We start from the raw sequence: 288,358 nt of genomic DNA, 5'->3' as shown, positions 1-288,358 counted from the left end.
GGGGGACTGTAGTATAGCATTGGAAATGTAAATGAGCTAAATACCTAATTAAAAAATGGAAAAAAAATAATGTAGGAAAAGAAAACTAATTTTTTTACATCAGGAAGAATATACCTGATGTAAGCTTATACCTAAGCTGCAAACACTCTGTGAACTAACAATGGTTATGATTTACTCAATGCTCTAGCATCTAGCTTCTTTCTCATTTTACCACAACAGACCATGGAGGTTAAAACTAAGAGCACACCAAATTTCATATCATTAGGTGAAGGTAAGACTAGAAATCTTTAGATCTGCAAGTGGGTTTCATTTCAAAATAAAGTATTTGTATAAAAATCTAAAAGAAAAGAAAGTATTCTGCCCTCAACACCATGATATACTCTTTCTGAAACACTTAGAATCAGGCTCTACCTCCTGCCTTTCTTATTAGAATTGTTGCATCAAAGGTGGCCAACAGTTAGCATCAGTATATTCCAGCATTTAAACTGTCCACATTTCCTGTCCTGTGGAATGTTTCTGTCCAATTTGTCAAATCTTGGCAGATCTTCACATGCTCCACTATGTTCATAGCAGCCTTATTTATAACAGCCAGAAGCTGGAAACAACCCAGATGTCCCTCAACAGAGGAATGGATACAGAAAACATGGTACATTTACACAATGAAGTACTAAACAGCTATAAAAAACAATGATTTCATGACATTCACAGGCAAATGGATGGAACTAGAAAATATAATCCTGAGTGAGGTAACTCAGTCACAAAAGAACACACATGGTATGTACTCACTAATAAGTGGATATTAGGTGAAGAACATTGAATACCCATGATACAATTTATGGAGCACATGAAGCTCAAGAGGAATTAAGACCAAAGAGTGGATGCTTCAGTCCTACATAGAAGGGGAAACAATATAATCAAGGGAAGTAGAGAGGAGAGGGACTTGGGAGGAAAAGAGGAGGGGAGGGGAAAAGGAGGGGCAGAATCAGATATGGGAGGAGATCGAGGATATATTTTCAATTAGGCTATAATTTTATTTGAAGGACTGTAGCACTGTACTGGCTAGTTTTGTGTCAACCTGACACAGGCTGGAGTTATCACAGAGAAAGGAGCTTCAGTTGGGGAAATGCCTCCACGAGATCCAGCTGTAAGGCATTTTCTCAATTAGTGATCAAGGAGGCGGTCCCCTTGTGGGTGGTGCCATCTCTGGGCTGGTAGTCTTGGTTCTTTCTATAAGAGAGCAGGCTGAGCAATCTGGGGAAAGCAAGCCAGTAAAGAACATCCCTCCATGGCCTCTGCATCAGCTTCTGCTTCCTGACCTGCTTGAGTTCCAGTCCAGGCATCCTTTGGTGATTAGCAGCAATGTGGAAAATGTAAGCTGCTACTTGGTCATTATGTTTGTGCAGTAATAGAAACCCTGACTAAGACAAGCACTTTATGTTACAGACAACAAAGATACTTCTGAGTGATGCCAAGGAAATTATTTGAAGGCATCTTTTAAAATCTATAGCTGTTGTACTTGCTATTGTTCATCTTTTAATTTTGAACTCACTTTGATAAGGGTCATGTGTCCTTCAAAGTTTAAGATCTAAATGAGCAACTGACCAACCTGAAAATAAAATGACATTTATTGCCTAAAAAATGTGAGACTAGCGTTCATACTATTAAAAGTGATCATTTTTAGAATATATTACATAATGGAATATGTCAATTTTGAAAAGCTGTATAATTAAATGGAAAAATATTTCTCAACTAATTTATGATGTTTCAAAGTAATGCATGGACAAAAGATCCATTTAAAATGCAAAATAGCCTACTGTCTATATTGTTATTGTTGTTTTGTGATAAGGTCTTAATATTATGGGTCAGTCTGATTTTTTTTTCATTTTTTTATTGGGTATTTATTTCATTTACATTTCCAATGCTATCCCAAAAGTCCCCCACATGCTTCCTCACCCACTCCCACTTCTTAGCCCTGGCATTCCCCTGTACTGAGGCATATAAAGTTTGCACAACCAATGGGCCTCTCTTTCCACTGATGGCCGACTAGGCCATCTTCTGATTCATATGCAGCTAGAGACACGAGCTCCGGGGGGTACTGGTTAGTTCATATTGTTGTTCTACCTATAGGATTGCAGATCCCTTTAGCTTCTTGGGTACTTTCTCTAGCTCCTCCATTGGGGGCCCTGTGTTCCATTCAATAGGTGACTGTGAGCATCCACTTCTGTGTTTGCTAGGCCCCGGCATAGTCTCACAAGAGACAGCTATATCTGAGTCCTTTCAGCAACATCTTGCTAGTGTATGCAATGGTGTCAGCATTTGGAAGCTGATTATGGGATGGATCCCTGGATATGGCAGTCTCTAGATGGTTCATCCTTTCGTCTCAGCTCCAAACTTTGTCTCTGTAATTCCTTCCATGGGTGTTTTGATTTTAACTTGTAATCTTTTTGCTTCTGCTGTGCTAGGGCTACGTGTGTGTACGAGCATGCCCAGATAAGCCAATGACAGAATATAACCTTTATTTATTTATTTATTTACTTATTTATTTATTTTGGGTTTTTGAGACAAGGTTTCTCTGTATAGCCCTGGCTGTCCTGGAACTCACTATGTCTCGAAAAACCAAAAAAGAAAAGTTTAAGTTAGGGGTGCTTAAGAGGTCTATAAAACAAAACTGCCTCTAACCTGTTAAGTACCATTAGCCCAAGGACAAATAACTTCCTGGAATGCTGGCCTGTTGCTCATGTGATAACAAGCCATGTGTTTTTACTTTTGTAAACAAGTTTGTTTGCCCCAGATGAACAGGACGAGATTGATCACAAGTGGGCAAGAAGTATGTAGACAGGAAGTACTTCAGGATGGATGGTTGCACCTGTTTGGACACAGGTGGGAGTACATAGCTTTGTGGGTCTTGCCTTTATTAGCTCCTGTCTTACATAATTTGGAGCCATATTCTGGGAATCCCAAGTATGACCCTGATTAGTGTCCACCATCCTGGCCAGTATTGAATAAAGCTTGCTTCAAATTTAGCTCCAAAAACTGTGGTAGTGGCTTTATTCTCACCCAGTGGGATTAACAAAGCCTGCAACATTACAACTCTACCCCCTTTTCAGAAATCAAATAAGAATTTATTCTAGAGGTTCAACTGTTACAATGAATTCTGGGATCTCTAATGATGTGCCTACCTGGAACAATGCAATTAGTAGTATTTTCCAGTGAATGAATGGGTCATCTGTGACCAAGAAGAAAAGAGGATCTCTCCAAGCATGAGAGTTTACTTCCTTCCCTCACAGCGATGCTCAGGCTCTCAGTGCTCCAAAGTGCCTTAGAACACCAAAGTGAGAAAGGAATGAAGAGTGACTCCATCCATTCTTCCATTTGGTTCCTTGTCTCCATTCCAAGTTGTCTGACACTGAGAAAATCACTTAGAAGTTTGAAGTCCTGATAGATCTCATGCACTATCATCTCGCCAGCAAGAACACATGCGTGAGAAACCGGATCCTTCTGCAGCAACTTTATTACACCAGCTTCAACATGAAGAGGAAGACCCCAAGCACTAAAAAGGCGCTGCTTATATACACCTTAGTGTGGCATGTCCACACCTGATTGGCTGCTCTCCCAAAACACTCTCGCACATGCGCACATTGCTTGTTTACCAATTAGGCCACGGGCAGGCACAACGGAAACCACTTCCCACAGATAGAGACCGGTATTCTACCCTCAAAGACCTCCAGGTTAGTGTGGGACTATGTTCTGGAGGCTTTCCAGGGAGATTTCTGGCCCAGTCAGGTTCAAGAGTTCAGGCAAAGGGTGAGAGAATGCGAGCAGGGAAAGGGAGTTGCTTCTGCTGCCCCACCCCCCGCCCCTGCCTCCCCTGCCTCCACCTCAGTAGCTCCAAGACCTTGCACCCATCGCCCTGCACTGATTCGGGCTAGGTTAAGCCGAAGAGAGGCCAACTAGCCAGGGAGGAGTGTGGGGACAGCTTCTGGTGGCTTTTCAGGAAAGCGAACCTCTTCCCAAGCGGCAGTGTTACAGCTCTTATGACAGAAGCTCTCATACGATGGAGTAGTTATCACGCCTTTATTCCTTATGGATAGGATTCTTTTATACAGTTTTGGGGTGGTCAGGGTCTGACAGCATGTACTCTCCATTGGCTTGGTCTGAGAGCTTGGGGATACCTTATCTGCATGTGGAAGGGCTTGGGGTGCTGCTCCTATGTGACTGATGCCCACAGACCTCTCTACGAGAGGGCTGTGGGAGGCTGTAGCTGTGACAAGAGCTAGGGGCCCAGGAGCTTGGCAAAATGCCTATCATCCTTTGCATGGTTATCCCCTGCGGGGTCACGGTCACCGGGGTTTTAAGCCTCAGCTCGACCAGGGACCAGGCTGCCTATCACAGCTCACCGCCCCACAGATTAGGGGTCAGGTTTCAAAGACAACTGGAACAAGTCTCACTCAGTACCTCTGACTCCTTCCAATTCCTCTGCACCCTGCCCTAAACCCCCAGCCCAGGAGCTTGGCCTACCTTCTCCTAGCTTTGGATTCCTATATAAGTCAATTATTTAGCTACACGCTTACTTTGCTCCCATGCACTCCCTTGGCCTCTTGGCTCCTCATTTGGCTCTGGATCCCTTCTCTTGCCCTTCTTGCCTCTTCATCTTTCACTCTCCACCCCTTTCTCTCATGGCCAGGTTCAGTCTGGACCCTTCCAGATGCCCCTGTCTATCCTCTTCCTCATATTTACAATAAAACCCTTCTCTTCAGCCATACTTAGAAGTAATTATATCCTCATTTCCATTCACTAGTGTCAAGGTTTTATTGCTGGGAAGAGACACCATGACCACAACAGCTTTTACAAAGGAAAATATTTAACTGGGGCTGGACAGTTTCAGAGATTTAATCCATTATTGTCATAGCAGTAAGCATGGCAGTATACAGGAAGACATGATTGGTGCTGGAGAAGGAGCTGAGAGTTCTACATCTTGATCTGCAGGCAAAAAAAGAAGACTGCCCCAGTAAGCCTAGCTTGAGTATATGAGACCTCAAAGCCCACCTCCTAGTGACACACTTCAACAAGGCCATACTTTCTAATAGTGCCAAGCATTCAAACTATGGGCCAAGCACTCAAACTCATGAGTTCATGAGTCTAGGGGTGGCCATGCCTATTCAAACCACCACAACTAGGTACTTGAGTGACAGCTTGCTGGACCCAGAGAGCCCACAAGTTGGCTCTGTAGGATGGAACTCAGGTGCAGATATGGCAGGTCTGAGACCTAAGCCCACCCCAGTGGAGGAAGAGTCCCAAAGAATCCCAGCTTCTTACACTGCCTGGTCTGGTTTGAGAAATCTGGCTTTTGTGACACTATTAATATTGGATATTTACCTGGACTCCTCCCAGTTATCCTATAGTTGCCTTGTGCCATGAAGATCCACATTCAGAATAGGACTGGCCCTTTCACATGTCTCAGGCATTTGCATATGACCTAGATTTCGGGGTGGGCAATCTCAGAGCCCTGGATCTAGGTCTGGGGTATAGCAGAACTAGTCAGCCCACTGGATCACCGTTATCCATACATAAGAGCTCTCTAGTACTACCCTGGTTAGGGCACCCAATGCCACCATCAACAGGAGGTGGGGTAAGCTCTCCTGCTTTCATGCCATTAGGGCTGGCTTACTTGCCAGCACAAATCACTTGTGTCTTAGGCTCTAGTTATCAAGAAACAATCTTTGTTCTGCTGGAAAAAACACTGTAAGAAGAAAAAGATAAGTGCTTTGTGTTACAAGGAATAATCAATATTGAGAATTTATCTAGCCCATAACTCGCATTTATATCCCTTTTTTAAAAGGCAGAGTCTTTCTATGTAGCCCTGAATGATCTTAAACTCACTACATAAACCAGACTGGACTCCAACTGACTCAGCTCTGCCAGCCTCCTGAGAGCTGGGTATTGAAAGCTTGAGCCACTAGGCCCCACCCACCCATCTTAAAAAAGAAATCACTAGAGGGCTGGGGAGGCAGCTTAGTCATTTGCTTGTCTAGCATGGATAAGGCACTGGGTTTGGTCCTCCGCTTGATATAAAACTAGGTGTAGGGGGCATGCCTGTTACTCCAGTACTTGGAGAGATGGAAGCCACAAAGGACAGCTCCCAGGAAGTCAGTACAGGACACATCTGAACACCGATATCTCAGCACAAAGAGATTTATTACCCCAGAGGGGCAAAAGGTGTGTGTGTGGGGGGGGGGCAAAAGGCAAGAGTGTCTTAGTCAGGGTTTCTATTCCTACACAAACATCATGACCAAGAAGCAGTTGGGGAGGAAAGGGTTTATTCGACTTACACTTCCATACTGATGTTCATCACTGAAAGAATTCAGGACTGGAACTCAAGCAGGTCAGAAAGCAGGAGCTGATGCAGAGGCCATGGCAGGATGCTCCTTACTGGCTTGCTTCCTCTGGCTTGCTCAGCCTGCTCTCTTATAGAACCCAAGACTACCAGCCCAGAGATGGTCCCACCCACAAGGGGCCTTTCCCTCTTGATCACTAATTGAGAAAATGCCTTACAGCTGGATCTCATGGAGGCATTTCCCCAACTGAAGCTCCTTTCTCTGTGATAACCCCAGCCTGTGTCAAGTTGACACATAAAACCAGCCAGTACACGAGTGTTTTTTAATGGGTGAAAATGAAGGATGAGTTGATAAATCTTGATTGGACATATTAGCCAAATCAAGAATTTTGATTGTTGGACCTTAGTGTTTTGTCTCAGGAACGAGTTGGTGGCCAAAAAAGTGAACAGACTTTGGGAGACAGATTTAGGGGATGTAGCAAGGGAGAGAAAAGGTAGGAGAAGAGCAAAGGGAAAAACCTGTCTGCAATGTTTGCCATGCTTGGGCCTGCTAGATCCCATTCAAAGCAGAAAGATCGGGGGTTCAAAGCCATTCCTGTCTATACAGCCTGTTCAAAGTCAACCTGGCCTACATGAAACTTTGTTTAAAACAGAACAAACAGCAATAAAAAAACATCTGACAGAAAACACAAACTAAAAGACAGTATTGGCTTATTTAGTTAAGTTTCAGTTATGTGTCTCAGGAGAACTGAAATAAACATTCCTAAAATTACAAGGAAGATTTTTAAATATGGCCCAAATATAAGCAAACCTACTGGATGAAAAAAAAAAAAAGAATAAAAGGAAAGGAAAGAACATGACTGCCCCTAGGGATGGTGGAGGAGAAAGTTTATTGTGGATAAAAAGGAGAGCATTGCCAGAGGCAGACACATCATGGAGAGTTCAGAATGGTCATGTTCCCAAGTCATATGAAGAGAGTGAGATGGGAAGGGAGAGGGTACAGGAAAATTGGGTGCAGCAGCCAGGAACCCAAAGGTACAAAAGAGGTGGGAGTGGAGTAACCAAAATGTCTGGATTTTATAGGAAAGAACCTGTGGGGGAAGGGCAGCCCAGTCCCTGGGCTTGAGAGTTTCGGGTAGAGGGTGGAGTATGTCAGTCAAATCCTGCATTTAAAGAGGCTTTTGTAAATCACTCCGTTGCAACAAAGGTGTCCTTAAGTACAATTAACTTAACTGGGCATGCTGTTCCCATCAAACCACCTTCTAATTATTTATGTTCATGCCTATAGATCGGTGCTGCTCTCAACATTGGCCATTTTGCAGTGGACAGAGGTTACTGCGGAGACAAAGTGCCGAAAAAAGTTGTTGTTGAAAACTGAGCCTTAAACACGCCATCTGTGGTACCCCTCCCTGCATGAGAAAATGAAATGAGGACATGACACTCCTTACTATGGTCGGGGGAAGGTTTACTGTCGCTATGAGGGAGAACATAGATACAGGCATCTGGGAAAATCCAGGGTGAACATGGCTGGCAGGCTGAACAGAGCCATGTGGGAGAGGAGAGAGAAGAGCCAAAACCCAAGAGGCCAGGAGAGTGGGAACCAAGAGACAGTAACTAAAAACTGGCTGAGTTACATATAGTGATCAGAGGCTAGGGGGAGAGAATCCCAGTCCAATCTCTGGGCTGGACTGTTTAGGACAGGAGGCAGGACACACCAGCCAAGATGACCGTATATCTGCTGATACTATAACAGGTAGAGGCTGAGGAAGACCGGGGGCCAGAAGGGCTTTGATAAGTTAAATAGGCACCTTTTGTCCTGAGTTTGAGACCCAGTACTTCCAAAGCTCAAGAAACACTGCAGAAGCCAGGCGATGGTGGCACAAGCCTTTAACCCCAGCACTTGGGAGGCAGAGGCAGGTGGATTTCTGAGTTCGAGGCCAGCCTGGTCTACCAGGCCAGAGTGAGTTCCAGGACAGCCAGGGCTATACAGAGAAACCCTGTCTCGAAAAACCAAAAAAAAAAAAAAAAAAAAAGAAAGAAAGAAAGAAACGAAGAAAAGAAGAAACACTGAAGAAGAGTTGGAAAGAATGTAAAAGCTGAGGGCTGGAGAGATGGCTCAGCGGTTAAGAACACTGACTGCTCTTGTGAAGGTACTGAGTTCAAATCCCAGCAACCACACAGTGGCTTACAATCATCCGTAATGAGATCTGACACCCTCTTCTGGTGTGTCTGAAGATAGCTACAGTGTACTTACATATAATAAATAAATCTTAAAAAAAAAAAAGAATGTAAAAGCTGGATGATGGGTTGTTTCAGGAAATACTAAAAATTGATTGTAAAGCTTCCTGCACTACTTACTGCCAGGCACTGGCAATTCTCTGCTCTGTGAGGCTGACAGGCCAGCCATGCACTGGTTGGCAATGTCTGACCTGTTACTGCAAGACCCCCTTTCGGGGACCCCCACTCTAGTCTCAGGAGTGAGAGAGCACCCAAAGAAACACGAGAATCCATTGCTGTAATCACATGAGGCCGTTTAATGACGGAGCTCCTGACCGACATGCATCCCACACAGGAGATAAAGGATGTCTGCCACGAGGCTCTAAAGCTAGGGGTTTTTAATAGGGTAAGGGGCTTAGGGGTGTGGAATTCAGCATAGTGACACACTATTGGCTTATTCAAACATCAGCAGAAAAATTACATGTACGTGCAGGGTGTCAGACTTCTGTGAGTTGTTGACTCAGTTCAGATAGCCCTGTTATGTCCTCACATTCCTCTTTATCTTTAAGTTTAAGCTGTTCCCAGGAATGTTTTAACTACGGGGCATACCCAGGTTTGTTTTTCTTTATTCTCAGTCACAGGCAGCCTCTAGCTCACAAACAACCAGCAATTTCTGAGTACTTTATATGACTTACAGGTCTTGAAATTTCATCTTTCTTTCATTACTATCTCATGGAGATTTTAACATGGTGCACATCAGGCAAACCCATGCTTTGCCACCATATCTTTCTCTCTGGAACCCAGTGGAATCATCTCAAGAAGAAGAAAAATACCACACAAACTTAGCTCAGAAACAATGCTAACTCCATCTCTGGGCATAACAACTAAAACCTTGTAAGCCCTATGAAATCTGATTCTTCCAGTGTCGAATCCCGTTGGATCTGCCATGATACTGGGTAACTCTAGCAGCTATATCTTGCCCTTATGCCATCCCCGTTACAAAAGGCCTCTAACCCTCTCTTCTCCTTATTCACTTCCACCGTCCAGCCTATTCACCCAGTGATTGGCTCCTTTATTCATTAGGGGATTGGTACACAAGTAGACTGAGTACTGAGTACTGACTCACTCTTTGTCTGCAACCCCTCCCCGGAGAGAGGAATTAGCATCAAAATACAAACAGCACCAGGCCCATCCACAACAATGGAGAACACTAAACATAGTCTTCTGGACTTGACTTTCCCATTCCACAGAACTTTCAGGGAAGGACTGCTCCATCATGAGGGGTGTGGGGGGGCTCATGATGCTCTACCCTTCCTGTGGAGTTATTAGCAGTTTTTCTGGGCGGAGGCAAATACATTTCCCTTAGATACGTTGCCCATGTTCCAGTTAATTAACCTCCCCCCAACACACACACACACACACACACACACACACACACAAAATCAACCTTTCCATGTTTATGTAAGTAATCCTAATTAAAATCAGTAGGCCATTGCTGGGTGGCGGTGGCAGAGGTAGTTGGATCTCAGAGTTTGAGGGCAGCCTGGTCTACAGAGTAAGTTCCAGAACAGCCAGGGATACACAGAGAAACCCTGTCTTGAAGAACAAAAACAAAGCAAAACACACTGGTCACAAAAATAAAATAAGTGAAACAAATCCTCTGAAAATAGACAGGGAAATTAAGTGGGGAGAATGACCTGGGCAGGGCTGGCATGTGCCTTGAACTCCAGTACTCAGGGAGGCCAAAGGCAGGCTCTCTGTGAGTCTGAAGCCAGCTTGAAACTCTAAGAGAGAGGGGAGGAGAAGAGAGAGTTAAATTCCTGCAGAGATCAGAAGACCTCAGCTTTAGGCCCTTAACTTACACAGCCTTTCTGGAAAGTGCTGCAAGTTTGGTGTTGTAGACTGGAAGCAGAAATCAGAATATCAATAAGAAACAATTCTATGTGGGTTTTTTGGTTAGCTGTGTAAAAGTCTTCACAAAAGAAAGGCACCTGGATGGTGTTATATAATGGCTCTAAAAATGTGTTGCAGTTTGTTTTTGCACTCACATTCCAACCTGATTTTGTATCCATGTTATGATATTAAAGCACACACCTTCCCCCAATTATGTGAGAGTTAGATACAAATATCAGTGTATGGGCTGAAGACATGGCTCAGTGGTGAAGAGCACTTGCTGGTCTTCCAGAAGGCCTGAGGCCATCTCATTACCAGCTTGAGAAGCTCACAACCACCTCTAACTCCAGCTCCAGGGAATCTAATGACCTCTTCTTGACACGTACACACTTTAAAAATACCCCCAAACCCCACAAATATCAGTATTGCTATGCCTATTATGTGTTACAAAGAGGGAGAAACTGGTTTGTGGGAAAGCGTATAGGCACAGACATAAAGTAGATGCTGGGTGCTAAGATAATGATAGACATGTATATGTAAATTAATAGAGTACATAGAAGAGGCCCAGTGCGACAGTACACGCCTGCAACCTTAGCACTTAGTAGGTGCAGGCAGGAGAATCAGAAAGGTAGCACATTAATGGTATCATACTTGTCAACTTGACACAAACCTAGATGTCCTTTCAAAGAGGACTCTCAATTGAGTAGTTATCTTCACTAGACTGGCCTGTGGGCTTGTCTGTGAGGCATTTTCTTGATTGCTAATTGATATGGGAGGAGCCAGTCCACTGTGAGCAGTGCCATCCCTGGGCAGGTGGGCTCGTGAAACATAACAAAGTAGTAAGCCAGGGTGAATTAAGAAGATTTTCTCCATGGACTCTGCTTCAGTTTTAAAGCAGATTCCGGCCATGGCCTTCCTCAGTGATGGAGCAGTAAGGTGAAGCAAACCCTTTACATCCCCAAGTTGCATTTGTCAGCGTTTTATCACAATAACAGAGGAGCAAATCAGAACACTTGAGTTCACAGTGAGTTCCAGGACAGCCCAGGATACTGCAACCCCCTCTCCCAAGACAGAGTTTCTCTGTGTAGCTTTGGCCATTCTTGAACTCATTCTGTAGACCAGGCTGGCCACAAACTCAAGAGATCTGCCTGCCTCTGCCTCTGCCTCTGCCTCTTGCGTTCTGGGATTAAAGATGTGTGCTAACGCCTTCCCATTTTTAAAGTGTTATAGGAACTAGGTGTAGTGGCTCACACTTTTAATTCCAGCACTCAGGAGAAAGAGGCAGGCAGATCTTTGTAAGTTTGAGGACAGCCAAAGGTACATAGTGAGATCTTGTCTAAAACAGTAAAAAAAAAAAAAAAAAAAAAAAAAAAAGAAAGAAAGAAAGAAAGAAAAGAAAAGAAAAAGAAAAAGAAAAAAGTGTCATAGAAGCACATAAAACATCGAAAGCAGTTTGTTACAGAGTCTTTATGCAAGGCTGATAAAACAAAAGGAAAAGAGCAGAGAGAATTAAAGCAAGTCTAAATCTCTATGATGCATGACTTGGGTGATGGTTGTGTCTTTAGAACACATTTTGAAAAATATGATCTGTCGGACGTGGTGGCGCATGCCTTTAGTCCCAGCACTCGGGAGGCAAAGGCAGGCAGATTTCTGAGTTCGAGGCCAGCCTGGTCTACAAAATGAGTTCCAGGACAGCCAGGGCTATACAGAGAAACCCTGTCTTGAAAAAAACAAAACAAAACAAACAAACAAACAAACAAACAAAAAATATTATCTAGAGTGAAAAAAACAGTAATGTTCACAAATATATTACATGCCTCTCAACATTTTTCAGGTACCTTAGCTATTAAGTTGGAGTCATTTGGGGGTGTTCTGGTCAGTAGGTCATGAAAATTGATTGGGTTGTTTCTATTTCAAGACTCTTAATACTAGTTATTAAGAGCTTGCTTGAGTCATGCTCTGCCCAGAAAGATGTTGATCTTGGAAGCAAGGAACCTTGAAATGAATAGTTGGGAGATAGAAACCTTCTAGTTCTCTGAAGATCTAGAGGGCAGCCAGGAAGAACTTAGCCAGCTTTAGGAAATACCATGAGAATGAGATGAATTTTCAAGCTAAGTTGGGGGTATAACAATGTTATAACAATGAAGCCTAGTCTAGCTCATCCAAATTCAAGAATAAATGTATTTCACAGGTTAATTGTGTACGTGCCTAAGTGGGTGGAATTTAAAAGCATCTTTTCTATAGTTGGCATACTAGTTTCACTTATAGAAATAGTTTTCACTCCATTCCACATCTCAATTAGACTCCACTCACAAAGGAAAAACATTGGTGTTATCTTCCTCAGAATTCTTGACTAATTTTCAGGTGTGCCAATCATTTAGAGACATTTTTAATTTAAATTAAAACTTAAAAGATTTAGATAGATCCTCACCTGTCCTAGGCTGGCCCAAAACAATGTATATGAGGTTATGAATACCCTTAGCTTGCAGGTGTATATGGTGCTGAGTATCACCCAGAGCTTCTGGGGCACCAGCAAGCACTTTACATCCTTGATTGATCTGCATCCCTTTTCCTCTTTTCCCCTAGATGGCGTCTCAGCATGAAGCAAGAACTGGCCTGAAACTCCTCATGTTCCTGACTCTGCCGCCGAAGTACAGTACGAAACGCAATGTTGCAATGATAAGAGAAAGAAACATTTAAATATTATTTAATTGCATTTCTGAGGCATACCCATTTGGAGCGTAAGTGTAGCTAGATGTACATTTATACGCTCATGTTTTTAGGTAAACAAGTAGCGGCTCTGACATAAAAAGATTGCCACTCTAAAAATTCTACACTTAACTTGTTAGGCTTAAGGCCGACAGGAACTTTACTAAGAGCACTTACAAGTTAAGGCCAAAATTACTTTCATTTATTTCTCCTTTCAGCCCTAGGGAAAGAGCAGTCATATACTGCCATGCTTTCTTCAACGCCAGTGTGCTATTTCTGAAGGCCTACACGGTGGATTAACAAGATCCCTAAATGGACCCAAAAGAAAACCGCACTAGACCAGAAACCCAGTGTGTGGACGCTCTGGAGATGAACTGGCAGGAAACCTCAGGGAGAGCCTCTCGCCACCGGGAGCCTCTGCCGGTGTTTCCTCAGCTCCCGCCTCAACACGCCCATTGGCCGTCGGGCGGTTGCGAGCTTCCTCCGCAAGTAGGGCGGGCCGGAACTTTTGTCAGCCGGAACCGGTGTACGCCGCTCAGTGTTGTCGACCGGCGTCAAGGCGACGAGGGTGCTGTTCTCTTCCTCTGGCTGCGGTGGCTGTGGAGTTCAGCCCAGCCAGTCTGGTGGAGGAGCACAGTCTCCCGGACTGTCTATGGTCGCTCCGCGGGCCGCTTTGCCGGCTGGTGCTTTTGTATCAGGGCAAGCAGTATTATTCCATGGCAGGGAACTTCTGGCAGAGCTCCCACTAGTAAGTGAGCTTCCATTTTCTCGCCTGGGGCCGGGGCTGGGGCACGGGAGGACTGGGCCTGCCCTTCCCTCGGGGTTTCCATCCTGGCCGCTGCGGGTGAGCCCTCCCTGGGAAGCCGGGGGTCCGAAGCGTGATGCAGTCGTTGCGAGCCTCCCCTCTTCTCCCAGAGAGATTCGGGAGCGGAGGGGAGGTGAGCTCGAAAGATGGGTAAGAGTCTGGTCTCCGGGAAGGGAAACGGAGGCGGTTTCATTTCAAATTTGGGGTTTGATTGGTGGGATGATGTGGGCACCGGCAAGGGAAAGAGTGACCCATTGTAGTTCTGTGAGGTTCCCTGCTTTGGATGGACATGGTTGGCTATTGCTTGTGTTTGTTTGTTTGTTTGTTTTTCATAGCAGTGATATTATAATCTCTTGTCATTCGCCTTACTGTAGATTTAATATTTACTCAGAGGAGAGGAGTGAGTCGTGCTTGTTTCTACCTGCTGCTTCCTGGCCCAGCTTTATGCCTAGATTGACACCACCCCACCCCCCCACCCCCCATCCCCGAAGCAGTGTTTCTCACGTTGAGAGATGGCTGTCCTAAAACTCACAGCTGGCATCGAACTTACTGAAATCTGCCTGCCTCTGCCTCTGCTTCTAAGTGCTGGAATTAAAGGCATGAGCCACCAATTGCAGGCTCTTAAATTGACTTTAATGCTCCTAGAATTTGAGAGCACAGGGGCTCTCAAAATATATCCATTTTCATTCATTAGCCAGTGTCTTATATTTTGCCTTAAGGTTGTGTATTTCCCAGCTTTTGTCCTCTTCCTTTAACCACTTAAATCACTAAATTTTAGTGTCTTTCAGTGACCATGGAAGGCCTAAAGCAATCTTAAAGACATTTGTCTCTAAATACATTTGGTTAAACATGCAGGAAGTTGTATGCTTGGGCTAAGCGTTGAGCAGGCTTTCCACTAAATACATAAAAAATGAACAGGACTAGATAGAGACATTTAGTTTAATTAAATTTTAGTGGGAAGAGAATAACAAAATTTTAATTCTGTGAATTGGTTTGCTTGTTTTCCTCTTTGCCTGAGAACAAAGAAGAAGAAGAGGGGGAAAAAAAGAAAGAAAACTGAATTTGGAAACCTAGTTCTGAAAGCAGGTCTTCCCTTGCTACAAAGTGTTTCTGGGAAGATGAAAGGCCAATGAAGCATCACTGGGGGACATTATTTCACATTGTTCTCACTCACTGAGATGTTTCAATTAAAAAAAACGAAATACAAAAGGGGATGACCCAAAAAGGTGGGATAAAGCTTGGGCCTGTACTTAATCCTGGTTCTCAGAATGCCTTGATTGCCTGTCTCAGTGACATAATACTAAGACAGGCAGTAGTAAGTCTTTAGATATACCAAGAGTCTATCTTCGAGGATGGTTCTTAGTCTAGAGGGTCTGAAAACCTGGGTGCTGGTGTTTGGTACACATGACACTATGAAGGAAATTGAGAAAGAGGTAGAGAAGCTTTGAAACCATCAAGAGATTCTTTACCCTCAAGTTTTCCTGTTTTTTTTTTCTTCAAACGATCTTGCTGAGGCTGCCAGTGGGCTGCTGAAGAGCTAGAGAACTCTGATGAATAACTTACCTGAGAGTTTGAAATGGCGTCTACAACATCCTTGTTTATTGGCCCGACAGTACAGGAGTCACACTGATTGACAAAGATTTATAGCCAGCAAAGCACTCACAAATAGATTCCACTCACAAAAATCAAAGAGATTCCATTGGTCCAACAAGACTGAGAAACTTGGGGGTGATGGTAAAAACACTGATTGAAAAGGGAATAAATTAGAAAAATATAAAATTTGCTCCAGGTCTGAATTTACTTGAAACAGGTGAGCATGTATTGAAGAACTCAAGTATTTCATTGTTGAACATAATTTACTAAGGATTTTAGAGATCTATTCTGAAGAGTTAATGCTGAAGTTTCAGAGGTAAACTGGTGCTCTATGTACCTCAGCTGCATTCCCAGCCAGACACTGTCTTTTATCAATGTTTTAAGTACATACCTCCAAATAAATAAATAAATAAATAAATAAATAAATAAATACAGGGAAGAAGAAGAAGCTGGGTGCAGCACTGCATGCCTTTAATCTCAGAACTTGGTGGTGATGGGGAGGGGCCAATCTCTGTGAGCTTGAGGCTGCTCTGATCTATTGAAGGAGTTCCAGGATAGCCAGAGCTAAAGAGAACCCAACAGACAAATAAAGACAGAGAGAGATGTGTCTCGTAGAATATGGTAAGCTTATTAAATCTTAGTGTTTTACATGCTTTTGCTTGTTGGCTTTTTTTCTATAAATGTATTTATTCCCTTTACATCCCAGTATCAACCCTTTCTCCTCCCAGTACCTCAAGCAGCTCCGCCCCTCCCCAGCCCTGCTGTTGCCTTTCTATGCCATGTTTTAACATCTTTACCTTCTCTAGTTTGCAGTGGATTTTGGATAAACAAGATCTGTTGAAAGAACGCCAAAAGGACCTAAAGTTTCTCTCAGAAGAGGAGTATTGGAAATTACAAATATTTTTTACAAATGGTAAACTTTTATATTGGTTGAAGTAGTATACTATAGCTGGTCACTATTTTATATGGTAATTTCAATGAATTGTTAAAGTCTATAGTTAATGCTTTTATTTATACATTTATCATTTCAGTGTTCTGGGTAATACTTTTGGCACCTTATGTCTCTCTCATAGCACAGTGTTGACTAATCTCAGGCATTTCTAGTGAGGTCCATCTTTAAGGTTGGCCTGAGCAAAATACTTTAAGAATAAATGATTATTTAAATTAGCATCCAGTAGTTCTCATTTTAAACCTTATAACTTTGCATAAGCAAGAAGATTTAGTCGCCAGGTGGTGGTGGCGCACACCTTTTTTGATCCCAGCACTCAGGAGGCAGAGGCAGGTGGATTTCTGAGTTCGAGGCCAGCCTGGTCTACAGAGTGAGTTCCAGGACAGCCAGGGCTACACAGAGAAACCCTGTCTCAAAAAAAACAAAAAAAAAAGATGATGATGATGACTTAGTCAAGAGACCTTTACTGTGTCTGGGATAGCTTTGTTACCTATTCTTTTGTTTGTTTAATTGTATTTATTTTTTATATGTATGAGTATTTGACCTGTATCTGTGCATTATATGCTGGGCCTGATGATGAGGAGGTGTGGCTCCCCTGGGACTTGAATTACAGATGGTCATGAGCCACTGTGTGGGTGTTGGGAGTGGAACCCAGGTCTTACTAAGAGTAGGTAGTGCTCTCAACTCCTGAACTATCGCTCCCATCCTGCCATCTGATCGTCACCCTGTTACTCTCTGCAAACCTACCTTTTTCCTTATATCAAAGATTAACTATGAATTTCTTGGTAAATAACAAAGTCTATCTTAATTTTTAAACCTATTTTTATAGATACTATGAAAAGCATTAAAGTACCTAGTAAAAAAGAATATTTGATATTCAACCTGCTTATTGTAAGGATAAATTGTAGGCAGTTTCTTTTCTTGTTTATGAATATTGCTGCATTTGCAAGTCTTAGACTACTGAGGTTCAGAAAGTGTCAAAGTGTGCCTAGGAGTGAATGGTCATGATTGCAACATGTAGAAATCACTGGTAAAAGTTAATGTTAGCAGTGTCACTATACTGATGACAGATGATACATTTAAACTTTATTCTTTTTTAGTTATCCAAGCATTAGGTGAACATCTTAAATTAAGACAACAAGTTATTGCTACTGCTACGGTCTATTTCAAGAGATTCTATGCTAGGTATGGTTGTTTTATTTATTTTTTTAATGCCTGGTTGAAATTCTTTTCTAATTTTCATGTACAATATATAAGTAAATCACTTGTTTAGTGTAGAATTATGATTTCCCCACCCCCACCCCCAGTGTGTTTTCTAAAGAGTCATCACATCATTTAACTCTTGTCTAATTGTATTTTTAGGTATTCTCTGAAAAGTATAGATCCTGTATTAATGGCGCCTACATGTGTGTTTCTGGCATCCAAAGTAGAGGTATAAAACAATCTTCTGTTCTTCATCAAAGTATCACAGTCTGGTTAATCTTTGTGTGTGTGTTTATGTATGTGTGTATGTATGTGTGTGTGTGTATATATATATATATATATATATATATATATATGTATATATATATACACATACGTATGTATATGTATATCTAGGCCTTTGTATGAATAATCATAAGTGGTAGTTTATCTGAACTGATGAAAACACATCTTGCAAATATTTTTTAATAACTATGTCACTATGCATCAGATGATTTAATGAGGCCCTTTATGAGTTCTAACTCAATCCTATAACTGGAGTATACAGTAGTAGAATCCATTCTGGGTAAAGGGGCCAAGGAAAGAACATGCTGGAGTCTGAGACCAAGGCCAGGGAAAGAACACCCTGACCTTGACTTGAGCCCAAGCAAGAAAGCAAGGCCAAGAAAAAGAATCCTGTCAGTCCCCGAGCTTGCCCCAAGATCACATCAATCCCATGCTACCCTGGAGAGCAGTCCCGCCCCCCACCCCTCTAATACAGCCTGCCTTCTCGGTTTCCTGTTGCTTCTGCTTCCCCTTCCCCTTCTCGCTCAAGCAGAGTTGCAAACACCTTCTCTTGTCCTTCCCAATAAATCTCTTGTGAAGTTTGTTGTACAGTGTGACGTTGTGGTGTTCCTTGGCTCCTGTCTAGAAGGATGCCTTTCCTTCAGAGATGTCACACTAGGGAAACCATTCCCCTCCGAGCTGTAACACTTCTATAAGGAAACTTTCCCCTCAGAGCTGTAACACTTGAAACCCTCATTTTATAAATGAGGAAACAAAGGCATAGAGAGAGCTGTGTTCATATGCCAGGTCAGTGGGTCCTCGTCTTCTAGATCTTCATCTGCAGCTTAATTGCTTTGCTATCTTTTAAAGACTGGCTGAGTGTGGTGGCACATGCCTTTGATCCCAGCACCGGGGAGGCAGAGGCAGGTAGATATCTTTGTGTTCAAGGCCAGCTTGAACTACATAGTGAATTCTGAGTTCCAAGATAGCCAGAGCAATGTAGTAAGACCCTGACTAGAAACTGCATTTCTGCTCAACTTACTGTTTTCATTATTATTAAGAAAGTTTAACTTTCAGCTAAAACCCAAATAATAGCAGATTCTGAGAACTGGCTTTTTTCTTAACTAATCCACATAATCCCTAGTCTATTTTTTCTGTTCTCAGGTAATATCTTTAGAATAATTCTATCCATGTGAATTGAATACGAGTTTAACCAGTAAGATTATATTTCTCTTGTGTTCATTTTTATTTTAGAAACCTCCATGGCATCTTTATTATCTCTTAAATAAGCAGAATTGACTATATTAGAAATACCAAAACCTTTTCTAGGAACCTGATTTAACTCTGTGCATGCTTTCTTGAGATAAAGTTTGAATAAATCTAGTTACAGAAGTCAGTCACAGAGTGTTTACCTCGTTCCCATGAGGGCTGCTTTCAGTCCTTAGGACCAGATGTATGTAGAATGTCCTTTTGAATAAAGAGGTCTTGTAGGTGAGGTATATTTCAGTTGTGGTTGTTGAATTACTTTTTCTTCTTAAAGGTTTTTTTCATACAATGTATTTGATTACATTTTCTCTCCTCCCCCAACTTCTCTCAGATCCTCTTCTCTACCCACCCAGCTTAGAGTGCATCTTCTTTGTCTCATACGAAGCACAACCTAAAATCAAAAATATAAGACAAATATCAAAGCCAGTAAGAAATAAAAAACCTACAAAAAAAAAAAAAATCAAGCAAGGACAAAGGCCATGGAGTTCATTTTGTGTTGTCCAACTGCTCCTGGGCCTAGGGGCTGCTTTAGAGTGTTGATAGGACCAGTGTGACTCCATTGGGAGAACTGATTTCCCTTTGCCAGCAGGTATCAATTCTGGGCAGCTTTCATTTACCCTCGCAGTGTGTTGCATTACATTTTAACTCTAACTCTAACCAAATCTTTGTTTTGTCTAATTGAATAGAAATTGTGTACAAAATCATGTTTAACATACTGTCTCCAGTTTTGAGGTTTTAAATTATTAAGTTTTGAATCTTAAATTTAAATATCAATATATCCACATATAGATAAAGTTATAGATTACATATTTTTAATAGAAGGTATATGAATAGTTTTAATTTGTTAAATAAGAGACCTGTTCTTTTTCTGCTTTAAAAGGAAGCAAATGGCTTGGAAATCTTAAGTGGTTTATCTGAAATTAAATGAGAGTATATTTAAAATGCATTATGTGATAAATTTTAGTTATTTTATACTGATAGTACATAAGATTGAAAAAGAAAATAACTTACCTAAGAAGCCTTATATTCCATTATAACTGTTTCATTCTTTCAGGAAGGTTGGTGTTTGCATGGTTTTTGAGTAATATCAGTATGTGTTTATTGACTGACTGGTTGGCTGATTAATTTTGCAAAGGACTGAACACAGGGCCTTGTACATTCTTGGCAGGCAAGCAATATACCATTGAGCAATATTGCCAACCCAAATTTTTGCAAATTTAATAAAAGGTAATAGACTGTAAACATGAGAAGAGCTTGGAAATATGTTTGGAATAGATCTCAGATATCTTTAATGTTTTTTGGATTACCAAGTACTTGATGTCATTCACTTTTCTCTAGGAATTTGGTGTTGTCTCAAATACGAGATTGATTGCTGCTACTACTTCTGTATGTAAGTGCAAAAGGTGTTTTTTGCTTTAAGGATAAAATTTAAAGAAAGCTCTGAAATGTACAATTTGTTCTGTTTTGTTTTGTTTTGTTTTGTTTTTAATGAACCACATATAGGTGAATGTATTACAGCTCCAAAGAACACCCTTATCGTTAGCATATTTCACAGGAAAAATGTTTGAAAAGAAGTTGTTTTTACTGATGTAGTGGTATTCTATAGTGTCAGTGCTTGGGAGGTAGAGGTAAGGGAATAGGAGTTCCAGGCAATTTGTACCTACAAAGTGAGTTTGGGCCAGCCTGGACTACATAAGACCATTTCAAAAGTCTTTAGATTCATTATGACATTACCTTTTTTGTTTGGGGTTTTTTTGTTCTTTTGTTGTTCGTTTGGTTTGGTTTGGTTTGGTTTTGGTTTTTTGGTTTTTTGGGTTTTTTTCCTTTGAGACCAAGTCTCATCTGAAACTTGGGCTCCTCTATCGTTCTACTTACGAAGGAGGATTGTTAATCTCCAGTTTAGATTACAAGTGTGGACCAGCATGCCTGGATTAACAGAAATGAGTTGTATTGATGTAAGTTATGTATTTTCTGACCTTCAAGTTGAAAAGTAATGTACAGAAAAGAATACTGACTGTAGTCAGTTGAGCTAATTTTTGTTTGTTTTGCTGGGGGTTTTTTTGGTTTTTTTCTTTTCTTTTTTTTTTTTTTTTTTTTTTTGGTTTTTTGAGACAGAGTTTCTCTGTGTAGCCCTGGCTGTCCTGGAACTCACTTTGTAGACCAGGCTGGCCTCGAACTCAGAAATCTGCCTGCCTCTGCCTCCCGAGTGCTGGGATTAAAGGTTGTGCCACCACACCCGGCTTGTTTTGCTCTTTGAGCCAGGGTCTCACTGTGTAGCCCTGGCTATCCTGGACCTCACAGAAATCTACCTCCTGAATGCTGAGATTAAAAGCTTTTATCATCACATCTAGCAACTCTTGTGTTTTTAAAGATTTATTTTTAATTATGTGGAGGTATGTGTTTGCGTGTGAAATGTTTGCATGTGAGTATAGGTGTGTGAGAAGGCCAGAGGCATCAGTCCCCTGTAGCTGCAATTATAGAGGGTTGTGAGCTGCCTGGTGTGGATTCTGAGGACCAAACTTGGATCCTCTGAAAAAGTGATCTTAACTGCTGAGCCAGTTCTAGCTATAGCTGAGCTGACTTTTACCCTAATTCTGTCTCTTTCTAGTTGCATTTGTCCCCATGCAGGTACCTAGTCTTTTAAGCAAGTTGCTTTACCTCTCAGCCTTAGGTTTGTCTGTGTGTTTGTTTCTGGACTTTTGAGGCAGTGATTCACCACTAATGGTACTTTTCTTGCTTCAAGTCCTAAATGCTGAGTTTACTACAGGCATAACTCACCATCTTTCCCATTTCTAAATCCTTTTTTAAAATGTGTGTGTGTGTGTGTGTGGTTTGCTATATATGTATGTATATTTGTATGTGGGAGGCATATATGTACTTGTATATGCATAGATGTCGAGTTCTGAAGTTGATGTGTAGCGTCATCTGTCATTTCTTTTCCACCTTATTTGGTGAGGCACGGCCTCTGAATTAAACCTAGAGATTGTCAATATGGCTAGTCTTACCACTAGCCAGTTTGCTCTGAGGAATGGATCACCTGACTCTTCTTTCAGAGGCTTGAATTACAGATGGACTGCACACATGTAATTTATATGTGTGGGGATCCAAACTCCGGTTTCCTTAGGCTTACAGGGCTTCTCCTACTGAAACATCTCTACTCACCTGTGTATGTCTTCTATATCATATCAAGTCAGTAGCAATAGGGTATAGTGGGTACACGCCTTTAATCCCAGCACTTGGGAGGCAGAGGCAGGTGGATCTGTGAGTTCAAAGCCAGCCTGGAGTATAGAGCTAGTTCCAGGACAGCTAGGGCTACATAGTGAAACAAACAAGAAGACAGCAGTTAGATGTTTTACTGCTGTGAAAAATATTGAGTGAAGCAGTTTTAAAGGAAGGGTTTATTTTGTCCCGAAGCTTCAGTCTGTGGTTTGCTGCTTCCATCACTTTTAGGCCTGTGACAAGGCAGAAACATCACAATGAAAGGCCAAAAGCAGAGAACGTGGAGGAGACTGGGGACAAGCAGTATCTCTTAGGTGACACTCCCAGGGATCCACTTCCTTTAGTCAGATCCCACCACCCCAACTCTACTCCCTCCCCTTTGGATTTTCAGTTATGGCTCCCTCAGTGAACTGAGCCTTTTGTTCAGAAATTTCACCATCCTTCAGTGATGGCATCCTGCAGCTGATGGTTTAGTTTTCAGTATGAGTCATGGGGGATACTTTATATTCAGACCCCACCAAGCATTCCTATAGAATTATGTCCTTAAGCTTTACTTCTTTTTAAAAATTGTGTATTTTATTTATATGTATATGCTTGGTGTTTGTGCATATGGGAGGCTGAAGTCACAAAAGGGAGCTGTGGTTACAGGCAGATGTGAGCCACCATATGTGGGTAATGGGAACTGAATGTTGGTCCTCTGCAAGAGCAGCAAGGACCCGGGCGTGGTGGCGCAGGCCTTTAATGCCAGCACTCTGGAGGCAGAGACAGGCAGATTTCTGAGTTCGAGGCCAGCCTGGTCTACAAAGTGAGTTCCAGGACAGCCAGGGCTATACAGAGAAACCCTGTCTAGAAAAACCAAAAAAAAAAAAAAAAAAAGAGCAGCAAGGGCTCTTAGGTGCTGAGCCTCTCTATTGCTGTAAAGGTCCTCCCCAGGTACAATCCCTTCTGAGGTAGTGGGGGTTAGGACTTGAGCATGTCAATTATTTGTTTTAGTTTCTTGAGACAGCCTTGGAAAGATGGCTCAACCTGATGACCCGAGTTTGAGTCCTAGAACCCATAAGTTGTCCTTTGATATCTAACGACATCATGGTGTACACATGTGCAGTCACAAACATCTGATAAGTCATGTGTTTAAAATGTGGATCAGGCAGTGGTGGCGTATACCTTCAATCCCAGCACTAGGAAGACAGTTACAGAACAAGTTCCAGAACAGCCAGGGCTACACAAGTGAAACACTGTCTTGAAAAACACAACACAACAAAAGAAAATGTGGATCATTTTAGCATACAGTGGATAACAGAATAAGGTAAGCCTAATCTCAGGGGAGATGTTAGGTCTCCAAGTCCAGGGCTTGGTGATGTGTATCAGTGTACAGACTTTTAAAATAGGATCTCACTGTGTAGACCAGGCTGGCCTCGAACTCAGATTCACCTGCGTGCTGGGTCTAAAGGTGTGCGCCACTAAGCTGGTCCTGTACAGACATTATTTTACTTTATTGATTTTTCTGTCATTAATAGGAACCAGTTTTATACTTTACACCCTGCTTACATTTAAAGGAATTGTAAAACTCAGAAACCTTAATGGGAATGTTTTCAAAATTAGAGAAAGAATATGAATTTCCTAGTGTCAAGTTTAAGTAGTTCAGGATTTCAGATCTTGGCAAATGTTACCTCAATTCACTGTAGATAGAGCACCTAATTATAAAATACCCTTTTGAGAATGTAATAATAAAATGCACAGAATTCCTCTTACTTTGAATGAAGTCACTTGTACCTGTGGAAGGACTTAAAAAACAGCTGCTGGAGCTGCCAGTTGATATCCCAGTTGGTTTAAGTATTGTAACCTAATGACTTAAATACAGTTTTCTCAATAGTACTTAAATGTACTAATAGTATTAAATGTACATGTAACATGACTTCTTGAGATAGTAACCAATGGCTTTTCATTTGTACTTTGTTAGTAAATACACATAGTAACTCTGTAGTATAAGAAAATCACCTAGAGGGCTGCTGAGATGGCTCAGCCTGTAAGAGCACCGACTGCTCTTCTGAAGGTCCTAAGTTCAAATCTCAGCAACCACATGGTGGCTCACAACCACCCATGGTGAGATCTGATGCCCTCTTCTGGTGTGTCTGAAGTCAACTGCAGTGTACTTATCTATAATAATAAATAAATCCTTGGGCCAGAGCAAGCAGGGACTGAGTGAGTGGAGTTGACTGGAGCGAGCAGGATTGACCAGTGTGAGCAAAGGTCCTAAAAATTCAATTCCCAACAATCACACGAAGGCTCACAACCATCTATACAGCTACAGTGTACTCACATACATAAAATAAATAAATACATCTTTAAAAAAAGAAAGTCACCTAGAGACTTTGCATGTATACAGACATTTTTATTAAAATGTTTTGGTGAGATGTGGTGTGCCCAACTTTAATACCAGCATAAGGCAGAGGCCAGTAGATCTCTATGACCTTGAGATCAGCCTGGCCTATATAGTAGGGTCCAGGCCAGCCAAGGCTAATGAGACCTTGTCTCCAAAAACTAAAAATAAGTAAATAAATTTGTTTATGTCTTTCGGAAAAGAAACACTTTTAAGTTCTGAAAGTATCAATTAGTTAAAACAAATTTTCTTGAGTCTCAGATGATTACTGCTAACATTTTAGTATATTGTCCTAACTTTTCTCCTCCACTTGTTATAAGTTGATGTGTATGTGTTCTGTATTCATTCTAAGCTAAATTACACTCAAACAGAAAAATACTACTCTATGTAAGTACACTGTAGCTGTCTTCAGACACACCAGAAGAGGGTGTCAGATCTCATTACAGATGGTTGTGAGCCACCATGTGGTTGCTGGGATTCGAACTCAGGACCCTTGGAAGAGCAGTGAGTGCTTGTGCCCCCTGAGCCGTCTTGCTAGCCTGAAAAATACTACTCTAGAGTTGAAGAGATTTTAGGAATGATATAATCTGGTGATTTTTTTCCCGGTCTTTTAATTAAAAAAAAAACCAAGCAGCAGAAGCCTTTTCCTCTTTCCCTCCCCGACCTTGCCTCTTCCCTTTTCCTTTACCTTTCCACAGTCTTTCCTTTTTCCCTCCCCGACCTTGCCTCTTCCCTTTTCCTTTACCTTTCCACAGTCTTTCCTTTTTCCCTCCCCGACCTTGCCTCTTCCCTTTTCCTTTACCTTTCCACAGTCTTTCCTCTTTCCCTCCCCGACCTTGCCTCTTCCCTTTTCCTTTACCTTTCCACAGTCTTTCCTTTTTCCCTCCCCGACCTTGCCTCTTCCCTTTTCCTTTACCTTTCCACAGTCTTTCCTTTTTCCCTCCCCGACCTTGCCTCTTCCCTTTTCCTTTACCTTTCCACAGTCTTTCCTCTTTCCCTCCCCGACCTTGCCTCTTCCCTTTTCCTTTACCTTTCCACAGTCTTTCCTCTTTCCCTCCCCGACCTTGCCTCTTCCCTTTTCCTTTACCTTTCCACAGTCTTTCCTCTTTCCCTCCCCGACCTTGCCTCTTCCCTTTTCCTTTACCTTTCCACAGTCTTTCCTTTTTCCCTCCCCGACCTTGCCTCTTCCCTTTTCCTTTACCTTTCCACAGTCTTTCCTTTTTCCCTCCCCGACCTTGCCTCTTCCCTTTTCCTTTACCTTTCCACAGTCTTTCCTTTTTCCCTCCCCGACCTTGCCTCTTCCCTTTTCCTTTACCTTTCCACAGTCTTTCCTCTTTCCCTCCCCGACCTTGCCTCTTCCCTTTTCCTTTACCTTTCCACAGTCTTTCCTCTTTCCCTCCCCGACCTTGCCTCTTCCCTTTTCCTTTACCTTTCCACAGTCTTTCCTTTTTCCCTCCCCGACCTTGCCTCTTCCCTTTTCCTTTACCTTTCCACAGTCTTTCCTTTTTCCCTCCCCGACCTTGCCTCTTCCCTTTTCCTTTACCTTTCCACAGTCTTTCCTCTTTCCCTCCCCGACCTTGCCTCTTCCCTTTTCCTTTACCTTTCCACAGTCTTTCCTTTTTCCCTCCCCGACCTTGCCTCTTCCCTTTTCCTTTACCTTTCCACAGTCTTTCCTCTTTCCCTCCCCGACCTTGCCTCTTCCCTTTTCCTTTACCTTTCCACAGTCTTTCCTTTTTCCCTCCCCGACCTTGCCTCTTCCCTTTTCCTTTACCTTTCCACAGTCTTTCCTTTTTCCCTCCCCGACCTTGCCTCTTCCCTTTTCCTTTACCTTTCCACAGTCTTTCCTTTTTCCCTCCCCGACCTTGCCTCTTCCCTTTTCCTTTACCTTTCCACAGTCTTTCCTTTTTCCCTCCCCGACCTTGCCTCTTCCCTTTTCCTTTACCTTTCCACAGTCTTTCCTCTTTCCCTCCCCGACCTTGCCTCTTCCCTTTTCCTTTACCTTTCCACAGTCTTTCCTCTTTCCCTCCCCGACCTTGCCTCTTCCCTTTTCCTTTACCTTTCCACAGTCTTTCCTTTTTCCCTCCCCGACCTTGCCTCTTCCCTTTTCCTTTACCTTTCCACAGTCTTTCCTTTTTCCCTCCCCGACCTTGCCTCTTCCCTTTTCCTTTACCTTTCCACAGTCTTTCCTCTTTCCCTCCCCGACCTTGCCTCTTCCCTTTTCCTTTACCTTTCCACAGTCTTTCCTTTTTCCCTCCCCGACCTTGCCTCTTCCCTTTTCCTTTACCTTTCCACAGTCTTTCCTCTTTCCCTCCCCGACCTTGCCTCTTCCCTTTTCCTTTACCTTTCCACAGTCTTTCCTTTTTCCCTCCCCGACCTTGCCTCTTCCCTTTTCCTTTACCTTTCCACAGTCTTTCCTTTTTCCCTCCCCGACCTTGCCTCTTCCCTTTTCCTTTACCTTTCCACAGTCTTTCCTTTTTCCCTCCCCGACCTTGCCTCTTCCCTTTTCCTTTACCTTTCCACAGTCTTTCCTTTTTCCCTCCCCGACCTTGCCTCTTCCCTTTTCCTTTACCTTTCCACAGTCTTTCCTTTTTCCCTCCCCGACCTTGCCTCTTCCCTTTTCCTTTACCTTTCCACAGTCTTTCCTCTTTCCCTCCCCGACCTTGCCTCTTCCCTTTTCCTTTACCTTTCCACAGTCTTTCCTTTTTCCCTCCCCGACCTTGCCTCTTCCCTTTTCCTTTACCTTTCCACAGTCTTTCCTTTTTCCCTCCCCGACCTTGCCTCTTCCCTTTTCCTTTACCTTTCCACAGTCTTTCCTTTTTCCCTCCCCGACCTTGCCTCTTCCCTTTTCCTTTACCTTTCCACAGTCTTTCCTTTTTCCCTCCCCGACCTTGCCTCTTCCCTTTTCCTTTACCTTTCCACAGTCTTTCCTCTTTCCCTCCCCGACCTTGCCTCTTCCCTTTTCCTTTACCTTTCCACAGTCTTTCCTTTTTCCCTCCCCGACCTTGCCTCTTCCCTTTTCCTTTACCTTTCCACAGTCTTTCCTTTTTCCCTCCCCGACCTTGCCTCTTCCCTTTTCCTTTACCTTTCCACAGTCTTTCCTTTTTCCCTCCCCGACCTTGCCTCTCCCCTTTTCCTTTACCTTTCCACAGTCTTTCCTCTTTCCCTCCCCGACCTTGCCTCTTCCCTTTTCCTTTACCTTTCCACAGTCTTTCCTTTTTCCCTCCCCGACCTTGCCTCTTCCCTTTTCCTTTACCTTTCCACAGTCTTTCCTCTTTCCCTCCCCGACCTTGCCTCTTCCCTTTTCCTTTACCTTTCCACAGTCTTTCCTTTTTCCCTCCCCGACCTTGCCTCTTCCCTTTTCCTTTACCTTTCCACAGTCTTTCCTTTTTCCCTCCCCGACCTTGCCTCTTCCCTTTTCCTTTACCTTTCCACAGTCTTTCCTTTTTCCCTCCCCGACCTTGCCTCTTCCCTTTTCCTTTACCTTTCCACAGTCTTTCCTCTTTCCCTCCCCGACCTTGCCTCTTCCCTTTTCCTTTACCTTTCCACAGTCTTTCCTTTTTCCCTCCCCGACCTTGCCTCTTCCCTTTTCCTTTACCTTTCCACAGTCTTTCCTCTTTCCCTCCCCGACCTTGCCTCTTCCCTTTTCCTTTACCTTTCCACAGTCTTTCCTCTTTCCCTCCCCGACCTTGCCTCTTCCCTTTTCCTTTACCTTTCCACAGTCTTTCCTCTTTCCCTCCCCGACCTTGCCTCTTCCCTTTTCCTTTACCTTTCCACAGTCTTTCCTTTTTCCCTCCCCGACCTTGCCTCTTCCCTTTTCCTTTACCTTTCCACAGTCTTTCCTCTTTCCCTCCCCGACCTTGCCTCTTCCCTTTTCCTTTACCTTTCCACAGTCTTTCCTTTTTCCCTCCCCGACCTTGCCTCTCCCCTTTTCCTTTACCTTTCCACAGTCTTTCCTTTTTCCCTCCCCGACCTTGCCTCTCCCCTTTTCCTTTACCTTTCCACAGTCTTGGAACGCTCCCGGTGCTGTGAGTGCCGGCACATGGCTCCGTTCCAACAGCAGCTTTTTTGTTTGTTTGTTTTTCAAGATTGGGTTTCTCTGTGTAGCACTGGCTCTCCTGGAACTCTCCATAGATGAGGATGATGCTTTCAGGATTGCTGAGAGCACCTACTGAGGATAGTGCACCTTCTAATATTTGAAGCTATGTTAATGGAATGTTGGATAAATTCATGCTGGCATTTCCTTGGTTTTAATTGTTTTGTTTTGTTTCCTATAGTAAAAACTAGATTTTCATATGCTTTTCCAAAGGAATTTCCTTACAGGATGAATCATGTAAGTATGTTGTATAAGACTTTGTATTAACTGACTCTATTTTATATGCGAATAAAATTGAGACTCTCATAGGAATGGGAGTTTCAGGTACTATAAAATGTACACATATCTATTGTTTTTATAGTAAGTTTCAGTAGCTTCTCTATATTTTTTGGGTGATACTTAACAGTAGTCATTATTAATCTTAGATCCCAGCTAAATCGCCTTAGGAAGCTTTTAATAATATTGAAGTTGGAACTTCTTCAAATTAAAGCAGAATTTTCAGAATTTTACTGGAGTGGCAGTAGTCTTACATCAATATTTCCAGGTTACACCCATGTGTCTCACTTGGAACAGTTTGAAAACTGTTCCTAAAAAATTATCTGTTGGCTTCTGTTAATATTTTAATAGACTTACCTTTTCTCACCTTGCAAGGAATTTGTTTATTCCGTTAAGTATCGATAGTTGAAGCGGGGTGTGGTGGCGCATGCCTTTAATCCCAGCACTCAGGAGGCAGAGGCAGGAGGATCTCTGAGTTCGAGGCCATCCTGGGCTACAGAGTGAGTTCCCGGACAGCCAGGGATATACAGAGAAACCCTGTCTCGAAAAACCAAACAAACAAAAAAAAAGGATCAATAGTTGCACTGTGCATTTGTCAAATAGAAAGTATATAGAAAATTTTGAAGTTTTTTGGTTTGTTTTTTTCAAGACAGGAGTTCTCTGTTTAGCTCTGGTTTGTCATGGAATTAGACCATGCTGACCTCAAACTCAGAAATTTAAAGGCATGTGCCACCATGCTGGCTTAAATTTGAAGTTTCTAACATTTATAACTTTTTAATTTATTTATTTATTTTTATAAGAATTCTGGTTGTAGCTTAGTAGCAAAATAAGTGTTTACAATATTTGAGACTTTGGGTTCAATTCCAAGACCCCCCCAAAAAATATGATATACTGTCTTTTCCTCATAAGAATTTAAAATGTATTATATAACAGTAAAAAGCAATTTTTGCCAGGCATAATGGCACAAGCCTTTACTCCCATCCCTCAGGAGGCAGAGGTGGATGGAGCTATGTGACTTTGAGGGAAGCCTGGTCTATATCATCAGACCCTCAAGAAACAAACAAAATTAGTAATTTTTTATTGTAAATGTTAATGCTAACATAAGCTACTGTGTTTATTTTTGATTTAGAAATTTTGTATAATATTGATGAATTATTTATCTGTATTTGTAACTTAACTTTTAAAAGTAGTTATGTAATTATGCTTATTTTCACTGTTTTTTAACAGATACTAGAGTGTGAATTTTACCTCTTAGAATTAATGGTATGTATATTTTTCCATAACACAGCAAAAACTTGATGGGTTGTATTGAAAGGAGGTTAAAATTGAATATATCCAAATGATATGTTATGGCAAAGTCATAGAAACATAAGAGTATCATCCCTATTTCCTTTCTGAAGGCCGTAAAATAATTTATCTTACTTGGGCTGCAAAAAAATTATTTTTTAGTTTTCTTGTAACTTTAATAAGGGTTACAAGCAAATAATCCAGGACCTTTGTAAATTCTGTGTACAATGTATGCGTGTATGTAGAGTTAAAGATGGGTTAGGCTTTGTCAGCATCATGCCCCTCCAGTTGAGAAGTATGGATTTATAGCCTAATAAGAGGCTACAGTGTGTTGCAGATATGACACTCTGAATCTCTAGGGGAAAGAATGGATGCGGACTGGGTACCATCTGATTTACCAAGGTATATTCCAGAGACAACACTGCCTTCACTGTTATAGTAGCATAGGGTCATATCTGAGTAAGAGAATAAAAATAAAAAGAAAGCAAGTATGAAAAAAAGAAATTAATTTGAAACACAAAACAAGTTGTTGGAAAATGATACCATTTTATAATTTTATGTTGTAATACATCTGTTTTTATACATACATATTTTTAAACTGTTTCTAGGACTGTTGCTTGATAGTGTATCATCCTTATAGACCTTTGCTCCAGTATGTGCAGGACATGGGCCAAGAAGACGTGCTGCTTCCCCTTGCATGGTAACTAGAACAGAAGTTACTCATAGTTACTTACTAGATAAGAGGGCTGACAACAAAACACATGGCTTAATATATTAAAATGTCCCAAGTCATTTTATATTTAGGAAGATATATGCTTGTTAAATTTGAAATACTGTAGTGGTATAAGTTATAAAGTCATATATATCTTGAATTACCTATTTGATAAGGATATGTCAATGTTTTGTATGAAAAACAGACTTTACATGAACATTAAAAATGAATTTACTTTTAAAATGATACATTTTGTTTACTTTTGACTTTTTAGAATGTGAACAATATTTTACATTATCTGTTGTGGGGTCTCAAAGTGGAAACTAAACTACTACATGAGTTTTATATTCAGTAATGCGTGTCCCCTTGTTGTCACACTCATGCATCCATTGCTTAGTCTCTGTGTGTCATTAATCAAACAGGGATGTAAGTGTACAAAGATGGGAGGGAAATCTGGTCCTCTGGGGAAGAAGTTATAGTCGATGAAGCAGCTATGCGTTTAGTAACGATAAAATTTACGTTTCTACAGGAGGATAGTGAATGATACCTACAGGACGGATCTTTGTCTGCTGTATCCTCCTTTCATGATCGCTTTAGGTATGTAAATTTGCTGTGCCTTTATTGGATAACTGTTTGTGCGTATTTAGGTCATCCTAGAATACATTTCAACTAATTTTATGTTTTTTGTAGTAGTAGACTAATCTTGAATGTGAGCTCTCAATGATAAACACTACAACCATCCCAGATTAGCATTATTTTCCCCCTTCTGCTTTTTGGTAAGGCTTCTCCTCTCCCCCCACCCCTTAATTCATTGAAAATAATTTTAACTAGTATCTAAGCAAAGTTTTTATTTGTTTAGGGAGGAAATTCAGAACTAAGTCTCTCTGTTTTCTATTTCTGGATCCAGTTAAATACTCAAGAACTTAAGGAAAAAAGCATTATGCTTCTGTTACTAGGAGAACTTAGCTGGCGTTCTATGGTGTGTAGGAAGCATACAGCGATGGGCTCAAATTGTCTTGGGAGTTAAGTAGACCAGATTTAAACATTCCTTACTTTACAGTTGTAAAAAACAATTTTTTTTTGAGTTTGTAAAAATTGTAGGAGGGATAATAACTTTATAAACAGTTAAATGATATATCCTGTAGAACACCGGCTATCTATTTGTACAAAGATTTAATATATTCTGCTCCCTTTTTTTCTCATGACTCCTTTCTAAAAACCCTTCTCCTTTTTCTTTGTTTTCATTCTCCTCTTCTTCCTCCTCTGCTTCTTCCTTTTCTTCATCTTCTTCCTCCTTCATTCTCTCTCTTTTTTTTTTCATTCATGTCTTTTTAAATCTTCTTTTAGATTTTTTTTCGGGGGGGGGGGGCGTTGTTTTGTTTGTTTGTTTGTTTGTTTGTTTGTTTGAGACAGGGTGTCTCTGTGTAGCCCTGGCTGTCCTGGAACTCACCTTGTAGACCAGGCTAGCCTCGAACTCAGAAATCCGCCTGCCTCTGCCTCCAAAGTGCTGGGATTACAGGCGTGCGCCACCACCGCCTGGCTAGATTTTGTTTTATATGTATGAATATTTGTACCCACATGTATGTATATGTAACACACACATGCCTGAAGCCCATGAAGGCCAGAAGAGGGCACTAGACCCCCTGGAATTAGAGATAGTTGTAAACCATCATGTGGGTGCTAGAAATTGAACCCAGCTAGGTGTGGTGGCATACACCATTAATCCCAGCACTCAGGAGGCAGAGGCAGGCGGATTTCTGAGTTCGAGGCCAGCCTGGGCTACAAAGTGAGTTCCAGGACAGCCAGGGCTATACAGAGAAACCCTGTCTCGAAAAACCAAAAAAAGAAAAAAAGAAATTGAACCCAGGTCTTGTGCAAGAGGAATAAGTACAGCTAAGCTGTCTCTCTCCAGTGCCCCCTTTCAGTTATGTCATAAACATTGCTGGTTTTCAACCTTATACTAGAGGTTGATATAAGTTAAACTTAACAGTTCTGCATTGGTGCCTTTTTTTTAATGACTTGTTTCTTTTTATTCATATGCATTGTTGTTTTGCCTGCATGCATGTATGTATGAATGAGGGCATTGGATCCCCTGCAACTGGAATTACAGATAGTTGTGATCTACTATGTGGGTGCTGGGAATTGAATCCAGGTCCTCTGGAAGAGCAGCCAGTGGTGTTCTTAACCTCTGAGCCATCTTTCTAGCCCCTCATTGGTGACTCTTGTAAATTGCTGGACTTGGTGGGACTCTAAAGTAGTATGTATGTTCAGTGAGAAAAGATGCTGGGTTTGTATGGATAGGAAGAAATAGCAGGATGTATGGCATGTTTTTGCCACCTGTGTGGTCTGTGTTCCTCTCAGGTAGTCTTACTGAGATCAGTGGCTTTTTTATATAGTCTTTTATGTGTTGAAACATTAATGTAAGTGTGTGTGTGGGGGTGTTGTGTGTGAGTATGGGCATGTGAAGGCGGGGTACACATGGTAGAGGCTAGAGGTCAACCTTTGTCATTCTGAAGGAGCCATCTACGTTTTTGAAACAGGGTATCTCACTGAGACCTACAGGGTATCTCACTGAGACCTACAGCTCATTTATTAGACAAGGCTGACTGACCAGTGAGTCCCAGAGATTACCAGTGTGTGCTATCATGCCCAAGAGTTTTCTTTTATGTGTGTGAATGTTTTGCTTGCATGTGTGTCCGTGCACTATGTGCATGAAGTGCCTGCAGAAGCCACAAGAGTGCATTGGATCCCCATTACTGCAGTAACAGTTGGTTCATTCATCATATGGGTGCTGAGAATTGAACTGAATACTGGAAGAACAACCAGTGCTCTTAGCCTATTAGGCCATCTCTCCAGCCTTCTTCCCAGCTTTGTTTTAGTTAGTTTGTGGTTTTTAATGTGGGTGGGAATTGAACCCAGATCACGCAAGACAGTCTTTCAAAGCTTGTCTAACCAAATGTGACTGTAGTGCAAAGGTTAATAAACACCTAAGGAAAAAATTAGCGTTTTAAAAATTTAGATTATATCCTCTACGGATGGGTTCTATTAACCGGGATCTACAGATAGGGATCCAAGGAGGGAGGACCTGGGATGGACACTGGAGGATCTGCGTGAGGTCTGCCTCCACAGAGAGCAAACAAGTCTCTAGTCTCTAGGTCGTTAAGAATAGCCACTCCCAGCTTTCTGGATGGAATGCAGGAATTTTATTTCCTCCTTAGGGAGACATCCTATGGTTAACATTCCTAGTTACCCTAGTGACCTGTGGGTTCAAAGACTTCTGTACCCTTAACAAACATTTTTAAGACTTAGCAGTGCATTGCTTAGGTTGGGCTTTGTTTTCTGTCACTGACTTCTGGGTGGGGTTTGACTACTTTACACGTGTATGCACAGGTGATTTTTCCTGTCCTAATTTCTCAGTTGGAGTTGTTTATCTTGTAACAAATTTGCCCTCAAGGCATCCTGTAGCTAGAGATTTCTTTTTTTATAATACAGTGTGTGTGTAAATATTGTTGCTACACTTTTTTAAAATAGTATTAGAAAGTAAGACAGTCTTTATGAAAATCTTTAGTACTAAATCTGTGTTTACAGTTAAATATGAACAGCTGTCTCTCATTTTCTTCCTAGCTTGCCTCCATGTAGCCTGTGTCGTACAACAGAAAGATGCTCGACAGTGGTTTGCAGAACTTTCTGTGGATATGGAGAAGGTACTCTTTCTTTTTGAAGACAGGGTCTCACTGTATAGCTCTTTCTTGCCTGGACCTTGCTATGTAGATCATGCTGGGCTCTGATGCCTAGAAATCCACCCGCCTCCTTCTCCCAGGTGCTGGCATTGAGGCATGGGTCCTCATTGCCCTGCATGATACCTGTTCTTTACATACTGATACGTTGCTAGTTTTTGCTACTGAGAGCTTTTCAAATATTTTCTTCTAGATTTTGGAAATAATCAGGGTTATTTTAAAACTATATGAGCAGTGGAAGAATTTTGATGAGAGAAAAGAGATGGCAACTATTCTTAGTAAGATGCCGAAACCAAAACCACCTCCAAACAGGTACATTTTAGACTTACTGAGTTAATTTAATTTAATGTTTTATTTCCCTTTATGTAATTTTTGTCTTGATAAATTGAGAATGTCTCAGTTTTTAGATAAATTCTTCTGTCTAGTAACTTTTTCTAATGCAATGGAGGTCTATTACAGGTATCCCTCAACATATAGCCACATTCTGTACTTAAATTGAACTGAATTAAACAAACAATTGAAATACAGAGATAAAAAGCTTAAAGTAATTCTTTCTATTTGCCTCTTTGTCGTTCCTCTCCCTTCAGTAATGATTATTCTCTTATTTCATACGTTTCAGTAAGCATTTTGAAAATTTTTGATGACATGATATGCTAAAGAAAATAAGTTTTGGCTTCTGAGTGATCCTATGATCCATAGCACACAGTTATAATAATTTTACCTAAGAGGAACCTCCTGTGCTAAGATGTTTTTGTTATTTTAAGTGAACCTGTTCACTTAGGTGAGTGGCTCTCTAAGTATCAGATCATTCAAAGCGAGGAAGGAGAGAAGGGAAGTAAATGCTGTAAGCATAGCTGGTCCTTAGAGAGGGTATACAACAGTAGGGTGCAGTTCTAGATACTGCTGGCTACAGTGGTGCAGAGTTGAGCAGAGAATGATGCTAACTGTTAGTAGGAGCTGCCTAAGGCATCACTGAAACAGCTACCTTTGGATGCATGTCTTACAGAAGCTCCCTGAGCGATTCTCCACTAATGGCAGGGCCTGAAGCTGCAAGATGATGCTGGACAAGATAAGGCAACCTCCTATTGTCACACTTACTGGTACTTTCAGCTTTAGTTATTTTTATTTTAATATTCAGCATTTTTCAAATAAATGACCATATTTTTGATGTATAAAAGTTTGTTATCATTACCATATGATTTTATTATGCACAGGTTTTTTTTTCCTTTTTCCTTTTTTTTTTTTTTTTTTTTGAAAGACACTTTGGATTTTCCTAAAGAGTAGAAATGAAATTTTATATGTCAGATTTAATTTTGTAGGAAATTTGTTCAGAAGAAATTGTAATCAATTGTAATCTCTATGTTGAGTGATACCTGTAATAATAGTGAAATCCTTCTCTAACTTAAATCTTTGAATGTATATGGACACTAACTTCCAGACTGCTTGTTATGTATGAGGGCCTCAAGTTACAGAAGAATAAAAACATAAAACCAACTTTACTTTTCTGGATTTTAATTTTTCTACATTTGTGTTTTACAATCAGGAATGTCTGTTTTATAAAATTGCTCCACAGAATAAAGAACTTCAGAAATTAATAGTACTATCAGAGTATTTTAAAAATGAATCTTTTAATTGGCATAAAATTTCTTTCTTCCCCATTTGAACAGTGAAGGTGAGCAGGGTCCAAATGGAAGTCAGAACTCTAGCTACAGCCAATCTTAAAACACCCTGAAGAATCCCGTAGTGGACCACTTGGAAGTAAAGCATTGGACAGTTTGAGTAATGTCTTCATTGGAAGCAGATGCAAACGAATAGCTTGTTTCTGTCAAGCATATTGGGAATTGACTTAATTTTCACAAAATAAGGTTTTTTCCTAACTTGATTTAGTGTATAATTTATTAACTCTTAATTACAAAATTTAGTAAGGCTCTAAAGGGACCTATAGCCATACATAGACATTTCAGGGTTAACCTCTCTCTTACATACACATATGTATATAGACACATACTAATACTGGTTTTTGGTTAGGTAATTGAAGGGTTTTTTAATTAATAATAATAACTTTTTTTATTAAGTCAGGAAACATGAAATGTCATTTGTTCAAATTTTTCTTTCAGCATTGAGGGACCAAAAGAGGACATAAAAAGTCAATAAAACTACCCCAGCCCAGTTAAATTTTAAAACTGGATTTAAGAAATTAAATCTTAGAAAATCCTTAGAAGGTTTTAGAAATGATAATTACAATTTGAGGGAGATTAATCAAGAACTTACTGATTTTAAAATAGATTGTATTTAATACTTTTTGTATCATTACAGAAGATACTGGCCCAGCCTATCAAAAAAGTGCAATATATATATAGCATACTTTGACATTTTAAAGGTTGTATTGACTTACTAGCTGTTTTGAAAGCCTAAAAGAAAAGGTTATTTGCAACTAATTTATAGTTAAATTAGTTTAACTTGATTAAACACTTAAGGTAAAATTTGGTGAAATTTTAATGTTTAATCTGTCCTGAAAAATTTTTTTTTTGTCCTGAAAATTTTTTATGAGACATATACACCCAGTTTAATTTTATGTTTTATTGTGAACTAACATATGTACAGCAAGTATTCTAAAGCAGGAAGGAACCTAGTCAGGTTCTAGACAGTGGGATTCTTCATTCTCATGGGTGTGACTGCAGAATCAACGCTACATTTGTGGGACTTCATCAATTAATCAATTTTCTTCAGACTCAAAGGAAGAAGAATAAAGCTTGGAATAATGAGATATTATTGTGTAGTTTTGCACTTTTTAAAAAATAAATCATGAAAAAAATTACTAAGTGTTGACTTCCTGGTTAAAATTGGAAGAATAAAAGTTAAATTTTTCAGGTATATTAACTAATGTCTTGAGTTCCTGTTGCTAAGTTTGACTTAGGTTTTCTGAGAATCTTTTTGAGTGTTAAATTAGAACCCTAAACTCTGTAAAGAGGTGATTTTTGTATAGTTTATGAATAGATTGTAAGGAAGGTTCTGCTTCCTATGGAGAATATCAGATGCAGATGGGCTGAAAAGGAGACTTTACGTTGGTACAAATACGAATTCTCCTAAGGCCGTATCAGGCTAAGTAACAAACAAGCAAAGGAACAAACAGGCTCTCCCCGAACTCCGCTTGGATGCTTGGTGATTGATTGCTTATCACAGCTGTTAACTATAGTTTTATCTTCAAGCTTTTTTAAAATCCAGTTTCTTTTTTCAGATTTATTTTTTTGCTTTATAGTTTTCTTTGCAAATGCTATTGTGGATGATTAAGACTTTGCAAAAGGAGACAAAGCCGTGAAATAGATCTCCATGTGTGTATGCTCCAGCCTCAGCTATTACTGATTCATAGCCAGTTTCACCTTATGTAAACTTCCACACCAGTCTCCAGCTCATACATTATCTTGAAGAAAATTCTAGATATATCATTTTATCCATAAATAATTTCATACTGCTAATAGGTGAAATAATTATTTAGTATTATATTAAAATTCTCAATTCCCTGAACATTGCAGAACATTCTGTATTCATTTATAAATCCTTTTAGGTTTAGATTCATGGATTATTCCTCCATGCTATAAAAAACATTCCCTGTTTTCATTTCTTCATGTATTAAGTTTCCCATAGCCTAAGTTTTACTGTGAGCATCTTTAGCATGCCATTTAGTGAGGATTTTTCTCCTTTGTATTTCTGTAAATTGATAATTGAATATGAAGGTTGATCACACTGAGATTCTTTTTGTTTTGGCTAGGCTACTGTAGGGTGGCCATCTCTTGCATTAGTCAACATAGTGGCTGTTGCTGTCCCCATTTATGACAAGTACTGTTTCAGAACCAGTCAGTCTTAGGCACACTGTCCAGTCTCATAGCCACCAGCCACTTAGGGCTGAACAGTTACTATGTGGCTTGTCTGAATGCAGATATGCTGTAAATGTGCAAACATGTTGGGTTTCAGGTACTTATTAATATAAAACAAAATAATGTTAAAAATCTCAATTTGTTTATAACCATTATGTGTTTTAAATGATAATATTTTGGATACATAGAATTAAATAAAACATTATTAAAATTTTTCTTGTTTCTTTTTAATTTTTTAAATATAGGAACATTTAAAATCACAGAATGGCTTGCATTGGACAGTGCTGCTGCCAGATAATGGAAATATTAGATTTCTGTCTCATCTCACCTACCTTCATTTCCATCTCCTGCTTTCCCTTTTAACTTTGTCACTTGTATGCTATTTACTTCAGCATTTCCAGTTAGCAGGCTCTTAATATTACAGTTAATTTAAGCACTTACTATATGGCGTGTGCTGTCGGAATTTGACCAAGGCTTACTGTAGAAATGAGAACTCATTCAGTCACAGGTGAAGTGACAGCTTAGATGCAGGTTCTAATTGATAAAACCGGGGCATCGGACCTCCAGACACTTTACCATATGGCCTCTTCTGCTTACCTCCTCTTTTTATTTTCAGCTGTAAATAATACCTGCTTTGGAAGATGGGAGATCCTGCTTTCGCACACATCTTCCTGTTCAGCCCTACAGCGGAACTTCTATTATTTAATTACACACTTTGAGCAGGCCCACAGTACTTGGGGTATTGAGTTAGGAGGATCAGAAGTTCAAGTATATATAGCCTTATAACATAGGAACATTTGAGGCCAGCCTGAACTTCGTAAGACATAAGGTATCTCTAAAGAGCAACAAATTGTACACAGTGGGGGTTTTGTTGGGTTTTTTTTGGTTTTTTTGTTTTGGTTTGGTTTTTTGGTTTTCTGAGACAGGGTTTCTCTGTGTAGCCAGAGTGAGTCCTGGAACTCACTCTGTAGACCAGGCTGGCCTCGAACTCAGAAATTCACCTGTCTCTGCCTCCCAAGTGTTGGGATTAAAGGCATGCGCCACCACTGCCCAGCCACAGTGTTTTTAAAATTCATATTTAGTATATATAGATAATAGTCTATAGTCCAATAACTTCTTTAAAATATTTTGTCTTTCTATAATTGACAGTTACCTTAGTTATGATTTGCTTAAATTGCTTTGTGTTTTTTGTTAAGTCGTCCAAGAATTGTTACTTGTTTTCTAAAAATCACTCTTATGGAGACTTGGCCGAGTCCATCCTATTGGCTAGAATGACGGCTTTGAAGGTCGAGTATCACTGCTGTTTGTAGAATGAGTAGATTGGGATTCCCCTCTAGTTTCTCTTGTGTAGTTGCTGAAAAAGGAATTTCAAGCCTTTTAAGTACCGCCTTACTCTGCTTGAGAGTTTAGGTATTCTCTGTCTTAGGGTATTAGGCCTCTTAGTTGTTTTAAACTGGTTTTGTTCCCTGTTGTTGTTGGGTTTTGATTTTGGTTTTTTAATTGAAGGCGTGAACTACCACCTTGGCTGTTCATTTTAAGTCTCCTTCATGTTCCTTTCCTTCTATCTGGCTTAGTCACACTGTTTCAGCTTAGGGTCTTGCTGTGATTTATAGGATCCTACATATTTGAGAAGACAGAGAACAATAATTTGAAAGACTGTGTTAAAATAAGTGTAGCATAGATTCAAAGATTAAACAACTGTCAATGGGCTGGAAACTTGGCTCGGTGGTTAACAGCACTTGTTTGTTCTTGAAAAGGACCCAGGTTTAATCCTAACACCCACACAGAGGCTTAACACTTCCTCAGGCTCCAGGCATGTTTGTGGTACATAGACAGACATACAAAGCACTAGAGGAATAAAATGAATCCAAAAATTAAAATAACAATCGTCAAATGTAGTCTTCAAAGAAAATTTGAAATAGGAATTTATAAGCATACTCTGATACACTCAGTGGGATTCTACCAGGATAACACCTGGAAGTTTCTCTTTCCCCTTCTTTCTCCAAACTGAAAGCTCTTTCCTTTCCCCTTCCCCCACTTTCCTTGGTGCTGAAGAAACTTACAGTGTTGGAAAAAATTGTACATGTTTTCCATACACAGAGAAACAATGCATTTTGCTGGAGGTATAGGAATTGTTCATTTTTTTTTCATTTCAATTGTGATCTTACACAGCCCAGGGTGGCCTCAGACCTCTGATATTCTTGCCTAAGTCTCTGTAATGCTAGGATTGCCACCGAGCTTGGCTGCTTTGTCTTTAAGAATATATCATTTGGGCTGAAGAGGGCTCAGCAGTTAAGAGCACTAGCTGCTAGATTGAATTCTCAACACCTACATGACCGCTGTGTAATTCCAGTTCCAGGTGACCTTAGCCCTTCTGATCTCTGCAGGGACTAGTCATGCAAGTGATGCACAGATATGCATGTATTTATGCAGGCAAAATACCCACACACATAAAAATAATAATTAAAAGGTATTTAAAGTTGGGTGTGGTAGCATGGGTCTTTAAACCCAGCACTTGGGAGGTATAGGTAGGTGGATCTCTGAGTTCCAGGCCAGCCTGATCTACAAATTGAGTTCCAGGGCTGTTACACAGAGAAACCCTGTTTCAGAACAACAACAAATAATAATAGTAATAATAATAATAAAATATTTTTTTAAATACAGTCTTTAGGGTGAGAGAGGTGGCTCAGGAGTTTAAGAATATTTGTTACTCTTACAGAGGACCCAGGGTTCAGTTGCCAGCACCTGCATGGCAGCTGACAACCATCTATAATAAAAGTTCCAGGAGATTCAGCTCCTTTCTCTGGCATCTATGGTATTGCATGCATGTGTGAACTACCAAGTGCAGGAGAAACAGTCAGACTCATAAAAATATACAAACTATTTTAAAACTACAAAACTTGCAATAGATTAGGTGCCCTGTATCCATTAAAGTGTTATGACACATACATACTAAAAAGCAAAATACATTCTCACAGAATTGAAGAGACCTCATGGAAATCATAAGGTAGGTGGAGAAGACAAGAATGAAGGGAAGCTGAGACGTTTGATCAATTCAGAGTTTAGTCCACTGTTGTCACATTTTCCTTCTACCCCTGATCCCTTGTAATCTATTCATTATCAAAGTGATCTCCCATGATGGGAATAAAACAGCTACCCTAAAAATAAGTCATAGTCATTTTGAGAGCTCTGACACTATGTTAGGAATGTATTTAATATCAGGATGAAAGTGGTAGACCCTATAGCCCTTGGGGGAAGTGGCTGGGGTAAAAGGATCTTGAGTTCAAGGGCACCTGAGACCGTGTATGGAGAAACATGTAGGGGCTCCATGGTAGAAAACAAGAGCATCAGACTCTCAAAGGGATTAAGTTTGTTTTAAGTGTGGCCAAGAGCAAACCTTGTAAAGCGGGTTTCAGGATGCTGGCAGTGGGCAGCAGGGTATCGCTGACTCATCTTGTGGAACAGATAAGATTACAGGGTAAGGATCTTCCCAGTGGAAGCAAAACCCTTGATGTCTTGACCAGAACCTGCTTCCCGGGATAGAACTGTTACTGTCCTGTGTCTCATGCCTGAAAGGAAGGACCAAAGGAATGAAGAGACAAAGAAAAGGAAGAAAGAAAGGTGGGGGGGGCGGGGGGGGCATGACTGCTTCTAAGTATGGTGGAGGGGAAGTTTATTATAGATATGTGGGAGGCCATAGTCAGAGGCAGACACATTTGGGAAAGTCCAGAACTATATGGGAAGTAGGTGGATGGGACACCCAGTACAGTGGCCAGAAGGCCAAAAGTACATAAGAGGAGTGGGTAACCAAACTGTCTGGATTATATAGGAAAGAGACTAAAGGAATGGCAGCCTGGGCCCTGGGCTGGAGAGTTCAGGGTAGAGTGTGGGGTATGCCAGCCTTATCCTGTAACAGGTAGGGATTGAGGGCTGCTGGGAGAACCTACCTGTAGGCCAGGTCTACTTTGATATGTTAAACAGGCACCTTGGAGACAGGTCCTGAGTTTGAAACTTAACACAGATGACTGTCAAAATAGTAGGCTCTGCAGCCGGGGTGGTGGTGGCACACACCTTTGATCCCAGCACTTGGGAGGCAGACGCAGGTGGATTTCTGAGTTCGAGGCCAGCCTGGTCTACAGAGTGAGTTCCAGGATAGCCAGGGCTATACAGAGAAACCCTGTCTCGAAAAACTGAAAAAAAAAAAAAAAAAAAAAAAAGTTTAACATCTGTTGGATGTTGGCTAACTTTTGTTATATTTAGTTACCAGGAATCAAACCAGGGTCTTGTATATCCTAGCTAAATGTGCTATCACTAAACGACGTAGCTACCCCTTTTTAGTTTTTGAGACAGGTTCTCATTAATTTGCCTAGGTTGCCTTTGAACTCACAATCCTTCTGCCCCAGCCTTTAGAGTAGCTGAGGTCACAGGCATGCTCCAATGAGCCTGGCCTAGTTACTCTGTTTTAAATTCTAGAATCTCTATTTGAAACTTTCTGTCTTTTGATATAGTTCCCCTTAATTAAGTCATCAACTTACTGAATGTATTTTAGTTACTTTACTTCTTTTAGTCACAGTTACTAAGGTGATTTCAGTAGGAGTGGCCTCCATAGACTTCTGTGTTTGAATGTTTGACCCATAGGGTGTGGCACTCTTAGGAGGTGTGGCCTTGTTGAGGTAGGTGTGGCCTTGTTGGAGGAAGTGTGTCACGGGGGGGGGGGGGGGGGGGGAGGGGAATAGGGTTTGAGGTCTCAGAAGCTAATGCCCAGGCTCCATGGCTCACAGTCTTTCCCTACTGGGAATCAAGATGTAGAACTCTCATGGCAACATCTAGTCCCACCTCTTGTTCCCAAGGCAACTAGGAGATGATTGGCTTCCAGGCAGCTAGGACGAGAATCTTAAAGCCCATGACCACAATGACACACTCCCTCCAACAAGGCCACACCTACTCCAACCAGACTGCACGTCCTAATAGTGCCACTCCCTGGGCCAAGCATATCAAACTACCATCCTGTCTGTCTTCAGATCAAGATGTAGAACTCTCTTAGCGCCTTTCCAGCAGCATGTCTGCCTGTGAGCCATGAAGTTTCCTGCCATGGCAATAATGAACTAAACCTCTGAACTGTAAGCCAGCCCCAGTTAAATGTTTTCCTTTATAAGAATAGTTGTGGAGTCGGAGGACAGTGACCTGCCCTGCAGGGAGCGCCATCTTGGCTCCGGGACTCCGCCGAGCTTAGTCTCTACAGGTCAGAGTGGGGACCACGGGGGCAGACGGCTTCTGGGACAGGCGGGAGCCACAGAGCCGCTGAGGCAGCACCCTTTTGGGGCCGCAGACTTCCGGCACCCTCCCAGCCGGAGGACAGAGACCTGCCCTGCAGAGAGTGCCATCTTGGCTCCGGGACTCCGCCGAACTTAGTCTACAGGTTAGAGTGAGGACCACAGAGGCAGACAGCTTCTGGGACAGGCGGGAGCCACAGAGCCGCTGAGGCAGCACCCTTTTGGGGCCGCAGACATCCGGCACCCTCCCAGTCGGAGGACAGTGACCTATCCTGCAGGGAACGCCATCTTGGCTCCGGGACTCCTCCGAGCTTAGTCTCTACAGGTCAGAGTGGGGACCACGGGGGCAGACGGCTTCTGGGACAGGCGGGAGCCACAGAGCTGCTGAGGCAGCACCCTTTAGGGGCCGCAGACATCCGGCACCCTCCCAGTCGGAGGACAGTGACCTATCCTGCAGGGAACGCCATCTTGGCTCCGGGACTCCGCCGAACTTAGTCTGTACAGGTCAGAGTGAGGACCACAGAGGCAGACAGCTTCTGGGACAGGCGGGAGCCACAGAACCCCTGAGGCAGCACCCTTTTGGGGCCGCAGACATCCGACACCCTCCCAGCCAGAGAACAGTGACCTGCCCTGCAGGGAGCGCCATCTTGGCTCCGGGACTCCGCCGAACTTAGTCTGTACAGGTCTGCTAACAGAGGATACTCAGAATCCCCAGAAGAACAACCTCTGAACAGAGACAACTATAACAACTCCAGAGATTACCAGATGGCGAGAGGTAAAGGTAAGAATCTTACTAACAGAAACCAAGACCACTCACCATCATCAGGACCCAGCACTCCCACTTCGCCCAGTCCAGGGCACCCCAACACACCTGAAAAACTAGACCTGGATTTAAAACCATATCTCATGATGATGGTAGAGGACATCAAGAAGGACTTTAAACAACTACAGGAGAACATGGCTAAAGAGTTACAAGTCCTTAAAGAAAAACAGGAAAACACAACCAAACTGGTAGAAGTCCTTAAAGAGAAACAGGAAAACACATCCAATCAGATGATGGAAATGAACAAAACCATACTAGACCTAAAAAGGGAAGTAGACACAATAAAGAAAACCCAAAATGAGGCAACACTGGAGATAGAAACCCTAGGAAAGAAATCTGGAACCATAGATGCAAGCATCAGCAACAGAATACAAGAGATGGAAGAGAGAATCTCAGGTGCAGAAGATTCCATAGAGAACATGGGCACAACAATCAAGGAAAATGGAAAATGCAAAAAGTTCCTAACTCAAAACATCCAGGAAATACAGGACACAATGAGAAGACCAAACCTACGGATAATAGGAGTGGATGAGAATGAAGATTTTCAACTCAAAGGACCAGCAAACATCTTCAACAAAATTATAGAAGAAAACTTCCCAAATCTAAAGAAAGAGATGCCCATGAACATACAAGAAGCCTACAGAACTCCAAATAGGCTGGACCAGAAAAGAAATACCTCCCGACACATAATAATCAGAACAACAAATGCACTAAATAAAGATAGAATACTAAAAGCAGTAAGAGAAAAAGGCCAAGTAACATATAAAGGCAAGCCTATCAGAATTACACCAGATTTTTCACCAGAGACTATGAAAGCCAGAAGATCCTGGACAGATGTTATACAGACACTAAAAGAACACAAATTCCAGCCCAAGCTACTATACCCAGCCAAACTCTCAATTAACATAGATGGAGAAACCAAAGTATTCCACGACAAAGCCAAATTCACACATTATCTCTCCACGAATCCAGCCCTTCAAAGGATAATAACAGAAAAAAACCAATACAAGGACAGGAACCACGCCCTAGAAACAACAAGAAGGTAATCCCTCAACAAACCTAAAAGAAGACAGCCACAAGAACAGAATGCCAACTTTAACAACAAAAATAACAGGAAACAATTACTTTTCCTTAATATCTCTTAATATCAATGGACTCAACTCCCCGATAAAAAGACATAGACTAACAAACTGGCTACACAAACAAGACCCAACATTTTGCTGCTTACAAGAAACTCATCTCAGAGAAAAAGATAGACACTACCTCAGAATGAAAGGCTGGAAAACAATTTTCCAAGCAAATGGTCTGAAGAAACAAGCTGGAGTAGCCATTCTAATATCAGATAAGATTGACTTCCAACCCAAAGTCATCAAAAAAGACAGGGAGGGGCACTTCATACTCATCAAAGGTAAAATCCTCCAAGAGGAACTATCAATCCTGAATATCTATGCTCCAAATACAAAGGCAGCCTCATTCATTAAAGAAACTTTAGTAAATCTCAAAGCACACATTGCACCTCATACAATAATAGTGGGAGACTTCAACACACCACTTTCACCAATGGACAGATCATGGAAACAGAAACTAAACAGGGACACAGTGAAACTAACAGAAGTTATGGATCAAATGGATCTGGCAGATATCTACAGAACATTTTACCCTAAAACAAAAGGATACACCTTCTTCTCAGCACCTCATGGTACCTTCTCCAAAATTGACCACGTAATTGGGCACAAAACAGGACTCAACAGATACAAAAACATTGAAATTGTCCCATGCATCCTATCAGATCACCATGGACTAAGGCTGATCTTCAATAACAAAATAAATAATAGAAAGCCAACCTTCACGTGGAAACTGAACAACACTCTTCTCAAAGATACCTTGGTCAAGGAAGGAATAAAGAAAGAAATTAAGGACTTTTTAGAGTTCAATGAAAATGAAGCCACAACATACCCAAACTTATGGGACGCAATGAAAGCATTTCTAAGAGGAAAACTCATAGCTCTGAGTGCCTCCAAAAGGAAACTAGAAAGAGCACACATTAGCAGCTTGACAACACACCTAAAAGCACTAGAACAAAAGGAAGCAAATTCACCCAAGCGGAGTAGACGGCAGGAAATAATCAAACTCAGGGGTGAAATCAACCAAGTGGAAACAAGAAAAACTATTCAAAGAATCAACCAATCAAGGAGCTGGTTCTTTGAGAAAATCAACAAGATAGATAAACCCTTAGCCAGACTCACTAGAGGGCACAGGGAAAGCATCCTAATTAACAAAATCAGAAATGAAAAAGGAGACATAACAACAGATCCTGAAGACATCCAAAACACCATCAGATCCTTCTACCAAAGGCTATACTCAACAAAACTGGAGAACCTGGATGAAATGGAGAAGTTCCTAGACAGATACCAGGTACCAAAGTTGAATCAAGATCAGGTTAATGATCTAAACAGCCCTATATCCCCCAAAGAAATAGAAGCAGTCATTAATAGTCTCCCAACTAAAAAAAGCCCAGGACCAGATGGGTTTAGTGCAGAGTTCTATCAGACCTTCAAAGAAGATCTAATCCCAGTTCTTCACAAACTATTCCACAAAATAGAAACAGAAGGTACTCTACCCAACTCATTCTATGAAGCCACAATTACTCTGATACCTAAACCACAAAAAGACCCAACAAAGATAGAAAACTTCAGACCAATATCCCTTATGAATATTGATGCAAAAATCCTCAATAAAGTTCTTGCTAACCGAATCCAAGAACACATCAAAACAATCATCCATCCTGACCAAGTAGGTTTCATCCCAGGGATGCAGGGATGGTTCAATATACGGAAATCCATCAACGTAATCCAGTATATAAACAATCTCAAAGACAAAAACCACATGGTCATCTCGTTAGATGCGGAAAAAGCATTTGACAAGATCCAACACCCATTCATGATAAAAGTCTTGGAAAGATCAGGAATTCAAGGCCCATACCTAAACATGATAAAAGCAATATACAGCAAACCAGTAGCCAACATCAAAGTAAATGGTGAGAAGCTTGAAGCAATCCCTCTAAAATCAGGACTAGACAAGGCTGTCCACTTTCTCCATACCTATTCAACATTGTACTTGAAGTCCTAGCCAGAGCAATTCGACAACAAAAGGAGATCAAAGGGATACAAATTGGAAAAGATGAAGTCAAAATATCACTTTTTGCAGATGATATGATAGTATATATAAGTGACCCTAAAAATTCCACCAGAGAACTCCTAAGCCTGATAAACAGCTTCGGTGAAGTAGCTGGATATAAAATTAACTCAAACAAATCAATGGCCTTTCTCTACACAAAGAATAAACAGGCTGAGAAAGAAATTAGGGAAACAACACCCTTCTCAATAGTCACAAATAATATAAAATATCTTGGCGTGACTCTAACTAAGGAAGTGAAAGATCTGTATAATAAAAACTTCAAGTATCTGAAGAAAGAAATTATAGAAGATCTCAGAAGATGGAAAGATCTCCCATGCTCATGGATTGGCAGGATCAACATTGTAAAAATGGCTATCTTGCCAAAAGCAATCTACAGATTCAATGCAATCCCCATCAAAATTCCAACTCAATTCTTCAACGAATTAGAAAGTGCAATCTGCAAATTCATCTGGAATAACAAAAAACCTAGGATAGCAAAAACTCTTCTCAAGGATAAAAGAACCTCTGGTGGAATCACCATGCCGGACCTAAAGCTCTACTACAGAGCAATTGTGATAAAAACTGCATGGTACTGGTATAGTGACAGACAAATAGACCAATGGAATAGAATTGAAGACCCAGAAATGAACCCACACACCTACGGTCACTTGATCTTCGACAAGGGAGCTAAAAACATCCAGTGGAAGAAAGACAGCATTTTCAACAAATGGTGCTGGCACAACTGGTTGTTAACATGTAGAAGAATGCGAATCGATCCATTCCTATCTCCTTGTACTAAGGTCAAGTCTAAGTGGATCAAGGAACTTCACATAAAACCAGAGACACTGAAACTTATAGAGGAGAAAGTGGGAAAAAGCCTTGAAGATATGGGCACAGGGGAAAAATTCCTGAATAGAACAGTAATGGCTTGTGCTGTAAGATCGAGAATTGACAAGTGGGACCTCATGAAACTACAAAGCTTCTGCAAGGCTAAAGACACCATCAATAAGACAAAAAAACCACCAACAGATTGGGAAAGGATCTTCACCTATCCTAAATCAGATAAGGGACTAATATCCAATATATATAAAGAACTCAAGAAGGTGGACTCCAGAAAGTCAAATAACCCCATTAAAAAATGGGGCTCAGAACTGAACAAAGAATTCTCGCCTGAGGAATACCGAATGGCAGAGAAACACCTGAAAAAATGTTCAACATCCTTAATCATCAGGGAAATGCAAATCAAAACAACCCTGAGATTCCACCTCACACCAGTCAGAATGGCTAAGATCAAAAATTCAGGTGACAGCAGTTGCTGGCGAGGATGTGGAGAAAGAGGAACACTCCTCCATTGTTGGTGGGATTGCAAGCTTGTACAACCACTCTGGAAATCAGTCTGGCGGTTCCTCAGAAAACTGGACATAGTACTACCGGAGGATCCAGCAATACCTCTCCTGGGCATATATCCAGAAGATGTCCCAACCGGTAAAAAGGACACATGTTCCACTATGTTCATAGCAGCCCTATTTATAATAGCCAGAAGCTGGAAAGAACCCAGATGTCCCTCAACAGAGGAATGGATACAGAAATTATGGTACATTTACACAATGGAGTACTACTCAGCTATTAAAAAGAATGAATTTATGAAATTCCTAGCCAAATGGATGGACCTGGAGGGCATCATCTTGAGTGAAGTAACACAATCACAAAAGAACTCACACAATATGTATTCACTGATAAGTGGATATTAGCCCAAAACTTAGGATACCAAAGATTTAAGATACAATTTGCTAAACGCATGAAACTCAAGAAGAATGAAGACCAAAGTGTGGACACTGTGCACCTTCTCAGAATTGGGAACAAAACACCCAGGGAAGGAGTTACAGAGACAAAGTTCGTAGCGGTGATGAAAGGATGGACCATTTAGAGACTGCCGTACCCAGGGATCCATCCCATAATCAACTTCTAAACGCTGACACCATTGCATACACTAGCAAGATTTTGCTGAAAGGACCCAAATATAGCTGTCTCTTGTGAGACGATGCTGGGGCCTAGCAAACACAGGAGTGGATGTTCACAGTCAGCTATTGGATGTATCACAGGGCTCCCAATGGAGAAGCTAGAGTAAGTACCCAAGGAGCTAAAGGGATCTGCAACCCTATTGTTGGAACAACATGATGTACTAACTAGAACCCCGGAGCTCTTGTCTCTAGCTGCATATGTATCGAAAGATGGCCTAGTCAGCCATCAATGGAAAGAGAGGCCCATTGGACTTGCAAACTTTATATGCCCCAATATAGGGGAATGCCAGGGCCAAAAGAATGGGAATGGGTGGATAGGGAAGTGGGGGGGCGCTATGGGGGACTTTTGGGATAGCATTGGAAACGTAATTGAGGAAAATATGTAATAAAAATATTAAAAAAAAAAAAAAGAATAGTTGTGGCTCTTCCGGCCGGACCAGCACCGGGATAGCTAGAGCGCAGGGTCGGCTGACACCTGCCAGCTACCCAGGACTCCCGCCACAGGATTTTGAGACTGCTGTGACAACAACAACAACTAATCCCAGAGATTACCAGATGGCGAAAGGTAAACGTAATAATCTTACTAACAGAAACCAAGACCACTCACCATCATCAGAACCCAGCACTCCCACTTCGCCCAGTGCAGGGCACCCCAACACACCGGAAAAGCTAGACACGGATCTAAAAGCATATCTCATGATGATGGTAGAGGACTTCAAGAAGGACTTTAATAACACACTTAAAGAAATACAAAGGAACACTGGTAAACAGGTAGAAGACAGTAAAGAGGAAACACAAAAATCCCTTGAAGAATTGCAGGAGAACACTGCTAAAGAGTTACAAATCCTTAAAGAAAAACAGGATAACATAATCAAACGGGTAGAAGTCCTTACAGAAAAACAGGAAAACACATCTAAACAGATGATGGAATTGAACAAAACCATACTAGACCTAAAAAGGGAAGTAGACACAATAAAGAAAACCCAAAATGAGGCAACACTGGAGATAGAAACCCTAGGAAAGAAATCTGGAACCATAGATACGAGCATCAGCAACAGAATACAAGAGATGGAAGAGAGAATCTCAGGTGCAGAAGATTCCATAGAGAACATCGGTACAACAATCAAGGAAAATGTAAAATGCAAAAAGATCCTAACTCAAAACATCCAAGAAATACAGGACACAATGACAAGACCAAACCTACGGATAATAGGAGTGGATGAGAATGAAGATTTTCAACTCAAAGGACCAGCAAACATCTTCAACAAAATTATAGAAGAAAACTTCCCAAATCTAAAGAAAGAGATGCCCATGAACATTCAAGAAGCCTATAGAACTCCAAATAGACTGGACCAGAAAAGAAATACCGCCCGACACATAATAATCAGAACAACAAATGCTCTAAATAAAGACAGAATACTAAAAGCAGTAAAGGAAAAAGGTCAAGTAACATATAAAGGCAAGCCTATCAGAATTACACCAGACTTCTCACCAGAGACTATGAAAGCCAGAAGATCCTGGACGGATGTTATACAGACACTAAAAGAACGCAAACTCCAGCCCAGGCTACTATACCCAGCCAAACTTTCAATTAACATAGATGGAGAAACCAAAGTATTCCACAACAAAACCAAATTCACACATTATCTCTCCACGAATCCAGCCCTTCAAAGGATAATAACAGAAAAAAACCAATACAAGGACAGGAACCACGCCCTAGAAACAACAAGAAGGTAATCCCTCAACAAACCTAAAAGAAGACAGCCACAAGAACAGAATGCCAACTTTAACAACAAAAATAACAGGAAACAATTACTTTTCCTTAATATCAATGGACTCAACTCCCCGATAAAAAGACATAGACTAACAAACTGGTTACACAAACAAGACCCAACATTTTGCTGCTTACAGGAAACTCATCTCAGAGAAAAAGATAGACACTACCTCAGAATGAAAGGCTGGAAAACAATTTTCCAAGCAAATGGTATGAAGAAACAAGCTGGAGTAGCCATTCTAATATCTGATAAGATTGACTTCCAACCCAAAGTCATTAAAAAAGACAGGGAGGGACACTTCATACTCATCAAAGGTAAAATCCTCCAAGAGGAAATATCAATCCTGAATATCTATGCTCCAAATACAAAGGCAGCCACATTCATTAAAGAAACTTTAGTAAATCTCAAAGCACACATTGCACCTCATACAATAATAGTGGGAGACTTCAACACACCACTTTCACCAATGGACAGATCATGGAAACAGAAACTAAACAGGGACACAGAGAAACTAAGAGAAATTATGAATCAAATGGATCTGGCAGATATCTACAGAACATTCTATCCTAAAACAAAAGGATATACCTTCTTCTCAGCACCTCATGGCACCTTCTCCAAAATTGACCACATAATTGGTCACAAAACAGGCCTCAACAGATACAAAAACATTGAAATTGTCCCATGCATCCTATCAGATCACCATGGACTAAGGCTGATCTTCAATAACAAAATAAATAATAGAAAGCCAACCTTCACGTGGAAACTGAACAACACTCTTCTCAAAGATACCTTGGTCAAGGAAGGAATAAAGAAAGAAATTAAGGACTTTTTAGAGTTCAATGAAAATGAAGCCACAACATACCCAAACTTATGGGACGCAATGAAAGCATTTCTAAGAGGAAAACTCATAACTCTGAGTGCCTCCAAAAGGAAACTAGAGAGAGCACACACTAGCAGCTTGACAACATACCTAAAAGCACTAGAACAAAAGGAAGCAAATTCACCCAAGAGGAGTAGACGGCAGGAAATAATCAAACTCAGGGGCAAAATCAACCAAGTGGAAACAAGAAGAACTATTCAAAGAATCAACCAATCAAGGAGCTGGTTCTTTGAGAAAATCAACAAGATAGATAAACCCTTAGCCAGACTCACTAGAGGGCACAGGGAAAGCATCCTAATTAACAAAATCAGAAATGAAAAAGGAGACATAACAACAGATCCTGAAGACATCCAAAACACCACCAGATCCTTCTACCAAAGGCTATACTCAACAAAACTGGAGAACCTGGATGAAATGGAGAAGTTCCTAGACAGATACCAGGTACCAAAGTTGAATCAGGATCAGGTTAATGATCTAAACAGCCCTATATCCCCCAAAGAAATAGAAGCAGTCATTAATAGTCTCCCAACTAAAAAAAGCCCAGGACCAGATGGGTTTAGTGCAGAGTTCTATCAGACCTTCAAAGAAGATCTAATCCCAGTTCTTCACAAACTATTCCACAAAATAGAAACAGAAGGTACTCTACCCAACTCATTCTATGAAGCCACAATTACTCTGATACCTAAACCACAAAAAGACCCAACAAAGATAGAAAACTTCAGACCAATATCCCTTATGAATATTGATGCAAAAATCCTCAATAAAGTTCTTGCTAACCGAATCCAAGAACACATCAAAACAATCATCCATCCTGACCAAGTAGGTTTCATCCCAGGGATGCAGGGATGGTTCAATATACGGAAATCCATCAACGTAATCCAGTATATAAACAAACTCAAAGACAAAAACCACATGGTCATCTCGTTAGATGCGGAAAAAGCATTTGACAAGATCCAACACCCATTCATGATAAAAGTCTTGGAAAGATCAGGAATTCAAGGCCCATACCTAAACATGATAAAAGCAATATACAGCAAACCAGTAGCCAACATCAAAGTAAATGGTGAGAAGCTTGAAGCAATCCCTCTAAAATCAGGGACTAGACAAGGCTGTCCACTTTCTCCATACCTATTCAACATTGTACTTGAAGTCCTAGCCAGAGCAATTCGACAACAAAAGGAGATCAAAGGGATACAAATTGGAAAAGATGAAGTCAAAATATCACTTTTTGCAGATGATATGATAGTATATATAAGTGACCCTAAAAATTCCACCAGAGAACTCCTAAGCCTGATAAACAGCTTCGGTGAAGTAGCTGGATATAAAATTAACTCAAACAAATCAATGGCCTTTCTCTACACAAAGAATAAACAGGCTGAGAAAGAAATTAGGGAAACAACACCCTTCTCAATAGTCACAAATAATATAAAATATCTTGGCGTGACTCTAACTAAGGAAGTGAAAGATCTGTATAATAAAAACTTCAAGTCTCTGAAGAAAGAAATTATAGAAGATCTCAGAAGATGGAAAGATCTCCCATGCTCATGGATTGGCAGGATCAACATTGTAAAAATGGCTATCTTGCCAAAAGCAATCTACAGATTCAATGCAATCCCCATCAAAATTCCAAATCAATTCTTCAACGAATTAGAAAGTGCAATTTGCAAATTCATCTGGAATAACAAAAAACCTAGGATAGCAAAAACTCTTCTCAAGGATAAAAGAACCTCTGGTGGAATCACCATGCCGGACCTAAAGCTCTACTACAGAGCAATTGTGATAAAAACTGCATGGTACTGGTATAGTGACAGACAAATAGACCAATGGAATAGAATTGAAGACCCAGAAATGAACCCACACACCTACGGTCACTTGATCTTCGACAAGGGAGCTAAAAACATCCAGTGGAAGAAAGACAGCATTTTCAACAAATGGTGCTGGCACAACTGGTTGTTAACATGTAGAAGAATGTGAATCGATCCATTCCTATCTCCTTGTACTAAGGTCAAGTCTAAGTGGATCAAGGAACTTCACATAAAACCAGAGACACTGAAACTTATAGAGGAGAAAGTGGGGAAAAGCCTTGAAGATATGGGCACGGGAAAAATTCTTGAATAGAACAGTAATGGCTTGTGCTGTAAGATCGAGAATTCACAAGTGGGATCTCATGAAACTTTAAAGCTTCTGCAAGGCTAAAGACACCATCAATAAGACAAAAAACCACCAACAGATTGGGAAAGGATCTTCACCTATCCTAAATCAGATAAGGGACTAATATCCAATATATATTAAGAACTCAAGAAGGTGGACTCCAGAAAGTCAAATAACCCCATTAAAAAATGGGGCTCAGAACTGAACAAAGAATTCTCACCTGAGGAATACTGAATGGCAGAGAAGCACCTGAAAAAATGTTCAACATCCTTAATCATCAGGGAAATGCAAATCAAAACAACCCTGAGATTCCACCTCACACCAGTCAGAATGGCTAAGATCAAAAATTCAGGTGACAGCAGATGCTGGCGAGGATGTGGAGAAAGAGGAACACTCCTCCATTGTTGGTGGGATTGCAAGCTTGTACAACCACTGGAAATCAGTCTGGCGGTTCCTCAGAAAATTGGACATAGTACTACCGGAGGATCCAGCAATACCTCTCCTGGGCATATATCCAGAAGATGTCCCAACCGGTAAAAAGGACACATGTTCCACTATGTTCATAGCAGCCCTATTTATAATAGCCAGAAGCTGGAAAGAACCCAGATGTCCCTCAACAGAGGAATGGATACAGAAATTATGGTACATTTACACAATGGAGTACTACTCAGCTATTAAAAAGAATGAATTTATGAAATTCCTAGCCAAATGGATGGACCTGGAGGGCATCATCTTGAGTGAAGTAACACAATCACAAAAGAACTCACACAATATGTATTCACTGATAAGTAGATATTAGTCCAAAACTTAGGATACCCAAGATATAAGATACAATTTGATAAACGCATGAAACTCAAGAAGAATGAAGACCAAAGTGTGGACACTGTGCCCCTTCTTAGAATTGGGAACAAAACACCCAGGGAAGAAGTTACAGAGACAAAGTTCGTATCTGTGATGAAAGGATGGACCATTTAGAGACTGCCGTATCCAGGGATCCTTCCCATAAGCAGCTTCTAAACGCTGACACCATTGCATACACTAGCAAGATTTTGCTGAAAGGACCCAAATATAGCTGTCTCTTGTGAGACGATGCCGGGGCCTAGCAAACACAGGAGTGGATGTTCACAGTCAGCTATTGGATGTATCACAGGGCTCCCAATGGAGAAGCTAGAGAAAGTACCCAAGGAGCTAAAGGGATCTGCAACCCTATTGTCGGAACAATATGATGTACTAACCAGAACCCCGGAGCTCTTGTCTCTAGCTGCATATGTATCGAAAGATGGCCTAGTTGGCCATCATTGGAAAGAGAGGCCCATTGGACTTGCAAACTTTATATGCCCCAATATAGGGGAATGCCAGGGCCAAAAGAATGGGAATGGATGGTTAGGGAAGTGGGGGGCGCTATGGGGGACTTTGGGATAGCATTGGAAATGTAACTGAGGAAAATATGTAATAAAAATATTAAAAATCAAAAAAAAAAGAATAGTTGTGGTCATGGTGTTACTTCACAGAAATAGAAAACCAAACTAGGACAGTTACTTTAATCCTTGTGTCTAAAAGTCCAATATATAAATCCCCTCTGGCTCCGTTCTATTTTCCTCTGAGACGGGGCCTCATATAGCTCAAACTGGCCTTTTATTCTCTGTGTAACTGAGGACCTTGAATCCTTCTGCCTCCACCTCCCAAATGTCAGGGTTATAAGAATATAACACCATACCAGCCTGCTACTTTTCTTTCTTTCTTTCTTTCTTTCTTTCTTTCTTTCTTTCTTTCTTTCTTTCTTTCTTTCTTTCTTTCTTTCTTTTCTTTTCTTTTCTTTTCTTTTCTTTTCTTTTCTTTCTCTCTCTCTCTCTCTCTCTCTCTCTCTCTCTCTCTCTCTCTCTTTCTTTCTTTCATTTATTTATTATACGTAAGTACACTGTGGCTATCTTCAGACACCCCAGAAGAGGGCATCAGATCTCATTGCGGATGATTGTGAGCCATCATGTGGTTGCTGGGATTTGAACTCGGGACCTTCAGAAGAGCTGTCGGCGCTCGTAACTGCTGAGCCATCTCTCTAGCCTCTTCCTGCTACTTTTCAATTATAAGATAGTATTTCCTGCTGGTGGCCCACACCTTGAATCCCAGCATTTGGGAAGCAGAGGCAAGCAGTCTCTGAATTTGAAGCCAGCCTGGTGTATGTATGAGTTCCAGGCCAGCTACAGCTACACAGTAAGTGTCTCCAAACAAAATCAAACCAAAAGAGATCCTGACTCCTGTTGTGCCTAGCAAGTTTTGATAAAAGTCTGGACATTACATATGAAAACGAGATAGCCTTTGGCTCTCATTCACCTATAGGATAACCACAAACTGTATTCTATAGGCAATATCTGGTTTGTCACCTGCTTTTTGGCCTGGCCTTAAGAATTTTGCTGTATTTCTAAATAGTTGAAAGAACATTTGGTGACACATGAATAAATTATGATTCATACTTTAGTGTGCATATGAAACCTTATGGGAGGGTAGTCATATTTACATATTCATCTTTCAGAGGTTCAGGAAGACACCTGCATTTGGAGTTTAGTTGACATTTAGTCCTTGAGGGGACTGGTCAATTTATGGCTTATCTGCACCATTAGTTGCCAGTACTACAATTTTGGTACATCCTCTACAGTTTACTTTCTCCTTAAGATCATAGATCTTCCAAAGCCTTGCTGCTTCAGTAATGTCTTGAAGTATGCTAACCTGTGCCTATGTGTGTGTGTATGCATGTGTGTGTGTGTGTATGCATGTACGTGTGTGTGTGTGTGTGTGTGTGTGTGTGTGTGTGTTGCAGCATTCCTAGTCCTAGTACGAACAATCAAAAAATCAGACTGCTGTTGTGGAGACAGATGTTCAAATGTTTATATTTCCACATTTTTCAATGGCTTCCACTTATTTTGCAGAAGGAAGTACCTGGAGAGCTTTGCTGGGTGGGTCCTACCTGATCTCAATAACTATACAAATGAGAGTCAAAACAAATGGTCAGAAGCAGCAGGCATGATGCCAGCACACCAACAAGCATATAACTTAACACTTTAAAGAAATGTATGCATGCTGCAGGGAGTCAAACTTTAATATTTTATTAGTTTTGAAATTGAGGCATAATGACGTGGAAAAACACTTATTTTTATGTTTGCTTTGATGAGTTTTGACACACATTCCTGACGCTTCCATCATGCCACAGAACATCTCCAGTATCCCACACAAATTTCTGGCCTCTTCTAGGTTACCTTGCTCCCCACAGTCAAGACCCGTCACATTCTTATCCTCACATTATAATTTTTAGAATAAGTTGAATTGTTACTCCCCTGAGCACACATTGCCACGAGTCCTCAGATGCTGTGAGTGGATTTTCCTGAGCAGAGTTGACTTCTCCAGACCCCAGAGTCTTTTCTTTTGGAACAGAATCTCCATAGTCCCAGCTAGACTCAAACTCATGGCGATCTTCCTGCCTCCATCTTTCCAGTATTGGACCTAAAAATATGGGTCTCAAACCAGAAGCTCAGTTATTGTTTAAAATTGGGACTGCTTGTTAACACTGTTTTTGCTCACAGCCGTGATGACACATGGCTAGATAATGCGAGCTATCTGATCGGTTTGTTTGTTTGTTTGTTTGTTTGTTTGTTTGTTTGTTTGAGAAAAGGTTTCTCTGTATAGCCCTGACTGTCCTGGAACTCACTCTGTAGACCAGGTTGGCCTCAAACTCAGAAATCCACCTGCCTCTGCCTTCAAGTGCTGAGATCAAAGGCGTGCACCACCACTGCCCAGCTTATCTGATCGTTTGGGAACACCAAAATACTTAAAAATTAATTGTAGAGAGAGGGGAGGGGAAACTTTGGTTTCGGGTGTAATGTATGAGAAAAGAATAACAAAATGAACTGTAGAATATAATTTCAGTGGCAACTCATATTATCTCAGTGTGCAGTAGACTTTGAAATGTTCAGGGGAGCAGCACCCTCAGCTCTCAGATGAGGAAAACGGTCGCCAAGCAGTCATCCAGAATCTATTAGCCTTTGGTGCCAGGGCTGGGTTTTTCTTTTGCTTAATCCACCATCCTTGTAGATATGAACACCAAGTCTGTCATTCCAAAAGTCAACTTTCTTGTTTCTCCTCTGAAATTTCATAGGTTACCCATTCCTTCCATCCTCCAGCATAATGTTGAGCACTGAAAAGATGCATTAGTTAGTGTTGCTTCAGAACAGAAGAGCTTTGCAATAGCCACTCATAAAATTATTTAGATTCTACATCTCTTTAAAAAAAAAATTAAAGCCAGGCATGGTGGTGCACACCTTTAATCCCAGCACTCGGGAGGCAGAGGCAGGCGGATTTCTGATTCGAGGCCAGCCTGGTCTACAGAAAAACAAAAAAAAATAAAATAAAAAAAAAATAAGTACATTGGAAAGACACAGGCTCTTGGTCCCCATATCGTATTAATTAATTTATTTATTTAGCTTTTCAAGGCAGGGTTTCTCTGTATAGCCCTGGCTGTCCTGGAACTCTGTAGACTAGACTGGTCTCAAACTCACAGAGATCCTCCTATCTCTGCTTCTGAGCATTGGGATTACAGCCATACACTGCCACTGCCTGGTTATACTGCTTTTATTAACAGTATTTTTTTTTTAATTTTGCCCTGTTTTAAATCCAGGGACTTGTGCATATAAAGAACATAGTTTACCACTAGATTATAACACCAGCCCCAAGAAACTGTTTTTTGTTTGTTTGGTTTTTTTGTTTTGTTTTGTTTTGGTTTGGTTTTTTTTGAGACAAAATATCAATGTAGTACTGACCGGACTTAAATTTTAAGTTTTTGTTATATATGTATATAGGTGTTTTGTTTGCATGTGTGGCTGTGCACCACATGCATGCACGCCCAAAAAGGCCAGAAGAGGGCAGCAGATCTCTTGGAAGTGGAGTTGCAGACAGCTAGGAGGTGCCATGTTGGTGCTGACAATCAAACCTGGTCCTCAAGAGACAGTGCTCTTAACCACTGTGCGATTTCTCCAGTCCTGCCCCTTTTCCAAGACATTCTTAAATAAAATAAGTCATGTTTATTTTTATTTTTGCTATGCTGAAGATTGAATCCAGGGCTTTTCACATATAAGCAATTAAAACATGGACCTATAGCCCCAGCCTCCCAAATGTCATCATCATATTGTAGTACACAGTGCCCCATCTAGTTTTTCCTTCATTCACACACCTGTTAAAGCCCAGTGATATCGCTGTGTCCATAGCCTTCTTACTTCTCACTCCAGCTAAACAAGAGAACACCAGACGGTCAGATTTGGATGGCTTCACGTCACGGTACTTCTCTTTGAAGTCCATTGGGCTCATCTGCAGGGCTTCACCTACCTCATCCACTGGAAGAGAACGTTAAGGCATTCAATCAAGCTTTGGAGATAATCAGTTATTAAGCATACAAATGAATCCTTTTAAAAACACATATCACTTACATGGTATGTTGATTGATCCAGGTATTTTTCCTTGCTCAAGAATTTCCCATGTATTTCTAACATCAATTAACATAATGTCTTTGGAGTTTAGTAGGCTTTTTAGTTCCCTATAAGTCACACCCTTAGGAGTAGAACAAAAGTGTTGGCTGCATCCCCATATTGACTTCAAACCTGAAAGAAATAAGTTTAGACAACTGTAAAGAGACACTGGTACTAACAGCTATAAGTGGGTTAGAATTAGATGACATAACTAAACTGAGTTTACCTTTTTACTCTAATAAAATCTGAATACATACTCTGCTCCCCGTTCCTGACTCCTGATAGAAGCACATAGAATTTCTGAGGATGATATAAGGCTCCTGTGTTTTAATGAGATTGACTTTGACCTAGACATCTTCAGGGTGGCACTGATCGCCAGAAAGACCAAGCTGTTGCAGGTTATTTGATCACACTGTGAGACTGTATACTGGAAAAACCTCTAGCTGTGGTGTGACTCAGCCCCAGCACACACATTTAATCTGAGAGCTTTCTGTTTATTGTAAACAAGATTGAATAAAGCCAAGAGGCGAAGCAAGCAACCAGTTGACAGGGAGTGTACATAGGAAAAAAATAGAGGAAGTAAGGAGGATAGATAAAGAGATGCACAGGAAGTTGAAGGGAGGGACATTTGGTTGGAAGGGTTTTTCGTTTGTTTGTTTTGTTTTGTTTTTAAGATTTTTAAAATTTATTATATGTAGGTACACTGTAGCTGTTTTCAGACACACCAGAAGAGGGCATCAGATCTCATTAGGGATGGTTGTGAGCCACCATCTGGTTGCTGGGATTTGAACTCAGGACCTTCAGAAGAGCAGTCAGTGCTCTTAACCGCTGAGCCATCTCTCCAGCCCCTGGAAGAGTTTTTAAGATGGTGTGGAGAAAGAGAACTGGTTCTTTTTGTTCTGGGACATGGGTTGAGGAAGAAGGTCAGCTAGGTGTTTCTCTGCCTTTCTGAGCTAGCAGACTTTCACCACAACATCTGACTCCTGAGTCTGTATTTGGTGAAATTGAAACACCAAGCCATGAACAGGATGTGCAACTTTTAGGCTTGGTCTTCTGTGCAGTGGAACAAGGCTAGAAGATTGAATTAGTATAATAGTGCTTATATTAGGTTGCTTCCATTAAAATCTTCTATCTATGGAGTTGGAGATCTGCTGTGTTAACACATCCACATGTTGGAACATGACACACCCCAGTTCCAGGAAGATGGAAACACATACATGTGAGACTCCTCTAGATCCCATACCATGACTTCCTCTACACAACTTCTCATGACTTCTTCCGCAGGTTACTCATCTGTATTCTTTAATAATTTAAAATAAACTAATAAAGATGCTTACCTGGGTTGTTAGCAAATTAATGAACCTGAGGAAGGAGTCATGGGCATCTTTGATTTATACTCAGCTAGTCAGAAATCAGAGAACCCTGGACTTGGATTTGGTGTCTATAGTGAGGACTATTTTGTTAGAAAGCCCTTATTGGTGCCTTTAGTAACTCTGGGTAGTTGGTTCAGAGTTAAAATTTAAGACTCAAATTATTAGAGAATTAGCTTGGTATAGGAAAACTATACATTCTGTGTCAGAATCTATATGGGGAGATAGCTCAGTAGTAAAATGCTCCCTTTTAATATGTGAGGCCCTTGTCTCTGAAAAGAAAAAGATGTCATGAGCAGATCACAAAAATATTTCCAATATGCACACATTCTGACTGAACTACAGGACGCAACCTGTTATTCTACTCTGAATGCTTGACAGCTGGCCTTCTGCCAGCACCAGATTCTCTCCCAGACCCTTTAGGTAGCAAGAGCTTAGAAGCATATCAAACATTTAATAATCGAGTTTACTTTATAGCTCATAAGTCCTTCAGTGAAGGAAGCAAGGGGCAGGAGTCCAGGGTAGACACTGATGCACAGACCATGGATGATCACTACATATTTGCTAGTTCTCCATGGCTTGCCCAACCTGCTTTCTCACACATCCCAGGATCATTTGCGCAGGGGTGGCCCCTACAACCTACAGTGAGTTGGCCCCTCTCACATAAGTCTTTAATCAAGAAACTACCCCAAAGACATGCCCACGGGCCAGTCCTTTCTCATGTGCTAAGAGGAACACACACATTTGTTAGTACCTGTGCCAAAGGTGCACATGAACTCTGGCCAAAAGGAAGCTGGCACACAGCGAGATCTCAAATTAGCTGGGAAATATGTTCAATTAAATGTTCAACCGACTAATTAGAAGAATGTAGGCAGGCTCTTGATTCCTGATGCTTAAACAAGTTCTAAATATAAGGCTAATATCTTAAAGATACTAAGATAATTTGTAGACAATTGAAAATTGGGGACAAAAGTCATAAAAGGTTTGTCCTTATGTCAAGTTAATGTGGGGAATGTACCATGATCAATTTGATGTCAAGTGGCAGTCTATAATGTGAATGTAGATGAAAAGAGGGGAGGTAACACTATAGCTCATAGGAATACCAGGATAAGGCCAAAAGCCTAATAGAAAAGTGCTGAACATATAGGAGGAGGAGAAAGTTGACAGGCAAAATGAAAATGAGCAATAAAATGAGAAAAATGATCCAATCTCACTACAATTAAAAAAAATATATAAGTGTTAGTTAGACAGGCAGTGGTGGCACACACCTTTTAATCCCAGCACTTAGGAGGCAAAGGCAGGAGGATCTCTGAGTTTGAGGCCAGCGTGGTCTACAGAGTGAGTTCCAGGACAGCCAGAGCTATACAGAGAAACCCTGTCTCAAAAAAACAAAGACAAAAAACAAAACACAAGAAGAGACACACGAGTTAAAACAATGCTTCAGGTCCGTAAAGCTTAAAATTGTTGATAATGCCTATGGTGGTCTAACGATGCTCTGCCCAGGGAATGGCACTATTAGGAGGTGTGGCCTTGTTGGAGGAAGTTGGGTGGGCTTTGAAGCTCCGCCCAGTGCAGAATAATCAGTTTTCTCTTAGATGCATTCATATGGAGATGAAGAACTCTCATCCTGGAAACTGCCATGCTCCTGAATTGATAATAATGGACTGAAACTCTCAAATTGTAAGCCAGCCCCAATTAAATGTAGTCCTTATAAAAGTTGCTTTGGTCGTGGTGTCTGTTCACAGCAGTAAAATCCAAACTAACAATGTCAAATATTGTTGAAGGCACGGGGAAATGGGTTATCTCAGACATTGTCATAAGGAACTCTTAAAGGGGGACTGAAGAGATGGCTCAGTGGTTAAAAGCACTTACAGCTCTTCCAGTAGACCTGCGTTTGATTCCAACATTTGATGGTGGTTCACAAAAAAATAAAACAAACAAGCAAACAAAAAATTGGAATTGCCTGGCAGTGGTGGTGCATGCCTTTAATCCCAGCACTTGGGAGGCAGAGGCAGGCCTGGTCTACAGAGTTAGTTTCAGGACAGTCAGAGCTATACAGAGAAACCCTGTCTCAAAAAAACAAAACAAACAAACAAACAAAAATTGGAATAAACCTATTCAAATTAGAGATAGCAAGCTGAATTCACACTTTTCTTATGTGGCATGGTAAGAAACTGGAAAGCTATATAATTTCATAAATCTTGTTAAGCCTGCTTCTAGCATTATTTAACAACCCTGGAAAATGTACCCACAACAGCCACTCTTAAAACTGGACCAAAGATAATTTCTTTTCCTTGTAGTCATCAGACTGACCTTTAACTTGCTATAATTCTGCTTTCCTCACTTGTGAGAGAGTAGGTATGAAGATGTGTTTTCTTGCCTTTCCACTCAGTGATCAAAGCTTGAAGCAACCACCTATTGTCCTTTGGTCTTGCTTTCCCCAAGACTCTCAATTGAAGTCACATACATATTTTGCTTTTTAAGATTGCATATATTCCATAGTCACTTATAGAAAATTTTAGTTTTTTTAAAAATTATTTTAAAGCTGGGCAGTGGTGGCGCAAGCCTTTAATCCCAGCACTTGGGAGGCAGAGGCAGGTGGATTTCTGAGTTCAAGGCCAGCCTGGTCTGCAGAGTGAGTTCCAGGACAGCCAGGGCTACAGAGAGAAACATTGTCTCGAAAAAAACAAACAAACAAAAATTTTAGTTTATTTTCTTTTAAATATTTTCTTTTCTTTTGTGTCCATTTTCTTCCAGAGAAGCAGCTGCAGTGGCCCAGCAAGTGAGCCTCCCTTGCTCTTTCATTAACACCTTAAATTACTGAAGATGGGCTTTTTCTGTGCACTATTTATTTGTACCAAACTATAGGTGTTTTGTATACTATGTCCTTCTTGTAAATTGACCAGTTGGTCTGGTGTTTACCTAAAGAAACACTCATCACTTCTTACACTGAAGGAAAAAATGGCTAAATATTACAGAATATATGAGCGTATAGACACACACACACATGCATATTGTCAGGTATTATATTATAGCACCAAGAAAACTAATGAATGCATGCCTTTGGGTATAAATAAAATTAATGCATATACAGTGGGATCAATAATTATTCCTATTGTCATGAATTATACCATATTGCTCCTTCTGAGAGAAATCTCTCTTTCTTTATTTCTACTTAACTCTCATTTTGTATCTATTTAATAATGATTGCTACTTCTCCTTAACAAGTCTAGTTCTAGGCATCCATTCTAGTAAAAATAGTTGTTTATCTGCATAGGGTAATATTCATATTACATGATGAATATCAATTTTTTTTTTTTTTGAGACAGGGTTTCTCTGTGTAGCTCTGGCTGTCCTGGAACTCACTTTGTAGACCAGGCTGGCCTTGAACTCAGAAATCCGCCTGCCTCTGCCTCCCGAGTGCTGGGATTAAAGGCATGCGCCACCACACCCGGCTCAAATAATTTTATAATAAAAACCTGAAACTAAAATTTTCTATAAGTAACTGGTTAGTAAACTATAGTACATTCCCCATATGGGGTATATGCAATTTTAAAAAGCTAAATATGGCCAGGTATGGTGGTGCAGGCCTTTAATCTCAGCACTTGGGAGGCAGAGGCAGGCAGATTTCTGAGTTTGAGGCCAGTCTGGTCTACAAAGTGAATTCCAGGACAGGACTACACAGAGAAACCCTGTCTCGAAAAACAAAAACAAAACAACAACAACAAAAGCTAAATATGTGTGTGAGTCCAAATATATAAGTATACACACGATTCCCGATTCACACATATAATAACTTATTTATGGATAACCATAGAAACGGTTAAGAGTCTTTACCATTGGTATCCGAGAAGAGTGGGGTGCGAGGTATTTAACAGAAGTCTGGGGCTTTTTGTTGTTGTTGTTATTAGTTTGTATGGTTGGCTGTTTTTTTTTTTTTTTTCTTTATTTCAGTGAAAATATAACCATGTAGTTACTATTTGTGTGATTTTTAAAATACACAAAGGCACCTTCCTCTGGCATTTTGATCAATTCAAGATCTGAGGGCTTTCTAACTCCTTAGCAGTGGGAGAGCTGTATCCCCTGCAGAAGGCCTGGAAGATTGGTTGTCTAATAAATAACTGCTACTGAAAGGTGAAAGAAAACAGTTTGCACAGAAAAAGCCCATCTTTCAGTAACAAAAGAAAGAAGCAAGGGAGCTCGCTTGCTGGGCCACCGCAGCTCCTTTTTCGGAAGAAAATAGACGCGAAAGGAGAGCCGATATTTAAAAATAAAATACAGGGAAGGTACTGATGCCTTGTATTGAGCTTTAGACCCAGCTAAGTCAATAACCATTTTCACTTCTCTGCTTTCTGCTTCCGAATTTGCGAAACGCTTAGGAGGAGGAGTACTTTCCTAGTTTTAACGCGTTTTTAATTCGGGTGGGGGTGGGGGCTGGGGTGGGGGTGGGGTGTGTATTTCCTGAAGCGATGAGCTCTGTCCCTGGTGGGTAGTAAGTTTGAAAGGGCAGGTTTGTAGCTCTCGGGCCTTCGTGTTAGCAGCGCCTTTGAGGGATGAATTGACCTTCATCACTCAAACTTGCACAATTCATTCTCATTATAAATAACCTTGGTGCCATATTTACTCTGTCGCTGTGTTTGTTAGCAGCGGACCTCCAGTCTGCGAGAGCATGGGAATCCGAAGGAGCAAAAAACTGCAGGTGGGCACTACATACCCTCGTGCCAATCGCAGCAGGATTCACTTTTATTAATAACTACAAGTCTAAAGAAGAGAGTATGGTCAATGTCATCCCCTCCCGGCACTCGAAATCAAGCGCTTTTCCTTTCCCGGGAATTGTCAAGCTCACCGCCAAGCGCAGGCTCCACTGATCCTAGGGCCGCCCTGCCTGAGGTCCCAAGCACCAGCCTGGCCAGCATCACAATGGGCTCTCTGGGACCCCAGGGCTGCTGACCACTTCCTTTCCTCGGCTCCTTCCTGCTCTTCTTCCTACAGGCGCTGTCCAGGCTCTTGAGCGCCCCGCAGCCAGCACGGCAGAAAGAGGTACTGCCACACAGTTACTGTTTTACTTTATTTGGCAAGGTTTTTGGCAGGTTTAAATTCAAGTGCTTCAGTGTGTTAGCTTCCCATTGCTACATTAACAAATCACCACATATTTACTGGATTAAAACAACAGAAATTATATAGTTTTAAAAAAAACTGGTAAGATTTTATTTTATTTTTAATTGCCTCATTTCTTGGCTCCTGGTCTTTATCTGTCTTCAAAGCTACTATCTAAGCATCTTTAAACCTCTCTGGCTGACCCTGGCATCTACTGTAAGCCCTATCATCTGCCCTTCTCTCTTCTTCCTCTAAGGACTTTACATTAAGATCACTGAAATAATCCATGTCAGTCTCCCCACTTCTTGATATTTTAACATGCTAATATCTGCAAAGTCCCTTTAACCAGGTGTGGTGGTTTGAATGAGAGTGGCCTCCACACGCTCATATATTTGAATACTTAGAGAGAGGCAATGGGACGTGTGGCCTCGTTCAGAAAAGCAGGCTTTGATGTTTCAAATGCTTAAGCCAGGTCCAGAGAGCCTCTCTCTTCCTACTGCCTGCAGGATCCGACGTAGAACTCTCAGCTGCCCCTCCAGCACCATGTCTGACTTCGCGTCACTGTACTTTCTGTCATCACAATAATGAGCTAAACCTCAATTAAATGTTTTCCTTCTTACGCGCTGTGGTGTTCATGGTGTCTCTTCACAGCAGTAGAACATTGACTAAGACACCAGATACAATAACACATCACAGGCTTCAGGGATTACAGCATGTATGGGGTTGGGAGTTGGGGCTTTCCCCTTCCCTACATAAAGTCTCTCCTTACCTTAACTTTATCCTGAGTGTAGTTCTCCAAACATAATAAAAGTTGCATTGAACTGGAATTAAGTCAGTTAAAAATAATATATTAAGTCAAACTGATATTAAAATGTGTGCCCAGGGGATAATTCCATTAAATATATACTTTGAAATCAGCTTTTTAAAAAAATAAATCAGTATTTCTTATTGTATGTTAGGTGTGTGTAGTATGTTGTCTGTATGTGTATGGAATATAAGTACTTGTTGGAGAGGGTGCATACATATGTATAGAAGTCAGAGGTTGATACTGGATATCTTTCCTCAATCATACCACCTTTATTTTTTGAGACAGGGTCTCTCACTGAACCTGAATATGATCAAATCAATAGAGAGACGGCTTCATGGTTAAGAATATTTATTGCTCTTCCAGAGGACGCAACATTTATATATAGTTCACAACAATCTATAGCAGTTTCATATATAGGAAATCCAATGCTCTCTTCTAATCTCTGAGGGTACCAGGCAAACATGTGGTGCACAGACACATACGAAAACAAAACACTCATATACATAAACTAAATAAATACAACATTATTTTAAAAAATAAGATGACCAAGTCAAATAGGCTGTCTGGCCACGGAGCTTCAAGGATCAGCCTATTTCTGCACTTTCACCCGGGTCTCCCTCAGCACTGGAGTTACGGCACATCCTGTTCTGAGATTCTGAACTTAGGTCCTCATGCCTGTGCAGCCAGCACTTCAACTGAGTGACCCTCCTAAATCCGATTACTCAGTATTTAATAAGCCACATCAGATTTCTATGCCAATGACATTATCCATATTTTTCCTAATCATTTATAATTTCGGTTTTTTTTTTTAATTTTCGTGTGTGTAGGGGGCACATGTGTCACAGCATGTATGCTGTGAGCTCAGTAAATGACTTTGCAGAGTCTGTTATTCTCTTGTCTTAGTTAGTGTTTTATTGCTGTGAAGAGACACCATAACCAAGGCAACTTATAAGCGACAACGTTTCATTGGGGCTGGCTTACGGCTTTCAAGGTTCGGTCCATTATCACCATGATAGGAAGCATGGCTCTGTCCAAATAGACAGGATGCTGGAGAAGGAGCTAAAACATTCTACCTCTTGACAGAAGGAAGCCAGGGGAGACAGACTGTCTCACACTAAATATATTACCTCAAAGCCCTGCCTCCACAGTGACACACTTCCTCTAACAAGGTCACACCTCCAGTAACCTCTACTTCCTATGGGCCACGTATATTCAAACCACCACATTCTGCTCTCTGGTCCCATAGGCTTGTTCAAACATATGAGCCTATAGGGCCATACGAAACCATAGCATAATACAAAATACATTAGTACAACTTCAAAAGTCCTATAGTCTACCACTCTCTCGAGAATGTTTAAAAGTTTCTTCTGAGACTCATGTAATCACCCAATTGTAATCTCCTATAATATCAAAATCAAAAAGCAGATCACACACTTTCAACATATCATGGCACAGGATATAAATTACCATTCCAAAATGTCACAGTGAGGAAATACTGGACCAAAGCAAGACCAAAAGCCAGCTGGGCAAACTCCAAATTCCATGTCTCCATTCCAGTGTCAAAGCAAGCACTCTTCAGATTTCCAACTACTTTCATTCTTATTAACTGTAACAAACTTCATTCTTTTGGGCTGGTTCACTCCTTGTTAGCAGCTTTCCTCAGCAGGCATCACACAACTCTGGCATCTCTAATATCTTGAGATATCCAAAGCAACTTCAGCTTCAGTTTCTTGTTCCAAAGTCTGGTATCCACACATGATCTTCTGGGCTCCTCCAAAGGACTTGGGTCACTTCTCTAGCTTTTGCCCTCTGTAGCACTCTAGGCTCTGGTTGACTCCACTCCACTGCTGCTGCTGTTCTTGGTGGTCATCCCATGGTGCTGGCATCTCCAATATGCTGGGGTCTTCTGTTGCAAGTAGGCTTCACCAATAGCCTCTCATAGGCTCTCTTCATGATCCCAAGTCTCACTTCTGTGCATAACCCCCTCTGTTCAGAGCCATTTACTGCAACTGAGTCTATACCCTCACCAATTGCCTTTGTTGGCCTCTCATAGTACCAAGCCTCAGTTGCTCTCCATAATCTCATCACACCTTTAAAACTAGTATGACCTAGTTGACTCTTAACATAACACCAAGTCCAGCTGCCAGCATGATGTCTATCTCTGGGACCCAGCTCCTTTGTGCTCTCAGAAAACACTTGCCAGAAAATTTCACCTTAGTGATGCTGGTCTATTCTTAATCCTCACTAATTTCTTAGTTCCAGCTAATAACTCCTAGTTTTGTCTCTAAACCTAGCGCCACGTAACTGAAGCTGTTGAGTTCTGCTGCTTGCTGGGGCTGGAACATGCCTACCTTGTTCTATTAAATGATCACCAGCTTTCTGTTTTCAGTGAATTCATTCTCTGACTAAGTTTTGTGTCTTAGGGTTTTACTGCTGTGAACAGACACCATAACCAAGGTAACTTATAAGGACAACATTTAATTGGGCATGGCTTACAAGTTCAGAGGTTGAGTCCATTATCCTCAAGACAGGAACATGGCAGCATCCAGGCAGGCATGGTGCAGGAGGAGCTGAGAGTTCTACTCTTCACCTTAAGGTTGCTAGCAGAATGCTGGCTGCCAGGCAACTATGATAAAGGTCTTAAAGCTCACACCCACAATGACACACCTACTCCAACAGGGCCACACCTTCTAATAGTGCCACTCCCTGGGCCAAGCAAATACAAACCATCACGCTTGGTTATCCTGGAACTTGCTCTATAGACTGACTTTGAACTCTGGATGAACTTTGAGATCTGCATGCCTGTCTCCAGAATGTTGCTGAGTGCTGGATTGAAGGCATGGTCTACCATGCCTATACATAAGCTGTTCTCTACTTGAAACTGTAGGAACAGGGTTTACCAGTCTGACCCTGAACTCAGGGATCTGCTGTATCTATTTCCTGGGATTAAAGGCATGTGTACCACCATGGCTAGACCTAAGCTTTTAATGGCCACTATGCCTCAAGATCCAGACCAAAAGCTAGTGTCATCCCATGTCAATATCCAGATCTAAAACCCGTGTCTTCAGCCGCAAGATCTGGATCACACATGTGCCCTCCATTTCTGGATTGCAGTTCATTCCATATTAAAAATTCCAAATGAAAACAATAACCAGGTAATAATAACGCCTAACACAAATACAAACCATAAAGCTTATCTCAGTGAGATCTTGCCTGAGGTCACCACTTCCTTAATTCCACTTAATATCCTTCAAGACAGGATCTAGCTACATTCCACTTCCTGGAATCTGTATTTTTCCTTTCCAAGCTTGCTACACTTGATCAAAATGATCTTTATGAGTGTACTTGAGAGGACAAAGTCTATGCTGGGCTTCATTGAGACTTCATTGACAATGCAATTTAATTAATCTGAACCTTTCACCTTAGCCTCAGACAGACTCTTCAGATAAGGGCAAAAGGCTTCCACAAGCTTTACCAAAACATCCTAAGAATAATCTCCAGGGAACATGTTAAAGTTCCACTTCTCTGAAACCTCTAGAGCAAGGGTTGCATAGTTCAAGTCAGCATCACTGTCTTTTATATTCCTTCTAGGATGGTTCATTAAGCCCCACTTAACTGAGTTCGAGGACAGCCTGGTCTACAAAGTGAGTGCCAGGACAGCCAGGGCTACACAGAGAAACCCTGTCTCGAAAAACCAAAAAAAAAAAAAAAAAAAAAAGAACTCTACTACTTTCTAAAGTCTCAAAATACACATTCCTCTAGACAAAATCATGGTCAAGCCTATTACAGTACTACCCTAGTCCCTTGTACCAAATTCTGTCTTAGTTAGGGTTTTGGGTCTATGAAGAGACACCATGACCAAGTCAACTCTTCTAAGGGACAAGGTTTAATTGGGGCTGGCTTACAGATTCAGATAGTTGGTCCATTATCATCATGATAGGAAGCACGGCAGTGTCCAGGCAGATATGATGCTGGAGAAGGAGCTGAGAGTTCTACATCTTGATTTGAAGGCAGCCAAGGAGAGACTCTGTCTCACACAGGGCAGGGCTTGAACATATTTATTACCTCAAAGCCCTGCCTGCACAGTGACACACTTCCTCTAACAAGGCCACACCTCCTTCAATAAGGCCACACCTCCTAATGGTGCCACTTCCTGTGGTCATATTCAAATCATTCACATCATCACACCCCTTAAACATTTATTTGGGTCCTGGGGATTGGACTCAGGTTGTCATGCTTAATGGCAGACACTGTTACCTGCTAGGCTATTTTGCTAGCCTTCTGTTTATGTATATAAACATATATGTATATTCACGCACACACATATCTACATATGTATGCATGTATTTGTAGATTCTCATGTGAGAGAAAAACTGTGTGGTTGTTAGCTTTAATTGTCAATTTAATGCAACTTACAATCATCTAGGGAAAATCTCAATGTTGGATTGTTTACATTAGGTTGGTCCGCACGTATGTCTTTGTAGGACTACTTTGTAAATGTAGCTTTTATTTGCCTGACATAATTGTCATCTTGGAGGTTTATTGCCTCCATTTGCTAACCTAGGCCTAGTCCTGGAAGCTTCTAGCTTCCTGTCTTAGTCAGGGTTTCTATTCCTGCACAAACATCATGACCAAGAAGCAAGTTGGGGAGGAAAGGGTTTATTCAGCTTACACTTCCATCCTGCTGTTCATCACCAAGGAAGTCAGGACTGGAACTCAAGCAGGTCAGGAAGCAGAAGCTGATGCAGAGGCCATGGAGGGATGTTCTTTACTGGCTTGCTTTTCCTGGCTTGCTCAGCCTGCTCTCTTATAGAACCAAGACTACCAGCCCAGAGATGGCACCACCCACAAGGGGCCTTTCCCCCTTGATCACTAATTGAGAAAATGCCTTACAGTTGGATCTCGTGGAGGCATCTCCCCAACTGAAGCTCCTTTCTCCGTGATAACTCCAGCTGTGTCAAGTTAACACAAAACTAGCCAGTACACTTCCTTACAAACCTTATCTAGGCCTAGAACATTTTCAGCCTCTGAAACTTACTGCTAAGTAAGCTCACCCTTTTCTAGTTCTTTCTGAACTCTAGCTGGCTGGTTTAATTGTGCTGTTCTGGCTCAAACTTCTCTCCAAGCTAATTGAATCAGTTTGACTTCTCTCTCCTCAGCTCTGACTTTTTGCTCAGCTTTGCAATATGTTCTAACTTTCTGACTCCTCCTCGTTCTCTGGCTCTTTCTGTCTTCACCCATGTCTAGTTTGTTCTCTCTCTGAAACCTGTCTCAGTGGAACTCTCTCAGTAAAACATAAAACTGCCTCCTTCCCTTTTCTCTATCTGCACGGGTCTCTCTTAAGTAGCCTCTCTTTTTCTATTTCCATAAGAGTTGGGCATATTCTAGTCTGTAGAATCCTTCTCTGAGTCAGCTCTTTGTTTGCCTCTTTTCTAGCCATCACTTTCAAACATGGGTGCTTCCGTCTACAAACCAATTTTACTAAGGGGATGTCTGTATTCTACTCAGAGGGATTAAAGATGTGTGCTAAGGGCTGATCCACACCACATCTGAAAACAGTTTTTAAAAAGATTTGAATAAAGTTTTTCAAGGGCGTATGGTAAAAAGATGTGAATTGTGTGTCTTAAACACAAACTTTATAGTATTTGAAACAAAGGATTTATATTTGCTATTTCTTATAGTATGATAATTATAGTCTTGAGTTCCTGCTTCTTTGACTTCCCAATACGACGAACTTGCTTCTTCGGAGATTGCTTGTTGCTGTAGTATTTTACTGCAGTAATAGAAATGAAATGAGAACAACGTGTTATTTGTCTTTTTTTGTTTGATACTTAACATGATCTCTAGTTCCATTCATTTTTCTGCAAAACTCCAAGTTTGAATGGGGGTTTCAGTCTCTAAAGATTTAGATCAGTCTAAGGGCATATCTGTTAGATATCATGGTAGCCACATGACTCAATTCTAAGACATATTTAAATATTGAGTGATTAATTGCAGAATTCTTAAGAATTCTTAAATTTTTTTTATTAAGAGAATCTAGATTTTAATTTTAAAATTCTGCCCTTTTTCTTTAACTGTAAGTTGAGTCTTTTGTTTTCTTTTTTTAAAAATTTAAAAAAAATTTTTTCTTTTCTCCTGTTATTTTTTCCATGAGTCTTAATATATACTTTAAAAAAAGACCTATTTCTGACAAAATTAAGGCTGGGCAGTGGTGGTGCATGCCTTTAATCCCTGCACTTAGGAGGCAGAGGCAGGTGGATTTCTGCGTTCGAGGCCAGCCTGGTCTACAGAGTGAGTTCCAGGACAGCCAGGGCTATACAGAGAAACCCACAGTCATCTATAAGATGGAACACAGGGCCCCCAATGGAGAAGCTAGAGAAAGCACCCAAGGAGCTGAAGGGGTCTGCAACCCTATAGGTGGAACAATAATATGAACTAACCAGTACCCCCAGAGCTCATGTCTATAGCTGCATATGTAACAGAAGATGACCTAGTTGGCCATCACTGGGAAGAGAGGCCCCTTGGTATTGCAAACTTTATATGCCCCAGTACAGGGGAATGCCAGGGCCAAGAAGTAGGAGTGGGTGGGTAGGGGAGCAGGGCAGGCGGGTGTATAGGAAGCTTTCCGGATAGCATTTGAAATTTGAAATATATATAAAGAAAAAAATCTAATAAAAAAAAAAGAAAGAAAAACCAGAAAAAAACAAAAAACAAAAACCTGACACAATTTAGGATGCAAATATTTGCTCTTTTGCATCTTTTACATATTCTATTTCAAATTCAATACTAACATATGAAACTTGATATTTATACAGACACATTTGAAATTTGTATATAGACTTTGGAATTATATCATAACCCAAACTGTTCTTACAGATGCAGCATTTCTTTTTTTCCCTGGAAGAAAATCACCTTCTAAAAGACAATTATGTACCCCATACCTAGTATCTTGACCAGCATGCTTGTATTCCACTGTATTTGTCTAATGAATGGTTCCTATAAACAACATAAAAGAAGAGTTCTCTTCTTTGCCAAGTTTCCCCATGGAAATGAATTAGATTTTTAAGTTAAAAAAAAAAGTGAAAACAACAAACCACAACAACAAACCCAGTCAGCTTTTGGTTCTTAACTGAACTCTTTTAAACTCCAACCCCAGCACACGATCCATTAGGTCACAACTTGTCCCTTGTGAAAGACTGTGGCTCATCAACTAGTGCTTGCAACAAGTTATTTTTTGTTTTTAAACATTTTTATTTTTTGAAACAGGAAGAGGGTATCGGATCCCATTACAGATGGTTCTGAGACACCATGCGTTGCTGGGAATTGAACTCAGGACTTCTGGACTAGTAGTCAGTGTTCTTAACCACTTAGTCATCTTTCCAGCCCCACAACAAAACTTCAAACCAACTGTTTTTACTCAAAAGCAAGGTGTACATTGTTGTAACAGATGATCGGACTCTGCAGAATCACAGATGTGATGTACCATCTAGTTCAGAAGTGAGAACCACGTGAAATAAAACGTTAAACTCATATAGAGTGAATCTCAGATGTTCCGAGTTGGGTGATGGAACAAGGGAAGCTTGTCTTAAAAGGCACCCAGCAAGTGGGACGCAGCTCACTAAAGCCAGCGCCTGAATCCAGGCCCCGTGGCTGGCACCGTAACCAGTTGGCTGCAGGGCGCCATCCCCCCCATCCCACCTACACTCCTCCACCGTGCTCCAACCTCCAAGCCGCCAAAGGAAAACCCGGATCTGGGTCTAGACTCAAAGTCCCGCCTTCGGCCCACCCAGAACACCAGACCCCGCCCTCACCCCGCCCAGGACGCCAAGCCCCGCCTTCTCCGGCTTCCCCTCTGCACAGGCGCAGAAGCTCCTGCGTGTGGAAGCTGCGGCCCGGCGGGCGGGGTGAGTTGGGGCCCAGGCTTTGGGGTCACTGTAACCACTGTGTCTTCGCTTGGGCGACAAAACCTTCCTGTACGTCAACCAGCCTAGAAAAAAGAGGTTTCCTAGCCTACCCTCGAGTCCAGATTCACAAAGGCACCAGGCGGCCTCTCGGGCCGAGTGCTGGCGGCAGGGGGGAAGAGCCGGGGTCGGGGAGGGAGCCAGGCCGAGTCTCGTCTTTTTAGTGACCCGGGCATGCAGCGTCCGCTTGTCCCCTCGGGGTCTCTCCTCGCATCACATCCCGCTCTGCTAACTTGGGGTGCATCCATGGCCTGACGAAGAGCCTAGACACAGCTTTTTGGCAACGCCAAATATTAGGTTAGGGGTCGATCCTATACCTGAGCCCACGTCCGGTTCCCGGACTTCTGCAAGTCACTTTACCTCTATCCAGTTCCAAGTGTGAATTGAGGATGATGATAGTGACGTATCTCAAAGTGGTTGTAAGAGGTTCTTAGAATTGAGTGTTTTGAGCCCGGGTATCTAAAAGGAAGATATTTGCATTTCCTCTTCTCACGCTGGAGAATAGCAGCCCAAAACTTAAAAAAAAAAAATCAAAACAAAAACCAATTTGACAAGGGAAGCTTGTAGCCAGTTGAAAAGTGTGATATTAATTACGTTAGCTGTACATCCTTTGTTAGAGGTAACGCAAGTGCCAGATAATATTTAAATTAAAAGCTGAAGTTGACATCTCAGCAGGTCGCCAAACCTGATGGTTCAATCTCCCGGACCCACGAGGTGAAAGAGAGAAGCTACTCTGATCTCACTAATGCAAATCGAAACACTAACCACGTGCACAGCCATACATATAAAATACATCAATGGATTTATGTTTTAAAAGAAAGCTGTAACGTTTGATGTTTGCAAAACCTCAAAAAAAAAAAAAAAAAAAAAGAAAAAAAAGAAAAAAAAGAAAAGAAAAGCCAGAACATATTATTTGTGGTGAAGTCAGGCCTGAAACTTCTGTCCTTTGATGGCTCTGCCTGCAACCTTGGCCCTTGTTTGGCATCTGAAAACTTGGGGTTTGGGAATGTTCTGATGTAGTAGTAATTGTTCTATACTCAGCATGGCCAGTTACCATACAGTTTCTGTGCTCCAAGTCTCTAATGGGTTCCTCTGAACCCAGATTCATGTTGCTGCTTAGTCCTTGTCTTACCCACCTGAAGAGAGAGACTTTATGGAAGTTATGGGCAAAGTACCCTTTTCCACTCTGGTCAGGTTGCATGTTCATAGAATGTACCATGAAATATACAACCATGTGCTGAATCCTGTGAGTCAGTTCTCTCGACTCCTCAGTGCCAGGAGACACGTGGAGGTTTCCAGACACAATCTTGATAATGGAAAGCCTTTGGAAGTCCAGTAGTTGGGTTTTAATGTTGTTTGCTTGCTTGCTCTGCCTTAAGTGGAATTTGTAGAAGAAGGTTACACGGTATTGCCACATTATGGGCTGTGGATGTTCACATACATTTCAGCTGCTAGAAAGATGATTGGAAATTGCCCCGCCATTACCAGGAATAGTTTGAGACAACGGTTTTGAAAAAGGTAACAGGCTGTTTACAAAGTCAAAATCAAATACCTGCCTCTGAGTATTCTTCCAGATGTCATCATTATCTGTACATAAATCTTCATCTTTATCAAGGGTTTATCTGTTATAGGGGAAAATATATCATTTCTCCTGAGCTGTTTCTGTCTGAGAAAGCCTTACTCTGGCCAGGGCTCAAATTAAAGTTACTGGATGCAGGTTTGTAAATTTAGAGGTGGAAAGCCGGGATTGGTGGGTTGGGAGGTAGGGCAGGTGCAGGTGAGACTGAAAAGGGTTTGAAGAGTCTGAGTGTCGTGCACAGAAGTTGCCCAGGGAAAGGTGTGGGGGATGAGGGTAAGCCCGGTCTTACAAGACTTTCTGAATACATGAGAAAATGGCGACTTGGTTTCATCTAGAATTGGCTTCTGCTAAATGGCTGATACAGTGTTTACTTATTAAAGCTAAGTGTGACCACGTGATTTTCTTTAGTCAGCTAATATGAGCTTCCAGGTAAAGCTTTACAAAATCTCCGTTCTGCTCTAGGAATTGAAGCATTGTTGAGGTGTGCTAGCAAGGGCACTTGCACACACACCCCATACACATACTTTAAAAAATAATATGAGAAAACAAGTATTAAAAAAAGAAAAGAATGAAGAGCTGTAACAGATGAAGTTAAAAACAATGACTGAATCTCCATCCCCCACCCCCCCCAAAATCCCTTTAGAAAACACAAATCAGATAAGGAAATTAGAATATGTTAGGATATAAGGTCTCAGGGCATTCTTTTCTCAGATGTGGTAGTCCTGTTGTGCAGGAGAATTATTCTTTTTTAAAAGCACTATGCTTACATATTTAGGGATAAAATTTCATTATTCAACTGCTTTTCAGGTGCTATCAAAAATAGTCGTATGTATCGGGCTGAAGAGATGGCACAGTGCCTAAGAACATACGCTGCTCTTAGGAAGAATGAGCTTGGTTCTCAGCACCCGCATAGGGCAGTGCATATGCCTGTAACTCCATCTTCAGGGGTCTGATGCCATCTTCTGTCCTCCACAAGCAGCGATATTAACATGCACACACCCAGAGGGATACATATACTTTAGAATTTTAAAAAATTGTGTATTTCTACCTGGACATGGTGGGGCACACACTTTTAACCTAGGCACTCTGGAGGCAGAGGCAGGCAGAGCTCTGAGTTCAGGGTCCTGGTTTACAGAGTACATTCTAGGACAGCCAGAGCTATACAGAGAAACCTTGTCTTGAAAAGCAAAAACAAACAAACAAACAAAAAAAACCAAACAAAAAAATGCAAACAAAAGAAAAAATTCCCTCCTAAACAAAAATTATATGTTTCTATACTGATAATTAGATTTTTTTTAAAAAAGGTGAAATATATGTATATATGCATTTTGTATACTAGATATATATGAATGTGCATGTATTTTGGGGGGGGGGGTTCGAGACAGGGTTTCTCTGTATAGCTAGAACTCACTTTGTAGAACAGACTGGCCTCAAACTCAGAAATCTGCCTGCCTCTTGAGTGCTGGGATTAAAGGCGTGTGCCACCACACCTGGTATGTATTTTGTATTCTAGATATATACATGTATAATCTAGACAGTGTATGAGCATTCAGTATACAGTTCTTTTAGCCTTTGTAGATTTAAAAAAATCTTCATAACAAAATCTTGAAGAGAAAATGTGGTAACTTAAAAGGTGGAATTCATTTTTGTGCCAGTGGTACATTAGGTAGTACATTGGTTAGGGTTCCTAACTCCTGGGTCTACTATTTTTTTTCCTGGTCCAATGTGGGTCCTCAGCTGCCATTGTCTGCATAAGTGACAGGGTAAAGAAAGAGCCCATCATAGGAAGCAGTACTTATTTTCAAATGTTACCTCTGAGATGGTATGCATGCAGACAGACTGTCTTAGTTCAGGGCAATAAAAAAATTACTATCCACTGAGTAACAGTAAGCACTAGTTAGGGACTCAGGGGCTAGAAGTCCCTTGCTACAGGGAAGGGTACTTGTAGGCCCCGGGTTTAAGGAGCTCCATTTGTCTTGGCTCTCTTCTTGTTACCTTCATAAATGAAGGGTCACTCTCATCTACTCTTACTGGGGCCCATCTCCTAGTGCTGTCACATTGTAGGTTAGAATTCAGCCAAGGGATTTTGAAATGCTTGGGGAATAATCACAGTCTATACTGGAGCAGCTGGAATGTGCGGTTTGTGTGTTAATTGTATCTTTGTATCTAAGGCAATCCTGGGGCTAGGACCCAGGGTCTTCCACGTGTTCTGCCGCTTCACACTCAGTCCTGTGTGCCTGTATTGTGGTTTAATTTAGCCGACTTGTCTTCCTTATTTTTCCTCTGTTGATTTGATCAGTCTAGTTTGAATATACATTAAACATAGTTTAATTTTAGAGATTAAAGTATTATTATTTTTCTTGAAACTTTACAGTAAATAACAGATGCGGGTAAAAGATCCATCGAAAGATCTACCTGAGAAAGGCAAAAGGAATAAAAGACCACTGCTACCTCATGATGAAGAGTCTTCCGATGACATTGCTGGTAAATTGTATCTGGTATCTCAGAGTGGGTTAAAGCAGTAGCAATAGATGCTTTTCAGTAATAAAATCAGTCTTTATTCTCACAATTTTCCTTATACATCTGAGAATTAGCTTCTCTAGTTCCACCTACAAAGCCATTGTTGGTGTTCTTATTGGGCTTTTGTTTAAGTTATAAGTATATTAAAATTGTCATATTGTTCTTTGTCTTTCTCATTGCTCTTTAAAATTAAGTCTCTCAGACACCACAGGTGTACATGGTGAACCTTTTAGTTTGGTAAGTGTAGGTCTAGTATGGCCCACCCTACTCTGCCTTCCCCACTTTCTTCTTCCCCCTTCTTTTTCGTCTTTCGTTTTTGTGGTGATGAATTTGAAACAGGGCTATAATCCTAGTTCCCCAGGGCTTTGCATGTGTTAGCACTCTATCACTAGACCACATGCCCAGCCCACAAAACCCCATTCTCTCTTTGAGATAGTCTCACTATGCAGCCTTTACTGGCCTAGAACTCACTCTGTAGAGCAGGCTGGCCTCGACGTCAGGAGCTGCCCCTGCCCGTGCCCTGCCCCTGAGCACTGGGTCTAAAGCTGTGCGTCACTGCAGCTGGCAGGACTTGTATCTCAATATGAACAGTGAACTTGCAATCTTTGTTTTCTTTTCTTGTTGTCACTTAACAATTTGGAGCAGCCGGGCGTGGTGGCGCATGCCTTTAATCCTAGCACTTGGGAGGCAGAGGCAGGTGGATTTCTGAGTTTGAGGCCAGCCTGGTGACTAGAGAGTGAGTTCCAGGACAGCCAGGGCTACACAGAGAAACCCTGTCTCAAAAAAACAAAAACAAAAACAAAAAAAAAACAATTTGGAGCAAAGAGATGAAATGTTGGCTTTATATCGCTAATTGCAAATTAGAAGGTTTCCATGTGGAGCTTTATTAATATTTAAAATGTTAATGCACCAGGCTGAGTATGGTGGTGCACACCCTTAATCCCTACATTCAGGAGGCAAATGCAGGCAGGTCTCTGAATTTGAGCTAGCGAGAGTTGTGCTACTGTTTTTTATTTACTTAATGGAAACTGAGGATTATAACAATTTTATATTCAGGAATATCCATATAACCTACTTATAATGAAATTTAGATAATTATATAATTTATAGAAAACCTGAAGGCAGCTTACTTTATAACATACAATAAGTTGCTTGCATCTTCCCATAAAATATATGTGATCTTGAGTCCATCCACTTATTTCTTTTTTTTTATTAATTTTTCACTCCCCCAGAGTTCATTCATTCATTCTTTCTTTCTTTTTTTTTTTAAGATTTATTTATTATATGTAAGTACACAATAGCTGTCTTCAGATTGACCAGAAGAGGGCGTCAGATCTCATTACAGATGGTTGTGAGCCACCATGTGGTTGCTGGGATTTGAACTCAGGACCTTGAGAAGAGCAGTTGGTGCTCTGAACCACTGAGCCATCTCTCCAGCCCCCATGCACTTGTTTCTAAGGTTAACAATGATTTCAGGTTTTGAAGTCTGAGTAGAGGCATCAGAGTACTCTCGTTGTCCTTCAGAACCCGTCCCATGGATTACGGAGAAGATAATACATATGAAGAATGAGTTTTCACTTCAGAATTTTAAATTATAAAGTTCATACAAAGTAATGACATTTTGTAAACTGTTGCTCTGGACTGTCTGGTCATTTCTTCAACTTTCCCCGAATGTCCCTTTCTTTAATGACACGGGTCCTTGATAATTAAATATACATAAGAATTACTCTTTTGTTTTGTTTTGCTTTTTCTTTTTGAGCCACGGTCTCTAGCCCTGGCTATCCTTAAACTCACTGTGTAGGTGAGGGTAAGAATTCTGAAAAGTTCTGGTTTTTGTAAGTTATACAGTTTGGGTTTTTTGTTGTTGTTGTTTTTATCCTAACAACGGTGAAAATTGCAATATAGCAAAGCTAGAGTAGGTAAAAAGATTTTCTGTATTTTTCTATTTTACTTATCTACTTACTGGTACTAGCAAATGAGCACAGGGCCTGGTGTATGCTGAGCAAAACCTTATCTGTGCACTGCACTACTAGTCTAGATAGGCATTTTCCTGCTATCTCTTCAGTGCTGAGCGAGGAGGGGCCATATGGACAGCTCTTTAAGAACAATTTTATTGGTTTTTTTTAAAATGTATTATTTAATTATTTATCTATTTTTGGTTTTTTGAGACAGGGTTTCTCTGTGTAGCCCTGGCTGTCCTGGATCTCTCTCTAGTCACCAGGCTGGCCTCGAATTCAGAAATCCACCTGCCTCTGCCTCCCAAATGCTGGGATTAAAGGCGTGGCCACCAATGCCTGACTTAGTATCGTTTTAATGATACAGCCTTTTGCTTATTGTGCTGTGGTAAACACTACAACCAAAATCAACCTGGGGAGAAGTGGGCTTATTTTAGTTTATCGTTTATAATCTGTCCTGAAGAAAGTCAGGGCAGGGAACTAACACAAAGGCCGTGGGAGGAACACTGCACACTGGCTTGTTACCTGTGACTTGCTCAGCTTTCTTAGACACACCAGGGCCAGCTGCCCAGAGGTGGCCCTGCCCATGTGGGCTGAGCCCTCACATTAATCATTCGTCAAGAAAATGCCTGCAGACTTGCCTACACGCCAGTCTGATGGAGGCAGTTCTCAATTGAGGTTCCGATTTCCAAATGACTCCAGCCTGTGTCAAACTGATTAGCCAGCACACTTGTTGACAGTAGTTCTTTCATCTAGAGAGAAAATGTTTTCATTTGTCACATATTATTCAGTAGGTCTAACGTGCCAGCACGTCAGTTATGCTGTCAGTGTGAATCATGTGAAGAAAGCAGTAGCTGAGACTCTGTGGTCAGTTTGTTCAGAATGTTTGAAAGAGAGAAGATTCTGCGATGGACAGCCAGTACTGCCTTCTGATGTTTGGTTGTGCCTCAAGTGTGGTTTTCAGGTAAGAAAGATATTTATGTCTTCTGTTATCTTTAAAATGCCTTGTATGAATTGGACTTTTGGTTAGATATAGGCCTTAAAATAGATTCATTTCACATTTAGTTTGGTACTCCAAGATGGATATTAGCTTCCTGGAGTTGGTTCTCTATTTGTGTGTCCCAGGGATCAAATTCAGGTTGTCAGTATTGACTGTAGTTGCTTCACTCACTGAGCCATCTCACCAGTCCTAATAAGGGAATTTTCTACTGAAATAGAAAGTTGTGGCACATGTCTTTAATCTCTGTAACTCTGGAGGCAGAGGCTGGTGGGTCTCTGAGTCCAAGGCCAGCCTGGTCAACAGAGTGAATCCCAGAATAGCCAGGGCTGCACAGAGAAACCCTGTCTCAGAAAACAAAAAGTAGCTAATTAATTAATTAATTAAAATACAGAAATTGAGCACTTCAGAGCTTGTGATTAATTCAAGAAAAAGAAACCCTCAAAATCAGTACTTTTTTTTTTTTGAACTGTCATATCCAGCTTCATGGTTTCAGAGACTGAAACCATTCACTGCTTCAGGCAGTATGTGTCACAGCAACTCCCAAAGCCATCAGGAAGGAAAGTACATCTCTTTCTTCTTACAGATCTGTAACACTTTCCTAGACTTTCCTCCTCTTATCTCATGAGGGAAATTACTTGGCTGGCCTCATTTCCGTTCTCAGTGAGGTTGGAAGGCAGAGGACTGGGAAATATGTGTTTGAGGAGGGTAACCCTGGCCCAGCACTGCTCAGTGTCCCACAGTATATAGTATACAGGACAGGAGTGCATACATTCTTGATGACAGGAAACCAATCTGTGGTTATTAGACGTACATAAACAATGACCAGTAAGTTATCTACTTTACAAATAATTAAATTTGGTAAAAAAAACCAAGCTGATCTTTCTTGCTTGAAATCAAAACTGCTGAAGTGTAATTTAAGATTTGGAAAGAAACTTATGTGTCACTCTGTTCATCTTCAGGGATGCGGTAAAAACTCAGAAAGCCAGCATTCACTGAGACACTTCAAGAGCTCTGGGACAGAGTCCCATTGTGTTGTCATTAGCCTGAGTACATGGGTCATATGGTAAGTTAACTTTTGTTAGTACTACTGTATCTGCTAAAAATAAAAACCCTTTGAGCACTACAAGTAAAATGAAGATATAATATCACTATATACAGTTTTCTCTTATATACAATCTGAGATGCTTTAAGAAAAATAATTTTATGGTGAACATAAAGCTTAAAATTAAAAAAATACTTATTTCAGACTTTTTTAATACTATAAAGAAAAGTTCTATTTAGTTGAATTCTTATAGTGAACTAAGGCTGAACCGCAGTGTTGTAAGAGGAGGATGGTGCTTTAAGCACTTAGGTAGTTCAGAGATTCTCTAACCTACACAGTGGTCTTTTAAAATATTATTGCAGTCAAGTATGGTGGTGTACATTTGTAATTACAGCATTAGTAAGAAACAGGCAAATGATTGTGAGTTCTAGGCCAGCCTGGGCTATATACCATGTCTCAGAGAGACCAAAACTGGGGCTAAAGAAATAATTCAGAGTTTAAGAGTGTATACTGTAGTAGCAGGAGTGATGGTTCAGCAGTTAGAAGCACTGGCTGTTTTTCCAGAGGACCTAGGTTCAATACCTAGCACCCACAATGGTCTGTAATTCTCCAGGCTCAGGGGAGCTGGCACCCGCTTCTGGCATCTCTGGGTGATGTATGCATGTGGTACACAGACATATATCCAGGCAATACTCATTCCCATAAAATAGAAACAATAAGGTTTAAGCAACAACAATGAAAATAGGCATGATGATGCACACATTTAATTCCAGCATTTGAGAGGCAGAGGCAGGTGACTTGTAGGCTAGCCTAGTCTGCATTGCAAGTTCTAGGACAGCCAATGCTATATAGAGAGACCCAGACTTGGTTTTGTTGTTGGGCTGGTTGTTCTGTTTTATTTTATTTTATTTTTTTTAAGATTTATTTATTTATTATATATAAGTACACTGTAGCTGTCTTCAGACACTCCAGAAGAGGGCGCCAGATCTCGTTGTGGATGGTTGTGAGCCACCATGTGGTTGCTGGGATTTGAACTCTGGACCTTCGGAAGAGCAGTCGGGTGCTCTTACCCACTGAGCCATCTCACCAGCCCGTGTTTTATTTTTTGAGACAGGGTAATCTACATAACCCTGGCTGTTCTGGAACTCAACCAGAGGGTCCTGAACTTACACAGAGCTGCCTGTCTCTGCTTCCTATGCACTGGATACTGCCAAGAAAAGAAGTTTCTTAGTTAGGGTTTTACTGCTGTGAACAGACACCATGACCAAGACAAGTCTAATAAAGGATAACATTTAACTGGGGCTGGCTTACAGGTTCAGAGGTTCAGTTGATTATCATCAAGGTGGGAGCATTGGCAGCATCATGGTTAGGTAGGCATGGTACAGGCAGAGCTGAGAGTTCCACATCTTCATCTGAAGGCTGCTCATGGAAGACTGACTTCCACGCAGCTAGGATGAGGGTTTTAAAGCCCACACCTACAGTGGCACACCTATTTCAACAAAACCACATCTCCAAATAGTGCCACTCCCTGGGCCAAGCATATTCAAACCATGACAGGAAGAAAGGAAGGAAAGAAGGAAGGGGCAGAGGGAGAGAGGGAAGGACAGAGGAAGGGAAGGAGGAAGACACCCCTCCCTCCATTGATTTGGTCCATGTATAAGTTGAACCATATCATTGCTCTCCGTGAGACTGTGTGACATTTCTTACATTTAAGACAAACTGCAAAATTAGATTTGAATGGGGAGGATCTGTATGAACGGTCCCTTGCTTATTTGTCCAGGCTTAGCTAATGCCTTCCGCTTTGAGTTCCTGGTTTCTATTAATGACAGAAGTTGTCAACTGCATACCTTATATGTAATTATTGAAGCTGCTTTCATAACATCTGCTTGTATTTTTTGTTTTTCAGGTGTTATGAATGCAATGAAAAATTGTCGACACATTGCAACAAGAAAGTTTTGGCTCAAATAGTTGATTTTCTCCAGAAACATGCTTTTAAAACACAAACAGGTAACTTAAGCAATTTGTTAAAGCAATATGGATTAAAATACAACATTTCATACTTTGCCTGATAATCTTCCCTTCAATTCCTGGAACCCATTTGGTAGAAGGAAAGGCAGTGTGTGTGTGGCCACACATTCCAGGGCAGTTGGTTTTTTCTTTGTACCCTGTGGGTCCTGAAGATCAGACTTAGGTTGTCAGGCTTGGCAGTGTGTTGTCTCACCCCTGAGCTACCTTGTGGGCCCTCAAATTGCCTTGGAAGACATTAAGTGCTTGCAGTGTAGTACCAGCAAGCGAAAGGTTTTATAAAAATATAGTCGTGATAAAAGGGTTTGTTTTGTTTATTTGCTTTTTTAACAGTGCTGGGTTTGATCCCAGGGCCTTGTGTAAGGCACAAACTCTACCACTAAGCTACAGCTCAGTCTTTTAGTGGTCATGAAAGGCAAAAGCAAACAAACAGAAAACATAGTGCAAATTGTATTTCTGTAGTCCAGTATGTAGTTGTCTTTGTTAGCTACCTGTCACTGTGAAGAGGCTGTCATGAGAAGCCAGAGGAGGAACGGCTGTAAACCCAGACTTCTGGAGCACAAAGGAATCATTAATTTGTTATGTCTGTATTAAACTTCTCCAACAAGCATTTGGGAGATTCTGACTTTGTCTCAGCTATGCCATTCGTGGCTCAAGTTCTGCTGAAACAAGGAACGGAGAGATGTGGTACAAGACCTTGAGTGCTTCAGCAACTGAGTGTAGTCTGAATGCTGCCTCTTGAGAACTGCTCATTACATTCACTTTCTTGGCCATAAGGACTCACGCAGTCATTTGAGGTCAGCAGTGATGAGGAAACTGTCTTTCTACATTTCTTACCTTAGGTTCCCTAAAGTTCAGAATAAAGCCAGTGTGATAGCCATTTAGTCGTTCAGATTTCTTGAGCACTTAATTGTAGGAAGAATATTAGCATAGAATGTGTTAGGCTTTCATTGCTGTGACAAAAACCTGAAAGAAACGTGTAAGCAGAATTTATTTTGCTCCCTTATATCTTAATGGTGTCAGAGGTTTCTGCTATGGTCAGCTTACTCTTTCGCTATGGACTTACAGCAAGTCAGACAATCATTATAGCCACAGGAAAGGTGCCTGCCTCATGATGGCTAGGAAGCAGAGAGAATAGGAAGGAAGAGGGAGTACATTAGGAAGGGGCCAGGGCAGGATGGAACACCCAAGGACATGCTCACAGTGACCTACTTTCTGTTACTAGCACATCCAGGCCAAGTGCTGAGCTTTTGGTGAGAATGTCACATTTGTGTTACTTACTTTTCTAATGCTGTGCTAGAATATCAATGAAAAGCAGCTTAGGGAAGAAAGACTTTATTTTGGCTTATAGTTTCAGAGAGATAAGAGTTCATCATAGAAGGAAGAGCATTGAAGCAAGTGACAAGATTAGGAAACAGAGGTCACAACTCCAGACACAAATCAGAGAGTGAACTGGAAGTAGGGCCGGATTGTGAGCTCTCAAAGCCTCCCCCCATTGACACACTTTGGGAAGGGAGGCTGTGTCACTTCCACACGCAGTGCACAGACAGAACGCAAGTGTTCCAATATGTGAGCCTCTGGGGACATTCTCATTCAAACCTTTGAGGTATTCAGATCCTGACAGAGCGCAGGCTTTGAGTCAAGGGTCGCAGGGTGACCCCCCTCACGTGCTCATTTTGCTGCTTCTTTTCCCCCTTAGCACGCGCTTTGTTCTCACCTGGGGTATACTGGGTGTTAAATATAATTCTTAGCGAATAAGGGACTGGAGCACCCAGTACTTTTGCAGAGGACCTGGGTTTGGTTTCCAGCACCCACACGGCAGCTCACAACTATCTCGTTACTGTAGTTCTGGGATGTCTGATGGCTTCTTTTGGCAGCTATAGGCACTGCACATGTACGAAGCAAAGCACTCATACGTATTAAAACATTAATAAATAAATGTTTTAAAGAAGGTAACAGGACTTCACTCAGAGTTCTAATTGGTGTTTAGAGCCCTGCAGATACTCGTAAGCAGGTGTGTTCTTTTGAAAAGGAAACCAGTCGTGGATGAAATTAGATTTTTTTTAGCTGATCTCTCAAAGGATGAGCTGTGGCCAGACGGAGATAAAAGAAATCACGTCAGGTGGTGGGAAGCTAATAACCCTTCGCTGTCTTTGAGGAAGCTTCAGTGGCACCTAAGAGATGGGACTTTGAAATGGTGAGACATTCAGAAGCAGAATGCTGGAGAGTTTTGAATTCACCATTTCCAAAAGTTCCAGCTGCTGTGCTTCTCAGACAGATTTGGTTTTGACTCAGATCCCATGGCACATTGGAAGTAAGTTTAGGGGTTTAGTAATTTGTCATACCCTGGTATGAAGTTTAATATATTTTAACACAATACTTTGGAAATGAAATATGAGTATTGCTATAAAGGAGGAATTTGGAGAATGGTTAAGGATAAAAAAATGCTTTTTTTCTTTCTTTGTTTAGTTTGTTTTATCTTGTTTTTTTGTTTTTTTTGTTTGTTTTTTGTTTTTTTTTCGAGACAGGGTTTCTCTGTATAGCCCTGGCTGTCCTGGAACTCACTCTGTAGACCAAGCTGGCCTCGAACTCAGAAATCCGCCTGCCTCTGCCTCCCAATTGCTGGGATTAAAGGCGTGTGCCACCACGCCTGGCTCTCTGTTTAGTTTTGAGATTGTGTTTTAAAGTTGTTTTTTTTATAATTTATTTTTATTTTGTGTGCATTGGTGTTTTGCGTACATGACCTCTGTGAGGTTGTGGGATCTCCTAGAACTGTAGTTATAGACAACTGTGAGCTGCCATGTAGGTGCTGGGAATTGAACCCAGGTCCTCTGAGAAAGTAGCTGATGCTCTTAAACACTGAGTCATCATCTCTCTACTCCCCAAGATTGAACTTTCCCCCTTTCCTTTCCTCCCTCCAACTCTCTCTGCTCTCCTTCAGAATCATGGCATCTTTTCTTTTCTTGAGTTGTTATTAAATGCATGCCTGTATTTATATAAATATATATTTCAAAACAACCTATTGAGTCCATATAATGTTACTTGGATGTAAGCTTTCAGGGCTGATCATTTGTCGCTGGACAGCCAGTTGGTGTATTCTTCCTTGGAGAAGGCACCTCTCCTGCTCCAGGATTTCCTCAGATGCCTGGAGTACTTTGTGTAGGGAAGAATGATACTAAAAATTTCTTCTTAGGATTTTGCACTAAGTGAAACTAACCACAGAGAAGGAAGCCAGTACCTGTTCCCTAGGCGTGCTTCAGATTATGCAAGGCCTTCTAACACGTGTCATGCTGCTTACAGAGAGTCTAGGCTCGCTCTCCGCGTACCTCTAAACAAGGAGCTCTTTGAGTCTCAAGATTTGATGTCACTGCCTTCTTTGCACTTTAAAAAAATGTTTGATTATGTAACAAAGACAGATATCTTTGTTAGAAGTGAAATCTAAAGAGTGTGAATGTTCACTAAGAAATACCAATAATTCCACGACATGTTAACATAAATACTACTTTTTAGGAATGATACTTTTCAAAATAAGGTTGAATGAGTAATATTGCTTTACATTGGTATAAGTGTCTTTACTGATTGCCTCAGTAGAAAAGAGCTGTCGTCTTTCTGTCCCTGTCTCTGTCTCTCTTTTCTCTTTTTGTTTTTTTTGAGACAGGGTTTCTCTCAGGATTCTCAGCCCTGGCTGTCATGGAACTCACTCTGTAGTTAGAGGCTGGCCTCGAACTCACATAATCTGCCTGCCTCTGCAAAGAAAGCTCTGGCATTAAGGGTGTGCTCCAATGCTGCCTAGCAAAATTGCCTATATTTTTGTATGTGCAGAAGCAGATACAAGATAATATCACTTGCCCTGTAACACTCTGAAAACCGGTGTTCGACTGCAGCATCCAGCCTGGCTCCAGGCATTAGATTAGCCTGCAGCCTGACTAAGCACCAAGGGAATGAAGAAAAGACAGACGCACAGGCACATGACACAGGACAACTCAGATTGGGTGGTCAGGGTCTGCTATTCGTAGGATTTGTCCTTAGGACAAAGAAGAACCACGGTTAGATTTTCAGTCGAGAAGTGAAGAGTCAGTGTTGTAGTTTAGATCAGTTACTTGACTTGTAAGACAGACAGACAAATGGATATAAACCAGCTATTATCAACGTGACATTTATCATATGACTAAATAAGTCAGTGCTTCTATGGCTGATGATAAACTGGGAATTAGACTTTGAGAATAAATGAATTATTATTCATTTTTAAACTAGAGGAATTGTGGTGAAATAGTTTTTCTTAAAACTTCTTTCAGCTGCAGAAATGGGCAAATTAGCATTAATACTACATGACTGGTTTAGGCAATTGCATTAAGCACTTGAGATGAATCCAGTGCAGGTTCCCAGAAGAATGCTTACAGCTGTGTAGAGTTCACATCTGATGTTAGAATTTGGGTTGGGGGTGAGGGGAACACTCACCCTTGTCCTGCATAATGAAAAGGACATAAGATTGAAAAAGGCAATATATATATATACATATATATATATACATATACATATATCTTTGTAAGACCCAGCCAGAAAGCTGTATAATTAAGAAGTAGACCAACAACCTGGAGTCAGTACAAGAGTGAATAAGGTTGGCAGAGCTTGTAGGGAGGGACAAACAAGCCAAGTGCAGAGGGCTTTTAGGGCCCTGAGACTACCCCACAGAAGGGTGGGTACCTGTCATTCTGCATTTGTCCATTTGCAAGGAACATGCAGCACCAAGCGGAAAGCTACCGTAGGCTGTGGATGCTGGGTGATGACCAAGTGTCAGTGTAGGCTCATCACTTCTAACAAACGAACTGTTCTGGTGGTGGAAGTGTGGCAACAATGGTGTGGGGCTCAATTTTGCTTTGACCCTAACATCTGCTCACATTTTTTTTAACTGACCCATGCACTATAAAAGGGTCTTTAAGCCAAGTTACTTTAGTATACAAATAATAAATGCAGCAATTCCTGATAGAATATCAATGCTTTGCTTTTTGTGAACTACACAGGAAACTGAAACTTCCATGCTTTTTCTAAGAGCATCTGTTTAGCTCAAAATGTCAGTGCTGACAGGATGTTATCCTTCTCAGGACTGAAGGAAATGAAGTCTGTTGAGTTCATTATGCTAATGCTTCTTAGGGTACCGAAGACCTGAAGAGTGTTTGATTTTAGAAAGTGTGTGTTTTTGTGTACTGCTCCCCCCCATATCTTTTTTCATTTTTAAAGTAAAACAGTATTAAATGGCTAATTAGGTTCTGAAGCTGAGGATAATATTGTGACCTTATTAAGTAAGAGTTAGAAAATGCATTTAAAAAGGTAAATACAGTTTCTTCTGCCATAAGTGAAAGCCCTGATCTTACTTCACAAGATGAACACAAGCTCTTTCCCTGTCCCTGCCCAGTCCTGTGAGGCAGAGGCTTGGGTGTATTCAAGGTTTGGCTTCAGCTGTAAGCCATGAAAGAGGAAGTATAGCTGCCAGACGGCTACTGGGTATCAGTACTGTGTTATGGGATGTGCTGTGGACTGCCCTTATTCAGGAAGGCCTGGCACTGGGATTTGTGCAACTGCCACGCCTATCTGTGTGCTTGTGTAGGATTCTGTTGAGTCTACATGTACCAGGTTGATGGAGGCCCTTTGTTCTGAGCATCACATCAACTTAATTAAATACCTTAGGGTTACTATTGCTGTGATGAAACACCATGACCAAAAGCAACTTGGGGGAAAAAAGGGTTTATTTCCCTCACAGTCCCATATCAAAAGCAGTGAGATTGGGAACTCAGGTAGGGCAGGAACCTGGAGGCAGGAACCGATGCAGAGCCATGGAGGGGTGCTGCTTACTGGCTTGCTCAGCTTACTTTCTTATAGAAGCCAGAACTATAAGAAGCTTCTGTGTGCCTTTCAACACTCTTATCTTCTAAGTGCCTACAGAACAGCCTTGGGATCTCTCAATATCGAGCGGCTTTTCTAGCTCAAAGTTCCCAAGTCCTTTCAAAATCCTTGACAAAAAACCATAGGTCTGTTACAGCCATACCCCATGGTCCTGGTACCAGTCTGTCTTAGGGCTATTATTGCAGTGAGGAAACACCATGACTAAATGCAACTTGGGGAAGAAAGGGTTTATTTCACCCACAGTTCCATAAAACAACAGTTCATCATCAAAAGTAGTAGGGCACGAACTCAAGCAGGACAGGATCCTGGAGGCAGGAGCTGATGCAGAGGCCGTCAAGGGATGCTGCTTACTGGCTTGCTCCTCGTGGCTTGCTCAGCCTGCTTTCTTGTAGAACCCAGGACCACCAGTCCAGATGCAGCCCTACCAACAAGAGGCTGGGTCCTCCCACATCAATCACTAAATAAGAAAGTGCTCTACAGGCCTGTCTGCAGCCTGATCTTAAGGATATATTTCTTAATTGAAAAAAATAAGATTCATCTCTCTGATGATTCTAGCTTGTGGCAAGTTGACATAAAACTAGCCAGCACATTAAGATGTTGAGAGCAAGAAACTAGGGGAGTGGTTAGGCCTGGTGTCCTCCAAGAGGATGCCAGATGTAAGAAATAAAGTATTTTGATCATTAAAACATTAATTCTAAAACAATTTAGTAATTTCCATGCATAACAAGGAGTTGGGAAGAAAAGATACCATGCGTAAATAAACAAGAAATTGCTGTGGTGAACTCTTCTGTAAGCAGGGCATTTGGGAAGAACAAACAGGGCAAACACCCACACCTATAAACAAAGAAAAAAAAAAACAGTCAAAACCCAACTCATTTTTACCCAAGTAGCTTTAAATTCAGTATTTATCTGAACCACAGATCACCAAAAATTACTTGAAGTTTTATTTAATCAATTTCCCCCATAAAACTAAACACATAAGAGAAATTAGTTGTATACAGTGGGTAATTAAGGCATTATGACATGATTATTTATAAAATATTTTTAGTTTTTAAAAATTTATGTCTTTGTACCACCACAGTACTCCAAGGAGGCTAGAAAAAGCCCCAGATCCCATGGACTGGAGTTACAAATGTTGCGTGCTAGGAATTGAATGTGGGACCTCTGGATGTGCTCTTAGCCCACATCTCTAGCCCAAAACAGGATTTCTTTGTGTAGCCGTGGTTGTCTTAGAACTCACTCAGTATACCAGGCTGGCTTCGAATGCACAGAGATCTGTCTGCCTCTGCCTCCTGAGTGCTGGGATTAAAAGCCTGCATCACCACCACCATGCAAGGACTTAATTCTTTTTAGGAACTATTTGACCAGGGCCATTGTAAACTACAGCTGTAAAGGTGTTAAGTCCAACACCAGAGATATTTAGAAATTGCATTCAGCACTTGCCTGGGAGGAATGGCCTTCCCTTCTCTATCAGCATGCAGATTCGTTGGCTCCTTAGAGTCTAAAGCCTTACCTTGATTGTGCAGATAGGCAGGAATCATGATGTTTGTATGAGAGTTGTAAGGCTGACGACTCCTTGGCTCCAAATTTTCTGTCTCACACTAATTGCCATATGTCAGTTTTATCATCATATCTGGAGGTATTTTTTGCTGTTTTGTTTTTGTTTTAGATACATTCATTTTGTTTTGTGTGTGTTTTGCCTGCATGTGTGTCTGTCTGTGCACCACATGTTGCCTGGTGCCTTTGGAGGTCAGAAGAAGGAATCAGATCCCCTGGAACTAAAGATACACATGGTCGTGAATCACCACGTGGTGATGGGAACTGAACTCCACAAGAGCAACAAGTGCTCTTAACCACCAAGCCACATCTTTAGCCCTTGTTATTATCTCTGAAATGAGAAGTTATTATAGGTGATGATTACCTCATTTTACTTGTTTTTGAGATAGGGTCTCCTATCCCCCAGCATTCATCAAAGCTGTCCCTACTTCCCAAATGCTGGCATTACAGGTGTGTGCTGACATATTTTGCTCAAACTCACACAGTAAGTAAGAAAAACTCAAAACAAGCATTGCTCCCTCTTGTAAGAAAAGTGGGAAGAAACAGTGTTTTTCTCTGGCTTAATTGAGGCAATTCACAAATTCTGATATTACATTCCAGGTTAATATTACTTGACAACAAAGCTTCACCTTTATGTACTTTAGCCTTTTATTTTGTGGGTTGTTTTGGAATTCCTTTAGACAAATAATCAACTCAGGTTAAATTCTGATTACTCTTTTAAACTGCACTTTGAAAAGAGTAGACAGAGTAGACAGTTGACAACAGTGCCATCTTCCTCATTTGACTGTCATTTCATCATGATGAAGTTTTTCATGTCTTTCTTGCTAGATCTGTAAATCTGTTCTGTGATGTGTGTTAGCCTCCCAAGTTGTTCTCTGAGAGTCTTTTAGCACTCTAAAATTACCAGTATTATACAGCTACTCACAACATTTTTCTGATGCTTTCTTTGTTTACTTTGATTGCCTGTGTTATGTGGTGCAGTGAATTTAGACACACTAAGCAAGCATTCTACCATCAAGCCATATTTCCAACCTAGATGAAGTAAGATGATATTTTTACACACACAGAGATGTGTGTGTGTGTGTGTGTGTGTGTGTATGTGTGTGTGTGTGTGTGTGTGTGTGTGTTTACCTGTGAGTGGAGTTGCCTGTGGAGTCCAGAAGAGGACATCCAACCCTCTAGACCTGGAGCACTGACTGACTGGGTGCTGGGAACCAGACTCAGGTCCTCTGCAAGAACAGTGCATACTCTTTGATGCTGAGCCATCTCCAGCCTCCAAGTCCTGTCTGCCAGTCTGTCTTTTTTAAAGTTATGAGTAAAACTTGAGGTAAAAAAATCAATGCTAGTAGAAATATTTTTATGTTCTTTCTAAACTTTGTATTGTAGCAGCTTTGCTCTTTTCATTATAACATACTTCAAAAATCCTTGACATTCAGTCCTTAGGATCTATGGTTCTGTGTTTTTGAAAGTGGAGGGCTATGATGCAGCTTTTTTTTGTTAGCATGCTTACATAGATTTGCATAGGGGTTCAAACCTAGGGTTCAAGCCCCATTGGCACATAAACTGGACATGTTAGCAAAAACACATGTACCTTTAGGTGTAAAATAATGGACTCGTTCACCCCACTCACACACTTTTAAAACTAGAATCTTGTCTCTTGGCTTTCAGCAGACAGTTCTCTAGTGAATAAATGTACAAAATGTATACTTAGTATTGGTATGATAATACCATAAATGATAGTACCATGAATTCAAGGCTTTGTGTACTAAGTCTGTGCTTTCTGGTCATTAATCATAAGCCTTCTATATAAATAACAAATAGTAGTTCATATGATACCTGGCGCACTGTGGACATTCCGTAAGCCAATTGAGTTTAAATTGTTCAGTATTCTAAAACTTCCCCTATTTCTTTAAATAAAAAAGTAGCTGTTAGAAAATGGCACTGTGTTTTCTTGTTAAAATACTGATCTGTTTTATCAGCCTAATACCATTGTTCATCTTGGATATTTTCTCATAGACTTGTAAAAGTGCACAAACAGACCCTTGCCACTTGTGTGAAGTGGCTATTTAACCATGAAATCAACTGTGTTTATTGCTGCTGCCCTGTGGGCATGTTCTTTCTGGCAGTGCTGTCCTTATTTGGTGGCTGTGCATGGAGAGCCAGGTGGTGCTGCGAAGCATCGCACAGTGAAGCGTGGTTATCTCCAGCTTTGACATTTGTCATTCCTCACTGCTGAAGGGAAGGGGCAAAATCTGGTTTTCCATATGTTTATGCTTTTTTTGCCTGCAGTTTTGTCCAGATGGTCTTATGAACATTGCTTACTTTGGGATGTCATCCCAGATGTTTTAAATAGTGATGGATTAATGAGGTACACAGATACATAAATTGTATACATTTAAATTTAATTTTTTTAAAATTAAAATGTTACCTATTTCTAGGACTTTTTAAATTTGTTTTTTTCTTTTATTAATTTGTACTTACTCTGTAGTTTATTTTTTCCAACCATTGTTTTTATGTAAAAAGGTAAAAGAACAAGACTGGTAATTTCAGTTGATACAGGGCTTGACTAGGATGTAAGAGTCCTGGATTCAGTCCCCAACACTGCATAAAACCGGGCCTGTTGATAACTGTCTGTCATCCTGAAGCAGGGGTGGGAAACAGGAGGATCCCACCTGGGTAAGGCTACGTGAACCCTTCTCAGATATGTTACATATCAGAACAGTACTTACTAAGGATGCTAAACACACGAAAGTCTTTTGAGGATTCATTTATTTAGAGCTGCACACATCCAAATCGTAGCCTCCTGTCTTTTATAATTATTTTATAATCATTGAGCACTAGTCATTGATGGGAATTTAGGTTGTAAAGTGATGGTTTAAAATTGGGATGTTATTGTTATAACCTTAAGTAAATCACTTAAGTTGTCTGAGACAGTGCTGGGATTAAAGGCACCAGTCATAGAGACATTTTCTTTAGTGGCATAGCCACTAGTAAGGAGCCATTGCTCTGGTACATGGTTCCTCACCTGTGCTCGTGGAAGAAACACTAAAAATGGATCACCAAAAGAGCACCATCGCCACCAAAACAACCATGGGACATAGAAACGGGTTAGCAGGGGTCAGCAAGCATAAGAGGAGACCAAAGTATAATAATGAGGGTCAATGTGTCAAAAACAATGGAAGCTATTACTATGTAAAATTATATATGTGAATAAAAGAAACAAACAGTCCACAAGGTCAAGTAGTAACTCTGATAGAAGTTCAGCCTTTTTGTGCCTAGTCAATTCCAAAGGTGGGCATGAAGGACTTGAGGATCTGTGATTTGGAAGTCCTAGAATCAGTCTGCTGTGGGTATATCGAGGTGTCTATAAGTGGGTTTGTTTGTTTGTTTTTTAAGACAGGGTTGTATGTATCCCAGCTTGGCTTCAACCTCACTTGGTTGCCGAGGATTACCCTGAGTCTCTGATTTTCCTGCTTCCATCTTCCACATGCTGGGATTATATGCATATGCCACCAGCCTGGTTCTCCGTGGTATAGGGAGTGGACACAGGTCCGCTCTGTGATGATTTTGAGTTACATTTACACAGTTACAATTGAGTTACAATTACATAGATCAGCATGTCAGTTTATAGATGCTAGGAGTTGTCATTGAAAAACTAATAATGCAGTTTTCAACTGGACATGGTGTTACATGCCTTTAACCCCAGCGTTAGGGGGCTGAGGCATGTTCAAAACCAACCTGATCTACATGTCAAATTTTAGGTCAACCAGAACTGCATGAACCCTGTTTCAAAAGAAAATAAAAACTAATAATGATGCAATTTTTAGATATGTACTAGTTATCTAAATTGTCTAGAAAGCATGGCACTCGAGTTTATTACTTAGACTTTTTATGTTTTTGTAGTATGCTATGATCCCATCAACTGTTTTACCTTTTAAGATTTCAAATTTGCAGGAAAGTTGCCAGGCTTGAAAAGGCATCATCACTGCTAGATGGAAGTTTTCCTGACCCCGTCCTTCCTCCTGTTTGCTAGTTGTCATCTTTTCATTAGATGTTTCCCCTCTGAGCCTGGCGTGGGCATGCTCGAGTTGAATCCCAGCACTTAGGAGGCAGAGGTGGCAGCAGGTGAATCTCTGTGGAGTTTGAGGACAGCCTAGTGTATGTAATGAGTTCTGGGACATCCGGAGCTACATAGTGAGATCCTGTCTCACAAAAAGAGACAGAGACAGAGACAAAGGAAGTTTTCCCTTTGGGGGCTGAAGAGATGGCTTAGTGGTTAAGAGCACTGGCTGTATTTTCAGAGGATCTGGATTTGATTCCCAGTACTCACGTGGTGACTCACAACCATCTATAACTCTATTCCCAGGGAATCCGGTGCCCTCTTTGGCCTTTGTGGGCACTGGGCATGCTAAGTAGTATATAGGCGGCATACATGTACTCAAAAATACCTCTATACATTAAATGTTTTTAAGTTAGAAAAAAACATCAGAATTTCCCCTCATAACTTAATCTCATTTAAAAAATCAATTTGCATTCATTCTGTAATCTCTTTTAATACCCTTATTTACCTTGATGTTCAAATCTTGATGCCAGTGGTTTGTTCTGAGCAAGATCTCCTGTAGTCCAGGCTGACTTCAAACTGTATTTGTAGCTGAAGATGACCTTGAATTTCTGGTCGTTCTGCTTCTTCCTTCCATGTGCTGTAATTATCAGAGTATTCCCCAAATGCAAGTGGTCCTTGCTCTTTTGAGCCCTTTCATATTCTTTGGCGCATCGGCAGTTTTATGGGTTCACTTGCCACCTTTGCTCCGGGAGGCTTAGAATCAACTTGTCTTTAGCACGTACTCCTTTGGTTTTGGGGGATGGCATGTAGAAGGAAGGTCTTTTCCCCTTCCTCACTTTAAACGTTGAAGGCCATGTCCTGACTACAGAAGTTATTCTGTACTGTGATGTCAGGTACAGATACCTGTGGTAGAGTGAGTTCAGTTCAACAGCAATAGATGTAAAACCAAAGACACTTTGGTTTGTGCTCTTCTTGTTTGCTTTCCGTGATTTATTTAAATTGTCAAGAGACTCAGATTTAGTCTTCTGTTTCATGCCAGTTATGTTTTCTGTAACTCCTAGGTGCATTTTCTAGAATCATAAAACTTTGTGAAGAAAAACGTGAAGCAGGCGAAATAAAGAAGGGGAAGAAAGGCTGCACTGTGCCATCTGTCAAAGGCATCACAAACTTAGGGAACACTTGCTTTTTTAATGCAGTCATTCAGGTAAGAGCTATCAGAATGATTTGTAAGCTGTAAGAGTTACTTGAACGAGTTAATACGAGCACACACACAGCTGTAGTGCAGACTGTTCAGGGACTGTTAACGGTTACTCTACCAGTTCTATCTGTTTTCCTTTGGGTAGTTGTTGGTCATGACGTCGTGATGGTGTTGCACTCAGCAGTGCTACCTGGAAGTCTGTTATCTTCCATGGCTTCCTTAGTCATAGTCATGACAGATGTAGAGTGCAGTCACCTAAGCCTTTACGTTTTAAATGGATGTGCTTTGCTGTGCTACGTGAGATTTGAATCTCTCAGAGTATTCATTTCATCAGATCAGAGACACAGCATAACTGAATCAGGAGGCTTAACTTTTTCTGTTGTTTAGAACTTGGCTCAGACTTACATTCTTTTTGAACTGATGAACGAGATAAAAGAAGATGGCACCAAATTGAAGATTTCTCTTTCGTCAGCTCCACAGCTGGTGAGTAACGAGTACAAGTACCTGTTTCCAAAATACTTATTTTCTGTTTCTCTAAACTGCCAAATGTGGTCAGAGGTCTCTAAAACATCATTCAGAGTGTCTCATAAAAAATAATCAGATAACTTTTTCAGAAATCATAACTTTAAGTTATTCTGTAATTCAGACATATCACGGTTAAAAAGGTACAAAAATATTAAGGCACTTTTTATGTGCACATGCTGGAAAAAAATAGAGTCAAACTTTTATTGAGCAAAATGTTATGGACCCTTGTTTTGTAGTAAATGGTAATATGTACTCAGATTAAGGTTTTTGTTTTTGTTCTTTAAAGTTAGATTGAAATATTTAACATCTGAAGGTTTAAAATATTTTTATTAACAATTTACTAATTTGGTGTGTACATGTGTGTGCATGGCATGATGCAGGTTGGGGTCAGAGGGCAACTTGAGGCATTCATTTCTCTCCAATGTGGCTCCTGGGGATTGAATCCCAAGGTCACTGGGTTCAAGAGCAGGTGCCTTTGGCTGGAAAGCAGCCATCTCATAGGCAGTCTAGTGTGATGATGAAAATTTAATTAGAAATAAAGAAATTAACAAGAAGCAGTCCCTGGCATTCAGAAGCTGGCCTAACTAAGACCCACAGGGAGGCCATGTTACTCTGAGCCAGGGGTCAAATGAGACCAAAGTGGTCTGATAAGTTGTTAGCATTGTGAAATCACGCTCCCCGCTCCCCTCTGGTTGGCACCTTTCCTGTCTCCCAGGATGAGATTCCTGGAGAAGTTCCCTTCTTTGAGGTCCATTGTTTCAGATTGAGTGACACACGTCTCTTAAGAATAACTGCATTTCATCCGGGCGTGGTGGCACATGCCTTTAATCCCAGCACTCAGGAGGCAGAGGCAGGCCGATTTCTGAGTTCGAGGCCAGCCTGGTCTACAAAGTGAGTCCCAGGACAACCAGGGCTACACAGAGAAACCCTGTCTCGAAAAACCTAAAAAAAAAAGAAAAAAAGAAAAAACAAACAAACAAAAAAGAATGACTGCATTTCTGTAACTGGACTCAGTCACAGCATTTAATCCTGTTGTATATTTTCAGTATTTCATAGATGAAGGACTAAAAGTTAACATACTTGAGATAATTTAGTTACTGTCATTTAAATAGTTGTAGCTCTTAGAGTCTTGGCAATGTTTTGTTTTGAAATTCCGTATTTCTGACATAGCATTGATCATGTTTTCAAAGGAGCCGTTAGTGGTGGAACTCTCGAGCCCAGGACCACTGACTTCAGCCTTGTTCCTGTTTCTTCACAGCATGAAGGAAGCTGAAAAAGGACCACTTTCTCCTAAAGTTCTTTTCAATCAGCTTTGTCAGAAGTGAGTGTGTGTGTATTCTTAATATGAACAATGAGGTCACAAAGTACTAATGCAGCATTCCCACAGCAAGGGTTTTACTCCTGCTTAGTTGCTGCCCAGACTGCCAAGACAAAGAGGCAATGTCTCCGCCCTCTGAAGAACTGATGTCTGTCCCCAGACTCAGAAATTAATTAGCTCACCTAGTATGTGGGCAACACACTGAGAAGCAAATGAAGTCTGTCCTGACTCGTCTATGATACAGTATTGTAAATGTATCTACCAGGATTCCAGCTGTTTTTGTGTCGCATGAGTTACTTGTGCTACCTGGGCTTGTGGTTTTTTTGAGGCGGAACTGAATAGTCAGGCTGGGGCTAAGCTTGAGACCATCACTCACCTGTGAAATCTAGAAGGCAGCATAAGAGATAAATTTCTTTTGTTGGTGCCTCGTATGTGAGAAGTTACTTCTCTGCTGGTGAAGTGAGCCAGTTTAAGCCAGATTGGAATATATGAACACAGGTTTATTCGGAAGCTGTGAGTTCACTAGCCTCCCTCAAAGACAGAGACTAGGGAACTCACATTGGGGAGGGAGAAAGAAGGGAGAGGGAAGAGAAAGAAAAAGTATGTACAGAGAGAGAGAAGAGAAGGAGAAGTGGGGAGAGAGCAAAATATCTAGATTATATATCAAAGAGCCAATGGAGAAGGGAACTTTCCAGCCCCTGTACTGGAAAGTTCCGGGTCAGAGGCTGGGTATTCCAGGTAGGGACTGAGGGATGCTGGGAGAACCTAGCGGCCAGGTGTGCTTTGGTATATAAAATACACACCTCAGCATTTTGTCCCTGGTCTCAAATTCAGTATCTCAGCCTTTTGTTGATTGTAAATGAATAAGGGGCTACATAATCATCTGTGACTATGTCCTGCTAACATTGAAGCATTGTTACTGGTGGTGGGAAGTTATCAGAGCAGAGTCAAGACATGACTGGGCATTTCTGTTCCTCAGAAAACTAAAAGTAGATTGACCCATGATGACCCAGCACTACTGTAACTGAGCATTTATGTCAGCACACAGAAGTCATGTACATTCATGTTTACTACAACAATAGTCACAACAGCCAAGTCACAGTGTACGGAATTAGTGTAGGTGTTGTCAGTGCACAAATAGATAAAGAAAATGTATGCCTACACAACACAGGCATAAAGAAAAAAAATGTAATATTTGCATAGAAATCGATGGAACAGGAGATTAAAATGTTAACTCAAATAAACCAGACTCAGAAAAATTCACACTTTCCTTATATGTAGACCTCTCAATAAAACTAAATCCAGTATGAAAGTGAAAAGGGAATATTTGGGAAGAGTACAGGGCTTTTAGTATCTCTGTGCATAGCACTTAACTGTCTAATCCAGTCACACAGGAAATCTAATTGTAAAATCTTTAGGAGGAGTATATCACATAGTTAGCAATATACAGTTATATTACTGTATATTCTGTAACTTAATATATTCTAAAACAGAAAGCAAATGAATATATTAAAGATACAGAATGTAGGGCTGAAGAGACAGCTCAGTGGTTAAGAATACTGACTGTTCTTCAATTCCCAGCAACCGCATGGTAGCTCACAACCATCTGTAATGGTGTCCAGTGCCCTCTTCTGGTGTCTGATCACAGTTACAGTGTAATCATATAAAATGGCTGAATAAATTTTCATCTGTTTGTTCTTCAAGGTAAAAAGATAAATTACAGAGGCCTGGATCTTAGTTCTATTTCTCTGGCTGGCTGTATGACTTTGCATATTAACTTTTTTGGTCCCTCATTCCGTGAGATTGGGGATAAAGGAGTTAAAAGTGCATAAAGCTGTCAGCACTGTGTATGGTTTGCTTAATAAAAGCTAACCATTTGTTCACAGTGTATACCTGGTGGCTCACTTTCACTGGAAGAGGAACAGCATCTTGTCTGTTTACTTGAAAAGTAGCAAGCTGACTGTTAACTTATTTCAAAATGATCGTAAGTAAGACTGATGTGTTGCTCAGGATTCAAGGAATGATTATTTTTTCTTCTCTGCTTTGTAAAATCCTAGGGCTCCTCGGTTTAAAGGTTTCCAGCAACAGGACAGCCAGGAGCTTCTGCACCATCTGTTGGATGCAGTGAGGACAGAAGAGACAAAGGTCAGATCCTTAATGCTTGTCACATGTTCTCTTAAAGGCAAGGGTATGAATCGAGAATCATTTCTCTAATATTAAAGTATAGTAAGAAGTAATTTTTATCTGCATTGTTGCCTTTCTTCAGTAAGTTTATTTCTTCTATACTTTTGTATAAAAGTATAAAGCCCTGTTTTTCTTAATGTCTCTTAGCTTTTAAAATAAATCAAACAAAATAATTCAAAGTAGCGTAGAGACAAAACTCACTGTGTTGCAAATTTACAGTCCCAGATACTCAAGAGGCTGATGGAGGAGGGCTGTTTGGACCCAGGAGTATATAGTGAGATCCCTCTCAAGACAAAGGAGCCAGGAGTCGTGTTGTATGCTTTCAATCCCAGTACATGGGAGGTAAAGTCAGGCAGTTCTCTGTGAGTTGGAGGCCAGCCTGGTCCTTATAGTGAGCCCCTGTCTCAGAAAAGAAGGAAGGAAGGGAACAGAAGGAGGGAGAAAAGAAAAAAGAAGAAAAAAAAGAAGGGTAAAAATGTTGTCTTGAATCTAGGACGTGACCTCCTTATTACCCCTATTCTCCTTTCCTCTAATTGTTCTGGCTTTTAGAAGATTTTCATTTCTGTCAGCAGACTGAGCAATGTTCACTTCTCATGCTGAAAGTCGTAATTTGCACACTTCAGTTTCACGTGTGCAAAACCTAGGATGACTGTTGTGATTTGCAGTTCTCAGAGTAGACCTTCATTGCCTCATGCGGGGTTAGGTTCACACCGTGGCTCAGGGAGTAGACCTTCAGCCTGATTTGGGGAATGAAGGATCATTCTTTAAAAAGAGTAGCTGCTAAAGCAAGCTCCTGAGACAGTGCTTATTCCAGTCCTGTTCCTTAACTTACTGGTTGTTTATTGGCTTTAATATGATGTTGGTGAAATTTAACTTTTGGGGGATTACATATAGATAGTGTGTAACTTATTAGTGCGGGCACAAAATGTTAAAGACGTCAGATACACAGCACATTTTCTACATTGCTATATTTCTAAAGTGTTCCCAAAAGTACCTGTACTAGAAACATAATTCCTAAAGTCACACGGTAATGATACTTGGAAATGGCATCTTTTGGGGGTAGTTGGGTTTGGATAAGGTGTGAGAATGAGGAGGAGGGATGCAAGCAGGCACTGGCACTGTCGCTCCTCAGATGCCTCTTACATGCCATTCTCTTTCTCCCTGGGTTTTTCAAAGCAGGTCTTGCTTTATAACCCAGGCGGGCCTTGACCCTAAGGCTTGTTTCATGTTACAGAAAGAGAAAAATAGACTAACACTGGATTTTCTGCCTTTCTCAAAGCAGATATTTCTAAGTGCGTGTAGCAGTTGTAAGCCTGCCTTCAGCTTCAGACTCATTGTCTGTCTTACATATGCCATGGGCCGTTCTGTTAGGTATAATTAGATAGTAAGGTACAACCTTCTCTTTTCAAAGCAAATACACTTCTTGCTTTTTTGTTTTTATTTGGTTTTTTGGTTTTGGTTTTGGTTTTGGGTTTTTTTGGTTTTTCGAGACAGGGTTTCTTTGTATAGCCTTGGCCTCACTCTGAACTCACTCTGTAGACCAGGCTGGCCTCGAACTCAGAAATCCGCCTGTCTCTGCCTCTCAAGTGCTGGGATTAAAGGTGTGCACCACCACTGCCCAGCCAAAGCAAATACACTTCTTAATCTATGTGGCAGTATGTCAAGTGTAAACAGAGTGCTTCTATGGCAAGGTAAGTTCCCCCGCCATCCTTCACTCATCCCAGGGGCTTACAGAAGCCATGCAAGTCCTCAAAAAGCCTGCTTTGTTTGAACTATATTAATTTTATTAATTAATTGTATTAATGGCTAGTTTTAGCGGCGTCAGGGTTCTGATGTTTTCTTAAAAATTATCTCAGCAAAACAAAGAATGAGTTGATTTCTCCGCTCTACAAAACCGTATGTGCTGTAATAATGCCCTTCTCTGACATTCTTACTCAGCTGGCTTCAGCTTTTAGCCCTCCCACTCCCTCTCTTCTGCTCCACCATTTTTCTGTGTACTTTGATTTTGAACCGACTACCTTCTGTTAAGATTTGTGTCATGGTGGCTGGGAAGATGACTCAGCTCTTAAGAGCACTGGCTGCTTTTCCATAGTACCCAGGTTCAGTTCCCAGCATCTATATGGTACCTCACAACTGTCTGTAATTTAAATTCCAAAGGATCCAACACTTGCAACACTGATAAACATGCAGACATAAAACACCCATGCACATAAAATAAAAATAAATCATGGTTTTAAAAAATGTGATTTGTGTCGACCTGGCATGGTGTCACATTCTGGTTAATTGCTGTACTCTGGAGGAGGCAAGAGGATGGAGGGTGGAGTTCTAGGCAAGCCTACGCTACATAGTGAGACCCTGTCTCAAAAGCCAAGGAATTCAAAAGAAAGATTGCTACTATTTTCTATCGTTTTCCCTAAAGTTATGACTTCCTCTGAGAAAGTGCGGTTTTTGTCTCCTTTTATACCTGGGTGGAGCTCTGTGAAGACTGTTGGACACATTTCTTACAGCTTAGTGAGAACTTGAGCTGGAAAGAAAGCAAAGTCACCAGTTATTATTAGGTTATTCTGTCTGGTTTCCTGGCAGTTTGCAACTATTTTGAATATATTATCTGAATAAGTTGAAGGGTAACTACTACATCATGTTATACTCTTTTTAAAGATAAATTAAGAAATGTACAATGACATTTACATTTTGGAGACATTAACTGTCCCCTGAACTAAATTTTAGTCACATTTTCCTATAGCTTTGTGGGTTTTTTTCTGCAGAAGTATACTTATGATAGTCATACATCATTGCAAATTAATTAAGAATTTTCTTTGCATTGTCTTCCTCTGTTGTACAAGGACCATAAAAACTCAGCCAGAACACATTGCTCTTATTCTTCTAATTGAGGGCCATAGACAGTGTGATAAAATTAACCTGTCATGTCTGTGGATGTGCTTAGCCTCATAAGCCGGGCAGCCGTGCTGGTCAGTTACCGTGCATCTGCAGGCGGGAACTTCATTGTCCCGCCTGGGAATGAACAGATGCTAAGTGTGCTGTGGTGGACACGTGTCACTGCCCTGGGCTTCAGTCTTGTCTGCCACCAGAACTGCGTAGAAATGACGTAAAACTATGGACCTTTCATCCTGTTTCTTAAGGTTTTGTGACTATAGAGTTGAGGAATATGTTATTGCTAACTTGACTGCCATGCTTGCTAAAAGGAGCATGTGAGTCAAAATTATACATGTTTGTGTATATACAGAATATATGATTATATATACTATAAACAGTTCTTTTATGGGTAGCCTTTCCCCCCTTCAAATTCAAGCTTTCTTTGTTATTTTTTACCTTTTTACTTGAGCTGTCACTAAGAATAGACTATTATTATTATTTAAGATACATCCTTTTAACCTATTGTTGAGTAAGATGTGTTAAAGGCAGAATGTCTCAGCTAGTTGCACCCTGGTGTGTGTTTAAGCAGCTCCATGCCTGGCGTTTCCTTTTCTTGTAACATGAATGTGAAGGTCATTTTTGTGTGTGTTTTTGGTTTTTGTTTTGTGAGTTTATTATAGATCTATAGTTGGAGCTTAAGAGGGTGAGAGCCATGTTAATTGAGAGGCTTGGGAGTCGGCGGTGTTTGCCAGGTGGTCCTTTTCACGCCCCCAGGACTGCAGTTTGAATGCAGGGCCTGTCTGCCAGGCCGCAGTCTACCTACTGCGCTATTTCCTCAGCTCCAAGTCACTTTTAGCCTTATTCTATTCTTCATAAAGGTGGTTTGGAATATCTGTTGTTGTTGTCGTTGTTTTGAGATGCAGGTTTTTTTTCTGTGTGCAGCCCTTGCTGTTTTGAAACCTACTCTCTAAACCAGGCTGGCTCTGCCTTCCAAGTGCTGAGATTAAAGACGTGCATCACTACCACCCAGCTTGGAACCTTTTTAAAAATTATTATTCTATTGCTTAAAACAGATTTTGTGGCAATCTGTGAAATTATTAGGGTTTTATTTGTTTTCCTTCTTCCTTCTTCCTTCCTTCTTCCTTCTTCCTCCTGGCATGGTAGATGATTTTCTGTCTTTTCTAGAATTAATTTAAAAAATTGTATTTTCTTGGAAAATTGCCCACTATATTTTCCCTCAAGTTTCAAATGTAATTATGTTGGAAAATATTCTCTTGGGGTTATTTAGAATTTTTTTAAACATTTATTTATTTATTTTTAATTTTTACATTTATTTTATTTTTTATTTTATTTAAATATGATATTCAGCTTCCCTTTATTATATTAAGATATCTAGTACTTTCAAACAAATAATTATACCCAAATACCAAACAAATTCCAAACCCAAATAATTACTTTTGTATTCATATATTATTTCTCTTCAGTTTCTGTTTTCATTTCCTTTGAAATTTTGCCTTCTACTTTTATTTGGTTTTGGCATTTTCTTCAAATTCATAATTTGCCTTTTTAATCTATTTGCTTTTATTGTTTCAATTTATTCAAATATTTAGGTCTGAAATTACTTCTGAACATTGGGAAGTATCTTAACTTCTGATATATAGTGTTTTTAATTTTCTGTTGAAGTATACCAGGTAGTGTGACTTTGGCATTTGCTTTTTAAACAAAGAGTTCTGTGTCATTTTCACAGTATAAAACCTTTGTCAGGGGATGGAGAGATGGCTCAGCATTTAAGAGCACAGGCTGCTCTGGCAGGGCCAAAGTTCAGTTCCCAGCTCACACATCAGCCTGTTGACAAAGATCTGTAACTCTAAATCCAGGGGATCCAATGCCCTCTTCTGGATTCCTTAAGTACATGCTCACACACATACACCTTATACACAGACACGTATAAATACAATAAACCCTTTTAAATAGTTTATCTCAAGCAGTAGAGTTGTGTTTTGTTCTATTTTGTTTTTCATGTGTGTGTTCCCATGTGTTGGTGCATGTATGTTTTTGCATGGATGACCAAGGTTGACTTTGGCATCTTCCTTAGTACTTCCTTATGCTGCATGTCAAAGTGCTGTCTCTTGCTGAACCAGGAAGTCATCCTCTCGGCTAGTCTAGCTAGCCAGCTTACTCAGATGATTCTCTGTCCACACTTTTTATACACTGGATTCCTGCCTGCACGGCTCCCGCACTGGGATCACAGGAAGGCCCTCACCCACCCTGGATTCAATTTTTTGGTCCTCCTGCTTCCACGACAAGTATGTTACCTACTGAGCTGTCTCCCCACCCATCTACCTCTCAGACCGTAGTTTCATATAGTAAAACCTGGAACCAATACATAGAAAAGTGTCTTTTCAAAGATTACAATTTTTCTTTCACCTTATGTAATAATGTTACACTTGACAAAATATATCTTAATTAGAGATACAACTTATGTGAAGGCTAATAATTTGTTGACTTAAATAGGTATTTCTTATTGGAACACATAGTTTGTTCTGTTTTGAAAATTTTTGGCAAGAATGAGACTTGCCTAACATAGACAGAAGATGTAAAAATAAGGGCCATGAGTGTGTGGCTCAGTGGTAGCATGTGTGAGCCCCAGCTTCGGAGCTCAGTAGCACACAGGAACACACACTCCCACCCAGGTGTAGGAATAGAAACCTTGTAACTTACTACAAGCAACTGAAGACACAGCCATTATTAACAACACTGAGTGTAACGATTGCCATAATTGTGATTGGGAAATTCTTGAAAGATGTTAGTTAATAGTCTGGATTTTAGGGTTCCTGTGTGTATGCACTTTTTTTTTTTTTTTTTTTTTTTTTGAGAGCCTGCAGTGTCTAATCTGATAGCGTCTTATATATTAATGTTTCTTTATGGACAGAAAGTTTCATGTGATCTGATCTTTTGTTTCCTTTTTTTCTTTTTCTTTTCTTTTTTGTTTTTGTTTGTTTGTTTGTTTGCTTGCTTTGTTTTGTTTTGTTTTTTTGTCTTGACAAGGAATGACAGTTTAGATGGAGGGAGAAGGGGAGAGCTACTCTAAACCTGAAGAGAAGCTGAGTTGGGTTACTTGGCTTTTGCGAAATTCGTTAAATGTGAGAGGAAACCTAAACAGAAAGTTAACTCTTATCTATGAAAATTTGTCATTAGGGAAGCTTAGTAGTTTTGTTTTCCTTTGTTTTTCCTTTTGAATTGACTTTAGAAGCAAGGTCTTTCTCTGTTTGTGAGTCCAGACTGGCCCTACTTCACAGTCCTGCCCCTGCCCCCAAATGCTGAGATTACAGGCATGGGCTAGCATGCCTAGGTAGAAGGTTGGTTCCTTTGTGGAATTGTACAAGTGAAAGATAGGTTAGCATTTCTAAATGTGTATATGTTCAGCAAGTCTCAATCTTACAAAAAAATTCAAAACAATAAAAACCACATTTCCTAACAATAAGTACCTATTTAAGATTTCAATATTTTACTTTAAAGGTAGTAGCCAAGACGCACAGTGTACCTTGCTGTGTTGTCCTTTGTTGTGAATGAGAGCTTCTTGAACCCTCACTGGATTCTCATATCTCTGTTTTACAGAGGATACAAGCCAGCATTCTAAAAGCATTCAACAACCCAACTACCAAGACTGCTGATGATGAAACTAGAAAAAAAGTCAAAGGTATGTTGACTCTGTTAAAAATTACGTCATAGAGCAATTTGTTAAGGTTTCTTCTTCCCTCCAAGGGTCGGGGAACATGACAGGGTAGGTGAGGGAAAGGAGCTACGAACCAGGGGAGGGTAGAGTGTTGGAGAACACCTTCCTCTGCACATAGCCTGGCCTCGCACTCAGGAACTTCCAGCCGCTGTGCTATTCCAGTGCCTGAACAAAACTGTCCCGAAGAGGGGAGGGGTCGTAAAGCCTATCCTTCCCTGAGTGCGGAGATGGCCATGTGTCTGTAGATGACCTCCCTTCACCCATTCTCCTGTACACAGGAGGAAGGGATCAGTGGGAGTGGGAGATACAGAAGTGTTATGGATAAATATGATGAAGGACATGTATGAAAATGTAATGAAACTCTGTTATTATATAACAGGAATATATGCTAATAACCTAAAACAGGTTCTTTACAGAGGAGCAATTGAGCACGTGGACTTATCTCTAAGGTAGTAACCTTAGGAGGAGAGTGTGTCTCCCCAGGTTCTGACCTATGGTGCAGGGGAGCAGAGGCACAACCCAGTGGTGTATCTTCCCTTTTCACAGTGTTGGAGATGACTCTGTCTGCGCTATTCCTACAGCTCCTCCACGTGGGACATTAGGAATATGTGAGCTGCTGATATCAGAGCTGTAGAATGAACTTGTCCGGGTGGTTGTAAATAAATGCACATTAGAATATATTACTTTAGTATTACATTGGGTTTTACAGCTACAATGGTGTGTTGTGTTTTAAGGTGTGTGTGTGTGTTGCAAAGATACTATTGTGTAGTACTTGACTCTTGTGGGCAATGACTGAGGAGACAAATCATAGAGGAAATAGTCCTACATTGCTTAGTACGACAGATAGTGCTGTGTATTTAAGATGAAACTGTGGGATCTGTTTTACTTATTGACAAAAACATTGTCAACTGCAAAATGCTGTGATTTTTCTGTGAGCCCTAGTTCTTGTCCAGGCTTCACAGTCATGTTCTTAAGAATCCTTGCTAACTTGAGTCTCTTGGTTGTAAGAATTAGAGCCATGTACAGAAGCATACCTTTTATGTTGGGAAGACTAGAATCTTGTTACATGTGACTAGAATTCAGTTCATTCTAATTTGTGAGAGACTATTCTAGCAAGAGTGTCTCTGTTTGAATGTTGCAGTAAGGGCTAGGTGGGTGTGGCTTCACAGATGGTCCCTCAAAAATGGGTTTGTGATTAGAGCCCTGTGCTGTGCTACAGGGTGGAGGACAGCTTTAATTATTTCATAACTGGGCAATGTGGGCAGTGTAGGCAGGTAGTTGGATACAGTGGAAAGGGTCATACCCTTCTCTGTTAAAGGGAGGCAAGAAATCTCTAGGGCTGGGCACAGAGGCAGAGCACAGAGCAGCCTCTTTCGAATGACAAGGCTGCACAGCTGAGAACCTGACTCCCCCAAATTAAGGGGCTGGAGATGCTGAGTTCTTAAGAGCACTTGTTGCTCTTACAAAGGACCCACATTCAGGTCCCAGGCTCCACAGAGGTGGCTCATAACCATCTGTAATTCCAGGTCCAGAGGACCCAACACCTTCTGACGTTCATGTGTATGGTATTTATGTTAAGCAAAACACTCATATATTAAATAGATAAATCCAAAGCTAAAAATTAGGGAATACTCTCTCAAGGAAAAGGATGGGGAGATGCTTGCTCAGTGTTAAAATAAACTAGACTAGATGCCAGAGATGCTTGCTGGGGACCTGTCCGGGCCTGTGAAGGACTTGAAAAACTTCAATCATCAACAGCAACTGGCTTTCTAGGTGAGGAAACTGATGAGTGGTAACTAAGACCAGGTAAGGAGACAGGACTCAAGTGGTGCTTCTAGAAGGTGCTGCTTTGATGCTTTGAGCTTGAGAAATATAGGTGACATTATGTCACTATAGAAATGGGTATCAACAGTCTTCCTGTGAAACCCATACTTGAACATTTGAAATTGCTGACTCAGAATCTGTCCACAAGAAAAAATGTCTGCCATAGAAAGAACGCATGACTATATATGGGTGCTTGTTTTTCTTTTACCTATTTTTGTTTGGTTGGTTTTTCAAGATAGGGTTTCACTGTGTAGCGTTGGCTGTCCTCGAACGCACTCTGTAGACCAGGGTGGCTTCTAACTCAGAGACCTACTAGCCTTTGCTTCCCAAGTGCTGGAATTAAAGGAGTGAGCCACCATCACCTGGTTGCATTTTTTTAATTGAACTGATATCACATGTGTAGATTGACACATCCATACATAGGATCTTCTAAGAGAGACTCCAGGAATTACAGAAAGTAGTGCCCTCCCTTGAGAACTGAGCTGTAGCACTTTTATGTTAGATGAGGAGGCTTGCTGATATACCTAAGGGTTTTCTTCTTAAATGGCTTATTATTATTATTTTACAATTTCACATGTACACTTTACATGTGTACATGTTGTATGACATCTAGATAGTTGTATGACATCTAGAGAATGAAATTTGGTAGCCCTTCCCCCTGTCTTCTGGCTCTTAAATATTTCCTGTCCCCTCTTCTGCAGTGTTCCCTGCCTTAGAGGGAGTTGTGTAAGTGACTTGTTTAGGGATGGGCCCAGACTATCTCTTTATTTTCTGCATCCTGGGACAGCCATGAGTGTGAGCACACCACTGTTTATTGTAAGGAGGGGCTTCGCTTATTTAAGTCAGGAGACACTGGTCTATAGAAAACAGTTCGCTGCTATGTCTAGTTCACCATCAGAAACATGTTCCCCACATGAGTCTACCCTCCCCACGCCCCCACCCCACCCCTGTACCTCCATTGTTTCCCAGGCTTACACTATCAAGCATTGGTTAACCACCTCTGGAGAAGGTTTAAGCCCACTTGTGAGGGCAGTTACCTTACCTAGTTTTATCTAGACAAAATGCCTATAAGCTCCAAAGATGTTGCGGACTCACTGTTTATTTAAGAGACTAATAATAAATAGCAGCACGCCTTGCCTCCTTCAGCCTTTTGCTACAGTCTGCCAACATGAGACAAGCCAGTGGTTAAGCAAGGCTTGTTCAGATATTGCAGTTCGAATTTATATCCTGTGACATCTAATTCTCACTTAGTGTACATTTTGTCTTGAAATTCTGTTAGTTTGAGCTCATCATTGTAAAGGACACTGTAAGATGTCGTATGTATTTTATTTCTAACTTTATTTTTGTGGTATTATACTGTTTATAATATATGACTGTAATTTGTAAGTAAGTGCTCTAACACTGTTGTAGTTACAGTTGGGACAGTGGTGCACACCTTTAATTGCAGCACTTGGGAGGCAAAGGCAGGTGGGTCTCTAGGAGTTTGAGGCCAGCTTTGTCTACATAGTGTGTTCCAAGACAGCCAGAGCTACATAGTGAGACCCTGTCTCCCAAGGAGGTGAGTGGGGCATAATTTCTCCAGCGTGTGCCTTGTTACTCTGTGTTGCAATGCTGCCATCTAGTGCATGCATAGAGCAATAACGCTGGTTTTCTTTCAACTTGTGTCTCCTTTTTGTGCATTTTTTCTTAAGAAGACAGAATTTCTTTTTTTTTTTTTTTTTTTTTTTTTTTTTTTGGTTTTTCGAGACAGGGTTTCTCTGTGTAGCCCTGGCTGTCCTGGCACTCACTTTGTAGACCAGGCTGGCCTCGAACTCAGAAATCCGCCTGCCTCTGCCTCCCGAGTGCTGGGATTAAAGGCGTGCGCCACCACGCCTGGCAGACAGAATTTCTTAATAGTTACTATAAAATGTCTATTGGTATTAAAGAATGTCTTCTCTGTTATTCAGTGCTTTGGATAATGCCTTTTAATAGTTTTCAACAAAAGTACAGGCTTGCAAAGGATAGATTTTAAAAACCAGTGAACAGGTTTGTTAATATACTTTCTGTCAGCTGGATAATGGTGGCGCATGCCTTTAATTCCAGCACTGGGAGGCAGAGGCATGTGGATCTCTGTGAGCTTGAGACCAGCCTGTGTGTGTGGCAACTAATTTAACTACACATACATACAACCTATTGTTTGGTCAGTTTTCTCCAACACCAGTTATTTTAAGGCCAACCATTAGCACAGCTTCCTTTGATTTCTAAGCACTTCATAAATCAAATGATTTCAACTTTTAAAGTAATCACCAAGCACGTGTGTGTGTATTTATACTAATTCCCCAGGGTGAGTTCTTATTCTATGCTTCACATACTGTATTTTATACCCCCTTTTTATTGCTGTGATTCTGGCATCTTTAGCCTTGAAACAGTTATTTTTCCCTGTCCTGTCCACCTTTAGATTAGATACAGAGACGTCAAAAAAGTTAATAGCATCTTGGGTGGAGTATGAATTAGAGGTTACTGCTATATTTACCTATTAAAAATAATTTGCTCTGGCAAGATGACTCAGCAAGTAAAGATACATGCTGCCAACCCTGGCAAGCGGAATTCAATTCCTGGGACCTACATGATATTAATTCTTAAAGATTATGGAACTCAATAGTCACAGTTCCTCTATAAAATTGTAAAGGAGAAAGATGTAACGTGATATATTAAAATGCATTATTGGATATAACACAAGCTATATTTTATCCACATGACTTGAATAGTAGCATGTCACTCTCGGATCAGTGGTTGTTCTGTGAATTTTTTTAATTTAGAAGAAATGTGTTCTTTTAACAGCCTATGGAAAGGAAGGTGTGAAGATGAACTTCATAGATCGCATCTTTATTGGCGAATTAACCAGCACAGTCATGTGTGAAGAATGTGCGAACGTAAGTACCTAGAATTCACTTCATGGAATACACCACAGTCACATTGTTGTGTTGTGTTGCTTTATTTCTCAGGTATCACAGTGGTTATCGGAAGATAACAATAGCAAAATCATGGATGTGATCTAATAAGTTGATAGACTTACTTACAATAACAGCAAGTACCAATTCAAGTTCCCAATATTTGCCTCATACACAAATAAAACCTCTTAAAGGACAGTAGTGGTGTCTCAGAAGTAACTAGTTTTCTGCAAGTGAACTGCCTTTCCTTTATAAAGCTTTGCTTGCCCAGGCTCTAAGACTTACAGTACATGAAACCCATTACTGCAGAAAGTAGAAATATACTGTTATGACAGCGGCCATCACTTAACTTTCCTGTAGAAATCCTATGGGTAAAGGTTACAACAACTCAGGGATTCTGAGTAGAGTGTGTTTCTCCTGTACTCAGCATGCTATTCAGCTTTTCTAATCTAAAAGAGCTGGTGATAATGACAGCAAAGAGTTTTTCTTCTACATGAAGTCTTGCCATTAAAAAAATCTTGGCACATGGCTACGTAATGATTTTCGTAATATATACCTTCCACTTCTAAGTGGTAAGCACACTTTTAAGTGTTTCTAAGTCCATGTGTTTCTGTGCTATATGACTGTTTTTCCTCTTGACTTCCTTGTGAGGTTATTAGGCTTTTCCTCACTCCATTTTGCTGTGTCTGTGTAGCTCAGGCTTTGAAATGGAGTTCTCCTGTGTCAGCTCCCCGAGTGGTGCATGTCAGATAAGCCTGGCTAATGGGATCCAATAGATTAGCTTCTAGTTTAGACTGAGATGAGAGAGACATCCCTGAAACAAGTAATGGTCACAGTGCCCCGTCCTAAAATGTGGGGACAGAAAAAGACTATCACATTTGAGTCAGGCTTTTGGGTTTGTTTGTGGTTATGTGTTGTACAGAGGGGGGTGTGTATGTCTGTAGAAACTCTTACTCTTAATCTTTGATTTTGTACTTCATATTTAAATGCCAACTTCAACAACATAAAGCAGGCATGAACTTTTATAGGTTTTTCAACTGCTTGTTAAGAAAATATTTCTGAAAATGTGGTTGACTACAGTAGATTAAACTTTTATCAGATTTTAATAAGAATAAAAATTTTCCAGGTCCTCTATCATCTCTAGTTTTAGAAAACAGGGATTATTGTATCTCCTCCTACTTATGACACTGAAACATAAAATGTGACTGAAACTATTACTACATTTTATACAGCAGTGGACAGAAATGCTGATTTCTCTCTTATACCAGGATCTAAAACAGATTATCCTGATAAATCGGTCAAATGCTTGTCTACTTTTTATTCCTAAACACTTCATACAGTATTTTAACTTATAAGTTAAAGTTATAAGTTGTCTGAGAGGTTTGATTTATTTTTCTCCTTAACAACAGTGTGCATCTATGCTAGAATTCTAACCGAATGTCTCCATCTTATTTTCCTTTAAGATCTCTACTATGAAGGATCCCTTCATTGATATCTCACTTCCTATCATAGAAGAAAGGGTAAGGAGGAGAAATCACAACATTCTCGTAAAGAGTATGCATCTATTTAATTATTTAAACATCTGTTGGCTTTCTCTGTCACAGAGTCATGGTTTACACAGAATTAGGTCTGTGTGGTGTGTTTGATACCAGGTTTGTGTATGTGTGCATGAAGTATATATAGTTTCTTATTCTCCCGGATTAAATCTTTTAACCTTGTATTTTGAAATTGTTAAGAAAATTACCCTTTTAAGTGGACTGGAGAGATGGGTCAGCAGCTAAGAGCACTGGCTGCTTTTCCATAGGATCCTGGTTCAGTTCCAAGCACCCTCACGGCTTGTGAGCTGACAGCTGTGTGTAACTCCAGTTCTAGTTCCAGGGTATTCAGTACCCTCTTCTGGCCTCCGTGGGTCCGCATGCAAGTGGTGCACAACATCCATGCCATCAAAACACCCATACTTATAGTAGAATTTTAAAAATATATTTCTTAATATATTTTTATTATAAAATTTTCTTTTTATATTTCTAGTAAGTTACAAGTGTTGAAAAGAATTCATACGCTGAAAATGTTTTATGTTACATGTGGCATAGGTTTCAAAACCTGTACTTTTGGGGAAAATGAGTAAATGCAGAAGTTTACAAGAAACAGACCAAGATCATAACAAGGGCACCGTGACTGTAGAAAATGCCCATCAACCCAGAGCTTCCAGGAAGCACTCCGCACCTAAAGACAAGGCAAGTCAGGTGTGGGGGCTGCTGTGTTTTTAATACTTTCATTGTGAAAGAGCGTTCTCAAGTACAAACAGCAGTCTAAGAACACGCACCCTCCTGTTCCCCAGCTTCACAGTGCTCAGTTTACTGCTGGTCATGTTCCACATGCGTATCGCACCATGTCTTAGTTAGGGTTCTACTGCTGTGAACAGACACCATGACCAAGGCAAGTCTTATAAAAAACAGCATTTAATTGGGGCTAGCTTACAGGTTCAGAGGTTCAGTCCATTATCATCAAGGTGAGAGCATGGCAGCATCCAGGCTGTCATGGCTCAGGCAGAGCTGAGAGTTCTACGCCTTCATCCAAAGGCTGCTAGTGGAAGACTGACTTCCAGGCACCTGGGGTGAGAGTCTCAAGCTCACACCCACAGTGACACACCTACTCCAACCAGGTCACACCTATTCCAACAAGGCCACACTTCCAAATGGTGCCACTCCCTGGTCCGAGAATATACAAACCATCACACAGCGCTTCCCCCTGCCCCAGCTCTGAGGAAATCATAAATACATCATATATAAAAGCTACTTTGAGCCGGGCGTGGTGGCGCATGCCTTTAATCCCAGCACTCGGGAGGCAGAGGCAGGTGGATTTCTGAGTTCGAGGCCAACCTGGTCTACATAGTGAGTGCCAGGACAGCCAGGACTACACAGAGAAACCCTGTCTCGAAAAACCAAAAAAAAACCAAAAAAAACAAAACTACTTTGTAGGGGCTGGGCGTAGAGCCTGTGGTGGAGCACTTGCTTCAGGTGTTCAACACCCACGACAACAAAGAAATGAACAGTGACGACACTCGGTACAAACATAACCACGGCACCAGTATAGCGCTTGAAATTATCCCTCAGTAGTAACATCAAAAATATTTTAAAGGTTGGCTTTATGATCTGAAAAGGGTCAACAGATAGTGATCTGTTGATTAGCACACTTTTTAAAATCTATGAATCAATAATTTTTAAATTTGAATATTTATAAATCATGTTTCAATAATAAAGGAGGTATTACAAAATCTTGTCATAAAGAGTGTCACATCTGGTTGAGGGGAACTGTTCTATTGGTTCACAGATCTCTCACATACAGATATAGAATGGTACATATATCTCATTAATACTCCAGTTATTTCTTCTCTTTTCGGTTTTTCTTATCACTGACAGTGGCATAGAGAATATCCTTGTGTATACCCTTGCCTATTTGCCTATTTATAATTTTTTTTAATATAATTGACTCTGTAAACAGAATTCCTCAGAAAAGCATGGTCCTTTCAAAGCTGGGAGACCTGGGCTCTCCAGATGGCTCAGCATGTAAAGGTTGCTAAGCCTGCTTCCCTGAGTTCAGTCCCCAAAACCTGTATGTTAAAGTAAAACACTGACACACTAATTATCTAGTTAATTAAATTAATTTAAAAGCTTGAGTTTATTTATTTATTTTGCTTTGTGTTGTGAATGTAATGTTTTCATGATCATATCTTCTGTCCATAATATCCTTTTATTTTGCTTTGTCTGCTCTCTTGCTGATGCTTTCAGCTGTGGTATCTGTTATTTGATTTGTTGAGTTTTCGTTCCTAACAGTTACCCCCCCCCCTTTTTTTAAAGTATTTTCAATGATTTATCACTCAAATTATTTGCACAGCATCACTATGCAGATCAAAACATTATCTAGACTGGAAACAAAACAATAATATATCCCACTGATTGCCCAACATCATATGAAACACATTATATCAGCACTCACTAAACAGGTTCAGTGTGTAAAATGGAAAAGAACAGAATCTACATGTGTTGTTCCATACAGTGCTCGTGCCTAGAATCATTGTCATCATCATCCTAGCTCTGAGATCAGTGCTCATATTTCCTAGTGTCAAAAAGAAAAAAAAAATCCAAAATGGTATAAGGAATAAGATGGAAGCCCAAAACAAGGCAGGGGCACTGAGTCTGAAGAAGCATTATTACTTAGCGCACACAGCCCAGAGATACGGCATTGACTCAAGTCTCAGCCGTCACCTAATGTCCTAGGACACATCTCTCCATCTCAGTTCTCTCCAATCAGAGCCATTGGTAGAAAACACTTAATATGTAGTTGAAGATTAATAAACAATGGCTAAAACAAAGCAACATTAAAGCTAAAATTAAACATTTTAACACACTTTTGAGATGGCTATTCCCCCTAAAAATGCTGCTGAAGATGGGAAGATCTTGCAACCTTTGTATACTATTAGTATGTATATACAATCTTGTTCTGAAGAAGAGAGTGTGGTGGTTCCTCAGAAGTTGAAAATATAACCAGCACATGATTCGCCAGCTTCACATCTTCCCCCACTTGAAAGCTGTGTCTCTAAAGGGCATTTGCACATCTGTGTCCACAGAGTCCTGAAGGTGGGAGCAAGCAAGGGCATGGAAAGATAAATGGATTAACAAAATGGGTTAAGTGCACAAACTTCACAACATTTGGGTTTTTTCATCCAGATTTTCCAGTTGTGTTGATTATAGGCTTTTGTAGTAGGATCTGATGATTTTTTTTGAGTTTCCTCATTTTCTGTTGTTATGTCTCCCTTTTCATTTGATTTTGTTAATTAGGATACTGTCTCTGTGCCTTCTGGTTAGTCTGGCTAAAGGTTGATTTTTCTCAGAGAACCAGCTCCTGGTTTTGTTGATTCTTTGAACAGTTCTTTTTGTTTATACTTGGTTGATTTCAGCCCCGAGTTTGATTATTTCCTTCCATCTACTCCTCTTGGGTGAATTTGCTTCTTTTTGTTCTAGAGCTTACAGCTGTGCTGTCAGGCTGCTAGTGTATGCTCTCTCCATTATATTTGTGGAGGCACTCACAGCTATGAGGTTTCCTCTCAGCACTGCTCTCAGTGTGTCCCATGAGTTTGGATATGTTGTAGCTTCATTTTTATTAAACTATAAAAAGTTTTTAATTTCTTTATCCCTTGTTTGAACAGGTTATCATTGAGAGTGTTGTTCGACTTCCATGTATATGTGTGCTTTCCATTTTTGTTGTTATTGAAGACCAGCCTTAATCTGTGGTAATGTGATAGGGTGCATGGGATTATTTCAATCTTCTTGTATCTGTTGAGGCCTGTTTTGTGACCAATTATATGGTCAGTTTTGGAGAAGGTACCATGAGGTGCTTAGAAGAAGGTATATCCTTTTGTTTTAGGATGAAATGTTCTATAGTTATCTGTTAAATCCATGTGGTTTATAACTTCTGTTAGTTTCACTGTGTGTCTATTTAGTTTGTGTTACCATGATCTGTCCATTGCTGACAGTGGGCTGTTGAAGTCTCCCACTATTATTGTGTGAGGTGAGATGTATGCTTTGAGTTTTAGTAAAGTTTCTTTTATGAATGTGGCTGCCCTTCCATTTAGAGCATAGATATTTAGAATTGTTCATCTTGGTAGATTTTACCTTTGATGAGTATGAGGTGTCCTTTCTTACATTTTTTTTTTTGATAACTTTTAGTTGAAAGTCAATTTTATTCGATATTAGAATGGGTCCTCCAGCTTGTTTCTTGGGACCATTTGCTTGGAAAATTGTTTTCCAAGCCTTTACTCTGAGGTAGTGTCTGTCTTTGTCCCGGAGATAGGATTCCTATATGAGGCAAAATCCTGGGTCCTGTTTATGTAGCCAGTCTGTTCGACTATGTCTTTTTATTGGCAAATTGAGTCCATTGATGTTAAGAGATATTAAGGAATAGTGATTATTCCCTCCTGTTATTTTTGTTGTTATAGGTAGAATTATGTTTGTATGACTGTCTTCTTTTGGATTTGTTGAAAAAAGATTACTTTCTTGCTTTTTCTAGGGTGTAGTTTCCCTCCTTGTGTTGGTGTTTTCCATCTATTATCCTTTGTAGGTCTGGATTTGTGGAAAGATATTGTGTAAATTTGTTTTTGTCATGGAGTATCTTGGTTTCTCCATCTATGTTAATTGAGAGTTTTGCTGGGTATAGTAGCCTAGGCTGGTATTTGTGGTTCTCTTGGGGTCTGTATGACATCTGCCCAGGATCTTCTAGCTTTCATAGTCTTTGTTGAGAAGTCTGGTTGTAATTCTGATAGGTCTGCCTTTATATGTTTCTTGATCTTTCTCCCTTACTGCTTTTAATATTCTTTCTTTGTTTAGTATGTTTGGTGTTTTGATTATAATGTGATGGGAAGAATTTCTTTTCTGGTCCAGTCTATTTGGAGTTCTGTAGGCTTCTCGTATGTTCATGGGAATCTCTTTCTTTAAGTTAAGGAAGTTTCCTTCTATAATTTTGTTGTAGATATTACTGGCCCTTTCAGTTGGGAATCTTCACTCTCTTCTATACCTATGATCCTTAGGTTTGGTCTTCTCATTGTGTCCTGGATTTCCTGGATGTTTTGGGTTAGGAGCTTTTTGCATTTTGCATTTTCTTTGACTGTTGTGTCAATGTTTTCTATGGTATCTTCTGCACCTGAGATTCTCTCATCTATCTCTTGTATTCTGTTGCTGATGCTTGCATCTAGATTTCTTCCCAGGATTTCTGTCTCTAGAGTTGTCTCCCTTTGGGTTTTCTTTATTGTTTCTACTTCCATTTTTAGATTCTGGATGGTTTTGTTCAATTCCTTCACCTGTTTGATTGTGTTTTCCTGTAATTCTTTAAGGGATTTTTACATTTCCTCTTTAAGCGTTTCTAGCTGTTTACCTGTGTTCTCCTGTATTTTTAAAAGGGGGTTATTTATATCCTTCTTAAAGCCCTCTATTATCTTAATGAGGTGTGACTTTAAATCTGAGCCCTGCTTTTCTGGTGTGTTGGGGTATCCAGGGCTCTCTGGTGGGAGAACTGGGTTCTGATGATGCCAAATAGCCTTGGTTTCTGTTGCTAATGTTCTTGCCCTTGCCTCTTGCCATTTGGTTATCTGTGGTGTTAGTTGGTCTTGCTACCTCTGACTGTGACTTGTACCTCCTGTAAGCCAGGTTGTCAGCACTTCTGGGAGACCAGTTCTCTCTGGGAGGAGTTTGGGTATGACAAGAGCTGTGGCACAGGGTCAGTTCAGAGTGCAGACAGAAACCGGAAGGATCCTGTCCCAGGCTGCTCGTCCATTCCTGTGTCCTGAGGGTTCAGGCGGGCGCCTCTGAGCAGAAGTGTTGGTCTTAGGTGTGTCCGCAGTCCTGGGAGACCAGCACTCTCCAGGCTGTATTTAGGTATGGAGCACTGTGGCACAGGATCAGGTCCAGCCACAGACAGAAACCAGAAGGCAATTAGCACACTTTTTATATCTCCTTATAATCTACAGATTTCTGCTCTTACTTACTTACTGAAGAAATGTGGTTCTTTTGGCAATAATTTCCTATATTGAACAATAGTTTACTTTGTTCTTGAGTTCCCGTGGCTCTTACAAGTTCTTCTCTTTCCATTACTCCCTCTAATGAAAGCTAGAGGGAAATGTTAGCTTTGACTGTTTAATTTTCAGCAAGACAACTTGTAGCCGGGTTCGGAGGTACAGGCATGTGTTTCTAGAGCCCAGGAGGCTGGAGTAGGATCCCAAGCTAAGCTTCAGAGCAGTTCTGGTCCGAGCTGGACTATAGCAAGAGCTGTCTATGAAACCATAAACAAAATGGGGGCACAGTGCTGGGTGGGGAGTGAGAGAGAGTTACTGACTTTTATGTATTAAGTAGGGGCATGCAATTTTTACAATCTCTCCATATTGCTATTGAAGTATTTTATAGATACATTATTTCTCTAGAGATATTTCTGGCTGTTATTGTTCTGTTAAAATAGAAATCAACCTGACCTCCACTATGTGTACCTTCTCCCCACACTGTCTTTTCCTGCAGGACCTCCAGAGCTTCTGTCCCCTCTCTTCACCTATAGGCCTTTGAGCCCGGTGTGCCCACTGCTGGGGCTCTCTTGTTTTGCTCTGTATCTGATGAATCCTCCAATCCCCTTAATCTCAGATTAGGTCGTCCTGTATGTTTCTATGGCACTTGTATTTTCCCTGTAGTAACAGGACTTCTTATCGACATTTGGGTTCTTGACCGTGTTGTGCTCACTATTTTCAGTTCTGTACACCAATTATATTGAGTCAAGTTAAAAACTAAGAAATATGCCTAACAGGTGGATCTCAGCCTGGTCTCCAGAGCAAGTTCCAGGACAGCCAGGGTTACACATAGAAACCTTGTCTCAAAAAACTAAAACCAAAACAAAACCAAAACAAACAAAATAAAAAACAAGAAAAGAAATATGCCTAAAAAATGTTATAGATTACAGTTGCAGAAACAAGGTCTTAAGTAGGTTAAGTAAGGAATGTGGGGTTTTTCCCCCTTGTTTATTGTTTGCTTGCTTATTTTGAGGCAAGGCCTCACTATGTTACCACAAAACACAGATAACACAAGGTCAGCAGGCCTAAAACTGGCTAGATTAGATGTCATTCTACTTCATCACCTGTTTGTTTTGGTTTTGTGAGGCAGGGTTTCGACATATCCCTGGCTGTCCTCACAGAAATCCTCCTGCCTCTTCCTCTTGAGTGCTGGGAGTAAAGGCATGTGCCACCATGCCCAGCTCGACTTGGTGGATGTTATCCTGAAGTTTATAATTTATTATTAGCCATTTACTATGTGTTCTTTACTAGACCAAGCACAGTGATAGCAGTGAATAGCTCCTTTGTGTCTGATGGGTTTAAGTCTCCCTCGGATCCCTGTCCTATAGCAGGCCTGGGCTCTCCTTACAGGTAGCCACTGTTAGAGTCCCAGGCAACAGTTTACCTTCAAATCAGAGCAAGTTGATTCTCATTTAGGTAGATGGCTGTGAGAGGAGTATTTACTAAATAACTGCGGGCAGCTAAGTAGGACTTTAGTGGCATTTGTTTCCAATAAGATCACAAGATTCTTTTCTCTGAAAAATATTGTCAACTTACAGAACCAACTAAGTCATGACAGAAAACATTTAAGAAAATGGCCATCTGAAGAAGAGAAAACTGTTGTTACACACCCGAAGAATGACAGCTTGGAAGCCAGCCCGCCTGCCAGCACCCTCAGCACTGAGGCGTCGCTGAATGAGAGCCTCACTGACGGCAGCGAGAGAGACGCCAGCCTAGAGAGCAGTGTGGATGCCGACAGCGAGGCTTCGGAGCCCGAGAACACTTCCAAGCAGTCTGTGCTGCTCCGGTCCAGGGGTGATTCCTGCGGGCACGCGGAGCAGCACCCACACCTCCCACTGGCAAGTGAATTGCCACACGCCAAGGAGACGCACGGTGGCGAGGAGGAAATGGCGGAAGCGATTGCTGAACTTCATTTGAGCGGCACTGTAACTGGCAATAGAGATTTCCACAGGGAAAAACAGCCACTAAATGTCCCAAATAATTTGTGTTTTTCAGAGGGAAAACATACGAGGCTTCACAGTGCCCAAAATGCTTTTCAGACTCTTTCTCAGAGTTATGTAACTACTTCTAAAGAATGCTCAGTCCAGTCCTGTCTCTACCAGTTCACATCCATGGAGTTATTAATGGGCAACAATAAGCTGCTCTGTGAGGACTGTACTGAAAAGAGAAGGAAGTGCCACAAAGAAACCAGCTCTGCAGGTAAACAGCTCATTGCCTGCTTTCTGTGTTGCTGATGGATTGGAGGTAACTCGGGCTTTACAGTTCCTTAATGGGTGACCCCAAGTTCCTGGGTGCCTTGGGCCTCTTGGCACAGGCCTTGTTCTACTTGGGTCTCTGAATTCAGGACACTGGCTGGGCAGAGTAGATTCCCAGGAGAGATTGCAGTAAATGGAGAGCAAGAAGTACACTTCTCTGTCTTGAAACTGCAAACCCATTTGCAATCAAATCTGAGGGATCTAGCTGTTTAAAACCTTTCTGAAATATCCCTAAAACTTATGGTTGAATCGCTAGTAGGATTTGAAATTACTGCCTCCACAAATCTCCCCTAGTTCTCATAAGTCCAGTATATGTATTGAAGTTCTTAAATATACTTATGCCATGAATCTAGTGCTTGCTTGATTAGAGAAAGATGAGAATTCTCACCTGATGAATTTCGCTACCATCAGTGAATGCAAAGACTATTTTTGGTGGCTGCACTGTTGCTTGGGCTGGGGAGAGGGCTTAGTAGATAACAGGCAGGGAGAGGCAGATGCATCTTGTGGTCAACATAGTGAGCTCCTTGCCACGTGGTGAGGCCCTAGCATAAAAAACAAAACGAAACAAAGGAAAAACCCAAGGTGGAAAAGCGATTATGAAAGCTGTGTGTGCACTGTCAACTTCCGGCCTCCACATGCATGTGCACAATGTGCATTACCTGTGTGCCCCCCAACATACATTTAAAAAGTTTCTTTAATATTTTAATATATTTAAAACATGGTTTAGCAAGTGTGGTGGGTCATACTTTTAGTCCTGGCACATGGAGGCAAAGACAGGCAGATCTGTGAGTTTGAGGCCAGCCTGGTCTACAGACTGAGTTCCAGGACAGCCAGAGGTACACAGAGAAATCTTGGTCCCCTAACTTCTCCTTCCCCTGCAAAACACCCCAAAACATGATGTAATACTATATAAATAGGTTTTTATAAATGCCTACCATGTTATAAGTAATATAGTCAATGAAATTTTACAAGTAACTCTGTTATATGTTATTCAGAAAAGAAGGCAGGAGGAGTTTATACTAATGCCAGGAAGCAGCTACTCATATCTGCCGTTCCTGCTATCCTAATCCTTCACCTGAAAAGATTCCACCAGGTAAGAGGCCATTTAGCAACACTATAATGAGGTTCATGATATGTCCGTAGCCTCCTAAGTCCTCTGAGAGACTGTGAAGCTTTAGAAAGTGTTTCCTGGAATTAAGAGAATTATGTGAGATTTCTTGTCCTGGTGAGGGGGAAGCTTGACTAATATTGAAAGATTTAAGTGGTAGTGTGTGGTCACAAGTATGTCTTAATGGAGACTACACTTGATCTTAGCCAAAAGGCCGAGAAGCGATCTTAATGGAGACTAAATGTTACTAAGAAGAATTACAAGGAGCAAAAAGGCAAAGCCCACACAGCTTTTGAGCTCCCGTGATGGTGTTTGAGCTGGCCAGTGCTGACTAGAGACTAAGCAAAGGAAGGAAGGAGGCCCTACACACAAGGCTTCAACCCAGATGCCTTTAGTGTTAAAGAAAAGATGGCCTTTCTGTAACTGTTTATGATTGTAACTTTGGAGCTTGTTCAATGGGGTTTTTCTTTCTTCTTGGTGTTTGGTTTAAACAGGATTTTCTGTTTGCTAAACAGGTGCTCTGCCACTGACAACTCTTGCCCTGTTTTTCTTTTCTCTTTTAAATTTAAGAGACAGGAGCTTGGGAAGTTGCCCAAGCTGGTCTAGAATTTTCTGCGTAGCCTGGAAAGACCTTGACATTGTAATCTTGCTCAGACCTCCTAAGCAGCTGGATTAAAAACCTTTCCTAAAGACCTGTGTCACCATCCCTAACTGCTCTTTAAAAGAAAAAAATAAATAAATAACAATAATAATAACTTTTTAACTTCTCTGGAAGAAGAAATAAATATAGATCTCTTTTTGAAAAGAGTTTTTTGTTTGTTTGTTTTGTACTTTAAAATAACATTAGTAATTGAGAGCTAGAAAAATAGCTCATAGCTCAGTTGGTAAAGTGGTTAGTAAAGCACTTGGGGGATGGGCAAGGGGAAATCATTGTGAGTTCAAGTACAGCCAGAAGTGCATAGTGAGACCCTAAACAACAACAACAAACACAGAAACCAAAACAATCATAAAAGCTCATGATTCTCCATAACACATTTTATGGGAACGTGGTAGAGAGCTGTGGTATCTCATCTCATCTGGATACCTGGTGAAGGTGCGTCTCCACCAACTATGAAAAAGGAAGGGCATGCCAGATGCAGAAACTAATTTGTTTTGTATTTGGTCCTTGCGTCCTTGTTTAACCAACTCAAAAGGGGGGGGGGGCTTGTGTACTTTAAAGGAATTATTTATGAATACTTCAGTCCCTTCTTATTCTGAAGCTGAATGTAACCTCAACAAAGCCCTGGTCTTGTTCCCAAGGGTTGCAAGTGATGGAGATGAGTAATATCCAACTTTGTTTCTTTGTATCTCTGAAGTCATGTTTTTCTATAGTAACTTTAGAGCTGTCTTTCAGAACTATACACACACTTAAACGCAAACCTCAGCTGACTAGAGGTCATTGTCAAAGACATGCCAACTGACTGAATGTGTGACTATGCAGACTCCTCTTACCGTCTCAGAAGGAAAGTGTGGGCTCCAAAAGAGGAAGGGGTGAGAGCTTCTGAAGAGGGAAACAAAGTCGAGTACACTACAAAATAGGCCCGTCTTCCCAAGCAAATCCAATATATAAATGAGATTTCCTTTTGTAACTGTGCAATTTAACAAAGATACAGAAGACCTAGACATGCACATGTGCCAACAGTGGGAGTTTGCACTGGTAACACTGCCTAGAAAGTCAGTAATTTATATCAGGTGATGTTGTAAATAGAGCAATTTTTTTTTAAGTAAAGATACTTCCCTAATCTCAGTTCTAAGAACTTGCAGCACTGAAATAGAGGTATACCCAGCATAGCCGTTTCTCTTACAGATCAAACCAGATGGAGGGTTTAGCATCTAGTGTATAGGGCATCTGACTTACATTTCAATGACTAGAGGAGAATCATTCTGTTAAAAGAAAAACAAAGTGCAAATGACTGCATACATAAAGCTACTTCCTTAGAATTATCACCCAGAAGAGGATTCATCCTCTAGGCCTCTATAGAAGCTTTTCTATAAAGTAGTTCTAAACAGTCTCAGTGTGACTGGGAGAACGCACCGGTCTGAATAATCCTATTGCTGGCATTGGATACTTACAAATGTCACCCGATGAAAACGAAGGCAAAGAAAGCCAATGTAGGGTGGATAGTTGTTCCTGTAGATGATCTTGTAATTTCATGTCCGCTCTCATGTGACTCTTCATGATCACCTGGGGCCTGGGGAGATGGCTTAGCTGATGAAGAGCCTGACATATAAGCAGAAGCACCTGAGTTTGGTCCTAGATACGTGTTAAAAACAAAACCAAAAACCTGTTCATGGTTTATGCTTGAAATGTGTCACGTGAGGGGAGGTAGTCACAGGCTGATCAGCCCGCATAGTCTAATTGGGGAATTGAAGGCCAGGAATAGACTCCATCTCGGGAACCAAATGATGATACCTGCAGAGTGACATCCAAACAATGACGCTAGCAGTTGTCCCCTAGCCTCCATATATACACACACATCCCCAGTACATGCACTCATGTCTGCACTTGTGAACAAGTGCACCCACGTGAAGGAACACATACATGTTCACAGGTCACGTGGACAACATTAGTTCATTGGTATATTGTGACTAAAATGTTTTTATAAAGAAAACCCAGAAATCAACTGTGAGAAATACAGTGAAAGTATGTGATTGGTATGCAGTGATATCAAGAAAGCCCTGTGTGAAAGGTAGCATCGGATTTGTCTGTGTATACCATTCCCATTTAAGTATCTTCTCATCCTTTTGTTTTTATTACCGTTTGTGTGTGTGTGTGTGTCTGTGTGTATGTCTGTGTGTGTATGTGTATGTGTGTATGTGTGTGTGTATTTGCGTGTGTGTATGTGTCTCTGTGTGTCTCTGTGTGTCTCTGTGTGTGTCTGTGTGTGTGTCTGTGTGTGTACGTGTGTGTGTCTGTGTCTGTGTGTGTCTGTGTCTGTGTGTGTGTAGGTGAGAGAACAACTTTTGAGAGATGGTTTTCTCCTTCCACCGTGGATTTTAGGTATCCAGCCTGGGTCTTAAGGCTTGCGCAATAAATACCTCTCCCTGCTGAATCATCTCACCAGCCCTCAGTTACTTTTTGTTATCATCACATGATGGAAAACATACATTTTTTTCAAGGTTATCTTTGGGAACTAAAGTAAAAACATAAGTAGAATTTTCTTAAGATCATAAAAGTTCATTTGACAGATGTATGCATACCATTTACTTTTATTGAAAAAACTTTAAGATGCTCCAAGTCTCTCATACTTAGTAAATATTATTGAGTTTTAGAAACAAGAAGTACCTAATAAGATCTCTTTGTACCCATTTTCTGTTGTGACCTAGATGAGGTTGCCTACATTCAAGTTCATTTTTAACAAGTCATTGCGTTAGATATCTTTAACCCTTTGTTGACTACATTTCTATGACAGTATATACCAGTGGATTAGCTTTTAGCACATTAAATTAATTTTTTTCCATTAATTGTTGTAAAACTACAGAGAAGGTAGTTGATCTATGAAAATTTAGATCTATGAAAATATCTTTTAGAATTCTTCTTTTGGTTTTAATTAACATATACTTTATACTTAATTTGTACTTTTTTTTTGTTTTGTCTCTTTAAGGCTGGCTTGAGTCTTCGTAAAGTAAACAGACATGTAGACTTTCCGCTTACCCTTGACTTGGCACCGTTCTGTGCGGCTACCTGTAAGGTATGAGATATTAAGGGATTTAATTAATTTGCTATTGTTTATTAGACCATGCTTTTGGTTTTGTTTAAATAAAGTTCTCTTCTTGAATGAGTAATTGTGGCGTGTTAGTACATCAGATGTGACTTTTGGTCTTTGGAAGATGAGTAAGGTGTTAGGCATGGACGCCAACCATCAGAGCTGCACACTCTTAGTTAGGAGCAGGTGATATGTTGGCTTTATGCCTTCCTGTGCCTCTGAGGAAGCCAAATAATGATTATAGTTTTAGCATTTGTGAAGGTCTGTATGTTTTGCAAATAAACACACTACTGAGTTATTTTTATGCTATTTCACAAATACTGATAGCCATGTAGTTGTTAACGGAGTAGAATAGGCCTAAATTGCTGATGCCTTCCTAACAAGGTTCATAATTGCTTGCAGATACTTACATGTAAGACGTGTGTGGGCAGAATTGATGAACATTTTATTGAGGAAGATAGATATAGGGAGGTGAATGTCATGCTCATGATTACTGGCCTCAGGGCCAGTTTTGTGGTGTCACAGGTTACTGACTGCGCTGAATCTAGCATGTTGACTAAGTGAGTGCAGCTTTCTGGTGAATATAATTTATTAGATGTGGAACACCAGCTCCGTCAGTTACTAACATTCATCATTCTTAGGAGTAACAGATAATTCAGCAGTAGGAAGGAGGCTTCGAAAGCTCAGTGTTTAGGTTTTAAGAACAATGTGTTTTTGAAAGCACCTATTGTAAAGAATTACTGACATACTTAGCATACTGTGGACAGAACAGTGCAATGAACTTCCATCCTCCATTCCTACAGTGTCAGGTCTGTGGTCAGTCTTGTCCCCCCACCCACCCACATGCTTGTCTATGCTGTCCTCTGTAAGTGCTTTGAAGAAAGTATAATTTCATTATAGATGCCTAAACTACAATAAGTACTGTGTTCCTTTTCTGGTTTTGTTTTGTGTGTTTTTCTCTTGAGATAAGATCTTGCCCAGACTGGTCCTGAACTCACGAGCCCTCAGCCTCAGCCGCTCAAGCACCGGGATTGTAGGCTTGTACAACACATAACCACCATGTCCTTTCTACTATGGATTGCTTTTTTTGGTGGGTGGGGATGGCAGTTGAACTCAAGACATCACACATGTACTGAGCTAGATGTTTCTGGCCTCTTCTCTAATGTTAACCCAGCCACAGTGTCATTTAACATGTCGTTTATACAGTTAGTGTTCATATTTCCTGTTGTCATATGCATATGATTTTTAAAGTGAATTAGCATTCAATTCATTTTAAAGATCAATACAATAATTACATTAATTAATATGCAAGCAAATTGATGATGCTTATACTATGTTAAAGTATGGTTTCTTCTTCCTTCTTTTGGACTCTTTCTTGTATTTCACCATAATGTAGAATTTGATGATGACCTCTGTCATTGTTCTCTATGTGAGGCAGTTGTGAGCAGAGCAGAGAGGACTGGGTACACTTGGGTTTGGTAGTCCCCCTCTTTGTTTTGTTTTCATAATGCCATTCCATAGAGGGCATTTTGTCTGTTAGCAAGCACAGAGGATCTCAATATGGTTCAAGAATACATCTTTCTTATGTGTTTTTACTTTTTCATGAGCTGTTTGACTAAATGTTACCCTTTTCTCTGTTTGGAAGAATATAAGTGTGGGCGAGAAGGTTCTCTACGGTCTCTACGGTATAGTGGAGCACAGCGGCTCCATGAGAGGAGGCCACTACACTGCTTACGTGAAAGTGAGAGTACCCTCCAGGAAGCTGTCCGAGTGCATCACCGGGAGGAAGACTGCAGCCGGTACGCCACCTAAGGATGTCTCCTCCTAAAAGCTAAAGATTTATTCTGACTTTTTAGAAAAGGAGCTCCAAATGGATTCATTTTATTAATCTTAAGTCTGCTTAGATAATCTTCAAGAATCTTAATCATCACAAAGTAATATCCTTTTAGGCAATATGAATTGACAATTTTTTAAAGTTACTTCAGAGAAGCAGTAGTTTCTTTGCTGTTGTTGTTTTTTGCTTTTGTTTTTGTAAAAACAATATGTGTGTGCATGTGTCTGTGTCTGTGTACTGGTGTGCACAGCATAATGTGGCTGTCTGAGAGTAAATACCAGCAGTTTGTTCTGGCCTTCCATCTTGTTGTCCTGATTTTGCCCCTGGGCTGTGTATGTCAGACCTGGGGACTTCTGGGCTATTCTCTTGCGGCTGCCTCCCATCGTCCCATAGGAACGCTGGGATAACTGACACATATCACTGATAGATGACTGTTTTTGCCCTGGTTGTGGAGTCAAATTCAGATCATCAAGCTTGTGTGGCTAGTGCTTCTAACCACATCCTCAGCCGCATTCCCCTTTTGAAGATACACCAGCCATCAAGAGCGGGACTTGGAAACGTGCTAGCTATTACTGCAGGTCATTGAGTTTGCTTCCCTAGATTCCTTTCTTTTCAAAGGGTTTATATTTTGTTAATGGGTGTCTGCGTGAATGTGAGGGTGTAAAGTGCACTTGCGCAAAGAGAAGAGGGCATGTGATCCCTGGAGCTGGAGATGCAGCAGTGGCTGTGATGCTCAGCACAGGTGCTGGGAACTGAACTCTTAATCGTCTGCAAGAGCAGTATGTGGTCTTAACTGATGAGCCATCTCTTTACCTCCCCTTTATTAGTTGTGTTGTTGTTAGGTTGTTCTTTTTGTTTTGACATAGGATCTCACTATGTAGCTCTGTCTAACTTGAAACTTACGATATAGATTAGGCTGGCTTCAAACTCACAAAAACTACCTGCTTTTACCTCCCTTATGTTAGGATTAAAGGTGTGTACCACCATGTCCATCTCTGTTATTAGCTTTTAAAATATATTATTTGTGTGTGTGTGTGTGTGTGTGTGTGTGTGTGTGTGTTGTATGTACGTGTGCCTATGTTTGGCTGTCAGAGAACAATTTCATGTACTCAGTTCTCTCCTTCCACCTTTGTGTGGGTTCTGGGGATGGAGCTGCTGCCCAGGCTGGTACAGCAAGCCCTTTCCTCGCTGCACCATCTCACCAGTTTCTCCACCTTCTTTTTTGGTGAAAATGAATATTTCTCTGGGAAACTAATTATTATAAGGCTAATATTTCACTAGATTTTTAAGTTAAAAATTTATTAACTGGAAGTAGTTATCAATCTTAGATCTTATAGATCTTAGAATTAAATACAGCTCATAATAGCTGTGTCAGTGTTTACAATTTAGAAGACATAAACACACTAACTGTAAAATTGTACTTTCTGTTCTGCTAGGTTTGAAAGAACCTGATAGTGAATTGGGAGGCCACTGGGTCCACGTCAGCGACACCTACGTGCAGGTGGTTCCAGAGTCAAGAGCCCTGAGTGCACAAGCTTATCTCCTTTTTTATGAAAGAATATTATAATATCTGTTCATTGTTATTTAGGTCATTTTTATTTTAATGCTGAAGTTGTAACCATAATATGTAATGTGCCTTTGTAGTCTTTAGGAATAGTGCATCCTTCCAGCGTTATTTAACTCTTTCAACATGTGGTGAATCCTTTAAAAAAAAAATTAATTAATGTGACAGGCAGTTGTGCACGCCTTTAATTCCAGCACTTGGGAGGCAGAGGCAGACAGATCTCTGTTTGAGGCCATCTAGGGCTATTCAATAATACCTTGTCATGAAATATTAAACCAAAAATTAATTAATGCTTTCAAATCTTTTTTGTTTTTTTTTTGTTTTTTTTTTTTTTGGTTTTGTGAGATAGGGTTTCTCTGTGTAGCCCTGGCTGTCCTGGAACTCACTCTGTAGACCAGGCTGGCCTCGAACTCAGAAATCCACCTGCCTCTGCTTCCCAAGTGCTGGTATTAAAGGCGTGCGCCACCACTGCCTGGCTCAAATCTATATTTTTAAATGTAAAAACATGTCTTATGTTAATTTTCATGTCCATGGAAATTGCCCCTCTACACACACACACACACACACACACACACACACACACAGAGTTGATAGTATAGCAACCCCCTCTATGAAATGACTCATCCTTACATACATTCAGAGATGATGCTGAATTGGATCTTTAGTATACTATTTCCTAATGTAATACAACCTTCCCGAGTGGATCCAATATATCTTATGCTACAATTTGCTTACTTTTTGTTGAAGCCTTTTTTAAGCTTGGCTGTTTTGAATCATACTTCCCATTTTTATGTGCTAGTTATTTTTCTAGTAAACATTGATGTGAGTTTATAGCTATGAAAGGAAAACCATACATCCTTGCACCACCCCACTTTAAATCATCTCAGGGCTCTGCAGTGGTGTGTGTGTTAGTCTATAGGAAAAGTTTCTAGAACAGTCTGAACTAGTGCCTAATGTAACATAATTATTTTTTCATATTTTATGTGAGTCAGTAGTATAAAAAGGAGCCATTGTAATTTTGGTAGTGTGAGTTTACAAGTAATGAATTGATTCGCTTATTGCTTTGAATATTTGAAGGTATTGAAACATTTCATAAACTAATCATTTGCAGTCTTCGAAAGATAATTTACAACACATAAAACTGGTAAATAGAAGTTGATAGTCTATATAGGAATATAGAATACTTTAAGGATATCTTTGAACTATAAACCACCAAATTATATTTATAAATGGTAGAGATCATATTCTTATAACCAACAATGAATATATAATACTTTTTTACTTCTATACATTAATACATGTTAAGCATGGTTTTGTCTTCATCAGCATTATTTAAAACTTCAGGTGGATAGTTAGGGTTGTAGTTCAATGGCAAAGCACTCGCCTGGCCAGTGCAAGGCCCTGGTTCCATCCCTAGCAAAACAAAGAAAATATTCAGGTGGGCACAGACTTGCCACTCTGTTCCCCTTAAGTAAGCAGTAACACAGAATAGTTTCTTCTAGCAGTCAAAGGATTGAACTGTGAAAACTTAGCATGAAAAATATTACTACCAAGATTTTCAATACTCAATGAAGTGGTTCACTGATACATAGTATTGAATCAAGATGTAAGGGAACAGGTTCAATGTCTTAGTCATCAGTGCCTGTGTTTGATTCTATGGGCAAATGTGAGGGAGAGAGGCTGTAAACTGTCCAGACCTTTAGCCAGGATCGAACCTTCTTAACATGTGTAACATAAAGTCACCAGTGTTGCCTCTTGATATGTGGCTGGGTAAAACTGATTGTCTAATGGAGACATTTTAAAATTGTGGAGAAATTTTCAATGGTATTTGAATTTTTTTATTGAAGGTGAAGAAATATATTTTATCTGTAGAGCCCAGTTGTGTCCTCTAAAAAGAACTTTCCAGTGTCTTGTGTTTCATCAGACATTCAGCGTTATTAATCTACTGACACGGAAGAGTCTAGCACCAGAGCAATGAATGAGAAAAGTAATTTATTTGTTCAAGCTAGCCTGTCATAGCAGTTGCACCCACACCCCTAAACAAATGCAAACAGTCAGCCTTTTTCCCCCTCTCTCCTGGAAAAGATACTATTAAGACATATACAATCTAAGCAGGTTCCAATACCTGGCATATGACAGTATTTTATGAGCCTTTAAAACAGAAAAACCTGCTGAGTGATGGTGGCCCATGCCTTTAGATTCAGCACTTGGGAGGCAGAGGCAGAGGCAGGTGGATTTGAGTTCAAGGACACCCTGGTCCACAGAGCAAGTTCCAGGAAAGCCAAGACAACACAGAGAAACCTTGTCTCAAAAAACTTGGGGGAAAAAAACCCTAAAATCTATATGATTTTATACATTATTCTAGTAGTGACGTGCAAATAAAATGTTCATTTCTTACCTAGTGCTGAGGAGATTCTGAAATGTATTTTTTTTTAATGACCTAAAGTTTGAGTGTTTTTCTTGCCACCTGAAAATGTAGGAAAATGGTTTGATTTGACACCTAGGAATTTCTTATCAAGCTTATGTAATATAGAAAAATCACCCAGATCTACACTTAAATTTTTGTTCTTACTTTGAAGTTTTCCAAAGCACATTTGTAGAAATTTTAAATTGTGAGGCTACTGTACTAACAGATTACCTCAGGAAACCGTGCAAATAAACAGGAATGTTTACAAATCCGCACAACTAGTTAGTGCTTTGGCACCGTGAATTTGAAAGGTAAAAGAGAGACGTTTTTATCTAGAAACTGGTTTACAGGGTACCTCTAGCCCCAGTTCTCCCCTGACTTTCCCATATTTAAAATAATAAAATTCTGATGATGTGCCAATTATGTGAATGCTTGTGACATAAACAAATATACATCTGTATTTAAGATTTGTTGTTTAATGTTTTAAAAAATAATATGAAGACTGCTTATGTAGGTGGTCAAGGGGATGATCATATATCAACAGAGCTATTTTACCATACCTAATAGTTCTTAGCTTGCATGTGTGATTAATTAGTGATTTTTATCTAATAGTTGAATGAGATATCCTGAAGATATGCAATGGCTTCATGAAATGTAGCTGTGAAATGTCACCACACATCAAACTTTTATACTACAAAATAACATCCTGCCTACTTTCATGAACTTTATACTCAGCTTATTTTTCTGCATGACATGTGGTCATATAAACCTAAACCAAATATGTGTGATAAAATCAAGCTTTCAGCTAGCATCCATTGCAGTATTAGAGAAATGATTTCTGCATTAAAATGTTTTTGTTCATGTAGAAATCATCAATTCAAATGTGTTTAAAAGATGATTATTTTTAGGTATCAGTAATACATTCATGGTATCATTCCTTCTCTTTCATCCAGTTTTACAGTATTTTAAAAATATCTGTGTAACTTATTGAGCATTATTTGATCATTGCTGTATGTATAAAGATCACAATAAATATTAGATTCTTATGTTAATTGATTAGGCCTAGAGTTTTTTGCATTATACATTGTTAGCAGAATGTTAATAAACATTGTGTCCATGCCTATTTTAGTTCCCTGGCTTGCTATAAACAAGATATAACTGAGGAGTTTGTGAACAACAACACTTTCTGGCCTACACTCTTAGAGGTCAGGAAGCTGAGGACACAGACAAACAGATCTACTGTCACAAGAGGCTGGGGGGGGGGGTGCGCTCTGAGTGTTTGTTCACCTGGTCAAAGAGGAAGGGCTTCACAGTCAGAACCTAATCACTTTCTAATACTCCACTTCACAGAACTTTCACATGGGGAGTTTGTGAATGGGGCACAAACATCTAGTTCATAGTGGCCTTCAAGTTCCAGGAATGCACTATTTTAAAATAAATTTGTCACCAATCTAATACTAGGAGTTGTATCTATTAGTTCTTCCACTGAGCTATGTTTTCATGCCAGAAAACAAACAAACAAAGCTGTCAGCTATTTCTCAGAATGATTTGAGTTACTTAGATAGGATTGTGTCTGAGTCAGGGTCTCTACTCCTGCACAAACATCATGACCAAGAAGCAAGCTGGGGAGGAAAGGGTTTATTCAGCTTACACTTCCATGTTGCTGTTCATCACCAAGGAAGTCAGGACTGGAACTCAAAGCAGGTCAGGAAGCAGGAGCTGATGCAGAGGCCATGGAGGGATGTTCCTTACTGGCTTCCTTGGTCTGATAGAAAGATGGAATGGTGCCAACTAGGTGGTAATAGCATGAAAGGCTGGGGCAGAGTTCTTCAGCAGGCAGTATATGCTTTGAATCAACGTTCGATATATGGTACAGTTTCACCCATAGCCAGGACCCATGGGTCCTGGAATCAAGGGGTGGAAAAGGGAACAGTTCCACTCACTATCACTCCTAGTGACCCTCTAGGAACATTTTTCCTGTCCCCATAACTCTAGGCTCTGCAGGCCTAGAAGTTTTGGCTCTAGAGCGGGGGAGTGCTCCTACCAGGAGCTACAAGAAACATTCCATTGAACTGGAAGCTCAGACTTCCCCCTGGTCATTTTGGGCTTCTAATGCCCTTAAACCAACAGGCTAAAAAAGGAATAACAGTGTTAGGAGAGGTGATAGATCCAGATTACCATGGGGAAATTGGATTACCTCTTCACAATGGAGGTAAGCAAGATTATGTCTGGAATGTAGGAGATTCCTTGGGGTGTCTCTTAGTACTACCATGTCCTGTGATTAAAGTCAATGGGAAACGACAACAGCCTAATCCAAGCAGGATGACAAAGGACGCAGACCCATCAGGAATGAAGGTATGGGTCAATCCTCCAGGAAAAGAGCCAAGACCTGCTGAGGTGCTGGCTGAAGGTGAAGGAAATACAGAATGGGTAGTAGAGGAAGGTAGTTATAAATACCAATTAAGGCCACGTAACCAGTTGCAGAAACGAGGATTATAAAGTAATATGAATGCCCGTCTTATTTTGCTAACGAATATATTTGTCTTTCTTCCAATTTCTTTAACATCAATTTGTATTTAAGTTGAGACACTAAAAGGATGTTCCCAAGGGACATTGCCCCATTGTAAATTTACAAATGCGTTTGCGATTGTACGAGGATAGTTATATCATGTTAGGTGTATTCACAACCTTGTTATTGTTTCATGTGAACATGAGCTATTATTTGTGTCAAGTTGACAAGGAGTGGATTGTAGTGACTATTCCTGGTTGTCAACTTGACTATATTTGGAATGAACTACAATCCAGAATTGGAAGGCTCACCAGCGACCCTTATCTGGAGGCTTGGAGATAGAATTTCTGATCTGGATCTTGGTATGGAGATCTTGAGGCATAGTGGCTGTGGATTCCAGAAGATTAAATCTCTGAGTTCAAGGTCATTTGGGATTAAAGGTGTGGTAGAATACACCTTTAATCTGGGCTACAACTTTCATCTGGGATTAAAGGTGTGGTGGAACACACCTTTAATCTGGGCTACACCTTCTGCTGGAGACAATATAAGGACATTGGAAGAAGGGAGTCTTGCTCTTGCTCCCTCGCCTGCTTGCTCTGTGGGACTGAGTAACTGCTAGATCCTTGGACTTCCATTCACAGCTACGTCTGAACCATTGTTGGGAATTGGACTGCAGACTGTAAGTCATCAATAAATTCCTTTACATAACCATTGTTGGGAATTGAACTGCAGATTGTAAGTCATCAATAAATTCCTTTACTATATAGAGACTATCCATAAGTTCTGTGACTCTAGAGAACCCTAACTAATACAGATTGTATACTAGGAAATACGTTGTGTACATGTCTGTTTGTTTGTTTTAACTTTTTTGGAGTCATAAAGCTTTCAGAGGTTATGATGAAAATTATATACTTTTTTAGAGTATATAAAGGCAGGTTTATTGGGAAGTGGGTTTACTGGTCCCAAGAATGAGGACAGGGAAGTTGCCGTGGCAAGGGAGAAAGAAGGGAGGTAGATGAGAAAGAGTGTGTGCATTCAGAGAGAAGAGAGAGTGTGTTAGTTATATATTTACCATTTTTATTTGATCATTTATGTGTGATGGTTTCTATATTCTTGCCCCAGGGAGTAGCACTATTTGGAGGTGTGGCCTTGTTGGAATAGGTGTGACCTGGTTGGAGTAGGTGTATTACTCTGGGTATGGGCTTAAGATTCTCACCCTAGCTGCCTGGAAGTCAGTCTTCCACTAACAGCCTTCAGATGAAGATGTTGAACTCTCAGCTTTGCCTGCACCATGCCTGCCTGGATGCTACCATTGCTTCCTGCCTGGATGCTACCATTGCTTCCTGCCTTGATGATAATGGATTGAACCTCTAAACCTGCAAGCCAGCCCCAATTAAACTTTGTCCTTTATAAGACTTGCATTGGTCATGGTGTCTGTTCACAGCAGTAAAACCCTAACTAAGGCAAGAGTGTTGAATACCTGCTCTTTGTTTGACATTAGGAATATAGCAGCCAATACAAGAAATCACTGAAGAAGAAAATCTGTCAGGTGAGTGTACTGGTCTTCCTTTCAGTGTCTCGTATTGTGATAAAACATCATAACCAAAAGCAACTTGAAGAGAAACAGGGTTTCTTTTGTTTACATTCATGTATCACTGGAGGAGTCAGGGCAGGATGTGATGCAGAGGTCAGTGGAGTGCTGCTTACTGGCTTACTCCATGGATTGCTCAGTTGGCTTTCTTTTTTTTTTTTTTTTTTTTTTTTTGTCCTGGTGCTGGTATTTTATTTCTTTGTGTACATTAGGCCATGAATTCGTATGGAATGGGCTCCAACAGCTCAGGCTCTTTTCTGTTAGTCCTCACAAAGTGTGCTTCTCTGGGTGGCGCAGGCTGGCGCTTCAGCTGCACCCAGGTGCCCTTCTCTTTGGCTTCCTTTTTCTTCTGGTCGTTCTCCTTCACCCGCTTCAGGAAGCTGTCCCTGCTCTTTGAGTGCTTGATGTGCTCAATCCGCACATTGATCCTCTTGGCCAGAATTTTGCCCTTAACCTGCTTGTTGACAATGATGCCCACGGCATGCTGGGTGACATTGTAGACTCTTCCGGTTTTGCCGTGGTAGCACTTATGGGGCATTCCTTTTTGAACAGTGCCCATTCCCTTCATGCCTACAATATTCTTGTAGATTTGCATGTATGTGGCCAAAGGAACAACGCCATGTTTCCTAAAAGGCCTAGAGAACCTATACCGGGTTCCTCTCCTCTTTCCCTTTGTGTTCGTCATTTTGGCGAGTTACTGGAAGATGGCTGTTGCGGCTGAAAAGGTCAGTTGGCTTTCTTAATGGACCTAAGTAAGTCCAGGCCAGGGGTAGCACAATGCTCTGGACACTTCCACATCAATCACTTATTTAACACTGCCCAATAGACTTGCCTACAGCCCTGTCTCAATTCCTTTCTCTCCTCTGAATCTAGCTTGTGTCAAGTTGACATAAAAACAGCCAGCACATAAGGGAGAAAACCCTCAAACTATATGCTCACATGCTGTTGGGAGTAACACCTAGCCAAGAAGGATGTCCCCGTAATAACAGATTAGTCAGGGTTCTCTAGAGCCACAGAACTTACCGAATGTCTATATATTAAGGGGATTTATTATAAGGACTTACAGTCTGCAGTTCAGTTATCCTAACAATGGGCAGCCGTGAATGGGAAGTTCAAGAATCTAATATTTGCTCAGTCCCACAAGGCTAGTTATTTCAGCTGGAATTCTGTATAAACTAGAATCTTGAAGAACTAGGTTCCAATAGATGTGCTGGCAAGTAAGTGCAAATAGGAAAAGAAGAGTGAGTCTTCCTTCCTCCATTGCCCTTATGTAGGCCTCCAGCAGAGGGTGTGGCCCAGACTAAAGGCCTAGATGTACCCCCACACCTGGATTTGGGTCTTTCTCTGTCTCTGCTTGCCTCAATCTCCTGGGATTAAAGCTGTATACTACTTTGCCTGGTCCTGAACTTTTCATGGTCACTACATCTTAAAATCTGGACCAAAAACATGTGTCATCCCAAGTCAAGATCCAAGTCAGAAGCCCTTGTCTTCTAGTCTCAAGATCTTAGTGACAGATGTGCTCATCACTTCTGGATTGTAGTTCATTCCAGATACAGTCAAGTTGACAACCAGGAACAGCCATCACAGTAGATCTGATAGTGCCAGAGAGAAAGCTAAAGAGAGAAGAATGAGTCTTCTAATTTTAGGGCCCTCTCCTGCAACAGAAGCTGAGAAGAGAAATCTTGATATTTCTATGTCCCCAGAAAAACATTATATGCCAAGTATTTATAGTTTTAGAAATTTGTGGGTTTCCTGAAAGCTTTTTCATACATTTCAAGGATTACACCCAAATAGAAAAACCCAAAATGTTTGCAAATAAACATGTATTTTCTAATAATTTATTTTAATTTTATGTACATTGGCATTTTGTTTGCATATATGTCTGTGTAAGGGTGTTGGATCTCCTGGAATTGGAGTTACAGCCAGTTGTGAGCTGCCCTGTGGGTGCTGGGAATTGAACCTGGGCCCTCTGGAAGACCAGCCAGTGCTCTTAACCACTGAACTGTAACCCTGAGACCATAGCACAACTGACTTCATGGTGGAGTACCACACAAGTTGTAAAATTTAGCATGTAAACAATCTCATCTGCCAAAACAAAGGGATAATCTATCAAAATCCATACTTCTCGGAAGGTCTCTAAAGGTGCTAACCTTGCCTTTTGGCTTCTGTAGGTCTGCTTCTGGCTTTTTGTCAGATATTTGTCAACCCAGAACATGGTTTTTGTGCTTAAAAGCTCCTCCTGAAAAAGACTCAGGTCTACACAGGAATACCAAACACCCATTATAGTCTCTGGTGGGTTAATAAAGATTTTCCATTGACTTAAACCCATGTCCAAATATCCTTCTCTGATGAATACCCTACATCAGAGCCATTGCTTCAGGCCCAGTGATCCTGTTTCTTCACAACTGGTTTAACTGCATAAATACCTCCACATCTCAATTGCCTTAAAAGGAACCAAGGTTATTTCCTACTCAGCAGTCTCCAAAGGAAACCATCTCACCATAGCAGAGAAGAGCGTGTGGAAAATTCTCACTCTAGCAATAGTGTGTGAGTTTACTAGAAGTCTCTGTCTCTATACACCCTTCTGGTCACCAGGCACTTAGCTTTTCTTTCACACTTGAAACCACAATGACTCCCTTTTCAAGGGTCATAGTTCAGGTGGTTTTATCCTCAAGATCAATGTGATGGTTTGTATATGCTTGGCCCAGGCAGTGGCACTATTAGGAGGTGTGGCCTTGTTGGACTAGGTGTGTCACTGTGGGCCTGAGCTTAAGACCCCACACTAGCTTCCTGGAAGTCAGTATTCTACTAACAGCCTTCAGATAAAGATGTAGAATTCTCAGCTCACCCTGCACTATGCCTGCCTAGATGCTGCCACGATCCTACCTTGATGAAAATGGAATGAACCTCTGAACCTGTAAGCCAGCCCCAATTAAATGTTGTTCTTTATTAGACTTGTCTTGGTCAAGGTGTCTGTTAAGAGCAGTAAAACCCTAACTAAGACAACCAGGTTTCTAGAAGTGTGTTTCGTCATGTTTAGGTGTTGTCTCTGCTGCTTTGAAGACCCATGAGCTAAAATGGTTATGTTATATTTTCTACATACTTCATGAACAGTGATAGACCACTAGCCAGTGAACATTCTCATGCAGGAAGAGGGAGAATGGTAACAGGATCTTTTACTATAGATGAGAGGTAGATTCATTAGACTTTTCTGATACAGAGCCCAGGGAGGGTTTGTTTGGAGTTAACACCTTTGGCTACATTTGAGTGGTGTACTGGCTGGTTTTGTGTGTCAACTTGACACAGGCTGGAGTTATCACGGAGAAAGGAGCTTCAGTTGGGGAAGTGCCTCCATTGAGATCCAGCTGTAAGGCATTTTCTCAATTAGTGGTCAAAGGGGAAAGGTCCCTTGTGGATGGCACCATCTCTGGGCTGGTAGTCTTGGTTTTATAAGAGAGCAGGCTGAGCAAGCCAGGGGAGGCAAGCCAGTAAAGAACATCCCTCCATGGCCTCTGCATCAGCTCCTGCTTTCTGACCTGCTTGAGTTCCAGTCCTGACTTCTTTTGATGATGAACAGCAGTATGGAATTGTAAGCTGAATAAGCTCTTTCCTCCCCAATTTGCTTCTTGGTCATGATGTTTTGTCCAGTAATAGAAATCCTGACTAAGACAAGTGGCTTTTGCAAAATATGACATACTAAGAAATTGCGCAGCTTTTTAAAAAGATCATTCCCTTGTCATGTTACACACAGTGGAGTGGAACTACAATTTCTGGGGATCTGACAGACTCTTCCGGCCTCTGCCTGCATCAGGCATGCACATGATCCATATGAATACATGCAAACACTCATATTAGTAAAAAAAAGAAAAAACTTTTTAAAAGCCTTAAAGTTTATTTTGTGCAGTTCAAAAATCCAGCCTCAGAGTGCATGCCTTAAATCTCAGCACTCACTCAGGAGGCAAAGGAGGGGGATCTCTGAGTCACAGGCTAGTCTGGTCTCCATACAAGTTCCAGGAGAGCCAAGGCTACATAGAGATAGCCTGTCTCAAAAAACAATCCTGCAAAGAATAGAAGATTAAAAAAAAAAAAAAAGATTGTTTTTATTCTCTCGTTTTGGTTTTCAGAAACCATTTAATCCTTTCTGATTTCTACCTTCTCCCTGCCCAGACACACAGAAGATTGTCACATATGACCCAGTCTGGTCTTTAACTCCCAGGCTCAAGTGACCTTTGGGCCTCAGCCTCTGCACCAAGTCAGACTATATTCATGTGGTGGTTTGAATAATAATATCCCACAGGCTCATACATTTGAATGATTAGGCACCAGGACTATTTGAAAGGATTAAAAGAATTGGGAGGTGTGGTTTTATTGGAGGACGTGTGTCACTGGGGATGTGCTTCATGGTATCAAAGGCCCATGCCACACCCAGAGTCACTCTCCCTGCTTATGGATCATGATGTAGTTCCCAGCCACTGGTCCAGTGTCTGCCTGCATGCCACCATCATGATGATAATGGACAGAACCTCTGAAACTTTAAGCAATTAAATGATTTCTTTTATAAAATCTGCCTTGGTTATGGTTGCTGTACACATCACTTTCTTCTTTACCTTGTCAAATGCATTCAGTAGCATCTAGTATCTAGTATCTTGCTTTTCAAACTTTTCCATTAAATAGAAATTCATTATATTATTGCCTCGAAGGTTATAGTGAATGTCAGTTAAATCTGATGTTTTACTATACCATAATCTAAATTTCTACACATTAATGTTAGTAGCAATTTCTGTCAACTACCTTCTAATCTATTGCATATTTTTTAGATTTGTGATTTTCTTTTTTAGATGTATTTATTATTAACTGTAGCTGTCTTCAGATGCACCAGAAGAGGGCATCAGTATCTCATTACTGATGGTTCTGAGCCATCATGTGGTTGCTGGGATTTGAACACAGGATCTTCAGAAGGGCAGTCAACCGATAAGCCATCTCTCCAGCCCCTAGTGCATACATTTTTTTTTAAGTGACTGCTTTTTGTTCAAGATAGTCTAGCTTTCTGATATATTCACAAATGACTCAGCAGCTTACTTTGTGGTCATTGGGAAGCCTTCATATGTACTATCTGAACTGGCATGCGGCCTGGTGACCAGGTCTCATAAGCTTATGCACATGTGGGGGGAGGGGACATTCGTGAGCATTCTTCAGGTGCCCCTCTACCTTTGTTTTTGAGATAGGGTCTCTTAATTGACGTTGAACTCAATAGATGTTAGGGATCTGTCTACCTTTGTCACTCCTGGTGCTGGGACCACAATGCACACCACAGCTCCTGCTTTTTGTTTTGTTTTGTTTCTTAGGTGTGGGTTCTGGGAATCAAACACAAGTAAGTCTTCTTGCATTACAAATGATGATATCTTCCCAGCCCTATAAATAGGAACAAACAAACCTGAAGTTAAAGTTCTCTGGTAATCATTAATAGTAGATTGCCAGGTAATACAGACAAGATGCTGGCACTTGATAATTACAGTACACAATAGCCAAATTACAGATCTCATATATGATAGCTGTTCAGAGCTTTAACATAACAGCATATATTCTGATAAAATAGAACTTGACATCCACACATGGAATTGGTGATGTGTGCCTGCAATCCCTACAAGGCATTTAATAGACCCTCCCATTTGGATATCCAAAATGGCTAGTTTACACTAGTGTCCCTAGTCAAAATATTTAATCACTTGACAATGTAAAATTTTCTGTGCACTAATATGTTAGGCCCTTGGAGGGCAAAAGTTGTCACCTAAGTATTCGTTTCAGTTTTACTTGGGATATATTACAAGATGGTTATAGGGAGCAGGAATTTTCCATAGCCTAGCTAATCCAAGCAGATTTCACCAAAGAACGTCCATTTTCCTGGTTAGAATGTTTCTCAGTGAGGTGAAGCATGGTGACATTTGATTTTAATCCCAGCAACGGGGATGGTGGCTGCTAGTAGATCTCCATGAGTTCTTATAGATGCTAAATGGAAATAGTCAAGTACAGATCTCCTTCTGAGTTAGTTGTACTAATCTCATGAACTCACATCATAGTATTGCCAGATAATTGGCAGTTTTCTCCACCCCACTCCCAAATTACATGTTGAAGGCAAACTTGAGGCTAGCAGGTGTTTGCTTAGTAGGGTTTTATTCTAATCACACAGACTACTTGGTTTTCAAATACTTCATTTGAGAATTACAGAATTTCTTATAAAGGGCATTCCTATTTTCACATCTACCTATATTTTCTTTATTCAGTTTACTACAGTCTTGTTTCTAGAGTAATTTGATATTTCTTGTGCAGTTCCCAACTCAAAGACTTAGATTTTTAGTGCATGGTGGGTGTGGGTGCTAAAAACAGAGTTTTCACATTAAAGGGAATAAGAGTTTATTGTGGAGCCACATTTAAATGTCCATGGCACAAGGAACACAGTTATGACAAATTCCTTTTATAACACGGAAGTGGTTTCATGACATTTTATAGTTTTAAAGAACAGACAGTCAGGGTTGGAGAGATGGCTCAGCGGGTAAGAGCACCTGACTGCTCTTCTGAAGGTCCTGAGTTCAAGTCCTAGCAACCACCTGGTGGCTCACAACCATCCTTAAGAAGATCTGACTGGTGTGTCTGAAGACAGCTACAGTGTACTTACATATAATAAATAAATAAATAAATATTAAAAAAAAGAACAGACAGTCATAAATCAAGGCAAGCTTAAGATACATTGGTGTGTACATCACAGAAGTTGCAGCAAGATGGGGACATTTTTTTTTTCGAGACAGGGTTTCTCTGTGTAGCCCTGGCTGTCCTGGAACTCACTCCGTAGACCAGGCTGGCCTCGAACTCAGAAATCCGCCTGCCTCTGCCTCCCGAGTGCTGGGTTTAAAGGTGTGCACCACCACTGCCCGGCTGATGGGGACATTTTTTACACAGCTGCAGATGCTATCTGATAACATTCTTATCTCTTGGATTGGTGGAAACTGGGAGTCAGCTAAAAAATTTCCAAAGGTGGGGGTTGGAGAAATGGCTCAGTGGTTAATAGCACTGGTACCAGAGTTCAACTCCTAGTACCCACGTGGCAGCTTACAACTATCTGTAGTCCAGCAACACGTGATTTGACACCCTCACGCATACATGCACGCAGGCAAAACACCAATACACATAAAAGAAAAATAAATCATTCTTTAAAAAGTTCTAAAAGGTTTTTAATCTATTAGTCACAGGATTTAGCTCTAATATGGGGAGGTTGGCAAAGACTGGCTATTTGTGGGTAAAGCTAGGCCCAGATTGGATAATTAGCCTCTGAACTTGTAAAATTCCAACCTTTCCACATCACTGAAGCTCCAATCAATCTTTTCAGACAGACTTTTTCCTGGAATTCTCCTTCATAACTCTTTTTAGTTACACTGACATTTCTAGAAAGTCATTTTCCAATATTTAGGTTAAGAATGCTGTGCTTCTTAGCATTTTTTATTCCTTTTGTAATTAAACTCCTAGTCTGAAAAGCTGACATTTTAGGTATATGAACATTGTTCACGCTAAACACCTTTTACCTCCTTTCGGGAGGCCATCTTGGAGTTGAGGTAGGGAAGGACCAGTGGAAACTGCTTCCCAGTTACTTTTCCTTAAAGAGTAGCTGAGCGAAGTTGAACTGAGTAAATGTTCCCACAAGGGGGCGCGATGCTAGGAGGTGAACAAGGAGACCTAGCAAACACCCTGCTTCTAGAACTCAGGCTCTGCGACTCGGGCCTGGCACAGTGAGTTCCAAGTTGGCAGGGTTTGACTTGCGGGCCCCTCCGTAGTCTGAAAGAGGTAAAGCGATTCAGCATCCTTCCCAAAGCGGAACTGATTCTTAGAACGCATTTGCTCTTCGAGGGTCTCCTGCCTAAAGTTTACTAAATACCGTCCATTGTACCGGAACGTTAGGTTCAGCTTTGTGCTGGCTGTACAAATGAAAATGTGTCGGGTATGACACGGGCTTCCCACACAAGAGGGTCCAACTCGAGGTGGGTTGGGTTTGCCCTCAACAAAAATGGCGCGGACTCGTCCCGTCGGTAAGATCACATGTTCGTAAGCCTGGCTGAGAATCAATGTGACTTCAGCCGAAAAGCGGATGTTATTATCATTCACTTCCGGGTGAGACCCACCGGGCGCCATCTTGTCTTGTTCACGAAGAAGTAGAAGCATCGAAAGGTTGGAGAGAATTACAGGAACGGTGGCGACAGCAGTATTCCGGAACCGGAGCGGGTAAGCGACGAGCAGTTTACCCCGGGGGACCTGCCGGAGGACTAAAGTCCTCTGGGTCTGTGTGGCGAACGGAGCGTGACTCAGGCTGCGTACGCTGCTTGGCGCCACCGCCAGAACCTCATTCCGGAGAAGCGCCGGCGTCCGCCCGAGAGAGTGAGCGAGAGAGCCGCTGTCGCCCGCAGGGAACCGCCTTTGGCTAAGGAGAGGGCTCACGACCCATTCTTCGAACTAAGAGTTTCCTTTGAGAAGGCAAGGGACTAATTGTTGGGCTCCTGAGCGGCCGTTAAGCAGTGCGCGTGCGCAGTGGGAACCCTTGAGGGGCAGGGAGTGTGGAGGGGCGGAGGCGGCGGGGGCCGGGATCTGGAACTTCGACTCTGCGACTCGCACTACGCAGGCGCAACCGCTTTCTGCTGCGTCCTAGACAAGTATGATTTAGTTGCTTAGTTTTGGTGTTTTTACCCAGTGATGGGTATTATGTGTTAAGCATCACAGAGGAAACAAGTAGTATCCTATATTTCAGTTGTTTCGTAGTTTTGTGGATAATAGTGTCATCTTAACAAAACTGGGCACTGAGCAAATTTTGACTGTGCTTGATTAAATTAGCAGTCTTTAATACTTCATTTACCTTTTCTCTTCCTAACCCTAGATAAAACAAAAACAATCTTGGATTTTTTTTTTTTTTTTTTTTTTTAGTACATCTAGCTAAAACCAAACCAGAACAGTAAAGACTTTATTTGTGGGGTGGTTTTTTCTAAAGCATCAGGAGAAACGTAATGAGTTCTCGGATATTCTTAAGACACACTATTTAAAACATAAGTAAGCTTTATATTTAAGGACTTTTTTGAGCCTCATTATATAGCCCTGGCTGGCCTGTAACTCCTGCTTCCGCTCATGAATGCTGGGATTAAATGTATTCACTACCACATCAAGCCCTAGAATTTAATTTAATTTACTTATAGAAAAATTAAACAGCTAGTTAGTGTATAACCACGTGTTTTATTTTCTCAGTAACATATACTTGTATGACACTTTTTTTTTTTACTATTAATGGAACAATGTTGCTGCATTATTAATTGAGGGCATGCTCCTATTTCCTTAAAGAAAAAAAATCATTTTTTAGAAAAGATAGCATGTTTCTGTGGCGATCCCCTGGAACTGAAGTTACAGGTGGTTGTGAGTTGTCATGAGGTGCTGGGAACTGGAGGCAGGTCCTCTGCAAGAGCAGCCAGTGCGCTAGCTACTGAGCCAACTGGCCACCGTCTCTTTTCAATGAAAAAAGTACTACTTTATGTCTATGTGTCAGTCCTATCTTTTGTCAGGATTCTTCCACTTTTGACCATTACTAAATCTTTCAGGTGTCTGCTGTTTCCCACCAGCTTCTATTTGATTGGTCGGTGTTTAGTTTCTTTGTTACTCTGTTGCAAAGACTGGCCTGGACGGCTCGGCTTTCCTGCTTAGCTTCTTACAATTGAGATTACGGACATGGGCTACTATAGGACTTTATTTCAGTTTGGGGGAAGGAGCCCAGGCTAGCCACCAACTCAAGATCTTAACTGCTTTTACTTCTGAATCTCTTTAGCGTTAAGATTCCAGAACTGCCAGGTACAAAGAGACTTAAAACATATTTCAGTTCTCATCTTTTTGTCACAATCTGTAAATGAGTTTTGTAAATATTTGTGGTCATTATTTGAAGAAGTCATTTTGAAGTCAATTGAAGGGTTTTCCTTTTTTCCATTTAAGATTTATTTTTTTTGTGTGTGTATGTGTGTGTGTGTATGTGTGTGTATACTTGTATATGCACGCATGCTTGCTCATGCCTGTGTTGAGTGTGTAAATGTGCACATGAGTGTGAGGATATTTGGTCCCCTGGATCTGGGATTTCAGAAAGTCTAAGTTGTTTGATATGATGCTGGCATTGAGCTTGGGTGCTCTGTAAGAACAGCAGGCACCTCTTTAAGCAGTGAGCCATCCTTTGGCTCCAGGTCTGTTTGTTGTCATTTGCAGTTCTAATACAGAATAATTTATAGAAAAGACTGAATAACAATAATTCTAGTGTTAGTATCTGGGTTCACTGTAACAGATTACTACAAACTAGGTGGTGTAAAACAACTGAAATGTCCTCTTTTATGGTTCTAACGGCAAAAAGTATGAAAGCAAAGTTTGACAGGTACCTTCCTTCCTTCTGGGTTTTGATGGCACCTATCTTTCTGTTCTTTAGCTTGTAGAGTTGTCCAATCTCTGGCATTGTAGGCACAGGACAGTCTTGGATACTTATGTCTGTCCTCATCTAAGGATGAACGAGGTCTTACTCTAATCAAATATGACCTCATCCTAAATTTAGTACTGTATCCACACAGACCCTGGTTTCCAAATAAGTACAGGTAACATGGATTTAGGACTTCAGCCTGTCTTTGGGAAGATTACCAGTTAGTCCATAACTCTGGTTTTAGTTTTTTCCAGCAGTATGATGCTGTTGATAATCAAGTGCAATCTTTGGTTATTGGCTTTTCTAGTCTTCCCAAATTCAAGTTGTTTTTCAAGAAAATCACACTTAACTTTACCCTGTGAAAGAACATTTTGTCAACAGTCTGTTGCATGAATCATCAAAATTAGACTTCTCCAAACCTGAAAAGTTGATGATCTCTGAAAATAAGTCTTAAAAGGAGACTAAGTTGATTCAATCTTTTTTAAAAGCCACATTTATCTATTTTGTGTGTGTATGTGTCTGTGTGAGAACACATGTGCCTTGACATGTTTGTGGAGGTCAGAGGACTACTTTCACGAATTGGTCCTCATCTTTGACCATGTGTGTTACAGGGACAAAATGCATTCAGGTTACCAGGATGAATGACAAGTGCCTTTACCTACTGAGCTATTTCATGGCTCTCAGGATTTTTTCTCCTTGTGTTGGGGAGACATGAGGGTGCTGGGGATCATACATAGGCTTTGCATATGTTAGGCAAGTTCTCTACTACTTACATGTATCCCTAGGTCCTAGAAATCAAACCATGGCGTTAAATAAATAGTAATATTAAGATGTACTTGGGCTGGAGAGATGGCTCAGCGGTTAAGAGCACTGACTGCTCTTCCAGAGGTCCTGAGTTCAATTCCCAGCAACCACATGGTGGCTCACAACCATCCGTAATGAGAGATCTGATGTCCTCTTCTGGTGCGTCTAAAGACAGCTACAGTGTACTTACATATGATAAATAAATAAATCTTTAAAAAAATAAAATAAAATAAAAACTAAAGGACTATAATTAAAAAAAAAAGATGTACTTTTTGTGGCTAAAGTTGCATATTTAGTGGGTAACATAGATGAGTGATGAATGAGTAAAATACCTAACCATTTAATATAAACACAATACTATGATAGAGCGAGCACTCAGTAAGGTTTCCTCTGTTCATAAGAAAATCTTTGAGCATTCAAACATTTATTCTACAAGAACTATTGCATATTAACTTTTAATTTATGGAGATTTTCAGACAGTGTATACCTTCAACAGTTAACGTTTTCCAAATTATTACTCACCCAATGTACGACCATAAGTTTTCATGGTTTAAATCCATTATTAAAACTTAATGGGTCTGTTGATATTGTTCAGCAGTAGTGCCTTTGCTTATCTCAAGAAACAAAAAAAGTTGAATTAAAAATTGTGTCTGTGGAACTGTTCATATTGAACATAGTCATGTTTTCCAAACTAAGAGTCCAAATACAGAACTAAACTCAACAACAAGCTTCAAAATACTTTATAAGTAGGAGCAGGTACTTTAATTTCTTTCTTTTACTTTTATTTTTTTTTTCAAAAATAGGTTCTGGCAGGGCTGTGGTGGTGCACGCCTTTAATCCCATCACTCAGGAGGCAGAGGCACTCATATCTCCAAGTTTGAGACCAGCCTGGTCTGCAGAGTGAGTTCCAAGACAGCCAGGACTATACAGAGAAATCAGCCTATCTTTAAAAACAAAAACAAACAAAAATACAAACCTGTCTGTCAGTGGGTTATATATTTATAGGTAGAGCCAATTGCAGATCAGAAGTACTTGGTAAAATGGATCTAGTAAGCATACTCAGATTTTTGTTTTATGTAACAAAAATGCTATTTTATGTGAGGGATCTGAGCATCCTAAAGTTTTGGTTCCCTATGGATATTACATCAATCATCGACGGATCCTGAAGGGCGTAATTAATATGCATGCTTTTTTTTGTTTGGGTGTGCGATAGCATCTCAGAAGGAGGATACAGGTTGCTATGGACATATGGCCCAGCGGACCTTGAACTCGAGATTTGCCTTAGTGCTGGTTCCCATCCCGAGCACTGTAATCTGTGCTGTGATTCTTAGATGTCAGGAGTCAGAGTAGTCTGTTTTAGAAGTTTTGAATATGGCAAGTTCTTTTGTATAAAGATTTTATGGTGAACGTGAAGAAAAGAGAATAGGGCTTCTAAATTTTTATCATCAAATTAGTTTGCTCTTTTGTTAAGTAATTGGTAAAACCCTTTCTAAGTATTTGTGCTGGCCCAAAACATATAAAACTATATTTTACATACTTGATTAGTTAATTATGTTCCTTTTGCTTATCTGTTTCCTTTTTATAGACTTAACAAGAATCAAAGTTTAGTTTTCATGACCAGTGAGTTATTTCATTTGGATTAGATTTGAAATTTATTCTAACTCGTGCTTGAACATGAACAAAGATTAGGTGGTTTGTCTTGTGTTCAGGTGGCTCATGTGTGATTTTTACTTTTATAACAAGTACTCTGGATTGCACTTGTTGCTTCCCTTGAATCCATTTTTAAAGCTAAGGTATTTCTAAACGTACACACACTATGAAAGAATCCAAAGAATACGGAAAGTATAAAGTGGAAATCCCTGATAACTATTTTCTGCTTCCCTGAACTTCAGGAGTTTTGTCATTTAGGGTCTTAGATGCGTGCTGGACTGTGAACTTAAGTGGGGTGGTTTTGGGGATGTGTGCTGTAATTGTTTTTTCCCTGTTGAGTTTGTACGTCAGTACATGCCAGTGTAAAAGCGGTGCTTTACTCATTCTAATTGCTTTAGAGAAGTCCATTTAATTTGTTCAACTTACATCTAACTTTAGTTAAATTTCATTAAAAGTACATGTTTACAATTAGAAAATTTGCTTTTTTAAAAAATAGTTTTGCTGCAAGTCTAGGTGCATCCTCTCCAACTGACGCCAGACAGGACATTCCATTTAGGGGCATGGATTATAAGCAGGCAGACAACAGGCTTGGGGACAACCCCTGCTCCAGTTGTTGGGAGACCTGTATGAAGACCAAGCTACTCATCTGTTACATACGTGTGGGTAGCCTAGGTGCAGCCCATGCTCGCTCTTTGGTGGGTCAGGCTCTGGGAGCACCTAAGAGCCCAGGTTAGTTGACTTACTGGTCTTCCTGTGCAGTCCCTATCCAATTCTGGTCCCTCAATCCTTGCAACTCTTCCATAAGATTCCTGAAGCCCCATTTACTGTTTGGATGTGCATCTCTTTCCATTGGCTGTGGGCTGGAGCCTCCCAGTGGACAGTTAATACTAGGTTCCTGTCTGCAAACAACGGAGTATCATTAATAGTGTCAGAAATTGGTCTTTGCCTGTGGGATAGGTCTCAGTGTGAGGCAGTCATTGGTTGGCCATTTCCTCATTCTTCGTCCCTCACATCTTGTAGGTAGGACACATTTTTTGGTTGAAGGTTTTTTTGAGGAGTTTTTTTTTAGACTTGTTTTCAGGAAAGTGAGTCATAAGGATCTACCGTCCCATTATCCATAACTTAGATTTAGTATTTTTAGTATTTAGATTTTTAAATGCTAAGCAACAGGCTTTCAAAGTCTCACTTTTCAGCTTTGATTCATTACTGTTTCTAATGGCATTCCTTAGCGCCTATAACTTTTTGTATTGGAAGTGCAGTTGTTCCTTTAAACATCTGTGGTGAGACTGTTCTATACCTCGGTGAATATAATACTTTATTTTGTAAATTATATCCATGTACATGACATTGGCAGTGTTTGAATTTCTAATTTCTCATCAACTTTCTTTCTGAAGTTTTCTTAGGAGGTATTATGTGTTTATTAATTATTATTAACTGTAATTAGAAGAACGAGTTTTCTTCAGCTATAGCTATTTGTTACTCTTTTAACAGAGTTTGGTTGGAGGCTCAATGAATCACTTTTTGTAATCATTAAAATGATTGGATCGGGGGCTGGTGAGATGGCTCAGTGGGTAAGAGCACCCGACTGCTCTTCCGAAGGTCCAGAGTTCAAATCCCAGCAACCACATGGTGGCACAACCACCCGTAATGAGATCTGACGCCCTCTTCTGGAGTGTCTGAGGACAGCTACAGTGTACTTACATATAATAATAAATAAATAAATTAAAAAAAAAAAAAGACTGAAATAAAGTCAACCCCATGGCTTGAAAAGTACCAAATGTTTTTCCTATGAGGGTTGTTCTTAAAATGATTGGATCTAGCCAGGCTGTGGTGGCACACGTACAGACACATAATTCTAGGTATACCTTATTCTAGCATAGCTAATTAGAACTGTATTTTTCACTCTGACACGACCATTAACTTAAACCTTTCTATTCTTGCTATTCAATCTAAATCTAGTTGTCTCTGACAACATTGAATAGAATTACAGAGCTTTCCTCGTGTAAAGTATATCATCATGCAATCTCTGATATATAAGTTTTGAAAATGTAAAAAGTCTTAGCATTAACTGCGTTTAATTTGTCATAAATAGGAGCTTAAAGGATGTGGGATCAAGGAGGACAGCCGTGGCAGCAATGGCCCTTGAACCAGCAACAGTGGATGCAGTCATTTCAGCACCAGCAAGATCCAAGTAAGGAAAAGCCTGCCTTTGAAAGTGGACACAGGGTGGACGTTTAGAGATGGGTAGGATCTAGATGATAACATTCAGGTTGGCTTATTGAATTTTACATCTTAAAACTGATACCGTCTAAAGTTTTCTAAAGAAAAAGCATGAAATGTGCTTAAGCATTATATATTTCTATTCTGGATTGTATTTATTACAGGTTGTGCTATGTCATTTTTGTGCATCTATGTACATGTTTCTGCATGGTCAACATATGGAGTGGGTAAATGTGAATATTTGTGTGTAGAGGCAGTCATATCAGATGTCTTCCTCAGTCACTCTTTACCTCATTAAACCTGGAGCTCGCTGATTGGATGGGACTGGCTGACCAGCAAGCTTTAGGAATCTACAGAGCTTCACAGTGCTGGGGTTATAGGTGTACACTGCATCACCTAGCCTAAATGTAGGTCCTATATGTAGGGAGTTCAGACTTGGGGAGCTTCTCATTCTTACATACCAAGCTCTGACTGAGCCATCGCCTCAGGCCCATATGCCATTCCATTTTCAGATTTCTTTTTACTAAGGACTGTCTCGAGTGTTGAGCTAATTGGTATTGCAGGTCTTTAATCCCAGCACTTGGGAGGCTGAGGCAGGTGGATCTCTTGAGTTTGAGACCAGCCTGGTCTATATAGTTCTAGGATAGCCTGAGCTACATAGTGAGACCCTTTCTTAACTACCCTCTACTCCCCTCCACTCCACAATGATGTAGAGGGAAAAGGAAAAGTATCAGGGACGCATTTAACACTTAAGGTCTGTTTTGCTTCATCCTTGTGAGTACATTGCTCTTTCCTTAGGGAGGTTGTTTGTTTGTTTGTTTGTTTGTTTGTTTGTTTGTTTCTGTTTTGAGGCAATCTTTTGTAATGTAGCCCAGGCTGGCATAAAATGTTCTATATAGCCCAAGGTAGCCTCACAGTCCTCCTACCTCCATTTCCTAGGTTTTAGGTATATATGTGCACTACCATACCTAGCTTATTTCTTTTTTAAATAGCTACATAGCATTTTTAATGTATGGTTTTATTCTAATACAAACTAACAATGATAGCAATAGTAAGACTTCTGGGTATTTGATTGTTTATACCTTTCCAGGCATAAACAGCATAATCTTGAGAACATAACATTAGTAACTTGTCCAATTATTTTCTTAGTAAAAGTGCTAGGCTTGCTAGATCATAGTTGGAAAGTTTAGGATATATTTCATCTACTTATGATCATCAGGCTACATTAGTTTCCTGTTTCATTAAAATGTATGAGGATATTTATTAAAACTTGACAAAATTACTTTGTTTGCTATTAGTAATGAGAGGTCTTAGAATTTTAGTATAGATTTGGAGAGGAAAAAGATAGTAGGAACAATAGATTTTGAAGTTGGTGAAGAGGTATATTTGTCTACAGCAATGAGCATGCAAGTCCAGCTGTGAGAATGCCCAGGGATAGAAACTCAGTGGTTTATCAGTGCAGGCTCAAAGGCAGCCTGGGAAGAATGGAGTTCAGTTATTTTTACACTGCCTTTAACAGGTGCTTGTGTTTCTTTCCAAAAACTCAGCAAACTAAGGTCATTGATTTTTCTACCAGATAATATTAAAACATGTTAGAGTGGGTTATTTGCTTTGTTTTGAGACAGGCTCTCTCTGTGTAGTTCTGGCTGTCCTGGAACTTTCTGTGTAGACCAGGCTGGCCTTGAATTCACAAGGTTCTCCTGCCTCTATCTGGAGTGCTGAGATTAAAGGTGTGTGCTATAACCTTTAAGGCTGAAAGTGTTCTTATTAGAGAGTCCTTTTCTGAAACTCATGTATATATTGAACTGCATATTTGTAGCATTTCTAAGCATATTTGTAGACATAACTTTGTATAATAGTTAATATCTATTTAACTAATAAAGGATACTTTAAGAGGAATGGGGAAGAACAGAGAAGAGAAAGAAAGGGAAGAGGGAGAGAAGAAGAAAGAAGAAAAGAAGGAGCCAGGGAGATGGTCCAGGAGTTAAAATACTTGCCATGTGTCCTAGGTAGGGTTTTACTGATGTGAACAGACACTATAACCAAGGCAAGTCTTATCAAAAACAACATTTAATTGGGGCAGGCTTACAGGTTCAGAGATTCAGTCCAGTATCATCAAGGTGGACGCATGGCAGTATCCAGGCAGACATGGCACAGGCAAAGCTGAGAGTTCTACATCTTCATCCAAAGGCTGCTAGTGGAAGACTGACTTCCAGGCACCTAGGGTGAGAATATTAAGCCCACAGCCACAGTGACACACCTACTCCAACCAAGTCATACCTATTCCAACAAGGCCACACTTCCAAATTGTGCCACTTCCTGGTCTAAGAATATACAAACCATCACGCCATGCAAGCAAGAGAACTGGAACCCATGCTCAACGCTGGGTGTGTAATGGTCCAGCCTCCGAAGGCAGAAGGAGATCAATCACTACTAGCCTTACCTGGGATTGAGAGACCCTTCTTCAAAGAATAGTAAAGACAGGAAGTGTTAGCTATCATGCCTCCTTGAGAGACCCTTCTTCAAAGAATAGTAAAGACAGGAAGTGTTAGCTATCATGCCTCCAAATGGACGTGGGCCCATAAACACATAGACATAACACATATATTCATGGACATGTATACCGTACGTAAAAAGAAGACAAATAGCAGAATAATTGAGATAACTGTTTTACATAGAGGTGCTGTTCCTTTAGCTCCTACATTCTGAATGCTAAACTCTGCTATGTACTTTAGGCCAGATTGACTGGGCTGCTTTGGCCCAGGCTTGGATTGCACAAAGAGAAGCCTCGGGACAGCAAAGCATCGTAGAACAACCTCCAGGAATGATGCCAAATGGACAGGATATGTCTGCAATGGAGTCTGGTCCAAATAATCATGGGAATTTCCAAGGGGATTCAAATTTTAACAGAATGTGGCAACCAGGTTTGTTATTTATGTTTCCCAAATTTTAGAATGTCTTAAGATAAAATTAGGATTAGTAGTACATTGTTTAACTTGTTTGCTTTTATGACTTTTTGAAATTAATGCTCCTTAAGAAATAGGCAGTCTCAATTTGATTTGATCTTGACATTTTTTTTTTTTTTGTGGTTATATTATTTTGTACACAGTCTGCTAGTGTTGTGGCACTCAGTTTGATTTTTTTCTTGGTTCTTCATTCCTAGGCTGACAGGGGCTGGGAACACTCTGGAAACCTCACTTGGCATCTAGGGAAAAGAGAGCACTCTTTGTCTCTCTGTTGCAACCTCTGGCCTTTTCAGAAGCAGCACTTGGCAGAGTAAAACATGTCTAGCCTCTAATTAAAGAAAAGTTGTGCCACTGTATGACAAGCAAGCCTGTCAAATGCTCTGCTCCTCTCATCCATCTACTTTTCCTCCTCCCACACCCTTTTTTCAGATAGTAGTGACCTTCCCTAAGTTCTTGGCTATTCCACGTATTTATTTATTTTTAACGAATTATTTTTTTTATGTAGATGAGTACATTGTTGTTCTCTTGGATGTACTGGAAGAGGGCATCAGATCTCATTACAGGTGGTTGTGAGCCACCTGTGGTTGCTGGGAATTGAACTCAGGACCTCTAGAAGAGCAGTTGGTGCTCTTAACCACTGAGCCATCCCTCCAGCCCATTATTTATTTTTTTTAAACTTCACAGTATGATTTAGATTCTTTAATGTTTACTCAGTTTTCCACGAATGTGTTGATATTTTTAATAATCCCATTACACTATTTATAGAGATTGCACATGTGAATATGTTGCTGAAGAAGTCATAGTTTCTGTTTGCTATTTTTATTATTTCTGTTATTACTGGTGAGATGGAAAACAGGGTATATTTTCAGTATTACTTTTAAAAGAGTAACAAATGTTCTCATCTTTGATATGAAGTGGTTTATTTTTGTCTTTTAGAAGGCCGAATTTTCCCACTTTTGAAATGATGTTAGATTTCAAGTTAAAGTGTACTCATCCCGGCATCAGTGGTCCTCCTTTTACTCCTGCTGCCCTTAGTTTCCCTTTATTGGCTTTCTCGGTGACACAAAGGAACTTAGTAACCTTTGTGTGGCTCAGTTTCCCCTTCTGAAATTGACAGATAATGCCAGATTTCTCCCTACCTCACAGGGTTGTTGTGAGGATAAATGTGTTCATGGAAAAAGAAATAATATAAAATCTAAGGTATTCTTTTTATGTTGTTACTATTGAACAGTAATAGCAGCTCATCCAAGAGTTGTTTTGGGACTTGTTAAGTTTGTTAACACTTTTTGGAGCTGAGTGTGGGCTCACATGCCTGTAAGTACAGTGCTGGGGAGGTGGAGGCAGACGGGGCTCATGGTGGAGGCCAGTCCTAGCTGTGTAGAAATTCCAGCTTAGCTTGGTCTGCATGGCAAGAGTCTTGTCTCAAAATATCAAACAAAATCATAACTTTAGGCATTTTGTTTACAATATTAGAACAGAGTTAGTTACATATGGGATTGTATTTAATTCATTGCTTATTTTAAGGTAATTCAAAACAAATTTGACCAAAATGCTATAACTTGCTTTTTAAGTTCTGTGTCATTACTTTTTGTAGCTTTCTTGAGATCTTAAAAATTGTATTGACTTTGTTATAATCCCCTGTTGAATGTCTTTATGCCTGAATCCTGAATAGAATGGGGAATGCATCAGCAGCCCCCACACCCCCCTCCAGAGCAGCCATGGATGCCACCAGCACCAGGCCCAATGGACATTGTTCCTCCTTCTGAAGACAGCAACAGTCAGGACAGTGGGGAGTTTGCCCCTGACAACAGGCATATATTTAACCAGAACAATCACAACTTTGGTGGACCACCTGATAATTTTGCAGTGGGGCCGGTGAACCAGTTTGACTATCAGGTGAAGGATATTTTGTTACTTTACTACCATAGACGTGCACATAACCCATTCCTTGGCAATGTCTTGTCAAGAATTCCTAAGATGTGTCATTTTCAGAGTTGTACAGATAAGCACATACAGTGAAAGTTTATCAACATTTATTAAAATCATTAGGTTTTTACTTGATTAGGAAATTGGTACCGACAAACATTAGGAAAAATTTGGATAAAGTGGAAAATGTGTCAGTGCAAATAGTTACATGATGCCTTGTTTCCAGTTTTAACATGATAAATGTTAAAGTATAGAAAATACGCAAGAGCTGAATATATTATATGTCAGTAATAGGTTATAAATAAGACAAATAAAGCACAATGACTATAGATTGTCTTAACTGTTGTACCTTCTATGTAAAGTTATTACTGGTATTATTTTTAGTGTTTTTCCCTCATTTTTATATACCGTATTATGGAATTGTTCCTGGCTTCCCTTGTGACCTTCATTCCTAGGGACATAGAACTCTATGGAGAATAGTGTTACTGTATGGACTTTATCTTGGTTAAGACCCTGCTTTGCTTGGGTCTACCCTTAAACTATACTAGATGTCACTGATGGCAGTTGCTGCTTCATGTAATAAGCTGGCATAATTTAAAATCTTTAAAACTGCAGATTTAAACATTAATCACAAGCTGAATTTGATAATATGTTCACCTTGAGATGGTATTACTCTCATTAACTCACGATTAGATTCTTTTATGCTAACTCTTGGGATTCACATGTGACAGTTTTTCTCTGTTATGAAGGGATGTAGTGACAGGGAGCACTTTCCTTACCTTTGTTTGGCCTGGTGAAACCTGTGCTAACAAGGCAGAGACCCTGTTGGCAGCTTCCTCCTAAAGGCCTCTGAAAGTGCAGATTTTCAAAAGAAAATAGTTAATTCACTGTCACCTTTGACTTGTAAATAAATAAATCCCGCCCTACTTTAGCAACAACCCGAATTCATTAGAAACGGGAAGGTCAGACTGACAACAACAACAAGAAGAAATTGTTCTGTAGTTTTTAGTTAAATAAAAATTGGCCATGTGTGGTGATGTGCCCTGTCACCCAAGCAGCCATGAGGCTTTGGGTTATCAGCCTTGGGCACATAACAAGTTCAAAGCTAGCCTGGGCTCCATAATGAGAGCCTTTCTTAGAGAAAGAAAAGACTTCCTAATCTTGGTGCTGTTACAACTTATGAATGAATTTAGAATGAAAAGGTTCATATACATATGTAATAACTTTATGTGTATGTGCTTTCTTACATAATCTATCAGCCGGGTTATAGAATCCTGTTTATATTTGTATAGACAGAAAATCTTTAACTTTCCTAAGAAAAGCAAGCTTGGGTTCTTGGGCTTACAGAAGTACTGTTGGGTGTTAGACCCATGGAATTCTTGGATTTGCTACACACATGGATTTCTACTGTCCCAGTTCATAACACGTGTGTGTCCCAGAAGGTATATGTACTAAATTGAAGAAAATTAAAATGCAATACTCTTTCAGCATGGGGCTGCTTTTGGTCCACCACAAGGTGGATTTCATCCTCCTTATTGGCAACCAGGACCTCCAGGACCTCCAGCACCTACACAGAATCGAAGAGAGCGGCCACCATCATTCAGGGACCGACAGCGTTCACCTATTGCACTTCCAGTGAAGCAGGAGCCTCCACAAATTGGTAGCTATTTAAATCTGTTCCATGAACCACATTAGCATGATGGCTTTATCACTGTAAAAACCATATGTTGGTTTCCTAAGTTGTTAAAGCACCTCTTTGGTTTGGTAGAAATAATGGTATTTTAAGACCCTATCATTTTATAGTCATAATTCTTAAAAACAGAAATACTGATCTAAAATGTAAAAAGTATTGAATAGTTTTTTTCAGATTACTTGCTTTAAACAATAATTTTTGATAAAATGTAGATTTTTGCTGACTATACATCTTCAGTGTTCTTTGCCTTGGGTCTCTCCCCTTCCAGTCTCAGCTATGAGATAAATTGCTGCCAAATTGGTTTTCTTTAATTATTTGCTTCTCCATGTGTACTGTACCAAAAAAACCAAAAAACATTAACTTTAAAATAATATTAAAGCTAGTAATAACAAGTTACATATTTACTCTACATTATATCCAGAAAGTTTCAAATCAACTATCATTTAATAGACCAGGAAAATATGCCTTTTAACATCTTAGGAAGATTCTAATTTAATGCTTTTTACATTTGACTGAATGAATTCTTAGTATGAAAATGGACTGTGCCTTTGTTTGACTGTTTTTCATATTTTAGGAAGCAGCTTAGGATAAGAATCCGGGCCTGAATTGGTTTATATCATGGTTTACTGGCTTTTTAATCCTGAGCAAGCACATGGGTTTATCTCTTGGAGCATCAGTTTCCTCACCTACAAAGAGGTTGAGTGATAGTAGTGACTCGGGGAGTTTGTGTACATTAAATGAAAGGACACTTTAATGCACTTCTGTGCCCTGGCAAATCATAAGCATTAGACCGTGCTCTCTCCTCTCTTCAAAGGAATTCCTTTTCAAGCTCAACATGAAAGGATTTTAGTTTTACTCATGGCATTTATAGAAACTCAAAAACTATTTGCTTTCTTTGCTTCTTATGATTTTTTTACTTAAATTGACATGGGATTTTGTTTTCCCCGTGTGTGAAACAGATGCAGTAAAACGCAGGACTCTTCCAGCCTGGATCCGTGAAGGCCTTGAGAAGATGGAACGTGAAAAGCAGAAGAAGTTAGAGAAAGAAAGAATGGAACAGCAGCGTTCACAGTTGTCAAAAAAAGAAAAGAAGGCCACTGAAGATGCGGAAGGAGGGGATGGTCCTCGCTTACCCCAAAGAAGTAAATTTGTAAGTAGAACCTGACATGAAACTGATAATTGTGTCTGTGTGAAAGTAGCCCGAGTCTACAGAAATCCTCGTGTTTCTGAGAGGCCTTGGGCTTGGGTTGGTTGTTCTGTGTATGTCTCACTGAGGTGGGCTATAGTTACATCATAGGATGCCTCGAACACTTCCTCAGGCTGTTGTTGACTCACCGTGCTTTAGATTCCCAAGTACAAAGATTACATGTGCGTGCCTATGCCTAGTGGGGTTTCTGGTTTTGTGGATGTTATTGAGAGTAAGTGAAAGGAACATAGTGGAGGGGAGCAGTAAGTTTAAAAAAGCCTGTTCTATAAGGATATTTTGTGTAATTCTGATTAGTTTTTATGGTAATGTGCAACTCAATATTTTTTCATCATGGTGCAGCCAACTCCCTAACATAAACAATACATAACATTACATAAAACAAAAGTGCCAAATAGCATAGAGAAATGAGTCTATCCTTCCGTAGATACTTAATGTGTACGTTTTACTCAGGCTTCAGCAGCTTGTTTTCATCCTTTTTGACATGAACATTGAAAGTTTCGGCTTTAAATCTTTTAAATATTTGTTTCTCAGTTCCTGGCATGAGTGGCTTAGGAATTCTTCTGTTCTACAGTGTTTTGTTTAGACATGTTTTTCTTCTCTCTTCCTGAATATATATTGGGCTTGTATTGCATATATGTCCTCTGGTTCTAGTATTCTGTCAATGGGAGTATTTAGATAGTTATTTGCTTTTTAACTTCTTACACTAGTTGCTAGGAGTGACCATATGACAGTTCTTTGACTAAAAAAGGGTCTAGGGTTTCTTGGTACTAAAATCATACAAAAACTATTTCTCAGTCTGAAATAGACTTAATTTCTTATCTGTCTGTCTTCTGTGTACTCACAAAGTACTTTAGGGAGGTTGAAGTGATGGCTTAGTTAAGAGCACTGGCTGTTCCTCCAAGAAACCTAAGTGAGATTCCCAGAATCTAAGTTAGAAACCCACGTGGCAGCTCAACCATCTGTAATGCCAGCCACAGGAGATCCAATGCCTTCTGGCCTCTGCAAGCACATGATACACAAGACAGAAACAACTATACACATAGAATAAAAATGAAGGTTTAAAGAAACTTTTTGTAATAATTAAAAAGAGAAAGAAAACTTAGTTTCAGATATAGTAAGCTGAGACTTTAGATCTGGCCAGAGATTTATTATTAAATCATGTTAAATAAACTGATAATACTATAAAAATTAAACTCTGGTCCATTTACCCAAAGTTGTACAAGCCATTTATTTAAGAAAGGTACTTAATTATTTATTGGTTTGTTTGTATTTATTTTTTATTAGATATTTTCTTTATATATATTTCAAATACTATTCCAAAATTTCCCTATACCCTCCCCCCGCCCTGCTCCCCTACCCATCCACTCCCACTTCTTGGCCCTAGCATTCCCCTGTATTGGGGCATATAAAGTTTGCAATACCAAGGGCCGGTGATGGCCCCATCTTCTGCTACATATGCAGCTAGAGATATGAGCTCTGGGGTTACTGGTTAGTTCATATTGTTGTTCCACCTATAGGGTTGCAGACCCCTTCAGCTCCTTGGGTGCTTTCTCTAGCTCCTCCATTGGGGGTCCTGTGTTCCATCTTACAGATGACTATGAGCATCCACTTCTGTATTTGCCAGGCACTGGAATAGCCTCATATGAGACAGCTATAACAGGCTCCCTTCAGCAAAATCTTTCTGGCATTGTGCAATACTGTCTGGATTTGGTGGCTGATTATGGGATGGATACCGGGTTGGGGTAGTCTCTGGATAGTCCATCCTTTCGTCTTAGCTCCAGACTTTGTCTCTGTAACTCCTTTCATGGGTATTTTGTTCCCTATTCTAAGGAGGAATGAAGTATCCACCCATTGGTCTTCCCTCTTCTTGATTTTCTTGTGTTTTGCAAATTGTATCTTGGGTGTTCTATGTTTCTGGGCTAATATCCACTTATCAGTGAGTGCATATCTAATGACTTCTTTTGCGATTGGGTTACTTCATTCAGGATGATATCCTCCAGATACCTCCATTTGTCCAAGAATTTCATAAATCCATTGTTTTTAATTGCTGAGTAGTACTCCACTGTGTAAATGTACCACATTTTCTGTATCCATTCTTCTGTTGAGGGACATCTGGGTTCTTTCCAGCTTCTGGCTATTATAAATAAGGCTGCTATGAACATTGTGGAGCATGTGTTCTTATTACAAGTTGGAACATCTTCTGGGTATATGCCCAGGAGTATTACTGGATCTTCTGGTAGTACTATGTCTAATTTTCTGAGGAACCTCCAGATTGACTTCCAGAGTGGTTGTACAAGCTTGCAATCCCACCAGCAGTGGAGGAGTGTTCCTCTTTCTCCACATCCTCACCAGCATCTGCTGTCACCTGAATTTCTGGAGTCCAGCTTCTTGAGCTATTTATATATATTGGATATTAGTCCCCTATCTGATTTAGGATAGGTAAAGATCCTTTCCCAATCTGTTGGTGGCCTTTTTGTCTTATTGACAGTGTCTTTTGCCTTGCAGAAGCTTTGCAATTTTATGAGGTTCCATTTGTCAATTCTTGATCTTATAGCACAAGCCATTGCTGATCTGTTAAGGAATTTTTCCCCTGTGCCCATATCTTCGAGCTTTTCCCTACTTTCTCCTCTATTAATTTCAGTGCTTTGATCCACTTAGACTTGAGCTTTGTACAAGGAGATAAGAATGGATCAATTTGAGAAAGGTATTTATTTAGTCATGTTTCCATATGATGTTTTCCTTGGTATTTACAGAATAGGTCTAAATTCATAGTGGAGAAAAAAAGTGAATTGAAAAAGTAACTGCTTTTCATAAACCTTTATGTAACTATAGCTTTTCTCTTCAGGTGACACTTTAAAGTCCTAAGTGAAATAGTACAAATTCAGAACTGAGTGTTTGCTCTACTCTCAGCAATCCCAGGGGACAAGGCTGGGGCATGAGTCTGAAACTGATTTCTCAAGGGGGAAAGAAAAAAAAAGGAAAGAACATTGAAAATGATTGTCTGAAATATATGTAACAACAGAAAGTAATGTAATGTAAAGAGGTTAAGGAGGTATAACTCAGCAGTAGACTACATACTTAGCATCTCTTTTTTTCTTTCTTTTTTTTTTGTTTTTGTTTTTTGAGAAAGGGTTTCACTGTGTATCCCTGGCTGCACTGAAACCCACTCTGTAGACCAGGCCTCAGGGATCTACCTGCCTCTACCTCCCAAGTGCTGGGACTAAAGGCATGCACCACCACCAAAGAGTTGTGCTTAGTATCTTTATAGCCAATGCAAAAAAAAGCAAAAACAAAAACCCCAAACTGAAATTTAGAAAGCAGCTGCTCTTGCATGTTAGTTTCCTCAATATTATATTGTAATTGTAACTCTGTGCTCCCATACTGTTGCCATAGGATAGTGATGAAGAGGATGAAGATGCTGAAAACCTGGAGGCTGTAAGCAGTGGGAAAGTCACTAGAAGTCCATCTCCAGCTCCCCAAGAAGAGCACAGTGAACCAGAGATGACGGAAGAGGAGAAGGAGTACCACATGGTAAGGCATGCATGCTGTTAGGAATTGCTTATTCAGATATAGACGTGCTAGATAAAGCATGTGCAAATGAGTGCCAATATTATTTCCCAGGACCTTTCCCACGCTTCAAAAAAATCTGTGTAATTTACAAAGTACAGAACTGCAAGTAGTTCTGTAAGTAGTTATTAACTATCTTTTGTTTTAATAATAATGATTTCTTAAGAATTTTTTAAGAAATCCCATACGTTTCCCTTCCCTTTCCTCTCTTCCATCTTTCGCATGCATACTTCCTTTGCCCTCAAACCATGGCCTGTTTTTTGTTTGGTTTGTTTTTGGTTTTTTTGAGACAGGGTTTTTCTGTTTAGCCCTGGCTGTCATGGAACTTGCTCTGGAGACCAGGCTGGCCTCAAATTCTGAGAGATCAGCTGCCTCTGCCTCCCTAGTGCTGGGATTAAAGGTGTATGTATTGGATCTCAGGGCTGACTGCTTTGGTATTGGCTAACCAATTCAAACATAAGACTCGAAGGGTCTGCACTGTACCCTACCTGAAAGTCTCCTCTGAAGGCTAACCTGCGTGGTACTACAAGACCGTGCAAGCTTCCAAGGGAAGGAAGCAACCAGTGGTTCCACCTAGCCATGGTAACTGTGTGCCACAACAGTGACATGACACAGACGTCCTCGTGACGGACAAGTGGCATGTATCATGCTGGTAACCAACTCTTTAATTGGACTTAGGGACTCTAACAAGAGGGAAGTATACTTGGTACTGGAGACTTAACCAACTACCTGGGGCTAGTGAAGTCATAGATCTTAGAGGAGAGCCTTCAACTGACACTTTACTAAACCAGCATAACCCCTAACAACATTCTAAGTATCCTTATAGCCATAAATTAATGTAGTTCTCACTCCTAATCAAAGACCTCTTTGCAACAGCTAGAGACCATTAAAACCAAACTTAGCAGAATAACAGAACAAGAGATTATGTGTTGCCTTGTTAAAACTGATAGATCGCCAGGAGGTGGTGGCACATGCCTTTAATCCCAGCACTTGGGAGGCAGAGGCAGGCGGTCTACAAAGTGAGTTCCAGGACAGCCAGGGCTATACAGAAAAACCCTGTCTCGAAAAAACAAAAAAACAAACAAACAAAAAAAAACAACCAAACAAACTGATAGATCTACAACATAATTCCTGCACTTATGGCCCAGGAATCATTGTGGGAGAGGGGCCAGATGATTGTAAAAGCCAGAAACACAGGAAATTTGCTATGAGAGTGTATCTCTAGAAATGTCAGGCCATATATCCATGATGTTTCACCAATATGTCTGCCTAAACAAGACCTGAACAAGGAAAAATAGACTTGAAACATGAAAGTAGGAAAGCTCAAAGCAATATATAGTTTTTTGGACAAAAAACTATATGCAAGTAAGAAATGTTGAGAACAGGAGAAATGAACCACCTCCCACATTGGATATCCAATATCAAATGTATCCCTTAGTAACAGTAATATCACTGAATAGTACTTCCCCAAACAGCAGACAGTCATGTAAGCCTGATCACCTGAGATCAGGCCTTAGAAGACTGACTCCAAAAATTGTCCTCTAACCTTTGCACATGAGCCTACACACCCATACACACAATAACAATAAAGAATTATTAAAATGTTTTAGTGTATATGAGGCTTGAGAACATTAATTCATTTTTTTCCCACATGTTTTCAAAGCTTTATTTTATTTTTATGAGTTCACTTGTAACTATCTCCAGACACATCAGAAGAGGGATGGTTGTGAGCCACCATGTGGTTTCTGGGAATTGAACTCAGGACCTCTGGAAGAACAGTCAGTGCTCTTAACTGCTGAGCCATCTTTCCAGCCCTCTCCAATTTTTTTTTTTAGTGGAAATGTTGCAAATAATTAAAAGAATAGACCACTTAGGAGGCAGTGGGAAATTGTCTTCTTATTTTTCTACTGCTATCACAAGACACCATGACCAAGGTGACTTATAGGAGAGGATTAGTCTCTCTCATGGGGAGAAGCGTGGCGGCAGGCAGGCACGTGGTGCTGGAGCAGTAGTTGAGCCCGCACATCTTGTTCATAAGCACAAGGCAGAAGTCGTTAGCTGGGAGTGGTGTGGGGCTGTTGAAACCTCTGGAGAAGCACCCCATCCGTGACACACGTGCATCAAGGTCGTTCCTTCTGGTCCTTCCCAGACAGTCCCACCAACTGGAGAGCAAGTGTTCAAATCTGTGAGCCTACGGGGGCCGCTCTCAGTCACGCCACCACAGGGATTGAGCAGAATTTATTTTTTTATTGTGAGAATTCTTAAAGCCTTATCAATGGAGTTCAATATTACCTTGTAAGATTGTCATTTTCCTATAATCTCCAGAACATGATAATTCAGTCTACTCTCATTTCTGTAAATAAAAGCTCATGGACACAGAAAGTCCACATCCAAAATAGTTGTCTATACTCAACTCTTACTCAGATCTCTTGTGTTTCTATTTTATTATATAGTGGGATATTGTCATAATTTATGAGTATATTAGGTCAGAATTATCAAAAGTGTACCATTGTTCTTTGTTTTTTGTTTGCTTGTTTTTCTTATTTTCCTTCCCCTCACAGAATTTAATTTTAACCATGAAAAGTGACTTAAGAAACTAGTTTTGTAATGCTTACCAGTACTGTTAAATGAAAAGCTACATTCAACTTAAAACTATAGTTCTGTGTGTGTGTGTGTGTGTGTGTGTGTGTGTGTGTGTACGTTCATGTGTGTGTATTTCACATGTGTGTGGGAGTAGTATGTGTGTATGCAAGAGCCCGTGAATGCATATGTGGAGGACAGAGGATTACATCAGGTATTTCTAATGCTCTTTATCTTATTATCTAGTTAGTTACTTTTGAGACAAGGTTTTTTACTGAACCTAGCACCGGTTGGTTAGACTTGTTGGCCAACTAGTTCCCAGACCTGCCTGTCTCTGCCTCCTGAGCTGGTATTACAGGTGCAGGGCACCATGCCTAGCTTCTTACAGGTGCTGGGAATCCAAATTTAAGGCCCATGCTTCCACAGTAAGTAAGCTACCCACTTAGCCATCTTCCCAACCACAGACATGGTTTTCTTTTCATCTCAGCTTTTGCTCTGCTGAGATCACAGGTACTCATTCTTTGATACATACGAATTTGAAGGTTTTTTTTTTTTCAAGTTGTAATGTTTTTTTGAATATTTTTTAAGATACTCCTTAGTAGTGACCAGTGTGATCTTAAAATATTTTAATTAAAAAGAGCTTTACATTTTAATTATTTTGAAAATAATCAAATGTATTAAAATTAAACTAGAAACTATATAAAATATTCTTCCTTAGATGTTGCTGACAAAAATGCTTCTAACTGAAATTCTTCTGGACGTCACAGATGAAGAAATTTATTATGTGGCTAAAGACGCGCATCGGAAAGCAACGAAAGGTACATTGTGGGTGCTCTCGGTTTTATTTTTGTAGGGGAATTTTTATTTCATTGGTTATTTTGGATTTTTTTTTTTTTTTTTTTTCCTCTGGATTTCTATCACACATTTAAGTCTTTTCTCTTTGCATGTGTTAACTCTTTGGGAAAGTGTCAGCTCATAGATAGCATATTGGCACCGTAGAAGCACTTGGTTTTCTCTGACCTACCTAAGCACAGATAGCATCCATCTTGTGTATACTCTAAAACATGGTATGGAAAATTCCTCATTTATTTCACTTGAGGCTTTTTTTGTTTTTGTTTTCTAAAATAGATGTCTTAGTATTGATCTCTGACTTCTGTACATTTAAAATGTATTACGAATTACAACAAACCTTCAGAGTTTTCAGTTTTAATTCCTAGGAAGCAATGACAACAACCTTCCCATATGATTTTAGTAACACTTTAAAAACATACAGAAAATAAAGAATTACGTGCCATATCACAGAGAGAGAAATACAAATATACTTAACAACTTTTTTCCTCATCGTGAACCAATTTCAGCTTCCATGACAATTGTAATTTCAAAGCCAGACATGCTACTGGTTTTCAAATGAATGCAATGTTTTTAATGTTTCTTCTCTCCCCACAAAGCAGCGATAGTAGTAGATTTAACAATACCGTAGACTCTCATGACTATGAAATCGTGGCTATTTGTGTTAACATGTTGTTCCTGTTGTTGATGTGATACAAAGCTCCTGCAAAGCAGCTGGCACAGTCCAGTGCACTGGCCTCCCTCACCGGCCTCGGTAAGTGTCTCCGGGGAAAGGGGGGCTCGCTGCCTTGTCTTTCTACTTGTTCTGTGGGGAAATTCACTGTTCCTACGTAGTTTATGAAAGTTAGAAGTCAGGCTTACTCAGTCTCTAAAAGCTTTATCTAGTTTCTTTGAGTAAACATTCACAGTAGAATGACCATAAGTGGGATAGCTAATGTAGTTCATTTGGGTGAGTTGAATTGAGGATTTCCTCATTTATTGTTCTAGTGTGTATATAATATATGATGTATAATTGTGTGTTATATATTATATACACATAGTTTGTACTTATAGATAATGGTCTACCCCAGTTTAGGTAGTTTCTAAAATCGCTTTTAAGATTATGGCATATATACATAGGAATTTACGTAGACAGTAATGAATTTGATGATTTATATAAATTGTGTTGGAGCAAATCAAGTTTCAACTTAGAGGAAATGGGTTTATCTTACAACAGGAATGTTGTGTTCATAGTTTGCTATTTGCATGCTATTAAGACTAAACCTTGAGTTTGCCTTTTCCACATCTTCATGTTAATTTGTGTGGAGCAAGAGAAACGGGTAGAATAAAATGCCCATGTTATTTTGGAATTATACTTGGGAGATCACTTCTGGGTGGGGAGTAACTCATACCATTTTTATACCAGTGAATTAACTTGAGAAATATTTTCAGAATCATTCTCAATTTATTACAGTAGTTGAATTGGCTTAACTGTAGTAAGACTTCATTTTTGCCATGTTAAATGCTTTTGTTGGTTAGTATGGACAATAAAAGCTATTGTTGTGATTCCTTCATCGTGAGAAATATGTAAAGTAGTCCAAGGAATAAGATTTTACTATCACCATTGTCTGAGGATTCTGAAAACGTAAACTTTGAAGTTCTGTCCTCCCCACCCTGAATACACATATTCTTCCGGGAAAAGGCAATGAAAAACAAAATAAAGTTTCTCCTCTGATCTTAAAGAGTTTTTAGTGGCTTGTGTGATGTTTGCATGTGACATGTGATGGATTGAGTTTTACTCACACAGGCGGACTGGGTGGCTATGGATCAGGTGACAGTGAAGATGAGAGGAGTGACAGAGGTTCTGAGTCATCTGACACTGATGATGAAGAGTTACGGCACCGAATCCGGCAAAAACAAGAAGCTTTTTGGAGAAAAGAGAAAGAACAGCAGCTGTTACAAGATAAACAGATAGAAGGTGATCTGAGATTTCTTTGGCATTTGTCTAGTTTGATACGTGCTTTTGTGAGCGTATTATGTATGTTTTTTACTTCAGGTCACTAGTAATGCGTGAGTGTATAAAAGACCTTTCCCTTGGAGTCATTTAGCCATGAGCAAGAGCAAATTCACAGTTGAATTCTCTACTTACTGTTCACTGTGCCCTCTGCCTCTGTACTGTGCCTATCTATCCTTCTGTACCTGTCTGTCCCTAACAAAGGCTTTTGCTCTGTATCCGTTGAACAACATAGAAAGCGTCCCATGGGGGAAAGCATGGAAAAGTGTACAGAAATCTTTATCAGTTTCACAAGGGATTCAGTCACTCGCACTAACTGATCTCAGCTGACCCAGATAAACAACATCATTCTTTATCAACCAGTGTTTATAAATTGTTGCTTCCAAACTTGATAATCAGTTTTAGGCAGTTGCTTTTAACCTCTGTATTTGCTGCTTGTCACAAATGATGTACAGGCGTGTCCAAGTCAGGGGAACAGGACAGTAATCATTTAAGATTGTAGCTTTGCATTAGCTTAAAGTTGATTCCATGAGAAATCCAAGGCAAGTAAAAGTGATTGTTACCTTTTCCTTTTAAAAGCAGGGTAATCATCTGAGTGCACAGGAAGATAGTAGTCTTATGTCTTACGTGACCTCAAGGTGTGTTACTAACTTTGGACGTGAGGTCCAGCAAAAGTCTCAGTCTCTTAGTAAGATAAGAGGTGGTTTCATAATACTGGATCGCCACAGATTTAGTTTGAAACTAAAGTAGAAATATTGTAGCATAGAACTGGAGGCTTCATTGTAAGGATGCCTTATACATGAGATCACATTCTATTTTTCCTATCTTTCTTCTTTGTCATAGGAGCCAGGTGTCCTCATGATCATAAACCAAGGCCTTAGATACATTTATTTCATGTTCAAATTGTTGCAATGAAAATATACTTTTGAAAAAAAAATAGTCTTTTGTAATGATGGAGTATATTTAAAGTTACTGAAAAAACCCTAGGTATTTAGGGAAAATAGATTAGAAATAGAAACACTTTAAGACACTTACATAAGTACAGTTTTTGTTGAGTGTTTGTGTGATAATCCAAGGAATGATAGAGTGTAAGGGTTTAATTTTTGGAAAAAAAATTTGGACAGCTCTTAGGAAATGACTGAGCTTTTTAAAAATTTTTCTAAAAATCACTTCTAGTCTCATTTTGTTGTAGTTATTGTTGGGGTTTTGCTATTTGTTTGTTTGTTTGTTTATTTTGTCTTTTGAGGTAAGGGTCTCTCTTGGTAGTCCTCACTGTCCTGGAGCTTTCTGTACAGACCTGGCTGACCTTTGACAGAGACCCTCCTGCCATTGCCTTCCAAGTTCTGGGATTAAAGCCACCATACCCGGGCACTGCTTATCTCTAACTTACTAGTACTGAACAAGAGGGAAGTCTTTCCTTCTGTCATAGGAGCCCTGCACCTTGATACTTTTATTGTCCTGTCTAGAATGGCAGGTAGCTAACGACAGGTGGGTGCTGGGTACTTGGAAATACCCTCAGCTGATGTGCTGACAGAGGTAGGCGATGCTAGACTCGGAAGATGTGCTGTGAAAAGAGGTTTCAGTTCACTTTGATGCAGTGATGGAAATATTAAGGCTTTTAATAGATTAGGTAAATGAAATGTGGCAATATCTTTTTATTTATTTATTTATTTATTTTACGTATATGAGTACACTGTAGCTGTCTTCAGACACACCAGACCCCATTACAGGTGGTTGTGAGCCACCATGTGGTTGTTGGGAATTGAACTCAGGACCTCTGAAAAGATCAGCCAGTGCTCTTAACCACCGGGAATACCTTTTTAATGTAGCTGTTAGAAGGTTTTAATTACTTAGGAGGTTTGCACCCTAATTCTAGTAAAGATGAAGAAACTATCGTCATAATTTGATAGTATGGGAAGTTTTCGTTTCTTACTTGGCTTTTCTGTGTCTTTTTTCTGTTTCAGAAGAAAAGCAGCAAACAGAAAGGGTTACAAAAGAGATGAATGAATTTATTCACAGAGAGCAAAATAGTTTATCACTTCTAGAAGCAAGTGAAGCAGACGGCGATGCGGTCAATGAAAAGAAAAGAACTCCAAACGAAGCTCCGTCAGTGTTAGAGCCCAAAAGAGAGCATAAAGGGAAGGAGAAGGAGCGGGGGAGTAGGTCAGGCAGCTCCAGTAGCGGCAGCTCCAGTAGCGGCAGCAGGACGAGCAGCAGTAGCAGCTCCGTCTCCAGTTCTTCCTATAGCTCCAGCTCAGGCAGCAGCTGCACATCCTCTCGCTCCTCCTCTCCTAAGCGGAGAAAGAGACACAGTAGGAGCAGGTCTCCCCCAGTGAAAGCTAGACGGAGCAGGAGCAGGAGCTACTCGCGCAGAATGAAAATAGACAGCAGCAGGACCAGAGTGAAGCTGAGAGATAGGCGGAGATCTAATAGAAGTAGCATTGAAAGAGAAAGACGAAGAAACCGGAGCCCTTCCAGAGACAGACGTAGAAGCAGAAGTCGCTCAAGGGATAGACGAACCAATCGTTCCAGTCGCAGTAGGAGTCGAGATAGGCGTAAAATTGAGGATCCACGTGGAAATCTTAGTGGGAACAGTCATAAGCATAAAGGTGAGGCTAAAGAACCAGACAGGAAAAAGGAGAGGAGTCGAAGTGTAGATAAAGACAGGAGAAAGAAAGACAAGGAAAGGGACCGTGAACAGGACAAAAGAAAAGAAAAACAGAAAAGGGAAGAAAAAGATTTTAAACTCAGTAGTCAGGATGATCGGTTAAAAAGGAAGCGAGAAAGTGAGAGAACTTTCTGTAGGAGTGGTTCTATATCTGTTAAAGTCATAAGACATGACTCTAGACAGGATAGTAAGAAAAATGCTACCAAAGATAGTAAAAAGCATTCAGGCTCTGATTCTAGTGGAAGGAGCAGTTCTGAATCTCCCGGAAGTAGCAAAGAAAAGAAGGCTAAGAAGCCTAAACATAGTCGATCGCGCTCCCTGGAGAAATCTCAAAGGTCTGGTAAGAAGGCAAGCCGCAAACACAAGTCTAAGTCCCGATCAAGGTAGTATACTTTTTAAAGTATTTTGTCTGATTTTTTTTTTTAAGTTTTTTGAATTTATTCAAAGTTGAAAGTGTCCTTTCTCTCTCTCTCTCTCTCTCTCTCTTTTATAAACTCAGTTTGGTATTTATTAAATATTTTAAAATAATGTTAGAAATCCTGTATAAAAGTATTTATTTATATTGCAGATTTTAAGTATAAATACATTTTTATTTTTAAATTTTGTCTTTTCCCTTTTTTTTTCTTTCAGATCAACAACCCCTCCCCGTCGTAAGCGCTGAGGAATGATGTGGCAAGAATGCCATGATGCTGTTTTTAAAAATTCCATGAGTTTAAGGGCTTGTCTCATTATAGAGGCACATTGTGGCTGTGTAGGTGAAACCAGATTTTTTTTTTTTTAATTGTGTAAATAGGTGTCTTTTTTCCAAATGCTGCTCCAAGTTACTTAATAGGATTTCTTTGTATTACATTTTTTTTTCAAAAAATAGTACTTAATAAGACTATAAATATGCCATTTCTCTTTCAGCTGTAATGTTCTCAAAATATTCTTGAATGTACTGTGATGTCAATAAAACTCTAGTTCATTTTTGTTAAACTCTTGCACCTTAATTTTATGATTTTAATCTAAGGAACGTACTTTTATAAAAAGGCAGCTGAAGTTTTGTATAACAGGTTTTTAAAGTTACTCCCATCTTCTCTAAGAATAGTTTGTCAAAGTTTGTACATTGTGCCCATGGATTTTTGTCAAATTCCAATTTTAAGGGTGCGGGGAAGGGCCAGAAAATGACCTTACTTTTCTTTGAAGCCATCTGATCAGCTTTCTAAACTTTTTTGGGTGGGAGGGGAGGCGTTCAAGTAATATATTCTCTGTATGAAATGTTATTCACGCCTGTAAAATGAAATTGCTGGAAACAATCAGGCCATTACACCAGTAGAGTTATTTGTAATGACTATTTGACACTAATAGTCTGGAACTATATAGTCACTCCTGTTTTAAACATGCATAACACCTTGGGGTTACCCATTAAGAAGTAGGATGTAGGATTCAATATATTTTAAAAATATAATATGACCTCAGCTTAATGGTGGAATATTGTGTTATGCAGGATTGTGTCGATTGCATAACATTAAAATGGTCTGATTTTCTCAGTTTCCAAAACCCATGACTAGAGAACGGTCTGTGAGTCCCGGCTTGATGAGTAGTAGGCATTTCGCCAAGTGTTCAGCTGCTTCAGGTCTGAGTTTTTAAGATGATACACTTACACATTGATAGTTGATCTCTGGAAACAGTGCTTTTCATATTGTAACGAAAGAAAAGCACAGTGCAGAACACAGAAGGCAGAGTATTGTGCTTTCTTACCAGCAATAGTTCATTTGAAAATAATGCCAGGTTTTTGCCAAGATCAGTGTTCCTTGAAATGAAGACAGAAATAGATTTGTTTGTGCATTCTTGTACCTCGACATAGCATCTTAATTTTGAGCAGTTACGCATTTATCTAAAGGAAATAAATCTGTGAATAAATGCATGTTTACCAAAATGGCTGTTTACAGTGCATTTAGTTACAATATTTATAAAGTTGCCATTTCACAGAATAAGTAGTTTGGAGTTCTATACAATTTAGTCATCAGTAATACCTGGAGACAAAATGTGCAATATTTTTTATGTAGGTGAGCTAACACAGTGTATCTAATTGAAGAATTCTGATTAATTTGTAATAGATAAGTTGTATAAAATTTTCATACCTTAAAGTGTTTTAGATTACTCTTCAAGTGAAGTATTATTTTCAAAATAAAATTCTACTGAAAAATTCCGCTGGCTATGATACATACATTTTTAGACATACAAATGAAAATCAAAAGAAATTCGCCAGTTTTGATTAATAATTTGCACGCTTTTTAATCATTAAATCTAACTTTTTAAAACCAAAAAAGTATACATGATTACTAATAGATACACCTGCATTATGATTGTATTTCCAACTGTAAGATTTTTGTGGAAAATTTATTACTCCCTTTACATGTAACAGTATTTGAGTGGGGAAATTTTTTTAAATAGGGCTTGCATAATTTAGGGTGCAAATGCTAAATTGTATATAAATGTTAGATGTAAACTTTGGTTATAAAGTACTTTTTAAAATTACACTTTTGAAAAATGAATACATTCAACTTTCAAGACAGTCAATCTGAATTGTTTGATCAGAATGTCTTTACGAGATTCCCTTTTGAAAGTCTGGAGAGAGGGCTCAATGGTTAAGAGCATTTATTACAGTTCTTGCAGAGGACCCTAAGTTTCCCCACACCTACGCTAGGTGGCTCACAACTTCCTGTGACTCCAGCCCCCAGGGTAAGACACCCCTCTCTAGCCTAGCCTCTATGGGTGCTTACTTACCTACACATGGTACACACACACGGACATGAATTACAAGTGCTGTAGAACAATCTGCAAGTCAAATATTTCTACTTAAATGATAATCTTAGTATCCAGTAATACCATTGCATTTAAATAATATTGTCCTGTAAGTCTTGCACGTTTGCTCCGTGCATGCCTGCACATACATAGTAAGTATGAAAAAAGCTGAAGGAATCCGAGTTCTCTAGTGTACGAGTCATTGTGTTTTTGTGAATATGGGTGGACTCCACCCTATTTGGAGAATTACAAGATTGCTTTAGGGCCCCAAAATATCAATATTGTGCAATTCCACTAATGTATGTGTTTTCTGCCTTTGTAAACTGTCTTGTCGATTTTGTACTGCACAGTAGGTAAATGCACAAAGGTAAATAGTCTTCTTTAAAGAAATATGAAGAATAATGGCAGAAGAGCTTTACAACTTTTAAAAAACTTGTAATGTCTATGTATTTTATGTGTATTGGTGTTTTGCCTTCATTTGTCTCCACTCTGAGTTCCTGAGTTCCAGTTGTGAGTCACCATGTGGGTGCTGGGAATGAAACCTTGTGAATGAACAGCCAGGGCTTTCAGCCACTAAACCGTCACCAAGGGGCTCCGGGATTTATTTCTTTAATGGTGTGTGTTTGTGTGTGATCTTTCTAGACCCTGAGCTTTAAAACTTTTTAGTTGGAAATTTTTAGGAGTTGCATAAGGCTAAAAATTCCTATAATAAGTTAAAAAAAATTTAACATTGAAGTTTCTAAACTGAACTAGTGATAGTGAATGTATATCTGTGTTAGGGTGCCCAGAAGGACCTGAAGAGGGTGTTAGGTGCCCTAGATAGGCACCTAGATAGGCACATATGCTTGTGAGTCACAGTGTGAAAACTGAAACTTGGGTCCTCACTGAGCCTTTTCTCCAGCTCCCCTGTAAGTTCAGTTTTGAATAGGATTTGGCAATATAGAATTTCTCAGTGGATACCATGTGATAGACTTTGTGAGTAAGTCTAAGAACTCATTCAGCTGGATGGATTTAGTAGATTGTTCAGAGGGATAAAGCCTGTATAGACATAAAGTGACTTACCCTTCATTTTCTTGTTAAAGAACTAGAACACATTGCAAATGTTAAATGGGTGTTGAGTTTTCTAGAATATGTATGAGCTAGTTTACAGCTTGTTGATAAGGAAGACTGGAGTTACTCTGGAACTTTCCTACACCAATCGCTACATACTGCATTACAGGCACCACAATTTTATTTCTGACACAGCTCAGGCTGAACTTACAGAAAAAAGCTTTTTGTTGCTGCGTGGGGGGATTTAGAGGGTTCTTTGCTTCCTACCAGCATTTAAGCATATCACTTCCTGCCTTTGCTGAAGCGAGACTGGGATGGCTGTGAAGCTGTGTGGTGTACACTTAATGTTAAGTACAGTCCATGCACAGAAGTCCTTAAGAGTGTTAACCATGATTTTCCGTGGGTCTGTCAATCCAGCAAAAACATGACACTTCAACTTGTGTATAAAACTTTCCACCTTCATCTGGAGAAATGGCCATATACCTCCAAACACAGGGACCTCTTGACAGTGACAGAGCAGCTGGTTTTCATACAGCTACGAGGTTAATATTTTAGCTCAGAGGATGTAAATGAGAGCTTAGTAAGTTTCACCGATTTAAAGGACGGCACTGCCTGTTGAAATGTAGAATGACGCCCTAAATTTTAGGAATTTAAAAATCCCTTCTTTTTATGAGGGCAGCATTTTTTATTTTGTTTGTTTTTTAACCGTTCCTGGTTTGCTTTTAGTTGCTGGGATAAAACACCCACTAAAAGCAACTCTAGGAAGGGTTTCTTTGGCTTAGAGATCCTAATCAATCATTGAGGGAAGTCTGGGTGAGATCCATAAGTGCAAGCTTCAGATACAACCCAGTTCCACTTTCCAAAGGGCTGAACATCAATCGTTAGTCAAGAAAACGCCCCACAAACACACGCAGTCTAGTCTAATGAAGGCAATTCAAGAGAGGGTCCCTGTTTCCTGGTGAATCTAATGTCAAATTGACAAAAAATAACTAGAATGAAGTAGAATCTTTCATACTGCTCCCTGTTTCTACTTCAAATAAACGTCTAAACTGAGTGTTAGGAGTTTTCTGCTACATACGGTGTATCCTGAACAGAATAAAGGGTCAGTTTCAGAGAATGTACTTTAGATGTGGACTTCTGTTCTCTGTGATTACTTGAGCGCATTGAAAGAGAATGGGTTTCTCGGAAAAAGTACTTCCATACTTGATTTTAAGCATTAGAGTCGGTTTTCCAAGACTCTGAGGAGATACCTCAGTAAATACGAAAACAGCACGGCGTGATTCGTAGGAAGAGAAGGTAGGTAGGTCTTCGTGTCCTTTTATTAGGAACATTTCTTTATTTCATTGCAGACATAATTTGATAGACGAGCTCGAGTTAACAGTGACCACAAATTCACATTAACTAATGCAAATGCAAAAGCCAGCATCCGCGAGTGTAGGAGGCGGAACCCTTCCGCTGGGGATTTGTTGTGAGGAGGGACCGGAAAAGGAGTAGGATTCTAGTCGCGATGTGGAGAGGTGGAAGGCTGGGCTCTCGTGGGGTTCGTCTCCTAGAAACGCTAGGGTTTGGGTGCCCCAGCGCGGTCGCCCAGCCTCCTCGCCTAACTTCACGGTCAGGTGAGTGTCGTCGGCGCGGAGGTTCTTCCGCACGCCTCGGGTGCCGGGGGCGGCTCTGCGCAAGCGCGGCAGAGGACGATGGGCTGTCCGGCTCCGTGGGTTCAGGTTAAAAGCAGCGCCGCGCTGCCCTGTCCTCATCCCGGGTGACCTCCGGGACCTGGTGTTGCTCTCTCCAGTGGCTACAACCCTCCAGGTCTGAGAAGCCAGGGGAAAAAGGCTGAGGACTAAGGATCTGGGCCTCGGAGAGCGTGTCCCGTGTGCCGCCGCCGCCGCCGGGTAGCCTACGACCTTTGCCCTATTTTATTTGCGTTCTATGAGCTTGTGGCCCGGGAGCGGCCATTCGACTTGCTGGATCCTGGAGGTGGTTCTTGCTTTCCAAACCAAACCAAGAAAGACACACGGGGAACCTCCTAGCACTGCCTCACTACTTTATTGCTCACTATTTTACCGTCCCCGCCAAAGAATTTAAGGCATTTATGCTCTTGATTGGCAAATAAGGTAAAGAACTAACTGCATTTGGTGCTATAGATTTTTAAACTCTGAAGTAGTAAGCAGATAATTAGGTTCACCCTTTACAAGAAAATGACCAGGCCGGGCGTGGTGGCTCACGCCTTTAATCCCAGCACTCGGGAGGCTGAGGCAGGCGGATTTCTGAGTTCAAGGCCAGCCTGGTCTACAGAGTGAATTCCAGGACAGCCAGGGCTACACAGGAGAAACCCTGTCTCGAAAACCATAACAAAACAAAAAAAAAAAAGAAAGAAAGAAAGAAAATGACCACTATATGGTAGAGATTGGTATGGCTGGGAATTTTAATATGACAGTAACAGCAATAATACCTATTTAAACCCTACTGGAAAAAATAATTACGATAATTTTTTAAGAGAGCAAGATATAAATAAATATTAATGAACTTGGAGATCTAGATGGAATTATGATTCCAACTTTAATTTTCTGGATAGATGATTTTATACTCTTTTATTATCTTTTATATGATTTTATTGTCTTTATATACATTTATACTCTTACTGTTTAAACTTTGTCTTCCAGAACAATCCGAGCCATTGTTCCAGAGATCCAGAACATCTCTGGTCCATTTTTTAGAAACCTTTTAATGTGTGCCTTTTATAATAAAAAAAAATTAGAAAAGAACCAATAAAACTGTAAATTTTGTAGGAGGAGCATTTGGTCTGTACTTGGAATCAGGGAGTCTTGAATGAGATAGTAGAACAAGTGTCAGTAGAGGGCAGGAAGGGAGTAGATGTCGAGTTACACACTGTGTAGACCAAGTTGGCCTCATACATCAGAAGACCCACCTGCCTCTGCTTCCCAAGCTGTTGTGTTCTTCCCTTATGTATAGTCACCTCCTCCGTGCCTTTGCCAGCTCTGCTGACATGATGCCATTGCTCTAATTAGTGCTTGTCTCACAACATCTTCATGTCACTGCCAGTCTTTTCTGGTATGGGCATGGGTATGGGTGTTTGCTTGCATCTGCAGCTGCAGACCACAGGCGGTGTGTGCCTGATGTCCTTACAGGCTGGAAGAGAGCATGGGATTCCCTAGGACTGTATGTGTATAGGTTGGAAACTGCCACATGGATGCTGGAGAATCCAGTCCAGTTTCTCTGGAAGAGAAGCCAGTGTTCTTAACTGCTGAGCCACCTCTCCAACCCTCATCACCCATTTAAAAGATAGACTTTTGGCTTATAGCAGCCTTGTCTGATGGTTATTTTCTTTAAGAGCTTAGAATGTATTTTATTTCATGGTTTCTTGTTTTTGAGGATTGTTGATCAAGAGAGCTGGAGTTAGTCTCATGTTTTGACTATATAGGTGATTTGTGCATATTTTTCTTCTTATATTTTTGGTTATGAGCCTAGCCTTTAACAGCTGAGCCATCTCTCCAAGCCCATATTTTTTTTTTCTTATAGTTTGTAATATTGTTTCTTTACTTTCGTTTAAAAATATTTTTATTTTTAATAACTGTATGTGGGGGCAGGGGTATGTGCACATGACTATGGGCACCTGCAGAGGCCAAAGATTTTGTATCCCCTGGAGCTGGAGTAACAGGTAGCTATGAGCAGCTTGACATGGGTGCTAGGATCTGAACTCTAGAAATGCTGTGTGTGCTCTTAACCAATGTTTGACGATTTTTGATAACATGATTGTAATGTCATGGAGAGGTTTGTCTCCAGTCGCATGTATTTGGGGTTCCAAGTCTCCAGATGTGCTTTGAATATCTGTTTCTTTCTGAAGATTTGAGGAATTTTTTTTCCTCTGATGCCAGTGAATGGATATTCTATGTGATTGGTGTTTATCTCATCTTGTTCTTGTAGCCCATGATCTTTAGATTTCTTCTTTCAGTTGTATCTCACTTTAGTTCTTTTCCTTATTGGCATTTGAATGTAGTGTTAGTCACCCTTGGCCTCTAGCCATATGACTCTACTTGACTCTATTGATGATGGTTTCCACTGTGTTATTTACCTACTTATTTACTGAGGCTTTACTTTCTAACACTTCTGTTTGTTTTGTTTTGTTCAGGCTGTGGTTTTTGTTTGTTGTCTTGTTTTTCTTTTCAGATTTTTGGGCGTGGGGTGGTTTTGCTGCTGCTGACTTTTTTTTTTTTTTTTTTCCGAGACAGGGTTTCTCTGTGTAGCCCTGGCTGTCCTGGAACTCACTTTGTAGACCAGGCTGGCCTTGAACTCAGAAATCCGCCTGCCTCTGCCGCTTCCCCCCCCCCCCCCCCAGTGCTGGGATTAAAGGTGTGTGCCAACATGCCCGGCGCTGCTGACCTTTTATCCACGTTGCTGACTTTTTCCACTCTGTTGTCGAGTTTCCTCTCTTGGACCTGTATTGGGTTCATCTTTTTATTTGTATACTCTTTGGGTCATTGATCATTTTCATGAGAAGTCATTTGAAATCTTTACCTGGTACTTGGCTTTTCAGTATCATTGGGTTCTGTCGCTGGAGTATGGTCTTTGGGGAGTCATGTTGTCTTGCTTTCTGATGTACTGTGATTTGCATATCTGTTGGTTTGGATATTTCTTTTGGGTTGGGGCATCTTCCTAGTGAGTGATCGCCTTCTGAACATTTAACCCACATACCACTTGGCAACCACAACAGCAACCCATACAAGCTATAGAAACACGTGTAAAAATTAATGACAGCCCACTGATACATCACCAGTGGACACAGCACTAACAATGAAAAACTACTTTCCAATGTGCTAAGTGTGTCAAAGTAAAAAGATATAGGACGAAGACAAGAAAGGGATAGAAAAGGAAAGAAGGACATGGGTAATCAGACAAAAGGATAAAGGAGGTGTTGAATGTCAGGGCTGCTATATATATACATACACACACACATACATACATGTTTGTTTTTTAAAAGCCAGAATTGGGAAGGTGGCTTAGTCAGTGAAGCACCTGCCCCTCAAGCAGGGAACCTAAGCATAGATCCAGAACCCATGTAAAAGCTTGTTGCAGTGGCTTATCTGTAACTCCTGCAGTGACAGGTGGGGTGGATCCCTGGAGCTCACTGGCCAGTCATCCTAGCTGAATGAATGAATATAGAAAAACAATAAAGATTGCTGAGAGACTCTGACCCACTTGTCAGCTACTTGTGAGCCCTGCAGAGAGCTTTTTGGTTGCAATAGCATAAGTTCTTACTCATGTTGGGGTGGGCTTTTGGGTGATATAGCTCCCCTTTAGTGGCTCCTGCTCCTGTAAGTAACCCTTATAACTAGTGCTGGTTACGTCATTAATTTGCCAGTTGGACTTTGGGGAGAAGAGTACTTTGGTTTGTAGTTGGCTCCCTATCTTAAGTACATAGATGGATCTCACCAAGAAAAGTCTCCCATAACACATGGCACCCAAGTACGGACCAAGAGAATCAAGGATGAGTTGGATAGGATTGACTGCATGGCCCCTGCAATGGATGCTGAGACATGCAACTGAATATGATCTCAGGCCCCATGAGATAGGTGACAGAACATGTGACCAAGGCTGAGCTGTCTGGGAGTGGAGCATCTTTGTGGGGAATTCCTGGATGGACATCTTTCTGTACTTAGTAGGATGGCATGTCCTCTTGGGTTATGGGAATGTCCCCTGTAGCTAGTCTTTGTTGCTTTGTGGAGTCTTCTTTTTTCCCCACCCTTTATTCCCCTGGTTTCATACCCTAATGTTGCGGCCTGCCCGCAGTCCACAACATGAACGGTTCAACTGAGAATGGCAGTTCGCTGAAAAGAGAGGAATCTAGACGGGGCGGAAGAAACAATGGAGCTAAGACAACATCCTGATCAAAGCTCAATTTTACTATTTCCAGACACTCAGTTATAAAGGAAGGGGGAGGGAACCCAATATCCCGCCAAGTAACTCAGGGTCCAGTAGCAGGACGAACACGTGTGTGCCTCCAGGCAGCAAAGGCAGGTTCCAGCAGTGGGCGTGGCAGGACGAATGAGCCGGTAGCTCCACCCTTGAGCAAGCAGGTTCCAGGCTGGGGGAAGGGAGGCCACATTTCCTCCCATTAGTTAACAAAACAAAAATAAAAAAGGGGGTGGCCTGAGGCAGAAAAATTATCTATGTTTAATAGTTCTGCCTGAGTTCTGAGGGCTAAAGAAAAAACCTGTTTCCGTGGGATTCCCTAACTTTTCTAATGGAAAACTGTATTTGGCTAAGACTGTCTTTATTATCCTAGTAAACCACTTAACAGAATAGGCTCTGACTTTATAATGCTAATTAGTGCTGAATAGGTAGCTACCTGTTTGCATTTTAAGTAGGGCGTTGGAACCCTGGCTGAGTTTAACTAAACAAATTTAGAATAACACTGAGCTGATAATCCTCCGCAATTTTGGGTGACAGGCAGGGGAAACAGTGAGAAGAGGGTAAGACCAGCTCTTTAGTACAAGGCCAGTTGACTTTTTTATTTGGGTGGGAGGCAGTGAAGGGCCTGCCCTTACGACAGCAAGGTCTCGAACCTCTCTCCCCCCTATTAATTAGTTTAAATAGGCAATGCTTAACAGAGGTGATCAAATGATTCTTTTCATCCATAGATAAGTGGGCCTTTAACCTTGACTTGGGTGGACATTGACCTGATTCCTCCCGTGAGCATTATAACAACTCACATCTGTGGCTCTTGGTATCTTTTGGGGAGGGGAGGCAGAGCCTTAAGTATTTTTGGTTTTTAGCTGGAGTCAGATACCAACCTCTTTCAAATCAGGTGTGTCGCACAGGGAACTCAGAAACGGTCAAGCTGGACCTTCCCTCCGCAGTAATCTCCTGCGCCAAGCGGTACCCATACTGTATTCATATGATTATGAATCAGTAGCGCAGTTCAGAGTTATGCGCGGTCTCTATATGAGACTTGTCAACCTCAGATTTAGCAAGGCCTAGACAAGAATTATGTCAGTATTAACACCATTAATTTTGGTTAAAATAGGAGCTGAAAATCTTTCCTCTTCATACCTGCTATTCCCAATAGCCTGAGGAACTAAGGACACCTTGCAGTAACAGCAAGGGTGAAAAGCCAGAGGCCAGTTAAGGGACTAAGCCCATCTCTATCAAAATAAGAACTAATCTCTGTAAATATATAAAATTTCTACTTCCCTAGCTCTCCTGGTAAATCTAAATCTTATCTTAGACTGAAAAGCCACATGCTGGGATGTCCTTGGAAGGGAGATTAGCAGTACCACCTGTTAAATGTAGATTGACCTGCTTGAGAAAAGGAAGAATTCTAAACAGTGAGAGTGTAGCAATGTAAATTTTCTGTTTGGAGAAGTCAAGGTACTTTATTTAGATGCAAATTGTAAAACTAAAGCTAATCTCAAATTAGAAGTAACTGGGTGCCAGTGGCGTTCAGCTGCAGACTGACCTTTAATGTCAGTTTGCAAAAAGTTTAGGACAAATAAGGTGAAGGCAAGATGAGCCTTTGGTGACCTTGGGGGATATGCTCTGAATTAACTTTGCTAGGTAATTTAGAATATAGGAATCTCTAATAATTGAACTGAATATTAGACCAGTCTAAGATTGAGTTAGAATGGCTGGTCACACTGAAGAAGAGTGAAAAATCATTATGACTCTATTAAATGACTAATTTTACTAAGTCTGAATATACAGTCTCTGATATACTATTGCCATAAAGTTAAAAGGCTAGAAGCTAGTCTAAACTGGAAAAATGACAAGCAAGGATTTAAGGTAAACTTCCCTTGAGAAGCATTAGTTAATAAAATACTTTCCACTTAGGAAACAATATATACTGAAAGATTAAAACTTTTGGCTTCTTGTAAAGAAGCAGAAACAATAAACATTTTTCTTACATAATGTAAAGCTATATTAGCCATACGTAGAGGCAAAATTTTCTAGTGATTACCAGTTTACTAAAAGCAAAAATCTTTGAATTTAAGCATTATTTTAAACATCTGAATAGATCTGTAACACTGTTAAAAAGAAATTTTCTTGAACACAGGGAAAAACTTTTTTAGGCATTGTTTGCAAAACAAAAGAAAGGGCCACAAGCCGCTCTGGGACTGCCCAGAGCCCTGTATTGACTCAAAGGTAAAATACTTTTTAATCTGAGCATTAATCTTAAATTTGCAATCAAACTGCAAGCTGCAGTCAATGGAACAATGGCAGTTTTAACCATAATTTTTAAGTTTTTGTGCAAGGTTAGGATAATACCTACAACTTTGGGAAAACAAAACCTATGTTTAAAACAATTTATCACTGTTAAAATCAATATTAGAAGCATTACTATCATATTACGAAGTTTGGATATCAATTAATACCTATGAATACCTATTAAAGCAAGCTTTAACGCTTTAATAAAGAGGCATTGCTTTATATCTTATCTTAAATTTTACTATTTAGGATAGGAATCACATTAATCAATTTTTGAGTTAAGAAGATCTTTTTCTGAGGAGGCCTTCTCTGATAGGCAGAGAAGGTATCTCCTCCTGAGATACCACAAACTCCGCCTGAGGGCGATTTAGCCCTGGAAAAGTTGCATCTTTTATAGCATCATTTACAAGCGCCCAGAGACCTAGGGTAAAATTATCTGTCTGAGCGATATTCAGGGCCTCACCAACTTTCTCCCAGGTTCCACAATCTATCGTTTCTTCTTCTTTGAACCATGGACAACAGCTATCTATCTTATCTAAAAGATCCATGACTTTGAACCCTTCCTTCTTCCACCTAAGCAGCTTTCTAAAAAGCTGCGGCACACCGCCTGTCTCCGTATCTAGTTCCGATTAACGAACTACTGACCCCAAGCAGAAACAGTGTTGGGTCAGCACTGATTCAAACTTGATTCGTATCCTACCGCATCCTCAGCAACACTTTACAAAACTGAAATTTTAGGCTAGCGCTAGCATGTGTACCTGTCCGTTGCTCCGATGCTCCTCCGATACGAAGATCCTTTCCTTTCTTGTGGAGCTCCACACAGCAGTCGTTTCTCTTAGCATCCCTCTGCCATTCTTCAGGTCCCAGTTCTGGCGCCAACTGTTGCGGCCTGCCCGCAGTCCACAACACTAACGGTTCAACTGAGAATGGCAGTTCGAACTGAAAAGAGAGGAATCTAGATGGGGCGGAAGAAACAATGGAGCTAAGACAACATCCTGATCAAAGCTCAATTTTACTATTTCCAGACACTCAGTTATAAAGGAAGGGGGAGGGAACCCAATATCCCGCCAAGTAACTCAGGGTCCAGTAGCAGGACGAACACGTGTGTGCCTCCAGGCAGCAAAGGCAGGTTCCAGCAGTGGGCGTGGCAGGAAGAATGAGCCGGTAGCTCCACCCTTGAGCAAGCAGGTTCCAGGCTGGGGGAAGGGAGGCCACACCCTAACACTAGGTAGGAGAGATACAAGGTTAGAGGGGAAAGAGGAATTAGGAAAATTGCTGAACCTAATTTCTTTTGTTTCTTCTTTGCCTGCAGCTACTAACAAACCACAACCAACCTTCATAAATGACCAACAACCACCAACTCATCCTCTTGGGGCCCAGGTCCTAGCATTTATATACTCTCTGATAAGTTCCCAGAATTCCAAATGTTACACAATCACAGAAACTCTCTGCCTCTGGCAAAACCATACCTCTGCTAGAGCTTAAGGCAAATCATAGTCCCACATCTCCACACGTGGGATTTAAATGCAAACATATTCTTTTTTTTTTTTTAAAGATTTATTTATTTATTATATGTAAGTACACTGTAGCTGTCTTCAGACATTCCAGAAGAGGGCGCCAGATCTCGTTGCGGATGGTTGTGAGCCACCATGTGGTTGCTGGGATTTGAACTCTGGACCTTCGGAAGAGCAGTCGGGTGCTCTTACCCACTGAGCCATCTCACCAGCCCGCAAACATATTCTTATATTCATATTTTTGTGGGGTTTTTTGAAAGACACCAAGATTCCCAAATTGTCACTACAGGCCCCTAAACAGCTGGTGGGTTAAAGAATGTTTACTAGTCCCTGAAGTGGGATATATAGGTTGTGATCTTAAGCAGTTATGGCTTTGGCCTTTGTTTGGGGCAATACAACATGCATATGAGGCTCAGGTATCTTCCAGAAAGAACTCGTGGGAGTAAGGGAGGAATTACAATTTTCTTTTAAAAACCAAGCAAACAAACCCTCAAACATGCTGTGTCTAGCCTCTGAATCAGTTGCAGATTTGGAAAGGAAAGTGGATAAAAGAAGAGGGCTGAAGGTGTTGGCACGTTGTTTTTCACAGTTGGCAAGATATGTGCTAAAGATCTCAAAAGCTGGAACACCTGGAAAGAGTCACATAGTAAGAGAGATTAGGATAAAGGTGGTCTAAGATAGCCCTTGATTCCAGTCTTTAATAAGAGAAAGACACAAAAGCCCATGATAGAGCATGCAGATAGAGCATTCTTAGGAATGGCTGGATGCAGGAGACCATACAAGTGAATATTCTGCTCTCAACTGCTTGGCTTGGAAAATATTTTGTTCATTTGTTTGTTTGTTCAAGTCATAGTCTCACTATGTAGTTTTGGGTATCCTGGAACTCACTATGTAGGCCAGAGTGATCTTATACTCACAGAGATTTATTTCCCTCTGTCTGTCTAGTACTGGGATTAAAGGCATGTGCCACCATACCCAGCTCTGGAAAAAGACTTTTAAACAAGCAGTGAAAGACCCTGCCACAGTCATAACAGCAGCATGAGGATGTGTGGGGTTAGTGTGAGTGCTGTAGAGGCAAAGAAACTAAAAGTATTCACCCTCTCTTTAGACAAAGGCTACATAGCCTGAGGCAGAATGAGAAAAGTCAGTTCCTGGTAGACAGACTTATTACAAACCGTCTGGAATACTTGTTAAGATCTCCATGAAGATCAGGAAACAGAAGACAGTATAGGAAGGACATGCATTACTGGGGAAGTTAGAAGAAGAGAAGTGTACTGATATCCAGTTCTTCAGGCCACACAGAACTATGTCCACAGGGAAGTTTAGAAAGAAGTTGACTCAATAGGGGTTTAGTGGCTCTGCTGAGTCCTGTGAGCCCTACAAAGTAGGACAGGCGTTGGCAGCCCTGAGGGATCTAGCCTGATCTGGTAGGATAGGCCTTGGCAGCCCTGAGGGATCTAGCCTGATCTGGTAGGATAGGCCTTGGCAGCCCTGAGGGAACTAGTCTGGCATCTAAGTCATGTTTGTAAAATGCTGAAACACGCAGATGAAGGAAAGAGAAAGGCAGCTCAGTACTCACGTTCAGTGAACCGGTCCTGTGCCAGTTCCCTGAAAGTGAATGTGGCAGGCTTTGCGTCGGCTGGAGTTCCTAAGGAGAAAGACTGATGCTGTGCTTGGGAGTTTTGGAAAGCTTTAAAACTTGACTACCGGTTCACTAAAGCATTACAAGAAGATATGGAAGACAAGCATGTCCCCACTGTACCCCTTGCTAAGGAGGAAAGAAGTGTCCTAGAGTTGCCTGGATAAAGGCCATATTATGGACCAGGGGTCTTTTGTGGAGTCACTGCTTTACTGCTCTGCTATTTCTATACAAAAATAGTAGGCTTTGGTGGAATGCCATTGTTTCCCTATCTGGGCTCAGTAGACACCATTTGTGTCTCCACAAGTTTTACATATCAGAAGGTAAAGTCAAAATACTCAGTATAGAAAATGGTAATAAAGAAACAAAGGATAAGAAAAATGTCTGTCCCTCATTGGAGAGAAAAAGGCATAAAACAAATTAGACAGATGGAATGAAATGACAAATACACATGGAGAATAAAAAGAAGGCTAGAGAGATGGCTCACTGGCTAATAGCACTTGTTGCTTTTGTAGAGGGCCTGGGTTTGGGTCTCAGAACCCACATGCTGTCTTACAACCATTTGTAACTGTAGTTTCAGGAGTCCAATATCCTCTTCTGACTTCTGTGGGGACCAGACCAAAGTGATGTTCATACATTCAAACAGGCAAACAGGCAAAACATACATGTGAACAAATAAATAGAAGAACAAGATGATTGAGGTACAGTAAGATGGCTCTGGATACCAGATCTGACAAGCCAAGCCTGATCAGTGTAGGTTTCTGGAACCCACATGTGGAAAGAGAACCAACTCCCAAGAGTGTGTGTGTGTGTGTGTGTATCTGTATGCACATAGAGGGGGGAGGGAGAGAGAAGAGGGGAGGAGAAGGGAGGGGAGGGGAGGGGAGGGGAAGAGAAAGAAAAAGAAAGAGAAGAAGAGAGGAGAGAGGAGAGAGATTTCTTCTAGTTCCTCAAACATTGGAGGCTCCTAGTCCTGAGCATAGAGGAGGAGGCCCGTTGAGAGCTTGTCTTTCAGTTATTCTGCTGCTAAATGGTAGTATCCAGTGGGTGTCAGAGTAATCTTCATAATAGGTGTTTTCCTTCTTTGTGTGCCAAAGCCTCTGCTTGCAACAATTAGCTTAGCATTGTGTAGGCAGGACAGATCTCACACTCCCCAGGTAGAACATCCCCAGATAGCAAGCACAACATAGGGCAGTTGTTTTAGTTGAGGGCTATCTCCCAAGTGAGTTGGGAGGTGACCGCAGCACTGGGATGAATACAAGCAGAGAACTTGTTGCCCTGCTTCAAGGCCTCCTGAGTGAGTATTAAGCACCCTGCTGGAAGGATATCATTGTGGGTGTGGTGTGTCCTGCTAGAACTTCAGAGTTTGTGGACTTGAGCAGAGGACTGAGAGGCATCTCAACATTCTATCTACTCATTGACTTCAGTACCAGACCTATCAAAGTCCAGGTTTGAAATCTGGTTCTGACCCAAGAGTGGGGGCTAGCTTGCCTTATGCACTTCCCACACTGAACTAGCCTTCTGCCCCCTTGACCTTTTGGCTCATTTGGTCCTTCTGCTTCTTATAGCTGCCTCTGGGCCATCCTTTATCCAGGAGCTATGGCAGGCTAAATTGGGGTTCCTCAGATGGTGGCTATTCCATGATAAGGCTTTTGGGGTGGCTCTGTTTTTACCAATAGTTTTTCTCAAGATAGCACCTAGCTGCTGTCCTCTGAGTGATATAGGGTGACAAATTGGGATTTTGCTTTGGTGCCGCTGAACTGTGCCTCAGGGGAGTCACCACCTCACTGCAGCGGGATTTGAGGCTGCCAGCCTGAGTGAGGGTGGGACTTTCTGCCTCTTACTTACCTGCTTTAAATGTTAAGTGTATGTTTCTTTACTTTGTTGGGAGCTGCTACCAGAGTGGCTATACACTTATGCTATCTCTCTACCTATCCATCCATCTAATATTTATATAAAAGAGACAGTTGCTTCATTCCTGCTCTACATTTGGTGATATCAGTATTTTTAAATTTTAGACATTTTGATAGGTGTGTGTTTCTCCCTATGGCTTTCATTTGTTTCAATCCTAGTTTTTATTAATATTGAACATCTGTTTTATTCTTTTACAATTACACACACACACACTTATCATACACACACATGCATGCACATACCATGATCATACTTACTCCTGTGTAATCTCCTTCCATTCCTGAAGAATCCTTTCTTTTCAACAAGCCCCTATCTACTGTTAGCTCTTTCTCTGTGTGAGACCTACTGAGGACAATTGGGTTGCTTGTATGAATGTCAGTGGGTTTGTTTTTTATTTTTCACGTTCTATTTTGTGTATGTAGGGGTGGGGTTAGTGCACACCACAGCAGACTTGTCAAGGTCAGAGGACACCTGTGGGAATTCATTCTTTCCACCATATGGGTTCCAAGGATGGAATCAGGTCAGCAGGCTTGAGAGCAAACATCTTTACCTGCTAAGCTATCTTGATTTTCTGAAGTTATAATTTGCTATTTTTTTTCCTAGTATTATTTCAGGTTGTTGAGCTCAAATTTTTAATTTCAAGAGTTTTAATTTCAATGTGAGAGCTCCTTGGGGGCTAAAGCAATCTCAGCAGTTAAGGGTACTGTCACTCTTGCTAAGGACCTGGTTTCAGTTCCCAAAACCCATAGCCGCTCACCATGTCTGAACTCCAGTTCCAGGGTATCGGACATTTTCTTCTGGTCTCCATATATACCATATACAGAGAGTACACTTACATACAGGTAAAACACTCACATGCATAAGACAAACATAAATAAATACTAAAAACTAAACGTAAGATTCCTTGGGGTGCTGTACATAAACAATAGGAGCACCTAACTTTCTTTCCATCATGTATGTGCTTTGCTTTCTTTTCTCGTCTTATTACCATGGCTAAGATCTTGCTCCTGATGTGGGTACCACCTTTTTCTTTTATCATTTAAGTTAAATGCAACCTCTAGGACTATAGAACAATAAAAATAGATGCTTTGTGAAATAAGTTTCCTTGCATTTGTTGAGTGTTCATAATAGATAGGTGTAAACTGCTTCATCTGCCTCAGCCACTATGATTGTGTGACTGTACTTTTGTATATAATATGATTTTATTTGCTAGTATTCATTGAGATTTGTAAGTTTTCTCTTTAGACAAATTTATCTGTAAACATCTTTGGTTTTTAGAGTGCTTCTAGCTTTGTAAAATTATTTGTGAAGTATCCTGCATTGTTCTTAGGGCTTGTCTTCCTTTATTGTTTCTCTCTCTCTCCTTAATTTTTTTCATATATTTGACCATATTCCCTTCCCCCAACTGCTGATATCGCCCCCACCTCACTACTTCATATTCTTTCTCTCTCTCAAATAAATAAATAATAAAAATCAAAACAAATACAAACCTCAATAAGACAAGAAAAACAAAATGAAACAAGACAAGATAGGGTCGCTGTGCAGCAGAGGCTGAGCACCAGCTTGCAGTCTCCTCTCAGTGTCCTAAGTGCTGGGGTAGGTGGTCTACCATTCTGTCAGAATTCACTGTGTGCTGGGATGGATGACTAGGGTGCCATTCTGCCAGGACTCACTGTCAGCCCCTGCTGTGTTCTCCAGGAGAGACTGGATGCATTGTTTGTTGGTTCTTCCAGGAGCTTTGCTCAGACCTAAGATTCCTTTGGAGTTGAAGAGAGGGCTCAGTAGTTAAGAACACTTGCTGCTCTTGCAGAGATTCTCTAGTGGAACTATCTGAACCTGCTCAGTTTTAGAAGACTTGGATCTATGAATTTAGTTCCTTTAGAGGCTAAACAATAATTATTCGGCCTGCCTCTTTGAATAGTCGATGACTGCTTGAGAGAACATAGATTCTGTTGCAGTTTGGGTGAAGTGTTTCACAAATTCATTTATCTGTATTGCTTGACAATGTTCAGTTTGAATCCTTGCTGATTTTTTTTTTCTGGTACTTGTTCCACTTATTGAGGAGTGTTGGCCTTCCACTATAGCTGTGGGTTTGCTTTTTCTCATTTTAGTTCTGTCACATTTGCTTTATTTGTTTTGAAAATGCGCTGTTTAGTAATATACATTTAGGATTGCTCTTAGTGGATTCTCCTTTTGTCATGATTAATGTCATTTTCGTCTCTAGGATACTTTATCTAAATATTAATTGTACAATAATTTGAATAACCTACTAAGTAGTCTATGTAAATTTGGACATAGAGACTATACATTTTTATTTTAGGATATAATTATATGTCTGGTTGTCTGCCCATCTACCAATAGCACACACACACACACAATGACTTTTGTTCATCTGTCAAAAGCATATCTTAAGAATCTAAACTAGTTTTGACAACCTAGAAACTAATAATTTTATGTAAAAGATGAAATAGTTTCTATTTTGAATATATTTTACAATCTTTTTTAAATGCAACCTAGTGCAGATGTAAAAATTAGTTGTACAAGCTGGAGAGATGGCTCATTGAGTAAGAGCATTTGCTGGTTTTGGAGAGGACTAGTTTAGTTCCCAGGACCCATATCAGATGGCTTGAAAGTGCCTGTAGCTCCAGCTCCAGGGGATCTAGCATTCTTTTCTGGCCTCCACAGGCACTTGCACACACACACACACTCACACTCACACACTCACATAGAGTGACAGATTTTACATATTCACTACTTAATTTTGATAATTTTAATTTTTAGATGGAAAAAAGTAAAACCTTTATTTTATTTTTTAATTAAATTCCAAATTAATGCCTTTGTTATCCCAAAGAAACTCCTTTGCTTATCATTTGTAATACACCATGAGAGTATCATATAAAAATTCTTCAACTGTGTTGTTAGCAGGACTCATATGCTCCTCTCTGCTTTTAACCTTTGTTTTCAGTTTACTCAGGGACACAGCTCACTAGGAATCTACAGATTAAGCCATGGGAACTCGGTGAACACAGGACCATGTGCTTTAGATCCTACAGGATGACTCTCTCCTGTTTGAGCAGAGTAAAAACTTACAGGTGAGTCTGTCAATTATTCTAGTAGAGATTTATATATTTTGTGTAACAGCAGTTTAGATTTCATTTTGTTTAATAACCTTTGCCAGTATGTTAAAGCTCATGTGGTCTAATTTAAGTTGCTTTTACGTGTTTAAATAATTTTAAATAATTATTTTGTAATAATTTTTAGGGTTGGAAAGCTTCAAGGTCACCTAAAAGTTAGAAGGGAAATATAGTACATTAGCCATGAATGGTATTTATTTACGTTCAGAGACAATTATTATTTTTAATGAAAATTAGACACATTTCTTTCAGGTTCACCAGCCTCCTTCCACCCTGGAGAGTTCCTTGTTTCCCTTAGTAACCCTTATTACTAGTGTTCTATTGCTGTGAAGAGACCATTTTTAGAACAACGATAATGCTTGGTTCTTTGTTTTCATCCCTTAGGACCCCTTGGAAGAGATTATACAGTACTTCACAAACAACAGTTGACAGCAGGGAGGTCAAAAACTTCCAGGCCCTGGCTCACACGTGGTGGGATGAGTACGGAAAGTTTGCGCCTCTTCACTCTATGAATGACCTACGGGTGCCATTCATTAGGTAACAGTCCAGAAACTCCCTTTAAGTCTTAAAAGTGCATCCTTTGCTAATTTGCATTCACTTCCCTTTTGCTTTATTTACATTCAAAATTTTACATTTTAGGGTTGCTTTGGAAATTAGAAATATTTCTCATCATGATTTAAAAGTATCAGCTTTAGGGTGGAGAGGTGGTTCAGTAGTTAAGACCTCTTGCTGCTCAAATAGGGTTTGGTTCCCATCACCCACATCAGGCAGCTTACAGACACTCCAGCTCCAGGGGGTCTGACATCCTCACTTGGCTTCCAAGGGCACCCTGGAAGCATAATTTAAATTTAAAGCATAATTTAAAATAAAAAAATTAAAATAAAAAATCTTTAGAGCCATAAACTTAGAGAAACAATACTAAAATCCCACGTTGCTTTTACAACTTAACTGAAAACATTTTTGACCCTATTAGGTCAGTTAGAATTCAATCCTGATGAAATGGAACTAACGTGCTGTGTCTTGAAGGTCGTTCTATAGCTGCTGACCTGTGGTGGCCTTGGTGACGGTGACCTTTAGGCGATTCTGATAAAGGAGTCATTGCAAAGACAGATTGGCTCACCAGACTCTTTGAGAGCTTACATTGATGGGTCTCTAGTACCAGCCTTTGCAACCCACTTGGATAAGTGAAATGGGAACCATGTGTTTCAATGGGAGGTAAAGAAAGGTAGGAGTTGAGAGGGCTTGCCAGTGATGCAGCTTGCATTTCAGCAAGTCTTCTGGGAGATTCCAGCATTACTAAGTGTGAGAACTGTGGGCAAACAGCTGTAGCATCTTTATTTGCTTACGTACTTATTTACTTTCTATGTGCAATGGTGTTTTCCTGCATGTGTGTTTGTATGAGGGTGTTAGGATCTGGAGTTACAGACAGTTGTGTGCTGCTTTGTGGCTGCTGGGAATTGAACCCAGGTCCTCTGGCAAAGTAGTCAGTGCTCTTAACCACTAAGCTATCTCTCCAGCTCTTATTTATTTATATATCACATAAAACAGATCATCTAAGCCGGGCGATGGTGGCACACACCTTCAATCCCAGCACTCGGGAGGCAGAGGCAGGTGGATTTCTGAGTTTGAGGCCAGCCTGGACTACAAAGTAAGCTCCAGGACAGCCAGGGCTATACAGAGAAACCCTGTCTCGAAAAAACGAACAAACAAACAAAAAAACCAAAAAAACCCCAACCAACCAACCAACCAAACAAAAAAAACCCCAAAAACCAAAAAACAGATCATCTAGTATGATGCAAACTCTGAGTACATGCTTGGATTTTGCTTTTGTTATAACTATAAGCCATCAGAAGAAAAAAAATATGGTTTGAAAATAATAGCATCCTTTTATGACTGTTTGAAGAATAGATTGGACTTCATTGGAAACAGATCATTTCCTATGAAATCCTGAAGTGATCTACTTAGCTAATGTCTGTATTGTTTTAAGAGACTAAGATGCTCATTATATATATGTTTATTTTAGTAGATGTATAATTAAATTTGTGTCCAATTTAAAGCTTGATTTACAATTCTATACCATGAATTATGTAACGGATTATGTAGGTGCCAATATGTTTGTGTGTGTGTTAAAGCATTACTGTGATTATTGCAGAATACGTTTACTTGACTTTGGTGTAAGTGTGCATAGTCATACATGAGAAAGCCCACAGTTTAGACGAATAAATACATGTGGGACTCTTATCTGCTTTTTTTATCTGTAAATAATGCATGAACTTACCTTAGAAACTTCTGAAAGCATACTCAACAGAGGCTTTAAATTTTCATCACTTGTATTTAAACAGTTTGACTGAAAAGGTATTTGAGTAAAATTAGGTTCATTTGACTACTAGGCTTAAATTTTTTTTTGTTTCTGTTTTTGGTTTTTTGAGACAGGGTTTTTCTGTGTAGCCTTGGCTGTCTTGGAACTCATACTGTAGACCAGGCTGGCCTTGAACTCAGAAATCTGCCTGCCTCTGCCTCCCAAGTGCTGGGATTAAAGGCGTGTGCCACCACACCCGGCTAATTTTTTTCTTTAGATTAGTATTAGAGCATTAATGTTGGATTATCTCAGAACTTTGATTATTGAAAATGTACAAATTAAGTAGATCATTTCATTCTGTAAAATAAAAGATATGTTTCAAAAAACTTCAGTGATTCATTTCAAATGAGGACTGTGAACTAGGCATGGTGGCAGCACTCCTGTGATTCCCGAACTCAGGTGTCTGAAGCAAGGGAGATTGGGAGCTCAAAGTACGTCTAAGCCTTATAGCGAGCCCCTGGCTCAATTAAGACAGTGAAATAAACAAGTTAAATTAAGGTGAATATTTCCTTGAAGACTGTATATATTGTTGATAAATGTAGCTGTCTGTTTTTATATATTTTGAATTTTGTTTTTAAAGAGACAATCTTTTGAAAACAAGTGCTAGTCACCATCCAGGGAAGCCTTTATCTGGGATGAAGATTCTTGACGTTGGCTGTGGCGGTGGGTTATTAACTGAAGTAAGTCCTTAGAGAGCCTTGTCCATTTTTTATGCACATGAGAATTTTTTAATGTACCTAATAGTGCTAGTAAGAGTAACTAAATTCTTACATCATTCAAACAATAATTAAGTAGATCGCATCAGCATGTTTATAGAAACAATGCATTTCAAATGAATTTCAACTCATTCTTCTAATAGCTTAAGAATTTTATGCATGCATTTAATGTGTTTTGACCAAAATTTTGTTATTTGGGGTTAAAAAATGAGAAGTGGGTTTCTGCTTCATTTATCCTTTTAGCAAATAATATTCTTAGTGGATAGTACTAATTTTAATATTATTGTAAAAGTTCTGTTTTCAAAATTAAAAAAAAAAATTTTCGTGAAACTCTACTGAAGCTTTTAGGTTTTGTTTTTCATAGTAAATGGGCATAGGCCATTCAAATAGCTTTGTTTGATCTCCTCTATCCCAAGAAATTAGGCAGTTTCTATGAGATTAAATACAGGATTAGTTTGTTTTTTTAATATATATGGAAGCCTGCAAGAACTTTGTTACTTGTTGGGATTCGTTCTTTTTGGTGCTCTGGAGTACTCAGATGTGTGCTTATTAGCCCTGGGAGGGAGATCTATCCCTTACAACTGTATTTTCTAATCTTTATTAGCACAGGATCTTTTGCATCATAATTTTAATCTTTGATAGATATTTTCAGTTATAATTTTAGCATTTTATATGCTGCTCTTTGAAACATGGGATAGCAGTTTTGACTTACAGAAAATTTTAATTAAATTAATTTTTAAAAATTTCATGAATGAATACTATATTGACATCATTTCTCTCCCCTCCTTCTCTTCCCTCTCCCTTCAATCCTCCCCATGTCTCCCATATCAAATCTTTGGACTCTTTTAAAAAATTATTATTGTTATATATATGTATTAGAATGAATATATGAATACAACCTGATGGTTCTGTTGATTCTGTTTTGTGTTGCTTGAATGTATATGTTTTTAGGGCTGACTACTTGGTACGATAACCAATTTGGATAAAATTTGTATTTGTTAACAACTGTTCTCTTTTCTTCTTGAGCATAACAGTTTTTATGCCATTAGCCTCTAGGGAGACTGGGAGCTTCAGTTGTTGGAATTGATCCTGTGGCTGAAAACATTAAGATAGCACAGCACCATAAATCCTTTGATCCAGTCCTGGATAAGAGAATACAGTACAAAGTGTGTTCCCTGGAGGAGACTGTGGGTGAGAGCGCAGAGTGTTTTGATGCTGTTGTGGCTTCTGAAGTTGTAGAGCATGTGAGCAACCTGGAGATGTTCATACAGTGCTGCTATCAAGTACTGAAAGTAAGAGTTGGCTTCCTGTCTGCTCCTAAAGTGTGGCTCCATAGCGATGTATTGTGCTGGGGTACTTTTAGCAGTTCAGCAAGTAAGACAGGAGAGAAAGACTGACAAAGAATGATTAGGGCCTGCTGACTCTGCCGGAGAGGACTTTTGCCCCTTCCATAGCAGGTCTTTCCAAAGTCTGATGAGGCCTTAACGCTGCAGTGATCTATGACCTAGAAATATTTTTAAAGATTGTAAAATTATGCTTATGGGTATGCGTATGTGAGTGCTGGTCCCTGCAGAAGTTAGAACTACCTGAACCTCGATCCTCGTGGATCTGGAGTTACAGGAAGTTCTAGACTTCCCAGTGTAGGCATTGGGAAGTAAACTTGGGTCCTCTGTAAGAGCAAAATGCACTCTTAACCACTGAATTGCCTCTCTAACCTTGGTCCATGTTTATTTCTTTAAAATTTGCCTTCCTTTATTTTGTATTATCTCTGTGTGTTTACTTTCATGTATGTCCTTTTACCATGTTTGCATTGTCCTCAGAGGCCAGGAGAGGGTGTCGGATCCCCTGGAATTGTAGTTAAATATGGTTATGAGCCACTATGTGGGTACTGGACTTCAAACCTGGGGTCTCTGGAAGAGCAGCCAGTGCTCTTAAATAGAGTTGTCCCTCTAGCCCCTGCTCATATATTTTAAAGAAAGTTTTATTTCATTTTATTTTATTTTCATTTATTGAAAATAGTTTTTTTTTTCTTGCGTACTATATCCTGATTATGGTTTCCCTCCCTCTACTCTTCCCATTTCCTCCCCACCTCTCATCCCTTCCGGACCCATTCCCTGTCTCTTACTGAAAACAAACAGGCTTCTAAGGGACAATTATTATATGACATGGTATTAGATATGATATGATATGATATGATATGATATGATATGATATGATATGATATGATAAAACAAAAAACTAACACGTCAGCCTTGGACAAAACAAACAAACAAAAGGAAAAGCGCCCAAGAGAAGACATAAGAATCAGAAACATACTTGTTTGCGCATGCAATAATCCCATAAAAACACTAACTGGAAGCCATAAAATATGCACAGAGTGCCTGATGCAGACCTGTGAGGCTCTGCTGTCTCCATTTGCTTTTGATGTCCTCTATCGCCTCTGAATCTTATACTCTTCCCGTCTCCTCTTCCTCAGGCTTTCTGAGGGAAAGGATTTGATGGAGACATTACATTTAGGGCTGAGTCTCTCATTTTCTGTACAGTGTCTGGCTGTGGGTCTCTGTGTTTGTTCCCATCTGCTGCAGGAGGAAGCTTCTCTGATCATGGCTGAATGAGACACTGATGATCTGTGAGTATAGCAAGCACAGTATCATTAGGAGTCATTTCATTGCTATGTTTGGTTTTTTTCCTTGTGGTTTTGGTTTTATCCTAGGGCCCTGGGATATCTAGACTCAGGTCTTTGGCTGCCTAAGTAGTGTTGTATATGGGTTCCATCTTGTGGAGACGGTCTTAAGTCAAATCAGATATTGGTTGGTTCCTCCTCCAGACTTTGTGCTACCATTGCCCTGGTATGTGTTGCATGCAGGACACCATGTAGAACAAAGCATTGTGGCTCCTTAGTTTGGTATTTGCATTTCTCTTTTTTTCATGCGAAGTACCTTCCTCTATCAGAAACACTAGTTCATAGGGAAGAAGGCTTTATATTGCCCCAGTTAGACCTCTCCAGGCTGTTGCCAAGACTATAGGTTGGGTGGCTGTTGCTTGCTGTCAGTTTGTGAAGAGCAACCTATAGTCTTGGCAACAGCCTGGGTTGTTTTGGGAGTCTCATGGGACCTCTTTGGCCAACAAATCAACAAAAGATGTCCATTTAGGGCCCTGACTTTCCCCCCGTTATTTGGTGATTTTATTTAGATTGCTTTCATGTGTGTATTTATTTTAGGAAGTTTCTACTGTATTCTATCTCTATTTTATCCTCCAGATTGCCCCTAATTTTAACTGTCTCTCCCTGTGTTCTTTCCTTTGTCCCCCTCTCCCTGTTACCTACTGGTCCTTCTTCTAGCCCCCACTTCCATCCATATCTGTCTATTCGGTTTCCCTTTCCTAGTGAGATCTATGTGTCCCCGCTAGTCCCTTACTGTATTAACCTCTGTGTTGCTAAGGATTGTAGCTTGCTTATCATAGACTTAATGAGAACATAGAGCTAATATCTATACATTTATCTTTCTGCATCTGAGATACCTCCTCGGGATAATTTTTCTATCCATTTTCCATTGACCTGAAAATTTTATGATCTCATTCTTTTTAACAGGTGAATAACATTCTAGTGTGTAAATGTACCACATTTTCTTTATTGATTTTCCTGTTGCATGACATCTAGGTTGTTTCCAATTTCTTGTTATTATCAATAGAATAGCAGTGAGCATGGTTAAGGAAGTGTCTCTCTGATAGGATGAAGCATCCTTTTGGTATAGCTGATCTTGAGGTAGATAGACTCCCATCTTTCTGAGGAACTGACTGCCACACTGATTTCCATGGCGGCTGTACAAGTTTGCACTCCTGCCAGCAATGAATGAGGATTCCCCCCAAGTCTTCATGCTTACCATCATGAGCTATCAAGAGAACATTTACAAACTCATGGTAACTGAGCAACCCACAACTGAATGAGAAATGGGTAAAGACAGGTAGTAAGAAAGAAATTGAAGGCTTTCTGGAACTGAATGAAAACGGATACAACTCCTTTTGGATGCGATCTCTTTTTCTGTTCTAGAGCTTTCAGGGGTGTTGAACTTGTTAGTATACTATCTCACCAATTTTTTATGTAGGCTCTTAGAACTGCTTTTATGTCCTCATCTTCAATCTCTTCCCATTTTCCTCTCTCCCCCTCCCCCTCCCCCCTCCCCCTCCCCCTCCCCCTCTCCCTTTCACCCCTCCCCCCGGTTTTTAGTGCTAGAATTAAATACAAGCATCACCACAACCCAGCTTAATTTCTTTTTAACATCTGTCTTTACTCGTTTTTCATTTAGTAGTAGGTTGTTCAGTTCCATGAGTTTTTCAATTTTCTGTTGTTTCTGTTGTTGATAGCCAGATTTAATCCATGATGGGCAAATAGGATGCTGAATGTTATTTCAGTTTTCTTCTATCTGTTGAGACTTGATTTGTGTCTGAGTATGTGGTCAGTTTTGGAGAAAGTTTTATGAGGTGCTGAGAAGAAGGGATATTCTTTTGTGTTTGGATGAAATGTTCTGTAAATATCTGTTAGGTTCATTTGGTTTGTAATGCCAATTAACTCTGGCATTTCTCTGTTTAGATTTTGTCTCAATAATCTGCCTATTAGTGAGAGTAGAGTATTGAAGTCTCCCACTATTAGTGTGTGAGGGTCAATATGTGATTTAAGCTGTAGTAGTGGTTCCTTAACAAACATGGGTGCCTTTGTGTTTGGTGAGTAGATATTAAGAATTTCTAAGACCTCTTGGTAGGTTTTTCCTTTGATTAATATGTAGTATCCTTCCCTATCTCTTCTCTTAGTTTTGGTTCAAAGTCTATATTGTTAAATATTAACATTTAATATTTATATTTTACACATATATAGTTGTTTATATATAAACTTTTATATTATAATTTTAATATTAAATGTTAATAATAGCTTCCTTTAATTCCATTTGCTTAAAATATATTTAACTTTGATGTTAAGGTGTGTTTCTTAGATGCAGCCTAAGGATGGATCTATTAGTCTGTTCTATTAGTCTGTCTTATTGGGGCATTGAGACCATTGATATTGAGAGATATCAATGAACAGTGTGTTGACTCCTGTTATTGTCGTGGTGGTGGCAGTCTGTGTGTGTGTGTGTGTGTGCGTGCATGTGTGTGTGTGTGTGTGCCTGTACATGTGTGTGTTTCCCTTCTTTTGATTTGCTAGCCTGGGATTATCTATAAATTGTGTTTTCTTGGATGTGGTTAATCTCTTTAAATTTGTATTTTCCTTCTAGCGTCTGTAGAACTGGTTTTGTAGATAGACATTTCTTCTATTGTGTCTTCAATGCATGAGATTCTCTCTTCCATTTCTTGTATTGTGTTGGTGAGGCTTGCCTCTGTGGTTCCTGTTTGAGTTCCTAAATTTGTCATTTACATTTTTCCCTCCATTTGGGATTTTTTTTTCTAATTCCAATTTCAGGTTTTGAATTGTTGTATTCACTTCCTTTCAATGTTTGTGTCATCATAGATTGTGCTAAGGGATGTATTTATTTTCTCTTCATGGTCCTCTGTTATATCCATACAGGCTAGTCTAAGGTCTTTTCTTGTGCTTCAGTTATAATATTAGGGTTGCTGGCCCTAGCAGAGACGTATTGTCCTGGATGTTATTGGTTGTGTTTTTACACTAGCATCTACGTATGTGGAGTTGGAAGGTTGTGATTCTAGGTGCTGATATCTGTTCTTGTGTTAGTTGGGTGGGTGTTTTGTTCCTTGGTTTGTTTCCTCTCTGGTTCTTATGCAAGTGTGGTGGCTGTGTGTTGCCTGGTAGGAAATTCTTCTGGGATCCTGATAGGTTGTTCCTAAGTATTAGAAGCTGACACATAGACATGGGAATGAGCTAGGAGTGTGTGTGTCAGTGTATGGGGTCCACAGGAGGGAGGGAAGCAGGATGATTCCCAAGATGTGCTTTGTCCCTAGGATTGAGGTAGATAGTGAGCTGAGACCACAGTAGCTCTGTATGCTACAGAGCTGGGAAAGGAGACTTGGAAGGATGGAGGGAGAGGTGGAGATCTGCAGGGGGCCTACCTGCTCTGCTGGCTGAACAGAGGCTGCCTGCTAGAATTGCAGATCAGGGGACATCTGTGCGATCCACTGGAGATGGGCATAGGAGGGAAGGGAGACAGAAGCAAGTGGTCTGCTGCAGAGTGGGGGTGGGGCATGTGAGCTTGAGGGGATTGGATTTGGAGGAACAGAAGGAGAGGTAAAGATCTGCAGTTAGCCTAGCTGCTTCACTGGCTGAAAGTCAGAAAGCTTTCTATTAAATGAATTGTAGATTTACAGAAGAGTTGCAAATGCAGAATGACTTTGCATTCTCCTGTTTTTCCTTTATATTAACAGCTCACATATGGGTGGAAACTAAGATGTGTCACATGAGGTACTTAGTGCCCCAGGTTGAAAGGGACACTTCCTCTCAGATGCCCACCCTTCACTGTATTCCCTGAAAATACTTACTAACTCCAGTTCTGTGCCCCAAGCCCCTCAGTTGCCTCTTCAGTGTCCTTTTCCCATGGATAATCCCTGGTACCTATCTAAAGACTAGCTGTGAGTAGTGCCATTGCCTTAGTAATTGCACGGAGAGCATGCTAAGGCTCAGCAGTTTCTCCACTCATTTTATTTTTCCATTATGTATCCAACCTAGACTTATGCATTGTATGGAATTGCTATGTCTCCTTAGTCACCTTCTATTTTTGACATTTTTATACCTTTTTATTACATTTCAATTTAGTGTGTGTGTATGTAGGTGCCTGCGTGTGGGGTGCTCATGCCATAGATCATGCGCTGAGGTAGAGGACTGCTTGAGGGGCTTAATTCTCTCCTATCATGTACGTCCTAGGGATGGAATCAGAGCATCAGGCTTTCTGTCAGGTACCTCTACCCTCAGAGCCATTTCACTGGCCCAAATCTCTAACAGTTTTGAAGAGTTTTATCATAAATAAAATTTTATTAGGTTCATTTCCTACTTTCCAAGTAAAATCTTTAGTAGTTTTTGTATTTATATTAATATAAATGCTGGAATGGAGGTTCGTTGACACATATGAGGAATGCTGATACTGTAAACTTTAATTTTGTTTTAATGGAGACCAAATGTTTAAAAATAATTGCTTACCATGATCACCATGAAGTGTGATATTACCAAACACAGACTGGACACTCATAAATGATTGTTAGTAAGATTTAAAGTACTAAAGTTTACAGAGAGGAATCACAACATGTAGAGATATGTATACACTAATATTTTGGTATTCTTTGTTAGTTTGGATATAGAATGGTATTTAAAAATACATCTTTCGCCGGGCATGGTGGCGCATGCCTTTAATCCCAGCACTCGGGAGGCAGAGGCAGGCGGGTTTCTGAGTTTGAGGCCAACCTGGTCTACAGAGTGAGTTCCAGGACAGCCAGGGCTATACAGAGAAACTCTGTCTCGAAAAACCAAAAAAAAAAAAAAAAAAAAAAATCTTTCCCTACTATATACACACAGTATCTATCTATCTATCTATCTATCTATCTATCTATCTATCTATCTATCTATCTATCTACCAATCTGTTGCAATCAATACACACACACACACACATATGGAGGGGGGGTGATTTTGAAGTGACATTTTATTCTCATTAGGCTAATGAGACTGGGTAAAAGAAGGAGGGATATTATCTTCCTTGCTGTTTTGAGAATAAACATAGGAAATATAAATATTATCATTACACAGGCAGACTAAATACTCATATAAGTGATTTGCTTTCATCTAAGAGTTTATCTTGATTTCTTCACAATCTTTACATAAATCAAAACAAAAAATGCAAAACCTTATGAATATCTATCTTTGTCAGAGGTTACTTGTTGGTAATGCTCCTTAGCACAGGACATAGAGGTGAATGCTGGCTGTTCTAAGCACATTTGGCTTAGCATCTCAAGGAAAATATGGAAGATTCAACAAGACTGGCAGCGAGCACAGGGCCTGCAGAGGTCTGCACAGATGGAATCCTAGAGCTGAAAGGAGTGGACACACACTCCCATTCTCACCCCGGAGCTATCTCCAACTGACCGCCACTTACAAATGAAAAATTAGTTTTCTCCAAGGCAGTATCACTGAGGAAACAATCCACTCCGCTCTTGCTCTCTCTCTCTCTTCCCTCCCTCCCTCCCTCCCTTCCTTCCTTCCTCTCTTTCTTCCTTTCCAAACCACTCTTAGGAGTAGGCCCCATGCCCCTCAGTAGCTGACCAACACAAAAAATAGACAATGGCGTCTTTGGAGGTTCTTTGTCTCATGGTATCTTTTATTTTAACATTACAAGTCCTTTGCATCTATGTTATGGGTTCCAGGTTTGGGTTTTGTGGGATTCCTGTATGTGCAAACATATGTTTTTCTGTGTCTATATGTGTTTCTTGTGCTTTTTTTTTTAGGCTCTTTTTCTTGGTTGGCTATTGACATATTCTGACTATTTGTTTTTTATTATTTTATTTTATTTTTACTCCCAAGATGCCTTTTTGTTTTTTAACAAGAGACAGAAAGGGTGTGGATCCAGAATGGAAGGGAGGTGTGGAGGATCTGGGAGGTGGGAAAACACTAGTAAGAATATGTTGTCGCCTTTAATCCCAGTACTGGGGAGGCAGAGGCAGGCGGATTTCTGAGTTCGAGGCCAGCCTGGTCTACAAAGTGAGTTCCAGGACAGCCAGGGCTATACAGAGAAACCCTGTCTCGAAAAACCAAAAAAAAAAAAAAAAAAAAAAAAAAAGACTATATTGTCTTAGCTGAACGGTGATGGGCACACCTTTAATCCCAGTGCTCAGGAGGCAGAGGCTGATCTCTTTGAGTTTGAGGCTCCCTGGTCTACAGAGTGAGTCCAGCCAGGACTACACAGTGAAACTTTTGTGTTGAAAACCAAAATAATGATAATAATTTTACAAAAGAAAGAAAAGAGGGAAAATACATGCAAAAAAAATCTATCAACAAAAGAAAAGAGAATATAAATATCAACCCAGATAAAGTATTTAATACCTACAAAAGAATATATATACATACACACACACACACACACACACACACATATATATAAGTAGCAATAAGAAAAATTTGAGTTGAAAGCTATGCTTGATGTATAGATTTAGTGACTGTGATCTGTATTAGATTGCCTGCAATAACAGATTTTCCCAAGAGAGAAAAATGCTATTTTGGTAATTATGTTTCATAGCTACTTATGTATCTTAAATGCACTTTATTCATTCAGAAAGCAGGAGAGTGTAGAAACAAGCCTGTACCTAACATTACTCCTAGCGTTGATACTTCACGTCCACTGTTTTACCTGTGTATACATTTCTTCCCTTTAGCCTGGCGGCTCTTTATTCATTACTACAGTGAACAAAACACAGCTGTCCTATGCCTTGGGAATTGTTTTTGCAGAGCAAATTGCAGGCATTGTTCCAAAAGGCACTCATACGTGGGAAAAGTTTGTTTCACCTGAAAAGCTAGAGAGTATCTTGGAACCAAGTAAGTATTAAAATTGTTTTCCAGTTGTTGAGGCCTATCTGAACCTGTCATGCATGTATAATTATTAATTGCATAATCTAGCATTTATTTAAACAGGTTACTATTTTCCTGTTTTTCAGATGTTAGTTTCCTTTCTTTTTAAATATTTATTTATTTATTTATTTATTTATTTATTTATTTATTTTATGTACATGAGTACACTGTACCAGTCTTCAGAAACACACAGAAGAGGACATCTGATCCCATTACAGGTGGTTGTGAGCCACCATGTGCTTGCTGGGAATTGAACTCAGGACCTCTGGAAGAGCAGTCAGTGCTCTTAACCACTGAGCCATCTCTCCAGCCCTAGTTTCCTTTCTTTAACTATGTCTTAACTATGTCAGGGTAGATTCCACACGCTCAGTTGCTCCAGGTGAGCCCTGCTTATCTCAATGTATCTTAGGATTTTTCCTGACTCTTCTATACTCAGATGTACTTTAACTTCCATATCATTTCTTATGTATTCCTGGAACCTACATAAGTGACGTAGACTCACCACAGCAGATGTCAGAGTTGGTGTTTGAACCCAGGAATCTGCCTAGGATTATGTATTTACACCTGCCATCATGTATGCTCTAAGTATGGTTGCATGTAATTTTCACATGTCTTCACTCTTTCCTGGCCCATAAGCTTGTTGTAATCCTCTGCACAGTGTCTTACCATGCTTCGACACAGTAAATGGTTTGTTTATTGAAATCTGTTAAGGGATGTTTCTTAGTTCACTCACTTGACATTTTGGTCTTGTTGGGTAGACACCATTTCCCATGATTTTGTTGACAACAGTGCATCAGCAAAATATTTTCCTTAAAATTTTGTCAGTTCAGAGCATTGTGGTGGCTTTTAGAGATGCCTGTATCTTTGTTGACAATGGAATAGAAAAAAAGAGACTTTAAAGAATCTTGTTGGGGCTGAGCATAGTGATGCATGCTTGTAATCACGGCACTTAAAAGACTGTTCCAGGAGGACTGGGTATTTAAGGCTAGCCTGGGCTATAAAATAAAGCCAAATTTTGATGTCCCAGGGTGGGGTGGTACCCAAGAGGGTAATGGGGGGAGGGATTTGTGAGGGTGGGGTTGGGAGGCGAGGAGGGAGGGGAGCTGCTACCCAATGTAAAGTGAATAAATAAATAAATTAATAAAAATAAAATAAAATAAAATAAAGCCAGTCCTAAACAAGGTGAGGCCCTGTCTCAACAAATGAAAGAGAATACAAGCCCAAAATGGAGACAATTTCTTGTTGACAGATAACCTCAAGTGACAGCTAACTTAGGAGAATCCTAAGCACTGAGCTACTTTAGACAGATCCTCTCTGATTCCACTGCTCTAGAACCCATGTTCTCCGTGAGCCTCAGAAGGGGACCGCAGACAGTAGTCAGAGCTGGGCTTGGACCCAGTCCTCTGCTTTGGAGTGTGCATTCTCACTTGCAATTAAGTATGATCAAGCATGACTGCAAAGCCTTGTTGTTCATTAAGTTGGTTACTTTATGTTAATATGAAGAGTGACTGGTATTCTTGTGGTTTGAATGGTAAATGTTTATTGAGTCCAAGTTATTTGATTTCTCTCTCTCTCTCTCTCTCTCTCTTTTTTTTTTTCAGATGGTCTGTCAGTTGAAACTGTGGCAGGATTGGTCTATAATCCTTTCTCAGGTTACTGGCATTGGAGTGAAAATACCAGCCTTAACTATGCAGCCCATGCTGTGAGATCCAGGGCTCAGGAGCACCAGGAGCCTGCTGAGTCTGCTTTAAAGGGGGAAACAGGAGCACTCCATGCTAACACCTATGGTAGCCCCAGTGTACGTGAGGAGCAGAGGACATGAGGTGCCTCCAAGGACAGCAGTAAATATGCTTGAAATTGTGTTGTTTACAAAGTCAAAAATCTTACTCCGTTTTGGGAGAGATTTTGAAGAACAAAAGGTCAATAAAAATATCTAAATCAATGGAGAAAAATTTCTGTGTCACCTAAGAGACACTTTGAAGAATTTTCTGGTGAGGTTTTGTCAAGTGTGCTTAAGGAGTTTAGGTCTCTATGCTTTTACTGTAGAAACATGTGTGTTCATTTCATTTTACATATTAGGCATTTCTCACATGAGTAAACAGAAACATATGCTGATATTTATTTATTTTAACTGGAATCTCTGTTGTCTATGATATTCCTTTATTTTAGTTAAAGAGACAATGCCCTTGACTGATAAAAAAAAACAAAAAACAAAAACCAGCTGTAGTTTTTATCACTGATATTTGGGAGTACAAAATATATTTTAAACCTAGGGTAGTGAGCACACGTGTCCCTCTCTCCCTCTCTCCTTCCCTCTCTTCTCCCCTCCCTCCTTTAATTGAGTTCAGTTTGTATGTTTCTTTTTTTTTTTTTTTAAGATTTATTTATTTATTATATGTAAGTACACTGTAGCTGTCTTCAGACACACCAGAAGAGGGAGTCAGATCTTGTTATGGATGGTTGTGAGCCACCATGTGGTTGCTGGGATTTGAACTCAGGACCTTCAGAAGAGCAGTCGGGTGCTCTTACCTGCTGAGCCATCTCACCAGCCCTGTATGTTTCTTTTTTAAAGATTTATTTGTTATATGTAAGTACACTGTCACTATCTTCAGATACACCAGAAGAGGTTGTCAGATCTCATTATGGATGGTTGTGAGCCACCACGTGGATGCTGGGGTTTGAACTCAGGACCCCTGGAAGAACAGTCAGTCAGTGATCTTAACCACTGAGCCATCTCTTTAGCTGAGTTCAGTTTGTGTTGACCATCTTCTCTTGAGTATAGGGCCTACCCTGGAGTGTGGTTGATACACCAGAGGTCACAGCATTAAAGGAAGTTGCCTTTTACCAGCAGCTATCAAATGCCAGTAGTGCCTCGGCTAGCGAGGAGCTACTTTCTCCTCTATATAAATAAAATACACTTTATCCTACAGAAAAAATGAGATTCTGGAAATAAATGAGTTATTAAATACATGGTGGACTTGAATTCAAACATTAAAAGAAGTTCAGGTAATGTTTCATGTATAGGACTTAGTTCCGTCTGTTGTTCTTTGAAAAAATGTTATGGTCCAGGGACAGGAGAGATAGTTCAGCAGTTAAGAGCGCTGGTTGCTCCAGCAAAGGACCTGAGTTTTATCCCCAGCACCCCATGATGGGCCACAGCTATCTACAACTGCAGTTGTCAGGGATCAGACCCCATGGCTTTGGCAGGCACTCGTGTGATATACATACATGTAGGCAAAATAACCATACATATAAATTAATAAAAATAACTGGTGGTGGTTTCAATGAGAATGTTCCCCGTAGGCTTGTATGTTTAAATTCTTGATCTTCATCTGGTGAAACTGGGAACAATTGGGAGGTGTGATCTTGGTGGATGTGTGTCACTGGTGGTGGGATCCGAGGTTTCAAAAGACTTCTGTCATCCCAAGTATGATGTCTGCTTCCTGCTTATGGCTTGGGTGTGAGCTCTCAGCAGCTGCTCCTGCGCCAAGCCTGCCTGCCTGTGCCATGCTCCCTGCCATGATGGTGATGGACTCCCACACATCTGTAACTGTCAGCCTCAAATAAACCCTTCCTTCTATAAGTTGCCTTGACCATTATCATAGCAACAGAAAAGCAATTAGTGTAGTAACTTTAATTTGTATGTTTTAAGGAATTTTGTAAGTTACTTTAAAATTTTAGTTTTGAGAATTTTTTCTACAGTTATTATTATATGTAATTAAAAGTGCTGAAGTGAGAACCAAATTCTTAGCCTTAGTGGTACAGCTACCAATCTTGGTCCCTGTACCTGTTGAGGCAGATCCAGAGAAGTTCCCAATAATGAGTCTAATTAGGCAGAAGAGAGATTTTGGAATCACAGCTGCCATTGTCACTGCCATTGTAGTGTCTGCAGCATCAGCGGTTACCACAGGAATTGCTATGGCCAATCAAGTTAATAGTGCTGATACCATAAGTCAGATAGCAGAAAAAACGTCTGAGGCATTGCTCACTCTGCAAAGGGTGGATTCTCATATCGCCTCAGGATTAATGTTAGTGAATCAGAGAGTGGATATTTTCACTATTGGCTATTGAAAACAGCGCCTCCCCCAAAGTTTGGTTATCTAAAACAGAAAGGGGGAGATGTGGGAAGCCACATGTGCCGTTGCAGAGTGGCACAGGCTTCTGCTGGCCACCACGCATACATAGGCAGGAAAGCTTTTTGCCAAGATGAGGTTTTGAGAATTGACCAAAATTGACCAATCAGAAGAGAGAGAAATTGACCAATCAGAAGAGAGAGAAAGTAACCAATCAGATAAGAGAGAAAGTAACCAATGAGATGTAGGAATGCAAATGAGGTAGTAAGCATCAACCAAACACAACACAATCTGGGTGTGAGACACGCCTCTCCTAGGCCTATATAAAGCAGCACCAGGGCTGGGCTGAGGGTCTTTTCACCTCTGCAATCAAGCTCTCCCAATAAACGCGTGCAGAAGGAAAAAAAAAAAAGTGCTGAAGTGAATTTTTTCCCCTCTTGAAATATGTGAAGCTGGCTTTTTTCTCAAAGACCAGATGCTATGCAAGGACATCCACAGGGGGCATTTGCTGAGTGACGTAGGTGGGAAACCAGTGGTTCATGCTGCAGCTTGTGTCTAAGCTAGAGCCCCTTTCACTTTTAGGTTCGTATGCTTACTGTAGACAAATAACAGTTTAGACAAACATTTCCTCTGTTCTTAGTGTCATTTACAAGGACAAAACTGAAATTTGGAACACTAGAAGAGAGCCAGGTATGGCACATGCCTGTCACCTCAGGATTTAGGAAGCTCAGTGCCAGAATGAGCTCCAGGGAGCTCCAGCCAGAGATACACAGTGAAACCTATTTTTTAATTAATGATTTTTTTATTTTTATTTGCTTTGCTTTGGTGGTTTTTCTGCATGTATACCTGTGTGAGGGTGACAGATCCCCTGGAACTAGAGTTATATAGACAGTTGTGAGCTGCCAGGTGGGTGCTTGGATATCTGGAAGAGCAGTCAGCTAGAGCTCTTAATTGCTGAGCCATCTCTCCAGCAGAGACATATTTTAAAACAAAGCAACAAAAAAATAGTAGAAGGAAAAAAAGACAGAAGAGGAGAGAAAATTTTCTTCTACGTAATTAGGGTGAACAATGTGAATCTTACGACTCCCTTTGACAGCCTGAGTTTGATCCTAGGGACTCACATGGTGACAGGAGAAAACAGAGTCCCACAAGTGACCCTCCGACCCATATATGTACAGCTTGGCAGATGTGCACTTGCACACATGTAAACTGTGATCCTGAGTCAAGGGTAGTAGCACACACTCAGATGTCGATTCAGGAGCATTCGAACTTCAGGGTTGTCTTAGTCAGTGTTCTATTGCTGTGAAGAGACACCATGACCGCAATAACTCTTATAAAGGAAAACGTTTAATTGGGGCTGATTTACAGTTTCAGAGGTTTAGTTCATTAACATCATAGGAGGGCGCATAGAGTCTCAGTGGCAGACGTGGTAGCTGAGATTTCTCTGAAGGAAGAAGGAAGAGAGAGACACTGGGCCTGGCTTTAGCAGTTGAAACCTCAAGGCCCCAGTCCCAGTGACAAATTTCCTTCATCAAGGCCACACCTACTCCAACAAGACCACACCTCACTTGTCAAATATAATGACCAAGCATTCAAACATAAGAGTCCATGGGGGCCATTCCCATTCAAGCCACCGTAAGTCATTTGTAGTTACATAGTGAGTTCAAGGCCAGTCGGATTACATGTGACCTTGTTTCAAAATACAACTCCTAAGAATGAGAAGAAGATTTATTTACAAGCTGAACTTTAGGAATGTTCTTACTAAAATAAATCAAGCTACTTTATTCTACTTGTTGGGATAAAAAATGTTGGTATGAAGAAATGTCTACTCAGAGACTGAGCCACCAACCAAAGAGCATACAGGAGCTGGATCAACCCCAACCCCACTCCCGCACATACTTAGCAGACATGTAGCTTAGTCTCCATGTGGGTTCCCCCCCCCCCCGCCCCGACAACTGGAATGGGGCTAACCCTAAAGCCTGTCTGTGAAATCCCTTCCCCAACAGGGCAACCTTGTCTGGCCTCAGTGGGAGAAGTTATGACTAATCCTGCAGAGACCTGATGCTGCAAGGCTGGGGGATACCCAGGGGCAGTCTGTGCGGCAGTAGGCTATGCCACCAGACAGAAAAACTGGTAAGGTGGTAGCAAATTCAGAATCCTGGTAAATTTCATAACTGAGAACGGCAGGAGTTCGAACTAGAGCCTGACCAGGAGCACATGACCACCACACCCCACTAAGAGGACCATGACAACTGATCACATAGCATAGAACCTAGGGTTCTCCATGCTAATGATGCATCTAGATAGGTCCCGCGTGTTTAGTCTATCTAATGAACATTCCTGAGCATCCTTCCTTCAAAAGGTATGTAATCTTTGGCTCACCCGGAGTAAGATGTATGCATCTTCATCCGTCATGAATGTAACAGTTTGGGCAGGCAAGGATTATCTCCTTCATCAAGGACTGCCGCAGGGGGAGGCCTTCTTCATACAGAGCTGTGCCTAAGTCTACTGTAGAAGCCCCCCTCTCCCCACCCCCTTGAAGTCATGACACTCGGAGGTAAGCCAGATTCAGCCCTGTCCTAGGCTAAGCACTGGCCAGCAGGCTCCGATTCTCAACTCAGGGTTCCCAGTGGTGTCTAGGTGCACAGGAGTTTGAGAACCACAGCCTCCACCCCAACCTCCACTGTTTTTCATCTGGAGAAACACAGGGTAAGGCTGTCTTAGACTGAGTTCTTGCCTCCCCTGAGTGGACAGCCCCAGCGAGGTGGAAATGCAGACACACAGCTGCCCCACTCTCTCAGAGGAGAAGGGGAAAGGGGATGAGGAAGTGACACTGGAGGGAGCAGAATTTGGCAAGTTGTATGCGTGTGTGTGTGTGTGTGTGTGTGTGTGTGGTGTTATTAATATGTATACATATATATATATTTCTTTTTTGATTTTTTTTTTTTTTTGAGACAGGGTTTCTCTGTATAGCCCTGGCTGTCCTGGAACTCACTTTGTAGACCAGGCTGGCCTTGAACTCGGAAATCAGCCTGCCTCTGCCTCCCAAGTGCTGGGATTAAAGGCATATACATATATATTTTTTAAGAAAAGGAATGTATATTTTGGGAATTGATTAGAATGCTCTCCCCAAACATATTTTAGAAAGAGATTACTATTTATTTCAGTTGTACACATGTTGTTCACTGCTGAGAGTTGAATATCATTAAGTAAAAACAATTTCTTTTTTTTATTAGATATGTTCTTTATTTACATTTCAAATGCTATTCCGAAAGTTCCCTATACCCTCCTTCTTACTTAGCCTCTTTGGGTCTGTGGCTTGTAGTTTGATTATCCTTTACTTGATACCTAATATCCACTTAGAAGTGACTCATAGCGTGCTTTTTTTTCCTTTCTTTCTACCTTCCTTCCTTCCTTCCTTCCTTCCTTCCTTCCTTCCTTCCTTCCTTCCTTCCTTCCTTCCTTCCTTCCTTTCTTTCTTTCTTTCTTTCTTTCTTTCTTTCTTTCTTTCTTTCTTTCTTTCTTTCTTTCTTTCTGGGTCTGGGTTGCCTCATTCAGGATGATTTTTCTAATTCCATCCATTGGCTGGAAATCTCATGATGCATTTTTTGTTTTTTCTAAGCTGAGTAATACTCCATTGTGTAAATATTTTTTCTTTCTCTATTCTTTGCTTAATAGACATTAGGGTTGTTTTGAGTTTCTGGCTATTATGAATAAAGCCACTAGGAATATGGTGTGCAAGTTTCCTTATGGTATGGTGGAGTGTATTTTGGGTATATGCCCAGGAGTGGTATAGCTGGGTCTTGAGGTAGATCACTTTCCAATTTTCTGAGGAACTAACATATTGGTTTTTATAGTGGTTGTCCAAGTTTGCATTCCCACCAGCAATGGAAGAGTGTTCCTCTTTCTCCATATCCTCTCCAGTACAAGCTGTCACTAGTGTTTTTGATCTTAGCCATTCTGATGGGTGTGAGATGGAATCTCAGGGTTGTTTTGATTTGTATTTCCCTAATAGCTAAGGATGTTGAGAGATTCCTGTGTTAAGAATTCTCTGTTTAGATCTATACACCATTTTTAAATTGGATTATTTAGTTTGTTGATGTCTAGTGTCTTTGAGTTCTTTATATATTTTGGGTATTGGCCCTCTGTCAGATGGAGAGTTGGTGAAAATCTTTCTCCATTCTGTAGGCTGCCATTTTGTTCTATTTATGATGTCCTTTGTTCTACAGAAGCTTTTCAGTTTTATGAGGCCCCATTTATTAATTGTCAGAGCCTATGCTATTGGTGTTTTGCTCAGGAAGTTGTCTCTTGTGCCAATATATTCAAGGCTATTCCCCACTTTCTTTACTTTCAGACTTACTGTATCTGGTTTTATGTTTAGATCTTTGATCCACTTGGACTTGAATTTTACATAGGGTGATAGACATAGGAAACAAACTTTGTGTGGGAAATGTAGTGTGGTATGGTATGGTATGATGATGTATGTGTGTGTGTCTGTGTCTGTGTGTGTGTATGTGTGTGTGTGTGTGTGTGTGTGTGTGAGAGAGAGAGAGAGAGAGAGAGAGAGAGAGAAGGGGGGAGGGAGATATGTATGCAGTGTCTGATATAGCCCAGGGTAGACTAGAATGCAATTTTAGTTAAGGATGACTGTGAACTTTTTTCCTAACATAATACTTTTTTTGATTATTTGGGAATTTCGTACAATGTACCCTGATCACACTAGCTTCTCATTCCTCCCAGGTCCACCTTCCTATCCTTGTGCCCTTTCCTCCAATAGAAAAAAAAATACACCAAGTCCAATTTGTGTTGCCAGTATACCCACTGGAGCATGGTCAAGCTTCCAGTGGCCAGGCCCTTAAAGATTACTGGGTCATCTCCCACTCCCCCTTCCCTTCCCAGAAGCCATCAACTGTGAAGAGCTGTATTCTCCATCCTTAACACAATTTTTAAGGATTCTCTCCAGTGGCTTCCTGTCCATATTGTTTCTTTTTTGGGCAGTGGGGGAAGGTTGTCACAGAGCCTTAGTTGTCTCTCATTCTCTCTCATGAGTCTGCAGTCATTGATATCTCTGCAGAAGAAGCCTCCTTGCCCATTACTACCAGCAGCAGCATGGATCATGGACTTCTGCATGGCTTCTGGTGGCAGCAGGGGCCAGGAACATTAACAGCTTCAGGGCCAAGCACAGATCACAGACATCAACATGGTCTCCCAAGGCAGTACTTACCACAGACATGAGCCTCCACTCCAGCAGCAGTACAGACCCTAGACATTAGCATGGCCTCCCATGGCAGCACTGGCCATGGATATCAACAAGGCCCTGCAGGCAGCCTGGACTAAGGAAATCAACATGCTTCAGGTCTCAGCATGGATCACAGACACCAGTATGGTCTTGGGTGCAAGTCTTTTGGGGAAAATGAACCATTCTTTATCTCAGATACCAAGTTGTTCAGAGCCAGGTGATGTAGTTGGGCAGTGTTTTCTGGGGCAGAACTTCATGAGCTGCAGCTTGCTGCACACCACCCTGGTGGCCCTCTTTAGCCCCACTTGGGAACACCAATCTTCCACCAGCTTTCCCTCATCTTCATAGCACCGTCACCCATCAAAGTGCCATTACAAACTATTATGTATCACACACACACACACACACACACACACACACACACACACACACACATATATATATATATATATATATATATATATATATACACACACACACATTATTTACATTACATACTATATGTGTTACTATAATATATAAATAATGTAATGACTATATATGTTATTATATAAATAATATATTTTTATGTAGTATAGATAAATATATATTTGCTCAAAAAGCTTTGCATACAAATACTCATTGCATTATCATCGGTCTGGTTCAAGGTTTCTCGTTTTTGAAGCACCATAAGTACTGGATTATTGCTGGCACTCACCTAGGGTATCCTGCTGCTGCCCAGAGTCAGGGTAGTCTTGTGACTGGGTAGTGCTTAACAGGTAGGGTCTGCATGAGCTCCAGGCCGCTGCATACTCTCTACCCTTGGCACTGGCTGCCCTGGTGGCTCACCATGCATGACCATTGACCTCCCCGCAGCAACAGGGTGAGCAGAAAGAGCTGCAGCAGCAGTGGCAGTTTCGTGCTGTTAACTCCATCTAAGGAGCGGAGCCTCCTGGAGGGGAAGGACTGGCCGTGCTCAGCAAGGACATGCTTCTTTGTCCACCGCAGTTGCAACTTACTTATCTGTACCTCTTTAGTTCCGTTCCTCTCTCTGTGTGGCTCTGACTCCTTTTGCTGTCTTCCCCCACCTCACCCCCACCCCAATGTTATGAGGCCACTTTAAAAGCATTCCCCCACCTCACCCCCACCCCAATGTTATGAGGCCACTTTAAAAGCATCTTCCCATAAAACTTGTTCTTGAGATACTATGCACTCTGCAGATCCATCTGCCCCCGCTGCATCTCCCCTCAAATCTTCCGTGGGTTTCTTGGGCTCCTTGGAGCATCTCTGAGGTCTCTCAGGTGAGGTCCCTCAGGTACCAGTGGCCACTGCCATCTTGACTCTGCTCTCCAGCACTTAGTCTTGAACGTTTAATCCTCCTGCCTCCACCATTAGAGTGCTAGGATTACAGGAATATGCTTACCCCTCCCCCACCATTTTATGTGGTGCTGAGGCTGGGACCCAGGCCAGCATGAGCACTCTGCACAGTACCAACTGATGGACTCCCCCAGTTCTTCCGCAGGTTGTTTTCCTTTCTGAGACTCCTATAGCTTTCTCAGAGTTGAAGGCAGCTCTTTGACTCTACAGAAGTTATAAATTCCTACTCCGAAATGTGTCCACATGTAGCTTTTACTTGACAAGGAAAGAAAGGTGGTGGTCCTTCCTTTATGTTAAAAAGTGAATATGAAGGTGTATGGAGATGGCTCAGCAGTCAGGAAATTGTTGACCCGAGGACCTGCATTCTGAGCCATAGCACCCATATAAAGAGCTGGTCCAATGCAATGCCAGGGCTGAACAGGGGGACATAAGGGTCCCTAGAGCCCACTGCTTAGCCAGATTAGCTGACTACAGAGCTCCAGCTTCAGTGAGAGAACAAGGCTCAAAGGGAAAAAAAAAGGTTGAAAGTAATTGATAACACACACACACACACACACACACAGAGTTGTGAAAAGCAAAAATGGGCAAGGTTAGACTTAGTTTTGTGAAAATGGGAACATAGAAGGCCAGTCAGGAATCATTAATATCTTAAGAATGTTTAAAGGATTTTAGCTCAGAACAAATGACTTCTAGTTTTAAGTTGAGATAAATGGATTAGTAGGTCAGTGGCAGATGTATATGGCTACATAGATGGATAAATGGACGAGAGATACCCAACCACCATGCTAATCGAGAGCTCACAGGAATAAGTTTTGTGCAGTAGGGCAGCCAAGTAGTTTGACTCCTGCCATAATCCACCTAAATCTTCACATGAAACACAAGGCACACACACACCTCAAATCGATGAGCATGCACAAAACCACTAGTTCTAAACTCACAGCTTTCCCTGAGCCACATGGAGAAGGCTAACTCTAACTGTTCTGGAGGTGGGAGCCTCCTCCACTCCTCGGGTGACACCCTGGCAACTATCACTGGCACTTCAGAGATCTGGGGATTCAGATGGCTAGACCATTGGGAAGACTGAAGAGAGTCCTGCACCATCTCTCAGCGCGGATGCCTGTTCTAGAATCTCTCTCGATAACTTCCGGGTGAATTTATCTTCCCTGAGTCTGCCCATCCACCTTGCTCCACCTGTCTTACAGACCCAATCCTACTTCATGCTGTGCCTAGTCTCCTTTCTTCTCAAGGCCTCCTTTACCTACCTTAACTGAAATGCAGCTCTTCCCCCAAGATGTGATTTTATGTTCCCTGTGGACCTGAGTTGGGCAGGGGATTTATATACCCTCTTTGCTCACTGCTGTTACTTAGTAAGACCTATGCTTTTCTAGGACTTAGGCCCAACTCTCCAATCTAGTACAGAGTTGTTGCAACCTCCACATCCTCCTGTTTGGGTTGCTCCCTTATTTAAATACCTTTGTTCTTTGTACTGGGTTGGTCTGATGCTGCTTGTATTCTGATGCTAAATACTGGCTTCTCTAGATGTGGTTGCTCCAAGGAACAGATCCTTACAAACACCAAATAATGCTATGTGGACCTTGCTCCTGGAATTAACTGGTCAATAAAAGGCTAGAGCCTGTGGTTGGGCAGTGGAGGGAGAAGGGTGGGACTTGAGTGAGAGGACTGTAGGTAAAGGAAAAAGAGGAAGAGAGAAGATGAAGGTGGAAGAGGCTTCCACGAGGGGAGATGGACCATGACCACTAAGCAGCCAGGAGAAACAAGTAACAAGGGACTTTGTAGCTGGGGAATAAGTTAGTATAGCTCTAAACCTGCCCAATCTGGGCTAACGATTTGTAAATAAAATACCTGGATTATGTGTCTTTTATATGGGCTTGCTAGGATTATAAATTCTTTCCATAGTTGTTCTCCTTCTTAAGTCTTTGTACATTGCTGAGTAACTCCAGTGGACAGTCCTTGTACATATTGTTCTGCTTGTCAGTGATGACAGGGCCATATCTCTTGAGGGTTCCATCTCCACAGAGACACTGGCCTAAGACTCTTTATCAAACTTCAGTCCCTTGAAGATAGCCCTTCTTCTAGGCTGAGAACTATGGACTTCTGTGAATACCACACACTGCCAAAGTGTAGCAGGAATCCTGAGTTAGCAGAATTCCCCATCCCACCTGACCTAGCTCTGGTTGATCACATTCTTTTACCAGACTCCATCCACCAGGCCATAGCTCATCACCCTGACCTGCCTTCAGCAGACATCATCTCTGGCTAATTTTCTGTTTGCACACAGTCTTTCCCACAGCTCTTTCTTGGCTGGAAGGTTCCACTTTTCCTTGTATTCAGAACAAAGCTCGATCTGTTAGACTTTAGACGGCAGAACCCCATGACGACCCGTCCTTAAATAAAGCCTTCCTTGTTGCTCTTTATATATATCTGAGCCATTCAGTGTGGTTCTTCACTTAGTGCTCTCAGTGCTCCGGAAGCTCAAGCAGGAGGGTTACCGTGGGTTCCAGACCAGTGTGAGGTACAATCTCAAGGGTAGCCTGAGGGACAGAGTGAGAGTGTGTATAAGTACACAAACCAAAGAAAATAAAATTAAAATCATGATTGAAAGTCAAAAAGAGAGAGAAGAAAAAAATTGAAAAAGCAAGCTATCTAATCTATACTCACAAACCAATCACATGTAAAGAGTTTTCTTTTAATTACAAGCTTCTGGAAATCAATAAAACCCAATAGGCCAATTGCAAAGGAGCAGATAACACACACAGCACCCAACACAAATGCACCTTTCACAAATAACACACACAGCACCCAACACAAATGCACCTTTCACAAATAACACACACAGCACCCAACACAAATGCAGCTTTCACAAATAACACACACAGCACCCAACACAAATGCACCTTTCACAAATAACACACACAGCACCCAACACAAAAGCACCTTTCACAAATAACACACACAGCACCCAACACAAATGCACCTTTCACAAATAACACACACAGCACCCAACACAAATGCACCTTTCACAAATGTCCTTGGTTTGATATATAAGGAAAGCAGAGTTCTGCTTTCTATGTTGTTTACTAAATTATTATTTTTTGAGACAGGGTCTCTATGTAGTTCTGGTTGTCCTGAACCTTATATGTAGATCAGGTTAGCCTTAACCTGCAGAGATCTACCTGCCTTGCTTCCCTAGTGATGGGATAAAAAGGCATGTGCCACCACACCTGGCTTATAAATTAATTTAAAATTATATATATACACACATATATATATAATATTTATATATTAATATTTATAACATTTACATTATTTCCTCAGTCCTTCTCCTCCCTTCAATCTTTTCCATGTTCCCGCTCCCTCTCAAATTCATGTATTTTTCTTTATTATTTTTTAACTTTTTATTGATTCTTTGTGAATTTTATATCATGCACCCTGAACCTACTCATCTCCCCATCTCTTCATATCTGCTTTTCTTTCTTGCAACCTCCCCTCCAAAAGAAAACAAATAAAAACAACACCTGTCACATTTTAGGATTTCCATTGCTGTGAAGAGACACAATGACCAAGGCAACTCTTACAAAGGACAGCATTTAATTGGGGCTGGCTTACAGGTTCAGAGGTTCCATCCATTATCATCAAGGCATCCATGCATGGTGCTGGAGGAGCTGAGAGTTCTGCATCGTGTTCTGAAGGTAGCTAAGAGAAGACTGACTTCCAGGCAGCTAGGATGAGGGTCTTAAAGCCCACACACACAGTGACACACTTCCTCCAACAAGGCCACATCTCCAAATAGTACTACTCCCTGGGCCAAGCATATTCAACGCCCCTACCCCACCCCCAAATATCTCTCTGTGGAAGCTGTGGTGTGCCACACAGTATACTCTTTTGCCCAAACAGCTTTATTTACAGATGTTCATTGTGATAAGTCGCTGGTCTGGGAGGAAGCCTCTGGGTTCTGCTATACCATCAGTACTGGATCCTCACTGGGACTCCTCTTGGATATCCTGTTGTTGCCCTGTGTCATTGCCAATCCTGCAGCTTTGGTTGTGTAGAATATTTTAGCAGATCATAGATGGGGTAGATCTTGGGGTGGGCCAACTCAAAGCTCTGGATCTTGGCCTGGATGATAGTTAAGTTGGTCAGCACACCAGATCTCCTTTGCCCACACCACCAGGGACAGCTTTCCTGCTTTGTCCAGGTGAGGGGCAGGGCCAGCTTTCCTGCTTTGCCCAGATGAGGGGCAAGGCCAGCTCTACCTTATTGCCCAGGTGAGGTGACGTTCAGGCCTGCTCACCTGAGTGCTGCAGCCAGTGAGTAGTGGAGCCAGCTCTCCTGTACCCCGTCAAGGGGGTGGGATCTTTATTATTATTAAACACACACACACACACACAGAGTTTATTTGTTGTTGCTCATATGTTTTTAGGACTGGCCACTTTATATCAGATAGTTAATTAGAGGGCTCATCCCTAGGGAAGACTAATTCTTCCTCTCTCGGTGCTCCTTGATTGCCTGTGGCTTTTCGTCTCGGGGAGGGGCCCTGTGAGATTCTTCCCATCCACACTGGCAGATGAACTGGTGTTGCCGTTGTTCCTATCTTGTTCAGGTGGCCATATTGTTGAGATTTCAGGTGTCCAGAGAAGCACAGGTATTAAACTGTAAGGAGAACCTGGTTACTCAGGTTCTAACTAGGAAAGGTGAAGCTTTTCCAGAGCATCCTGAGTGGTAAGGGTAGAGAGGATGAAGAGGATGAAGCAAACACTTTCAGAACTATCAAGAGTACAGCTTACCCAAGCCAGTGTGGTGTGCTGCCCTTTAATCCCAGCACCTGGGAAGAAGAGACATGCAGGGACCGGAGATGGAGGCCAGCCTGGTCTACAGATCAAGTTCTAAGAGCCAGGGTTTTATACACACACACACACACACACACACACAGAGAGAGAGAGAGAGAGAGAGAGAGAGAGAGAGAGAGAGACTCATCAAGTATCAAGTGTCGGCCTCCTCAGGACTTGACTGTGCTCACTCATTGCTGTGATCTGTTTCCCCACAATCTCTCTATTTAGGTTTGGTCCTCAAGATGATGATGGTAAGGAACCTTTAAGAGGCGTGGCTAGTGTGATGTTCTTAGTTCACCTAAAGGACAAACTGGTGTCCTGGAGTGAGTTACTGAGAACTTATTTAGCCACAGCCTGCCTGTGTCTCCTATGGTTTCCTCTATCCAGATGGGACTGCTTTCTCTTACAAGCACCCTACCATTTGGCATGGAGTCCTTGCCACAACCAGCATTATGCTGTTTTGGTTTGGTTTGGTTTGGTTTTTTCCTGGAGGGAGAGAGACTCTAATCTCCCTCAAAATGTGAGATAAATAGTGTGAAGTGGAAACTTGTAGTTCTTTGGAAAGTTAGTTATGCCAAATGATGTTTTGCTGGGGCACACAGGTGATGTCTTGCTAAAGCAAGCACGCGAAAGAATGCTTTCCTGAAGCAGGCATAGGTGAAAGGATGTGTTGATATAGCAAACCTGTGGAAGGACCTGTAATGGAGCAGTATAAATATGACCCCACAGTCAGTGGCGGACCAGCACTGAGCTTTGGATTGGTTTGCTCCACCTTGCTATTCTTCGAAAAAAACCACACATACTTTGGTTTACCGTACATAAGCATGGTTGAGCTCAACTTGTGATAACACTACCACTGAGAGAAACTCACCCAAGAACAGCTCTCGAGGTTCCTGCAGCAGCTCGCTGCCTTTGAATCCTCACCTCCAGACCAGTTGGCAAGCCTGGCGTTTTCTTCAAGATTGAACTACAGCTGCCTGGTGTCTGCTTGTTGAAAGGACTGGACTGTAACTGCTGGTTTGTGCATGGTGTCTGCCTGCCTAAAGGATTGGTCTGCACTGCTGAATCATATTTAGTGTTTGCTATGGGACCGAACGGCTGCCAAAGAACAGGTCCACTTCCCCAATATCCCAATAACTTTTCTCTTCCACTACCTCTGCTGGGTGGTGGGCTAGGGGAACGGTTGAACCCTTATTAAAAGTAGGTTGCAAAAAATGTATGCCTACAATCATGGCTTTTAAATCAAATTAACATGACTGACATATTTTGTTATAGAATTGGAAAAAAATTTTTAAAAAAGCTCTATTATACATACAAAGATCAGTAGTATCTGCTCTGGTGGCTGAATTCACTTGAGTTTCTGGGAACATATGACTTGATTGATTCCACTTGGTATTTTCTGGAAGGGCTCAGTCACTCCTTGACTATCTTTCCCACACCTGTCTGACTCAACTCCTACTTCGTTTGGCCTTTCTGGTTACCTGGCTATGCATTGCTTGCTTGTTTTGCTCATGTAGATGTGACCCCAGTTTTGTCCTTTGTACTAGCAAACTAATACACTGCTAAATTAAAAGATGCCTCTGTCCTTCTCACGAAGCATTTTCAACTCCCCTTCCTCATCTGAGCCTATTAGTTCCCTATTTTCCTTCTCAGTACTAAGCTAGTCTCATAGGCTCTCTGAGAGCTGCTTAGAGATTTATAAAACACTCACGTCCAATAGATTTAAAAAACCACATAGATAAAGTCACCTCATGGTGACAGACTTTCTTCTAGATATAATGTTCATTGCTGGATCTGGTAGTGCAGGTCTGTAATCCCAGTTCCTTGAAGGCTGAGGTGGAAAGGTGGACAGTTCAAGGACAGCCTGAGCAACTTAGGCTTTCTTAAAATAAAAAATAAAAGTCAGGGGTACAGCTCAGTGGTAGAGTGCTTGCCTATCACATACAAAGCCATTGGTTCAGTAGCTGGCATTAAAAAAAAAAAAATCACCTCTCCCAGGCAAGTAGGGCAGTACTAGATTTGTTCTTTACAGATTGTTTTAGTTATAGTTACTGTTGCTGTGATGAAACACCATGACCAAAAGCAACTTGGGGAGTGTAATGGCTGGTTTTGTGTGTCAACTTGACACAGGCTAGAGTTATCACAGAGAAAGGAGTCTACCTTGAGGAAATGCCTCCATAAGATCCAGCTGTAAGGCATTTTCTCATTACTGATCAAGGGGGAGGATCCATTGTGGGTGGTGCCATCCCTGGGCTGACAATCCTAGGTTCTATAAGAAAATTGAGTTTATAAGTGGAAGCTCAGCAAGCCAGGGGGAGCAAACCAGTAAAGAACATCCCTCCCATGGCCTCTGCATCAGCTCCTGCTTCCTGACCTGCTTGAGTTCCAGTCCTTACTTCTTTCGTGATGAACAGCAGTATGGAAGTGTAAGCTGAATAAATTCTATCCTCCCCAACTTGTTTCTTGGTTATGATGTTTGTGCAGGAATAGAAACCCTGACTAAGACAGTATCCATTCCATATACAGTCACCAAACCCAGACACTATTGTGGATGCCAACAAGTGCTTGCTGACAGGAGCCTGATACAGCTGTCTCCTGAGAGGCTCTGCCAGTGCCTGACAAATACAGAGGTGGATGCTCTTAGCCAATCATTGGACTAAGCACAGGGTCCCCAATGGAGGAGTTAGAGAAAGGACCCAAGGAACTGAAGGGGTTTGCAGCCCCATAGGAGGAACAACATGAACCAACCAGTACCCCCAGAGCTCCCAGAGACTAAACCACCAATCAAAGAGTAAACATGGAGGGACCCATGGCTCCAGCCGCATATGTAGCAGAGGTTGGCTTTGTCAGTCATCAATGAGAGGAGAGGCCCTTGGTCCTGTGAAGGCTCTGTGTCCCAATGTAGGGGAATGCCAGGGCCAGGAAGCAGGAGTGGGTGGGTTGGTGAGCAGGCAGAGGGGAGAGATAGGAGGTTTTTGGAGGGGAAACCAGGAAAGGGGATAACATTTAAAATATAAATAAAGAAAATATCTACATAAAAGAAAAAGAAACAAACAAACAAACAAAGGAAAAGAAAAAATGGGCTGGAAAGATGGTTCAGCGGTTAAGAGCACTGACTTCTCTTCCGAAAGTCCTGAATTCAAATCCTAGCAACCACATGGTGGCTCACAGCCATCTATAATGAGATCTGATGCCCTCTCCTGATGCGTCTGCAGAGAGCTACAGTGTACTTAGATATAATAAATAAATAAATAAATAAAATTTTAAAAAATTACTGAAAAATTATGTTGTGAAATACTGTGTAGGTAAGTGTTCAATTAATTAGTTCCCTCCCCTTTCAACACTTTGACTTAATTTTGGAAAAAAATTGCTCAAAAAATTATTAGTTCACCACTAATAGTGATTTTAATATAGGGGAAATTAAAACTCCCTATTTGGGTTCTTGTTCACAAAAGGACATAAAAATAGTCAGGAGGCGCTGGAGGACAGCATGATCAGTATTAGCATCAGTCTTACTGAGGGCGTGGTCTTTTGGCCAAGTGATTGACAGGCCCAGATGAATTAACTCTTAAGGGGAAAGACAAAAGTAAGACATGTTCTGTTCTCCAGAGAAAGATCAGAATGCCTTTTCCGCCCAGGGCCAGAGATATATTCCATTCTTTTGACCGGGAGGAATTACCAAAACTGACAAACTCAGTTGTGATGGTAGGGAAGGAGTAAAGGTTCTGGCTCTCCATCTGGAATCTTCACACCATTCCAGTGGCTAGTGGAGCCCAGGAAGGGTGTTATCGCTCAGGCTTAGCTCCTACCCCCTCTGCCTTTAGAGATGAGGCAGGATTGCATAGCTACTGCCAGTCAAATCTGAGATCCGAGTGTCCATTCCGCATTAAGAAGCGGTTTTGTTTTGTTTTTAGCAGGGCAGTAGTGGCACATGCCTTTAATCCCAGCACTTGGGAGGCAGAGGCAGGCAGATTTCTGAGTTTGAGGCCAGTCTGGTCTACAGAGTGAGTTCCAGGACAGCCAGGGCTACACAGAGAAACCCTGTCTTGAAAAAAAGAAAGAAGCGGTTTTTTAAAGAGTCAGTCTTCCAGTCCCCCAACAACTGGTGCAAGGCCTGTTGCCTGCCTGTGGATCCCGCACCCCTAAATGGACCACCTCATCTGGTCTCAGTGGGAGAGGATGCCCCTAGTCCCACCTAGTCCCGCAGTGACTTGCAGGGTGTGTGTATTGTGTGGGGGATGACACCCCTGTAGCTCCTTGGTAACTGGCCCAGGCCAGTTCTGTTGACCTCCTCTGTCACTGTATTGGGCTGATTGCTGTATCCTTCTCATGGAAGTTCCTATCAGCCTACACATCCTGAGAGGTCTTTAATTCCCTTGGGGATGACCCTGAAATTCGTGACAACTTGGCTAGGGCCTCCTTCTCTATCTATGGTGGTAAACAATCTTTTGTTTTATTTCTAGCATGACTGTACAACCTGTTTATTCTAAGGGGGTGAAATCCAGGAAATGGGAGCCCCTTTCATCAGCACCCCAGTCTCTACTGTCGTGGGGGACAGATGTATTCTTATAGTCATACTTGAATTTTAAATTGTGACAAATCTTATGTCTTCAATATTTTTATTTCCTCTAAACCGAAACTGCCCATGCTCTGGCTAGAACACATGGTCTACATTTAAGGATTTAAAGGATCTGGAACATTCCATGTTGGTAGAGAGCGTGCCTGCCATGTGTAAGGCCCTAAATCCAATCTCTAATCAATCTCTTCAGGGTTACCCAGAGTGGGAAAACCATTGAATACACAGTTGCTTATTTTACAAATTTTCAGCACCCAAAGGGACCATCCTGTATCAGCGATATCCTTGGTAACGATTTCCAAGGTGGGAAGATTTCTCACCTAGAGTACTTTCTGCTGTTATTTGTCAAGGCAGACCTCAATCACTTCATCAGCACCTTGCCTGGGACCTAGGTGTCTGTGCTTACCTGAGCTCTTTAAAGCAATGAGAGCAGACAGACGCTCCCGACCTTAATCTGTCCTGGCCCAAGGTTTCCGGTCCGTGGCTCAGGGCAGGTGAGTCCCTGCGCTCCGCAAGGCGCCTGCGGGCGGGAGCGGGTGGAACCGAGGGCGGCGGCTCTGGGCTCGGCTCAGGCGCAGCCATCGCAGCCTCCCGCGCCGCCCACCTCCCCGAGCCCCGGCGTCCAGCCCCGCAGCTGCGGCCGAGCTGAGGCAGCGCACCGCGGGGATGCTGGGCGGGGGCAGGGCGCGGGGTAGGTGACTTTATCCCGCCTCTGTTGCCCAGCCCAGGGGAGCAATGACATCACGTGGCCCTTTCCACGCGCTGACACAAAGAGCGCCTGCGAGAGGCCTCGGCCAGGGAGGCCGGCGGCCGCCGCTGCCTCGCCGGGCCCCGGGGCCCCGCCATCCCAGCTCTCCGCTCGCCGTCCGCGTCCTTCCGCCGTCGCCTCCGCCCGCGCCCCCTGCGCACCGCTGAGCCCGCCCGCCCGCCCGGGCGCCGGCCTCTTCCCATGCGGGCGGCGCGGGCCCTGGGAGGGGCGCCCGGAGCCAGCCGCGCAGCATGCACTGGGGGGTTGGCTTTGCCTCGTCCAGGCCGTGCGTGGTGGACCTGAGCTGGAACCAGAGCATCTCCTTCTTCGGCTGGTGGGCCGGGTCCGAGGAGCCCTTCTCCTTTTATGGGGACATCATCGCTTTCCCTTTGCAGGATTACGGTGGGATCATGGCAGGGCTGGGCTCGGATCCCTGGTGGAAGAAAACCCTTTATTTGACCGGGGGAGCTTTGCTGGCCGCGGCTGCGTATCTGCTCCACGAACTCCTGGTCATTAGGTGAGCCGGAGAGAGGGCCCCCGAAGCGGGCACTGACCAGGGCAGCAAGCCCGGGTAGGGCTGGCTCAAAGGGGGTTCCGGAGCCAGCCCCTAGATCCCTCTGCCCAAAGGTCCAAGCGTCCTCTGTCATCCTCTAACCCCATAAGGCGTTTCACGGTCACCTGGCCACTTGTAAGGGGCCATTTAGAGTTGATGGGAGGGTTAAATTGGGAAGGGAAAGAAAGCGTTTGCCTTCCATCATTTCGATGCTAAAAGCAAAGTGCTGTGAGTCACTAGTGTTATGGATCAAAACAATCTGCTAAAGCCCGTAGGAAGAGTAACTGCAATCAATGCATTCGTAACAATAGAATAAAGCTCTGTAGAAATACTAAGGTACACTTTTATAAACGCCTAATTGGTTTATGGGTAATGATGCTGGAGCATTAACTATTAACCTCATCTTTACCTAAAAGGTTAGTTCTCTCTTATTCTTCTCAATAAATGTCAACATTATTAGGAGGCTGCAGTTGCAGAAGCTTGGTGTATCCCTGTTCAGTTTTGATGCAGCCTTAACCTGTTTACCTGCTTATCTGGTGTGGAACTGTAAGCACCTTCAAGCTTAAATACAATCATTCTGCGAGCAGTAGGAGATCTGAGGGCAGCGCTAGCACATGGAGCACTTGGCATAACAGGGAGTCTCCCTGGGCTGTAAACAGTTTCATGGCTGCCTGCCGCAGAATGTGTACAGGGCTGACTTGAAAATTACAATAAATGGATGCCCCTGCTGTTGGGACTGCTAGTCCCATAGATAGATCTTTAGTGCAGTAGTTGGTAGATACCACTGGGTACTGAGACAGCCTTTGGCTAACGGGTATGTCAATTTTGGGTTAAAATTCCCATGCATTTGGGACCCCAGTCTCTGGAGATTATTGGAGGCAGAGCAGTTTTCCATAGCTCAGAATTTCTCTTCTGACCAGTATTTTCGAAGGAGCTAGGATGTGTTCGTACCATATTTTCCAGGGGTAGGGTGAAGGAGGGGCATGGTTCAAGAGGCTGTAAAGTGGCTGGTGACCTCTAATGGACTTCAGGAAGTGCAGGAGGACACCATGATAGCCCTACTGAATTCACACTATTTGTTGGTTCTGAAAGGATAAGAAAGCATTTGGGTGTGAGAAAATGTGTTGGCTTTCATATCATTTAGTCACAGTGGAAGACTGAGAAGTTGACTTTAACTTCAGTATATCTCATTGAGCACAGCATCTTGAATTTAGTTGAGCCAAACACAAAAGTTTTAAAGTGAGATAGCATCAAGATTACGCCTCGTTGGTGCCAGTCTGAGAACTCTATTTCAAGTCAGGTTTCAGTCCATATGAAGAACCCCACATCTGTGCAGCATTTTAAATAGTAGCCTGTTGTTTCTCAGTTGTATTTCACTCCAAAGCCTATGAAGACTGCCCCTGTACCATTCAGCTTCCCAGCCTTTCTCCAGTTTGTGGAGATTGAAGGCTTCACATGGCTGAATCCAAAATGTGGCTTTGATGACCTTGCAGAAGTAACAGGGCCTTGGGAGCTCACTTGGAATAGACCACGCCCTTGAAGCTCTGGACCCTATATACTCTCCAGCCCTCTGCCCAGGCTAGCTCCTTCGCCACTGTGGTGATCACAAGCCCCAGCTCTGAATCTTTACTTGGATCAAGGGGTTTTAAGACCTATGTTTGTTTACTTTTGTTTCTTGACAAATGAATTGATAAACCGCTATTATAATACAAACTGAAAGAAGGCAGCTGAAATTTTGGGAAGTTAGTGGTACTCTCTGTGTGTCTGTGATTGCATGTATCTGTAACAGCTACCACTAAGGAGTAGGAGGAGGGTAGGTACCTTGATGAAGATTACACAGTGACAGGAGAAAGACGGAGGTTCCAGTGTGGAGCCTGGCTCCTTGGGAGAGACTGCTTATTTTGAGGTGCTTTGTTGGGGGAGAAAGGAAGAGAACTGAGAAAGGGGCATTTCCTGGGAAGTGAGGTCTGTGTTCAGGATGCAACTTTCTGCCAGCTTTCAGAGAGCTATGGAGCAGACAGGAGCAGTGAAGGTGGGCTTCAGAAGATGGGTACAAGAGAGAAAAACTTTCACTTGCTGAGAAATCTAAACTTCTGTACAGTTAGGCAAAATCAAGATCAAATGTGTGGGAGGGAAATATAAAGTGGCCCCACTATCTGAGTTCATTGTCAATGTCAACCTTCCCCTACCCTGCCTGGACTTTCTGTTGCCCAGATTAGCGTTAATCTATGGCTTTGTCTCATGAGGAAATAAAGTTATAATGTTAATTAAGTCTAATTAGTGAGTATAACCAATGCATGTGTTTTTTTGGTGAAGCGTGGTTAGTTATTTGTGATATTACTTTGGTTATTTGTATTTTTCCACTGTTATATTTTAAAATAATTGATGTCTTAATCCTTTGTTTTCCCAGAGTAGAGTGGAATCTATATTAAATTACTCAAGCGTCTGGAAATTTGCTCGTCAAGCGAATGATTAAGTAATGATCTCATTACCTGGAGCTCATTTGCACTTTGAGTACTCCAGCTAAAGGGTCCCCATCTGATCCCCAAGACTGACTCATTGCCTGTTACAGAGACAGGATCCTCTCTGGTCTTCTCAGAGCAGGGCCAGGAGCTGGTCAGTCTCCTCTTCCGTTAGCCAGCTGGCCTCTGCAGGTGTTCTCTTATTCAGATCGCCTTCTAAGGTTGTTTTGTGATAAGTTGCACAGGAAGCAACTCATCCGGTCCTGTGACCTCAGCTAGGGAGAGGGTTCTGACATGTAGAAGGTGGCCTATGGGAGCAGATTGTTTGGGTTCATTTCGATTCAGCCTTTTGATACACACACACACACACACACACACACACACACACGCGCGCGCAAAGTCAGTTTTGAGGTGTGTATATGTGTGTGCATATACATATATATACATATATGCACATACATATATGTAAATATATGTATATATGTATGTGTATATATATGGATTGTACTAGGGATAGATCCCAGTGCTTTACCCATGGAAGCCAAGTACCCTACCACAGAGTTATAGCCTCACTTCTCTCATTTTTTGGCATTTTTTTGACACGGTCTAGCTGAATCGCCTAGGCTGGCCTTGAACTTGCAATTTTCTTGCCTCTGCCTTCTGAATAGTTGGAATCTGCTGCTATTTCTTGGCCTGACACACTTGGTCTCAAATTGAAGTTCCTTGGGCAAGTTACTTTCTGACTTTGAAGTTTCCTGTCTACTACAGAGCATTAGTATGGCGTCCCAAATTTAAACTCTAGCAATGCCCACTTTAGAGTTTTATTATCAAAAGTAAGTAGGTTAATATGGCCCGTGTCTATAAAGTCACTGGCATATGTTGGCACATGATCAGCATCTTCATGACTATGATACGGTCTGAATTTACCTTTAGAACCTGACTCTTTGTCCATAGGGCAGAGGATTTCCTATTTACCTCCCTTTAGTTCTTAAGCCTTTGCTTCTCTAATTTACATAAAAGCATCACTGTGATATGAATTATTTTAGTGGGCAAAGTAAGTTGTGAAGTGTAGCATTTGTATTGTTTACTAATATAGTCAAAATTGGTCCTGGATTTTAATATCTGACCTCCCACACATTTCATAAAACGGAAAACCTCTGTTTTGTAGTAAATGCTTTTAACTCTATTGGCTTGTAATTTCAGAATGAGTCATTCTGAGGTCTTTAAGTGGAGTAGGCTCTTGGTTGGTAAACCCCAAGAGAACGTGTTTTATGAAGTGGAGATGTTGATGCTAGTGTGCACCGTGTGTGGATGGTGACAAGCCATTTCTGCTTAGCTAGGTGTAGGACTAAACCCGGATTTGGAGAGGGGAAGTTCAGAGGGGCCCAAAGCTTGAGAATGGAGTTCATCTGACTGGGAAATGTTAGGTGCACAAAACAGTGGAAATTGTAATAGGTCTCTGAGGGGTGTATAAGCCAGACTGGGTGAAATTGGAAGTGAACAAGACCATATCTTATTGTGTAAGAATACATTTTTGCTCACTTTTAATGCTTGATAGCATACTAAATGTTCACAGATACCAGTTTATTTAATCCTTGTGATTGTCAATATAGAAAAGGAACCGGGATTTTTCAGTATAAGATTTCCTGAAGATGTGGGTCATGGTGCAGCCTGCCCATTCTGTTAGCTCCACATTTTATAGAGAAGGATATTGTCTAATGTAGGCACTCTCCAGGTTCTACAGACCACTGCCAATGTGACTATCTCTGTACCCAGGATCCTCTGTAGCCCAGGTAGACTTGTGATCCTTCTGTATCAGCCTCCTGAGAGCCAGGATTAAAGGCCTGAAATACCATTCTCGCCTTCTAGTGTTTGCCATCCATAAACGATGTGTACTATATCTACTTCATAAAGTTCTTTTGACACTTAAATAAAGCAATGGCCATGAAACACGCACAGTCAGGTGATGCACATAGTAACCACAAAATGCCTATCTCCCAAATACTCCTCTTGCCCATAGGCTGCACATAAGAAAGCAGGTTGGTTTGTAGTGACTTCCCTGAGCCAACGAGTTCTAGTCATCTAAGAGTCCGTAAGACCCTCCCGTATGTTCACTATGCTTCTGGTCTCTAAACCCCGGAGGAGGTAAGACCTATCACACACACTTCTGCTTGTTCATAGAGGGCTACAATCCCACAGGGTCCTCTTGAGAACCGAGGCAACAGAAAACTAACATGCAGGCTATATTCTCTGTTTCTGTTTTGGTTTTGACAGGAAACAGCAAGAGCTCGACTCCAAAGATGCTATTATTTTGCATCAGTTTGCGAGACCTAACAATGGTGTCCCCAGCTTGTCTCCTTTCTGTTTGAAAATGGAAACTTACTTAAGAATGGCTGACCTACCCTATCAGGTACTTGTTTGCAAATATGTTTTATTCTTACGACATCGATATCTCCTAGAGGATGGGGTAGTTAATGCCACACAAGTGGATATCAGAGAAGGCAGGGTCTGAAGGTAACAGTACCCAGTGGTCAGCAAGAGAGGCATGTGACTCCAGGATCTATTGACTTTTTTTTTCCCATCAGTTCTAATGAAGGACTCATAATATTTCTTTTAATGTGTTCTTTGGTTGGAGGTTTGACTAGGCTTATGGAGCAGCTGGTGAGACTGCCTGGTGGCACTTTTAGGTTTTCATTTGCCATTTTGTCCTCCATGAATGTGGGGTTAGAAGGCACAATAGATTGGAAGTTCTAGGGCCTGAAGCTAGTGCCTCATGTGTACTAGACAAGGGCTCTCCCACCTAGCTATAGCTCTGGACTTTGAAGAGATTTTAACTTCCCTATGTTCTGCTCAAGTGGTTTTTAAGGAAGTACCTGTTCATTTCAGCATTAAAGAAGCAATTAAGAGATGTTGGAGAGATGGTTTGGTGGTTAAGGGCATTTGTGACTCACGCAGAGGACCCTGGTTCGGTTCTAGCACCTGGTACATGGTAGTTCATGATCATTTGTGATTTCAGTTACAGGAGATCCCATGTCCTCTTCTGACTTGAGGCATCAAGACAAGCATGTGGCACACAGATATACAAGCAGGCAAAACACCGACACATGAAGTAAATAAATAAAAAAATTATAGGAAAAAATTCAAGAAAAAAGAAGGAAAAAGAAACACACATACCCATATATACACACACGCACGTACATACATACATACATACATACATAATACACATTCTTATGTAATAAATAATTTGCAAGTATTTTCACCCCATGAAAAAAGAAAATATGCCAGAATCTTAATTATGACTAATTACTGATGTTTAGAATATGGGTCATTTTTAATACATACATTCATTTAAATTTATAACTTTCATTTAAATTTATAACTTTTCCTAAACATGAAAATAGAAATAAACATTATTTCATAAAAAGAATCAACAAAAGAATGAACTTGAAGACATCCATTTTTCCCCTCTGTTATGCTGGAGGTGGCTAACACATTTCATTGTATTATTGTTCTTGTCCTTACTTTGTGCAGCTTAAACTTTTTCTCTTGTGTTTCCCTTTTTAACAAGTTCTCAATGTCTGGAAGTTTACTGGGGTTTTGTTTCTATAGTTGATTTTGATGTTATGAGCACAGAAAATAGTCTCTGATACAGTTCCTTCAGTTTACTGAGACTTTATGCAAATGCGGTTTTTTTTTTTTTTTTTCTTTCAGGGCAGGGTTTTTCTGTGTAGCACTGGGTGTCCTAGAATACACTCCGGCCTTAGAGTGAGCTCAAACTGGCCTCCAACTCAGAGATCCTCCTTCCTCTGCCGCCTGCCTCTGCCTCTCAAGACGAAAGGCACGCGCCACCATCTCCCTCGTGATGATTTTAAAATTGGATTTGTCACATAGTGAGGTGGATTCTCTAGCCCTCCCTTGGTTCTTATTCGCTTGGGATATCTTTCTCTCTCTCTCTCTATCATTGGCTTCTCATGGTTAGTGTGTTGCTTGTATTGGATTTGAGAGTCTTACCAGCTTTGCATCCTGGACATAGCATTCCTCATTTGGTCAGTTCTCATTTGGTACATTTATATAAAAAATGTTTTAAATCCATTTACCCTTTTACCTATACATATCCTACACAGGTTATCTTTTTATTTGGGTAATTTCCCTCCCTCCTTCCTTCCCTTTCTTCCTTCCTTTCTTTCTTGAGACAGGACCTTACTATGTAGCTCTGGCTGGCCTGGACCTTATTATTAGACCAGGCTAGCCTTAAAATCTCAGAGATATGCTTTCCTTTGTGCCTTTTGAATGCTGAGATTAAAGGCATATGCCCAACACCTGGCTTTGGGAAATTTCTTGCTGAATATTTTTCTGTAAGTCTCCATGGCTTGGCATTTCCGAAACCGCTCCCCCCACCCCCAGTTTCACATATTATAAATTTCTTTCCAAAATTCTTTGCTTTTAGCATTTGGAAACTATTAATTACCCCAATGTCTTTTTTACTCTGATGTTGCTATTGAGAACTTTGATGGCGGTGGTGATTTTTAAAAACAGTCTCACTTTGTAATCTAGGCAGGCCTGGATCTTGCTCTGTAGAGTAGGCTGGCCATGTGTACCCAGTAGCTAGAGTCAGTCCTTGAATTCAAGCCTCCTGTCTTTGCCTCTCAACTGCTGGCAGCTACTGAGAAACTTAACAGTAATCTCATTCTTTTTTCTCTCTGACTTTTTAGAATTGGCTTTTAGTCTTAATACTCTATTGAGTGCTATCTATCTATCTATCTATCTATCTATCTATCTATCTATCTATCTATCTATCTATCTGTACCCTGTGCTTTTTCACCTTTTTATTTATTGCATGTGCTCACACACATGCAGATATGCATCTGCATACCATGACACACATGTGAAGGTCAAAGGACAACTTGAAGTGGTCAGTTTTCCCCTTCTACCACGGGCAGCCTGGGGATGAACTTTAGGTCACCAGGCTTAGTGGCAGGTACCTTCACTTGCTGAGCCATCTCACCAGCCCCTCTGGTTCTTTCTAAATTCTTTTAAGTTTTTAATGTGTCTTTGTCTTTTTAAACAATGCAAAAAGCAATGGATTTGTATTATAGCACTTTCTTTTTCTTTCTTTTTTTTTCCTTTTTTTTAGATTTATTTATTTATTTATTTATTTATTTATTTATTATATGTAGCTGTCTTCAGACATTCCAGAAGAGGGAGTCAGATCTCGTTATGGATGGTTGTGAGCCACCATGTGGTTGCTGGGATTTGAACTCCAGACCTTCAGAAGAGCAGTCGGGTACTCTTACCCACCGAGCCATCTTACCAGCCTGCATTTTCTTTCTTTTATTAAACATAATTTTAAATCTTTAGAGGTGGTACTGGAGAGATGGCTCAGTGGCTAAGAGCACTGATTGCTCTTTCAGAGGTCCTGAGTTCACTTCCCAGCAATAACATTGACTCATAACCATCTGTAATGATATCTGATGTCCTCTTCTGGTGTGTCTGAAGACCAGACTGTGATGGCTATGAGCTTTTTTTTTTTTTTTTTTTTTTTTTTTTTAATTTTTTTTCTTCTGGGGAAACTAATCATCAATATTTTAAAAATATTTCCTTTAATAATTGCTTGTTTTTCTCTGTGCCTGTTCCCTGTTGTCTAGATATCTGTCCTTCTGCTTTTCTGTCCCTTGTCTGTGCTGTCCTAAGTCTCTGCTGCTTCATGGAACTTTCCTTTCATTGAAGCAGTCAATGCTGTATTCTGTTTTTGTAACCATTATGTTGCTGGGGTGTTGTTGTTGTTTTATTTTATTTTTTATTTTTTTAATTCTGTGTGCCTGTGTGTCTAGGGTGTGCACATATGAGTACAGGTGCTTGCAGAGGCCACAGGTACCTGATTCCTCTGAGGCTGAATCACAGGTATTTGCCCAACCTGGGTGGTGGGAATCAAGCTTGGATTCTCTGAAAAGGCAGCGTGCTTTTAACTCTTGAGCCATCTCTCTAGCCCCTCATGGTGTTTTCATCTGTTGTGTTCTTTCTTTTTAGACTTTTTCCCTGTGTAGCCTTGGTTGGCTGTTCCTCTTGCCTCTGCCTCCCAAGTGTGTGTCACCATTCCTGGCTAGCTGTTGATTAAAGTTGACATCTCCCTCTCTCTCTGGTTTTTTGAGACAAGGTTTCTCTGTGTAACCTTGGCTGTCCTGGAACTCACTCTGTAGACCAGACTGGCCTCAAACTCAAAGAGACTGCCTGCCTCTACCTCCCAAGTGCTGGGATCAAAGTTGCGTGCTGCCACCACTTGGTCCTTAAGTTTTCTTAAAAAATGTGTCTCCTTAGTCAGTTTTCCTAATTTTTCCCTTTATTTGTGGGAAGATATTCGTTATGTTAACTGGAAGCATTTGGTCTGACCCAGTATTTCTGCCTCATGCTGCCTGTACTCAGCATGTTAGTCCTTTCTCTGTGGCTGTACTCATCAGAGGTCCACGTTTTGTTTTTAGATTTCCCATCAGGGATACTGACTTCTCTGCCCCGGGGAATCTGTCCTGGGAAAGAGCTAGAGCCCCTCCACGGTCCTCAGCCTCCACTTCTTATGTTCTACTCACCCTGCCTCCCAGCTCTCTGGTTGCTGACTTCTGTCTTCTATGGACAACTTGAACGACTAACATACAGAGCAGCCCCAGTCCTTCCTGCAGGTTCACTTACGGTTATTACTTTACCTCCTTTGCTTTAGCTCTCTTTTTATATGCTTTTAGGAAGAGGTTTTTAACACATCATTTGAAAGTACTGGGCAGAAACCAAGACACCTCCCTTATAGTGCTTTAACATGCATATCCCTTATAGTGCTCTAACATGCATATTTCCTCGAATAAAGACAGTTTTTTTTTTCTACAAGATTACAACATACATCAGATACATGGGCTTTTCTCAACGTGTTATGTAGTTTACAAAAAGGTAGTTAAATCAGTTAAATCACTTCAGATGTAGCCAGTGTGAGGTGTTTGGTAGTTCTGGAGCGCAGTGAGGATTCATTTTGCTATATTGTTACAAGCAATTGAGCTGAAAATTTAGAAGTCAGTATAGTAAGTCAGACCCCAAGACTTTGAAATTAGGCTTTAAAATTCTTCATCTCAAAATGGTGATGATGATACCGAACATTTTTTACTTAGATTTAGTCATATCTAAATAAACTATAGTTGTTTCTAAAATGTTGTCTCCTGCTTTTTAGCTTCAAAGCAAAAATTGATTATGAAAATATTTTTGAGTTATCATATCCAGAATTGATCTCTAATTTTTTATTTCTGTAGTTTTGTTTTAGTTTTTGTTTGTTTTGTTTTGTTTTGTTTTTTTCTCAGGACAGGGTCTCCCTGTGCAGTTCTGGTGGTCCTGGAACTCACTGTGTAGACCCAGGTTAGCCTTGAAATCACAGATCTGCCTGTGTCTGCCTCTTGAGTGTTGAGATTAAAGTCACGTGCCACTCGGCTCAGCAGGTAGCATCAGCCGGGTACTGTGAGTGTAGGTTGCCGTTGCACTTGGTTTTTTGTGAGAAAGAAGAGGGTGCTAGGGTCAACCAATGGTCTCTGTATGCGAGGCAAATGATCTACCGCCAAGTTATAACCTCAGCTTTTAAATTTTGTTTTGTCTGCATGTGTGCATTGTGGTGTGCCCTTGCATATGTATGCATGTTGGAATGTGTGTGCTGGAGGCCCGAGGTGGATAATGAGAATCTTCCTTTATTGCCTGACCACCATAGTCACTAAGGCAGGGTATCTTAATCAAACCTAGAGTTTGCTGATTCAGTTAGGCTCACCAGCTTGCTTTGGGATCCTGTCTCTCATCTCTAGGGTTGGAATTACAGGTGAGTCGTCATCTTCACCCAGCATTTACATGGGCTCTGAGCCACTAAACTCTGGTCTTCTTATTTGCATGGTAAGCATTTTAAATTGTATTATTTTTGAGACAGGTCTCAGTATGTAGCTCAGACTAGCCTTGAACTCACCTATGTTGTCCACATCGCCTTAGCCTCTTGCGTGCAGGGCTATAAGCGTATCCTACAGAGTATTCGTCCTTATTTGCACTATGAAGCGTTCCTTCAGATGGCGTTGTTGACACTAGATTGCATCTGAAGCGATGGGTCTAAAAGGGACACGGTGGGAAGATTCCAGTGCAGCAAGAGGCAGTCTCGTGTCGTGATTTTATGTCTCTAGAATACGAGTTATACAAACGTCGGACGCACTAGTAACTTTAAGGAAAGTGTGACATTCTCTTACTCAGCATTAAGGATAATATCTACCTACGTAGCAGCCATGTGTGATTGTGTCGGTTGCTTTCTCTATAACAGAATAAGGCCAAAGCTTCCCCAATCCCAACATGAATGGTTTTTAAACAATAATTTTTATTGTTTGAGAATTTCATACATGCATACACTGTATTTAGATCATCTTTACCCTCAGTTCTTTCCTCTAACTCCTCCTGGATCTACTTTTCCACCCCCTTCCCTCTTTGACTCATGGGACCATATTCATAGAGGAGAGTCTTTTTTTCTCTCCTAGCAGCCCTCCCCTGCGGCAGCTCCTTCTGTCAGCACCTTCTCCGTCCATGCTGTCACTGACTGACTTATCTTATAAGGTCCTGTGCAGGTAACCACAGCTATGAGGTACCGTGAGAGTGCTCCTATCACGTCCACATGACTGCTGTGCCCTGGTCCTCTCCAAGGTGTGGGTCTTAATCCCAGTGCCCCCCTAAAGAAACCGAATGTAACTTCAGGCTTTTCCACCAAGGCTCCACTTCCCAAATAATGACCCAGAGGATTAGTATTTATTTAAAAAATGCTTTGGCCATAAGACAGGCTTGTTCCTATTAGCTTGTGACTTATTTAACCTGTTTACGCTATTATATGCCTGCCACATGGCTAGTTACCTCCTCAGTTTTGTACATCTGGGGAAATCTCTGGTGCTTGACTCTATCCCAGAGTTCCTTTCTCCCTGTCAGTTGTCCCACCTTCTAACCCTGCCCTAGCTTATTGGCCATCAGATTTTTATTGACAGGTGATGCTTCCACACAGTACCCAAGATTATCCCTACCAACAAAAGACCCAGGAGTTTTTTTTTCATTTCTGAAATTCTTGAAGTTTCGGGACTACTAGGCAGAGTTGAGTTGTGCTCTTCTAGAATCTTCTGTTAAAATACACCTTTGTAAAAAGGTGTGTTATCACATAAGTGGATGCTCACAGTCAGCTATTGGATGGATCACAGGGCCCCCAATGGAGAAGCTAGAGAAAGTACCCAAGGAGCTAAAGGGATCTGCAACCCTATAGGTGGAACAACATTATGAACTAACCAGTACCCCAGAGCTCTTGACTCTAGCTGCAGATGTATCAAAAGATGGCCTAGTCGGCCATCACTGGAAAGAGAGGCCCATTGGACTTGCAAACTTTATATGCCCCAGTACAGGGGAACGCCAGGGCCAAAAAGTGGGAGTGGGTGGGTAGGGGGGTAGGGGGAGGGTAAAAAAAAAAAAGAATGTTAGACTGAAGATTTGCTAGTGGCCTACACTATCTTGGATATCAGGTTTTGATTTTTTTTCTTAAATAAAAAGATGTTAAAAAAAAAAAGGTGTGTTCTTGTCTGGGGCTTGGTCAGAATGCTGCCTTGGTTTTAGTTTGGTTTCTCTAGCAGAGAAGGTGGGTAATGGCTAGTCTCTGCAACAGGGGTCGTCTTAGGTCTGTGAAGGAAGAGACATTTATAGATTTTTAAATAGTTGGGAAAAATAAAAATAATAATGTTTTGTCATACATGAAGTTCAGATCTCCGTGTCCTGACTTTTTATTGGAAGCAGCCAAACTTGTTCACTTGTGGTGACCCATGCTGCAATGTTGAGCTCTGAGTAGAAACTTTGTAGCCTGGACTATTTACTACCTGGCTTTCTGTAGGAAGATTTTGCTGACTGCTATTCTAGAGAAACACTTAAAGATGTTCAGGATTTATATCCCAAATTGTATCTAATACTCTCTTCTATTAAAAAAAAAAGCCCACAACTTTCTATAGCTAAAATTGACATGCAACACGCCACACATGTTTCCAGTGTAAATTCTGATAATTTTTTTCAACCGGGTAAGTACTTACGAAGCCATTTTCACCGTCAAGATTGAAAGTATCAGCCAAGTGTGGTGGTGCATAACTGTAATCCTACCACTCAGAGGTAGAAAGAGAAGGATCAGGAGTTCAAGGCTAGCCTTAACTATGCGGTAAATTCAAAGCTAGTCCGGTGTACAGAAGACTGTTTTTCTAATCTCCTTCTAAGATTCTCCTGTGCCTTCTTTGAAATTCGTTGCTTTTGCTTCATTATCTTCAACAACCATGGAAAGACATTCTGTCACCAGAGATGACAGTTTCCAGAGTTTTTGAAAGAAAAGAAGGAAGAAAGAATGAGAGGCAAAAAAGAGAGGAAGAAAGAAAGAATTTACAGTGTAGTTCTTATGTATGTGTGCTAGCCTGGAACCACAGATCGTGTAGATCGTGCTGGCCTGAAACTCACAGAAATCTGCTTCTACTTCTCTAGTGCTGACATTAAAGCTGCACAGCCCCATGTCCAGCATGTGTGCATCTGTTTGTGTGTGGCATGTGGGAGCCATAGACTGATGTTGCTATCTTTATCTTTATATTATTACTCTCTATCCTAACGTTTGAGACATGGTTTCTTTCTGACCTTGAAGCTTGTCTTAGTTACTGTGTTACTTCTGTGAGGAGGGACCATGTCCAAGGCAACTCCTAAAAGAAAGCATTTAATTGGAGCCTTGCTTATGATTTCAGAGGCTTAGTCCTTGATCATCATGGCAGGAAGCAGGGAGATATGGTATTGAAACAGTAGTTGAGAGCTTTACATCCTGATCCCTAGGCAAGGGAGAGAGAGCGAGACAGAGACACAGACAGACAGACAGACAGACAGACAGACAGAAATTGACTGACTGACTGAGGCTGGGCCTAGCAGGCTTTTGAAACCTCAAAGCCCACCCCAATGGCAGACTTCCTCCAACAAGACCACGTCTCCTAATCTTTCTCAAACTGGGGACCAAACATTCAAACAACCACAGAGCTCATTACTTTGGCTACACTGGCTGTCCAGTAAGTCCCAACATTCTGCCTGTCTCTACTTTCCCAGTAATGTGATGACAGATGCCTATCTCACTTCTGGTTTTTAGTGTAGATACTGCAGTTTGAATTCCAGTTTCCATTGTCACAAAGTAAGCACTTTACTGACTAAGGTATCCTCCAACCATATGTGGTCAGCCAGAACCGAACTCAGGTCCTCTGGAAGGACCATTAACAACACAGCCATCTCACCAGCCAGACTTTTGTTTACATGCCTTTGCATGGCTGTATGCTTTCTTACTCTTGGGTAAATACTTAGGGGTGAAATGGCTTGATTAGAAGAAAGTCGTAGGGGCTGGAGAGATAGCTTTTTAGTTAAGAGAAGGCAGATCTTTCAGAGGATCCTGGTTCAGTTCCTCACACCACAGGACGGCTTACAACTGTAATTCTAGTTCCAGGGGATCTAATGACCCCTTTTGTCTCCACTAGCACCAGGCTTGCACATGGTACAGACATACATTGGAGGCAAACACTTAGACACATAAAATAATAAAATACATTTTTTTTTTTTAAAAAGAGAGGTGTAAGTTTAACTTAAGACAATGTCAGAATGTCTTAAAGTGGTTGTCCATTTAGCATCCCCACCATAGTTTTGAGTATCAGTTGGCCTTAGAGGGGCCAACATTTGCACTATCCAACAGGGTCTGCACTATTTATTTGTTTAAAACATGAGGAAGAGTTTGTGACAGCCAGCGTAATTTAGGCTGTATAGTCTTCAAGTCAGTGGATACCATTCTTTTTTTTTTTTTTTTTTTAAAGATTTATTTATTTAAAATATGTAAGTACACTGTAGCTGTCTTCAGACACTCCAGAAGAGGGCGCCAGGTCTTGTTGCAGATGGTTGTGAGCCACCATGTGGTTGCTGGGATTTGAACTCTGGACCTTTGGAGGAGCAGTCAGGTGCTCTTACCCACTGAGCCATCTCACCAGCCCCAGTGGATACCATTCTTACAATTAACCTTGAGGTTTAAATGACCATATTTATTGAGAAAGGTGATTGAAGACATGGAATTCTCCAGAACCCCTTCATTCATGTGGTCCAGGCCTTTACTTTGTATACATTGGAGAACAAATACCATTGTAATTTTAACCATCAATTGTCTAACTTGATCTGTTCACCTTCTTTCTGGTCAAGATCTGAGACACTGTAAGCTTCTACCATGCTTGTAGATCAAAATAGAGTTTGTCTGAACAGGTTCTGGGCACTACAGCTAGGACTAGACATTAGGCTCTGGGCAGAAACCCAGGATCCTGCTGAATTAATTTCCTTTAGGAGACACTGCAGTCAAATCTGTTGTGTATTATTTTGTTTAAACCTCAATATGATCATTTAGGGGACCTCTTACTTGCACTGTAGTGACAATATGCATTATTCAGATGAAACATACTGGATTTGAACTATGCAACATATTGGATTTGTTGTATCTTTGGTTACTAAGTTGGTGCAAGCTTCTTTGTGGTTTATTTTCAGGGTGTTTTTTTCCCCCCTCTTTGTGGATAGTTTTGCACATTGTAGCTACACTTGTCCACTTCAAACTCACCCCTTTCCTCTCTCTCCCACTCCTTGACTCACAGTCCCCTTCCTTTCTTAGTTTAGATAGAATCTGAGTCTACTATAGAACCTATGGGAACAAATTAATACTTTAATGTTCAGTAAAAGGTCCCCTCCCCCTTCTAGAGATCTTAAAGAGTCAGTGTGCTGAGTTCATTTGAGCACTGGGTAGGAATGGTTGTTTCTGTTAATCAGTGAAGTTTATATACACATGTTTATATACACATTGCTTCTCTCTCTCTCTCTCTCTCTCTCTCTCTCTCTCTCTCTCTCTCTCTGTCTCTCTCTGTCTCTGTCTCTCTCTCATGCTCTGTTTAGAACTATTTTGGTGGAAAACTCTCTGCTCAAGGGAAGATGCCTTGGATTGAATATAATAATGAAAAAGTGTCTGGCACAGAATTCATAATCGACTTTCTGGAAGAGAAACTTGGAGTGAACTTAAATAAAAACCTCGGCCCCCATGAAAGAGCCGTCTCAAGAGCCGTGACCAAGATGGTGGAAGAGCACTTCTACTGGTGAGTCCCTGCTGAGTCTCCCCACTCCCACCCCACAGGCACTGCCCAGCCAGCCTTAGATCTCCGTCAGAGATTTCTGACACTTACTGTCTTCAAAGTTTTGTGCTAAGTTTATTATCTTTCTCAAAGGTTTTATCAAAAAACAAACATAACAAACAAATAAAAAACCAAAACAAACCCCTTTGATTTAGGGTCAAAGTTCTGCCTGTTGTCCCCAAGTATCTAGATAAGGACTCCACAGGTATCACTCTAGAGTCTGTCACAGCCACAATCACTCAACTATACCAATAAAGCTGGCAGTTTGTAAGTAGACTTCATTTCAGTAAAATTATCATGAACACTGAGACTTGGCTTTCATTTATAATAGCATAATCTTCCTTTGATCTTTTCCTAACCACATATACAGGAAAAACTTTTACAGTCTATGTGTTGCAGTTCCCTGTGTTTTAGTGAGGTGTATATGTCAATTTGTGGGGCTCATCAGTACAAACTGCTGAATAAGAGTGCATCAGATGCTGGGAAGTACTGGCACATGCCTTTAATCCCACCCTCAGGAGGCAGAGAGAGTCAGATATCAGAGTTTGAGGCAATTCTGGTTTACAGATCGAGTTCCAGGACAGCTAGGGCTACACAGAGAAACCCTGCTTCATTTCTGGTTCGCAGCCCCCAAGTTTGAAGCAGCACACAGTTGGGTTGAACAGTTGTTCTGTTTTGCTTTGGTGGTTACAAGCTGCTGCAGCACTATTTGAGATGATCACATCTGCTTAGTCTTGCTTCACAAACCTCTATGTTTTGTGGGCTTTCCCCTCTTTGGCTGCTGTCTGGCACATCTATTCCCTTCTCTACTCCTAGAGTTGACAGGAACTTTCTGCCGAGTAGTTGCTGACTTGACTTTGTCTCAATACTTAATTAGAAATCGTTAGTCCCACTTTATTGGTGTTGCTGTTTCTTGGTCAGATGCTGATCGAGGAGCTTTTACTGACCACTTCCTCCCATGGAGGCCATCTCCTCGTGGGACTTACTGTGGGATTCTTCCTCCCTGGCTCTCTGCTTCATCCTCCTGCTCTCCTTCTAGGTAGAAAACTGGATGCTTCTCTATCTCTGAGATTACACATGACCCTCTATTTTTCTCTTCTGATGTTTGGTTTTTGTACCCTGTCTGTCCGGGTGTTGACCAGAACTGCACATCCTCTCCCCACCTCACTATAGAGATGAGGGAGGGCTGACCAAGGAAGTGCCTTCTCGGAGAGCACAGAGAGAGCAGTGTGGGAGAGAGTGGACTCAGTGTTGGCAGGGGCCTGGCCCTTTCCATGAAAAACTGATGGAGATGCCAGGCCTCTGCTTTGTCACAGTGGACACTAGGATGTGTGACTGTCTGACTCCCTTGACTGCTGGGAAAGGCTGTGGAAAGGCTCCCATCTCATTCACTAGCCAGGTTTCAGACCCAGCTCTGTGGTGGGGTGGCAGAGGGAAATGAAGAGTGTGCTCTGGGCCCCTGATCCTCAAGCCACCTATAATCGTGTTTACTACGCCTCCTTTAAGAGATGGGGTGCCTGACTCAAGGATGTGGAAAGCTAAATGTCAGCTTTCTAGAAAGCTGTGGAACTTATGTTTTCACTCATATTTTGGTTGTAACTCTTACATTTTTGTAGTAGCTCAGAAATACATACATACATACATACATATGTATATGTTTGGATTTAGTGAAATAGCCAATTCTCATATGTCACGCCTTTCATTCAGGGACCTGCATCATTTTATATAACTTTACCCCTGGTAGATGCTCACAGACAATGCTTTTCTGCTCTTGTCTTCACTAACCCTCAGCTAATAGGGAGGTAGGGTAGGCTGTGGATGTGTGAGAGAGGGAGCAGGGGAAAGATTATAAACTTCCCAGAGCTTACTGTACTTGAGGGCCACATAGCCTCTTTAAAGGTTAGCATTGTTTCTCTAAAACTACCTTTCTATTAGAAAAAAAAAAAAAAGAGGCATTTTGAGATATAATACATTTTTATCTCTAGTACCAAAAGAAGAACAATCCCTGGGCCTGTTTCTTTTCTCCCCTCTGGCATATAAAGTTCCCACACCCACAGGGAGCTTCATGTCCCTGCTCTCACAAGGAACTGTCCAAGGCAGTGACATTCTCCCTTCCTTCTGCTCTTCCAGTCCCAGAGAGCAGAACGGAAGCTGGCCCCAGCACGGGAACTGACCTCCATGTATGGTAGTTGTCTCTGAGATTCTGTCACATGCTAACCAGCCCCGAGCTCTTAGGTCGTGACAGAGGTGTTTACAGAGGAAGGAAGGCCTGTCAGCCCTCAGTGTTTAACCGACTTAGCTGATGCTCTGGGGCTTTTCAGGTACATTTTATTTTGGCTTGAAACTTTAAAACTGCTTGGGTACAATTTTCTACAAGGCAGAAGTGGTGGAAAGCGGGCATTCCCATGTAACGTGACATAATTTTGAAGCTTTGTTTTATGTCCACTCAGATAAGCACACTCAGCTACAAAGTGGCTTTTCTTGCATTTGAAATCTATATAATTATATCCCACTTGCATTATAAAAGCTATTATTGAAGATGAATAAGCCTGACTTTTTTTTTTTTCTTATCTTCTTTGTCTTGTACCGAGTGCTTAAGTTAGATCTAATGCTTGGAAACTGGATTTCTCAGACAGAGAATCAAATTACCAAAATGAAATTGATGTTCTAACAACATTGATTCTTCAGTGGTGCATACTGCCCTCCTGTGGCCATCACTGAAAACCCCGAGTCTTCTAACACTGTAGAATAAGCGTGACACCCAACATTTTCCACGCAAATCTACTTCTAGGTTGCACGTAATTTATACATTTTAAACTTCATTTTTTGTGTGTGATGTCATTTGAACTCAGGGCCCTTGTGCGTGCTGGGCGAGTACACCAGCATGGAAACCCATCTCCAGCCTGAGCTTAGCTTTTGATGTAATTTTAGTATCGGAGGGAGAAGGGGAACTTTGCTTAGATGACTTACAAGATGTGTAAGAGCTGTGTGGAAGCCTGACCATGATGGCTGATTACAACGCTACAGACCCATTCCACCATTTCCCCTTCTGTGTCCAGTCTTAGCTGGAGGGGGAGTTCCTGTTGGAAGGTTTGTGAAATTTGATGATCATTGAAGAAGTATATCATAAGTTCACACCCCTTTAAAGTAGAATGTAAATAAGACAGCAAGGGTATAGCCTCATGTAGAGAGAGGTGGTTTTTGAGATAGGGCCTCACTGTGTAATCTTGGCTACCTGAGAACTTATAGAGACCCACCCACCTCTGCCTTTGGAACTCGGGAATTAAAAGGTGAGCCACCGTGCTTGTCAGTGAATGGCGTTCTTCTGACTTGGAAGGCCATACTCTGAGACTCAGTAGTTTGTAACTTTCAATAGTTTGTAACTATTATTATTTGTTTATGCCTTGGGCCTGTCTTCATGGTAGGTTATGGTGAAAAAACATTTTCATCAAAACATCAGCCATAAGGGACTGAAGATATATATAGCTCAGAGGTTGAGTGCTTGCCAAACTTTACAGCAGTCCTGTGAGTTATGTAAACTCACCATCCTTCTGCTTATTTCCTGGGTTCTGGGATTACAGGCATGGGCCATGATGCTTGGCCTTTTGCCTGTTTGCTAGGTATCCTTTAGAAGTGTTAGCACAGGTTTTAAATCTTTAAATCTTTGGTCCAATTTATGTAGGAGAGATTAGACACATTAGTCGTGATAAGAAAACGAATATCTGAACTTTCTGAAATAGATTGTCACCTGACAATTCACTTTAATTGCTTATCCTAGTCTACTTTCCCAGTTGGCCCTTCCTGCTGACTCCACTTAATAATTGATGACTTCCTGTGCACTGGGCTTCTTCCCAGTGAAGATAAAGGGGCCAAGAACTGCTAAAGAGACAAGTGGCAGACACTTCACTCTCCATGGGTTCTTCTCTCTATTTTTCTAAGTACATACTATCCTTTAGAAATGTCACACAGCCAGCATCAACTCAGTATAAAGCTGTTTTTCTTTCAATCAACAGTCCACTCTTAGGAAATAAACTGAATGCCAACTGGTATGCAGATACTACGCCCCTACCCTTAAGTGTCTCTCAGGCTGGAATGCCTTTATGAGAAAGCCTTCCTTAAGCCTTAATGATTGTCATTGTTGGGGAAGAGTTTGAGGAGCTGAGGGAAGGCAGAGTTAGCACCTACTGGAGAGATGAAGGCAGGGATGCCAGAGGATGTGGTAGTGTGATAGAGCCATGTGACAACTGGAGTGGCAGGTGACGGAGCTAATGATAAGGGGTAATGATTAGGGTGTTCAGATAGACAGCACTGTCTGTAAATATCTGCAGCCAAGGAAGAGGTGCTTGGGGAGTGTCTTAATCTATCCAGGCTCCTGTAACTGAAGAGCAGGCTGGCAGTTTAGAAGTTTATATCTCACCACACAGGGAGACTAGTAAGCCCAAGGCCAAGGTTTTAGCAGATGTGGAGTTTAATGAGGTCCTATTTTCTGGTCCACAGATAACCATCTTCTTACAGTAAGGTCACATAACAGAAACACTATAGGGTCATTTTTATAAGGGCAGTAATCTTACTCTTGAGGGCTCTGTCCTCATGACTTAAGTACACTGAAGGCCTTGCTTCCTAATACTGCCTGGTTTCAATACAAGAAATTTGGGAACATGAATATTCAGTCTGTAATTGGGGTTGGGGGAAAGCACGTCCTTTTGCACGGCTAATATACAGTTTATAGGAGGCCATACTGAGACTTGGAAACTGGGAAGGGTCAGAATATGGTCAGGGTCCTGGGGTTTCTGACATCACAATATGATATTGCAATCTACAAATATGTTGGGCTGCATTTATAGCCATCCTGAGAAACACCTGGCCTGTGAGCATAGGCGTGGCACACTTGGGTGGGAGCCATGAAGAACATCTCCTGGGATTCTGGCCTGGGTGAGGTGAAGTAAACAAAAATGAATCCAATGTTGGAAGTGTAGTTTGCATTTCCTGAAGCTCTTCCATTAGGAACTCATGGCTCTGAGAATGGAGGTCTGAGTTAGGTATAGATTTGGAAGTTGCTTTGAACTCCTAGGTATGAATGAGCTCACCTCATGACTAGATGTAGTAGGGAGGAGACTAGAACAAAAATAGCTAGAATACTGTTGGAACATGGGGAAGGTGTGTGTGTGTGTGGGGGGGAACAGCCATTGTCAGCTAAAGGCAAGCTCCATGAGAGACTAACAGTGTCAGGTGCTTCAGTACTCATGAGAGCTCAGCTCAGTGAAGAGGGCATGGAGGAAGTTTCTGACCCATGGCTTGGGGAGAGTTGTTCGGGTGGAGTGACGAGGTAGAATCTCTCACTGTTTCTGGAATCCTGAGTGAGAGGTGTAGCCTTGGCTCTTATGACATGGAAACCTGCAAAATATCCCCTGCCTGTCCTAGCTGAGGTAAGAGTATGTAAATGTCTTAGTTAGGGTTTTGCTGCTGTCAACAGACACCATGACCAAGGCAAGTCTTATAAAAACAACATTTAATTGGGGCTGGCTTACAGGTTCAGAGGTTCAGTCCATTATCATCAAGGTGGACGCATGGCAGTATCCAGGCAGGCATGGCACAGGAAGAGCTGAGAGTTCTATGTCTTCATCCAAAGGCTGCTAGTGGAAGACTGACTTCCAGGCAACTAGGGTGAGGATCTTAAGCCCACACCCACAGTGACACACCTATTCCAACAAGGCCACACCTATTCCAACAAGGCCACACCTATTCCAACAAGGCCACACCTCTAAATGGTGCCACTCCCTGGTCCAAGAATATACAAACCATAACAGTAATCTACACATTTGTTGTCTTTCGACACTTTTGACACTTTGCTGGATTTGATCCCCAAAGAGCCCTCTGGTCCTTATCTGACACTGGTCTGTAATATTAGGGACAGTAGAAAAGCAAAGAAATCAGGTGCAGAAGGGGCTGGGGAGACATCAGTCACTAAAGTGCTCGCAAGGCCTTGCAGGTATGAGGACCTGAGATTAATTTGCATATATCTTTAAAGTGCTGAGTGTTGGGGCTGCAGAGATGGTTTAGCCCTTAAGAATGCTTGCTGTACTTCCAGAAGACCTGAGTTCTGTTCCTAGCATCCACAGAGGTGACACCTGTACATCTAGCTCCAGGGATCTCATACCTTCTTCTGGTCACTTAGGGCGTATGCAATATGTGGAGTGTACTGCCCACCTTCCAAAAAAAAAAAAAAGTGTAAGTGTGGTGGAGCACACTTGAAATCCCAGTGTTGGAAAGCCTGGGGCAGTCAAGGCTCAGGAACTCACTGGCCAGCCAGCCTAGCTGCACTTGGCAGGTTCTAGGTCAGTAGAGACCATGCCTGAAAAAAACTGTGGGCAGAACCTGAGGAACCTCTAGCTTCCACACTCACATGCATACATACACTTATGTGTCCTTATAACACATGCACTTGTATGCCTAGTGAACATGTACAAGGACACATACATAGACACAGACATGAGCTGTCTCTCCTTCTCACCATAGCACCTTCTTTCTTCTAATTTGCCTTTGAACTATGATTTTTCCAACATTGTCCTCATTCTAGAACGTTCCTTAGACAATCCCATTTCTTCTCACAGCTTTAAAACTCACTAAATGTCCCTGACTGCCCACCAGTTCGATCTCCGTGTAAAGTCTAAACTTTCTTCTTGAGTTTTTCCTGCTTGCTGGACATCTTCTGTCTTTGGAACCTTCGAGTGCATCTGGCTCACCTACCTTTCATTCCTCAAATTCATTCTACCCTGTGTGGTCCAGCGCTGATTGGTGAAATCTGCTCAAATGCTCAGCCTGGGCGAAGACACCAGTTACTGGACCCTTCTATCTCAGAAGTTCTCCATGTACCCTGTGGCACCTCTCTGTCGTGGTCTACAGCACATCCTTCCTGTCTGTCTCACTCACCCTGTCTTCCTGTCAGCCTTCCTACCAGCATTGCCATAGGTCTGATTATGAAACTTTCCAACATTTAACCTTTATTTTTGGAATTAAAATGATTCAGCCTGGCTTCAGGCCTCCTGTGATTAGCTCTGTAAGGCTGTCCATCTCAGGTCGTACACAATTCTTTACGTGCATCCTAAAGCCCAGCTACACTCCTGGAGTTCTTGCAGGTCCAGGCAGCCAGCATCTTCATGTAGGTGCCTCTTGAGCTCCGTCCTGTTCATCCTACAGTTATGCTCAGGATCTAACTGGGTGACACAACACATCTCCAGCTTAGAGTCACACATGCCTCAAGAATGACTAGAAACTTTATATATGTTTTTAAGTGGAGAGGATATCAATAGAGCGTAGCTACACAAAATGCTAAAACTTTCAGGGCTTTTTTTCCCCCCGGTGGAGCTAGAGATAGAGGCCAGGGCCTGACACATGCTAGCAGATCTTACACCACTGAGATGTACCCAGCTCTTGTTTTCTTCCTAATGTGTAAAATAACTTTTTGTAGCTACAATTTACCATCATCCTGTGTGTTTTTAATAATAATTTTTTTTTACCTTTCTGAGTTTTAAGAAGTCATTACTACATATTAGCCCACATCAGGGGTAGGGATATGATTGATACATTTTTTTATTATTATTATAAAGAAAATTTTATTATAAAGAAAAGAAAATATTTCATGTGTATATTCTCAGAGCTACATTCTTCTCAGAGGGAAGTCCTTTACTGTATATCTAGTAACATGGTTAGCTATAAAAACACTTTTGAGACTCTGCAGGTTTTTCAAACCAAATAAGGAAAAGTACAGGCACTGCAGCCAATAGGATGCTTCCTGTCTGCATGTGTTGTGTGGGACCGCTGGATGGGTGAGATTGCCACCAGCGCCACCCAGTGGGAGAGTGACCACACAGTTCCTTGGGTGAATACTTAAAAATCCTTGCAAACAGCCTGAGGGAGAGAGTTGATTTTCTGGAGAGCAAATAATTTACATATCTACCGCATATCACTTATGAAACATAGGCAGGTGTACCTGCCCCTTAACCTCTGTTCAAAAGGCAAAAGGGTGTCTTAAAAAAATAACCCAACCTTTTTAATCATGAGATGTAAAATACATGCAGCCTAGAAAACAGAAACACAGGACTTAGCACAAAGCACTCATGTGCCTGAGGAGCCGTCCTTAAGCTCCAGAGGGGAATGCTGCTCTCTTCCCATTGGCTGCAGGCCCTGTTGGGTACCCCATAGCACTTGCCAGCCTCCTGAAAGGCTATTACTTTCCTGAAATAGCATGAGAAAGAGCAGAGGAGTTTGAGGGCAGGCGACCGGGAAGATTTGGTTGAACAGGAGCACAGGACACCGTCGTTTCTCTGAAAGTTGTAAATCTACACGTTGGCTAGAACTGTTGTGACAATTCCTGCCGCTCAGGTTAAACACTGCGGGTATTTGGTAGTGCTGCACTCTGAGCAATGCGTTTGAAAGTGACTGCAGAGCTACACATCTCTGATGCACAGCAGTAACTTGTTTCCACACAATTCCAGGACATTAGCTTATTGCCAGTGGGTGGACAATCTCAATGAGACCCGGAAGATGCTGTCACTTAGTGGCGGTGGTCCCTTCAGTAACCTGCTCAGGTGGGTCGTGTGCCACATAACAAAAGGAATTGTGAAGCGGGAGATGCACGGCCACGGCATTGGCCGCTTCTCGGAGGAAGAGATTTACATGCTGATGGAGAAGGACATGCGGTCTTTAGCAGGGCTTTTGGGTAACGTACCACACCTTCTATATTTTCTGTGCTTACTGTTGCATGACTAGTAGAGTGCTGCTGGTTTATGAATATAACTTGCTTAGGGTTTTTGCTCCCATATGTAGGTTGCATTTCCACCATTTAAACAAGGCCCTTAGTCTCCCAGAGTAATCTCTGGTGTTAGTTTTTAGTGTAGCTATGGAGGACCCACCTGAGAGCATGTGGAAGACACTTCAGCACTGGGACTTGGCTGCAGGGGATTCTGGCTGTGCTGTGAGGATAGGTGATTTTGAGCAAGGAGCCTCTTCTATTTATACCCAGGTCAGGTTGCTTGTAAGCACATACTCTTGTAGAGTTACACAGAGTTGGTGACAACCCAGCCTGACCTGTTCTGCATGTGCATGCATGCGCATGCGTTGACCTTTGTCATCTTACGCTGTTCATTCTGGTGTGTATCCTTAGTTTTCTTCTTTCTACCGTGTTTTATCCAAGATTATGCATTTATTGGACGTGGTGGGCTAAATTGCGTCTGGGGAGCATCTTGGAGAGGGAAAGAGCCTTAAATGCCCATGAGCTAGTGAGGGGAACTTATTCTGTTCACCAGCTGGCTGCAGATAACCTGGGCTGCTGTAGTTCTATACTGGGTGAGCTTGATTCTTGGCTATGGTGATTCACAAAGAGACTGTCCAAAGCAGCAGCCTAGAGGTGAACCCACGTCATCTAATATGGGACTGTTTAATGGTCTCAGTGGGACTTCTGGTTTTAATTTCAGAACTTGGTTTTGTTCACCCGTCCTCCCTTTGTGGTAATGGTGTCCAGATCTGTCACCATTCCCATCGTAGATCATGATAGGTTCCTTGCCTCCACAAGGAACTGGGATGTGGGATTTGTTTTGTTGAAACCGACCCGGTGTGCTGGCAGTGGAGGCTCCGTGGACATCACCCCTCTTACAGAGAGTGTTCTACGTTGAGCACTCGATTGCTCCACATTCCAAATATTTGCTAGATCTGGAGTCCTCCCTTGAATACCATCTGGTGCCTTACTCTGGGAATCGTCATCTTGATCTCAGACGAGCAACCCTTAGTGGGATCCTTCTTCCTTAACAGTGATGGTGTCTGTTTCTGTCTTATTCCTCCTCCTCCTCCTCCAGTTTATGCTGTTGGAAGCCTCCACAAATAAGGAGTTGAATTCCAGAATCATTATGATGGCCAAGACTATGCCAGTAAAAACCTTTTGAACGATTGAACAGCATTGATTTCCTAACCAGAGCATTGGTGACTAGAATCCTCTAGAAGTGTTTCTTATTCAGAGAAGTTTAGAGAGCAGGGTGATGGCCATAATGACCACTAGCACTTTCTCTGAGCACTCAGTGACCAAGCCTTGTTCCCAATGCATCACTGTGCATTGATCACTGTGATTGATCACTGATGGGTTGGTTGGAAGCCTTGTAAGCATGGGAGTTTGCCCTCGCTCGTGGCTCATTAACTATGGTTTCAGACATCAGTGGGTGACCGTGGTCTGAATGGCAAGTTCCACTTAATATTGTAAGGTTTAAATTGGGTGCTGTTATGAGTACCATGATGGATTCTCCAGGATCTGCTCTGTCTAGCCCAGGACATAGGTGACTCCTCTCTGTCTACTACTGTCACAGTGACTGCTTACAGCCACCTAGTAGCAACAGATCCACCGTTGTGAGGAGTTACAATGCTTGTGTTGAAGTAACCTTTATTTCAATCATAGATTTTGCACTTAACATAACTTTATTAGGAATTTTATTTCCTAGGAAAACTGTGTTTGAAACAAAAATTTGTCAATTATAGAAGTTTGGAAAGGTTCAGAAAAGCACAGAGAAGGAAAACAAGTCAAAATAATTTTATAACTTATTGCTAACCAAAGTACTATTTGATGCTAACCATTTGATGCCTAACCTTTTAATACTTTTATACATAATTTTGAATCTTGTATAGATATACATACATTATTTTTCTTTTTTCTATCATTAAGTATTCTGTACCATGTGACTGTATGCCTGTATCATAGTTGACACCAGAAAAACTTATCAGACAAATTCCACTTTGCCTACTGTTTGTCTTATATTTTTGTTCTGGTAGTTCTGAGTCTACAGAAACATTAAACAAACAAACAGAAAATAAGACAGAATGGGATATGATTTGTATATCTGTGTCTAGTATTAACAAGGCGACTCCCAGCTGAGACCATTAGGTATGCAATTAAACTAAGTAGAGACCATGGGATCCCGGACAAAGTCAAACAACACTTCCCATCCAATAGTGGAGGAAATTGAGTCACACCGATAGGCAGAAGTGAGACAGGGATCAAATAGAACATTAGGCTTAAGACATTGTTTTCTAACTGCTGACTGCTTGCATGACTTGGGATCCAGAACCCAGATCTGGATGGTGAGGGGTAAGGAAAGATCACACACACATACAGGAAAGCTGGGACTGGGTGGTCTGGGCTGTCAGTGTGCTTCTCATACAGGGTTGAATAAGGAGGCAGGCTTATGGCGTACAGCTGAGTCAAGGACATAGGGTTAGGTAATCACAGTGGAGCAGTCTCTATGGGAAAGCTCCAGACTTAAAAGATGGACGGGAGGACAAAGCTACGGGAGAGGTTTTCTGCATGTCCTATCAACATCCGTACAGGAGTGAGGAGGGAAGGGATTGCCATTCCCGTGGGGCTGAGGTTCTGGGGCCTTTGACATAGCTCCCTACTACCCAACTATGACCCCAAATTTCCTTATGTATTGTACTTAAAGTGACTTTATTATTTCAGTGTGGCATCTTCAGAATATTTCCTGAAGTAAACAGAGCTTAGACTATCAAATTAAGGAGTGGTCTCTAAAGTGATGTTTAAAGAATGTTTTATCTGCTTGCACCTTGTAGTGGACTACCAAATAATTTTTGGTTGTCTGAGAATGTAGCTCTGTGTTAGAGCTCTTGTCCAATGTAGGATTCTGGGCTCTACCCTCAAAGACTGAAAACACAATAAAATAAAACAGATAGAGATATGTTTGTGAACTGAGGTTGTACCGTCCATTCTGCCAATGCATGCCTTTAAGAGCCTCAGATGAGAGCCAAACGATAAATTGGACTTATAAATGGGAGTGAGGAAAGCTGATTTCCAGAAAGCATCATTCGCTTAATAAAAAATTTATTGTGCATTTTCTAGTGTGAAGTATTTCTTTTGAGTCCAAAAATAGCTCAGGGTTTCTTTGGTCTTCAGTCCTTATTGATATCAGATTGGCACATCTCTAAGAGCCACATCTGTTGGTTATTTTAATAAGCATTTGTGTTCTTGATTATTTAATGAAGGATAAATGATGCAGAGTAGTGTGTCCTGTCAGAAGCAGCTTCCCAGCCCCTTGCTAAACATGTGCGATTACAGCGTGGTACAGTTTTACATAATGGTTAAATGGTATTGTTGGATAAGAAAAATCATCACTTCTGTGTTTCAAGTAAAAGAGACACGAGGCTGCTCACTTAGTTCACAGTTAGGTTATATATAGACGATTAAAATATCCTCAAACAACAACACGGGAAAGCATTCGTGATAAGAAATAGAAAATCTGTAGGCCTTGTGGTTCTCAGACCTTCCCAGTCGCAAAACAAGGCTGCATTTTGATGTTTTGAAAAGCAGATTTTATAATGTGGACCAAAGCTAAGTGTTATGTTGACGTGTGGAGGTGGTCACCTCTGTGTGTGTGTGTGTGTGTGTGTGTTGGGGGTTAATGGATGGGTTGAAATGAGTCCCAGTTTCATCTCTAGAATTTCTTCTGGCTTCTAAGGCTCACAGTGCAGATAGAGGCTGCTGGCTGTGGTAACTGGACTTGCTGAGCCTTCATCTGACTACAGCGTGTGTCTGTGATTACAATGAAGCAGTATAGACTACTCCCTCAGAGTGCTTCTTTGATTTTAATTGGACATCTATAGGTCCTGTGTGCTGCTGCTGCTGCTGTTATCTTGTGACAGTAGATGAGTAATTGATATATGGAGTTTGTGAGATGGAATCATGTATGGGGAAGATAATGAAATCCAGTTTCAGGTATGGGGACCAGTACTGCATAGATGGGAGTTAATAGTGACTGCACACAGTTAGCAGACAGCCAATTATAACTAGTTAGGGTCTCATGTGGCTTAGTCTGTTCTCCAACTCACCATGTAGCAAAGTCTGGCCTTGAACTCCTGTTTCTCCTGTCTCTGAGTTCTGAATGCTGGGATCACTGGCATGTGCCATCATGAGCAGCTTAAATTATGGATACATTAAAGGCTGGGGACAGAAAGAGTAACAGGCTCTAAGGCCCCATCTCCATTGCTAGGGACATAGTAGGAGAAGGTATTTGTAAACCTGAGAATCCAGAGCAGTTCCTTTGATCAAAGAGACATGCATTGAGTAGCATGCTGAAATCTTTGTCAAAGGACTTGAGAGTCAGTGACAGACACAGCTACGAGTTACCAGGGCTGCCATAAGAAGGAAATGTTTTTGGTAAACATTTATAAAATCACACATCTGTGAGGGATGCCTTCATGAACAACAGGATGCAAAGAGGGCAGTTTTCAGAGGAGTAATTGTGGACACATCGTAGTCAATCCAGAAGCCTTCTTTGGTGGATGACGTTTAAAGTGAATGCTGAAACATAGGCCAGAGTTAGGCAAGCATGTGTGTGTATGGAGGTAGGGGGTAGGGAGGAGGGCAGGGTTATGACAGTGAATTGAATAGCTTGGGATAAGAAAGAAATATTATGTGGAAAGATCTAGAAATCAGATGTAGCTGGTTGCTTTCAAAGCCTGAAAGGGTGGCCAGTGTGGTTAGACATTTTACAAGAGCAGAGGGGTGTTAGTAGGTAGAGGCAGTCAGGGGCTGAGAATTGTCAGCTTTTATATGTCATGTAAATCATTTTTGTGTTTCTGAGACCATGAGAAGTTGCTCTGTTCCTAAGCCTGATGAGCTGGGTTTGGTTCCCAAGATCCACATGGTAGAAAGAGAAAACCAACTCTTAAAGATTCTCTGGCCTCTCTACACATATGTGATGACATGTGTGGTACCCATACTACCCATACACACTGAAACAGACACAGACACACACAGACACACACACACACACACACACACACAGAGAGAGAGAGAGAGGGAGGGAGGGAGGGAGAGAGAGAATATGGTAAAAACAAAATAGAAATGTTTCATACCCTGTTTTCTGTTTAGTATGGAGATGGAACGTGTGCATGTGTATGTATATTCATATGTGTGCATATATATGGGCATGTATGTGCATATGAGTGTGTGTACATGTGTGTGTGTGCATGTGAAGGTTGTTACTGTCCAGGAATGATAAGATAGTGTTGGAACTACTACCAAGGTGTTATAGTTGGGCAGACAGGGATAGATTAGGCTTGAGTTTAGTGACAGAAGTGGGAAATTAGTCCTTTGTGGAAGGGAGCGTTGGAGGAGGGGACTCATGGATTTTTTGGGTGGACATACTGTGTTTGAGACAGACACGTGAGTGGAGATGAAACATGTGGCAAACGGAGGTTACTGTTAGTGGATAAACGGTAAATGAGTTTATCAAGTTATACTAAAGCACTTGTGCCACTATTTGGAACAGAATCGATGTAATTCTGGATTTCATGTTACAGACAAACAGGTTGGTAGATGCTGTGGTGAGTGCTGTTTGGTCCCACACCGGCATAAGTGATCTCTTCTCCAGTGCTGAGCTGAGGTGTGTATGTCGTCGGTATAATGAGTGGGAATGCGGTAGGTTGAAGTATAAGCTTTCGGAGGTGAAGGGTGCTTTTTGGTGGCTTCAGGGACAAAGCCACTCAGCTGACTTCCAGATCAGTAACCAACCTGAACTCTGAAAGAGGAGAGAAAGTGGCCAGAGAGCTCTTCTATCTCTTTGAATGATGAACAGGCTAACATTGCAGTTAGTGATTTTGCATACTGATTTTGTATCAGTTGTGTAAAATTGTTAATTTGGTGCCGTGCTAAGTCTGTGGGAAGCAAAGAACAGCGAGTGAGGTCCTTACTCTCCAGATGTGCAGACTCCATCTGCAAGGCCCGAACAGTGTCAGAATCTGTGAAGATTTCCAATCTGATCTCAGAATCCTCTTGTCATCATTTAGAAATAGGAAGATGTTGGAAGATGGAGATAGGAAACCGTTCCTCCTTACAAAGGGGAGGGGCAAGGATTTCAGATAATGAAATACTCAGGTGAGTTCTTAAGGAGATGACTGGCTTTACAGCGCGGCCTCTGGTTAGGTCTGAGCAAGCTACAGCAAAAGGAACTTTATCTGCATAGCTTGGCCACCTGGAACACCGTTTCTGGATTTCTTCATATGACTGGATGCCATGGCTTTCTGGTGGGCAAGAGAACTCCCTCCTCCGGAGAAAACAATAGAAACCTTCTGCGTTAGCTGGAGGCAGATTCACGGCAGGTTGAACAACTGTGTCTTCCTGTTAGTTATAGAATGACACCACCCAGCTCTTGGGGACAGTGCAGGTCATGTTCAGTACTTTTTTCAATGACCTGCTCACACCTCTGGAGGAGTTGATTTTCCATGACATTGGATGGAAAAGTCAAGAACCAAAGCTTTCAACCAGAACAAAATGAAACCTTGTAGAGAACAATGTTTGGTTTCGTATGCAGGTCCAGAAATTACATTGCACTTATTCAGGGTTGGGAGGCCATGTAAAAGAAGATCACTGAGCCACTTTAGTGGATTTCAATCTCATTCCCAGTGTCAAAGAAACACTGACAGCTTAGTCTGGGCGGACTGAGAGATGAGATGGCCCAGTAAGCAAAGCTCCCATGGAGGTCAGAGGGCGGCTGTTAGGAGTCGGTTCTCACTGTCCGCCTGGGTGAGGAAGGACACTCTTGGTTCTGCCAGCTTTGCAGGCACCTGCGGACTGGGCTGGTGGACCACCAGCCTTTCAGCTGACTCTCTAGGGGTGCTATGCAGGCTATCAGGTTAATCTGACAAGCACTTTCACTAGCTGAACCATCTCCCTGGCCCTGGAATCTTTTCTTTTAGCTTTTTTGTTTTTTCCTCAAATGACTTTTGATTTGGACAATTGAACATTTTTATCTTTTTAATAAATGTTTTGATCAACATACACTAAGTATGCAAACTTAAAAGGTAGGATATGATTTTTTTTAAAATGGGGTCTTACTGAATTGCCTGAGATGTTTTGAACTCATGTTCCTCGATTTTTTTGTTTTCTCAGTAGCTAAGATTATAGCATGTACCACTATTCCACTTAATATAACATTTTAATCCATGTTTATATTTTTGGCATAGTATATTATACTTGTTTTTACTATTCAATTTTTAAAAATATTTATTTTTTATTTTATGTGTATGTGTGTATATCCTTGCATGATCATACATGCATGTGCCTGCAGAGGTCAGAAGAAGGTGTCAGGTTCCCTGGAACTGCATGAAGTGGGTGCTGGGAACTAAACCCTGGTTCTTTGTACGAGCAGCAAGTACTCTAAACCGCTGAACCGTGTCTTCAACCCCCTATTCTGCATGTCACACAAACAGCGCCTCATGGAAAGGAATGCCTGGCTCACTTTCACCTTAGGCCTTTCGGCCTTGCCTGGGCACTGCTTGGAACACATTGTTCCCAGCGAACATGATGGAGAAAGCCTCATAGCTGGGCAGAGAGAAAGGATGAAAGCAGTAGTTTGTGTCCGTACACATTTTAGCATGCCCACTGCATGCTGGGAACTCAGGCCGGCTGGGAAGAAAAAAGATGCAAAAAATATCCGTGCCTGTCAATCAAGCCCAAATCGGGAGAGCCACAGAGAAAAGAAGAAAGTAATAGATATTAAACAAATGTTTTGGAACCTCAAAGCAGTTCTTCATGAAACAGGCTTTGAGTGCTCGCCACACTATGGGGGACACTTTTAGAAAAGTGGCCTGTAGCCTGACTACTCTTTCAGATCACCTGGGAGATGAGTGTAGTCTGGTGGAGAGCCAGCTACACAGTCTCATGCCAGCCAGATAAGTCAGCATCTCCAGCGGTACCTGTGAATATATATATATATATATATACACATATAAATATACATATATATGTATATATATGTTTTAAAGCTGAAAGCATTGCTTTTTATCATGCATGTAAACTCTGCATTCTCATTTGATCAATCTGTGGAATTTGTTTATTTGCTTATTTGTGGATGATCTAAACAGGTCTGAAATCTGACATAGGTTAGGTGTGGGGACTTATTTACTTAGGGAAGGGGAGACTGGGCAGGGGAACAAATGAAAGGACCCATGAGCATTCTGTGCTACTGTAAGAAAGAATACTGGGGTCTTTTATTAGGGAGGGGATCAAATGAGAATGAATCAGGTTTACCTCAGTGCTGTTGAGAACATGCCCTTGATTGGGTGTGTTCACATCATATTTAATCTGTTAATCGTCACTCTGGATTTAAACATTTTAAAAATGTTTGTAATAATTCTTTGCCTTTTAAGATTTAATGTCCTATTGATTCCTTTTGTACTGTCCATATAGTTCTTGGGGTGGTGTCGTGCACTGGAGCATGGTTGACCAACCAGGAGCCACACCCTTGAAGGAAACTGATTTTCCTCCCCCAGAAGACAAACTGTCCATCGCTCCCCAGCTATGGATGGACGTTCATGAGTTCCTTTCCCCCAGCCTAGGGTGTTGACTGGCTTGCTTCCGCTCTTGTGTGGGACCCACAGCTGCTCTGAGTTCATGAGTAGAGCAGTCCTTTGAGGTGCTGTTCTGCTCCATCCCTTCCTGGCCTCTCTCTATCTGGCTCTTACAAGTCTCTCCACCCCATCTTCCACGATGGTCTCTGAGTCTTGAAGGTATGGTGAGCACTACATAGTCACTCATTCTTAGGACTTTGACCAATTGTGATTTTGTGCAATTTCCACCATCCACTGCGTAAAAGCAGTTCTCCGATGAGGTCTGAGAGACATCTGAATTTAGAGGGCAGTTCAATACTGTATCTCCATTTAGAACAGTTTAAAATTGTATTTATTTAATTGGTGTGTGCATAGGTCAGAGGACGGCTTAGCTTGTGATACTCTGTTCTGTCCTTCTCCCGTGTGGATTTCTGAGGTGGAATGCAGGCCAGCAGATGTGGTGACAAGTACTTTACCCTGCTGACTTTTCCCATAGTCCCCTGACTGCAGACTGGTTTTTGGTATGGGTACATTTTAGGCAGTATTTTTAGTAGTACCTTACAGATATTGTAATCATAAAACACGCTGGCGAAACACACTTTCCCAGGCAAGTCTAAAGAGCAGTCCAGCTAAGCTGTTCTATGTGTGCCTCCCGGTTTGGAGACCATTTGGAACCTGCTTTATGAAACATTGCTTTGAGGTTCCAAACGTCCCCTTGAGTGTTTCTCCTTTGACCTGTGGAGGGTCTCTTTTTAGTCAGGTTGATAAGGATAATTTCATCTGGATCGTCACTACATCTCATTCAGCTGAGGCGGCATGTGTGGCTTTGGGGGGGGGGGGTAAGAGACAGATGTGGGCCATCTGTGTCTTTTGTTTTAGAACATTTAAGTCTGTGTTTGCACTGGTGGGTCGTTAATGTCACATGTAAGAAAAGCATTGATTAGATTTGTGAATCCTACGTTTTTCTGTGTTAATTGAAGTCTGGTAAGAGCTTAACTCTTCAAAGGGCCATACTGGGAATCTGTGCTTAATGATTGAAAGGCAAGTAATTTAGTTAGAAAGGTTTTTACATATTGATCAATAATGCTAAAGTGTGTGCTGCTCTCTGGTGGAGAGGCCACTAGATCATACACTTTGAAAACACTGACTCCTGCTTTTGCTCCTCCTCCTCATTCCAGAATTCCAAAGGTAGGATGGGGTCTAGAGAGCCCGAGGTTAGTGATTCCAAAGGATCCTTGATTGTGAGATCAGGCCCCATTTGTGTGCTGAAGGGGACAACACAGTTGGAACCTCAATTTGTGGTTTATTTTCCGTTCTTCTCCCCAACGTCCTCCTCTATCCCTTCTCTTTTTCCTTTTGTTAATTTTCACACAGGGTCTTTCTATGTGGTCCAGGCTGACCTTGAACTTGGTATGTTTCCACGGTGTCCTTGAACTCATGGTGGTTGTCCTGCCTCAACCTCTTGAGTACCGGGATAACAGGCTTGTGCCATCGTTCCTCTCTTTTCCATTTTTTTAAAAAAGATTTATCTATTTATTATATGTAAGTACATTGTAGCTGACTTCAGACACTCCAGAAAAGGGAGTCAGATCTCGTTACGGATGGTTGTGAGCCACCATATGGTTGCTGGGATTTCAACTCATGACCTTCGGAAGAGCAGTCAGTGCTCTTACCCACTGAGCCATCTCACCAGCCCTCTTTTCCATCTTTTAAAATAAGATTTACTTATTTTATATATGCGAGTACACTGTTACACTAAGATCCCATTACAGTTGGTTGTGAGCCACCATGTGGTTGCTGGAAATTAAACTCAGTCAGTGTTCTTAACCGCTGAGCCATCTCTCCGGCTTTCTTTTCCATTTTATTGTTTGCATTTTAATAGTAAAAATGTGTTGTGTTAAAAATAAGTTGACATGTAGTATGTATACCCAAATATGTTTTTAGAAGTATAAAATTAAATATGAATAAACAGTGAGTTCCTAGAAATCTTTGTAATGTATTTTGTGATACAGATTACTAGATATAATTATGACAGACTTCTTTGTTTTATTCTGGGGTATTCTATCTGCTGCCTCTTTATAGAAAAGCGTTTAACTCTGTGTTCCCACACAATTCCTAATGAGGAATTCAATTCCTAAATGAGGATACTTTAAAAACAACACAAAACAAAACAAAAGCCATAGAAGATAACGTCATATACAATCCACTTTAAAAATCTCTTTTGGGTCAGGCATGGCAGCATACACGTTTGATCCCACTGCTGGGGAGGCAGAGGCAGGCAGAGCTCTGTGGATCTGAGGCCAGCCTGACCTTCATAGGAGCTTCTGGTCCACCAGGGATACACAGTGCCCTGCAAAACCAAAGCAAAGCCAAGCCAAACATCAGAAACAACATTGGCATCCATACTTTAGGTGTTTTTATTTTCGGTTTCAATATAGAAGGAGAAGCTTAGTTACTCTTCTGTAATAAAACACTACAACCACGGCAACTTGCAAAAGGAAACATCTCAGTGGGCATACAATTTGTATGAAGGTTGATCCATAATGGTGGAACAAAGGCATGGTGGAGTAATGGCAGAGAGCTCACATATGAAAACAGAGGTAGTAGGCACAGAGGTACATGGGAAGCCGTTGAAACCTCAAAGCCCATCCCCTTCCCCAACACCTCCACCAACAAGGCCGTGTCTCCTAATCCTTCCCAAACAGTTCCTTCAATTGAGCCCATGGAAGTCATTCAGACTGCCACAGTGTGCTCCTCCAAGATGGCGCTCCCCATCTGTATTCTTTTGGATTGACTGATTTGGGTAAAATTTGAGGAGGAAATAATTTTAGGTAGGTGATGACCTGTTATTACATCCTAATACATTTGTGAGTGGGTTTTTTTTTTTTTTTTAGGTCCTTGCTCAACTCAGTAACTGGAGAATTTGTCTGTTCTATTCACCTCTGTATCTCAAGCCCCCAGAGCTCTGCCTCATACAGAGTCAAAATGACATCAGCAAGAGCTGCCATTCATGCATCGCTCACCAAGGCAGGAAGTGCAGTACATAATGCATGCCTTCCTATGGAACTCAATTCAAAATAGTGTGTCTATTATGAATGTATTACGTAAGCTAAAATATGTGCAAGAGTACTGAATATAAGTTAGATATATGTCTGAGTAGTCATGTCATGACTGTTTTATGTATGTTTAGTGAGAATTAACTAGAGTAGAAATTGTTTCATTAATCCTCACCAAAAACATCAGGGAGTGGGCATTATTCTGATTATTATTACCCGTGATATAATTACATCTGGTTTGTAGGTGGGCAATGGAACCTGAACCCAAGCCCCTGACTGGACAGTGAGATGCTTAGTAGGTGCTTGCCTACTGAGAGACTTCATTAGCGGAGTGCTCACCGAGTTCTGGAATCCCCTACCTACTTTCAGCCCTGCCTCTGTGGTAGAAGTGCCCACTGAAGTAGAGAAGGGCTTGCCTGGATTTGCTCTAGCTTCATGGCTGCTCTCTCAACCTTTAGTCTGCTCTCTTCATTCTAGAGCTGCACATCTAAATTTTAGATTCTAAAATATAAACCAGCACCGCAGGCCTTTGCTCTTCTTTACTAAAATGTGCGCTCCTTTCTTTACAACTCTAACCCTACCCTCAGGAGATCCTCTTTCCCACTTGTTTCTGTGTGTGTCTACACACTATATAACCCTTGCTTGCTGAAGTTCACTGCATGCGCTATCTCCCCTGCCTTGCCTGATACTTATTTCTACTTAGACATTTTCTTTGTATTTTCCCTCCTTCCCACCCCTTGAAACTATTTAGATTGGTTGTTTCCCCTCTGAGCAGCTTCATTTTATCTTGGTACCCACTGTGGAGGTGCCATCCATACCTGCTGGTAGTAAGGGGCCGTCTATCTCTTCACTGTCGTGCTCCTCCACTGTCTCCCAGCCTTGCCCGCGGACATGGTCATGTTGAAAATGACCAGCTTTCCTGTGATCCTGGTACCTACTTGAAGGCCACGTAACTGTGGGGACAGTGAGCACTGATAGTATGAGGTAGGCCCACATAATCCAATGGTTAGCTTGAGGTGGGCTTTGAGGTTTCAAATGTCCTTGCTCAGCTCCTAAGCTCTGGAGTCTGTAGTTATGTGACACTAAATATTGAAAGGTATGAATTTAGTGTACAAGATTTAAAAGTATTGTAACGTAGTTTCCACTGATGTAAGAGCAGTTCTATTTTCTGAGTTCCTGTAGTGCTGGCCACTGGCTAGGTGCTCAGAGATGGAGTTTAGAGCTGAGGCAGATCTCTTGTCTACAGTGGTTTCTGTCTTTCTGGAATTATTCTTTAGACAAAGTCACCAGAGAGCCATTCTGATCAGCTGTTAGGGCATATGAGTACCAAACAAGCCCCTCAGTGGTTGAGTTAATGTGCCTGTTACATGAGGACCAGTTAGCATCATCTGTATCTGCTTGTTTTGAGACAAGACTTTTTCTTTGTAGTTGAGGGTGCCTTGAACTTGAAGTCCTTCCTCAGGCTCCTAACTGCTGGGATTACAGTGCTATGCTAAGTCACACTGTATGTTTTTAAAAATTGTCGTGAAAGCACTGCCTGTATCTTAGTCAATGTTCTATTGCTGTGAAGAAACACCATTACCATGGCAACTCTTATATAGGAAAACATTTAACTGGGTTAGATTACAGTTTCAGAGGCTTAGTCCACTATCATACGGCAGGAAACATGGCAGCCAGCAGGCAGACAGACATGGTGCTGGAAAAGCAGCCAAGAATTCTGCATCTGGGTCAGCAGGCATGAGAGGGAGAGGGAGAGGGAGAGGGAGAGGGAGAGGGAGAGGGAGAGGGAGAGGGAGAGGGAGAGGGAGAGGGAGAGGGAGAGGGAGAGGGAGAGGGAGAGGGAGAGGGAGAGGGAGAGGGAGAGGGAGAGGGAGAGGGAGAGGGAGAGGGAGAGGGAGAGGGAGAGGGAAACTGGGCCTAGTTTGAGCATTTGAAACCTCAAAGCCCACCCCTAGTTATATACTTCCTCCAACAAGGCTACACCTATTCTAATAAGGCACATCTCCTAATAGTGCCACTCCCTGGTGGACCAAGTATTCAAATCTATGAGCCTATGGGGGGCAGGGGTGGTGGTGGTTCCTATTCAAAGCACCACAGTGTGCTTTAATGTTAGAGAATAGCTGCCAAACATAGTTTAAGGTCAGGTGTAATTGATAGTCACCCCCTTAGTCAGGTGGTTTGTTTTTATTATGAAACATTTAAAACACGGAAAAATAGAATAATAATACAATAAGCAGCTTTATATAAGTCACTTTAACTAGAAAGGTCTATGGACCCATGAAGAGCTGTCTTTACCTAAGAGCCAGTGAACAGCTGAGACACAGTATTGGCTGCTTGGTTTTAGACCCAGGGACAAGGGGCTGAGGTGCATATTTTATATATCTAAAGCACATCTGGCCCCCAGGTTCTCCCAGCATCCCTCACTCCCTACCTGGCATCCCCTGCCCCCAACCCTGAACTTTCCACCCAGGGGCTGGGCTGCCTTCCTCAGAGGCTATTCCCTATATAATCCAGGCAATTTTGGTTTCCTCACCTCTCCTTTGTTCTCTCCTTCACTCACTCTCCTCTTCTTTCTCTGTTCTTTCTCTTCCCTTTCCCCATCTCTCCCTTCCTATGGAGACTTCCCTGGCCTCCTTCCTTGGGGCCAGTGAACTGGTTCACCCTAGAGCTTCTCTCATCAGCAGCTATGTGAAGAATTTCTTAGCTGACCTTCCCTAAGTTAGTTCCCTGGTTAACTGCAGCTCTGGCATGTTACTCAGATTTCTGATACTACAATAAACAATGGAGACAATCCATTTAGGAAGAGAAAAGGTTTATTTTGGTCTACAGATACTGTTCATGATCAGACAGGCTCATTGCTATTACCCCTTTGATAGTGGTGCTGTGAGAGACCCTGAGCCCACGGTACCCAGATGAGACTTCCAAGTTCTGGGCCCATGGAATCTAGCTCATGTGTAAGAAGAACACTTGCCACCAAGTCTGGCATCCTGAATTCACTCACTAAGATTAACGTGGTGGAAGACAGGAACCAACTTCTGCACTGGTCAGTTCCCATCTACAAATACTCCACGGCACAAGTATACTCTCATACACACACACTCACACACACATACACTTACACACACTCATACACACACTCACACACACACACACACACACACTCACACACACTCACACTCATACACACCACTCATACACACTGACACACACACACACACACTCACACACACACACTCATACACATACACACACACGCATACACACACTCAAACACACACACACACACACTCTCATACACACAGACACACTCATACACATACCCTCCCCACACACAATCATACACACACACTCACACACACACACTTACACACACTCACACACACACACACTCATACACACTGACACACACTCACACACACACTCATACACACTGACACACACAATCATACACACTGACACACACACACACTCATACACACTGACACACACTCACACACACACACTCATACACACTGACACACACACTCATACACACTGACACACACACACTCATACACACTGACACACACACACACTCATACACACTGACACACACACACTCATACACACTGACACACACACACACACTCATACACACTGACACACACATACACACACTCAAACTCACACACACACACTCACACACACACATGTAATTAACATTTTAAAATAGAGCTGGGTGTGGTGGCACACATCTTTAATCACAGTATTCAGGAGGCAGAGGCAGGCAGATTTGTATAGGTTTTAGGACCACCTGGTCTACGTATAAAGTTTCAGGACAGCCAGTGATACAGAGAGACTCTTGTCTTAAAAAAAAACAATAAAAACCACAAAAAGTTGTTTTGTTTAAAGCTGATAATTTGGCAACTTGCAGTAACACTCCACAGTAGCCTTATCCTCATTAATTATAGTTGGTTCCTTTATTTAACTGCTAAGCCATGGCGAGTAAAGCCAGTTTGCCGTCAGTCCTAAGAATGTTTATTTACTTAGTTGATAGCAGGCACCGGATCTCGGGCATTTTCAGGTTGTTTAGATAGCAGCCTTTACATTTTTCAGAGGTAGCATCTTATTGTTCAGTCTCCAAGAGACTCTGTTATCACCACTGTTCTCAAACCAGCAGGGGTATGTTTATCTTGGCTGGGTAGAAACTGGACTAATTCCAGGATTACAAAGCATGGCACATGGGGGATTTTGTCTGTGAATCCAGTGATCTCTGAGAAGAGAATGTGCATGGAGAAAAGAGCTGCGTGGCCATTCTTAACTTTTTAACAGTCCAGACACAAATGAGAAGAACACTGGATAGGCAATAATGAAGTCTTCCACAATGAGGGAGTTGGAGGTTCAGTCCTGCACACACCAAGCAGCCTCACACAGAATTTCAGCATGGTGCCCAGAGAACTAAGAAGGTACAGGACTCCTGCGTTTAAAGACAGGTAGGGACCTGGGGAGACAGTTCAACTGCCTAGGTACTTCCCATGCAAACATGAGGACTTGAGTTTGAACATCTAGAATCCATGTAAAAAGCTGGGTGCTGAGGTGCATGCTTGTATTCCAGCACTGGAGACATAGAGACAGGGAGATCCCTGGAGCTCACATGCCAGCCACACTATCCTAATCAGTGAGTCCCAATGCCCTATGAGATCAGACACAAAACTGTCTGCCAGGCTCTGTTGCGGTTGTGTTTTCTTGATAGAAAGTCATGCTCTTTGTAGAAGGTTTGGGAACAAAACTTCAACATGACATTGGGTTCTGTGTAATGGGTTTTCTCATTAGGCTAAGTTTGGAGGTTGTGAAATTGTCTGTGTAAGGAAATAGTCTGAACAGAGAGACAGAAAAGCAGATTCACTCGATGCCCCAAACAGGGCAGCCAAGGCAGAAGTAAGGGGGCCTCTCTTGATAAGTTCAGTTGCATGGTCTATAGTCTTTAGCTTCAGGGGTGTATTTGGGAACTCAAAATTGGGGAGGGACACTTGACTCATATGACTTAGTTTTCTTTTATGTCCCTGTGTGTGTGTGTGTGTCCATGTGTCCATGTGTGTGTGTGTGTGAGTGTGTGTGTCCGTGTGTGTGTCTCTGTGTGTGTGTGTCCGTGTGTGTGTGTGAGTGTGTGTCCGTGTGTGTTTGAGGGAGGAGCACTCATGTGGAGGTTGGAGGACAACTTGTAGGAATCCGTTTACTCATTATCTTCTTTCACCGTGTAGGTTGCAGGGATCAAACATCAGTTGGCAGACTTGGCAGCCATTGTTTTTACCCAGAAAGCCATCTTTCCAGCCCCCTTATTTGACTTTTATAGCTCTCAAATCTCACCATTGCAGACAGATGGATGGTCAGACCAGAAACAACAATGTCGAAGTAGTAAGAGAACAGAGAAACAAGCTGTCTGATTAGTAGTGAGTTAGGATCACAGATGTCTTTGTTCCAGATGCTAGCTGCTCACTTCAAGATGGAGGAACTGATGTTCAGTAATGTTGAATTGCAAGAAGTGAGTATAGGCTCTTGCCTCTCCCGGAATGCTTTCATTATCTAGAATATCTAGAATTCCCATAAGTCCGGCTTTTCTGCATGGGTGCAACCCTACAACTGGTTTACAAAATCTACTTAGGGATGCTTTGAGTGTACGGAGTCCAGGTGTTCAGATATATTCTTTTTTTTTTTTTATTTTTTAAAACTGTTATTTATTTTTAAAGATTTATTTATTTATTATCTGTAAGTACATTGTAGCTGTCTTCAGACACTCCAGAAAAGTGAGTCAGATCTTGTTAAGGATGGTTGTGAGCCACCATGTGGTTGCTGGGGTTTGAACTCCAGACCTTCGGAAGAGCAGTCAGGTGCTCTTACCCACTGAGCCATCTCACCAGCCCCAGATATATTCTTATAGTGGGGCTTGTGTACTTCCTGCCTCCTTCTCAGAAATGTCAAGAGGTAGGATATCTGCAAAAGAGAGATTGGGAGGAAGAGAAAGGGTGATTGGCGTTGGTCATGAGGGGGGATGATGTGCAAAGTTCATCCAAGCCCAAAGAAAGTCTTTGTGAGGATCATACAGAAACCTAGAGGGCTATCTAGGTGCTCACTCTAGCTAATGACAAGCCTTTAAATTAAGCAGAACTTGCTAGTCTGTCTCCTCACCATTAACTTTCCCCAGATTTCGAGCTAGTTGGTGCAACTAGTTATAGAATTGTCAAGGTTGACTAGTTCTGAGACTTACCCGAGCAGTGTGTGATAACCACATCTGAGAGAGAAGCTAAGAACTATGTGCCGAGTTTGGAGTTTGCTGGAACCATGAACAAGGTCTGCTGTATACATTATTTCAGAGGAAGAGTGGTTTGATGCAGAGTTGAAGGGAGCACAGAAAGCTGGTTGTGTTCTCCTACATCATTATCTTCTGGGAGAATCAGAAGCATAGGCTGTTGAGAGGATGTGTTTCCTGGTGGATGATGCCAAGGTTACCCTGGTGCTCTCTGCAGCCCCTGGGGCAGCATTCGTAACGTTTGGCTCTCAACTTTGCTTGAATTCTCAGTTAATTCAAGGCAAGAGAGGGACAATATGAAACATGAATGGCATCCATTTTCACTTCACTGGAATTGTCTGCTTATAAATTGTTAGTGTCAAGTACAGGGAACTTTTGGGGGAAAAACATAGAATTGTTATCCACCGTGTATCGACAAAAACGAGTATTTGAAAGTCATTTTCTCTTGAAACTATTCATTCATTTCTACTCCATAGAGTCTGAAAATTCTGTAAAGTTACAGGGATGTGATAGGAGTGGCTAATTGAACCTGGGGGAATAATTAGTAATGGAGGAGAGTCATGCTCTTTCCTCTGCTTCGAGGAAAACTTGCAGTGTGCCATCCTGTAGAAATGTGGGGGAAAGGTGACCAGTTCACCCGTGGCAGTGTATTAGTGGGGACATGAGTAGGAATGGCTACTGTGACACTATGCATGGGCATACATTCTCTGTGTGGTCCCAGCAGAAAGAATGGGGTATTCTGAAGAGATGTATCTAGTCTCATAGAACCACAGAATAGTCTTGTGTGCCCATCATGAAGGTGGAGAAGGAGCTCACTGGAGTTGGGATATATATATATATATATATATATATATATATATATATATATATAATTTTAAGCCATATATATATATCTTGTAGAGAAGTAGTAAAATGGATTTTTGTATTGGAAGGTTTCTAAACTGGTTCTTTCTGGAAACAAATACAGTTCTCCACAGATGCTAAATTCAATCCATGTTTACTTATGAACATCTTCTTAATATCTCCCAGGTTTCTACCCTGATTTCCTTTGTTGCTCTGTGTTACTCCTGACCCTAGCATGCTTTAGCAAGCTCTCTTGGCTCTGCTGGTTCTGAGGTCTTTGTCTCTGAGATGATTCCTAATATTATGGAGACAAAAACAAAAAACCAAAAAACCAAACAAAAAAACCTGGCCCAGAACTCAAGTGGCTGCAGTGTCAGCATCTTAGTGTGGTTCTGAATTAACTTGGTTTCTTTCCACTTGTTATTTTCTGAGACTAGGTAGTTTTTGTTAAATACCATGTACACAAGTTGGTGTATGGCTTAAAATGATTATAAAGACATTATATGTATTATTATGCTCGAATTTTATCATTTTCTAAAATTTGAAAATTATTCATTTATTTTCTGTATATGAGTACACTGTAGCTGTCTTCAGACACACCAGAAGAGGGCATCAGATCCCATTACAGATGGTTGTGAGCCACCATGTGGTTGCTGGGAATTGAACTCAGGTCCTCTGGAAGAGCAGTCAGTGCCCTGAACCACTGAGCCATATCTCCAGCCCCTAAATGTTTTATCTACATATGTTTGCTCATCTTGTCCCAAACGTCCCTGATTTTTTTCATAATATACACTCTAGCATTTCCCTTAGGATATGTGTGTGTGTGTGTGTGTGTGTGTGTTTCTTCAACCCCTGTCTACCATTTTTTCTTTTTTAAATGCAGGTCTCTTATCTGCAGTTTGCTAAGCTTTCCCATAAATCTTAAGGTCCACTTGTTTCTACCTCCCTATTTCAGGGATTACAAATGTGTCATGCTCACCCTTAAAAAAAAAGTTCAATGTATGTTCTGCAGACTGAATTCAGTTGTGCTTGTTGCAAGGCAAGGACTTGGCTGATGAGCCATCTCTCCTAACTCCTGTACAACGCTTATTTCCTTGTTTGTTGTATGTGTGTGTTTGTGTAATCTGTTGTTCTCTTTCTCCTCTCCTCCACCTCCTCCTCTTCCTCTTCCTCCTCCTCCACTTCCTCCTCCTCCTTCTCTTCCTCCTCCTCTTCCTCCTCTTCCTTCCTTTGTCTTGTCTTACTTTCTCTGGGGGGTTGTGTGTGGTTCTGTTCTTAGTACCTTTAAGGTGTCTATGTGAGCTATAGGGATTGGGCCGTAACTGGGTGGATCCCTGCTGCAATCCAATAGGAGGGGTTCTTGGGTCATCTGCTGTCCTCTCCTGCCCTAGCAGAATAGCATAAGAGCCCTGAGAAGGGGCCCTCAGCCATTGGCATTTACCATGTCAGTAGATCAGTGACTAAGGTCAGTACAAGCAAGATACATTGTCAGAAAATGAGAGGGCTGGGGAGATAGCTTAGTGGGTGAGCACTTGTCACAGAACAGTGAGAACACGTTTTCCAGTCTGCAGAACTCACGTAAAGTCAGATACTGTAGTGTGTGTCTGTAATGTCAGTCTTCCTGCAATGAGGGAGAATCCCTGGAAGTTTGTAGGTCAGGTAGCCTGGTGTACACAGTGGCAAACAAGAGATGCTGACCTCTGCATACCTAGTGTGACACATGTATTTTCTGAGAGAGAGAGAGGGAGAGAGAGATTTTAAGTTAAGAAACAGTAGAAGTATTGGTCTTAAGATTGAATGGTGCCTACTGTGTGTGTTATTTTTGCTTGGGTAGTTTATCACTATTTTCCTATTTGGGTAATTATCTTAGATTCCGAGGAAAGACTGAAATGATGGAGATCAGTTGACAATGAGAAACAGAAAGGGGTCTAACAAGGATAACTTGATTTTTTTCACCAGAAAAGATTATTTGGCTAGGCTCAGCATATTGCCATAGCATAGGGTCTTCCTTGGTTCCTATGGAACAGGGACATTTCTCTGGCAGTAGACGTTTTTACCCTCCCTCTCTTCTCCCCTCCCCTTCTTCATCTCCCTTCCTCTCCCCCTCTTCCTCTTCCCTCCCCTCCCCCTCTTCCTCTCTTCGCTCTTCTTTCTCTCCCTCTATGAGGACCTCAAACACACAAGAGTCTTTCTGCCTACGCTCCCAGGATACGGGGATTCAAGGGACATACCCCATGCCTGGCAGTAGAAATAATTTAAAGAAAACCTCGCAGCTTCATTTGTCTTTACTGGCTTGTTTGCTTCTGTTGCCTTCTTTGGGAGTTTCTCCTCTTACCTGACCTATGCATTGACATCAAAGGTTCAACTTGCTCAGCTCACAACTCAAGGATGCTTCTATGATAATGACCATGTCAGGAAAAGAAAAGCACATTGCAAGAGTTTGTTAAGTAAAAATAAGAACTGACCCCTGCTGTCAAAGGGCTTCCCATCAGGTAGATGGAAAAATCCACAGATAAGAGACAACCTGCACGCAGACGGCAGAGACAGCATAGCATAGAAAAAAACGCTATGTAAGGGGCCCGAGAGAAAGCAGGATATATTTATTTCCTTTGTCCTTAGCTCAAGTCACCTCAGTATTTTCAGTAACTTGCAGATGTTCCTATTTTATAGTTCAAGGATATGATGTTCCCAGACACTAATGCTTTGTGTCCTGTGTGGACACATGGACAGAAGTGCGACTGGGCTGTGGAAGTATGACTTGGAAGCTCCTGTTACCACTGGGCAGAATAAGAGAGACTGCTTTAACAGGCAGCTGTTGGTGAACCTCAAAGACAGACAGAGTTGACTAGAGACAAGTGGAAACCCATGTAGGTTGTGGGGCGTGACATGTGCAGTGTAGCAGTGGGAGACAGCGTGGGCTGGAGAACGGAACAGTGGGGTTGTAGAGTGAAGGAAGAGAGGGATTTCACTGAGTACAGGTCGGATTGGGAGCAGAGGATTATGGGCCTCGTTTTCTCAGTTGAGCTTGGACTTTATTTCCTAACTCCTTTAATAAACTGTGGAAGAGGAGTGATAGGACCTACAAGATGACATTCATAGGGGCTGAGGAATAGACTTGAGAGAGGGAGAGTCTGCCATCAAGAGAGTTCGTAGTCTTCAAGGTACGTTACACTTTTACATCCCCACAGCAGTCCTGAGGAACAGGCCCTCTTTTGTGTGTGAGAGCAACTGTGTTCCTACGTGCTCTCATTTGTGCTTGGCCTCTAGAGGCCAGGGAACAGCCTCGGGTGTCGCTCCTCAGGTGTCATTTTCCTTTTTTAATGAGTCAGGTTCTCTCACCCATACTCACAAAATAGGCTTGGCTTGGTGAGTAGTGAACAGTGCTCCACACCCTGAGAACTGAGCCTACAACCACATGCTGTCTTGCCCATTTTTTCTTTATGTGGGTTGTAGGGATGTGGAATTTGTGTTATAATCGTTGCAAAGCAAACACTTTATTGACTAAGATATATCCTCGGGCCCTAGGAACAAGCATCTTGAATGTCACCTCCCTGTTGCAGACAGGAAATCTCTGAGAGGTTAAGTACTGATTGGGATGGGTAATCATGTGTCAGGATGTGACCTGGGTGACTACAACTCTACTATTGTCTCTTTATGATACAGGATTTGATAACAGCCCAGCAACTAACTTGGGGCAATTTTCATTCTTTATTTAATTAATTTACAAAGATTTTGCATATGTGAACGATAAAAAACCTTTTTTCCTCTCTCCAACCCCTTCCAACCTTTCCTGCTCTGTTCCCTCTCAAATTCCTGGCCTCGTCTTTATTATCATTACAAATATATATGAGTAAATATATAAATACCACCTGCTGAGTCCATTTGGTTTGATTATATGTGTATGTTTTTAGGGCTGACCAATTAGGAGCTCCATCCTGGGGAAGACTAACTCTCTGTTTCCTAGCAGTCATTAATTGCCTATAGGTCTTCATCCAGGGTTGGGGTCCTATGACATTTCCCCTGTCCATGTTGGAATATTAATTGGTATTGTCATTGTTCAGGTATTGTACAGTCAGCCATATTGTGGAGATTGCATGGCTGTAGCTTCCCTGTCATGTCTAGAGGATACAATTTTGAAGCAGAAGTCCCAGTCCTCTGGCTCTTAAAAATATTTCTGTCCCCTGAGCTTTAGGTATAGGGATGATATTGGAGATGCACCCTATCAGCTGGAACTGTGGGCATCCCATGACCAACTGTCTTTACATTTGACTAGATGCATTGTGGCTTAGTGTTGGTCTCAGTCTGCTACAAGTAGAAGCTTCTACTTATGCTACAAGGTGCCTAACAACAGCCAAATAAAACAACTTGGGAAGTTCTTCTTGGTCAAGGGTGATAGATAGCTCATGTGTCAAGGTCCGAACTTATCATCAGTGCTGGTTAGGGAGAGGTGAGAGCAGTTGTCTAAAACGTCCTTACCTAGGACCGGATGCCACGGCCGAACCTGGACCTTCTATCTTCTCTACAGTTGAAGTTTCTCAGGCAAGCTGGCATTCTGGGGCATACAGTTGCCCTGTTTATGGGAGCATCACAGACAACGTTGCTTTCAAACGCCTTAGCCTAGGCTTTTGTTTTGTTGCTAAGCAAACACATATTGGTTTAGTCTTACGAACATTGAGGTCTTGTATGCTCAGTGTAAATTACTTTTGAGATGGTTCTAGCAAACTTGCAGGTATTGGTACGTGTCAAATATGTAACTAGAGTTGAGACAAGGAAGTTCCCTGGAAGTCAGTTGTTACTAATCTTTCTAGAAGCATCCCTAGTCTTTATGTGAGTACCCTTCCCTGCTTTGCTACTTTGGGAGTTGTGTCATAGAACATTTTTTTTTTTTGAGGGGGTGTGTCTATTTTTGAAAGGGCATGCATGCATTTTGACTCTATTAAGGGTTTTAGTGCACAGTAGTGAGGATGCGCTTAGACAATGTGGGTCATCCCAGTGACCTTTCTGTTCTGTTTGCTGCAGGTGACAAGAAGTACATCATGGGACCCAAGCTTTCCACTCTTGATGCCACTGTCTTTGGACACTTGGCACAGGCGATGTGGACCTTACCAGGGACAAGACCAGAGCGGCTAATCAAAGGCAAGCAACAACCCCTTCATGTTGTAGGAGTTACAGGGCTGGGTGGGTGAGCAGCCACATGGGGTGCAGTGGGAACTAGTGATGCCCACAGTTCTCTCTCCTCAGCATGCAGCTAATTTTGTATCCACCCCTTCCAGTGTTTCACTGTCTTGGTAGAAGCTTTGCCAAGAGAGCAGCAATAATGAGCTTGGATAATTCAGGACTGTTCCAAAGCCAGGGGTGTGAGTGACCTGGGTAGGGAAATTTTCTGCGGTGGCTTTGGAACAAACAACCAGGGCACGCTGGGCCTTGTCCTGTGTATGAGTATGTCAAGGTGAGTTTTAGTTCTTTGGTTTTAGCTGTTGACAGAGCCACATAAGCTGCTCTTGCAAGTGCCTGACATGGTGGAGATTCTCCTTAATTTAGATGAAGACTAAGACAGACTGAGTAGTCAGCAAGTCTTAAATGTACACGTGGTAGGTTAGTGAGATGCACAGCCGGCAAAGGCACCTGCTACAAAGCCTGACACCCAGTGCCATCTCTGGAACCTACATAGGAGAAGGAAAGAACCAGTTTCTGCAGGTTGTCCCTGACCTTCCTCGTGCCACTGAAAATAGACACATATAATAAAAATAGAGTCACACACTAGCTGTACAGATAATTATCAAGTGTTACATATTTAACTGGAGAAAGTGTAAACAATATATAATTTTTTTAAAAAAAATTGAGAAATGTAAACTAGGCATGGTGATTCATACCTGTAGTCCCAGAACATGCAGGCCTAAGGCCAGCCTGAGCATATGGTGAGATCCTGTTTCATAGCAGACAAACAAACACATCTGTGACTTCATCATTCATAGAGAACTGTTAATATTGTACTATGCACTTTCATGTCTTATCAATTACAACTCTATACTTTAAAAAGCTGGAACCATAATGCGGATGCTATTATAACCTGAAGTTTTAAAATGAACAGTGCATTTTAGTCTTCCCTTGCTATTAAATATTCCTCAAAAATATGTAATTTATGCAATTAGTATTGCTTTATATTTGTGGGTTGCTTTAGATAATTTTGTTAGTATTCTTTTTTTTTTAAGATTTATTTATTTATTATATGTAAGTACACTGTAGCTGTCTTCAGTCACCCCAGAAGAGGTCGTCAGATCTCATTAGAGGTGATTGTGAGCCACCATGTGGTTGCTGGGATTTGACCTCAGAACCTTCGGAAGAGCAGTCAGTGCTCTTAACTGCTGAGCCATCTCTCCAGTCCTCTTTTCTTTTTTTAAGTCTTAAAATTTTTGTGCATGTGTGTGTTCATGTATGTGTGTGTGTGAGATATGTATGTATGTGTGGTGCCTGTGCATGTATGTGCGTATGTGTATGGAGTCTCAAAGGCAACATTGGTATCTTCCTCTCTCCCTTTCCGCTGAGTGGCTAGGCCGGCTACTCAGGAAACACTCGGGTGAGAGACACCCCTCCATGTTCAGCACTGGCATGAGTTCTGGGGATCTGAACTCAGGCCTTCAGGGTTACCACGGCAAGCTCGTCACTCACAGAAGAAGCCGTTCTCTAGCCCCTTTCCCCTTACAGTAAGTCAGTGCCCTGTAGTGAGCAGTATTGTATATATGCACTCATCCTTCCCCCTCATTGTTCCCTGAGGCCAAGTCCTTGGTGGGGGCTGCTTTGTTGAAGGATTGATGCTTCAGACTTGTATGATTTCTAGCAAGGCCAGAGCATTTTCTGCACTTAGGAGCAATGTCCGAAAGCCCCTTCAATTTTAATTCCTTGATTAGGCTAACTAATTTGTCTTAAAATTTCGACCATTCTTGTAATCTGTGTAATAATCTTTCTGTATTTTACTGGCACGTACTATGTAACATTTTCTGTTCTTTTTTAAAATTTTATTTATTGTGTGTGTGTTACATATATGAACAGGAACATGTGGCACATGTGTGGAGATCAGAGGACAAATTATAGGAGTTGGTCCTCTTTCTATTGTGTGGACTTTGGAGATCAAACTCAGGTTGTCAGGGTTGGTAACGCTTTTTCCTGCTGAGCTGTCCCAGCAACCTTCATTAAGTCATTTTCTATGGGGTATGTGTGGCCACTGGCCCCATGTTTGGCATGTAATACTGGTAATGACCAGGACAGGTCCACGCTAATGCTGGGGATGCCGCAGGTCTCTCCCTCATCCCCATTTTCACCACACACCGATGATTTTGGATTCTGGGTCTGCATGACAGTGTTTCCAGTGTCAATGAAAATGTTCACAGATTTTTTTTTTTTTGACTATTAGGGATATTAAGGTGACACAAGAAGATAAAACTAATTACTTTTTTTTTTTTTTCTTGAAAAGGCAGTGGAGGGTATTTCCACTCCGGAAATCCCCAAAGAAGACTCTTTATTCTGGGATTTCTAGGATTGATTGCCGTGTGGGTAGAGGAGCACTCAGCTTCCCAGGCGTTGGAGAGTGTCACTTTAGTTTGTTTTCTTTACTTGATTAGATCTTCAAATTAGACATAATGGTTTCCAGCTGAAAATATGGCTTTCCCCCTTATTGATGTCCACTGTCACTCCCACAGACTAACCAATGTAGAAGAGTTCTTTCTTTCTCAGGTACAAATGTATATGTTCATGGTTTTATTTTCACTATTTGTTTAAACAGTGGGCCGTGCTGTGTGTATTGCTCCACTGCTTACTTTATCTTACTAGAATCCTTAACAGCTGTACAGATTGCTATAGAAGAGGTAATTTATTCACTCAGTAGCTATTGATGAACATCCATCTTTCCTTTTCTCTTCTTACCACCTCCCCGTTACTTCTCTTCCTGTGCTGATGTGTAATGTCGCACCTTACACTCAGATGCACGTAACTTTACACACTGATGATTTTACTTTAGTAGAGTAGGGAACTCCAAGTGGAACCCAAAGCCAACAGATATGCGCACTTAAAGTTCCAATAGGTAATATTAAATTATGTTCCCTAGTAGGCTATAGCAATTAACCCTTTACCAGGCCCGTAGTGCAATGCTTGGCTTCTGTATCCTCATCAGGAATGCATGTTACCACACTAATCTTTAAACATTTGTACTCTACAGAGCATAACATTGTTTTCTGATAGCTGAGTGTGCCTTGAAGAACAGCAGTGTTTCTATTCATGAAGCTTACATATTTAGCACAGGCATTTATTTTAATAGTGCTTCTCTCTCTGTTTCTCTCTGTCTCTCTTCCCAGCATGCGCTTCTGTTGCCCACAAGTTTTTTGCTTGGTAGCATGTTAAATGTGTCATCTGATGGGAAAGGTGGCCATGGGAAAGAGAGCCGAGACGGTAAAGGGAGACCCCAAGTCTAGATGTTCACTCTTTGTTTCATTCTTTATGAGAGGCAGGATGAGATGCGAGGCAGGATGAGATGCGTAGGCTCCCAGTCCTTGCTCCTCATGGCAAACCCTCTCAATTATCCACTAGAATTACCACTTCTTCCACCATGACTCAGCGCAGTTAGGGAACAGTTCCTTTCCTCTCGTCATTGCAGGAAGAAACGACAAATAGTGCAAAATGATTACATCCGAGGCCAGTCTGTCTACTCAGCAGAGCCTGTAGGATCACGGTAGGGACTGAGGATGGTGGAGGTTCTTATGAGCTCAGCAGAGGGGTAAAGCTCTTGTAATGCTGTGTTGTTCACAATGAGGACCGTGTCACTGTCGACTGATGGGCTTAGCAGTCTCCATGATCTCACACAGAAGTGACATTAATGTCACACCACGAGGGACAACTCTTCTGGAAGAAATGTAAAGAAGCAAGGGTATATAGGAAGGCAGGCAGCCTGGTGAGGGAGCCTTAAACACTGCATGTCTCTAGATCTTATGGCTAGAGCCTGATTTTATTTTCTTTCTCCCCTTGCTTTTCTTCTCTTACCCACTTTCTCTTGCTTTCTTGTCCTTTTGGTTCCCCCCTCTCTCCTCCTCTCTTCCTCTTCCCCCTCCCACTTTTTTTTTGTTTTTGGTCAGTGTTAGGAATGAAGCCCAAGGTTTCTCATGGCTAGGACAGTGTTCTTTAACCATGTCTTCAGCCCTCTCATTTTACTTTTACATTTAGGGACGGTCTTTTTAAATTAATTAATTAATTATAAGATATTTTCTTTATTTACATTTCAAATGTTATCCCCTTTCCTAGTTTCCCCTCTGAAAATCCCCTATTCCCTCCCCCTTCTCCCTGCTCCCCAACCCACCCACTCCCATTCCTGGCCCAGGCATTCCCCTATACTGGGGCATAGAATGTTCACAAGACCTAGGGCCTCTCCTCCCATTGATGACTGACTAGGCCATCCTCTGCTACATATACAGCTAGAGCCACAACTCCCACCATGCGTTTTCTTTGATTGGTGGTTTAGTCCCAGGGAGCTCTGGGGGTGCTAGTTGGTTCATATTGTTCCTCCTATGGGGCTGCAAACCCCTTCAGCTCCTTGGGTACTTTCTTAGAGACAGTCTTATTAAATTGTCCATGGCAGCTGTATTAGTCAGGGCTCTCTAGAGTCACAGAACTTTTGGATAGTCTCTATATAGTAAAGGAATTTATTGATGACTTACATTCTGCAGTCCAATTCCCAACAATGGTTCAGTAGTAGCTGTGAATGGAAGTCCAAGGATCTAGCAGTTACTCAGTGCCACACGGCAAACAGGCGAAGGAGTGAAAGCGAGACTCCCTTCTTCCTTATGTGGTCTCCAGCAGAAGGTGTAGCCCAGATTAAAGGTGTGTGCCACCACACCTTTAATCCCAGATGACCTTGAACTCGGAGATCTCCTTGTCTATGGATCTTTTGGAATCCATAGCCACTATGCCTCAAGATCTCCATACCAAGATCCAGGTCAGAAACTTCTATCTCCCAGCCTCCAGATTAGGATCACTGGTGAGCCTTCCAATTCTGGATTGTAGTTCATTCCAAATATAGTCAAGTTGACAACCAGAAATAGTCACTACAGTGGCCTTGAACTCACCCTTGTGGCCCAGATGTCTTAGTTACCATTCTGTTGCTGTGAAGAGACACCATGACCATGGCAACTCTTATAAAAGAAAGCACTGAATTCAGGGCTGGCCTACAGCTTCAGAGGGTTAGTCTAGTCATCATGACAGACAGTGTGTCAGGAGGCCTGCCGCTGGAGAAGTGACTGAGAGCTACATCCTCATCTGCATGCAGAGGAAAAGCAGAGCTGACTGGCATGGGCTTTTGAAACCTCAAAGCCTACCCCCAGTGACACACTTCCTCCAACAAGGCCACACACACCTGCTTCAACAAGGCCACACCTCCTAATATTTCTAATTCTTTTAAATAGTGCCATCCTCTGGTGACTAAACATTTAAATATATGAGCCTATGGGGTCCCTTCGCCTTCAAACCACCGTACCAGGCAAACCTCCCCCTTCTGATCCTCCTGCCTCAGGCTTTCAAGCTGCTGGAACTATAGGCCTGTACCACTAGGGTAAGATTCTCACTCTCTAGGGTTCCTTTGGCACAACTCCTGGGGATTAAGTTCAAGAGAGGCATCTGGGACCTCCAGTGTCTCTCTCTCATGTGAGGAGGTCTTTTCCTTTTTCTCGCTGTGGCCGTAGCATTCGTTTATAGTTCTCGGTCACTGTGATTATCAGTGGTACCCAGGACGATGTCCCATGCCTCTCCCTAAAGGAGAAAATGGAACATTTTATATGTGTCTCCTTAAGGGAACGGGAATGTGGGGTACAAGGGATAAAAGGTAATGACAAATCCCATAAGTCAGATAAGAAGAAAAGACAAATCAAATTAAAATGATAGTTGCGATTACCTTGAAAGCATGACATGGTAAGTGCTCTCTTTTAAATTGTGTGTTAATGCGGATTCTATCCACAGACTGGTAGTCTTGTAAATTGTTATTTTCTTTAATAAAAAATAAACCTGGGTAGATAGTCTGTAATCTACAGGGCCATCAGTGTAGAAACAAATCAAATGACTGTGACAAGGGACTGGAGGAAATAATTAGAGTGTGACACATCCACATAATGCACTGTGAGATGACTGTGGCTGCTGTACTGTGACATTCAGAGGTCCTGGCTCTGTGTTGTCAGTGGAAAGGATCAGGCACAGACTCTAGTGAGTGCAAGTTTATGTAAGCACTTGGAAGTATTTTCTATAGGGGTATAAAAATGTTATTGAGAATGGGTTACTACAAATTCTTTATTTTGATTATTGAAATTTCCGAGTTTTTAAACTAAACATGGATTACATATATAAGAAGTGAAATGTTTATATAGCTATAAAGATATACAGTCTTACAGTAAGAGATGTCAAGTACTATTTTAAGCAACACTGCCATCTAGTGGATCAAAGGCAAAACTCATTCCATTTCTGCAATTTCTTTTTTGTTTTTGGAGTTGGGAAAAATTAGTCTGATACTATATCATATTTATAATTTTTGTTTACAGCTCTTTAAATTTAAATATTTAAAAGTAAAAACACAAGTTTTACAATATCTGTTTACAGGCACATTAATCTGTAAGAACAATTCTGAACTGTGTATGGAAAATATAAGGCATAGTTTTTAATATTTTTTAAAATTTATTTTTCATTTTTTTCTTTTTATTGAAAATGATTCTTTGCTTATACATTATATCCTGATTATAGTTTCCCCTCTCTACTCCTGGTTTCTTCCAGCTCCGCCGCCTTCTGGATCCACTCCCTTTCTATTTTCTATTTTCTAGAAAAGGACAGGCCTAGGTGATAACATCCAAACAGGACAAAATAAAGTCTACCAAGAAGAAGCATATTGGAGCTGGACATGGCAACCCAGCAGGAGGAAAAGAGTCCTGAGAGCAGGCACGGGAGTCAGAGACCCACATGTTCTCACACTCAGAGTTCCGTAAACACACTAAACTCAAAGCTATGCTAGACACAGAGGACCTAGTGCAGACCCAGTAGGCCCTATGCTTGCTGCTTTTGTCTCTGGGAGCTCCTATGAGCCCTGCCTAGTTGATTCAGAGGGCCATGTTCTTCTGGTGTCTTCCATCCACCTCTGGCTCTTTCTGCTCTCTCTTTTGAGAGGCTCCTGGAGTTCTGAGGAGAGGAATTGGATGGAGACATCCCTTTTATCCCCACCCCTGACTCTCTCTCCATGTAATATCTGGCTGAGGGTTTCTGCATCTGTTGCCATCAGCTGCTGGAAGAAACTTCACTGATGATGGACAGAATAAGGCACTGATCTCCGAGAATAGCAGAATATCATTATGTGACATTGTATTGATATGTTTTTAAACCAGTAGTATTTGGTTTTACCTATCTAGTATCTGGCTCTTAGTCACCCATGCAGGGTTAGGTATGGGTTCCGTCTCATGGAGTGGGCCTCGTGTCACATCAGACATTAGCTGGCTACTCCGATAAGCTTCATACCATCATTGCCCTGACATATCTTGCAGGCAGGACAGATAATACGTCAAAGGGTTTGTGCCTGGGTTGATGTTTATAAATTGACTTAAATATGAATGAATGGTCACATGAGTCCTTTTGGTATGAAGTGGTAAATTGTCTCTCAAAGCGAGATGGTTAGATGGAGCTGCCCATTTTTGAGTGCCCTCTGCTTCTGTCTGCTGTAGAGAGAGCACACTGTCTTTGTCCACATAACCTGCTTTTAACTTTTCTTACTTTACTGTGCACACAAAAATCCAAATATTTTGACAATATCTCTGTGAAAAAATAGTGCTAATATCCACCTGGCTTCATTCTTTAACGTTACTTGGGATGCCCAGTAACTATATCATGTCCCCTTCATATAATGAACTAGGTGGTTCGTATGAAAAAGATAATTTTTTTCTCATGGTGCTTGAAGTTGGGAAGCCTATGATCAGTGTGTGGAAGACACATACGAGAGTGGAAGACTTGGTATCTTAGGAGGGCCTTCTTTCTTGTTCACAGATGAAGTGCCTCCTTACCAGGTCCGCATATAGCAGAAGGAACACTAGCTGAGCCTTGTTTTGGAGGTTTTGTTGATGTTTGGGTCTTTTTTTTCTTTTTTGTTTTATTTTGGTTTTCATCATTATTATTCATGTTGCATTCTCGATCACAGTCCTATCTCTCAGCCCCACCCTTAGAAGCTGCTCCCTTCACTACCCTCTGCCCTTCTCCTCAGAGAAGGGGGAGCCCCCCATGGGTACCAACCCACCCTGGCACACCAAGTTGCAGCAGGACTAAGCATATCCTTGCCTATTGAGGCCAAACAAGGCAGCCCAGCTAGGGGAAGGGGACCCAAAGGCAGACAACAGAGATAGAGACAGCTCAATCCAATTATTAGGGGACCCACATGAAGACCAAACTGCACATCTGCTACTTATGTGTAAGGGGCCTAGGTCAGACCATACTTGCTTTTTGGTTGATGGTCTATGTGAGCAAGTCCCCGAGGGCCCAGGTTAGTTGGCTCCATAGATCTTTTTGTGATGTCCTTGACTTCTCCTGCTCCATCAATCCTGAGGTTTTAATCCCAGTCATGAGGGCTCATCTCATCCTTACCATCTCCCAACAACATCTCCTTGGGAGTCTGGATCATAATGCTTGGATTCCTGGGGGTGGGGAGCACAGATGTTCTGACCACAGCACTGTAAGGTCTTTGCGTTTGAGTGCTAACTCTCGCTTCTCTGCCACGCTGCAGGCGAGCTGATCAACCTGGCCATGTACTGCGAGAGGATCAGGAGGAAATTCTGGCCCGAGTGGCACCACGACGATGACAACACCATCTATGAGTCTGAGGAGAGCAGCGAGGGCAGCAAGACTCACACACCCATGCTGGATTTTAGCTTTTACTCAAGGACAGAGACCTTTGAGGACGAGGGGGCCGAGAACAGTTTCTCCAGGACCCCAGACACGGATTTCACCGGACACTCTCTCTTTGACTCTGATGTGGAGATGGATGACTACACAGACCACGAACAGTGCAAATGATGCCCCATCACGGAGCCTCGTCCTCAGGAGCCACCACTCCCTGGGGTTGGTCTGATTTCCCAGATAGAAATCCATCTGAGCTGGGAGGAGATCTTCAAGCCTGGGCCAGTTTTAACATGCTAACTGGACTATAAGCCGCCTTATTTCTTTTTCTTTTTCTTTTTTTCTTCTTTGTACAAACAAAAACACAGAACCATTCAGATGGCTCCGTCTAAAACAGACAAAACAAATATCAGCATGGTACCTGAAATCCATTTTTGTTTTCATTAGAAAACCAATATTGTGTGGGAGGGCAGGTACATGAGTGGGTTGTCAACTGGGTGTTCTATTGATCCTTTTCAACGGAGGACTTGGTTGTCAGATGGATTCTTGACCATCTTTCATCGACTGGGGTTTTAAGTAATGAGAAATACCATCAGAAATGACATAGGAGCTCATGTCCCTTGGCTGCTGTTGTACGTTGTGTGTGTGTACTTGTATGTCGAGACAGAAGTCAAGTGAAGTCCATCAATATTCATTGGATGGCTGTTACGTGTGCAGCGCTGAGTGGGGGTGCTACACAACACGAGTTTCATTATCAACCCTGCCGGTGACTAGCTGTGTGATTCAGGGCAGGTCCTTTAACTATTGTGTGCCTCATTTCTCCCACCTGTACGGTGGGGGTTACAATACTCTCCACCTACCTACCTCACAGGGGTGTTGTGGGGACTCACGTGGCAGCATTAGTGTGATGCTTTAAACCTCTGGGAAGTGGTGCAACATGAACCTATTTTCTTCTTCATCGTGCTTCATAAATGTTAGGGTCAGAGGGCAAAGGACTTTCATACTTGGGTAACAAGCACAGTCACTTGCCAAGGCTGTGCAGATGAAACACACACCAAACCAATTAGGACTGTGCCATTTCTCCTTGTGACTTTGCTGGAGGAACTTTGGAAGGAACTTGGCAAATCAGCAGCGGCTATGCATGGTCCTCAGTCCTGTGCTTTACAGAACAGCATCTCTTTCTTTGGCGGGTGCATTGGAATGGGGCTTTGCTGCCCCCGCAAGTACTAACTTACCTGTGTCTATTGATTTGGAGAAGATAAAGCTTAGGACCTTGGCAGGTTAGCAGACATAAAGGAGAGTAGTTGACTCTGTAGGCAGAAGCTTGTCAACTGTTGTAGATTTTTTTTGAAGGTTGAGATGCATTGGGAAGAGAGGCATGAAAATGTTCCTTGTGTCTGAGTCCTCTGCAGTTTCCTTGTCAGGTGTCCCCCTGTTGTTGGGTGACAGCATGATATCACTGACACCAAACCCTAGTGTCTCATGATTGCGTATCCCTTCCCATCACCCCATCTCCCTGTTCTCTCTCACCACTGGTGGGATTTTCCTGTATTTGTATTTGTCTCTGAAGACAGCATTGGATAGCTTAGTTCATTTCACAGGCAATTGTGGGCCAAGGGTTCTGAGTGATGGCTGTGGATTTGGGCTGTAAGACTTAACTGCACCCCAATGGCTTTGCTTCTGACCCTCGTGGTAAGGATCACTTCATATAGGGTTGGAGAGGACCTTTGAGGATAGAAGTTTCTGAGAAATTAATGTACTTTGCTAAAAAAAGTAAACTCTCTTTAATGTAGCTGTTCCATGGAAATCTTTAGGGTGTTATCCATTTTCAAAGAGGAAGTGTTTTGAAGATGTTTGCCACCTAGGTAGCCATAGGGCATATGGAAATGGGAATAATGTTGAACTCCTAAGTTAGAAATTCTTACCTGTAGAAACCTTAGCTATAAATATTTTGTATTAAAACCATTCCTACTAGGAGGGCCTGTGTGATGAGGAGTGCGAGAGAGGGGAGAAAGTGTGCATGAGTAGGTGTGCTGGGGTGTCAGTGTCATTTGGGTGTCTCCTGGTGTTCTGAGCAACTGGTAGCAAGTCTGTGTGACTAGGGAATCTCTTGAACAGAAGAACATGGAGAGGAGGGCTGTGGACCTGACTCTGCACCCATTTTCTTGCTTGCTTCCCTTTCTCATTGGGAAAAAATGCCTGACACTTTGTAGATAAGCAAGCTATTCTTACCGAGTGATGCTGTTCCCTGTAAGGATGTTTTCAGTATGAGTGTGTGGATGAATAGCTGCTCTTTTATGCATTACTTGGAGGGAACCTCCTTAGATAGACAATGTTTGTTGTGAAGTTGTAGGGCAACTCATTTGACCACGGTACCTTTAGAGAGGGGTGATGAACAGGCATTGCCAACTGGGGTCAAGGGTACTTGGACAGCTTAGAGCTGGGTACAGATTTGAATAGAACCTGAGAATATACCCCTGTATCCATCCTCCATATGGGTTATTGAAACAAAATGACCAAGAAAAATTACAGAGATGTGGGTCTTTGTGGGAGGCCTTCACTTATTCATGCACTGCCCAGATTTGAAGTCCTGTTCAGTTTGGTGAACAGGTACGCCTTATAAGGAAAACAATGAGAAATTTGAGAACAATTTATTCATTTGCTCAAGTCACGTGCCCACTCCCCCCAAAGTAACTGAAGGAAGCACAGTCTTTTATATAAACAGATGCTTTTAATTGGACAGAAACCCCAGGGGCCACATGTTACTTTTACCCTTTTATTATAGAAACAAACCTTCTCATATGTCCCCTTCCCACTCCACAGTCAGTGTTAATGAGCAGTGGTCTTATGCTTTGGATCCATCAACAGTTAAAAGGGAAAAAATACATTTACACAGAAATAGACTGTGTTGCCAGGTCTTACCACTTTGCTATCCTATAATCACTTGTGACCACTGTCACAGCTAAGTCTAGGGCAATGAAATCATCAGTTAGACTCAGAACAGTTGGGACTTGAGTCTCTATTGCAGTGCAGGCCAAGTACATCTTCCTGTGTACACGGAGGTGTCACATATACTTTTGCAAATTGAGTAGCCCCTTATAAGAGATCCCCCTAAGGTCATCTCTGTCTCTGTCATATACCATGTATCCAAACAGTAAGACCCACAACTGAAGTCTTTCCTCCTGGCCCTGGGAAGCTCTTGCTATCACACCACATTGGCTTGGTTCCCTTATCAATCCATGGTTCAGTACCGGCACAGCCCAGCCTCACTCTGACTGCTGGATTCCTATATCCCTCACCTCCCACATCTATCTCACTAGACTGGTTCAGACCAACTCAAGAGACCTTTCCTCAGTTTCTATCCTATGTATCACACTGCTAGGTGCTGAATAATAACAAGATGGATTTACAAATGACCAATACTCCCCCCTCTCTCTGTCTTTTATCTTTAAAATAACTTCTGTTCACTCATTCATCCACTCACTCAGTATGTGCTGAGTATCTACCCTCTCTCTGACCCTGGGATGCACACTAGGAATAGAGTTAGCTGACAGAGCAGACATGACATTCTGACTTCAGAGCATCCTCTTTTGTTTAGATTTTTGTGGTAACCTTTCCATGCCCAGAGTTTTTCCACATGCACCTCACACATCCCCCTGGAGTTAATCTTTGGAAAACTTTTGGTCTCTAGGGGCTATTTATTGGCTCAGGTGTAGGCTTCCTTCTTAGGGCTTGATATTCTCACTTTCCTCATTTGTCTTCCAGGACTCTCCACACAACCTCTCGTGCAGCAGATACATTTACTACTACCTATACATG

At 41.3% G+C, this 288,358-nt stretch overlaps 6 protein-coding genes and 1 pseudogene across 13 annotated transcripts; 5 read left to right on the top strand and 2 right to left on the bottom strand.

Moving 5' to 3' along the window:
* The first annotated feature begins 13,685 nt into the window (after nt 1-13,685).
* Nucleotides 13,686-39,020, top strand: Ccnc (cyclin C). 3 transcript variants are annotated; one of them, XM_021160935.3, is made up of 13 exons: nt 13,717-13,901; nt 16,358-16,464; nt 17,601-17,685; nt 17,863-17,932; nt 20,572-20,623; nt 29,107-29,162; nt 30,429-30,464; nt 31,097-31,188; nt 31,730-31,797; nt 34,825-34,904; nt 35,131-35,249; nt 35,944-36,037; nt 36,605-39,020. In XM_021160935.3, the coding sequence occupies exons 1-12, from the start codon at nt 13,870-13,872 to the stop codon at nt 35,993-35,995; spliced, it is 849 nt and encodes a 282-aa protein (XP_021016594.1). In that variant the 5' UTR covers nt 13,717-13,869; the 3' UTR covers nt 35,996-36,037; nt 36,605-39,020. The 3 variants fall into 3 exon arrangements, with proteins under 3 accessions (XP_021016593.1, XP_085695584.1, XP_021016594.1); XM_021160934.2 differs by lacking the exon at nt 35,944-36,037 and having other exon boundaries at nt 13,686-13,901; XM_085839458.1 differs by lacking the exon at nt 36,605-39,020 and having other exon boundaries at nt 13,686-13,901; nt 35,944-36,187.
* An 18,977-nt stretch (nt 39,021-57,997) lies between these two features.
* On the bottom strand, nt 57,998-66,807 carry LOC110293144 (thiosulfate sulfurtransferase like domain containing 3). The gene is made up of 4 exons (XM_021160940.3): nt 66,639-66,807; nt 60,384-60,554; nt 60,131-60,290; nt 57,998-59,098 (listed from the first exon to the last, which is right to left on the bottom strand). The coding sequence occupies exons 1-4, from the start codon at nt 66,706-66,708 to the stop codon at nt 59,026-59,028; spliced, it is 474 nt and encodes a 157-aa protein (XP_021016599.1). The 5' UTR covers nt 66,709-66,807; the 3' UTR covers nt 57,998-59,025.
* Nucleotides 66,797-134,801, top strand: Usp45 (ubiquitin specific peptidase 45). 5 transcript variants are annotated; one of them, XM_021160939.3, is made up of 18 exons: nt 66,797-66,832; nt 79,612-79,721; nt 82,504-82,676; nt 83,672-83,775; nt 85,661-85,761; nt 98,362-98,504; nt 98,886-98,981; nt 100,214-100,344; nt 102,399-102,486; nt 109,018-109,099; nt 113,780-113,871; nt 115,353-115,409; nt 115,980-116,123; nt 123,031-123,691; nt 124,743-124,840; nt 128,500-128,586; nt 130,247-130,400; nt 131,872-134,801. In XM_021160939.3, the coding sequence occupies exons 2-18, from the start codon at nt 79,622-79,624 to the stop codon at nt 132,000-132,002; spliced, it is 2,442 nt and encodes an 813-aa protein (XP_021016598.1). In that variant the 5' UTR covers nt 66,797-66,832; nt 79,612-79,621; the 3' UTR covers nt 132,003-134,801. The 5 variants fall into 5 exon arrangements, with proteins under 5 accessions (XP_021016598.1, XP_029331750.1, XP_021016597.1 ...); XM_029475890.2 differs by lacking the exon at nt 66,797-66,832 and adding an exon at nt 75,536-75,601 and having other exon boundaries at nt 82,507-82,676; XM_021160938.3 differs by lacking the exon at nt 66,797-66,832 and adding an exon at nt 75,536-75,601.
* Nucleotides 124,928-125,081, bottom strand: LOC147004399 (U2 spliceosomal RNA; annotated as a pseudogene).
* Nucleotides 134,802-146,673: 11,872 nt separating the features above from the next.
* Pnisr (PNN interacting serine and arginine rich protein) lies at nt 146,674-175,294 on the top strand. The gene is made up of 12 exons (XM_021159803.3): nt 146,674-146,774; nt 153,527-153,625; nt 156,390-156,578; nt 158,293-158,516; nt 160,035-160,206; nt 161,199-161,389; nt 164,840-164,977; nt 168,312-168,411; nt 169,143-169,196; nt 170,229-170,399; nt 172,400-173,486; nt 173,734-175,294. Exons 2-12 carry the CDS (start codon nt 153,538-153,540, stop codon nt 173,762-173,764), a joined length of 2,445 nt encoding a protein of 814 aa, XP_021015462.1. The 5' UTR covers nt 146,674-146,774; nt 153,527-153,537; the 3' UTR covers nt 173,765-175,294.
* A 3,111-nt stretch (nt 175,295-178,405) lies between these two features.
* Nucleotides 178,406-207,942, top strand: Coq3 (coenzyme Q3, methyltransferase). 2 transcript variants are annotated; one of them, XM_021160533.3, is made up of 7 exons: nt 178,406-178,556; nt 193,196-193,322; nt 193,749-193,901; nt 196,304-196,403; nt 197,489-197,731; nt 205,798-205,957; nt 207,592-207,942. In XM_021160533.3, the coding sequence occupies exons 1-7, from the start codon at nt 178,448-178,450 to the stop codon at nt 207,810-207,812; spliced, it is 1,113 nt and encodes a 370-aa protein (XP_021016192.1). In that variant the 5' UTR covers nt 178,406-178,447; the 3' UTR covers nt 207,813-207,942. The 2 variants fall into 2 exon arrangements, with proteins under 2 accessions (XP_021016192.1, XP_021016193.1); XM_021160534.3 differs by lacking the exon at nt 178,406-178,556 and adding an exon at nt 178,613-179,054.
* A 19,014-nt stretch (nt 207,943-226,956) lies between these two features.
* Nucleotides 226,957-287,428, top strand: Faxc (failed axon connections homolog, metaxin like GST domain containing). The gene is made up of 6 exons (XM_021160948.3): nt 226,957-227,349; nt 232,122-232,257; nt 242,847-243,043; nt 251,575-251,798; nt 275,666-275,782; nt 284,427-287,428. The coding sequence occupies exons 1-6, from the start codon at nt 227,084-227,086 to the stop codon at nt 284,714-284,716; spliced, it is 1,230 nt and encodes a 409-aa protein (XP_021016607.1). The 5' UTR covers nt 226,957-227,083; the 3' UTR covers nt 284,717-287,428.
* The last annotated feature ends 930 nt before the right edge of the window (nt 287,429-288,358 follow it).

This window comes from Mus caroli, unplaced genomic scaffold, assembly GCF_978045245.1.
Source record: "Mus caroli unplaced genomic scaffold, Mus_caroli_1 scaffold_6, whole genome shotgun sequence".
Taxonomy (NCBI): domain Eukaryota; kingdom Metazoa; phylum Chordata; class Mammalia; order Rodentia; family Muridae; genus Mus; species Mus caroli.
Note: the sequence above shows the minus strand (reverse complement) of the source record. Positions and strands in the feature narration are given on the sequence as shown.

What these genes read in the sequence shown, in the direction of transcription:
- Usp45 (XM_021160939.3), top strand. Translation starts at nt 79,622, where the DNA reads ATGCGGGTAAAAGATCCATCGAAAGATCTACCTGAGAAAGGCAAAAGG. An exon ending in TTTTTAATGCAGTCATTCAG is followed by an intron (nt 98,505 to 98,885) that starts GTAAGAGCTATC and finishes TCTGTTGTTTAG; the next exon opens with AACTTGGCTCAGACTTACAT. An exon ending in ACTCCGCACCTAAAGACAAG is followed by an intron (nt 116,124 to 123,030) that starts GCAAGTCAGGTG and finishes GTCAACTTACAG; the next exon opens with AACCAACTAAGTCATGACAG.
- LOC110293144 (XM_021160940.3), bottom strand. Translation starts at nt 66,708, where the DNA reads ATGCTGGCCAGGCTGGTGCTTGGGACCTCAGGCAGGGCGGCCCTAGGA. An exon ending in AGTGGAGCCTGCGCTTGGCG is followed by an intron (nt 60,555 to 66,638) that starts GTGAGCTTGACA and finishes TATTTCTTTCAG; the next exon opens with GTTTGAAGTCAATATGGGGA. An exon ending in TGGATCAATCAACATACCAT is followed by an intron (nt 60,291 to 60,383) that starts GTAAGTGATATG and finishes GTTCTCTTCCAG; the next exon opens with TGGATGAGGTAGGTGAAGCC.
- Faxc (XM_021160948.3), top strand. Translation starts at nt 227,084, where the DNA reads ATGCACTGGGGGGTTGGCTTTGCCTCGTCCAGGCCGTGCGTGGTGGAC. An exon ending in CACGAACTCCTGGTCATTAG is followed by an intron (nt 227,350 to 232,121) that starts GTGAGCCGGAGA and finishes TGGTTTTGACAG; the next exon opens with GAAACAGCAAGAGCTCGACT. An exon ending in TGGCTGACCTACCCTATCAG is followed by an intron (nt 232,258 to 242,846) that starts GTACTTGTTTGC and finishes TGCTCTGTTTAG; the next exon opens with AACTATTTTGGTGGAAAACT.
- Coq3 (XM_021160533.3), top strand. Translation starts at nt 178,448, where the DNA reads ATGTGGAGAGGTGGAAGGCTGGGCTCTCGTGGGGTTCGTCTCCTAGAA. An exon ending in TCGCCTAACTTCACGGTCAG is followed by an intron (nt 178,557 to 193,195) that starts GTGAGTGTCGTC and finishes CTTTGTTTTCAG; the next exon opens with TTTACTCAGGGACACAGCTC. An exon ending in AGCAGAGTAAAAACTTACAG is followed by an intron (nt 193,323 to 193,748) that starts GTGAGTCTGTCA and finishes TTCATCCCTTAG; the next exon opens with GACCCCTTGGAAGAGATTAT.
- Ccnc (XM_021160934.2), top strand. Translation starts at nt 13,870, where the DNA reads ATGGCAGGGAACTTCTGGCAGAGCTCCCACTA. An exon ending in TTCCTTACAGGATGAATCAT is followed by an intron (nt 29,163 to 30,428) that starts GTAAGTATGTTG and finishes GTTTTTTAACAG; the next exon opens with ATACTAGAGTGTGAATTTTA. An exon ending in TTTACCTCTTAGAATTAATG is followed by an intron (nt 30,465 to 31,096) that starts GTATGTATATTT and finishes AACTGTTTCTAG; the next exon opens with GACTGTTGCTTGATAGTGTA.
- Pnisr (XM_021159803.3), top strand. Translation starts at nt 153,538, where the DNA reads ATGTGGGATCAAGGAGGACAGCCGTGGCAGCAATGGCCCTTGAACCAG. An exon ending in TCAGCACCAGCAAGATCCAA is followed by an intron (nt 153,626 to 156,389) that starts GTAAGGAAAAGC and finishes TATGTACTTTAG; the next exon opens with GCCAGATTGACTGGGCTGCT. An exon ending in TGAACCAGTTTGACTATCAG is followed by an intron (nt 158,517 to 160,034) that starts GTGAAGGATATT and finishes ATACTCTTTCAG; the next exon opens with CATGGGGCTGCTTTTGGTCC.